The following is a 247,036-nucleotide window of genomic DNA, read 5'->3' as shown; positions in this document are numbered from 1 at the left end:
TAGTACAAGCAGCACTACCATCTCTGTTTGTAATAAAAAATTCCTAGGTTATAAAAATATATTCTCCAGACAAAATATAAATTATATAGTGCATAGATAAATTGTTTGAAAGTTCAGCTATACAAATAGAAATTAATCCTCAATGTAGATGGCTGTTTCTGGAACATTTAAGTAGGTTCACATATTGTTTTATGGTTTGCGCTTTTGGTCTTTAATTCACGTTGCTATAGCCAATGGGAAGTTGTTAAAATTTCATGTCAGCTCTTTTTAATTAATAAATATATTTTTTATGCTTAAGCTACCTATCCCAGATAGTTGAGCTCCAGACTATACTATATCTATACTGTACTGTATCTTTGACTGAATATGAATGCATATTGAAATAATTTCCACAAATTCTTGCAAAAAAGTACCTAATAAAGGGGGCATTGCTCAAATGGAGTAACAATAATTAAAAGAAAAAAAACCACAACCATGTTTTATAATGGTTTTTCTGAAGTGACAAGTATAAATTTTTGCATGATAGAATCTTCTTTGTCAAAAGCAATATTTAAAAAGGGCTTTTTGTATGCCAAAAGCTAACAGATTTGCTTTTTTTGGCTTGTTATAAAATTGCAATTAAGCATGTATGCATGGAAAAATTCTTTTTCAATGACCTAGTACTCATCAATTCATGAGTGCACTGTCAGGCTGGTGTGCATTGGGAACAGTAATGATCACTCAGGTTTGATGGGGAGCTCCTAATTTGACTTTTACATTCTAAAATAATATAAGTGTTTTAAACACTGCACAAAGGGCAGACCCTTTCCTCAAATGCCTCTGTCTTCCCTCCTGAGGACACTGAATATCTCCAAATGCAGCAGGATCAGTGCAGGCCATTCAATAAGATCCAAAGTATTTCTGAATGGTAACATTTGTATGAATTTATGGAACAAATGGATCCTACGGAAATACAATATTTATTTCTAGCCCTCTGGGTTAATCCATAAAAATTTAGTGCATTTGGTAACAAAGCAAATAAGAAAATCCAAAAAAATATTGAAATATTCCCCAATATTCAAAAGAAATAAAAATTTATTTGAGGAAATATTCAATGTTTTCTGACATTCTGTACTTTAAGGAAGTTAGATGGCAACACTTAGGATCTGCTTGATATTGCATCAGTGATTTCTCTTGGGTGAAGTTTTTGGATGACACCTCAAACTATCAGTGGAGCCGTGGGACAGAGTCCAAAAGAATGAATGTAAGAGGAAAGACTCTGGATATTTTAGTCAGAATTTGAAAGACAATTTTCAAATTAAATAAAAATCTTTCAAAGAAATGGAAAGGAAAGGGTGTTTTTCTTTCCAGTGGTGGAGGATATGACAGGATGAAATACATTTAAATTATCATAGAATTAGTTAGTCAACATGCAAAGCTTTCCTATATTAAGTGTAGACAAACTCAGTAACAGATTTTAGCATGAGAATGAACATCAATAGAAATCTTGAAGATGAAATAGAAAGACAGAAATAAATGGATAGAGAAGAATCTGTCTTGGAAAGGGACTAAAATGGCCTCTGGAAGTAATTTTTTATGTTCTTTTATTCCTTAGAGTATTGGATTGACCAGACTACCACTTGACAATCTGAAGATTAAAATAGAATTTAGCTATCAGGATATAAGATGAAAAGGCATTAGCTTTTTTATATCAACTGGATAAATGCTGTCCCTTTCATGGGGACCTTTTTATGAGGTAAAAAATAACATGAAACTTGCAGACTGGTGACTATGTTCTAATATATCAAAAGTTAGTCACTTCCTGAAGGTCTCCTAATGCTGTATTACAGTTGGCCATATTTAACCCTGATAAACCATGACAATGTAGTATTGTTTTTGTTAAAAGTGCTGCATAGTCATGTGTCTAATTAAATATTTTGAATATTTCAGGCAAAAAAAAAACCAAATAAAAATTCTAACCATTTGATTTTTATTTTTTTCATAAAAATATTTGGCAATATAAATGGTACTTCATTAACAGTGCTTTCTGTGCTATTTCTTTATGAAAGCAGGAATAGGCATAAAAAATAAAAAACTGGTGCCTTTTTATGTAATTAGGTGTATATTCAGGGGTTCAGGTTGGATAATCTTAAGTGTGCTGCTATTGTTTTCTTTCAAATATTTTGTTTCAAGGAGAATATAAGAAAAAAACTCTGATTGGAGTGTAATGGGCAGATTTCTATATTCAGCTAAGAACTTCCCTCCAAGTCATAACATGAATTCCTCCATACCCTTTTTGCCAGGGATTCATAAAATTCACCACTTGGAGAAAAAAAACAGTGAAAACAACAGGCAATGAATGCAAGATGGTTTTGGAGTCATTGAGCAGTCTCTGACTTAACAGATGAGAAATCTACTGAGGCTCAATAAATATGTGTTTAATAAAATACATATTTCTCTGTCTCAGGAAGCTGCTGAGATTCAAAAGGATACTGAGAAAATACTTAAGGGAGGTATAATTTATTTGCATTTTTTCTTATGCCTGTATTGACTGCTGTAAGACACAGCAGGAGACTTCAGCTGGATGGGACCTCTGCTTCCAGTAAAAATAAACAAAGAATTTATTTCAGTCATCTGTGCTGCTTCAAACCTTGTGACACATCTAAAAATGTCTCCCTGTCTTTGTCAGATTGTTTTAGGGATCAGAAGTTTAGCAATATTCTCACTTCTCACTTGAAGCAAGGTAAATGCCTTTGTAAACACCTCAGACTGCAGCCAATGCCAGACAAAGAAAAACCACCTTAAAACCTTTTTGGTGACCCAAGATACCATAAGTCACTTTCCAGTGACTCAAAACAATTTCAAAAACAATTTGGGGCTCAGCTGACCAGGTGGTATCTGGCAGAACAGATGGGAATTTTGTCCAGGAATCTGATACAGAGATGTTAAGTGCTAAGGGCTGTATTGGAAATCCAAGCATTTTGGACTTCTACTCATAGGCTCATTCTGGTTGAAAGTTTGTTGCATTTTTAGTGGTGTTTTTTTGGGAAAAAAAAGTTTTGTACATAACTCATTGGGGTACTCTTCAGACAAAGGCTTGAAATATTATGGGGAGATATATATATATATACCCCTTTTGTTTTTTTTAGTTTACTGGCCTGAGATATTGAAAGAATGAAGAAATTATTTGAATGAATATGATTTGTCTAATTTTAAAGTAAAAAGAAAACATGCTTAGTTTAAAATTTTCCAAGTCACAAAAAAGCAGCTAAAATATTTTAAATACGATGACGGTTTTAGAGGGGTTAAGAATTCAGCCTCATGCTCAATTTTGAAGGCATTCCCTAAAATCCATGTAAAGATAGAGCCAAATAGCATAGCATGGCTCTTGAAAAGACAAGAAAAGACACACACACAATGCACTATTGGTTCTCCTGTATTATTCTCCAGTATTTAATTTCTCATTCTAGGGAAGAGGGATGAGATATAAGAGGAGGGAGAATAATATTTTATGATATAGACCAAAATAAAACTGACAACTAGCAAGATCACAGAGAGAAATGTGTGTTTTTCCTCACATTTTTATTTTCAACCTTGATTATAACCATATCACTGTCTTGAGCTTTGGCCTATCTCAGCCTTTATTCCTGACATAAATATATTCAGTTCACCTCATAGAGATAACAGACTCACCCAAAACTGTCAAGATAGCTAGAACTGCTAGATTGCTTGCAGATTTCATACCATTCCATCATTAAAGAGCTCTCTGTGATGTTGCCAATACTAACAGTCTGATATCTTTTGGAAAAAAAAATAAAAGGAGGTTTTCCAAAACCTGTTATCATTGCTTCTTTTCTAAATTAGTCTTTCTGGTACAAAACTGAAATATACTCCCAAAAAAGATGTTTTGGGTTTTAATTAAATTCTGATTTTTCCTCAAGGAATGAGAAAGTTGTTTCAAGAAGAAAAGCATAGTAGAGTGTTAGAGGAGAACTCTAGCATGATTGAAATCTTTCTTGAGGAACTACAAGTTACAGCGATGTACAACCTGTCTCCAAAGGAGCAGTACTCGGAGTCTAGTCTAAAAGAGTAGACTCATCTATCTCCAAAGGCTTATTGCATCTCCTTTTACTGTGTGATTTGCTAAACTTCTGGTTTCCTCAGCCTTTGGTAATTCTCTCCAATCCTCCCTATTATTTTCATTTGGTACTAGTAAATTTCAATATGTGGTTATGCTGTTGATTTACAGGAATGTACATGAACCTTGTGGAACAGTTGTTCAACAGCAGGCTGACCTTAGAGGGGTGTTGACCTGTCATAGAACTCAGAGCAGGAAAATAAACAAAGCCCTCAGCTCCCAGAACGAGCTGCCTGGAAGTAGAGGTGTTTCCAGGCAGCTCAGACACATGAATGAGTCTGCACTTCAGCACAGACACAATCCACACTCAGGAGCTTCGCACTAGACTCTGGCCTGCCCTGGAAGTAACACCACTTTAATTTAGTGTGTTCTCTAAAGGAAAGGTCAACCGCTTTAATTAAAATAAACAACTGTCTTCTTATCCACTATCTCTGTCCACATCTATCTGGTTAGCTTTTATTTTTTATAGAAATGCAAAGGTAGTGTCTGATCACCTGTCCATTGGAAGACGTTTCCCATGACAACGTCTAATAGGATATCCCTAGAGGAAGGAAGTTAGGGGAGCTTGAAAAATTGGCTCCTTAAAGACTTTCCCAAATGGGTCACTTCCAGCTAGAAAAAGAGAATGAGGAGTTGGGTTTTGCATCTGACATAAATTCTTGGTGATGGGAAACCATCTTCCGTTAGCAGATGATTGCTTTAGAGGTTCATATGTGCCTGGATGTGATATGAGCTGAATTCAATCAGTAACCACAAATAATACATATTTACAGTCTGATCCAAAATACTGAAAAATTTACATGCTATAGGATTTTTTCCAGGAAAGTTAGAAATCCTTGAGAGAGAGAGTCTCTAAACAAGATCAGATGTGAAGATAAGAAAGGGCCATTCTTGGTCATACAGTCAGCTAACCAAAGAATTCCAATTTAAGCTTTCTGCTATAATAAGGTATTCCAGAGATAAAAATTATCTTGCCCATATAGGAACTAGGAATAATTATCATTTGCCAGAGAAAATTCTCCATCTTAGGAGCATTAGGAGTCTAAATGGAGAGAAAATCTCAGATATTTATTTTCTGCGCTAGAGGGAACAAATACCAAAGGTATACACTATTCTTGGTGGCAGTCAGATTCACTTGGGACATTAAACTGTCCCAGTGTAACTTGTCTGTGCTCTTCCCCACCTCAACTTTTCTTTCATTTCTTCCGTAGTTTGACTCAGCTCACAGAGGATATCAGCTTAAATCCTGTTGATTTGAACAGGGGTTACAGGTCTAGTCTTTCACAGGTGAGTGAATTAGTCATTTAGCGTTTTTATGCATTATGCTCACCTAACAGAGAAAGTTTAGCCATTATAAGTATCTTAATAACAGAATCACATCCCTAAGTGAAATAGATAATGATATAGTGAAGAGATAATAATGATAAAATGAATGGATAACAAGTCTAGACTTCGGTTGTTTCTGAACTTTACTGTCTAATATCTAATACCTGGCCATTTCTCTCTTCTTTTGCTGGTTGATTATTCAACTTCTCACAAACTTCTTCCCACCTTTTTAGTCTTTTATCTTTTTCTTTTTTATTTTGCCTTTCTTGCCTAAAAAATTACACTAACTTATGCTTTCCTCTTTGACATTGTTGCAACAGCTTCAGTGCAGTATACTGATTGCATCTCTGAAAACTCCTTGCTCTGCTGATAGGAATCTAGAGGAATTGGCATTATGACTATATATATATATATGTATATGTATATATATGTATATATACATATATATATATATGTATATGTATATGTGTGTGTATATATATATATATATATATATATATATATATATATATATATATATATATATATGTAGCACTAAGAATGATAATAAAAGTTTTAACTCAGGACTTGTACATCTGTGATAAAACTTTATCCATGGTTGCTTTAGGAAAAACCAGTAGATTCCTATTAGTGTCCCATATTTTCAGAGTCAGTTGTACTCACCTCCAGTCAACATGAGAGCACATTTACACATGCAGTTGTCATTGTCAGCATCTTTTGTACTGAATTCAGCACCGTGCAAGATCAGGCTACTTTGTTTTCCAGCAGTTCCACTGTGACCTTTTAAATAAAGCCTGAAACAACAAGAGAAAATAATCATGGTCACAAAAATAGAAAAGGAAAAGAAGAGATTCAGACTTTTTCCACATCAGGTTGGCATTGTATGAAGTGCACCCAGAAAATTCATAAAAGTCTTGTGCTTTGGCTCAATCTCTGTGTTGTTTCAGGTGTGAAAAGGGGAGATTTAGGGTTTTTCAGTGTATCTGTAGTAGCACATAGTCCTTTTTCCAGACTAGAACTGAGCTCAAGGAATTGGAACTGGAAATACAACAAAGTTGAGGGAGTGAGAGAGGAGGAGTGAGAAGAGATGCCCAGATATCTGGAATACATTGCCAGAATAACTGAGTACTCAAGCAGCTGGTTTCTTTACTGTGGCACAGAAACAGCAACCCCAGTTAACAGGAGTCATGTTATTAATGCCTGGGCTTGGGAGAGGATTTTAGCAGCCTTAGAACTTTTCATTCCACCATTTACAGTACAAGCCAACAACCCAGTTCTGCCAAAGCTGTCTCTGAGTGATGAAAGGAGAATAACTTAGAGTTCAAGCCACAAAAGTCTTTCTAATTTTCAATGCAAAGCATCTCTTTTTTAAAAGGAGTCTTTTAGCTAGTTGAAACCACAACCATGAGCTAGGAGCCAGAGCTCAGCTGCCAGCAGCCAAATGTGCCGGCTGCAGGAATGTGGAATGCAGTACCTCTGTCCCACCAAGGAAACACTGAGTATCTGGGTTCACACTGAGTACATGGAGAGGAGAGGAGAGGAGAGGAGAGGAGAGGAGAGGAGAGGAGAGGAGAGGAGAGGAGAGGAGAGGAGAGGAGAGGAGAGGAGAGGAGAGGAGAGGAGAGGAGAGGAGAGGAGAGGAGAGGAGAGGAGAGGAGAGGAGAGGAGAGGAGAGGAGAGGAGAGGAGAGGAGAGGAGAGGAGAGGAGAGGAGAGGAGAGGAGAGGAGAGGAGAGGAGAGGAGAGGAGAGGAGAGGAGAGGAGAGGAGAGGAGAGGAGAGGAGAGGAGAGGAGAGGAGAGGAGAGGAGAGGAGAGGAGAGGAGAGGAGAGGAGAGGAGAGGAGAGGAGAGGAGAGGAGAGGAGAGGAGAGGAGAGGAGAGGAGAGGAGAGGAGAGGAGAGGAGAGGAGAGGAGAGGAGAGGAGAGGAGAGGAGAGGAGACTGCAGGAAGATTAAGGTATCCTTTGTCATAATAGCTTCATATGCAAGAAGGAAAAGACAGGATCTCAGTGTCATAGGAGAAATTTGAAGCCACTCAGGAGCAAGCCCTTGCCACTGGAACAAATAAGAGGGGAAGAGACATCCTGCCCCTGTCTCACTGAATCTACAGGCTAGGAATAAATCAGCCACAGGGCTAACCAAGAATATGATTTGATAAAATGTAGGATAGACTTCTCCACTGAAGTGAGACATCTGTTCTCTTTCTTCTAAGGTTATTAAAGAGAAACATATTTTTTCAATATCAAGGAGTTACAAGAACAGAGGCAGGACTTAAGCAGGCGACATTTCTGCTTCTCTCTGTGATTTACCTGTGAGTTCTATCCTAGAAAAAGTTTTCCCAGCTTCTCCCACAGACAGAGGGAACAAGGAGAGCAGATGGGAGTCACTGACTGTCACCGTCTCTCAGTTGTATTTTTATCTAGTTACTTTGTATGAATAAAAGAGTAAATGCCTTTACTAGACTGTCATTCATCCATTTGTTTAGATGGAAAAAATACTTTGCTGCAGTATTCACAGTATTAACAGCAGGAGTAGAGAACATTCCTAACCTTTCTAGCCTACAGTAGTAGCAGTAGTTAAGCCATTGGCATTTTTCTGAGATGAAGAAAGTCTGTCCCAAGACTGAGATTGAAATAAAACCCAGTTCTCCCACAGAACTTTAGAGCCGAATTCTGCTTATGAGAGCAAGGGCACCATATGACAGCTTTCCTTAATCAAGTGCATGGCTGCTGGTTTTCATTGGTTTAGTTTTGGGGTGGTTTTTTTTTTGTTGTTTTGTGTGCATCTGTGGGTGGATATTACATCCAAACAAAGCCAATTGGATTAAACTTGTCACAGAAACTCATTACAGAAAAGCCTTGTCAGGATATCCAATGAGGTTACTCAAAATGTGAAGGCATAGCACCAGAACTTCACAACCTACAGAGTTACACACTTGTAGACTGATGTGAACTTCACCTAATTTTCAGTTTATTTCTTCCTATATGCCTTTTGTTCAACTCTAAAAATAAATACAGTAGATGCTAAGCATGAATATTTTAAAATTTAAAAAAAAAATTAAAAAGGTCTTGTCAGATTTATCCTTTCAAAGTAGCTACACTGCCTTCCTTAATTTGAATTTTGAATGCTACATGGCTGAGGCTGATGATTAAATACCTTTGGACTAAATCCTTAGAGCAAATTTTGTATATATAGATAGATAACTACACACACATAAACATACAAAACTTATTGGATTAAATACAAATATCGTGCATAGTCAAATACTTTCTGATAGCACAAAAATAGATAATGTCAAGTGTAAGCCCCAATAAAAGACTGTGAAAATCCTTTGCAATTTAACAAGAAACAACCTAGGGACAGGAATTCAGGAAGGTCATTGCATTGTGCTATTGCCCAATCATGGTGGAAATTAGCCTGTAACAACCATGTTAATCTATCAAAGGATGTTTTTTTAGACAAGATTAATCTAAGATCTGTCTTTGCACATGTCCACTTCTTTGTTTCATACAAATGAAAGGCTGGAATTGATCCCATCTTCATTCATTGGACTTCTGCCTTGTTTTTTGGGATGTGCCTAATATTTTGCAGAACAAAATAAACTTCTCTGAGATTGTGTTGATAGAAAAATTATTTTTTCACGTGATATCTACGATTTGAGTTTAAATGGCTGTACATCCTCATTACATCAGCCACACTGAAGCTCACAGAAGTCTCATAATGTCAGTATAAAAAGCAAAGGCTGTTTACTTAAATAAAAAAGAAAGACAAGGTTAGCCAAACCTTTTTATTAGCAATCAACATTATAAAACCCACTTAGTAAAGAAAAAAAAAAAAAAAAAAGAGTACCATCTAAGAAAACATAAAACATAAAGAAATAAATATTACTTGGTATTCAATGTTTTCCCCAAAGGGGGAGGGCATTAGGATTATTTACAAGCTCTTTCCCTGATATTTTACAAACATTCTACTCATCACAGATGTAGATCTTGCCAGTTATGTTTGACTGTGCCCCAACACAATTTGTCTAGTAGGTCTCCAGTGACTTTAAAAGAATAAAGCTTAACTTGGCTCTGAACTCAAGTGTGCTTATCATGCTGCAGCCATGTGCAGATGGACCACAGCGTGAAACAGTAATTCTGTTTCTTTGGGCTTTTCTCCCTGAATTGGAATTGCCCATTTTGGAAAAAATGACACTGCAAAGCTGGTGCTACTTTACACCAAAATCAGATCTCAGTCAAAACCCAGAACCGGTCCTGAGGCAATCAGGAGCTTCAGTTCAAGCCATACAGGTCCAAACTAGTCTGCTTGAGGCAGCAAGTCAGCACAGCAGTAGGCCAACTGATGAGCTCATTAGCTCCTAGGATCACTAGACACCTTACTACTTGGACTTCATTAGTTATTCAGTATCCTCAGATTCAGATTGGTAGGATTGAACCTTTAAAACAAATTTCAAATAACTACTAGGACACAGCTTCCCACCCTGAGAAAAAACGGCAATTCAGGATATAGTTACACTTGGTTGTTCATGGAGAAAAAGGAAATGAAGTTAAGAATAAATAGCAACTCATTACTGTCAAAGAACAGTAATTAAAAGTCACAGAACATTTTTAGGAGTACATCTCCTGTCTTTCCACTTGCTCACAGCCAGGAAATTCTGATCAAGGAAAGAAGGGGAAACAGTGCTCTGACTGACACGTTAGGGAGGAAACATAAATTTGTGGTCAGAAAAGCAAGAACAAATCTACTTTATCTGCATAGAGTGAAACTGAAAAAGCAACAAATAAGCAACAGCAATTAAATCATGAGTAAATAGGAGTAAGAGAAATACTGCATTTGTATATTAAATTTTGAAGGCTTCCATTGAATTTTTTATGGAATTCTAAATACACTGTGAGAAACAGAGCAGCACTCATTTAAAAACTAGCAACGTTCATAGGTGGGACACTTGAGAACAACAGATTTTTAAAAATATTCCTACTGTGATATCTTATCTAGCATGGATATTAGAAACATTCTGCATTTTTTTCCTGGTGATATTAGAGCAATGACAGCTTGGGATTTCACTTCTCAGGGGGTGAGGACATGAGGGGGTTGAGCATGTTTTGCTTTTCATTTTTCTTATTGTGTGACACAACTATCTGCAGTCACATGAAACAAAAGTAAGGTATATTGTGTGCAAAGAGATCTAAAAAAATTACAAAAACTACTGCAGGGCAGCCTGAAATGGCATTTTAAATTTACATCAGAAATTTTTGCTTTTACAGTGATTAGGTGACCTCAAATTCTTTCAAATATACTTATACAGCTTAACTGTCTTCATACCCTGTTTAAAAAGCTTAACAAATAAACTTGGGATAATTCTAAATAAATAACAAAAAATTAAAATGGTATCGTTTTGCAACATACAGCTGTGAAAATTGCAACATACAGAATGAGATATAAAGAACTCTAAAAAATAAATGCAATCATAAATCCATGTGAAAAAGTTCTGTGCTAAATAACACTAACAGTGCAGGAAATAGTTTCTGATGCAGTGCTTTACATACCAGACATCTAACTTTAGCCTTTGTATTTATTTATTTATTTTTACTACAACCAGTGAGAGCTCACTATAACTCCCAGGATGTAAAATTAGCTACTTTTTCTCTATTTTTTTTTCTGTTAGAGTTGCTAAAAATCTCTCAGTCCTTTATTTATAGCAGTTTCAATGAAACAGCTAAGAAGTCATATCCAGCTTTGTCTGTGAGTAATAATTTCTTTGTCCGTAAACAAAAAAAACAAGATCATAGCTTACTGCAAACATGAACAACCATCATTAAGAGATGTAGAGAGCCATCTCACCTACCTCAGTGTGCATCTCTTAAGTATCTTGAGTTAAGTGCAAATTTTACAGTTGCCGTGATTCTAAAAATTTGAGCAGAGATCTTCATGACTGGAATTCATAAATATGAGTAATGGCATAATATCCTTAAAAACTAAATAGAGGGAACCAGGAGTCATGAAGTAGGACTTAAAAGATGCATCATGATGAATGGAGAGGAACACATCAAAGCTTGCCTTTGAGAAATACTTAAAAAGGATGCCTCCAAATTCCTACCTCAGTTATGCTTCTGCAGCCTAAAATGTCCTTTCTCCAGCCTTCTCATTCCACATGGCAGGAGGGAATTCCAGATTCTGATCCCTTCTCAAATGAGGGGTAGATAATTTTGATGGAAATGATCATGGAAAAAAATTAGTTACATGGGGATCAGAATCCTGTACCCAGAGTTTCCTTTTCTGAGATCTCTCCTCACTGGGTTTTTAGTTTTTCCTAACTTTGACAGCAACAGAGGGTACCTACATCTCAGTCCTTCTAACCTACTGGTCACCAGTTAGGTATGTCCTGCATGTTAGGCATATGAAAGACATTTTTGTTTTTAGAACCCCTGTGACTGACATTACTTTGCCCTCTAGTTTAGAAATGTTTGAGGTTGAAGAAGGATTTGACTCGCATCTTCCATCTGCTTAACAGCTGCATCTAAATTTTAGACAGCTTCAGTTTCTGAAACTAAACCCACTTGTAAAGATGCTGAAGTTGGTAGAGTTTCATGAAATGTTGTGTTAGTCAAATAATCCCATTCATAATGGAATTTAGGTGATTAAGTCCCTTTGTGATCCAAAGTCCACTGAACTGCAACCACTTAGCTGGACCCAGTATGAGATTATACCGAGTATTATATTATATCAGTATTATATTATACTTAAGATACTCTAAGACATTAATTATTATAATACTAAGGAAGAAATATAAGAAAACTAAACCAGACAGCAGCTTGATCTTAAGTTCAGGTTTGTTTTTTTTTTTCCCCTCAAAAATGCTTTAATTAATTATTTTGGAATCAAACCCCATTTATTATCAATTAATAAGAGATCATGTCTACGTTAAATATTGTTAGTTTCTTAGAATCCTTGCCAATGTGCCTTTTCCTGAACATATTGCACCAAGTCTCCCAACTTGCAGAGATTTTCCTGAACAAAATCTCACCAAGTGTCCCAACAGTAACAGTGTTCCATAAATAGCAAAATCACCTCTGTAACAAAGACACCTTACAAATATTCAATGATAGATAACGTTGTGAACAGGAGAAACAAAAATCTAAATAATCACTCTAGAGAAATACTGCTGTCACTGAGGTCAAAACTAAAATGTCTGCCAAAAGCCAGCTCAACATGGAACTAAATATGATGTGGTAACTATCTGGGAATCCTAACCCCGGTATTTTACCTATATACCCTAACTTTTTCATCATTTAGTACTGAAGGATAGCGGGAAACAACTCTTGTGTCTGCTAGTTTTTAAAATCAGTGGAAAGATCATCTCCTCAGTAGAGATAGAGCATGACCCATCTGTGGTGACCAGGGAGATCCCTATGAGTTTGAACTCTGATGGATTGTAGAGTAAAAGGTATCTTAGTGCCCTTGTCCAGATTACAGATAGATTGCCTGGGCACCCATTTGGAACCTTTTTCTTTTTTAGGAAATAAAACTTCTTCTTAAACATAACCTTTATTTTTTTCTTTGAAAGGAAGTGGAGGAAATATTTAGATTTCATTATGGCAGTGCATACTCTCCTTATGAAAACCAACTAAATTAAAAAACCCAATTTTTTTTTAACATTAATCAAAATTAACTAGCTACCAAGAATATAACACCAGATGAGGTAAATAATTATTAGAAATAAACTAAAAGCTGCCCTAAGAAATGAAAAATACTTTGGAGAAATTGAGGAAACAAGACAGGTTGGAAGAAGACAAAAGCTTAGTTACCACTACTCACAAAATTTTGAACTCTTTCTATCTTATTTAATTGCATTGCAAGAACAATTCACCACCTTGATCTCTGCCTTTGAATGAATAACTGATGTAAAAGTACCACAAAGAAGCAGAAAGGGAATATCACAGTTGGTGTTTGATTGGAGAAAACCAGAAATACCAACAATAAGAACACTAAATTTTCCCACTCCTATCTTTAGTACAAACTTACAAAACTGTACTTGGTAAATTCATGGAATTTTAATTTAACTTTATTATATTCCTAATAGAGTTTGTAACTGCAAACAGTAGGCATGATTGGCTCTGCAAAATGTTGAAAACCTGAATAATGCAATAAGTAACTGACAACTTGAACAGATTTTTAACTTGGCTCTTGATATTCTTGCTGCCTGCACATGAAAATAATTTCCTTCTACATTTCCTTTAGAAAAGTGTAAGACAAAATAACCTCTGTATTTCTCCTCAATTGCTCTGTAGCAATGACTCACTGCTGTAATTATTGCCTGACATCACTGCAGCTCCTTGCCCATTTTTCTGTTGAGACAACTGAAATGTGCCTGGCAACAAAATATTAATTCAATATATCCAGAGTAAGAACATATATCTGCCAATTTTAAAGATAAAATGTTAATGTAAAATACAGCTATAAATGAATATGATCAGTTTTCCCTTGCAATTGTTTCAGTACAACCTGTCTAAGGGATAATAAATGCTTTATAGTAGAAGGATCCTTCCTTGGAATTGCACACTGTTAACAGAAAAACTTGTTTTCTCTCTAAGAGCCCACAGCAATTTTAGCTTCTGTTTGAACTTCAGACCTGACAAGTCAAAGGAGAAAACTGTGTTTATTCTGGACATTGAACAAGCAAACAACCCAGCTGTGAATAAAAAAACACACCTACACATTACAGCAAAATAGGAAATAGTCTAGTAAGCCTGGATGTTGTATGGATTGTGAGTTTTTACATATAATGCAACAAATTTGCTTTTTCTATATTAAGTCTGATTAATAATTGAGTAAAGCACTGTACTAATTGAGTAAAAGTACACTGGGTAGAGATAATTAAAACATATCCGGATCTACCATCAGAGAAATTATTCCCAATATACAGCACATGGCCTGTCACACTGCTGTGAGCAGATAAATGGTGCTTTGACACAGTTTACAGCAAGCGTTTAAAAATATGTTTATTCTGGACAGTGAGGAGGCAAACATATGCTTCTATTACTTGAAATACATGCTGCAGAAGCCACAGAAACTCACTGTGGTGGTGTGAGCTGCTAGGTTTGCAGCTGATGTCAGTAGCATAGTGGTGATGGAGAGGAAACACACAGTAACACTGGGTTTTACTGCTAACAGAAACAGAAACATATTTAAGGCCACTATCACAATGATGTGTTGAACAGAAAGAATTCCCTCTACTCTAATCTCTCACCAAACACAGCACAGAAGAGATACATTAATCCGCTACTACCATTTTCTGTTAAAACCATTTTTCAACACAATACTTATTAAAACAAAATCACCCACCAATATTTTTTCTCGTGAAAATCGGAAATGAAACTTTTCAGTTATTAGATTTATTACATTTTTTATTAAATGAAAGTTAAATTCTTGCTACAGAAAAAGAAATTCACTCTCTCACCAGCTATATAAATGTTAAGATTTCCTGTTGCTGCAGAAACTACCACTTTTTTCCTTATTCATGGCTCCATAAAACATAACATTAATTTATAAAATTAAATTCAGTAGGAGCTGAATTAATTTCAAGCTTGAAATAACTAGAGATGATTGATGTTTTAAATGGACATATAAACACTGAACTATGCTCAATGATAATGCAAATTATTTTATATCATTGAAGATTGATGACCTTCTTAAAAAATAAAATACAAAATTAGAAGTTATCTGAACTTTTTCCCAGCACATGGACAAAGCCACGGTTAGAGAAGTTTGCCTAATTCAAAATGTAACCTAAAATTAAAAAATATTTTTCTCCCTACTCAAACATACTTCCTGGGTTTGGCTGAAGCAAAAAGCAGAAGTGCCAAAACTGTTTCTTAAGGGATTTTTTTCAGCACAGAAATACAGGGACTCTACAGAGAAAGTAATATTTTAAAAGTTTTTAAGGTTTATATAAGCAATCAGGCCTTCTGATGCTTATCTTTACTAAATGGCTGAAGCTTGTGGTGTTTGTGTATCTTTATTTAAGGATCTGTTTTACAGACATTCAAGTTAGTGGAAAAGTTCAGTGAACATTTGTTGGAAATTTGATTTATCTTTAAATTGATTAATCATGTTTGAAAATCCAGTAAAAGAGACCCACACAGCTACAGTAAAATTTAAACTTAATACTTCTTCCAAAATATGCTTGGAAGTTCCAAAAATCTCATAAATATAGTTTGTTGAAATCCATGGAGATATATTGTAATAGTGGATATCATAAATCTATGCTTTAGTTGTACTCAGGGTGACATTAATTATACACTGTCATCCACAGAGGTCATACATTATCCTAATTAACTGTTTTAGATAAAATGGAAATAGAAAACTTCATGTATCAGCATGCTGTTCATGCTTACTTTTACCCTGATGGCTACTGTAGAGATACTGGGCTCTTCTTACCACGCAGTGTCATTGAGAAATATCATTTACAGGCCAGAGTAAAGTATTTATCATAGAGTTCACTTAATTGAAAGTCATTAATTACAAGTAACTACAGAAGTTACTAATATCATAGATAGACACGTTAAAATTTATATTAATCTTTCTGAGATAAGTTGGTATTTAGAAATTAATGTGTCTAAAGAGTATGTAGTCAATGTAGGTTGGGGGAAGGGGTGCTAGGGTTTTGATTTGAGTTTCTTGTGGGAGTTTTTGTTCCTTTTTTTTTTCCTTTGTAATGATTGCGCTGGAATTATGCCTGAAATTATCTATAGTTGTGGTTTAAGAAAGTTAAATATCCTAAGTCCATCTTAACTGGTCAGTTATGTTAATTAAAACTTTGCTATGTTGTTTTTGCAATTAGAAGAAGAAAGCTATGAAGATGACATTTAAATGTGTCATTTCTATTTACAGAGATACAAAAGAATATGTACATATGTACATCCCTAGTTCTTGAAGTTCCATAGGCTTTATATTTCTTTTCCTTTATTAAAAAAAGAAACAAACCCACAAAATATTAGTGACTTTCTGGATGGACATGTTTTTATTTTACCTGGATACTGGATCCTCACTCTTTTTTTACTTGTGGAGGTTCAATTAAATGTTTATACAGTTCAGCAGAGAACTGCAGTCTACCTGCAACAAGCCACTATCCCAAGGATTCAGAGTACATTTCAGGGAAGAAACTGAAGTGCAGTTTAATTGATATTGGCCCCTCCTTAATATTAGACTATTTCCCTGAAGTTCCATGCTTATGATTATATCTCAGGTCACAAACCAGGCAGTGAGAAAATTGTGCCTTAAGCACCCCTGTCCTGCAGGAGAAACAGATCAAGACCTGCACCTAATGCCACAAAATATTGAGTTTTCTATGAGGGCAAGTGGTAACAATCAGGAAGTGAGGAGTAGAAAAATAAGAGCAAACCTAAGGACTGGCACCTAGGTGATGTCTTCAGATTCCAAATATTTTGGAACCTGTTCCAAAAATGTCAGAGGTTCAAGTACCTCCTGTAATGAGTCAGCTGTTGGGGTTCACTTCAGGGAAATATTTACCCTTCTATGCAATGAAAGTAGGATGTCATTATGTTCAAGAATCATACCCCCTTCACACAGGCTTATTTTGCTTGAAGCTGTGTGTAGAATCCAAGCTGTTGGCTAAAACAGCAATGAGAGGCACACCAGCTATCAGAATTCCAGACTGAAATATGCCTACGAACTCACTTTTTAAAAATCAAATTGGATGTTGAATAAGGTGCAACATGTAGAAATCATTAAGAAATTATTTAAATACTGAATTTGACAAAATATCTAGGTTGAATAACCTTTTTTCCTCATGTTTCTACTGGCACAACAGTGAATTGAAACTGTGAAAGATATCTTTCAAATATCATAAGATGATAGGAAAATTTATGTTGAAACCGAACTTCAGGATCATCGAGTTCAATCATTAATCCAGCTCTGTTAAGTCCATGTTGTTAAGCTCCACATCTCCAAAGGTTATATTACCTCCATGGATGCTGACTCAACCACCTCCCTGGGCATCCTGTTCTAATGCTTGATAACTTTTTCTGAGAAAAAAACCAACAAAACCCTAATATCCAATCTAAAAGTCCACTCATGCAGCTTGAGGCTGTTTCTTCTTGTCACTTGTTACCTTGGAGAAGAGGCTGACCCTCACCTGGCCACAGCCTGTTCTCAGGGAGTTGTAGAGAGTGGTAAAGGTCTCCCCTGAGCCCTCTTTTCTCCAGAATAAGCACCCCCAGCTCCCTCAGCTGCTCCCCATGAGACCTGTGCTCCTGGAACTTCCCTACCTCCATCACCTTTGTCAGGACATGCTTTAGAAATTGCTAGGGGGGTTGTTGGGGTTTTTTCCCCTTGTGAAGAGCTTGGATATAAGGGAATTAATCATTATTGATAAAGGTGGAAATAGTCTGCAATTAATTTTTCATCAATTTGATTTGATTATTTATTCTTTATTCTGTGCTAGTAGTGCAATCTTCTACAATTGTGCCTCTTTGGGCATTTGAAGATTCTGTTGCAGAATTTTTTCCAGTTGTTAATGACCTAATAACCCTATCAAATCTTACTACAAGCATTGTTTTTATGTGGATGGAATGGAATGAGTTTGCAGCTGCCAACAGACTACAATGTAAAGAAATAAGTTAATGAATAACACATTAAAATAAATATTTTGGGCTTTGCATGAGGTTTTTGAGATTTATGCTGTGATTCATGTCGAGAAGTGTGTGCTTCCCACTGCATGAATCCCAGAGAAAAATGCAAGGATGTTTTGGGGGATATTATTTTCAAAGCAAAGTGTTAATCAGAATTTTCTTTCTCTTACCTGTGTTAGAACTTGTTCAGTCTTAATGGATAAGCCAGTTCACAGTTTATGAATTTCCTCCAATTAAATTAAAGGGCTTTATCTGGTGCCTATATACTCAGACTCATGACATCAATAAACAGCAAGAGACATTGAAGAATCATTTTGTGGAGATGACAGGAAAAGCAATAATTTCCAAATATGGAAACAATATAAGGTAGTATTAATGACAACATAATTGTCATGATCTCTTTCTGATGATTATATTTTAGGGTTTTTTTGGTTTTATGTCATTTTAAAGAGTGTGCAATCATAATGAAACAAGAGTGACTTAACCTTCAGTGAGAGCTCTGGTGGTTCTGCCTTAACAAAGTACTTACTATGTGCTTAAAAGAAAAAAGAAAATTACTTGGGTGCATTGCAGAATGAGGGCCTAAGTCTGTGTAAAAAAAAATTTAAAAATGGAGGAGGGGAAGGAGAAGAAGAAAAAAAGGGGAAGAGAAAGCCAAGGCTTGTCTTATTCAAATAGTATCATCCACACCAACAATATTCATTTTTTCATTAAAGATTTATTAAATTGGAAACAGGATGTAAAATAAAAATAATTTTATACACGAGAATGTCCCACCTTCAGTCTGAAAAGTGTGCAACAGGTCTGGCTTGATCCCTTCACTCATTAGTGTCTGTATTGTACAACATGCTACACTTATCCTCTGGCTTTTATCTCCATTATCACACTAAGGTTAGGCTTTCATTATAAGGGCAAGTATCTAGGAAAAGGCAACAAATTTTATAAGTGACTGATGCATAGAGAGTTTCTGTGAAATGTTTATAGCTATTTGAAAAATAAATATTGGCTTCACTCTTTCCTTGGTTTTCTTAATGCAAAATTAAGTTTAAAAAATGCCAAAATGAGTTATGTGGCACTAAGACCTTAGTAGAAAAATATAAACAGACTATTAAAACATATTTCAACTCCCTTGGTGTCATTTGTGGCCAACAAACAGTCATCTATGAGTGAAAGGTTAACTGACCGTCACCCATTTATGATCCAAGTCCTTTCCTGGTGCCACACTGACCAGGCTAACAGCGATCAGCATGTTTTACATGCCTTTTTCCCCCTAAAAACCCAGGTCATGACCTAATAAGAGCTGTGATTCACAATAATGACTCCTTTGGTTCAAATGGCATTAAGGTAGGTGCAAAAAGGTTTTACTTCAGTGCAACTGAATTATAAGTCTAAATAAAAGAAAGCAAAACATTAACAGTGTGCATGCAGGGTCAACTGTGTTGAGCTGTTCCAACAGTGATTTAGAACTGAAAACACTTTAGTCTCTAGGATTTGCTGAAACAGAAGACTGAAGACCAGACTCTGTACAGTACGAGGCATTTTCTTTCTTTTTCTAATCAGGCTTTCATTGTTGTTGAGTACTTCCTTCTTGCATATCTTTGCAGACCAACCTAACAATAACAACATCACTGTATTGGATATCACAATAAGTTTGTGCTCTGACATTCGAAATTGTTATCTGTTTGAAGGTTTATGTAAATTAGCAGCTCTTTAGACATGGTGTGTACCTCTGTTTTTTGGTCTAACTCATCCACTGCATTGCTGCTGTGGACCAAATAATGAATGATATCACTTTTTATTACCATTACCTTAGAGATAGAGACAGCTAAATCAAGTACTCATTTGTTAGGGAAAAAAATCCCCAAACTCAAACCCCAAGAGAACAAGAAACCCTTAAAGATTGGAGCAGAAATGACTACTGAAAAATCTGGGATGATCCCTTTGCCAGATTCCCTTCAGGCTCCACAGGTACACTTTACTTCTTGACTCATGAAAGAAAGAACCTCACAAAAAAATACCACACCACTTTGCTGGTATTTGGTGAAAATATAGTGAATCAGTGCAGAAAGTGTTCTCAGGATCAGGCTCTAGAAACCTTGCCAGTAGAGCTCCTAATGATAAAAGCACAGGGAAAAACCACTGGCATTGGTTGGCTGGGAAGCTGGTAACAGATTTGAGAGACTTTAACTATGTACAGTCTAGATTAAATAGGGGTCACTCTAAGAATTTCTGCTTGTGTTTTTCAAGCAAATGAAAGCTTGCTCTGTCAGTTCTCTGAGCAGACATGAGCTCATTCTGCCCACACTCTATCCTGGCTGGAAGCTGAACTGTCACAGTCAGTGCAACACTGAACCTACTCATGGGCAGGATATTTCAGCTTGGGCTTAAGGCCACGTTGACAGGTCGACCAAGCTTCTGCTGAGCTCAGGGAGTGGGCAGAGAGTCAGCAGCTGTGTGGGCACACACAGCCCGCACTCACTGGTAGGGCCTCCAGGTCCCATTCTTTGCTTCTGCATTGTGGAGATCTAAGTTTGAATGTTTGGCTCATAGTGAAAATTGTGGACATCTCAGAACATTTCACAAGCAGTTTTTTTTTTTTTTGTTGTTTGTTTTGTTTTTAATCTGGAGATATTGTCACTAATACTAAATAAATTCATCATAATCTTGTAAGCACTTAGTTGTCAACTTCACTTTGATGGAGATCTTGGTTATCCACAGGAAGAATATAATTTTTCTCATTGAAATCAAAGACACATCCCATTTTTTGTACTCAGATTTTCTACCTTTACAGGACTTCTGGAAGTGTCATTTTTTTCAGTTTTGATCCAAGTTATCAGAAGAATAATGACCAGGTTAAATATTTTGAGCTGGACCTGAATTTGATCTTGAAAATGTACTGCACTTTACATTTGCAGAGATAATAGTGAAGGGAATGATGCAACCAGGAAATCTTCATTAAAGAAATTTTTCCAATACAGAAATGTTTTCTAATAGTGAATTTTACTGTGAGATTTTTTCCTCATTCTGCATTTTACTTTTGCATTAGTTTTTCTGCTTGCACACTTAAGATACACACATTATGCAGCAATACTAAATTTTCTGCACATCAGCGATTAGCAAACATTAATGAAACTCTAAATTTTCACACTGTGATGCTGTATCTATCTTTAACATTTGACATGTCCTTACATATATCCATTACACTTTGTACACAAATTTTCACTACACTAATCTACACTCTGAAAATTAATATGTTTATCATAAGAATTATAAGAGGAGTTTAACACTTACATTATACAAGAACTAAGTGAATTCAAATAGAGAAAAAGTTACAAGAGCACACAACTTTTAATTAAGAAAATTATTTTAACAATAACATTATTATATTATGCATTTTTAATAGAAATTGAGGAAAATATCACATCACTTAAGTCCTTGTGATGGATAGTCTGAATTTAAAAACCACATGACCTTGGAGATGTCTGACAATTCTACAAAGAGCAATTTTGACATTAAAAAATTCCTCATGGGTGGCAAATATCCAGAAGTGTCTCAGATCCTTTTATTCAGGAGCTGTTTCATGTCAAAGCCCAGTGGAGATGAAGAAACAATGTTACTGACTTCTATATCAAAATCTACGCTAATAAAACCAGTACTTTTTAGCTCTTTACAGAGGCTTTGAAGTAAGTAGTTTAAAGTAATGTAGCTCTTTTTGGTGTTATTACTGGTAGAAGTGGGCGCTCTTACCTTGGGGACAGTGAAGTCCATTCTACACAGGATTTGATAAATTTTGTTAAAATACTTATTTAAAATACTTTCATAATGTAAATGTAGAGGAGGCATAAAGCAATGGAGACTTAAAAGAGAGTAACACTGTGTAAGAAGATTGACAGTGCAGATAGTGAAGAGAATAAAAACAAAAGGAAAATAGTCATTTTAAAGTGGAGTAGCAAAAAAACTCAGTCAATATTAAATTAAGGACTGTGCAGCTTTCTTTTAGGTGCCACATCATGTTTAAGTGCTACCCTTGTTAGCTGGGACAGACCTTGTGAAATCTCTGCATGTAAAAAGGAGATCATTACTGAGTTTCCATTGATAATTTTTCTGCCAAAGCTCACATTCATTAAAGAGTTCTCTCAGACTCCTGTACCTGTGCAGTAGCCTTCAGCAAGGATTTCATAACACTATTATGTCTAGAATTACATTATCCTCACATAAATCTACTTTTTCTTCACTAGGCAGTAACTGGTCGAGCTACTAGTTGTTGTTACTCTCAACATTTTATGTAAAATTTACTGACCTGAGTGACTACTACTCACCATATAGGAGTTAGGTTTTTATGGACTCAGCAAGGGAATGGTTTAAAACCACAAAACTTCCCTCCACATGCCATAACCAGCAACATGTGTCCTGCTGCAAATAAATTACTCAAGATTCACTGAGCCTCAAAGGCAGTACAAATGTGTGTAGCAGAATAGTATCCACTGCTTCAAAACATAATTAAATAATTTAATAAAAACCTATTTAATTCAAAATAAGACATGGTGCAGGGAGCATAACCTTAGAAATCCCTTTCCCACTTCATTAACAAGAGACCTGGTACCTATTCATTCACTGAGCAGCGAATTCATCCCTGCACAGTGTCAGAGATTCATCAACGAGCCAACTCCCTGGCAGCACAGATTGCTGCTTTCTCTTGGGAAGCAAGAACTATGGTCTGGATACCCTCTGGCAAAAGAATGCATTAAGCCAAGGCCTCTCATTTCTTTCATGAGTAAGACAAGACATTGTCTCCTACCTTCAGGCTGTGGACTGTGAACTGTCAGGGGATATAAATGGCTGCCTTGCTATTTTCAGAATTTCCTAATGGTTAACTCTAGGCAGCTCTCTGCTCTGCATGTTGCCTGATTTGGCTTCTGTCTAAGGAGTTTATCTCTCCCCAGGCATGCACAGAGAATCCAGTTTCTCAGATCAGGTCCTGCAGTCTGTTCCTAGGGCTCAACAGCTTTAATATTAGCACTGAATAACATTTATCTCACCTACCTGTTGTAAAACATATGAATACTCACTTAAATTCATTAAATATAGGATGATGTCTAAGACTAAAAAATTGTTACAAAATATTCTTTTATTCATTGCTTCAAGTTTGAATTAATGTTTGTTTTATTGTAGATAAGCTTTATGGGAAAATAAGATACTTTTGTTCTTGCTCATATATTTTCCATTTCTTAAAAAACAAGTTTAGGAGTCTGGAGGAGGAGATAAGGTCATGCCCACTAAGTTCCATTGTGATAGCTATGGTGGAACATATTGGAAAACAAGCTTCTCCCCAGTTAAGTGGCAGAAAAGTCCTAAAATGCCAAAGGAAAGAAAAGCTTCTAGAATCATAACAGCAAAATCTCACTTAATTACTGAAAGTCTCTTACTAATATCCTACTAAAAACTACTGGAATGTGGGTTCTGCAGGCACGTGAAACTGAATATAAGGAGAATTAGTCAGTATTGATGGAAGAAATACATCAGTTCGGAGAAGATAATTGAAAATTAACCTGTTAAGGGAAAAGGATAGAGAAAATCAAGACTGAAAACCTCGTAAATTTAGAGATAGCTTGAAAGATCTAATAATGAAAATAGATAACAGATATTTACCTATTATTGATGAGCAAGTGGATTCTGAATGTGACTTACACTGGAGGCTTTGCCTTCCTCCTTGAAACCAAGGCTGCTATACCACCAACAGTGTACACCTAGTAAAACTTGTATACCAGTACTTTTCTAAAATCTTAAGGAAATAATTTGGTTGTGTTTATGGAACACCAAAGTTGATTTCTCTCCATGTCCTAGATACAGTGGCTTCCAACCCCTGTCTGTTTTTCATGCTGTCTGCACTGGGCTGTCAGCTGTGCCACCTTCTTAGAGGAACAACCCTTGATTTTTCTGAGATATTTCAGTGGTGTTTCCCTCTTGGCTTCTGTTACCTCAGGAGCCCCTGGCTCATCTGCTGAAGACTTCAACTACACTGCAGCGTAGCCAGCATATCTTGATGCATTCTCATTAGATTCCATAACAAAGAAGAAGGAAACCTCTATTCCTGTTCCACGGTAGTCACAGCTATTGTATATTGAACTATAAATTACTTCAATGAAGTTAGAAGTGGGAAACAATTAGCTGTGGATGGATAGTATATATTGGGATTTATGTGGATTAAGTTATTTTTTTAAAATTCATAAATTCCATGAGTATATTTACATCAGCTTTCAGTCAGAGAAATTGTTATATTTAATTTTTGCGTACATTTGGAGATACTGCATGAACTGCCAGTGAGTTTTAGTCACTGATATGATATAGCAACACTGGCGTGTTTCCAGAAAGACCTCTGGTTAATGGCATGAGATTCAATCCTTGCACTTCCAGTATTTAGGCTTCATGGAATATTATTGGACTGACAGTATCATTAAATAAAACAAAATTATTTAAGTCAGATAGTTATATATACATAAAGATGTTAAATATTTTTCCATATTATTGATTTTATACCACTGTTATGTGAAAATATTTTCAAATCATAAAAATTATGCATACCACAGATACCATTCTGTCTCGTTAATAGGATTTTACATGCATATCTCCTCTGAAGTAGACTTGAAAATTGAATTTCAGCTTCCAAAGAAAAGTGAATTACTACAGGCTTTTTGCATTTTTGCACCATCACTATTTTTTAAGTTACTCTGTATTTTTTATATTTGGCAAGAAAAGTACTGGGGTGTGGGCACAGAACTGGGTCCCAAGAGGATCTGTGTTTATTTTTTCACTTTGCTACAGATTTCCTATATATCTTCCACTGTACCTTTCCTTCTCCATTTGAGAAAAGACTTAATAGATCCTTCAAAGGTTTACTGTGATACAAATCACACAGAAGAAGCTTAGCAAATGGGTCAAAAACTTACAAGTCAGATTGATCCCCTATCTTACCTAAAAAAACTCAAGTGACACAGGAAGAAAATGTTACTTATACAAATGAATGACTGAAGAGCCTGGGTGATAACAAGAACCACACTGATATTTAAAAATGAGATTTTGTACACTAATAAAGTGACTGACCTATTTGTGTCCTGTTTCTGAAACAGCAATATTACATAGAAAATGTTTTTTAATTAAAGATACATAAAACCATCTGTCTCCAAAAAATTTGTACTCTCAAATAATATTTTTTTTACTATCTAGCATAGAATTTTCACCAGTAAAATTTAAAAGACTGAATAGATAAATATATTTTTCTCTATTTTACAGAAAGATAAGTGAGGATTTTTGCAAGACCTTCCTTCACTAGTTCAACAATAATGATGATATAAATAGAATCAACATTACAAAAATCTAAGATGAACATTACATCAAAGCTTCTGGTAGCAGACTACCAACTTGATTTATCTAAGAAAAGAGAGAGGAAAAAATACTACTGCTGAAACGAAACATACAAAATTTAATCAAACAAGAGTAAACTCTCTGCAACCAAGTCCCATAAAGTTTACCAATTCTTGGTTTACTTTCATCAACTGATCTCAGTTTCCGAAAGCAAAGCCTGGAGAGACACAGGATATTGGAGAGCTTGGAAACTGTCACCTAGATTTGCAGGGCTTGGAAGATCATGTCAGCAGTTTGAAGTGATTTGAACAATTTCAATGACTACCTCTCCTGTTTTCAACAGATTTCATCAACTTGTTGCTTCTGAGGACCCACACACCTGACAATTCCCTACATCACTATAATTGCCCTGTCAATGAGTCTCTTGTGCTCCTAATGGATCTATGCTCTCTTTCTCATAAGATTTTCTAATCATTTTCTCATGCCCATTCCAATATTCTCTTCTTCATTTTAACTACCAAAGGTCAGCCACCACCTTACGTCCAAACTGACTCAGGGAAGTTAGGATGTTCTCTGTCTATCACCAGCTTTCATATATGCCTACATCAATCCCAAAGCCTTGCTCACCTTAGCAGAGCTGTCTTATCATCTAATTATATTCTTCCATGGATAGGGCCAAAGTTAATGAATCATTGCAGCAATAGCAAACTTTTCTAACTAAAAAAAAATATTAAATACCAGAGTATATTGTCATAGTAGATGAGTGTCTATTAAACCTCTCTAATGATTCTGAAGTAAAAATAGCTCAGACAGTTAAAAAGAGTAACTCCCTTATTCTTCAACCCTTGCTTTGCTTGGAAGTGCTTCTCCTGTATCATGAGTAGAAAAAACAGATGTATCTGCAGGCTGAAATTACTACTGTTCAAAATTCAGCATGAATACATCTGTTTTCATAAACTAATGTGTAGGATTATGAATTGTGGTTCCTGAAATCCCAGCACATGGTTACTTTTCCTGTTCAGTTGTGGAGGATCTGAGGACATGGGTCAGAGCTGCAGTGTATCACAGCTGTACAGCTCCTAAGAGCATCAAACAATGTCAAGGGGGCTAGGAGTCTACACAGGCAAAGAGGAGAGGTCTTGTGTCTTTTAGGATTCTCTTTCAACTCATGTTTTTATAGTTCTATAAATAATTTCTAGTTATATTAAGAAACACCACACTAAATGGGAGACCCGCAAGATCTGGCTCTTCTTACTGCATGGAGATTTTACTAGCCACAGTGTAAGTCACAAAGAATCTGATAGAGATATTTTCACCATATTTACAGATAGTCTCTGTGTAGCCACCTTGTGTAGATAAGTAACCGAAGGATGTTCTAAAAGACATAAATCACTCAGATACTGTTATTAAAGATTTCACATGTGGTACAACATTTGATTTTCTGTTTCAGTTATCATTTATCATTCTACATTTACTAATTCAGTACCCACCTTCTCATCTCAACCTTCTTCCCAGTCATCATCTGGGATAAATAGCTTTTATGCTGATTTCCCAGAAAACCACTTGGAGCTGTCTCATTTTGAAAGAGAAACAAGTATATTTGAACTTTTGAAAGAGAAAAAAGTATATTTGAACTTACATGTGTTCAGCATTACTCTTTTTAATAATAGATTCTTTAGACTAATAAAAAGAAGTAAAAAGAATACAAAAAAGCCCAGAGAAAAAACAGAACCCTTCTGAAATCACCAACTGGGAGTTATCCAGACTGAATTGAACTTTGTGTAATCTTGAGGCTGGATTTTGGAAGAACAACATGAAAATTGTTTTTGATATTTTTTCAAGTAGATTTTATCACTTCATGGTTTTCCTTGCCTTGCCTTGCCTTTCCTTGCCTTGCCTTTCCTTGCCTTGCCTTGCCTTTCCTTGCCTTGCCTTTTTTCTTTTTTATTCTCTTCTCTTCTCTTCTCTTCTTTTTTTTTTTTTTTCTTTTTTACTGTATTTGACCATAAGACCTGGAATCTTTTTTTTTTCCATGTCTTCCAAATATACAAGGCACTGCCATAGCAAAATTAAAGATGTTCCACTTCTTGAGCTTTTCTTTTCATTTCAATGCACTTTTTCTATTTCAGGTTTCCTTGATCCACTTCCCAGACCAGCTTAGAAACTTGTCTATTTACTGGTTACTATTAGTGAACTTACGTTATTTGCAACTAATGTGAATCTAGCCAGTGTACAATTACATAATTTTGCTAACAGAAACAACATTTAATGTGGGTCATTATAAGAAACAAGCTTCCAAAATAAGTCAGCATCGGTTTTATTTGGCAAAATTATTTCAAATAACAGTAACTAAAGTTTTGAAAAGGTGTGCTGTTCTGTGTTTGAAGTATTGAAAGCAAACATGGCAAATGCCTGAAAGTTGTGAAGGAAAGACTCTGGGAGCAGGAGTTTGGGAATTGTGGTTTTCAGCTTCAGAGGAATCATTTAAATCCTTAATGGCAGCTCCTCAGATAAAGGGAAAACAGCATTCTCTGAAGAGTGGCCAGCTATTTAGTACTCAATAATTAGGTTTTTATTCAGCCAGCCTTCTGGAATTGCTGCTATCACAGATAGTGATACTGGCAAGCAAAATAAAGAGTTTAATGTCATAGGATGCATTCCTGTAAAAATTTATAAAATATCCCAAGATAATTTAGGTTTGCAAAATGTCTGTTTGGCTTTTATTTGTCTGGACTAGGCACCAATGCATTTGTCAAGCATGAAAAACAGTTTAGACTTTCACGTGGCTGACACATCATTATTTCCAGGACTATCACCATGTTACTCAGCTATTTTCTTCAAGTATCCAAATATACTTGAGTAAAAATAATAGAGGAATTAATTTGAAACTCAAAGGGCCAACAGAGATGGACTTTTTTACTTCTTTATGTTTTCATCTCTGCTTATTCCAGAGAAGTATGAATGAAACTGATTCCCCATTTCCTCAACAGAAGAGCTTCAGTTGCACCATAAGGAGACCACAGTGCAAGCAGATCTCATTCCGACCTTCATTTATGCTATGGAATAGGACAGTAACAAAAAGTGCTTTCAATAGCCTCCAGTCAAATTCTCTTTGATTTTTGTGGAAAAGTAACTGGGACATGGGTAGCAGAATTCATGTCTGTTACGCAACATTACACTCTTTGAGGCCTGTATGCTGCCTCTGATTTAATTTCTACAGATCTGAATTATATATATATATGTGTGTATATATATATATATATATATATATATATATTTTATTTTTTTTTTTTTTTTTTTTTGCGTTTCTTGATCAGCAAGAAGAATTTGTATGGATCAATTTTTAATTTTTTTCCATGTTCAGAAAACGCTATTTATATTGCAAGAGGTTTCCCTTTTTTATAATCAAAGTGGGTTCCCTTCCCTTCCCTTCCCTTCCCTTCCCTTCCCTTCCCTTCCCTTCCCTTCCCTTCCCTTCCCTTCCCTTCCCTTCCCTTCCCTTCCCTTCCCTTCCCTTCCCTTCCCTTCCCTTCCCTTCCCTTCCCTTCCCTTCCCTTCCCTTCCCTTCCCTTCCCTTCCCTTCCCTTAATTTTGAAACATAACAAGATATTCTCTTGCTATTTTGCATCAATGGACACAGAGGAGTCTTGAAAAAGAAATCCTCTCCAAACATGAGCTTTAACATGTTAAATTTTCAACAGCCTTCCAATTCCTCAACAATACATGTTGTCCTTAGTTCAGAATAAAGATGAGCAAAAAAGATCCTGTTTTTATTATCAAATTTAGTAATTTTAATTCATCCCCTGAGTAATATTCCTTTCCTCTGATTCAACATAACTTTTTGAGCTATCTATAACTGCCCCTTGACATCTTCCTTCATTTGACAAGGATTTGTTTCATCTTTTCCTTTTGAGCTTCTTCTACTAATGTTTGAGACACTACTTTTACACTGCTCTTTTTATGTTTTGTATAAATATTTCTAGACTCTCTTTTGTGACATTACTTATATTTATTCTTTGCCTAAAACTACCTCGGAATAGGTGCTTCCCCTTTCCTGATTTGGGCAACTGGCTTTCCATGGGCAGTGCTAGGCACAGCACTGCTGGAGGCAGCACGGGATAGAGCTCTCCTTTGTGTGCAGAGAGACATCCTTGCTTTATGCAGGAGCTAAACTGGAACTGATGGTTTGTAAAGGGATCCTCTGCACTTGTGCAGAGCTGGCTGCTGCCCTCAACAAACCCCAGAGGGCAGGGGCACTGCTCTGGTCCCACCTGGGCACAGCCCTGTCAGCAGAAAGAGCAAATTGCTCTCACCTCCATTCCACTGGGGTCCTGGGGGCAGAGGGGCAGTCAGCATTTTTGAGAATCATGTTACTTGGATTTAAAGATCTGAATACCAGCCTGGTTTCACGTGCCTTGAATGTTTGAGTTTACAATATATCTCAATAATATACTATTATAATATAATATTGCAATTTCTTCACTGAGTCTTATGCTAATTAGATGTTCTAGAATAAATAATTGAGGTTTTTTATGGGTTTCATTTTCTAGCATTGTACTGTCTGCTCAGATGAAGCAATGATTAAATAATAATATAAATGACTACTTAGGTTATCCACATTTCTTGTGTCTTCAAGTTGTTTCTTTTTTTTTTTTTTTTAAATAAGCTTTTATCTTAAAACAAAGTGTGAGAGGAAAGTATTATTAATAAAAGGTTTTGTGTTTAATTTCCTCAAAACAAGATTCAGCATTCTGTTTTTCTTCTTCATTTACAGTAAATTTTTAGTTTGGAAATATCAGATGGTTTAACAGCATTTTTGGTCTTTTATTCCCGTGTCCATTGTTTCTGTCTTCTGCTTCTGAGGCAGATATCCTTCAGGTTTTAGTGAAGAATCCAAATCTTTTTTCTATTCAATCAATTTTGAGTTATGAATATAAAGGTTATACAGTTTTTAGCAGTTCTACCAGACAACACGATTAATAGATCCCTTATTTTGAGATATGTTAGGTTTACTCTATCCTTCCATCACTGAGAAATCTGATTTCTGTTTTATTTTTATAGTCTTTATTCATTATTGATGAAAATCAGCATCATATTATTGTCCTTTCTCATATTTGACACGTGAACAGTGAACAATATCACTCAGCAGAGTCAAAAGAATTTCAATAGATTCTTACCTGTAATTCTGTTTTTCATTTCCTATGTGAAATCTGTCATATTGTGAATATGCCCGGTTTCCTTCCCAGTCCATTAATTCAATTCTTAGAGAATATTGCCTCTGACTTGTTATTGCAAAGATAAATTCATTTCCCAGCCAATGTTCACCTGATGGGCTACCAAAACCCTAGAAAAAATTGGCAAAATAACTAGATTTAATTGTTTTAATTGGTAGAGCTTTTATACAATAATAAAACCATCATTATATTTTACCTGTACATTCTAATAACTTTCTTTGCTCCAGTTTGATGGCCTCTAAAATGATTCTACTAATATGTATGATGTAGGAATGTCATGCAGTTCAACTGGTGTTTGAAATGGCAGCTGAGGTTATCAGCTGGAAATCTTTTTACAGGTCCATGATATTAATAGCATGATGATGTATTTGCATGTCATTCAGTGGGAATACTTGACATAGTAATATTCTATAATGCATTTAATATGGTGTTAGATCTTGTAATCTAGCTCTTGTCCATGTTACCTTGCTCTCCTCACATTTCATATGTTCAGATCAGATGATCTTATATCCACTTAAGCAAACTATATCATTTTCAAACATGGAAGAATAATTATGAAAAAAAAAAGTATAACTAATTTTCATAACCAATTCCTAGACATTCTTTTTTATACATCTTCCAGGTTTTAAAGTTGTTTAAATTGTAGTCAATATTTTACTACATTAAATTTAAGGTTTTTTCAGTCATTAAGTTATTTAATATATATTAGAACAATTGTTCTTTTTAAACTATTAGTTGATACCTTAGAACTCTTCAATGCATTTTACATTTTTGGTTTTTTCTCTCTTTAGACAGTAAAAATTATTTTCAACTATAATATTTACTTGTGAAGAAGTACTCCAACATGACTGTGCTTATTCATATTTCTTAAGATAGGAAGAATGGGAAGCAGAAATCTCCTGATTTGCTTACAGTGGGGCTGGGGGTGTTTTAGAAGGTCCCGTGAATATTTCCTACTCAAATTAAATGAAAGATTGGATTATTTCCAGAAAGCACATATTTTTAAAAGGGGTTAAAATCAACAGAATTCCTAGGGACTAAAGGTTAGATAATGAGAAATGTGTTTGTGAGACACATTGGCAAGACATCGATCTTCTCAATATAATGTTTCAGTAACTCCTAACATGAGATGAAAACATAGAAAGCAGAGCTCTCTCTCTGTTTCTTTATTTTATTGCTGTGGCTCCAGCCCTGATTAGTTGTGTCTCTGGAGGATGAAATCCTGCCTGCCCAGATGCCATGTGGTAGCACAGGTAATACTCGCTCAGGCAATGCACAGGTATATCAGCTGCAAACTTCCAAAGAAAATTCATTTAAAAAAATTATATATTTAAAAGTTTGACTGGTCCAAAAAAATAAAAATGGAGAATTTTTTTTTGCTGTTGCTCTTAGAGAGAATTACAGTATAAAGTACTTTGCTCAGGACTCATTTTTGTCTACATGACCCTACCTGAGCATATATTTGGTGACTCACTCATAGTAGAGGCTGAGAAGACATTTGGGCACGCTGATCTGGGTACACTAACTTGTATTTTGAATAGCATTGTCTGCCTTTTGGCCCGGAGACCATGAAGAGATAACCATGGGCAAAGTGTTTCATCTGTAAGAAATGAAATTCAGTACTCTGCGGCAAGCCTCTAAGAAGCCTCAGACTGAAATGTGGGGCCCCACTAATAGTTGACTTTTCCTTTTCTGCATGTTATTTCATTATAACCTCTTTCTCCAGTAGACTATTTCCTATAAAGTCTCTGTAAATACTGGTTCTAGGTAACACTGATGATACTCTGCATTCATTGAACCCATCTGTCTTCCAGTGTGAGCTGCTGCTCCTCGAGTTTTCCCATTATGATGCTTTCTGTTATTTCTCACTTGAAAATTCCTGGGGTCTGGCTCAGACTATCAGACCCCTTTGAGTTTCCTCAGGACTCAGCCCAAGGGTGACTTGAATGGAGAGAGAGACAGCTTTGATCCAGTTTTCCAAAAAGTACTTTTAATAATACAAAAATAACAAACAATAAGGCGTCCACTGTATTGGACTGAACCGGAACAAGGCAGTAACAAGGGGCAAAAGGCATGAGGCCAAAGGCAGAGTTTTGGGTCAGACAGAGGTACTTATGCACCCTGCTATGGGAGGGGAGTTTAGGTGTGGTCTGAGGGAAGGGTCCAATGGGGGAAAGCAATTAAGAAAATTAAAATTCTTGCACCAAAAATCAACCTATGATAACAGAGAACTGAGAATTTTCTAGTAACAATTAGCATACAGAGCATGTCAATCAGCCTTCTGCTTGTGGCACTAAGAATGGGGTTTCCCAAGGCATTTTTCCAGGGTTCTCTTCTTCCCTAGGGAAACTGCTCTCTACACTCGCTGCTTTGATAGCATTCACATTTGTATTTGGCTTCATACATTCTACCAGACAAAACGATTAATAGATCTCTTGTTCTCAGATATCCTAAAGCACAAAAGTACTTGTTCCTCACCTGTGTGAACCCTGTCTAAAGCTGGCACACCCTTCTGTAGTCATCACTGTTTTCTGTTTGTGCCTTTGATTCTTTCCATCTTCTTGCCTTATCTTTCTACCCCTGACTGTCCCACCTGGTGACTCCTGTTCTAGTAGCTTTGGCAGTGTCATACCAGAGCAGTTAGAGATTTTGTCTCTGACATCTTTCACCATTGATCACCGTCACTCGTCTCTGAGGCAAAATATGCTCTGTATAGACTACCTACCAGGAAGTTTGTCTCCTTAAAATCCAGAAAGAAGAAGTGGAGCATAGTTGTTCAAATATCAGTCAAATTAGGTTTTCCTGGAGTTCACACGGTTTCTTATTGGCAGAAATATGGTGATGATGATGATGATGATGATTATTTAGTCTACCTTTAAGGGAAGATTATCAGGAAATTCTTTCTTTTTCCCAGTTCAGGAAAGCTGAGGGGACTCCCCTTTGAACCACTGTGTATTGAATTATATATATCTTATCTCATTTAGATTACAGCCTATTCAGGATGTAATATATGCAGTGCTTTAACATTATATGATCCCTTATGTGTTTTATAGAGACTCCAAACACCATACATCATTATTCTGAAGTAATGATTTTTATTCTTCAAATTTTCACCTCCTTCTCCCTTTTCACATGTGTTATTGCACTAAGATGAAAATCTATCACTAAGTGTTGTTCTCTAGACCAGAGGAAATGAAGCTGCAGCAACAGGGAACAAAAGAAATATAAAAAGAAATTTTAAAAAACATGAGGAAATCCACTACAATGGTTATGAAAAAGGGAATCCTACTATCAAGGGCTACAATACTGAAACTCAGATTAGAAATGCCTAGAATAGGATTTTTTTTTCCCTTGACAGAAGCAACTTCTTTTTAAACAAACTACTTGCTTTTATGAAAAGAAAACTAAGTAAGTGGGATATAAAACATTTTTCTGAAGAAAGGAATGTTCCAAAGGAGAAGCAGCGTACTTTATTAAACACCTAATATGGCTAGAAAAATATAAACAAATAAACAGGCAAACAGGCACTCAAAGATTTCATAGATGTAAACCAGAGAGGAGCAGTACATTTCTGTTAAGCACAGAGCTGGCAGCAATTTCTTCAAGTATAATTTTATTATGCCAAACTCAACTGTTTCCAACCTGTATTTAGTCTGCAGTTTACTGCCTATATTTCGGAGCTGAAGAAAGACTTGCATGCATACTGTTTTTCCCAGATACTTTGGCTGACTTAATAACTACACAGCTCTACTTGTTTATATCTTACTTAGACTGTCTCTACTACAAGAAAACTACTACTTTGATGGGATATGTAAACTTTTGTGTGCAGAAGAAAATGGCAAAAAAAAAAACCCTGATAAACATTGTGTGTTTCCATTCCCAACCCTGAGGCTGGCAAAGAAAATGGTTGTGCCTGGCTCTTTTGATTTACCTTCAGAATCCTTAGCTTTCAAAGAATATTTCAGAATTTTATCTTCAAATACAAAATTTCTTTTTCTTGTCTCAGTCGGAAAACTTAGGAAAACAAACTTGTGTAATTGTTATGCCCACCTGTCCTTTATACTTGTGAAATACTTTTTGAACACTTTTGAGGTTTGGTTAAAAATCACACAAACTTGAAGCTCAACAAGGTTTCAGAGAACTGGTGTCTGTGATGAGTTGCTGCTGGGAGAAATGCTGAAGGAGAAGCTCAGCTGTTGCCTATTCCAATTGCTATAAGCAGACAGAGCAGTCAGCCAAGTGCAGATGCTGAGCAAATATTGCCTCAGAGGTTCTTAGACATCTGGGAGAGATTGAGGGACATAAAAGGGGAACTCAAGCTCTTACCACAGAGAATCAGAGAAAATAATAGGGTTTCAGAAGATTATTAGTAATAAGAATGGGACTTCTATTTGGGACACAGGACAAAAGTCCACAGAAAAGCAGACCTCATTAATTTTGATGTTCATGAGAGAACGCAGTAATTGTTCAGTAATTAAATTTCAGTAATGAAAAATAAGCATTTTAGTTAGCAGACCATTTGGGTTTATACTGCTGCTCAAATCTGTGGGGCCCCAAGTGATAAGATGCCTAAAGCCTTGCCTAAGACTATGCTTGTCATTTGTGGACTGATGCCTAAGATTTAGGACAAGAAATTTCGTCTTGAGAATGCCTTAGGGCAGTGTTAAAAGTTAACATTAGGAGTGACCTATTTCAGGCCCGCAGTTGTTATTAAATATATTTTTTTCCCAGTACATATATACTGTCAACAAACACTTTGGTTTTTGCATTCAAATCGTTATAGCAAACGCTTCCATAATTATTTCTGTTAAAGTTTTGTGCCTGAACTCAAGGAATTACATGAGGTGATCCAAGTCATCCTCAGCTGTCAATCCACTAGGAAAAGGAACATCCGTACTTCATGAATGTGTTTGCAGTTAACTACATTTCAAGACTCTCTGAAACCCAGTGGGTCTTAGACACTGTTCCAAAATTGCATTTAAAACTACTAAGAGACACTATTGTGTCATTATCTTTCTATATTTTGTTCATTATATGTTCCCAAATAAAGAGATTAATACTTTAAGCCCTACATTTTATTCCGAAAATACTCAAATTTGCTTTTCCCTAGAAATCTGCATAACATTTTGAGATGACTGGCAAATCAGGGGCTTTAAGTTCCCAAAAAGTGCTTAATGTAATAGGAAAATCAGTAATTTCCAAAAGTTCTCAGAGTTCTCCTCACTAGCTCTCTGTGGAAGCTGGGAGAATATAGCAGGGAAATATGCTTACATTTTCATAATGTGCTTTCTTATCTCCCTACTATTAGTCACAAAAAGGATACACAAATGTTTGCACTGACCCGGCACGGATTATTATAATGATTCATTTTATTCTTCACAAACAGAAAAAAAAAATGTATTTTTGCTGCTGAAAATTGCATTAAAATCATATTTTGGCAAAGGCTGACATAAAAGTCACAAACAATGAGTAAATCCTTTTATCATGGTTTTGTCATTGAAGAATAGTAAAGTAATTTTTTATATCACATTAGAGCAGATTGTTATTGTCAGCTTGATAGAATTTGTTTTCAGAGAAAAAAAAACCCCACAATACATAACCTTACTGGCAATTGTAAATCCATTTTTGTAGTCGAATGAAGCAAAGCTGTTTTCTGTTTCTATATAGCTAGATCGTAAACTCTGTAAATTCTGACATAATGCTCAACTGCTATGCAAAAAAAAAAAAAAAGAAAGATTTTATTGTTCTTTTGTACAAGTACTTTAACTTAGTTCTAAGTACTAAGTTAAAGTACTTAGAACTAGGAATCAAAGACAAAAGCACATGATTGTATAATATTTATTCTAGAAGACATCTGAGTTCTTCATCAGCTCATTTTCAATTTCAGTTTGATTATTAACAGACCCCTAACTACTAAAGCAGTCATAAGTACAAAGAAACAGAATTCAGTGCTGTTTCTAAAAATGCCCTTAAGAATTTACAAAGTTGATACTTATTCAAAAATAATAAGTAGGGTGCAAAAGAATTTTATTAGCTTTGGCAAAATCTGTGAGGATATTCTGACTGAATCATGTTGCTCCAAGTTCATTACACAATTATCTCTCTTACTTTATTTATTTTGTCTGATAATGCTCACAGGAAGCTTTGACTTTTTATAGACAAAACAAATTGAAACCAGACACAGCCAATGTATCCTATGGGTTCATCTTCTGTCAGACAATTCAGTGAATAAAGCAGATAATAATTCAGTGTTTTACAGCAGCAGTGACTTCCTAGATGCCATAAAGAACATTCAGCTCCTTTTGCCTTAGCTGAATTTGTGGAATGGATATTATTTAAGATAATTACTAAAAAAATGTTTGTGTACCTTTTTGTATACTTTTATATTTTCATTCCCATCACATCATATTATTCATTCTGTTATTTGAAATAAAGATTTGGTTTATAGAAATTACTTCATTTTCCTCAGATAACACGTGTTAATTAATATTAACTTAAAAGAATATTGGAAAACAATTCTAAATATTCAGATTTTTTCCTAGGAAATACTAACACATATTTGTTGGCAAGTTTTAAAAATATATTTAGATTGAAGCCAGAGATCTCGTCTCAAAAGACTAAAAAGAAAACTAAGGTATTGTCAGTTTAAATAAAGAACTAAATATCTGTATAATCTGCCTGAAAATCGTATTCATAATCTGCAGCAATTCAGTCTGTTACACTTCATTCTAGACTAAATGTATTAGTAGACATACAGAAATTAGGTTCACTTTTTACTTTTTCCTTCTCAAACACACACAGTATCAGTAGCAACAAAATTCTCAATGAATAAAAATCACAGTGACAGAATGAAGTGCAAGCCTTACACAAAGGTTACCTCTGTCTGAGTAAGAGGCTCAAAACAGCTCAGTTGCCTACATATATTTCCTACAAATAAAACAATCAGTACATCTTCCTCAGGCCTGGATTTCAATCTAACTTCTTTACCATGTAACTGAAAATAGGAGAGTATTTCTTACTGAGACAAATTACGTTGAGAGCTCCATCCCAAACCACCATTTTCACTCTAGGACAATTGGATGCTAGAAATGAAGAGACATTTAGTGTGGCTCCTAGAAAGAGCATCCCAGGGACATGGGTATATATAAAAGAAAATTCTTTTTTTTTTGCTCTAAGAAAAATGAATTTTGAGCTTTATATAACTTACTGGTCCATTATTTGCAAAGAAATGGTAAGTTTAGAGTTAAATATGCAAAATGTAAGAAAAAAAAATCTAAAAAAGGGTATTTTTTGTCATTTTGGCCAAAAAGAAAAACTTTTGGGATGTAGGACTTAATTCTCTTCCTCAAATACACTGATTAATCCCAAGTAGCAAAAATGAGCATGACTAGGAACATAGGTACTATAGCAAAGACCAAAAGTTTGTGAGTTTGAAAAGGGACTTGAGTTTCAGCCCCACAATCTGTCTAAATAGAACAAGCATCAAATTTATGGATTGTTTTTGAATCTCATGCTTGGCTCAACTGGTAGTCTAAACAGTAGAACAAGAATAGAAGTTGACTGACATCAGAGTCAAAAAGTTATACTTCTAATTTGTCACGAGCCCCAAAGCTAAGAACTGCTCCAGTGAGTTCCAAACAAAGCACATCACACAGAAGACGCTCCTCCCTGAAGAGAAATGCTGTTCCAGGAGGAGAACACATAACTGCTATTTGGGAAAACCTCTGTTGCAATTCTACTATATTTTCAAGAAACAGATTTTAAGAGCAACCTCACAGAATCTTACCTGGGTCTTCTAATGTAGCATTTCCATCTTGTGGTTAGAACAGTTCTTTAATGACTTTAATCTTTCTCATGTTGCTCTAATAGAGGCTGTTAGCATAATTAAGCTAAATCTTGATATCATTATATAAAATTTATTAAGTAACAGTCTTTGGAATACCATATGAATCTTATCAGTATAAATGAATGCTGTTAAATTGAAGCACTGGTGACAAAGCAGGCACAAGAATATATCTGTCAACACAGCTCTTGAAACGGGTGTTATCCAGTAATGTTTGCTTAGGAAAGACTGCTAAGTATAATACAACTCTGCTCCAACACAAAATTGTGTTTAATTTCACATCCAAAAATATTCTCCAAAATAAAGAGGATGCTTCCTTTTGTAGTAACATCTCTGGTGCCCAATATACTGATCTAACACTCTCTGAGACAAATATTGTTTCATTCTTGCTCCCTTACATAATTCTGTTGAAGCTTACACTGTATATTAAGCCTTGGTCAGGACCAGAAGAGTTTCATGAGCTTGTTTTCAGAAGAGTTTCATGAGCTTGTTTTCATAAAACGAAATACGGTCTCTCACCACTTCTGTATCATGTCTATATCTACTGGACATACTGGATTTAGATCTCAGGAGAAGCAGAGAAAATGTTACCACTTTTTATAGCACTGATGAAAGTAACAATTATCTGAGCAACTGTTGCAGAAGGGACTTTTTATTAAACCAGCATGACATGCCGTTCTTTATCACAGAAGGGTGGGTCTCTGTGAAAGGCGTTACTCACATAATATCTTAATGCACATTCCAGTCGCCAAAAATCATTTCCTTATATCCAACTTACTTGGTAAATGTGTGAAAGAAACAAATTACTTCCACATCATCTACCCCAGTCCCTTGAAGAAAATTGTTTATTTTCAGATGTAAGAAACTTATGATTTTGAAGCATACTATCATAAGTAATGAATTTGTCACTATATGTTACAAAATTATTTATGTCTTGAGTATGCCTTTTTTATGCCCTTGTAATCATAACCCACTCCTACTCATTCAACATATTAATTTAAGACCACCACTACTCCCAACCTGTCTGGTTTGTTTACACTATAGAAACATAACTTCTGTGTTTTCCAAGGTCATGCATTCCCTAGTTTTTGCTTTTCTCACAAGTCCATCCTGTTCTCAAATCCTTCATTTTGCAGAAGGGACTATGCTGGTACTACAAGGCACTTCATAAACAGCTTCACGCTACTGACAGAACAAAAACACAAAACCATCTCCACCGAAGAAATTATGGGATTCATCTCCACCTAGTAGCTTACAGACAACTTGCAGATAACTTTATGAAGGCTCTCTTCCTTCCAGAAAATTTTTTGTATTCCTTTCCAATTCCAAGGTTATCTTCAAAATGCTAGCCCAGGTTCTTTGAACCAGTAATTCTTTCCCTCACAAGTGTTTAACTAAGATACGAGGGGAAGAGGAATCTGTGAAAAGTGCTCTGAAGATTTCCCATGCTAACAGTGAAATGGTCTCAGATATAACACCAAAGTAGTCCTATGCCAGCTGTCATTTGAAAATGGCCCGATGTCCGTCACTGCTTGGGCATTATCTGTGCATGTTATTTGAGTCAGACCAAAACTACTCTAAAATTTAGTGATGAGGATCTTTTGTCACAAGACATATTTGAGTCCACTTTCAAAGAACACAGGGGTACATCTATCAGTGCAAGAAGGGTGAAGATTTCAGAACCCAAACTATGCATAACATACCTTAGATAGTTATAATCCTGGAAAAGGAATGAAAATTCATTCAGAATATCCAGCTTTAAAAAAATCTGAGAATAATGAAAGATATTTTTCCCAGAGTATGGGCTTTCAAATTATGAGCAAATTTTTTTTTCTGTCAAGAACATTCTCCCCAGCCAAGCCATATGGTTTATGTAATTTTTGTTTAAAGTCCCACCCACATCTGAAGTTATTTTGTACTAGGATAGTGGAATCAGAACCAATAAGCTTACACAAACAATACTAAAAGGTGCTTTACGCATTTTTATGCAGTCACTGTCTCACTTGAAAAAGAAAGCTATGAACATAATGTTCTAATTATTGAAAGAGGTTGGAGCTCTGTCTGTAGTTGTTTGATTCTTCAGATATTTGGGGTTAAAATATAACCTGAACACTATTTGTAAATGGATACAACTACAACAGAGAATTATCCATCATCAGTTAATGCTCCAAGAGGAAACTATATCAGTTTGATTTTTTTTCACTTTGTTCAAGACAAATACAATATAAATGGTGTTGAATACCTATTTTGAACGAGAAAAGTGTTCAAATTAACATTGCTACTGAAGCAATATGGAAAAAAAATAAATGTCAGAGTTTAAAGACAAGAAAGGTGGGCAGGGAAAATTAAACCAGAATTTGAAACTTGAACTGAAACTTTCACAAGAGAAATTAAAATTTTCAAGCTTAGAGGCTTACAGCAGGTGGAGACCATAAAAGGAATTAGGAGGCCATATTCTAAAATAGGAGCTGAACAGTTTGCAAATAAAAATTGAATGCAAGTAGTGTCTGGATGTTTTCAGAATGAACTGAACAAAGGCACTGAAAAATAAAGTCTTTATTGGAATGTTCGTTCTTATGTAGGACTTGCAAAGACTAGCATGATGAAAACATGAGGTGATCAGAAACCTTACTGTCACAAACAAGAAGGTCTTCCAGGAAATAGGTAGGACCTCTGTCCAAACTAGAGCTTACTCACAGAGGTGAACTGTAGGAAGTGTACAAAAATGTGTAAAAACCATTGTGTCTAGAAGGAAATCACAGACTTAGAGTCCAAAGATGTGTTTGGCTGTCTTTTAAGTAAGCAGAAGACTCAGATCACATGACTTGTTAAAATAGCTTAAGTTTACTGAGGCTCAGAGGAAAGTGTTATTAAAAGTGGCTATTCCAGATAAGACAATGAAAATTCCCATTAGAATTTCATCCAAAAATACTTCCTGAAAAAGTTTTGGTGACTACCTCCATGGTCTGGCTCTCAGTGTGTGAAGAATTTAAGCCACACAAGAACATAAATTATCCTGCTCTGGTGTCATATCATGTTGGCATTATGGAGATAGCCATCAATTTGACCCAACAGTTTTAAGGAGAAAAGAGCAAGAAGATGCTGCAAAAGAAATGGAAGTGGAAATAGATGTGCTCTTCAGGCACACACAAACGCTACTGACAACTTCTGAAATAACTGGCGGCAGACTTGTTTTAAGCACTGAACACTTAGACCCTTAGATATTAATCAGGAACATGAAATCAAAGGAACGTGGAACTTAGCATTGAACGTCATTCTTGCCTCAAAGAAATCAAAAGAAAAAAAAGCAGCTGACCAAGAAGGTAATGGTTGCCATAAAGCTTAGAAATTCATCTTTGAGTGTACAGAGTACAAGTGATCCTAATCTAACTCATGACATTATGAATGATTACAAGAAGCGATAGGTTTTTTGTCATCGGAGAGAGGAAAGTAGCAACTAAGGCATAGAGTACAATTAAATACTGACATGCAGGAAAAAAGCTGGCTAGGAGAAGGATTTCTGTGAGCTGGCTAAGGCACACAGTTTCAAATACCTATTAAGAGTTTTTCTCAAATGAGAGAAAGCAGGAAAATAATTTTAAATGTCTGAGGAAACTCCCAAAAGATTTGACCCTGAAGAAAGCCCCCTAGGAAACTTATAGTGAAATGTGGAATAAATTCAGAGAATTTAATGGGAATTATTAAACTACACATGCTAAAAAGCTAGAGAATAGGGAATCCAATACTCCATCACTTAATTTGGCAAAAATGGAGACAGTCACCGCGGAAGGTGCATTCATCCAAGAACTGAAAACTGGAAAATGATCAAGAAGTCTCAACAGCCAAGTTATCACATGAGCTAACCATTTACTCAGATTTGATTATTGCTAATAACTGCCTAATAAATGCCAGAAACTGTGTCTTGGAAAGTAAGCTTATGGAAAACCCCCTTCTAAAAAGTCTTGGGTTTGCCGATGGCAAGCAATAGTTTTTTAAGTGATATTCCCCTCTAGAGATCAAAACCCTTAATAGTGTTGTACATTTGCATTTATTCAGGAAAGAAAATATGAAAAATGCTTGAAACTTCCTTCAGGGTGATCTCACATATTATTAAAGAAATTATTTGTCATATCACTTTAATTTCTTCTGATAAGCAACAAACTGTATAACAGAAAATCCATTGCAAAATGTGAAAGAACAGATGTAGTAGATACTGATAAGGAAAGGATGGAAGGAGGAACTTAAGTGGTTTTCTCTGAATTTATTACAATTCCAATTGAATGTACAAAACTCAAACGGCCCGAGAGATTTCTTAGTCAGAAATGAGTTCCTAGAAGCAAAGGTACAAATTACATTGTACACCATAAGACTAAGAAAATTGAAGGATACTGGAATCATATGTCCCGAAGCAAGAAGATACAAAACCAATCTTGCATAACAGTGAATCTGCAGAAAAGGTTTTGCACTCATTAGCTGTTGTTTTAAATACTAAAGAAACTGTTACTCTATTTTACAGAGTGGGGGCTGAATGCAAGTGGAAATGGAGAAAAAAAAAAAAAAGGAGGAAAAATTAGTACCACTATTGCGCTGTCACTGACTGTGTGGCAATTTATGTAGGACTGGAGTTAAATACTTCCTACTGAAAAGATTTATGGTAATCCTACTTCTCACTTAACCTGTGTACTGTATTGCTGTCTAGAACAGAAGTGTTTCCATGTAAGTTGAAAGCACCAGCGTGAAACAGCATCAAAGACAATGAGTGCCTCACTGATGTCAGGTGGCTCCTGTAACCCAGCAGTGCTGTCACCTGTGCACAGACTGCTCCATGTGCACCCTTCCCCGGAAAGCTGCTGTAAGGATCTGAGTCAGAGATATGTGCAGTGGCCTCCTAACTCTGTAACAGCCAAAAACTTGTGAGGGCTTTAGCAGCAGTGCAGACTGGTGGCCTGAATTCCTGTCCAGCTCAGAAGCTGGCAAGTACTTGCTTATAGCTTAAAAACTTCAGCAGTTTTCTAGATTTCTTTCCAATAAGAATTAAATGCACTGAAAATTAATGAATCCCCAGAGACTTATGGTTGCTGTTATATTATGATATTATTTCTGTTAGCTTTAAGACCCCAATGAGATACAAGTACATGAAGAATATCTTAACAAAACTGGAAATCTCAATTTAAACTGTGGGCTGGAAAAACACACATTAAGTTCAACTGCTCCATGCAAGCCTAAGTGCCATTGGGTTCCCAGGCCACACTACCCAGCTTCCACTGCAAGAAACACCAGGAAGGAGGAGGGGGGGCAGACCAACAGACACCACACACCCTCTCTGAACAGCCAAAGAATTAAGTTAGTGGTGCTATTGTCTTGAAGCTCAGATGCTTTCAGATCCCCCAGTAATACAGAATCCACCAGCCTCTAACATTCTACATTCAACACTTGGCAGTATCTGATAACCACAGAAGGGAGCCTAATATTGTTACTTTGGTGAAATGGTTCATAGAGCAGGGCAAGCCCGAGCCCCATCTTGTTTCATGACATATAGGATAAATTGTCAAAAGTATAAAAAGGATATAGGATAAAAAGTCCAAAGGGGATCTTTTTTTATTTGGTAGGAGTAAATGATCCCTATATAGTAAATAATACTATATCATTCCTAAAGAGAAGCAAAATTAATTCAGGCTGCTTGAACTAGACAAAACCAACAGAATCTATTCCTGTACAGATTCACACTATTGTGAAGGAAAAGTGTAGGAAAATTACTAAGTGAAGGGATACATATAAAAAAAGGCCGCATGAGAAAACTTTACAAAGGGCTGTATTTATTACACTGCCTAAGAAAATCTCAGGAGATAAATCCAAGAAAATCATTAATGTGATATGTATAAATTTTAAAAAGTCCATATGTAAGTTGCACATGGAAATTCTAATTTCCTCACTGTAAAATTGGTAGAATCTTCAAATTTTGGTTCCCCAAAATAGTTTGATGCTTTATATTTTATTCAATTCTGAACCAAAATCAAGTAAAACAGTTTTCAAGTTTTCTGCTAAATTAAAACAATATGAATTCTAAAAGAGGTTTCCAATTTTGTAACTCTATTAAAAATATTTTTGTCATTTTAATATCACTTTAGTTAATATATATTAAGAGATAGGTTACATCCTCTAGTTATCCATAGGAGCCTGACTCAAATGATTATTTATATTTTCAACCAATATAAAAATATTGAAAATAATAATCAATAGAATCAAAATTAGATTTTGGTTCAATAATATGATATTATGTTTATTTCTGAAATTGTAAATTCTCAAACAGAACTTTTTCCCATAGAATTTTTTTACTGAATTGAACTTGCTATTGTTTTTGCTTTTTTTGTTTTTAAACATTAAAACATTAAAACATTAAACATCAAAATTCTCTTTTCATAAGTGTTTTTCAAAAACTGTAAAAAAACCCTTTTCTCTGCCAGGCTGATAATGCAGTGCTGAAAACTTCACTAGGAATGTCATTGAAATCCAAGACAATCCTCAGGGACTCAGAGAAAGGAGCTCCATCAGAAAGTTTGATCCAGCAAAGAATGAAAAAAAAAATGATAAGTTATTTAGATTGGAGTAAAATTTTTTTGCGTTGGCAAAGGGAAACTAACCTGATTGAAATCATGTCATCTTTAATTTGGTAAGTTATTTATTTTCTTGTAATCCTATTTGAAGTATCAACATTTCCACTACATTAACTTGATTGGCAGAGCTGCTGTATGACTTGGGATAAACCCCAGTAAAAAATTTTATTCCTATCTGAGGTGCTCCAAATTCTGAATGAGCTCCTCTCAGTTGAAAACATTCATCCTTAGAAATGTTATCACATGCCTATCCCCTCTTAACATCACATCAAGTCAAAACTTCAAAGAGACAGCAGCATTCTGGCCTCATCTCATTTTAATCTCAGTAACTGATCTGAAAGAAACTCTAAATCAGGGGAAATGAAACTCAAATAACAGAGTAAAAAGTATTTTCAAAAGTAACAGACACGATGAAAGGTAGTTCATAAAAGACTGCAGGACCATACCACCTCACAATAGGAAGAATTATCTATTTAGGTAAATAGGAAGTGGTATTTGAAATCTGACACTTATATGAATGGTACAGTTACTGCACATTTTTCACCTTACCATTTTGTATTCTTTCCAGCTTTTCTGAAAATCCAGACTTCCATCTTCTCGGTGTTGTATAACTGTCCATCCTCCTCCAGCAATTTCCATATTGCAAAAGACCTATGCAGTAAATAAAAAAGAAAAATTTAAAAACCCAAACAAAATATAAAATTAATTTGCATTGGAATTCTGGTGTTATGGGTGGGGGAAAAGTATATGTGAATAACAGTATTAAGGAAGTGTGTTTTCCTATGCACTCATGCCCTATTCCCTCAAAGACATCCTCAGTCATTTGATGATAACAACAATTCTCTCATTATGTTTAGTGTAATTTTCCCAGCAATGTCTCCTATCAGTACATCACCAAGAAAATCTCCCCATCATACCCCTCTGCTTCTTCAGCTTTCCCCTCCATATTCCCTCCCATGCTCTTTTTTCTATTTTCTCTGCTGTGCTCCTGAAACCACTTCCTTCCTTTTAATAAGCAGGAGTAATTCTTTCATTGATAATAATGCCTCATATAGCTTTTAGCAGAGGGTTGTGTGCTCTCAGAGAGAATCTTGAGAATTGTCGCAGACAACACTCATTTTAGGAGTCTGAAATGTAGCACAGATGAGGTTATTCTGTTTTCCTTTGAAGTGTAATATTACCTGCTGTGTTCCGGGCAGTGTCCCAAAGTGGGACAGATGATCTCTGAGCAAGCTGCCTTGTACTGACAGAGAACATAGATAGAAACAGGCTCAAGAGATGAGGTCTGTGAGACAAGTTCAGAAGTTAAGATCTACACTGAATATGTAAGATCATACCCTGTCACCATTGCACTAAGAAAATTATAACCTAGATACTAAAGATTTTGTGTATAAAGGATAATGAAACAATTTGACAGTTTCTCTGACCCTTGATATTAGAATACTTTGTAAACTTAAATCTGTTACCAATCTTAAATAATCCATGTAATAATAAAAATGGATATTAACTTTTATTCACTTTACTCTCTTTCATTATCCTTCTAAAAATATAGAAGATAAACATGAAAACAATAAAATATTGTTTGCGCATTTTCTTTTCTTGGTATGTGACAAGCAGTAATAATTTTTGTTCCTGTTTTTATAGGACACTTGATTTTAAGATATAAGTTTCTTAGGGTTACTCATTTAAGCAAATTTTCCTGATTTCATTCCCCTGTACTCATCCATGCTGTATTGACACTGCAACTGTCCTAAATTTCATTTGTTTGTACTTTTAAAAGCTGTATTATGCCCTTTAAGTAAAACGTCAGTATGTTAGAGTGTTGAAGAGTTTTAGCTTTTGGCACTCACATCAGCCAATCAGCCAAGAGTCAATCCATTAAGCACTGGTCGGCAATTTAAAGCTTTATGTTGCTTTGACAAATTGGAGGTTACTATCCAACACAGTTAAACAAAATTTTGTCCTGCAGTTGACTAGAGGACCATATTCTACCCTCAGAAAAAGCCATTCTAAATTTCTCCTACTCATAAGAACTGTCATGGTAACAATATGCAAGTGTTTTTGCAGCAGGCATGCCAATTGAAGTCCCTGTGAAAGTGCAGGAAGGAAATAGAATTCCAGGACAAACATAAACTTGATTCACGGTAACCACAAGAAAACCCACAGTTTTCTAGACAAATATTTTGGCCCTATTCCTTCTTTAAGGAAGCCACTGTGAGTCAAAACATTTATCTACAGGATTTAATGTCTCTAGTTTGATTTACAGTGAGAATTTCTAAAAGATGGATTTCCTTATAAGTCATTTCAAGCTCCCATTAATCCACAGCCAGATTTTAAAGCATTGAATCCTCGACTGTATTAAGACTAGTCATTTTAAAGACGCACACAAATTTTGGGATTTTCATACTACAATATAATGAAGTACCTGAAAGATTGAAGTTTTCTGAATAATATATCAAATTGAAAGAGAAAACTGCACAGTGAAAAAAAGATTTGCCAGCAGCACATTTTTCACTTGTCGTCGTTCTGTGGTCTGGCACTTTCCACAGTGGTAGACACAAATACCTGCCCATATTAACAGGAGTTCAAGGTGACTGTAGATGTTCCTGTGCATAGCTCTAGCTCTAGCCTTGTCTGTCCCAGAAAAGATCAAGGCACTCAGCTATTTAACACCACTTAATGCATTCTGATACTTAACTCTCTATTAGGAAAAAAAGAGGATAAAAAAAGTGACTGAATTTGTATGCATTATAGATTCTGATTTTATAATTAATAAAATAACCTGACAGAATAAAAGACTATCCAAAATATTGCATTCTTGCTCTTCCTTAAATGCATGGATAAAAATTCTCAAGCTCCTAAAAGGCAAATATAGGATTAATTCTACTTATTTTTGCTATATGGACTAAATTATTAAAAAATATATAATTAACATTCAGAGGTAAGCTCAATTTTAAAGTAAATAGAAGACACAAAATTTCTACAAAGTGCATTTTAAGCGCACAAGTCTAGTGGAGTAACAAGCTCGAGACCAGACCTTTGAGATTCAGGGAATGTCTCTGCTACGCAGAAACAGTCTGATGACTACCATGTTGGAGGACAGTGTGCACAACATGGAGGGATAGCCTACATTTAATGGGAAAAAATTCCAGCAGATATGCTCAGAAGGAGGCATCAGGGCCAATTTAGTGGGAAGTTCACAAGAAGAAAGCAAGGGGGGAGGAGTGAAGACCACAGATACAGCAATTGCTTTTGCAGAACCATAAAGACACAGACCCACAGAGCCCAGCAGCAGTAGATAACATTACATGCATAGTGCACCCAGAGGTTTGGTAACAGTTTGTGAGGGCATTAAAGGAGACAGTGGGTGAGTCAATACATTGATGCAGGACATGCAGAGGTCCTGTTTGAAGTCAGACCAATTACACCTGGCATACTTTGGCTCCCAAAGGTGACTTGGCTCTTTCAACTCCAAAATGGGGACAGTCTCACTTTCGCTGCTCCCTTGATCATCAGAAGCCTTGCTTCCACTGTAGCTCACCCTGACTTTGCTGGGGACTGAGAGGATACTTCTTGCCTTTTCCTTCACTGGGAATAATCATTTGTCCACATTATTAGGCACTGCACATACACAGTCAGAGTAAGCCAATTAATTAGCTTAATAGTTTAATTCTATCTTTTTCTAAGTAAAAAATAAGAAATATTATTAAGATCTTTTTAAACAGATATTAAACACTAATTTTTCATGAAGGGCTTGAAGACTAATGAACTGTATTAATGAACTATTGAAATAGGAACAAGAAACAAAAATTGCAGTCTAAAGCATATGTGAGCATATAAATGGTATGGAGATGTAAGCATGAAGGATTTTTTTTTATGAACATATGAATGTAAAATGAACAAAACACTAAAACTGAGAGTAAAAATTGTGTATATGACAAAGGTAGTTTCTACTGAATATCAGGATTCTAGTGTATCCCTTAGAAAATACAAAATGAAATAAAGGTATATTTTGTAACCTGATGTATAAAATTGTTATGAATGCAATAGTTGCCTGGGACTGTGAGTAATACAGAAGATAATAATATATTAAGACTCCTAAGACATTTCAGAACTTTGCATTGCATTGTGGTATTCCAGATAACTAAATTGGCTTTAAACAAGCAAGTCTGTCTCCATGGAGTACCTATCAGGATATTAGAGCAATCTGACTATGTCTACATGGTGCTGCCTCTGGGCTAATTAGTGCTGGCACAGTGCTGTATTGATGTGATTTTGAAGCTATCTCAGTTGGAGTTAGTTCAGCTATCTGCACAGCACTACCTTGCAGCTTGTTTAAATGACCCTAATGTCTAAAAAAACACCTGTTAAAGCAATCACACTCCCCACTTGACTAATACAAATCTGCCTGGGATTAGCCCTTGCTGTGTTATTGCAAGGGTGAGACAGAAACGGGTGTATCAGAAATGCCCTCAACACACAGAAACACACTCCTGCCTTTTCTTGCTAAAACAGGAACCCTCCAGGAAAACATAATGCAGTGATATCAGCTGAGCTGTAATACCTGTGTTGATTGATAGCAGCATCTGCAATCATGGATATAGTACAAACACAGGATGGCTTCCATTGTGTCACTGTCCTTATACTGTCAATGAAGGTGGTTTGAGGTAAATATGCCAGAAGCATCAGTGTCATAGTGTTTTCAAGTAACCATTGCTTGTAATTCCAGTCCAGCTTCTGATCATGGTTTATGAACCTCAGTAAGGCTAAGAAAACTACTGCCAATGGGTACATGCGATTTGGGCATAGATGTCACACCTCTTTTTGAGTGGTGCTGTGTCTGCAGAATTTCTTTTATTATTCTTGTCCTGGTCAGTAATGCTTTCAGGGATATCTGCCTTTTATGTCATGTCAATTATTTTCCCATTCACATTCACCAGAATTATGTTGATCTTGGCCCATAAAGCTCTCCCACCCTAATTCTAGTCATGGCTTAATGAACTGTAATTCCTTGCTAAGCTATAACATCTTGATGTTTACAGGCTTTCAAAGGCCTTTTTTAATACCAAATTCCACTTAGGAATAAGGCTGGCATATCTTAATATGATCACAATATTGCTGTAAACAATAATATTGGTAAGGTTTTTTACAGTCTATTTCTGTTTGCAGAGTCACCATTTTACTGCAGCAAGAATAAATCCACCAGAAAGAAGTGATTCCCTTCCTCCTGTCTGGCCCACTTTATGACCACCACTGTATTTCCCAGGTAATCAGCCCTTAGTCTAGGCAGCTGTTCCCAACAGTGCCCTGTCAGACGGGCAGCAAACATTCCTCCATGAATAAATATGGTTTAGGTTCTTCTCTCACGTTACTAGCCTCAGCTGACTCAGGTACTTTAGCAACAAAAGCCTTGCAAAAAAATAATCTCTTATACAGACTAGTGTTTCATTTGCATATAAAAACCCCTCCCAAGTCTCTTTTTTGAGAAGGATGGGATTATACATGCTTCATAGTTTCAAGCAGTGCTAGTACACTGCATGTTGTGGTCTTTGCAGCCAAAACCACTTTTCCCTGTCCCCTACAAAGAAGCAGAATCTTTTTAAATCCTTTAAAAATTTATCATTCTGCTATTTCTTTCCTCATGCTAGATAATCTAGATAATCCCCTAGATCAGCTTCCTCATTATCGCACTTTACAAGTTCACTTCTAAATTTTATCACAGATTTATTTGAAGCCATAGTCTGATTCAACTGAGCTTGCCAAGTGGGAGGAAGTGAGTCAACTATTGAGTGTACGTTGGAACTTAGGAAGGATTTTCTGTCAGCGGGAAAGAAGAATGTCTGGAATAATACACTTAATCATTTTGTCAGTCTATTGTACTTTTTAAAGACTAAATATAAGACAAGATTTTTTTATACTAGTACAATATTTTGTGGAATGATAACTTCAGTAAAGGCTCAAAACACTTTTTTCAATTCAGAGCAATATCATATTAACAAACAAGAAAATAAACTCAGTTTTTACCTTTTTAGGATCTGACACATTGTTAATATAAATAGTGTAGACCCCACTTTTGTTAAAACCAGATTGGTATACATCTGCACAGTCTCTGAATGGCTTTTCTTCTTCCTTTTTTGCATTCTTTAGTAAAACTGCAAAAAAAAAAAAAAAATGGTAGATTGACAACATGGTAGAAGACAACATGGTAGAAGACAATAACAGTCTTAAGCATTTCTGTATCTATGAAGTCCACTTTTGCACACTGCATCCCTTTTAAAAATACACAGTAATAATTGAACTGTGTTTATTACACAGTTCATGCATTTAGCAAATTCTTGTAAAGAACTAGTACAAAGCTTTTGGACAGATGGCAGAGTAGGTACCAGAAGAAGTCATGATACAAATAGCTAAACAGAGCATCCTGTCTGCTGAGAGGCAACACAGCCTGTTCCTCCTGAGTGCAAAGGTCTGTGCTGCTGCAGGTGTTGCCACTGACTAAAGCTGTACCTGGAAGGTTGCCACAGAATGCCCCAGAGATGGCTTATGAAGGTGGAAAACATGTTCAGTGTTGTGATCTGACACAGACACTCACCTAAAACAGCAATGCTGGAATGAGAGAGTTTGTGCTGTTCACGAAGTAATGACTTTTGAGCAGCATAGGAGCTTGGGGTAAGGCAGCTGCTTCCTTAAATTTATTTTTTAGAAGAGAATAATTTAATTATTTTCATATTTATGTTCATAAATGTTGTAAAATACAATAAAATGAAAAACAATGCTACTGAATTCAGGTGTCTAGAAGCAAGATTTTAGAATTCATTTTGGCACAGCACAGGGAAACAGTTAATGTTGTTAGACCAGCACAGATCTTGATCCTATATATTACAGACAAACCATATATATATGAGTCTGGGCTGAGAAATCAGGAGTGCAAGATGTTGAGAATCCCTGTCTTGAACAACCGGGAAATTCCCTGTAGAAGTAACATCTGAGAGTGTTCTTCACTTTCACAAACAAAAAGTAGCATGACCCCACACAACAGTGAAGGACTTGATTTCATTCCAACAACACATATTTTAAGTACATCAGCATTCCCATGGAAATCCATCTATCTACTCAGATTCTTAAACATGTCCTTAAGTGATGTGCAGGGTTCAGGCCAGCACTTCATTAATCCTTACAATAAGGATACAATATTTAAGTCTTCCGGACGCACTCATCCTCTGGTGAAAAATACTTTTTTTCATTTTTGGCTTGAAAGTGTGAGTTACAAATACGAAAGGGACTACATCTTATTCACTCTGACTGAAATGGCCTCTGCTGCAAAACTGACACTGATGTGCAACAAGGCAATGGCCTTGCACAGCATGCAGGACTACACAGGCCATAGGTGGTAAGAATAATGCCAAGGGTGTGCAGTTCAAAATACTATCTTCCCTACCTGAAAGAAGAATTTTAGGATGGCAAATTCCTGCCAGAGCACTTGGTATTAATACCATTTCACGAATCGGGAAATTGAAGTAAAAAAAGGTTAAATATTTTACCTCAATCATTCCATGAAAAATAGTGAGAAATCCAATCCTGACTGTAAGACTGAACTGCTCTCTAGCAGGCATTTTGCACAAAATGATATTATTCTTTCCCTTTTATATGTTTTATATTATTATTTTATGAAACAAAAATCCCTTACTTCTTCTCTTACATGTATTTGCTTAATGTTATTTTTTTTTATTCAACACCATCAACAAAAAAACCCCTAATTTATATATTTGCCTGGGAAATTAGATTAGGAAATCAATGGCTTTGAAATTTGGCCATATTTGGAAGAGGTAGTGCTGGCAATGTTGTAGATTACACACTATGAGATAGCAGGGGGTGATGTCCTTAGCAAGGTGCACGTCAAATGTGCACTCTCTTAAAAGTGCCATTTTTTTAGATAAGTAATAGAACTGAGGTCCTCGTGATTTGTGCTAATTAAAGACTTTTTGGTACTTTCCGTAATCAGATGGTGTTAGTATCTGTGGCCAAAGTCCAACCTGAATAATTACTTGGGGCTGGAGCCAAAGCCTAGAGGAGTTAAAGCAAAGCCCCTCATAGATTTCCGAGGGCTTTAGAATAGATCCATTCTTTCTGGCCTGACTTTGTCTAGTGCTGTTTTTTCAACTGGAGACATCAGTCTCTCCTGTCTAAAGATTATATTTAGTGGTGCAGAAGCACTTCTCATTTCCTTCAGTCTTAAAACACTTATATTTTATTAGCTCTATGCAGCGAGATTATCTTACCTCTTACATGAGTGTTATATACACATTGAAAACCACTTGGAAGTAACTACTATGATTCAATAAAGGAAATTTGAATTTGGATTCTTTGTAATTGAAACTTAGAGAAAAGATATAAGTATTAGTATGTTCTAAAGTTTATATCATTAGAATTTTAAACAAGGTAAGATTTTAATAGAGCAAATAGCTTTGGTAATTTTATAAAGATATGGATCTCTAGGAATCATCTTTAGAAATAAATTATCTTCTCATGCTTAAAAACTAAAAGAAACACAATAAAAGGGATATGTGAGATGAAGTTGGAAGAGGCAGATAAATGTCATAGATATGGCCATCTTTCCTCTTAGACAGCTGAAGTAGCTGAGATCACACCAAGAGGAAATGCGTAATTTCCTAAAAACCATGTAATCCAATACCCATTCAGGGCTTTTTGCACCAGGGGTTTTATTCCACTCTAGCCAGGAGAAGATGGCTTTCCTTGGGTGCCTCTCACTCTTTCTCAGAAGCTGGTTCTCCCACTGGAAGAAAAGCCCAGCTCCTACACAAGGACCTGTACTATTACAGATTGCAGCACAGTATATTAAGCATGACAAGCTAAAGTTTAGGTTTTCTGAATACATCACACTGTAATTTGCAAGAACGGCCCAAACTTGACAGAAAATTAATACTCAGGAATGTTACTGGTAATGTACTTTTAGCATAAAATATGTTTTCTCTAAGGTTTGCTGTTGTTTTTCTAACTTAATATTCCATATAGTTTCCAAACTACTTCAATGTACTATAGCTCTAGACTATTTTTTTCTACAACATTACATAGACCTTGAATCTTTTATGCACTAAGTAAAGTCCCTGAATGATGTATTGGCTCACATGTGGTAGATGTGTAAGTAAATTTTTATTTAAAAGTAAGAAAGTTCAAATAAATTAGTTCTAAAACCAAATATGTAACCATTAAATTCCTTTGTCAGCTTCAAGATATTGACTTTACACAAACTTCTAATGTTAGTTTAGCTGTTTTCAAATACAATGCTTATGAGAGGGTTTTATGTACCTGAAGAAAAAGATAAGTCTATGTCAAGCAAAACAATATTACCATTTTTTAAACCTGAATGCTTAGCCAAGATTTGGAACCCTGGAGGGTTTCTTGATTGCCTTCTCTGGATGAATAAACTTGTCAGGAAGTCGTGCTCCTTTAAAGCAATGATGCCTGTGTGGAAAGTCCTGTTTTTCTGAACAGAACATACAATAATTTTTTCACCACGCTTCCAAAAGGCTTCTGGGTAAATTTGGCCTGTTAACTTTCTCCTTGGGCTGTGCTGTTTTTCCTTACTTGGTGGGAATTTTTTCTTTCAGTTATCAGTCTTTCAGCTGCTCCTTTTCCTCAGTGTCCTTGGACAATGACTGGAGTCCAAACAGTACAGGAAGCACCATCCGTAACTGCCCAGGCCCTGTGGATCCCAGGAACCCAAATCAATGAGGTCTCTGTTAATGCATGGACTGTGCAGCACCAGGGCTGAGCAGCTCTTCTGCTGCACCTGCTCCCAGGATATTAACCCTCAGCAGAAAGCCGGGGTCAGCACCTGAGGCTGCAGCCCCTCTAGTTTTGGTAGAATGGCCTACCTGTTCTTTCAAGTGAGAGTTCAGATATACAAGTTTTTTTCCCTAATCCATAGTCAGGGACATTTAACTGATAGTTATGTGTGCCTTGTGTAGAGTGAGACTATTTTTCTGCTACCAGTTGTAAAATTAAATCAATAATTAATTAGTTCATTTCCTAAAAGGTGTCACAAATGGAGGATGTTTGCTTTTCTGCCCAGGTTTAAAGAAATACAAACTGACTACTAAGAATAAGTACCTTCTGAAATATTTAGTAATCTAGTATTCTCCTCTGGGAATATGAAATTGAAAGCACACAATATCTGGTTTTCCTAGCTGTATGAAAATTATCTAATTTAATCTCAGCTAGGAAAAAAAATAATCTACTTGATTTTTTTTTTTAACTGAGATTTCTGGCTGTTTTTGAGAAAACTAAGTTGTCTCATTGCTTTTCAGGTCTCCATCAGACATCTGGTGAATAGCACAGCTTGTCTATCAGCAATAAAAAATGTTAAAATACAGCTCATTATGTTGACTTAATCAATAAATCACAATCATAGTTCCTATATTATTTGAGACCTGAACTGCTACGTTTGTGAAATCAGTTGAGACTGAGCTAATCACTAGACTCTTACGTCCTTTAGTGATGTTGTCAACAAGTGAAAAACAGCTGTTTGTTTTTCTGCATGATAGTGACTTATTTGGACAGATATGCAGAGATTTCTTTAGTGTCTGAGCGAATATTTTATTTTCATTGTTTCAATGCTCTATTTACAAAACCTAATTTTCTTATAAAATAGAAGTACCAAAAAAGCACTTAAAAAATCATTAATGCTTTTGAAGTTAGAAAGGAGAAGTCTTTCTCCATATCTTATTGGCATATAATATTGACCTACATTTTAGCTGTGCTATCAAAAGCATCTGAGGTAAAAAAATTATGTCCTCTGTTGAGCAACTTGTAAAAAATCAAAAAGGAGAAGGTTGTAAATTGATGGTCATTACCTAAAGCTGCTACATTCCAGAACAAGGTCATACAAGGACTGCCAAATGATAGTTTCTGGCTAGATCTTGACTGCAAATAAATTTTGCCTTGATCTTGTCATTGTTCCAGACATATTGTGGGGAATCTTGCATTTCTGTAGGTGACCCCGTGTCTCTGACCTCTTTCCCAGCCATTTGGGTGCAGCTGCTGAGCAGCAACAAAATTCCAGTTACAATGGCAAATAGTGCCTGGCTTGTGAAGAATCAAATCCAGAACAGTTTGTTAATGTTATCCAAAAGATGTTACTCAAACTGTTACCCAGTGAGGAGGCCTGGAACACTGCCCAAACAGAAATACATATTCCCCAACTCAGCAGCAGCAATCACAAACAGATCTGACAGAATAAGGTGAAGATCTTTTTGTTTTGTTTTGAGGACGAAAAATATGCAAAGGCTTACAGGTTTTGCTGACTTACAGCCAGAGGTATAGTCTGCTCTTGCAGTGTCCTCATCTTGCATATACCAACCTCCACCTGAGAACAAACATTAAACTGCAACCTAATAGCTGACTGTGACACCAAGTATTGCCTGCAATACGACAACCCTGTGACAACACCATTGTGTTGGAAATGTCACAGAAACCAAAGGAAAAAGCACAAACCTGAAGACTGATTTCAGTTTGGGCCTGCTCTCCAGATAACTATAGTGATGCCTATGAACTGAAATGCCAGCTATGCAAGAGCACACTTGGCTCCCTCTTAAAATGGGCTTGAAACCACATTTTCATTCAAGTACATACTACACACTATCTGTTTTTCTTCCAAAAAACCATGCTTCTGGATTATTAAAGCTACCACTGTCACTCAATATAACCAATGCAAGAAAATAATTAGAAAATTACAATCCATTGAGATGTATGAAATAAAAAAAAAAAAAAACAAAACATTGCCTTTACTCATTCTTGATAAAGTATCAGGAGTTTTTATGCATCTAGCTAGTCAACTAAAAGTTTTAATGTGAATTTATATGTAGTTACTACTCAATTCTAATTTTTATAAGGACAAACTATCACCACCTGATTCAAAAATTTCTCCAATGTCAACTTTATTTCCTACTTTATTAATTCACTGTTTTATTTTCAACTCCATATAGTCTTAGAAAAACAAAACGAAATGGGGGGATATTAGTATGACATTTGCTTCTGTAAATCTTGGAGTCCAGCAGTCTTCTCAGATATGTCATTGCTTGTGTACTCATTTTTGTTTACTAGGGATGTGAAAGGAAGTTTAGGACTGGAGCACGGACATGTATTTTCCCTTCAACAAACATGCATTCACCAAAATGCCTTTAAAGCTAATATTTCTTTGTGACAAGTTCATTTTAACATACTGGAATAAAATATTTCCGTTCTGGGAACTATTGCTCCATAATCAAGTTTATACATTATAAATTTGTAGAATCTAGTGTATAAAACTGTATGTCAAGGCCCCCATTCTTTCCAAATGAAGTTATAAGATTAGATTTCCCATTACATTTCTGTTCCAGCCTCTCCAGTGCCCCACCTCCAGCATCAGGGCCCTAGAAGTCATTGGGCTTCCTCCCTAGGTTTGATCTTTCAACCATCATCTTCTATGTTTTTCTTCTTATATTCTCATAATTACTTATTTTCTTCTTATTTTCTGTTCCTTTAGGATTTCTCTCCTCAGGAGGGCCCTAAGATTTTTGAAGATCTTGGCTGATACCTGGCCTGAAAAAAGACTCATCAATATGAACAGATATTCAAAGCAGATGACTGGAGAACAGCATAAGTTCAGGAAAGCATATCCAGGAATTTACAGTATAAGTTCTTCCTCCACCAGATGTAATATCTGCATATTTAATAGGTTTTGAAAGAATTCCCTTCCGTTAATTTCTCCAGTTAACATTTTTGAAGCCATGTTAATTTTCATCATTCAGCGTCGCATACGAAGGAAATCCATACACATACCATGTGAAGGACAACTTCCCATGGTTAGCTTTTAACAAGAGTGTTCCAGCTGGTGACACTGCATTCTTAGCTGAAAGTGTCAGTAAATCTGCACCCATGCTCTACAAGCCACCTACAATTTCTACTGCAACATCCTTTTGAACTGCCTGAAGCATTTTTCATAGGTTTAATTAATGGTATTGCACGAACTCAGTCATCTGTCTTTGTACATTTTTTTTTCTTTGGTGCAACGTGGGTTCCAATACTTTATACAGTATTTGAACACAGCATGGATTATGTGGTACAATTCTTTTCTGAAATCCTGTCTCTTCCTTTGTAATAGTTTTAAAAGTAATATTTTTATTTGGGCCATTAACTGGCAAGTAACACCTACTGCATCTTGCATTCAAGATCTCCCTGTGAGCTTACCTTGAATTCATATGGGTGAATTTTAAAAGGTGAGAGAAAATAGAACTATAGAATTTCTTCCTTAGGCACATTAATTTGCTGAATTATGACAATAGAAAATTCTGGCTTTCATTAAACTGTTCAGACTCTATGACAGTATAAGCATGTATATAATACACATACACATGCACATTTTGAATGTCTAACTTAGTCCTAACCCCAAATGCAGTGCAATGACAAAATTACAGGAGCAGTGCTGCTCCGGCTGTATCTGTTGGCTGTGGACTGGTTCCATAGCCACAGAATGAATCAGCTAATAGGAGATCTTGCAGAAAGTGTTTGGATTTGTTGTAGGGGCAAAAGGGGGAGGCAAGGTCAGGGATTTTGTTTGGTTGCTTGGTTGTTCTGTTCTTTTGTTTCTTTATTGGTTATACTAGTTGCTTATTCTGCTGGAGCAGTTCAATGATCTTTATTCACCCCATGACCCTACAGTCCCTGGACTGGATGAAGAAGTGGAAGGACTTTGTTTCCAAGGAAAAATGACAAAAGCAAAAATAGTCCCTTTGCTCTCAACTTCTATTCCTTAATGGCTACGTGCATTGCCCTCACTGCATGTGGGAGGCCCAAGGAGGTGTGTGAACCTACTTTAAGTACAACCCAGAGTAACTACCAGGCCATGCTGAAATGCAATTAGCAGGGCTACAATGATTCTACCAGCCTAGGCTGTAGTCCAGTACCAGATTTGTTAGGTGCACTAAGGTTCATTACACAGAAGAATTTGAATCAATACTTTTAACGTGGGGAGGAAAGAGAAAAGGTGTAGTCAATTAGATGTCTCAGGTTAACATTTAGAGAAATGTTTTAGCAGCTAATAGAGCATTACTTTGCCCTCCCACACAGCCTCTAAGAGTCTGCAGTAAGAAAGGAAAACAATTGCATAGTGAGAGCACTCAAGCTATCCAACTACTTATTAAATAAAGCACTTAAAGCAGAATTTCCCTCCTGTAGGGCTGCAGGAATTAACTCGGTCTTGAAAAATGACATTAATGTAGAGAGCTTTCACCCTCTCCAGGGTATAATTATTTAATACCTAATAAATTATCTACAGTTATCAAGTTTGTTTCCCAATAAATCCAGCCTTAGTGACTGGCAAGAACAATAATACTTCAAATCACTGTGCATTTGAAAGAAATAATTTAAGAATACCATAAAATGGTCCTCATTAGTGAGCTGCAATAGAATGCCTTATGGCCCATTTACAAAGAGATAAAGACACTTAATTATCCAGCTGCAATATAGTTCCTTAAGAGTTTCTGCTTGAGACAGCAATTTTGTGAGTAACTAGCTATTCACTGAGAGCAGAACTAAAGAAGTCTTTCACTAACTGTACAAGGAGATTAAGTTGCTGGCATTGTTTAATATTTCTAGAGTCCATATTTCTTTAATTGATTTATATTTTTCCACATAGACACCCTAATGTGCATTCGATGTTTCCATCTGAGCAATGGTATGCGTACAAAGAAATTTTTTTACTAACAAGCCATTTGGGTGACACTGAAAGTGCTGTTAGTTGGTTTATATATGCTGATATTCTCTGTAATATCTCTGGTGTGAGTGAATAATGCCAGTTTCACAAAACTGAGTGAAGAGGGATTTCGCACTGATCTATACTGTAGGAATGAGGTTGGGTAATTGATTTTAATATCAACAGTTGAGAATTGATATACACTTCCAGTATAAAATTTTCAGTACAAATAAATATTGATCTCCTGCTGTGATCATCAAAAAGTTAATAGGGATAGAATATGAGAATCCACAATTCTGTTTTGAAGAATTTAAATATTTTCCACTGATGTAAATGTCAAATGCTGCACAAATTCGCTTATTTCAAAACTGAATCTCTATTAAACTACAGCCTAAGTTGCTACTACCTAATATAATGTGTTGTACTTTATTCAAAGCATAACTTTGAAATTAAGGTATTCTTGCCTAAGCAGGGTATGAAAATATTTTTATTTTTAAAACATGATGATTCGGAATTAATACTTTTTTAGCTTTAGAAAAAAACAACACAGGTAGTGATCATATAAATATCAGCACTAACATTACCTTTTACCAGATAATATGGAGAAAAAGGGTACTTGTAAGTCACCTCATCATTAAACAACTTACTTGGACAGAAGTGACTTCGTTGATTTAAAAGAAGCCCAGACATGAACTCAGAAGATGTTAGGCATGTCAGATAAGACTGACTCCAAAAAACTCTCCAATAGGGCTTTCTGAGCATCTCTGAAAATTTCATATCAATAGAGTCTTTAACAAAAACAGAAATTATATAGGACCTGAACAGAAAAAACAAGAAACACAAAAGCTGGTGTTGCTGTGTATGTTTAACTGACCATCTTCACAACTGTACAAAGTCAGACCAGCCTCTGACTGCAGCCCTGCAGCACTTTCCTGTTCATTTGCTCAATAGGATTCAGCCACGGGAAGAGTAAGGGGACCCCTCTTCCCTGACACTGAGTGCAAAAGAAAGATCCAGTTTTTCTCTAGCTTTCAAAATATAAATAAGAGCAGATCACATACTCGAATGTATCTTTGTAATAATGGGCTTTGTAAATTGCTGGTGAACATTTTCTGATAGTGATCTTCTGATCTTTTTTTAAACTAAAAGTATTTCTGTTATGCTTTAAGATATCTTAATAAAAATGAAAACATCATGCTCATAAAATCTCTAAAGATAGAGGAAGTGGAGAAAAACTGAGAAAATGGATGCTTTCCATAATCTTGAACAAATAATGTCAACCTTAGCTGAAGTGTTATGCTTTGACATCTTTGGGGAAGTTTTAAAAAACTGTGGAACACCAGATGATTTCAGCGCATTAAACTGGATTTTGTTTAAAGCTTTGGTGTAGGTATTCTAACTTTGTCAACTCTGAGGTTCTAATTTATTCTTAACCAATAAAATTTAAAAAATAATTAGTTTATTGAAAGCATTTTGTTTTGCTCTTACACTGCAGTACATTAGAACACATCGATAATTAAAATTCAATTTCTGGTATAAGAAAAAGTCTGTCACTTCAATCATGAATTCATTTCTTAAACCATGTTTCAAACACAGTCCTGATCCATCTCAAACCTACAGCTTTCAGCCAAAACTGGTCAAAATTTTCTGTGCACCTGGCACTAAAGATTCTTCTATGTTCTGAAAGAAAAATAATGAAGTGATTGATATGACACACTCTAAGTTCCTGCCTCACCAGTTAAGTCTCATCGTGTTGAAAAAAACCTTAATAATGTCAAGGATGAGGTACCAAGAGGAGGCATGGGCTTAAGGAATGAAATATTTATAGGGAAATGGTATCAGGAAACACAAGCTTTCACCTTCAAAATATGTCTCAGATGAGTACCAATATTATTCTTTCCATGAACAGAAGAAAAATTATCAAGACCTGTATCATAAAACCTTGCTCTTCTATACTGCTAAAATCTAGTGCTTTTAAATACCCTCATTATTGTATTCCAATATGGCTGAATCAATACAATATAGAAAATTTGTCTTATTGAACACTGTAAAAATACTAATATTTAAAACTACTATTCTCTTTTTCTGTCCCATGTTCCCACCAGGATTTTTGGTTTGGTTTGGTTTTGGCTTTTTTTAGTTATGGATGGGGGTTTTTGTGGGTTTGGGGGTTTTTGTGTGTGCTTTTTTGTTGTTGTTGTTTGGTTTTTTAAATTTTGTGTTGTTGTTGTTTTTTAAATGTGGCCTGTATTATAAAAGGTACCTTTGAAGTCTGTCTAATGAAGAAGGCCAGCATCACTGCTGAGGCAATTCTGCTTCTGTCAATGGAGTTTCCCCTGAGCCTGTAACCTTGAGGTCATTTCCTTGAAGTTCTCAGTCTATTCTCACTCTTTTCACTTCAGATAAATCTTTAAATCACACCAACTTTGGACTAAGAAGTGGAACAGATATTTTTAAAATAAATTATTTGCTATACCTTTACAAAGAATGAATTCTATTTAAATAAACTTTTGGATATTTACTTTTCCTACCCATAAAGTAGGAGACTTGTACCTTTTCTGAAATGCAAGACCCACTAACCATGTTATTTACTTCATGAATTCAATAGGCACTTCTGGGGAGGTAAATTCTTAGCATATATGTGTATTATTTTGAGAATTAAGCTTAGCATCTTGTTAACATTCAAAAGGATGATAATTCTTCATTTCTCCTTTACTAAGTCACAAAACCAGACATTCATGAAAAAACTTCCTCTTCTGTTCCATTAGTTTTCTGATGTAAGCTTAGGCCAAAGATTTTAGCAAGGTGTATTATTATGCAGTCTGGAAGACAGCCAAAGAAAAAAGCTAATAGAAAAACAAAAAATTATGGTTAAATATGTTTTCCTGATGAATTTCACATTCCTTTATCTGTGGGTAGGACTACATAGGCAGTTATCACAAGTTATGCAAATTATTTTTAGCACAATAGAAATTCAATAAATTTTCTTCTACTGGACTAAGAGACAATGCATTTTGACTGGGGACCTTTTGTGACATTTGGCTTGAAACATAATTTCCCAATTGACCAATATACTTTCTGAACTAGTTGGCTTGAACTTGCATACACATCTTTGATTATATTACCTATTGCTTAACATAATTTGTAGTATTTGCCTTGTTTTGGGGTTGAGGAGTTTTTTGAGTAATATTCATGTGATTGTCTACTTTAGCACTACATATCTTCTTAATAAATAATTTTTCTGACGTGGCAGCTTAGAAAGCGCTTCATGATACTATTTACTGTATTACAGATGTGTTGTTTGACAGTGACAGCAATGCGCTTTATAAAAAATACTCTAAGAAAAATAACACTCCAAGTAGCATGACAAATGACCAGTTTAAAGAAAACAAGAAGCATAAAAGATTTTATGACCTTTTCTAAGAACAATTTGATCACTATCCATCTATAATTTGACCTGTATTTGTTAACTGCTACAGGCAAAGCACTTTTACAGTCTTGGAGGTAATAATGCAATATCTCTGTGATTAATCAGGCCTTCACTTCTATGTTTTTATTTCCCCTATTTTTTGGGGGGAAAGGTAAAAGTTTCATGCATTTATCTACATTTTAATTTGGAGATTGCTTCATCTTTAAATAGTTATTTTAAGATTCATCACAATGAACAACCTTTTCTTTTGGAAGGCTAGTGTCTGAAAGTGCTTCTATTTTAGAAATTCTTCTGTAGAAAATGTACTGGAAATGTTGTCAAGGTTTTTGCCCCTGCCTAAAATATAGAAATATACACAGACAATATGTCAAGTGTGTTTAATCACAGACACAGGCCAAAATAGAGACATGTGAGTCCCCATGGTACCCTGCATTTATTTGACTCTCTGTAGGCTTTGTGACCTATTGGAGTGTCTATTTGAAGGATTACATGCAACTGAAACTCTAGAATCACTCACACTGGGAGAGAAGTGGGTGGTATTTTGGAAACTGAACTCACAAACAATTCCAAGTTTTACAGGTGGCCCTCATCCCAAAACTGGTCTGTACCAAAACTGAGACTGAAAATGGGATCTGGATTTTCTATTTAGGTCCACCTATATATTTTTTAAAAAAAGAAAAAAATTGTGTTTCTTTTACCTTTTTTTTTTTTTTTTTTTTTTGTTGTTGTTGTTGTTGTTTTTTTTGGTGGTTTTTTTGTTGTTGTTGTTTTTGGGGTTTTTTTTGGTCTGGTTGGTTTGGTTTATTTTTTCTCTTTCTCATTTGCCTTTAAAATTTTCAGAAATTCTCCTAATATGTGCCTATGCTCAGTAGAAGCACCAAAACAGATTTTTTAGGGTTTTCATCTAGTTCTAGGGACTATGTTAGCTCCTTAAACTGTTTAACTGAACAAAACCAGTTTCTGTTCATCCCTGTATCTCTGTACTATCCAGCCATATTATTCATAGGCTTCTAGCAGGAAAACTTCAGATATTGTCCCAATTAATATAAATTATTCTAAAAATAAGTCTTTGATATGATTAGGTCATTACTGGAGTAAATGTATCTCATGTTCTGGAATCAAAAAACAATGATTATCACCAGATTGGTTTCAAATAAATTGGTTTAGCTATATTATATTTTTCACTTTCACAAACAAGAAAATCTTCAATATTATGACTTATGAGAAAAAGAAAATATTTTGCTGTCTGGGACTTATCCTGGGAGAGAACTTACACATAGATGGATGGATAGATGGATGTATGGATCATGGATAGATTGATGGATGGATGGATAGACAATTTTTAAAATATCATGCCATAAATTTCAGATAAAATGTAGTGACTTACATTTTTAATTTAGGAAAATCTGACAAAGGTACTTAAAGCCATTCTCAAAATACCACAGGATTTAGACATACTTTGCAATTCCTCTCAACTCTGTTGTTCATGCTTATAGAGTTACTCATCTTTGACAATCTGGCTTTCTAGACTTGATGCCTCACTTAGGTTGTGCATTCTGTTAAAGATGAATGACCCTGTTAAAGACCCAAAGTTCTTAAGAGGACCCATTCTTTTTTATCTCTACACCTTTCTAATAATTAAAAAATATTTATCAATCTCGATGATATCTAGTAACCTCTGCCTAAATTACTGAAGTCCTCTCTTTTGTCAATGGAAAATACTTCTCAGTCCTACTGGCTGTTCCCTTTCTCCCTATCCTTAAGTATTTTGTGCATTACCATAACAGCATTCCACATATCTTCTTTCCCACCTAAGGACTATCACAACTCACACATCATACAGTTCTGTATGTTCCAGCTCTCTCTCCTCATATGAAAATTGTTCCAGGACTCTAACTTTTCCATTGTCCTATTCTTTTCTGGACCATTTCCATTTCTGCTGCATCCTTTGTGAAATCAGAGAACTGAGATTTACCAAAGTATAAGACAGAGGAGGTGCCACTGATTTACATATCACTTTTTGCTATTCTCCATTTCCCAAGAAACACCAGGGCATTTCTTGTTTTGATCATTAATGCATACATCAAGATTTGTGTAAGACTATCCAGTCTTCATATTTTGGTGTGAATTTAGAGTACCTCCAGTGATACTTTTCAACATGCATACATTTCCACCTTCAACATATATTTGCACAGACTGAAGTTGGCATTAATTTTTGGCACAATCTTTAGTACTTAGTCTTCATTAGGGTGGTCTTGTGTTCCAGGAACATATTGTTTTAACTTAAGCTATCTGGCTACTTCTTCAGCTGTGAATGTATCTACAAAAATATTGGTCAGTTAGACTTAATCAGAGAATTAGAAAGAAACATTTCTTCACTTTAACATTTCTTGTTAAGTTGTTCTCCTCAAAGAACAAATGTATTCAAGGAAAATTCTGAACATGATAATACATGAAAAGTAATGGAGTCCGAAATCAAGGGCTTAGTTAGGTTATTAAAGTTATATTTAGGCATTTAACTGTGCTAAGCATTATTTACTTCCACGGTTCCTCAGAAGTTAAAAAGACTTGAACTCAGGTTTTCACGCACCTGAACTTGTGCATGAGGAGCACCCAGGAACCCAACTTGAAACACCTACTTCTGTATTCTTCATTCAAATTTTTTATAAGAAGCAGCTGAGGAAACTAAGTTTAGGGAAAATGTTGGTTTAGTTTGTTTTGGTTTTTTTTTTCCTTTGAATCGTATTCAAGACTGTTAGAAAATCTTTTCAAGCTAAAAAGAACTTGCCATATATCTCTGTATGAGAATAATATATCTTTCATTTTGATATTGATTTTAAAATACTCCTGAGCTTTATTAGAACACTCTGGACACAGCCTTGCCAGGTTTTTTTGCCAAAAGGCCATAAAACATAATAAAGGATTTGCATTGCATCACAGTGCTTCTCTGCCGATATGAGAACAGCCTACTATGAAACATGTCATTTAATTCAAAATGCTAGGGAGCTATATAACAGAATGACCAGAAGGGAACATTTAGAATGAACATGAGAGGAGGAAAAAGTTTTTTTTAAAAAGTAGTCGATCAACACTGGCCCAAGCAGGCAACACTTCCAAAGTAAGAGATGTAATCCTCATGACTGGAGCAGTTTATATTTAAGCCACACAAGTTGCATGGGAATATGTAGCAGAGAGAAAACCCACATTGCCTTGAGCTGAATAGCTTAACTGATCTAGTATGTCTTCTTTCTCTTAGAGAGAGCACTGAATAGTGATGCAGGTTACAAGTTTTCAGTTGGGGGCATGGGGTAGTTGTTTGCTGGTTTCATTTTGGTATTTTGCTTTTTATTTTTTAGTTCATGGTAATTAGAGCTCTAGAATGACAATAAGCTATTATGCTGGGCTCTTCAGACTTCTGATGCATCTCAGAGAAGTCTTCGATCCATGCTTCCATTATTGTTAAAGGACTATCACAACCCACACATCTACAGTTTCTCTGTGTTTATTCTGTACCTTTCTCAGAACGATTTTTATGTTGTCATTTCTGTATGACTTTGCCTTGTTTACTAATAGTTACTAATATATTCTTCCAAGGGTTCCAAGTGTACCATTTCCATTTTTCACAGTGGTCTCCACCCATCTCCCTTGACCAGTTCTGGTGGAAGGAATTCTTTTCTTAAGACATTCTGCTGTGTCTTTGGCATTTGATAACTGAAATTATATCTGAATTTCTGTCACTGTTTTGTCAAGAAAACTGTTTACTAAGAAAGACATACTCGAGGAAAATTGTCTTATAGAGTCTTTGGTGAGCCCTTCTTTCAAAGCATGTTATTTCTACCTTTTTTGTTTGGAGCACACAGAAACAAACAAAACACAGCAAGACAGAAGAAAGAAAAATGATCCCTTGTTATAAATAAAATCTAATTCAAGAGAAGAGAAAGAGACATCTTTTGGATGTCTACCTATAGCGCCATAAGAACCTATATCCCAAATCATTAGTATCATAACCCATACACATGTAAAAAACCTCTGAATTACTTTCCTTTGGTTAGCAGCCTGTTGTCTCCATTGACTGAAAAGAAGGTCAAGAGTAGATGAAGTACAGACATCTGTAAATTTAAGATCCATGGTTTGTTGGCTTACTTCCAGCAGAAGGAGACATACTCAGGGGAACAAATCAGTATTACTACTGCAAAGGCAATGTAATTTTGGCCTATATATGCCATGGTCAAGATATAAAAACGTATTAAATTCAAAGAATGAAAAATGGCTGTTGGTGCAAGGGTCAACCTCAGCACTGACTGAACTTGATTTGTGGGCTCTCATCAGCTCTTTTCTCCTCAATTATGATGTCTTTTTCTTTCTTGGAATAAGACTATTAAGTTTTGCTTTCCCAAAAAAATCAAGACTCCATTTACAAGAAATTTCCTGGTACTTCTGATGTTTTATAATGCCTCTTTCTTACCTCCTTCCTTGGAGCAGAGAGTGACCAGGGTGTGAACTGTATCCATCAATTCAAGCTGCTGTTTCTGCAGGACACTGTTATTGCTTGTTGCCTTGTTTAACTGCTTCTCTAGTTCCTGGATTATGTAGCTTTGTCGTGTGACTAAGCTTTGTAGGTTCTCTTTTTCCTCCTTCAAAGTGGCCAGCTCCTCTTTGTGCCTTTCTTCCATTTCTAGAATTCTGTGCTCAAGTAAACTAAAATGAAATAAAAAATTAGAAAATATTGTTTCATGCCGACATGGTTAATAATACAGTAACCAGAACACCTTTTTCCCATGTATAATTCACAACCTAAATCAATAATTCTAAAATATGTCACATCTAGTAGTTCAGCCCACTGAGTTTCTCTGCCAAATAGTCAACCATAACTGATCTCTAACACTGTATTTTGTGATGTTTGTATGTTGTAGTGCTTAAGAGACATGGAACTGCATATGTAGATATTACTCTCATCTACAAATATCCCTATGCACAAACATAAGGCTAGAAAAAACATCTGAATGTAAAAACCTGAGGTAGGCAGAGGAGAGAGAAGAGCAGGGCATTGAAGAGGACATGGTGAGCAGTATGAATGAGTCAACGTGATGAGACGAAAAACAGGGCAAAATGCAGAGTTATGAAGGACCATCAAGATGCATGGAACCCACAATAAATGTACTTTTTGTTGGGGGTCTCTGAATCTGGGATAAGAAATTCACTCCAGATGAGCAGTGCCTGCTTTCACATTAAGAATAGTACTGTTTTCCCAAAAGGTAAATCAGCAACTTACATTTTAATGTAGGATTCACTTGTTTTCCTCAAGTCTTCATGCATATCCCACTAACACCCCCCAGCCATGTTTGGTTTTTTCCACAAAAGGCTCCTCAGGCAGAAAACTGTTGGGCATCATGTTATGTGACCTACTTACATCAATTTTTATAAAGAATTTTTCACATGTATAGAAACACTTTCTCTGGATTACTAGTCTTTTTCTAGTATCCTTCTGTCCCGTGCTGGAAGTGTTCAATTTACCAAGATCAAAGGCATATAAGATTACATCTAGAAAAATAGTGATGTTGTAGACTTAAAGGACAGCTAATATCTGTCAACCACGAACTAGAAGCTTTTCCAGAACAGTGCTTTGATTCTGTGGTGGGAATTTAACAGAAAGGATAAAGAAATTAATTCAATCTGGCTGCTACTTTCTCTGTGAGGTTTCTGTTGTATTCACAAAAGTTGTGTTTCTCATGCCCACAAACCAAGTGGTGGTTAAAAACTTGCCAACAAACTGCTTCCTGCTCAAGTCAGCCTTAGGTTTTATTTGTTTGCACTCTCCCTCTACCTTTGTTTTTTACTTTTGGATAATAGATCAGTGGCAAAATGCCTGCATAATTTTAAGTCATTTAACCCAACAGAGGAATGTAATAAAATCCGTATGGAAATGCTTCTACTCTATATCATGAAGCCTTAATATGAGCTGTTAGAGATGATAACAATGCAAAGATTAAATTCAAGCACCAAAACTTGCTGTGCAAGCTAGAGTGAGATCTATTTATTTTTTTAAAGCAGTAAATTTTTTTAAGAAATATTTTAAATGTGGAAATTACTAAGATCCTGAAGAAAACATACTTTGCAATATCCATATGTCTAGTTCTGTGAAAACCAGAAGCATCTGGGTAAAGGAAGCAAAAAAGAAAAGATGTGAGGGAAAATACATTTTTGTAGGGTCCCAAACACAAAGGAGAATACATCTTATTTTACAAGTCTCATTAATTATAAACAAAATAGCAAGATTTAGTGGAATGAAATAAGATGGTAGAAGGTTACACCCTGAAAAAAAATGGATTTTGAAGCCAAAGACTATAAATTATTTTAGCACCTTATTGGACCTGTGGCTGATTTTTCATCACTTGAACACTAACATTAAACATCATGGTCTAGATTCACATGGATTTTTTTGAGAATGTGTACGTGGTAGCCTTTGAACTTTCTCACGCAGAAAGTCGGATAAAGTTTAGTTTGGCAGAAGCAAAATCTTCAGATAGGTTTGGTTCTAGTCATAAAATACTGTCAAAGAAACCCACTTCCTTTTGAAATTTATCAGTTCTCTCTGTGAATAGAATTATTCTGTGGATAATTTTTCACAGAAAGTATTGAAATCCTGATTGTGACTCTAGATTTTAACTTTTCTGATAGACTAGTTACATCAATGCACTTGGAATAGGAAAAAGGTGGCCTGGGCAGTCTATAATTGAATGGGAGCTAGGTAAGGCCTCATTCCAGTCTGACATCTAACAGTCCCCCAAAATGTTGTGTATTTTCAGTGCAAGAAAAGATGCCATTCAGGAAGATAGGATACAGCCTTATAGTTATATACTAAATAAAGACAAAAAAGTTCCCTTTATCCATAAAGTACAGAACAATGTATTTCCTTAATTCCACAGTATCCTATCTGTATGTCCACAACTAAATATTTTCCATATCTGAATGTTTTCATGTCAAAGAAAGAGCCTTTGACAGCCACAAGTTATGCGTTGCATTATTTGTTTCTCACTGTGGCCTTCCTAAGGCTCTAGTAAATGAATCCAAGGGGATGACAATCTTGTTTGTGGCAGCACTGGCCATGTCGAGCAAGAGAAGAGAAGCTGACAATGTTTAGAGCTCCACAGTTTGGCATCTACAGGGACAGACAGGAAGCAGATGTTTTACGGCTTAAATAATAATACATCCTAATATTTCTGAGTGGTGTGTTAACATGTGGTGGAAAGATGGAAGTGTCATAGCACTCGCTTCCTTTACTTTTTGACATAGATTAAAAGTCCTGTAATTATAAACTGCAAACCTATGCTATTTTCAGGAATGTATATGTATTTATGCAATTATCTTTCTATATCCATAAATCTATATCAGATAAAAGTAAGTCCTGAGGATAGGACAACTCCTTGTATTTCTGGGAGAAGTCCAAAACATTCATTTTTGTTTTACTATGAAACAGTGAGAAAACTTTGGTCAAATCTCCAAATGAACAAAAACAAAGTCTTCACACAGACTGGGGATTTCTGAACTGGTCTGTTCCAAAGGGAAGAAATCCTTCAATAGTGTGAGAAAAGCTGCTCTTACAGCTTTGTCTCCAATATGGCCAGAATTATTCATTTGCATTGTTATATTAACATTTTTTTATTGATCATTTAAATAAATAAAAAAGAAGAATTGCTAAGAAATTCAAAAAATCTTGAAACAGATTGAAAGTGATTAAAGAGATATTTAGGGGTTGTTTTAACTGTGGCAAGATCGCTCTGTTGCCTCTTTTTTTGTAACATCAGACAACCTCTAACTGACAAATATCATTAAGAAATAACTTTGCTGAGTGCTTGGTAAAGATATTTTCTCGAATTTTTAAAGAAAACAGAGTTGTGAAAACAGACTTAAAATTAAAATATTTTTAATAATTTTCATTAATGGCTATTGCTGACACAAAACATTAATGAAAACAGAAAGAAGGTTGTCTCTATATGAAAGAGTCAAGCATCCTCAAAAGGCTGGCTGAAACAATCTTTTATAACACTTTCCAGTAAAATGTTATGGCTTTTTTTAGCAGTAAGTATCCTGTATTAATTTCCTATACCTTTTAAATTCCTATACAATGCCTACAGGTTTGAAATTTTTACATTTTTTAAAATACTACTAATCTAGACATATGAAACGTTCAGGGGAATAACAACACAATGAAAAAATAAATCACCATTCACCAGAAGTATCATATAATTATACATATGTTTATTTATAAAGATGCACACATAAAAGCATACAAATGTGTTTTTATAATTGGAGACTTCAGTTTGGGGAAATAAATCAGGCATATAGGGAACAGAATAAAGTTGTAAATAAAGTGTTGTTAACAAGAATAAATACCAATATTACCCACTGAATAATGACACTTTGGTGTCATTATCTAGAATATTAATTTAAAACCACACATACACACAGATCCCAAACCCAGACAAAATTTAGTTTTTCCAAAGGTTAGCTATGTCTCAATATCTAATGTAGTGGTTTTAGTGGGGCTAGGAATCTATTTTTAATGGTACAAAAGATGTCTTGACTTTGTCAGGATATAAGCCCGTGAAATGACTCGGTGCAATGCGTAAGTGCAACTGTGCTACATCCAGGTAATTCAGAAAAAAGCCCCTTCTAATGCTGGAAAGGGGAGAATACCCATACAGAAGTCAAAGAATGACTTCTAGTGAGAGCTGTTGTAATTTTGAAAGGTGATGAAGTAGAACATGTAGGAAACACTCTGGTAGCTGTCCAAGGGGGAAGGAAAGTCTGGATTTATACAACCTGCCTTATAAGGTAGTTTAATCACTAATCCATTCCAGACCACAGAAGTTTAAGAGGTTTTTTTATAATATTTTTTTCAGAATCCTGTTTAGATATGTGAGAACAGGATATAGACCAGACCATCTTTTGCATTAAAATAATCTTTTAAAAAATTATTTATTAAATATACAGAAAAAAACATATAGTTTGTTGAGCTATTCAATAACTAAAGACAAGTAATGCCACAGTAGAAAAGAGTTATTTGGCCATATACATGTAGGTTTCTCTTATTATATATGTATGGGAAGACAAATGGGTAGAGTATTTCAATGTTTACTTTTGTGTAAGAACATTATTTTACCAAAGAAAGCATGAGATAGCTTCTTTGTACTTCCTTTTAGGTGAATGAAATTTTCCCTATGCTGACCTTGTGAGTCTGATACTTTCTGATCAGTTTAAGGAAATATGAAAATATTTGTCTCCATATTTCTCAGGGCCAGGAAAGTAACAAGTCACATAGCACCACTAAGCCTACTTTTTATACCAGTGACAAGATAACTTCTCTGAAATTACATAAGTGAAGTGTAAAATTGGGATTTATCTTTTTCATATATGCACAACCTTCAAATAAAACTCATCAGACATATTATTTCCTTCTCCTTCACACAGTCAAACAGATTTAAAAACCATTCTTGAGTCTTTGCTTTTTATAACATACAAGGATTCTTGTACTGAATGTGTTAAGTGTTATTTTCTGCAAATTCAAGCAAGATTTTATGTTTCAATTTCACTTCCACTATTTGTTGATGGAAGATCCAGAATTGCATTATATTTTTCCTCATTTGTTTCATTTTAGCAAATAGAAAGTTTTCTACACTTGCATATTGAAACAAACAGCACACTATAAATTAAATACAGCTGGTACACTCCAGGGAAAAGAAAAGGGGATTCATAAGGCACTTAAGAAGGGAAATCTTTCAAGAATAATTCTAAATAGCATTTAGAAAGCTCGTTTGGGAAAAAAAAAAAAAAGAAAAAGAAAAAGGCAATGGAAGAAACCACCATTTACCATTATAGTGGGTGGGAACCCACAAAACCAAATTATTTATGGCATGAGAACACTCAGTAGACACATGATTCTAAGGCAAATGTGACTCTACTTATGCCATGGAATATCTTCCATTTCAGTGGAATATGAAGAAAAAAATTGGCCCCTCTTCCAAGCAGAGACGGGCAATAAAGAGAAAGGCCAAGAATAGACATATTTCTAGTCTAAAAAACATGCACTGCTCCCTTGTTGACACACAGTGTTAGTTTTATTTAAGGATAATATGCAAGTTACTGTAGCACATCAGTGATCAGTTATTCTTACTATAAGATTTTTCATTACTTTCATCCAAAATTCAGTTCTCTGTATGAGATTAACATCTTAATTTTTATTTTATATAGAGGACATTTTAGCACAGTGGAAGAATTTATCAGCCCACAGTACACTATCCCTTTAGATCGATTTTGGAAAGACTACAGCTCCTACACTAGTTCCCCCTGTGCTGTAAACCTTCTGCAAAAGAAAGATCCTTTCTAAAAAAGCTTACAGTCCACGTATGTAATGTGGATAAAAGAAATTTTCTCTATTTATTGGTGTGAAACTGATATGGAAAGGGATTATGAGTACCTGACTGTAAATAGCTACTAAACACAGCCTGACAACTAATCTGCAAACACTCTTTAAATTTAAGCAGACTAAAATCTTTGGCATGTCTGGAAGCCTAGTATCTGCTGAGATCACTGAGATTTGCCCCACAGTCAACCTGACACACACATAATTGATTTCAAGTTTAGAACTTACAAGACCAAGACTATACAGTTCTTTGTGAGGAGTAGATGATCCATATTTTAGTGTAATAATAATAACATTGCCTTCTTCCTAATTTTCTCAATCCCGAGGAGACTTTAAAAGAACCAGCACAATGCATGCTGGGTCCTTGCTTTGCTACAAGATGAAATTCTGTGTGCTTTTCCATCTATCCACAAATACCTATAGCTCTGAGACAAACAAAAAAAAAAGTGCTTTTAAAAATAGCCCTCCTTTTCTTCTGGCTTTTCAAAAAACATTTTATCATAATGTCAGCCAAGTCAAAGGTCAATTCAAGTAGGGCTTATTTGTTTACTGACATGAAAGATTTTTACTCTGTCTGATTCATTCCTAAGGTAAATAAATTCAAATGATTAAGTATACAAGATGCAGTCTCTTAAGCAGCCAACAAAATTTTGTTGCTAACCATATTGCAGCAGATAAAAGTACAAGTACTTATATACTTAACTAATGCTTGAAATAAGTCAAAATTTAAATAAATTTGTGAAATATGTAGAATGAACTGCCTCCTGCTCATAACAAATCTGTCTGTGGATTACAGGGAGATCCACATAAGTAGTTTAGGTGAATGTTTACCTGTTTTTGAGATTGACGACAAAGTTAATCCCACACTAATTTATTCACATTCCTATTTGCTTAAGGGACATGTGTGGAGTTCAAGAGTTTTCAAAGTAATACAATTTCTTCAGAATAACATTTGCTGGAATTACTGGTTACAAACAGCTTTTAGATTAAGCACATTAAATTGGTTTTCATAATCAGTAGCAATAATGATATATTATTCAACCAGCTTTGCAACCAGACACATTTAACAAAAACATTTCTTTGTAAGAATATTTTTTAACATTACCTGCATTTTGCCTTCTTTACCCTGTAGCCTCTTGCCCACTATGGTGCTGGTCTGCCTTATGCATAACCCTAGGCAAGGTTTTTCTGCCTCAGCTGCTGATTCCTGTCCAGCAGCATGGGGCCACACTGCTCCCTTTGGAAGACTGACTGATCTCAGTTAAAACAGTCCTCTACAGCTTGTATCACATGCTTCAGTTCTGCCTCATCTTAAAAGCTGTTTGCCTCATTTCAATATCAAAGGTAGACAGAGGAAATCGAAACATTAATCCTAGTCAGACTGACCTCATGGTCGTTCTTTCTAGAAGGGAGCTGAGAGTGAGGCTGAGGAGTCAGAGCCTCCCTGTCCTCCCTGCTCACACTTGTCCACTACGGAGACAGCAGTGTATTGGATGTTTCAAAGAGCAGTCAGGAAGGGGAGCTTTTTTCCCAATGTCTTGCTGCCAGTGCCCAGGTGCAGCTGCTGTGAGGAAAGGCCGGAGCTGCCCCATGCTGGGCACAGCTGGTTCCAGTCAGCTGTACAGTGTGAGGAGTGAGGGAAAAAGGAAGAGAAACAATGCTGCAGACACCAGGGTCAGGGAATGGGAAGGAAGGAGGCACCGCAGCAGACACAACCCTACAGCCTGTGGGAGAGACCATGGTGGAGCAGGTATTTCCCACGGAGGAGCCTATACTGGAGCAGATATGTCAAGAAGGAAGCTAGCACCTGTGCAGAACCCATGTGGAGCATTCTTACCCTGAAGTACTCGAGCTTGTGGGAAAGAACCATGCTGGAGAAGGGGAAAAAACATGAGGCAGAAGGCAAGGCAAAGTGTTGTGCACTGTCTAGTTGGAACCCCAATTCCTCATCACCTTGGACTGCTAAAGGGAGCATGTAGAAGAATCAGGATTGCAGTTGACCCTGGGAAGAAGGGGAGGTAGAGGTGAAAGGTCTTTTTGGGTTTGTTTCTGTTTCTCACCATCCTACACTGTTATTAATTGGTAGTAAATAAGGCCGTTTTGCTCATGACAGTAACTGATGAGTGATCTCCCTGTCTTTATCTCAACCACGAGTTTTTCACCATATTTTCTCCCTGTTCTGATGATGGGGAGGAGTGAGAGAGTGTCTGGGTGGGCGTCTGGAATCCCAGACAAGGTCAGCTTACCAAACATGCTCTCTGACATACTGAATTGCTAAGCCCAGTGACTTCAGGTACTAAGTTCCTGTGTCACAGAAAGGAAACACTGGAACTGCTCCCCAACTCTCCATTTACTGGTTAAAAAGTTTTTTTTACCCAATAATTTTTTTATCAGCTTAAACAAAAAGCCCAAATGTTTACCAGTGACTTCTTAAAATGGAGCATGCCTACAAGTATGCTGCAGACAATTGACTACAAATGGAGAGATCCTTCTATATGTCTTATCTTTGAATCCATTAAAATTAGAAAGATGAACTAATGAAGATTTTCTGTTTCTGATTCACTTTAAAGTAGTTGAAAATCTCATAATTCAATATTAATATTTTTCTACTTGAAAACACTCTTAAAATTATCCCTATACTTTTCGGTTGCAGGAACTATAGTCATATGACTAAGTTGTCATGAAAGAGAGTAAGATGTAAATTTACAGTGAACATGAAGCGTGGTAAAAATCAGTTTACATTTATCATACAGGACATAATATAGTGTAAGTTCACACCCCAGGTATTTTAGTGAGTTCATAAATATTGCCTATGCTGTCCACTTACCATATTTGTTCCTTTCATCTGTTGCTTAAAACAAAGTATACACAGACCACTTTGTAATGAGCAGAGAAAGAGACCAACTACTCACTCTTACCTGTTTTTCTCATGAATTTTTAGGATTTCATGTGTCTGCTGTAGCAGCTGTTTTTCTAGCTTGTATGTTGACAGGGAATTTTCCAGTAGCTGAATTTCAAGTCTGGATGTTTGATTTAGCACCTTAAGGATAAATTAAAAACATTAATGTTTATAGTGTCCTGGATATTTTGTTTTAGCAGCATAATATAAGCATTTTATTCTGATTGGATCATTTGTCAGAATTTTTTTCTAAATGCTTTTTTAACCTTCCCTGCTCAGCTGGTGCAGATGAACTCAATCAAGCTACACTGATATGTACCAGCTGATATTCTGGCACTCTGTTTACTGTATAATAGTAGTAGATCAGTAAAAAAAAAAAAAAAGGCTGCCATATAAGCTTCATTTCAATGGAAAGAACAAGAGACATGCCTCAAACGTGCATTCCAACAAAGCATGCTTAAATTGGAAAAGTGCAAGGGTACTTGGAATGAGGTCAAAGTGTTGCATCTGCTATTTTGTAAATAGAGCTCCTACTTTAGTTTCCCCTGCATTCTCTCTGTTTTGGTGTTGGCAGTTCAGTGTCTTATTTTTGTTTGAAATTGTTGAGATTCACAGAGCAATCTGAATTGTCCTTTTTAGTTGTCCTATAGAGCTTAAAAAAATTGGGAAATGATTGATATACAGCAACAACAATGAAGATCAAAAGCTATGATTTAGCCTGTTACTCATTATTTATCCTGAAACTTTTATCATTGACAACAGGTAGCTGTTTATTGAAAATCCAATTCTGATCTAGTTTCCTGGGCAGTATTACCTTTGTTACATATACAGAGCTAAAAGTACTAACCAAATGAAATTAAAAGAAAGGCACATATCAAGGGTCAATCATCAAGGCTGTTATTACCAAGAAACAAAATGTGTTTCCTGGACTCCTGTGTTGAAATGTTTTGTCTGGTAATGCATTAGAAAGGAAAGCGTTTGGGAAACTTTCCCTGCAATTAACAGCTTTTTGAAAACCATGCTGGGAACATACCTGAGTTTCAACATCCGTGAGTTTTCTTGTCTGCTCTGCTGTCTGGCTGAGGAGGCTGGTCCCTATCTCAAGCATGGTAGCAGTATGGTTCTGCACAGCATTCTGCTGCAGCTGCACCATCTCTGATTTCATGTTTTCCACAATGTAGTTCTCAAGCTGTAAAAGAGAAAAGGTTGTAGCTGTAATATTTTACCTGTTTAGGCATTCTGATGTCATAAAGGGTGCATAGTGGGCATTCTTATCAAAAGGAGAAATTTTAATTCAATTAAGGTGGATCCCAAGTCTCAGTTGACCATATGATTGTTGTGGTAGGGATCTAATTATCTTCCCCTTTCAGTCAGAGTCCCAAGATTTTTCCAAGTGTCATGGTCTGCTGGCGTAAATTGGAGCAGGCCCTGCCTTTATCTGTGTCAAGGTTGCAGTGAACATATCATGGAGATATCACAGCAGCTTCAATGTTAAACCCTAAAAGAGCAAAGCACACCACAGGAAAATATCAAACCAAATTTGTACATCATAACTTACATGTGAGTCTTTCATGGAAGAGATCCTACCATATCCTACATCCCTTGGTGTATGTCTGTCAGTCAGTCAGTCAGGAATATGACTTTTTTTATTTGCTCAAGTCCCCAGAAAGATTTTTCACAAACTCAGCAATAAACACAGCTTAGTTTAATTGAGATCGAAAGTTTAAAGGCCTGGTGATATTCTCATGGCAATAAAAGAAGGAAGTTGTTAGGCAAAAAAGCTGGTTTTCTGCTTTGCTTTTTTGGTCTCAATATTTGGTTTGACTTGGCAAATTGTTGAACAGAATCTGAACTAGAATCCTCTAAATGAATTGGGTACCCCAGAGAGGAGTGTTTTTTGTTACAGTTTATTTTAGTCTATGTAGGCAGAATCATTCCCTTCTAGCTGACAGCGTCCTTGCCATGTCACAGCAGGCCATAAACCCAGGGCTAGTCTACAGTATGATGAGATTGTTATTGTCATTGGTTAACACAGCTTGGTTTTCAGTTAAAGAGGAAACTTATATAAGGATCGTTCTGGCTTGATGTCCTCCATAAAGCCTTAACATAAAGATAGGTGGCCCAGAATATAGTTTTAATACCTTCTACTGAAATAACCATTTGGAGTCTAGCTGGTTTAGACCCAGCGAAGATTTAGTCCTTAGTTTTGTTTTGCAGCTGATATTCTTTCTGGTTAGCTGATTTCAGACCTAAGCAGCAACTGTTTAACCTAATACTGTTAATCACGTTGACCCTGCTTCTGTAGCAGCAAGCATATTTCCCTGTGAAAGCTAAGTTGCACAACAAATAGTAAGAACCAGATGGAGTTGATTTAAATACTGCAAAAAGGAATGGTAGTCAGATACAGAGTGTGATTAATAAGAATGGCTGCTTTCTTTTTCTCTATAGGTATATCTGTGCCTAGGGGCTGTCACTGTTGGATATTCTAACGAGTCCCTTCAGCTGAGCTCACAAAATATTTATTACAAGTTTGATCATTTATGTGCACCAACTAGTTTTATGAATATTATTACAATTATTACTGCCACAATGTAAAATATTTTCTGTGTAAGACAGTTGTTGATGCTTTATTTGTTTGTTTGTTCATCCCAGTCTGAAGAAATAATAACTGTCATGGTCAAATCTAAAGTGGATGTCCTACAGTTTGAGAAAACAAAATATTTGCTTGAATTTCCAGGTAACCACTCTGAGCTGAAAACCTGGAAAGTGTTCTAAGGGATTGGTCAAATTTATTTTTGAATACTTTAATAAGTATTTAAATAAGATTTAAAAGCCAGAGAAAACTGTGCTTTGCAAAGTAATGTCTTCAATGGATGTTACCATTTTCCACTCCCAGTGTAAGTTTAACGCTTTGATTTAGTTTGTTACCGTGAGACATTTTACAGATATTAAGCTGGTTCAAGGGAGAGCTGATTGATCCATTGCATTTCTATAACATTATTTTATTTTCAGAAGTATTTTGCCTGTATAACTTTCTCATAAGATAATATGTTTTTAGTTACCCTCTGCTTCTCATTTTTCTAAACAGTTTTGGTTTTTTCCACCAAACTATCTCTTGATTGCAAATAGTCCTTGTGAATGAGCCCCATAAACTGGGTGATTGTCCTTTTCCATATTCAGGTCCAGAATATGGAGACTGATTGTGGAATATTTGAACAAGAAGTTCAGTTTCTCTGATGAATTTCACTTCCTAACGAAACACAGGGTTCTCCAGTCATGGTACTGCTCATGACAGGTTACAAAAACACACATTTCCTCACATCCAATGTCTTCTATTTGCAGATAGGAACATAGCATGTCTGTGCTGTAGCTGTACAGTGCTTGATTAGCTAGCCTGGAGCTTTCTGAAACTGCCCTGCTGTACATGAGGAATGTGGTGCATATGTGCAATAGATGCCTCTGAAAACCCTGCAAAAATGGTAACTGCATTCAGTTACACACATCAGAAATCAGAAATTAGATGTTTTCACATACAAATAAAATGCCTACAGATATGGATATAAATATAAAAAGAAATGCGTATTTTTAAGTAATTTTCTTTGCCTGTTACTTTAGTCACTTTACAGAGAGGATTGTGATTGTGATTCCATCTGTATGGAGCTACAGCAGTTTTGACTAGCAAGAGCACAACCATAGATTGAGGCATATTGTATAACTCATATGTTTAATTATTCCAGTCTAACATTGTCCCCATGGTATCCAGTCTTTGGCAATTGCCCTTGGTTACTCACCCCTAAAACAGCTTCAGACTGAATCTGAGACTGACTCATTATAACAACAGAGATGGCTTTCCTGTTTCAGAATTACTCATTAAATGCTTTTGTAAATATTTGATGTTCAGAATACCACCACAATAGTTTCTGTGAACACATCTCTGGAGTCTCAATAGCTGTTCACTCAGGCAAAGGGGGGTTGAACAAGGACTGAAATAATATAGGGGGTTTGTTTCATTAATTCCCCTTCCTTCCTCCCTTCACCTACTTCTTTTGGTTTGCTCAGTAGATTTACTGGTTGCAATACTGGCCCTGCTAAAATCAATGCCAAAATTCCCATTGGCTTCAATAGGCCAAGATTTCACCTATTATTTTTATTGCAGGAAGCCAACAATTTACCAGGTTCAATATGACCAAGCATGGAATTTCATCTGAAGCCTTCCCTTCTCTGGAGGCCTTGTATTAAGCATATGAACTGACCTTTCTTTGTGGTTAGTTAAGAGCAATAGCATCTATTTACTAGGTGATAAAAGAACCCTTGCAGGGTGGCCTTACAGAAGGTTTGACACATGCAAACCTATTCACACAAGCAAATTAAAGAACATTTAGGGGGTTAAGTAATTTTCTGAAACTCCTTCATCTTACAATTAAATTCAATTCCTCCAGAGACTCTGAATTAAACAAGTCCTGAAATTACTGCATCTACTTATTTCAGCTACCTTTTTTTTGCCAAAGTGAAGCAGAATTATATTCTGCATTCTTTTCCTCTCATTCCACCTCTCTAACTATATAGGTTTCCACAGCAAATTGATGTCCTTGTTATTAATTTGGCTGCATCTGCTTTCAGTAAGACTCATTACACTGCAGAGGAGTTGTGGGTAATGCTGAATTACCAGTGGGATGCATAAGAACGTTGTAACATTCTCAGAAATAAAACTGTCAGAAGTTTCAGTGTTATTGGTTAATAAACATTCCAGAGGATTATATATTAAAAGTATCTAGCCTCTTCTGGACAATGTCTATTGAATAACCTTCATAGAAACCCCCCAAACACTAATAGAACTATTAAAATGGAAAATAACTTAGAGTCTATGTAATGATATGAGTTTGTGGCAGATGACTTATAAATAAAATAAGAGCTTTTTCTTTTACTTTGATCAAATAATGTTGGTCCCAGGTAATAACAATTGTTATGATATCCAGAAAATGTTTTCATATAGTGCCTTACAACAGGACTGCAAGTTAAACTACCAATAGACTGTTCTCCCGCCACAGACTGCACATCATATGGAAATATACAAAGACAATGACCAGTGTTATTTTGTAAGAGTGTTTTTGTGTTGTCTTGCTTTGCAAACACTAATAAATACTAGTAACGCTACACCACAACCCAGCCAATGAAAGGTCAAGTCTTCTTTCTTTATTTTTCTGTTTGAAGGAAGGTCATAACTCCCCACAGTGAAAAACTGCCTCGGGGAGTGAGATATAAAAATGACATTTGATGTGATTTGTGTTTTCTAAAGACAAACAGTCTTAGCAGGAATAAGCTGGAAGTAGAAACATATAGAATACCTCAGAATTTCTTTGAGTTCTGAAGAAGCAGAAAGGGGTTAGGAAAGACTTTATCACTGAGAAAAGTTATTTTATTCAGGTTTAGAAAAAGCCAATATTGTATTTATTTAAAATATATTCTATAGGCTATTTCTCAATGAGGAAAATTTGATAAAATGGTAAATTTGCAATGATTTAACCTTCATGTATTACAAATCCAATGAGTAGAGAACAACAATTCTTGCACAATTTCTGTTGGTACATGATTACTGGGAATCAAGGCAAATGAACATGGATGCCACACAAAGGCAATGAATAATGTAGAAATGTTAAAAGTCTAATCTGTACCACTTTTCAAACAACCTTACCTGATTACCTACATTAAGATTATACAGATAACTTCAGTAAATTTATGAAAACAACCTTGCAAGCTGAAGTGATAGCTATAAGTGACTGCTACACAAATTGGACTCATAGAAAGACATGTTGGGATATGTGGTATATGGGGCTTTCACAAAATCATTGGTTATGAAATATACTGGTTATGAAATACATTGGTTATGAAATATATTTGTGGGTTTCAATACTTAGAGGAACCAGAAAATTAATCCACAAACTCTATATGTAGTCAAAAAAACATTTATGAGGAAAGCTGGCTGTAAAAACTGTATTTCTTTTTTTTTTTAATTCAATGTACCCAGATTTCTAGCCTTAAAGCAACAAGAAAATAAGCATGTTAGTTTTTCAGTTCCACGTTAATAAAAGTAAATATTAGTATGATACTTGTACAATTATTTCTGTACTTGTTTTTGCATTTTCATAAGTTTCTGTGATATTGCAACTCATCATTTTGACTTCTTGCTCAGATATTTTTTATATCTCAACACTCAATCTCAATAGTGTGGTGTTCCAAATTCTGTTCCTGACAGAGAAATAAACAATGATTTGCAGGGAATGCATGTTCATTTCTAAACTGAAACATTGGACTGTTTTTTTCAATCCAAATGTTCCAAACACATAAATGATACTTTTCCTTAAATCCTTGATTCCTTGAATGTCTGAATCTTTGGCATACCATTTGTTTACTGTCTGGCTATAAGGCATAATTCAATAGATGCAATTCCACTGTGACCAGTGAAACCACAGCTGCATTCTCCTCACACAATGACTAAACACTGTTTGATTCAGCCCCAGCTGAGTGATACTAAGATTTCTTGTCTGGCTGATTCCTAATACACTAATGACACTTGTCCTCATGGAGGTTGAGCTTGGGTTTATAGCAAACTTCAGTGAAATAAAAGTGTGCTATAAATGTAGAAAAATCTTTCAGCTAGCTAAAAAAAAAAAAAACAACAGAAACCCTAAATCAAACAGGTTTTCCTCTTCATAGAAAGACCAGACATCTTTTTGTCAGAAGAAATCAAATCTACAAAGAAATTTGTCAGTCATGTATGACATTATTCCAAAACACATGAAGAAATCTTTCTGTTTCATTCAGCATCAGTATAGTGTCTGCAGCAGTTTTGTTTTCAGTTCTGTGTGTTGCAATTCAAGAAAGAAGTACATTATTTAGAAAAGTGCACAGCAGACCAAGAGTCGTCAGAAATCTAAAAATTTGAAAGACTTAGAAATGCTTAGATTTATAGGAAGACTAACAAGAAAATAACTTAGTGGACTAACACAAAAATGCAAAGGGAAAGTGAATAACCTATTTCCAACATTCATGAAGCTTCAGTATCGGAAGTTTAATTTTTACACATTAGGTGAAAAGTTTTCTAACAGTACAGGCAATAAAATATTGGTAGGGGTTCTTTTGTGATAGAACAGTGAAAAGTCCATTGCTTTGGAGAATGCTTCAGGTAAAGATCAGACAAATTATGTTATTTTATACTTCTTTCTAGTTATATTGATTTCATTATTCATAGGATTTTTTATCACTGTGCTTCAGACCTAAGCTTGCAGGCTCAATATTTGGAATCAAACTCCATAGTAAAATCTCCATTGAACTGAGAAGAGGTTTGGAAGACCCATCTCCAAATGAGACATTTTGAAGGACATCAAGTGAACAGAGGGGTCTCCTGAATTAAAACCACAAAAATTGAGAAAACAACGAGCAAACAAAAAACCAAACCAAGTAAAGCAAGCCACGCATAATGATATTAATAAAAGGAACTATTCTGGATAGACCAAAATCAATCAAATAAGACATTAACTGAGGAAGTTTCTGAATGTATGAATACTCCTCCATAGGGTGGCACTCTGCAGAACTATCTGAGAAATTATTTGACAAACTACCTCTGCAATTATAAACTGGCAGAAATATCTTAACCTCAAGTTACTTTTATTAGACTGCTTTCAAAACTGTAATCTCTAAAAAATCAATCAGTTTGTGGATAACCAATGTTGTGGCAGTGGTGTCTTGGCACCTTTATACCATTTTATGTTATTCAGTAAAGTACATTAAATGTATCAGGCAGTAACAATGATGGTGGAAGAATATGCTGTGTGGCATCCCACTGTAATCTTAGGCGACCAAAAGGGAAAGTATTTTTTTACTAATTAGTGTACTTTTATTATGAATAGAAGTACAAGATATGGGCAACACACAGTTCTCTGTTTCAAGGTATTTAAGAACATTCCCAGCTAGGTTTACCCAACAGGGTAATATTCAAATATGAATGTCAGTTCCTCATTAAGTATGTGGCAAGAAATATTTTCAATTTGTTTTTGAAGTTTTATGTCATTCTAAAAGCTTAGCCATTTCTAGACATAAAACTCAGAAATCCATATGAATGGAATTTGTCACTTGAAATGCCAATAATTACTTCATCTACAAAAGCATAAAAAACATTTAGGAATAAATTTCAATTACTTTTGTATGAATATTAGTTCATACAACCCATTTTTTGACCTTAAGGCTTAATAAAGTCAATAAGCAGCATAACTGAGAATCACATCAAACATGGTTAAATGGGTCCCACAAGGAAGCTTCTGATAATATTTAATCATAACAATATGTTCTCATTTTCTACTGATTAGTAATATTTCTGGTTCAAAGAATTATCTTGTTGAATGGTAACATTTCTAAATTTTATTAATATGTGAATGATATTTTTCTTTCTTATTTTCTAAACCACTTAATTCTATAAACTAAATTCATTTGGTTTTACAGCTGACTGAAAATATGAACCATCCTCAATATACACTGAAAGAGAAGACATAGTTAAGAAAAATGCAACATCTGTCATATCACCCTAAAAACATTAACATCTGTAGGGATTTTTCAAAAAAATAATTTTCTATTAAAATGTGGAACTAATTAATTTTCTTTAGCAAATATACTTTTTGTGAGATCTACTCAGAAACACTAATTTTGGAACAACTTCTGTGTAGAAGACTATTTAAATAACTTTTGGCTCATTCCTAGCTTATGCGCATATGACATAATCAGAATTAGTTCCACTGAAATATCTCCTTACTGCATTGCATATGGTTCTTGAAAAATGTAATCTTAAACTGCATAAATAGTTCTGGTTGCTATATTGCTCTGCCAGCTTATATCTAAACTTTCAATGAACCTGGGAAGCTGGAAGAAAGTTTGGAATCTATATGTGTTATAGGAGATAGTATATTCATTTAACATTGTACTATTTAATCTATTTTTAATTCTGCTTAGTTTCTGACACTCAGCACTGTGACATATGGGCAAACTTTTCTGAGAAAGGTTGTGAAATTAAGACTCAATGTTCTTATGCTCTAGTCTTTCAACAAGTTATTCTTTCCATGTTTTATAGATATATATATACATATATCTCACAGAAGCTGAATCTCTTTATTCATTGCCATGTGCTCTGCCTTCAGCTCTTCAGTTCTGTCTTAGCATCTTCCTGATGAAAAGATTACAAATTATTTTTTATTACCATTTTTCTCTCTTTCTTGTACAGGTTGCACCTTACTGTTATGCCTTTCATTAACCTGATATGAAGTCTCAAAGTCAGCTGAAGACCCAGTGCATTATATCAACTGCCAACAAAGTCTCAGTTTTTAATCCTTTTTGAAAGCTTAAATTGGAAGTTTAGATGGCATAAATCATAAGTTTAGATGCAGTGAAACCACTGAAAATTCTGAAATTTCAGTACACTTGGGTCTACAGGAATTCAAGGGCATCCCCTGGTCCATAACACATCTTCTTCACTCTTCCAGGCAAATACTTATTTTTACCTTCATCCTAGAGAGATCAAAAAAAATCCACTCTAGGCATCCCATCAATCTTATAACACTAACCAGAACTCATAATCTGCACACTACATGTTCACATCCTCTGTGTGTGTGCTGCTACCATAAATCACCTATCTCAGATCTTTTCCTAGGTGATAGGGAGTAATGAAAGCTTCCTCCAGTTTGATTGTTACGGGAAATGTAAATCTTACTGCGCACTCCCTATCCTGCGATGTGTCACTGGCACCTGGTAAGGACTGAATCATGGTAGGGTTTTGCCTTGTTAAAAAAAAAAAAAAGGATAAAGTGAAGGAACAGTGTGTGTCCACAATTAGTGTTTATGCAGCTAACTTTACCTCAAAACACATGGGAAAATAGAACAAATCTGCATGGAAAAAATGTTTCATGGTCTGCTTGAGAGCAGAGAATCCTGCTACCAACTTCTGACTCGATGAAACCTCTGACAAGATAGAGCAACTTAGTGGACAAGGTATTTGTAAGCAAATGAGATTCCTCACCTCAACATATCTTATTTAGCAAAAAAACCTGTTTATAAAAATCCTATGTAGACTACAAACAATACTAATATTTTAATCAAAATCCCTGTCCTTTTCTTCTTCTTTCCCTTGCCTAGTAATGGCAAATATTATTTTGGTATGCTTTATGTCTTGCATTCAGCAGTTGACTTCAACACCATGATTATAGTTCATATTGAGAAAAGATGTTCTTGTCCATTGGTACCTAATATAGCAAAGAGCAAAATTTCTGTCTGCTGTAAAATCCATTCCCCTGCAGAGCCCAGGGAGGCTGAAATCTGTAATCTGCTGAACTTCTTCAGTCAATAAGGAATTAATATCTAGACAAGAGTTTACATATTCTCACGCATAGTATTTATGTGCATAGATTTACATGAGCATATACATAAAATCTCTTAAATTATGGGGTTTAATCTATGTAGGCAGCAATGTTCATTGGTGTCCTATAAATTTTGGCTATATTTATGATTCTCAACTTTTATTACAATAATCTGGGCACATGCACTTTAATGATAGATGTTCTAGATACGTGGCAATGTTTACCTCAGTTTTAGTACAGGCATTAAAAAATTGATGCATCTCCATTGGAATCACTTTATAATTTTAAGAAATACCTATAAGAAATACAAATAAATGAAATTTCCAGAAATATCTGTAGTAGTAAACTAAGAGCTTCAATTTCCCACAGCACTATTAAAAAAATTAACTGCTAGTACAAACTCTAACACCTTTTCTCCCCATTCTTGAAATTCAATATATACCCATTAATCTCTAAGTGCCTCCAGACATACCTATAATTCTCAGCACTGTAATGAATGTGTAACTGCATATCAGGGATTTACATATGCATATACATGTATGTATACATAAAATAAGGATTAGTTAATTTCACTAAATAGATTAAAAAACTGCTTTACAAGTAGCATTGGAAACAACTGAAAGTCACTAAACAACATCATGAAATATCATGTATTTAAATTAGCCTGTAGAAAAGACAAGAAACCTAATAAGGTAAAAGTGCCATGGTTTACCTGAAATTACATAGTTCAAGATATATCCTTTATAATCCTTTTATTGCTTTAATAATTGCATAAAAAGATAAGACATTTTTAAATAGGAAATATGAGAGCAGCCAAAGCATACAAAGACAATTCTGGTCCCTCTTTTCGTTACATTACTCTTGAGATTTTGAAAGAGAGAAATCACATTTCCTTTTAGTAAATGTGTGCTAAAACAATCTTCTTCATCCCCAGTTGTGGAAGTGAGATTCAGGATGTGATTACTGGGATCAAATCCTTGCCCTGAGTTCACTTCTTGAATGCCACAGTCTCTAAATGAAAAAAGTAGAACTGTGGGTTTCTCTAGAGAGCTCATGTAGTGGGAATAAGCATTTTTATTTCCATTAACTGTTAACAGAATAACCATACTGAAATTGCAATAATGAGGAGCAGAATTGGGCTATTCTGTGCTTAATACGGAGCACAAACTCAGCAATAATAACAAGAAAACTGGATTAAAAATCTCTATTTTCATGTAACTCTGAAGAATAAAATCCATTTTAAATGTTTAAATTTAGGGGAAATCTGAAAATAAAAATCTTTTGGACATACTCCTGCACTTAAGTCACTGTAAAGAGGAGACAAATGAAAAGGAATGGAAGAGTCTCTGTCCTAAAGCCTTACTTTAGGACAAGCATTTTCACTCCTTTTTTTTCTTAGGACCTGGCAAGAATATTCTCTCCTTCTTCAGTTTATCATAATCACAGCTCTTCCTGGAAGAGGATGTTATTGCGATGCATTCTTTTGCAAGTCATGAAATCATGAGCTAAAGTGGGGAAGCTTTCACCCTTCAATTACATGTCTGCTAACTCGTTGTCAGTCAGCAGTTTCTCTTTTTATGGCTGACATAGAGTTTCTATTTTTCTTAACAAAGATAGGACAAATAAATTCATAACTGGTCTACTAAGTCTGTCCATGAGCACTCATGGAGTACAGACATAACAAATTACAGAGGAACAGTGACATAAATTAGAAATGGATTGGAAGACAAAGAGATGGGCATTTTGGACGCAGAAATTTGAAAATACATCTGGTTTTTCAAGGGAAAACAGTAGCCCCAAGCATATATTGGCAAACGTTATACTTAATGGTCACAATTAGACATTAATTGTTTAAGACTCATGCTAGTTCAATACAAATTCAAATCATTATACTAACAGTTAAGAGGAATGGTTTTAATTATTTTTTAGTAGGAAGAAATTGTTCACACGTCTTTGATATGTCCTTCGGATAATCTAAATATGAATATATTTCTGGTGATCCAGGAGTCCTGGCACCCATGCTGCTCTGCATTCCCAGCAAAGTGGCAGGGAAGCTGTCAGGCTCACTCTGTCACTGATTAAGTTGCTACTTTTGTTTGCAAATTTCTACACAGTGTCCCTGTGCCCAAAGTGATAACGATCACAGTCATTTCCGATTTGTAATCCAGGAACATGCACAGGTCCTTGCCCTGACAGACCTTCACAGTTCACAAATATGAAGTGACAGCCCCTCTGGCATGATTAATGTAGTGAAAACACAGAGCCATGAGTCAAAGATGAAACACACCAGTTATTACAAGTCTGTACTTCACTCATATCTTAAGTGAATTCTTAGCATTTATCACTGTTTTTTCTCTCTTGTACTTCCTTCTACAATACTTTTAATTTTACAATAACTCTCAAGCAGGTCAATGCATAAACATAAGATTAATGTTTTCTTGCCAAGTAAAACCACAGTCAGAAGGGTGGTTTAGCAATAACCCAGAAGCATTTACAATGTAATAAAAAATACATTGAATAAACCAACATATCAGAATAACAGGACTATTAAATAAAAGGAAAATATCCTAGGCCTTTCAAGCATGCTGTAACTCTTCAGAATCAGAGATGACCAGGGCTTAAAATCAAATATTCTTAAACTTTCAGGTATTCCAAGTCAGGTTTTTACTTCAATCTCATTTTCATAATGATTGCCATGTGGTACTGTCCTTCTCCCTCATGATTAAGGAAAACTACCTGTTCTACTGACTTTGTAGTTGCTGTATAAAAATGCAGACTTTCAAGTCATTAGTTTAACCACATGTGCAGAACATATAGGAATTAGGATAACATTTTCCATGACTACAGCTATTTGATTGAAAGAAGAATTGACATCAATAATGCTCATATCTATCACACTTTGTACTATAATAGTAGAGAACAAAGTGTTCATTAATCCCAAGGAAAGTTTGGCAGTTGTTTCACTGAATTGTACATTGCAATCATGTTAATAGTTGTACATTCTGACCAATAGCTGGCAATAATGTTTTTGCCCTGTGGTCAAAACTTTACAGCACAGCAAGTTCTTCAATACTGGAAAAAGATAAAAAGTCCTGTCAGGTACTAAAGAAGTGCTGGAACTATGACTCTGGAAAAGTCATATCTGCTGCTCCTGGAGGACCCACGGAAACTGTATTGGTTGCTGCAGGATACATTTGAACTCCAATGTCACCTGCAAACTCCTGTGCCCAGAGCACAGAAAATCTGAATATAAGGCAAAAAACATTGAAAAATAAATGTTCTGAAAGAGGTATTCTCTTTTTCAGGACAAAGGTTTTCCATGCCTGGTAATGATGCTGATAGAAACAGGTTAACTCTATGCCATGCCTGAAGGTTTGATCCAATGATGGGGGTCAAGAGTGCTAAAGCCAACTAAGCCATACAAGGGACCTGGGGCCAACAGGTCAGGAAACTCCTGATTCCCCAATGCATTCCTGTCTCATCTGAATCCAATTCATTGCATTCAGGTAATGTCATGTATTCAGTTTCTGTTAGGTCAAATAATATGGGCTTAGGCACTGAGTTTTTGGAGGAGAGGGGATGGCACAAGAAGTCTGCAATTCTGAAATATTAAAGTCAAGGGAGGTTTTTCAGGTACCCAAAATCTGTCCAGGATTTAATTCCTGAGGCTTTCCTTTCTGACTTTCAGCTCCAGAGCAGGTAAAAATGTCTTCCCAAAGCCAATATGAATGCTTTTTTTTTTATTTTTTATTAGCTGGCTACAATTCTAATCTGCTCTAAAACCAAACATTGGGGCTTTTCCTTACTATAAACCTATTAACATGCTATTCAAGATTATTTTCTTGTGAAAAGTATGCTGCTGACCTTAGTGCAAGTGTGGACATTGGGAATATTAGCCATTATTACATTTGGACTAAACTTCTAACTTCTAGACATGAAAAGAAAACTAAAACAGAAATGCTCCTGTTCCACTTGAAATAAATTACCATGCTACCACAAATTCCCAGCAGGAAAAGGGAAGGGGAGGTGTAAATTTCTTCTCAATGTGTAGAATGTTTAATGGATTTCTGTGTAATAACACTGGAAATAGTGTCACTGTTCTTTATGTCAGTGTAAAGACAAAAAGTAGGAAAACAGGACTTCATTTCTTTCTTTGCAAGTGGACTGCAAGGCCATCACAAAGATGTTTTCCTTAAAAGGAAGAATACAGAAAGGATTATGTAAAATGAGCTGCAGAGTTCCAGTTGAGAACTGAACTTCCTGAAAGGTCAGGTGTTGGGGGTTTGTTTGAAGCTTATCTTTTTGCCTCTTTGCCATTCAAGAGCAGATCTTTCACAGCTGGGCAGAAGCAAGATCTCTGCTTTCATGGCATCCCAAAAAAGGGGATATTCTAAGAAGACCTGCAGTCCACTGCTACATGAGAGAAGGTCATGGCATAAAAACATCTTGCTCATCATCATCCCCAAATCTGTGGCATGTGTGAGTAGAGGCTCAGCTGGAACACTGCAATAGCTTGACTGACCTGAATGACTTTTCCAGGTAGGACCTCTTCTACTTGCCAAAAAGAAATAGATAAAAAAATCTCAAATGTACTACAAAACTCTGCTCTAGATGAAAATCCCTTATCCAAACATGCAGCTGAGTGTTTAGAAAATGTGATTCTATTTCCTCTCCTTCACACTCTTGTTAGCATCTGTGTTAGTCTGTTACTGCAAGATTCCCCCTTTACACATGGGGGCACAGCTTTTCACTGGTGAACCACCTGCCTTCACAAGTGAAAGCAGATTTTTGCAGGAAGCATAAAGAAATCTCTCTAACTGGACTACCAAAATTCCCAAAAGATTTAGCTTTCAATATTACAAAAAATGGAAGAGAAAAGTAGTCTATTTTTTTTATCTTGTATCACCTCCCAGATTCTCAGTGCAGATCAGGGATTCACCTAGTTATATGTGAATGTGATGCATTCACAATCCTGCTTCTATTTATGTTATGCAGAAGGGATGTGGACTCCGGATTACTGGTGTTGAAGCTGATTATTCCTGAGAGAGCTCAAAACAAGGGTTTAATCCATTTCCCACTTTCCTGGTGGTGACAGTATACTCCTGTATGTGACAGTTAATTCTGTAATATCTAAGAAGTAGCTCCTGTTTCCATCCTGCCAGAAAAGATTGTGTTCAACAGATGGGTCCATGAATTTATCAGGTAAAAGGAGGCTCACACTGATAACTCTTCCACTGCTAAAATTATGACTGTGAGTCCCTGCTTAGTAACTAACTACAAAACACTTCGAAATACAAGGAGTGGCTAAAAAACAAGTGACTTTTGAACTTACAGCTTCCTGGCTTCTGTGAGCTTTCTGTGAGTTAGCCTGCTAACTTGTCTGACAGGAAGTCTCTGATACACTGTGAAATAATAAACTAAAACATGGGCTGTCCCAGTAACTTTCCTACATAAGACAGCCCTAGTTTCATTTTAAAAATATGCTAACACCACATTTCTGAAGGAAGCACTGTGTGAACTATCAAAACCAGAAAGCCGCAGTTATATGTTACATAATTGCTGATAGAAAAAAGGTTTTCTACCAGTTGTTTTTTATTTCAGTGCTGTTTTGTATTGGTTAATAAATAAAGTCATTAATGTGAATGGAACTCTTCCATGCCTGATTAAAACATAATGCCAGCCCCATTTGCCCTTTTATTATAAAGATGCTTCAGACAAATTATTAGTGATATGTAAAAGACTGAAATGACCAGTCACAAATATGAAGAAAACTCAGTGGTGGATGTGTTTCACTGACATGTTTAAGAACGGCAGAGAGCTTTGGCACAGACTGCACCACACATGAGCCGAACCAGCTGAAGAATGTTTGCTGCAATAGATCTTCATAATCCCCATCTTTAACACATGGTTCACAAAGCCAGTGTGGTAAGGATTTTTAATATAAACTGGCTTGCTGAGACCTGAAAAGTTAATCAGATTGGTATTTAATTCTATTTCTTTTATGCTTAAAGCCTATTCTACTTGTGCACGAACTGTAAAGCTTTTATTGAGAAGAGTGAGCTGAATGCTAAAAATCAAACATACAGTATATAATTAGTTATGGCAGACTTAGTAGTTGAAGTGATATACTTTAGGAAATAATCCTGAGCTTTCAAGGAAAGAAATAGATGACCAAATAGTTTTATTCAATTTATAATTCCTGGGATGCTGTGAATAGTTGCCCTTTAGTAACTCAGCAAAATGATTGCTTAAGAACGAATAGAATGTTTTGGGTTCAAAGGGACCTTAAAGACCATCTAGTTCCACCCCCATTGCCGTGAGCAGGGACACCTCCCACTGGACCAGCTTGCCCAGAGCTCCATCCATCCTTGACCTTGAATACTTAGACAGATGGGGCATTCACAGCTTCCCTGGGCAACCTGTTCCAGTGCTTTACCACCCACACAAGAATTTCTTCCTAATATCCAATCTAATTCTTCCCCTTTTCCAATTTAAAGCCATTCCTCATCTTATCGCTACAGTTCCTGCCCCACTCCAGCTCACTTGTAGACTCCTTCATGTACTGGAAGGAGTTATTATTTAATTATTATCATTTAATAAGAAATTGAGTAAATTTTAATTGTATAAATATCCTTCTAGAATTGTTTTATGATTTTTTTGCATAATAATATATAAACAAAAAAGATGATTTACTGTCTCTTGAATGATTTAAATTTATTTTGAAGTTGTGAGTTATTTAAAAATAAAACAGTATGGTTTCTACTCAGAAAATTGTGTGAGATAAATACATTGAATTTCAAAGTGCAGCCCAGCTTTTCTGCTAGAAATAGGCCATTTCACTTAAAGAAGAAAAACCTGTAATACAACATCAGAACTGATGACACAACATGACAGCTATATTTTATTTATGGTAACTTCCAGAATCAGATTAAATTAGATATTTCAACTGTCCTCCTAATTTTGTTTAAAATTGCATTTGCTTCTCAGATTTAATGAAACTTTAATACCATTAAAGGACAAGTTAGTTAGCTCATTAAATTAAATTTAAATTCATACAGTTTTTCCAACATAAATTAAAAATCCAAGTATTTTTATCCAGAAAAATCTAATGTGATGTTCAATTAAGAGAACAGAACATTCCATAATAATCTAAATTCACACAGTGACTAGAAATATTTTTATAAGACAATGCCGACTTAAAGTCAGCCTTCTCTTTAGACCCTTTTTTACCTTATTTACACTCTTTCCCAGTAATACCAACAGTAATATGCAAATAAGTGCTGAGAGAAAAAAAGTATTTCTGGTAAGTTTGTTTGGTTTTCACAGCTAATGACATTTTGTCTCTGTTCAATTTCTACTCATTAACTGTGCCCAGGAAGGGCTAGAAACGATGTCAAGATGACAATGTCAGTCTACACATAAGCCCAACTCTTACCATAGCCAGGTAACTTCAGACCGAGACAAATCGATATAATTTATGACTTCTGTTCTTTGAAAAAGAGGAAGGAGGTCTCAGTCCCAGCCTTTGCATGCATGTACAGATCAATATTATCAAGTAAGTATATGACTGCACTGGTTCATTTGTACAATGGTTGAATTTATGAGCACTTGTTCCTGCATGATCTGCTCTCACAGGGATCTCAGAACAGGATCAGGCCATATGAACTGAAGAAAACCCAGAAAATTATTTCATCAAACTCTCCAAAATCTGATAAATGGAAATGCCTTTGACTGCACTGACCTGTGTGGTATTTTGCAAGCGAACCGATTATGATGGGATGTCCTGACCAATAATAATTTTCTGAGTTGTGCCGTGAAACCAAAGGAGACTTTCTTCTTTTTCATTCTTACCTATCTGCATAAAAGGCTAATCATGATCTCATTCAAGACAGTGGCTTGAGTAGGGGTTTTGTGGTGGTTTTCTGCCTGTTGTTGATCGACTCTTTTACAAGGTAGTTAGTAGTTCCTTCTTTGACTGTAGGAAGGCACATCAATTATCTCTTCAAAGAGACCCTCAACTTACTTAAAATCAGCTACTCAAAGGTTTATAGTTACTTTAAAAAACTTAACATCTCCTTAGAAAGAATCCTTATTTTGGCTTAGTTTCCACTGCTGGGTTTTCACTGGACTTGTTTCTGCCACTACAACTCAGTACTAACTTTGTTAGGTTCAGCCACAGAAATGTTTTGTCACCATGGCTACACAGAATTAAGCACACAGGACACAGTGCTATAAAAACTGGATATTCCGCAAAGCCTGAGGCCAATCCAGGCCTCAGTTTAAACACAGAGTTTCCACAATCCCTGGGATGATTCACAGACACACACACACGATGTGTACTTAATCTGGGGAATGAGGAGCAGAGTGTTCAGAAGGCTTGTGGATCCAACCTCTGGGCTTCATCCCATACACCCCCTTCATTTCAAAACTGTCTTTAGGTTTTTTAATACTCCACTGCTTTTCCCACCTCACATCTTTAACTTTTTTTCCAGTTTCATTATCCACTTGCAAAACAGAAAGTTAAAGCCTAACTTTGATCTCAGATGTCATAATATAAACAACAGATGCAAATACTTCTTTGGTGACCACTAATCTGTCTTTAAATCTTCTGTTGAATCAGAGCTAAAAATAAAGGCATTCTGTGTTGTTTGGCATAATTCAGCTCTTTACTTTTATACTCTGGGAAAACAGAAAAATATTGCTAACTTGAAGGAATTTCTGACTTTAAGATATCTCATAGACGGTTCATTGTATACCTTAGTGCCATGGGAGACATGGAGGAGCTGCTCTAAACTCTGTTTTACTGCATTTATAAAAGGTACATTTTATTTTCTCTTTGTCTGCTTTTCTTAACAAGGAAACAGTGTGAGTCACTCAAATAAATTTGCCAGAATTAGTCCTCCCAGTTCATCTCTGTTACAAGGATATTCCTTTAGGTTTACAAGTTGAGGGTACAGCTTTACTGCTATGGTTTACTATTTCCTTTACCCTGGGCACTAGAACAATTCTGAATTAATGGCATTAATACTGTCATTTCACTAATACTTCCCAATAGGCCGTGGCAGGAGCTGTTATATGATTAATGGTTTTAGAGATGATTGTTGAAATCCCAACTTCTGTTAAAGTAGCTAACCTAAAACCAAAAAAAAATTTACTTTTCAGCCAAATGTTGCCAATTGTACAGAGAACTAACAGTGCCAAACTAAACTGTATACATAGCACTGACCATGGAATATCCACCTTGCCTTCCTATAGATTGTATTTGTCAAGCTGCAGAAGGTTCACTGTCTTATTACTACAAGATACTCTTCTATAGTACAAAAGATGTTAATTATGCCTCAAGATTGTATCTCTTATATGAATGAAGACATATAAGAACATTTCTAAAAACAGTCTTTTAGGACAAGAATCTCAAAGATGCCAAAGTTTATAAAGAGAGGTTTGGAACAAAGATCAATACCTGAATTTCTCGTACAAGAAAAGATCAAACTCTGAAGGAACATGATTTATGGGCACAAGTACAGTAAGCAGTTCAGGTGTGCCTCACTTTGTTAAATATTTATATTTCCTCATTAATTAGCTGTCACTTACTCAGTTACAGAAAAATTGATTTACCTGGGTTTAATTTTATTTGAAACACTATCACACAAGTAGAAAACAGGGCATCTACTCCCTCCTCAGTCTGCAGGATTACAGGCCTACAAATCCTCTTGAAAGTAAGTTTAGTCCACAGAAATATTGTCTAGGATGGGTCAAATGTGTTTTCTATTCCTCTATTCTCCATAATGGCTAAACCAGTACCATTATGCCATGAGGAGCACAAGGTTCATAATGTTAAATAGGAAGTGCTCAAGTACGACTGTGTTCTGACAGCACATCATTACATGTGTCAGGTCTAAGAACTTGTCTCTTTTCTGATTATTCCTTATGAATTTTGAAGGGGTTATTAAATAAATATACAATTTAACTTCTCTTGATAATTAAGCTGTTAAATTATAGAAAGGATGACACTGTACTTCATGATGAGTTTCAGACTTCTGATATGCAATAGGCCATGGTAGGAGCTGTTGCATGATTAATGGTTTTAGAAATGATAGTTGAAATCCTAACTACTAGGACAGTTTCTGAAGACAGACTTTGAATATACTTGCGAAAACATATAGGCCTGAGAGTTCTCACATTGGGTCATCCCAGCCAAATCCATTGTAAATCAGCAAAATGCTTAAATTTATGTGCCTCCACATCACTAAAATTTCATTGTAGGCATCAGATTTTTTTAATCTGTGGCATACTGTATTTCTGTACCTAATTCCTACTGATTTCTTATTTGAAAAGCAGAAAAATATTGGGACAATTGCTGTACAAATTTTCTACATAAACAAACCTTTGGATTGAAATATTTTAATTCCAGGAGTTGTCACACCCCACATGCACAGCAGTTGCACAGCAGTTAACTCTGATAGGACTCTTCCAAAGAAATCAGAAGACAGCTATACACACACACACACTGGGCATCCAGCCTGTGATGTTTTTTAGAGACAGAACTAGTTATCCTTAGAAAAATTAAGGATTTAATGGGACTTGGACCCCATAGGATTTCTTTTAAACTGTTTACCTGTTGTTGTCTACACACAACAACCCTAAAATGCTCATCAAAACCATTCAATTTTGGTCATGTTTAATACTTACAAGACAGCCAGTGGCTATTTTTAAGAAAATATTATTTCAGACGAAAGTGGCATTGAAAGAAATAGCATGACACAGCCAATAAAAACAGGTTTCAAATGAACTGCTTTCTATCAGTCATCACTTAAATGAAATAGAGCTTCTGGCTTTCTTTTTTCCCAAATAATGTGGTTTCTGATATTATGTCCTCTGGAAAGTACTATTATCAGTTTATGACTACCTACATGGGTATGATTGTGAAAGCAAAACTGACCAGAGTTTACATTTCACATGCAAAATGTGTTGTTTTTTTTTTTTTCCAGAGAATTCATTTAGTTCTTTCTAATGGTTCCTGTTCATTGTGTAACAGGATTTTTGTTTCCTGTGATTCAGATAAGGAACAAGGGACATAGTAATATAAAACTATCACATTTCAAGAATGCAATTAAAGACTTCACTTTCAGTAGTGACAGCTTGATTACCACTGAATATACTCATCTAGGCTTTAAAGCATGGCTGTTAGGATTTGGTAATAGAGGACCACATCCTTAAGTGTTATACAGCAGCACAAAGCTCTGGAAATTGCTGTCAAGGATCAAGGGAATTATTAATAAGTTGGGGATCTCCAGGTTTCAAAAGAACCCATAAATATATAATCAACTCCTTCTAGAGCATACAGTTTTCATTGATGAGGCAATTTATAAAAATCAGATAATCACCTGTCATTAGAGAAACTGTAGAAATTTTCATTCCCCTTTCCACTCTCTTTAATTTTATCCTTTCCCCCTCCTCTTATTCTTTTCTGGCTTTCACCATCCCTTCATAATATAAGACAGAGCTAGACATTTCTTCTGTCTATCATGCCAGATGAAAAGGAACTCCCAGGACTATCAACTTCTTTCAGCTATCAGAGCAGTATGTAAACATACTCTTTCTTTAGTGCAAGCACAACTTGAAAACCTGAAAGTCATTGGCACAATATTTATTAGGCTACAGGAAGAAAAAAGAAAATTCAGGGCTGGCACGATCATATCAGATCCCTCAAACTGACAACAACTGAATTGTGGAAGAATAACTCAGAAACTGAAATGTGTCATTAATTCCCCGTGTCTTTACTGTCTTCATATTTAACACAGAAGTTTTATGTACTGGCTTCAATATCTGTTTTTTATTGTGGAATTTATAGTATTCATCTTATGAGCTTATTCATTCCTTTATCTTCTTTTATGAAGACATGATCCCAAATGAAGTAAATTTCTTACTTCACTTACCAAAATTTCACGTTTTCCAGAAGTTTAAAGGATACGGGAAGCTGTACCATGATGGTACTTAGCCTTTCAGCTGGTATGTAGCCCTCAGGCTGTGACTGCAAACATACCTTCCTGATTTTACCTGCAGGAGGATTTAGAGAGCTCAAACACTTTAATGAATGCAATATTGGCAGACATTGGCTAGAGGTAGTGTGGTTCAACTCAAGACATTCAGGATATCATCAACAACTATTTCTTGGAAAGAGATGGTAGGCATTATAAGATGGAGGTTATTTCTTCTCTGCTGTTGGCTGCCAGGACATTTTGTTAAAAAGTGATGATGACAATTTACAGGATTATGGAGATTTGCCCGAAAAATACACCCACCCTCACTGATTCCAGTTTTATTTTGCAATCTCTCTGAAAAAAAATAATCCTGCATAGTTTGCATTCCTTATTTACATCACAGATTTTTTTTTTCCTTCTCACACTTTATTTAAAGCTTTCCTTTTCTTTGTGGCCATCTGACTATGTGTCTTATGTCTGCATGTTTAAGCAAAAGCATTCAGCACAATCTTTCATCACATCATTATCTTTTTGCATAGAAATCTCTTAGCCCTGTTTTAGCAAAACCCTAACTTATTTCCTTCAAAACTGGTTTACTTTAATGCTGTGAAATTGAGACTGATTGTATTTAATGGAAGAATGACTTTCAGTTGAGAAGCTTTTATTGAAATGTATAGTCACAGAGTAGATAGTCTTTACTGTATGCGCCTCCTGGGGGTGATTTGGATTAGGTGTTTTCTTGCTGAATTAAGTACTTAACAAAAGAACTATTTTCCCACCTATGAATGAATACAGCTCTACTGTGCAAATACCATTACTACCAGTTGAAATTACATAGTTAACATCCATAGGTCACATGCACAATTTCTACTGATGTTAGAGGGAACACTATATTTGTATGGAAAAAGGCTAGTGCATGGCGCTTAGAGAGAGAGTGGGAAGAAATTAAATATTCAAATGCAACATGAGAATGAAGCTACAGGCCTGATTCGGCTTTCATTACAATCATTTGGATTTGTATGACTTCATTCCAGCTACTTTACAAGCAGTTAAGTTACTAAGAATTTCCAAAATCAAGAGCAGTAGTTTATTTAAGAGGGAAAAATATGACCTTTGAAAGCAAGCAACTGACAAAGAAGAAAATTTTAAAATATATAACTTAAATGTTTCTGTTTTCATTTCAATTTCAGATCTTATCTTCGGCTGTCTGACTCAGCTGGAGACAGTGAAGTGGATTAGTGCTGAATAAAGATCTACACCTTTAACAACAGTTCATATTAATAAGTCTTTAGCCAATTGCATAATGGACAGCTTTCTCTGAGCAGTTTGTGCAAACTGACAAAGGTCCCAGAGCAGTTCCTGTAGATTCTTGAAGGAACATGGTGGTGTAAGAATAAACCAGTTCAATGTTTAGTAATTTTTAAAAAATAATGATTTTTCCTAAAGAGCAATGGAGTATTCCTTTGGTTAAAATGTGTTGCAAGCTGTGCTCTTGTTACACATCCTACAAAACTTCTCTGGTTCAGCAAAATGGCTTCCATCTTCCGTTAGACTAAAAAGTCCACTGTGGTAATCTGATCTAATTCATAATTTTATGAAACAAGTTAACATTTCAGTATTGCTTCATTACCTTGGGAAATAAGTTTGTGGGTTAAAGGAGAAGGTAAATAAGAAACATACTGAGAGACTGTACATATTTTAACACTGGCACTAATTAAAGTAGTTTCTAAAGAAATTTAAAATGACAAAAGCAGAAAGACATAAAATGGCTATACAGATTTATGCCAAAGGTTTATCTTGTTCAGAATCCTGCTTCTGACAATGATCAGTACTAGAATCCCAGAGCAGTATATTCTCCAAGATACCTTCAGCTTAGGAACTTTGTGAGGTAAATTCTTATGAAAATAGTATTTTACGGTCACTGCTAGACTGTATCCTCATGCATTTATCTAATATAATTTTTAGAAAACACATTTCTAATTTTGGTCACCACAACATCCTGTGGCAGAGTTCCATAATTTTATTATGCATCATGAGAAAAAGTGCTCTTCCTTTGTTTGTTTGTCCCTAAGGGAACCAGGGACAAATGAAAAGGGATTGTATTTACCCAGTAACCAGTAACGCTTGCAGATATTTGGAGAGATGCACAAGAGGGTGCTGATTATTACCATAGCTTTGCAGGCAGGAGAGTAAGGGGCAGTCACAGCACAGCCCAAAGACTGAGCTGAAATTTTGCAGTAGCAGAAAGCAGAGAAGTCCTTGTTTGTAATGTTATTAGAGTTTCTAATTTTGTCAATGCTCTTTTGAGTCCTGAATATTTGTGTGCCACAAACCAATGCCAGATGTTTATCTTCACATATCCAGTGAGAAATCTAAGTGACTGAAAATAAGTTTTTACCTCCTGTACACTCCAGTGAATAGCCCCAGCCCGCTATAGAAAGACATGAACGGGAAATTGTATGGATCCTAAAGGCAGCCCAGAGTACAGCCTGCGGTGTGGTGAGCTGCATGTCTTCATGTGCTGCGGTTTATGCTTTTTGAAGTGGTCTTGTAATCATCTGAAAATATCCACATTTAGATGGTAAACATGCATGTAAGTCTGCTGGTAGTAAATTTCCACTTTGAAGAGCATCCTTACTTAATGGACAGTTACAGCCTGACACCCTTACACCGTCCCTTTCTAGAGACAAAAAGCAAAAACCCAACACTTCTCACCTTATTCCCACATTTCTTCTGTTTATCAAGTACAATGCAAATGTACTGTACTTGCTTCTTCAATGCATAAATGACTAAAATGTCACACTATAAAACCGCTAACCACAGAGTTTGAAAATTGTTTTTGCTTAACTGGAAAGTATTCTGTGTTTTTAGACAGAAAGTATGGCTTCACAGCTGAGGACTTCACAAATAAGGACTGAAGGCAGCAGCAACACTTTTCAAACATAAGCCATAATCTACAAGCATTATTTTTCTGTAAAAGTGAAATGTGTTTGCTAAATTATCTAGTGGGGCTGAGATTCTTGTGGCTTTTCTCAGGCTTGGGAAGGAGGACCACCATACGTGGTATGAGGTGAAAAATACTGGCTTTGCAGCCTTTGGCTGCGTGTCAAGCTTCTGGTAAATAATAGACATGAGTACTGCAATTAATTGATTGAGCAAGGAAGTTGCCAATGAATGGCAACTGCTTCGAGTAATTTTAGGAAACTGAGCACCTGGAAAGCATGAAACAGTTGTAAATAAGCACAGCTGAAGATCTTTGGTGTTTAGGAAAATGCATTAGCCAGTTGAACTTTGTCATTCTTTTGTTTTTGCAGTATTTCAAGTAGTTCAGACCACCTTTGAATTCTAGCGTCTTACCTTAAATTAAAAACAAGTATTACCAGTCATTCCCCAAACAAAACAGTTAGTGGTGGTAAAAGGGAGAACAAAGTACAAAAAAAGGTGTTTACATAGAGTTAGTGGCATATCTGTCTTCGCTTATTAATGTTTTATGAGCTAGAATAAAGTAATGACAGCAACATTTCACATAAATTGCTTGTCAAATCAGAGTGACTTCTTGACAGCAAAAAGGAATCCAGAGAAATATATGGAAGAAACTGAAGTACCCCAAATTTCAATATATTATACCCCAAGAAAGTAAGGAATTATAAAAGCTACTTAACTGAATTATTTTACTCCTTATTCTATTCTTCCATATAGTTTTTAAATAGACTAGTATTATGCTCTGAATCTATGTATAGATAGATACCAAAACTTGTTTCTTGACAATGCTTACTGAATTATGATGCATGAAGGTGAAGAGAAAATCTTCATCTCACTTAATTTAAAAAGGTAATTCACTAGTGTGGCTAAGCAAATATGAAGTCCAATGAAAGACAAAACTTTCAAATTAAGATATGCCAAAAAATGTCAATATGCTGGTGTGAAGAAAAAAAAAAGGAAACTTATTCCTTACACATGCAAGAAAATATTTATTATTTAACCTAGACCAATTGATAGCAGCTAATCAAACAAAAAAGACATCCTCAGCAAAGTGAAGGATCCTCATATCAGCTGGGAGCATAGTGAGGGTAATTTTTTTTCATTAGAAAGGCAAGCGATTAGTTTGAAGATGAGGTTTCAAAACTTGGACTTCAAAGAAGACTTCAAGGGGCCAATGCTGCAAAGATAAGTTCCATCACCAATGCACAGTCAATATTCAAAGGACATACTCCTGAAAGGCCTCTCTAATGAGAAGTTCCCAAGGTTTTCCAACAGAAGCATCCAACTGACATTGCTCCAGGTTATGTCTCCTGCTTAAGCATGGAGACTTATGTTATGAGTATCACCTTTCTAGAAGCACATTAGCTAGTCACATGGAAGTAGCACCAACCAGTACAGCCACACAAAACAGTTTACTGTCCTTTCTTTTCAATTCACTTATGTATCAAAATGTTCCTATAAATGCATTATCTATTTTGAACACAATGATTTTATTTAACTGTCACCTTAAGCTGACTTAAAGTAAGTATTATTTTAAGGTAATTGGATGGCAGAAATCTCTTTAGGTGGTATGGAAAAATGTATAAATATAGGAAGTGGAACACCTTTTAACTTCCCTGTAGGAAGTGGGACAACTTTTAACTTCCCTGTCTCTGTAGTATTTCTATTTGACGAATGATAGATGGCATCTCAGCTTCAGTTTCAAGTAATTAGCATGTAGTAGGATATTGGTAAATATGGGTGAACATTAAGGCCAAAGGGGCACATGGCATATGTGACAGGCTCAAGGAGCACAAATGTAGCTATTATTCAGATCACCTGCCCGAGGCAGCACACACTGGTGTCTGTAAAGGCTGACTCACAGTATTGCTGATCTGTCTTCACAGATCCCTCCCTCTTTTCTTCACTGCTTATGTAAATTTTCTACACTCCCCATACACCCAAGAAGCTCAAGTGTCTGGAGCTGAAGAGTAAACATAGTATGGTTCCCTTGCCTATTCTCTCTGTCCCATCAAATAATAACAGAGCTGAGGTCGTTGCAGCTTATTTTTGGCTCACTTTGCTAGCCCCTTTCTCATTTTAAATAGATGTGATTTTAACTGGCTTCTAATTGAAACTGTTGGAATATGTGACCCTGTGGTGTTAACTTTGACATGGGGCTGCCCATGTCAATAGCAGTCGCTGCATGACACACAGATCCTTGAAAGGAAACTGAAAAATAGCATGTGATTTTCTGAGATAAACAGGCATAATGGAAAATTTCATTTTATAGTGCCAGGCTGAATAGACGGAGTACAAATTAGAAATTCCTGTGGTCTAGATCTTACTGTGCCACTATCTTCATTTGCCATCACAGTGCTTTAGTTTTCTTTGCAAGAAAAGGGATTATCTCACTTGTGAATAAAATAAATCCTGAGCTCTAAGTGTTCCCAATAGGTTTTTTGTTGGGTTTTTTATTATTTTTTTTATTTAGCTCTCTTATTGAAACATTTATAACAACCAAGGACAATGAAGTAAGCATCTAGTAGAACAAGTCTGTAAAAATAATCATTGTTACAGAACAAGCTCTCAAAAACTCAGTGGATCTAGAAAACAAAAAAGACTTATAAATGAGTCATCAGTTCTCATAAAAAACTGAAACTACAGTTGTGGTCATTCATAAAAATCTTCTAAGACCAATGGGCTATGTTTTAACTTAAAGCAATAACATTTTTCTAACTAGTGAAGGCTGGCAAGATCAACTTTAACCCACTTATTATTTCAGATTTTTCAGTGCCTTTCTTCCTGTATTTCCTAAAACATTTAGATTTAGTCTATTAAGAGCAAAAATTAGCAAATAAAATCAATCAGAAATTGTGCTGATGGTCCAGAGACACTTAGGTGTTACAGCCATGAAAGAAGCAGAGGTTCTCAAAGTAGATACTTCTCCACTTTTTGTACCAGAAAATTATTTTCTTACTCAGAGGGGAGTAATTTCATATCTAAATTACAGACCTTGTGAGCTGACAGGCCAGTGTTGTAACTCTGATAGTGCCTGAAACACAGTAAAATTTCTCCTACTCAGAAAAATAAAAAGACACACTGATGCAGTATACTGAGCACAGCTGAGAGGCAGGGCCCTCATGTAAACACTGTTAATAATGTAATCACTTAAATCCCTGACATTAGTACGTCATTAGATCTACAGTGATGATCCTGAGAACTCTTTATTTCTCTGACTTACATGCCGGAAAAAACTTTGGTCTGGATGTGGTTTTCATTCTCATTAGCAGAAACTCACTACCAGAGCAGTATTACAGCATTACATTTAAAATGTAATGGTGCAGAAATGTAATGGTCCACAGGTAATGGTGCAGGAAACTGATTTTTCATTTTGGGAGTTTCGTTAATTTAAAATTCGTTTCGTTTCTTTTTACAGTTAACAAACTGAAATAAGTCTGTTTCAGTAGTAGACAGTTTAGCCATTCAATATTCTGAATGCTAGACCATACCTCTTAGATATACACTTGAAGGTAGCATAAAATCTTTCACTGATGCAGAAAAAGCTGATTTTTTAAGAGAAATCTTCCATACATAAGTGGTGTTATCTATACATTCTTGGAAAGACACTAGGACTCTGTGCTGGTATTAGGGTGAGTGCAGAAATGTCTTTCCACTCTGAAATACGTGTGGTTCTTTTTTTTAAAGTTGAAGCAAATTGAATTGCTTTTAAAACCTTTTCTTTAATTATTTTGTAAAAAAGCTTCAGTCAAACTCTACAGTATTATTTAAATTAAAATGCATTGAAACTCCCGTTGTGTTTATTTAGAGCCAAATGGATCTCCTAGATCTATTCCTATGCCATCATCTTATCCCTTTCTAATTAAAGCTGCATTATTTTTTTATCTCTCATTCTGTAATTGAGCCATGCAACACCATTTAGAAGAAAAAAAAAGTAATGATTCTCATTTTACAGAGGAGAAGCCTGAATCATGAGGTCTGAGTTTGTACGGGACCCTGTCTGACTCATCACATGCAGCAAAGACAGGTCCATCCTGCAGAGATGACAGCAGTAAGTTAATGGTCCTGTAGTGATGAGAGTACACTAATAATGCAACAATACAAACATGATTCCTCAACAGAAAGCATGGAATATTAACACAACACCTGGCAGGGCAATTTGACTGTTGCACTGAGTTCATGAAATGTATTCTTTCACCACTTTTCAGTTCTATTAAAACAAAAAATATTCTGGATGCATTGTTTGCTCTGTTTACAAAGCAAATTATCAGAGGTTCAAACCACTGAACTCCAGACTCTCTGATGGCAAGTCTTATTTCACATTCAGCCATAGGATTCAAACTATCCTGACAGGTACAACTAAATGTTGTCAAAATAGTATTCACTTTAAAATATAAGAAACAAACATGGACACATAGAAAGTCAGTACCCAAGGGAGTTCATAGCTTAATACTACAAATATGTTGCAGAGAGCTGGGTAGTCAGAAGTAAAAAAGAGGTGACAAACCAAGACATTTCCAATTCCCACAGGATGCCACTACGCTTAGGAGAGTTTTGTTTCTCACTTCCACAGTGTTCTGGAACTCCTGGAGTGTTGAAACTTCATGAGGTAGACACAGAGAGCTCCTAAACTTAATAAGTCAATGCATTTAAGAATCTTTAACCATGTTTCTTTAACACATTAGATGTTGTAACAATATCAACATTAAGACAATGATGCACAAAATATCCTTCATTTTAAATCAAAACTAGTTTCATAATTTACACACTAGTTTTGGAAAAATTTTTATGAAAAATTAAATAAATTATTTTATGGACCTATTTTACATAATATATTGAGCTAAAATAATACATTCAGTAATATTTATCTCTTAAAAAGTGGTTGTGGTTAATTTGAGCATTTAAATATGCACTTATTAGCTGCTGACACTGAGAAAAAACCTGATGAACTGAAAAATCAAGACATATTCTAAGGGCATTTAAATGAAAGGTGGAATAACAAGGATTTGTTATTAAATTATAATTTTCTGAAGGTCAAAAAATGTGAAGCATATAAGAGAATACATATAGGAAAGTGAATACCTATAAGAACCACCAGAAAAGTCTTTATTTGGATCCTTAGAAACTTTGAATGTGCTCCAACTTTGCTCTTTCAGTGAAGAAGACAGAGCACTGTCTCCTAGCGAGCAGCAGGGGCTCGGTGCTGTAGGCAGTGGTGCAGGGCAGTAGTTCTGGCAGCAGCATCATGCACAGCAGGCTGAACATCAGAGTTTGCTCAAACTTCCCAGCTCATGCTCATGGGGCAACATCTGAAGGCAGATTGGTACATAGAAATCTGGTGAAGAGTTCATCAAGCAGTGTGCTATCCAGGAATCTGAGCAGAGACTGAAGCATAGCGTTGCACACTGGCAGGTGAAAAGCAACAGTCTTGCCCTAAGGCCTTGGACATGGATGTTCATTAAGCATCCAACCCTGAGTAGACAGGCTTGGTTGATTCACAAGGGAGACTGGACTCTTGTATCTGCTAAGAGCAGAAGGAAGATCTTTCCCCTTACTACCAATGTGCTCCTAAAGAGGACATATGAAGTCCTGGGGATGGAAGGAGAAGACTGTGTAAAGTGATCAAGATCAAGAAAAGGACACTGGTACAAAGTTGGTACAATCAATCATCCATGTTGGAGCAATACCACAAAACACACCTCAGAAAGATGTTGAAGGTGTAAGGAGCACAAGGAGTGTTCTCCTCCTTCCAGTTGAAGGATAGCGTAGAACATCTTTAAGAATTGTAGAAATCTTAACTGAGAAAAACCTCTCTTAAGATGAAAAAACACTGATGAAAAGTTCTGCTTCCTCTGGAACTGACCTTTGAGTGGTGGAGACAGATCACTGAAGAGGCTGGCAGAAGGAACAGGGGCCACCAACCCACAGGAAGTGCAGAGCATTCAGAGAAAATCTGTCTGTAATGGCATGAGTTGGCATGTCCCACACGATCCTTTCAAGCAACAACCCATCCAAATGAGAAGAAAGTTGTTGGGCCACATTACAGATATTTGAAGGGACCATAAATGCTGAATTTGTGCTACTGTGGTAGGCAAACAATGGGAAGGGAAAGCCTTCTGACCATCCATTTTCCATGCATACTCAGCAATTGCTAGGGTCAAATCCTTACAGTAATTGTACTCTCACTGGAATGTAAATAAAGAATAACACACTCTCCCAGCCATGTTTCTTCTCATGAATAATGCATCTGGTCCCCTAAAGACACACATAGCAAAAAACCAATTCATTTCAAGAAAAGCAGAATGTATATCCCAGCTAGTCTAACTGAGTGGTAAGTCAGAGTATCCTATCCTGCAGAGTAGGATCATTGCCTGTCCTGTCGTCAAAGTGAGGGACAGTCTGAGGATGGGTGTGAGATGCATGGAGTTAAACAAGAAATTCTTGCTGTCTGCACCTCTCCTAAGAAAAAGAGAGTTCCAGGCAAAAAAAAAACCCCAAAGGTAAGGATCCCAGTATCCTGAAAAGCCCCCCCTCTCCCTTTATGTGAGAGGGACAAAGCATCCTCCTGGCAGGGCTATCTTGGGACACGGAGTTGGGGTTTCCCACTCAAATACATCTGACTGACATTCAAGCCAGTTCCTAAGACCAGGCATTGAGCAGATGACTGGCTCCAAGCAACACCATCCCTCATTCTGTCCTCATCCAAATGGCCCTTCTGGTTCCACTGGCAATTCTGCCTACATACATAGATAAAGTCAGTCCTAAAAGCAGTAAAGCACCAGGCACTCAATGCTCTCTGAATCCATTTGGCACTCAATTTAGGTGCATTCAGATGACATAGCAACCTTCCAAGTAGTAGCCAAAAGGTGACTGTTTGGCTAACATGCTAATAGCCATCTTGAAGTGATCTTTACTTGTTTCCATGGTGAAATGCCACTGAAGAAAAGGTGTACTGACAAGAATAAATATGCAAATTGTTTACTTTTCAGTCCATGCATGCCATTTTGCATATTCTTTCATTCTAGCGATTGAAAGTCTGTGTTGCCTCTATGTAGTCATTGGGCTGAGTGGAAAGGTAAACACTGAAAGTCTTTATTCTTCTGGTAGCTGACAGCCTCTCTCCTTGGAGAATTAAAAATTGTCTATTTTTACTCTTGTCAAAAAAACAATAGAGGTTGTGTTAGTCACAGAGAATATGGAAATCTGCCAGGAAAAGAATATTAGCTGTACCCTTGTAGAAACCTAATAAAAATGTCTGTTGGGCTTTTGGAAATGATCCTTAACTACCACCCAAAGCATAATGAAATTGGCAAAACACAAAAAGCAAAGTCCCACTTTGCTTTGTAGCTTTCAAATGACCCACAAACTTCATTAAAAGGGATCAGCAGTGGCAATTGTAGACTCTGCCAAAATTCTTTGGCAACATGTCCCAAAAAACTGAAAGAGAACAGGTTTACATAGAAGCAACAAGCTTGCCTTAAGGTTAGCTGCTGTCAACATCTCTCACACTACAGACAGAAAAATCCCCTTTGACTTGTTTTCTTAATGAGTTATCCTGTTGAGTTTATTTCATCCACAGTCCACAGGAGCAGATAGTGCTGCTCTTTACTCAGATAAAATCCAGATGAAGCTAAGGAAGGGGGTTGCTGCCCAAGAAAGGAGGACAGCAGGACAGCAGAAGGGAGGACAGCACTGGAATTTCTGGTGCAACTGTTTTATGTTAATAGTAAGGGAATATTATTTTTTTTATAGAACAATGTTGCAGAACATTTAGTTTTTTATTGTGCACATTCATGTTCATAAGCTATAATTAAGGATAGATGTTACACTGAATTAAACAAAATCAAACTAAAAAATTAAGGAACTCAGTTCTCCCTCCCTGCTAGCTGTCTATAAGAAGGCAGAATCAAGATTTCACCTTGGATTACCTTCTAGAAAATATGGTCCAGAACAAGTGCAGACAATGATTTTGTAGAGGACCTATTTATGTTATGAAAGAGGTCTGGCTAGCTGTTCCTCTCAGATCTTAAAATCTGTTGGCTTTTGAAAACTTTAGTGTCAAAACTAACTGTCAAGTTATGAGTAACAAAATCCTCTGTTTCTTTACAGAAAAATCACAAATAATATCATGTGCAATTGGCCTCACATGCCCTTTCATGTGAAAAAAGAAGAGAGCAACAAGCATGCTTAGCCACACTGAGGCAACAGGGTGGAGAAGGAGTGACCATTTGGACTTGTGAGGTTTCTGATGTGTCTGCAGAGTTGATTCATCTTTAGACATTCTTGAGGCCTCCATTGTGCTATTGAGGCTCACAGGAATACTACCAAGAGTATGGTTTTTAACACTGAACCATCAGATTATAACAAAGCAACCTGTTTTTCCCTGAAACTCCGTATTTGTACAGATCTTTATTCAATGTATGTCTTGCTCTGTTTGTGGACCGTAATTTTAATGAGCCACATGCAGAGCTCTTCTAAGAGCCAGCTTTGCAAAGAGAAATGTCACACTGAGAAGGTCCTTGTTTGACACTGTTATATTGTTTTTTGAACAAGTCTACCTCGATTTCATTCCATAAATTTCCTTCTTCCTGCAGTATACAGCTGGTAAATTGTGCCCCTCCCCCAAAATTCAACTTCACCATTATTCATTCTCACTCATCCTCCCTGTTTTCCTTCAGGCTGAGGTATGAAAACAGCCTTAAAAATCTATCAACCTACATAATTCAAAGACAACACTGGAGTTTGAGTGGTTTTGTCCTTGTTTAAGACTGAAGTTAAAAAACACAAAATATTTAGTTAGAAAATTAAATCTGAGGTCAGCCAAAAGGTACTGGAAAGGTCTTTCTAAGTGAAAATAATAAAAAAACCCCAAAAAACAGTGCTCTTAGACATTGACTACTCTAGAGACAAAAGAGGGATGCTATGCACCTTAGTAGTTTCACTGCTTGTGTTTTTCTTTAGATATCTTATGGTCATATGTAGCTAAATATGGGGCAGTATGGTGTTTAAAAATAATTGTGACATACAAAGTGCTTTTCTGTATTTCGTAGCAGGCAAAATCCATACTCTCCACATGACCAAAAGCAGCAGGACTGGGGTCAAGAGACCAGGATGGGCACAAGAGGAGAAGCTGACGTGGGTCAGTGTATGTGCTGTGGCTTGGGTGGCTAATCCAGCACACTTGGGAGTTCAGACATTGGCTGTGTCTCCCAAACCCAGCTTCTCGGTGGTCTTTTCAGGGTACAATAAATCCACATGACATTTCTGTGCTGTGCAGGCCACAAAGACAGAAAAGATTAAGTGTCATGTTCTCATTACAGAGGAGGTCTTTGTGGAAACCTTAAGATGTGACCAAAGCACAGGGATAAAATCCTCTGCTCATGAGCATTACACGCCTAATTAAAAAAAAAGAAGACAGCATACAATTCATTTCACTCCAGATTCTGTCTTAACTTTGCAAAAATATTCTGGTATTATTCTAGCTTCCTTGTTTCCCTGAACTTCCTGCTCAGACTGGAAATGGAAGGGCCAGACAGTTCTTCTCTTCTCAAGGGATTTTCAGAGCAATTCTGAAGAAAAGAACATTCATGTTTTCAAAGTTGGTGCTGACATTCAATTATAAATCACAGATCATCAGTGACTCTTAACAGTGAGATGTATTCACCAAAATCCCTAAGAATCAAAGGCATCAAAGGCAAAAGGATCTTTGTAATCAACAGAGGGAAAATTGGGATTAGGAGGCCTGCTTAAGATTTGTATGAGAAATTTCACAAACTTCCATTATTCTTTTGAACAGGGACATTTGTTATTAGGAGTAGCTTATTTTATCATTAATAAAATAAGTGAAACTCAAAATTCTGTGAATGAGCACAGGGGAAACTTAGAAAGCAAATTTACCAAAGTATACTTGATTCTTTCTCTCTCTGCTCCATTTTTGTCTTTTAAAAGATTTAGTTGCCATTTTATCTGTACTGAATATACTTTTGGTTCTGAATATACTTATGGCAGTATTTTTAAGGTATATTCAATGGATTTTTTTGGTTCATAACCTTTCTCTAAGGATTGGCGAAAAGTGCCAAAGAAAAGTAAGTTTACTTCATATCAAAAAGGCCCTTATATCACACCAGAAAACTGTGGTTTACAAACCCCAAAAGTTTAAAATCCTGTTAGGAAAGCAAAAGAAAAGAAAGGATTTATAAATGCTTACTCAATTATAAAGTTGCTCAGATCAGCTCATTACCAGTTAATTATTAAATATACATTACAGTCATTCTTTAGATGAGATATTTGGGAAGCAGATGGCTCCTATCACCAGAGTTAAGAATAAATAAGACTGTCTTCAGGAACATCTGGTGCTGGTGACTGTCAGAAACCATGCCAAGCTTAAAACTTCAAATAAATCCATGGAGTTTGAGGTCTTTTTATTCCTACATTTATGACCAAAAGGGCTAAAGGAAAGATCTAACTATGAAATTTGATTTGGAATCAGATATCAAACTCTTTCTTCAAGGTTTTTGCCCAGGTTGAGACCAAAGCATTTTTTTCCCTTGAGTTTACCTACCACAGCTAAACACTGAAGCACAGGTAAATCTGTTACTTCATACTGTGTCTTGTGACTGAAATTGAAATGAGTAATTTTGGGATTTTATTCTATTACCTTTTAGCAGCTGCACTTCACAAAAGCTTTTTAATTTTCCAGAGTTACAGGAGTGACGTGAATTTCAGTAAACCTTTTGACCATATCTCTCACTGTCACTTCATCAAACTTTTTTGGTGAGAAAGGGATAGTATTATTTATCTTGTTGATACTTGGATTAGTCTCTAATTTGTTTTCTTGTAAGGGAGTAAAAACACTGTCAAAAAGAAATTTAAGTGTTTCAGTGTTGTCTTATTCTTTTATCTATATTTCCAATAGGACTGTTGAATTTCACCCTAAAATATATCAGCTTGACCACCCATGGGTATAATCCTCTCTTTCCAAAGAGTATGTCCAATTTAACCACTGATTGTCCTGCTGAACCAGAGTTGCCTCTTTAGAAAGTTTATTTTCAAAGAAAACAGAACGGGGGTAGAGCTGGAGTTTTGTGTGTGTGTGTGTGTGTGTGTGTGTGTGTGTGGTGTATGCGGTTGTGAAATCCTAATCAGGGTCCATCTGGAAATGTCCTTGCACTGAAATATCAGTTAGAAAAATGAATCCAACATGATGCTGCATATATAGGGGACAAGTCTTACAGGAAAGAAGAAACTGGAGCACTGATGAGGACATATTTTCCCTATTCCTGTTATGACTTTTCCCAATATCCACATTCAATACAAAACTGGTTAAAAACGGACTAATCTTGCCCAACCAAAGAAACTTTGGACAGCCTCTTGCTGTTTCTCACTTGTCCTGTGTCAACTTAGTGGGTCTGAACAGCCTCTACATTTTTGTCTCCACCTTATCCTGAGTTCAGGGTACTAACCAAGATAACTTGGGCTTTGTCCATCCTACCCAGGCATCCAGGTGTGATGGGAAGGGGGGAGGTGTGATGTGCAGGCACAGCCCCATGTCAGTGCTGTGCTTGGGTGACTCCGTGACTGCCTCTCTTGTCACTGCTGGAAACTGCACAAGAGTCCAGGTGTCTCCTCTGCCACCTGCTACACAACCACAGACCACACAGGATATTAAATAAAGGCATCTTAGACTTTCAGGTTCATTTTTTGTCTTTGTTTCCTTCAGTGTGGTTTGCCAATGTGAAGTGCAAGCCCAAATAGAGGGCTTTGTAGTTGTTTTGGTTTTTTTACACGTTCCCCCACTGACACAGGAATTGTGCTGACAACACACGTGAAAGCTGGCACACTGTGCAGTGCTGTCCACTAAGTCCTCTCTTTGCTGTCCCCTCTAATACCCCTTACTGTGTGCCTTTTAGAGCTTTTGTTTCTGCAGTCAGACAATTCATGAGGTCTCATGGAGCTCTGCTGGAAAGTAAAGGAAGGAACTGGAAGTCCCACCAGTTTCAATTTGAACCATTTAGTTTGACTTTTTTTCCCCCTCAGCAGAGTGTGCCTCAGGCCTGAGCTTTGGTGGTCTGGTGATTAACACTAGTGTCTAGAGTTTCATGATACTGGGATTCCTTTTTCTGCTTTACCACAGATTTCCTGTGTCCTTGAGAAAGTCACTTAATCTACTATTCCCTCAATACCACAGAGAAAATGATGCTGTTCTTCCTGAGCAAGGGCCCTGGGAGGACAATTCTGCTTCCTCTCAGAGGAGAATGTATGGTACTGTGGCATTTAGATAGGCAGAAAAATGGAACCTTTTAAACTCAGTGATAAAGTTGGGTCATTCATTTTTTTTTTGTAACATAAAGTCATCTGTAAAAGACAGAATGGACTATTTTGTCTGCTGATGGAAGAGATTAAATGATAATAGAATTCATTTTTATGTGGATTTATTTTAATGTTAGCTTTTTATGTAAAAGTCATTAAAAGTCCTGAATATTTCCTTCAACACACAATAAATCCCTAACAAAAATACAACACACTTGCAACTGTATGTGTGGAATTATCTGTGGAAAGTTAAAACAAATCTGTAAGTACTCTTCAGCCATTAACTCAATTACTTTACTCGTGAAAGTGGCTTTTAAGGCAGCTTTGCCTCACCCTGCTTCATCATAATCTGTCGGGTTTTGTACCTAAAAAGCATCCTGGCACTGAGAAAGGTCTCAAATGGCAGGGCATACAAGTTCTGGCCTGATGCCCTTTGAAAGTTACATTCCTGTCTCCCCACATTCCCCTGATTACTGGCAATTTCACTTTAAAAAAAAAAAAAAGTTTTTATTTCTACTCAGTCCCCTGATTTTATTGTACCAGATCTTCAGACAAACAAATAAAGCAGAATTCACTTTGGGTCTAGTTTCAAGAAGAGCTGTTGGATTTTCAGAATTACAGACCAAAGTGACCTAAAAGATTTTGACCAAGAACTTCATCAAACTTCAAGGAACTGCTTGAATGAAGCAAAATTATAACAGTGGCATATTGTAGATGGTTGGTGTGCAGCCTACTATTTCCTAAAGCTGGCAAAGTGTGCAACAGATAACGTCCAAGCATTTCAATTAGTAAGTACTCAGCTGACCCCGAGCTGCAGGGGGCAGTCGGTGTAGGAGAGGGTCAGAGTGACTGCTGCAGGTCAGAGAAATGGGCTGGCAGAAACCTGACAAAGTGCAGCATGGGTCGACAGAAGCTCATTCACGCTGAGGGGACAGACCGGGGCATCAGGGCAGGGTGGGGACAAGTGGCCATGGAGCTGCTGTGCAGAGGAGGCCCAGGGGATCCTACATGTGAGGGTGTCCTTGCAGAAGTGAAGGCCAGCCATCTCAGTCTGCAGGCTGAGGCTCCCTCTCTGCCTGGTACTTTGCTGCAAACAGCCCTGAGCTACTTAAAACTCACAGGACCATTTCTGGTACCCTCATCCCAGTTTAGGTTCCCCAACACAAGAATGCCATATGCAGACTAGAGCAGTTACCTTCCAGAGGACCCATGGTAGCAGAAACAAGACTATGTAATCTGGGCATCTATACAAAGTAATTGAAATTCTTATAGTAATCTAGCTTTGAATTCAAGATATCTTCAATGCTGTAATCTAATTTTTTCCTGTTTCTACAGTTTAGTCACATACTCCATTTGGAATCCATACATTATAGTACAATTTCTAAAATATCTTTAGATGTCTATTAAATATTGAACAACATATATTCACATGTTTTGGAACGAAAGGAGATGAGAAATAAAAGGAATACAAAGAAAGAAACAACAACAACAACAAAAATACAGAGAGAAAAACAACCCGCTAAGAGATTGCTTTCTTAACTTGGATAAGTCTCTATTTCTTTTCCAGAGTCCTTCTTAAAAATAAAACAAAATGCTTTTCAATAAATCATCTCCAAGAAAGATATTTCCTTCAAAAATCTCCCCTTCTCGATCAGATATTCATTCTCATGTTCCTGAACTAAAAATGGCATGTAACTTAGTATACTTCTCAATCTCCTATCAAAATAAGTTGATTAACTAAACTCTTAAGTGAATACAAACCATTTCTCTGTCATGCTTCAGTTTCTCCTGTTGGATGAGTAGCGTAGTGTGTTGGGATACTCATGTTTGGGATAATTGTAGTGCTGTGGTGTCCTCAAGGAAATGCACTGTATCAGTGCACAGCTATGAAATTGCAACATCTAATGTATTTTCTTAATTGAAGTAGTCAATTAAAAGATCAGTTTTTTCTTAGCAATACAAACTTCCGTTAACTTACGCAATACAAATTGTAAGAATTCCCTGGAAATGTTGTGACACTATTTCAACCAAATGCATAAAGACTCATGGAATATGAAAACTTTTCCTGACCTAATTTTAAGGTTATTGCATGCTTGAACAAATCTAAAATTTAGTATTTCAGGTATATTAAAGATAATATTACATATATAATATAGCAAAGTTTTTGTTTGGAATTCCAATAAGAGCACTGCTTGCCAGTGATTGGTCCAAACATGGCATGAATATGATCAGTAGAAATTCTAAAACTAATTTGTATTTTAAATAGTTGATTTCTCAATCATACATGTAGAGTTATCTTGTGTTTTGAACTCCAGTGCAAAGGACTTATTGAATAAATTAATATGGTCAAAACTCATGGGCCCAGAGCAGTACTGAAGGGAAAACTAAAGAAACATGGAAGGTAGAACAGGCTGTAGACAGAAAAACTGAATTGAAGCTCAAACTAAATTTAGAAGGGAAGCACTTCAACTGTTTTCTTGAGAATTTTTTCTTTACCAAATTTGTCAGCAAATCCTCACTCTAGACAATGAGATTGAAAATGAGATTTTCAGCAGTGATAGAGAAGACAATAGGTGAAAAAAATTTAAGGAAAAATAAGTTAGTGACAGATGAAAGAAATGTTGCACCATCCTGGCAGATATTCCAGAAACATGTAAACACAGTTATTTCATTTCTATATGCCTATTTCCAACCTCAGATTTCCTGGAGGTTTAGAGGTAGACAAACCCGGAGTTTTGGACTTAATGCAATTTAACTAGATACCATGGATGCAGAAAATATAATCCAACTTGTCAAACACACACATAGAAAAGTTAAGTTATTGAGGATGTGATCTAGAGACCCGATTTTAAGACTACATATGCAAGATTCACTTCATGATCAGCAGCAAGTTTACCTTGGATTCCTGTAAAGGCTCATGCAAAGTCTGTCTGAGCATATCTCTCCTGTTAAGGCTTGATTATCTGGAAAACTTGAATATCTCTGCTCTCAAACCTGCTCTTCTCAAAATGCCTGAATTAATCATATCAGCAGTAGATACAAACAAAACATTAATGGCTTTTCAAAATCTTGACCAGCGCTTCCTCTTAGAGTCAGCTGTTATTAGAAAACAGGACTTGTAATTTTTAATATTTACACACTATTATTTTTTTCTAACACTGTTTTAATTACAACGAATCAGATTTTTATCCTGTTCCCTTACTACTTTTCAAAGCTTATTATTAACTTCTTTTACAGAAATTATATTTCCTATATGTATGTCTTTGTACAAATATGCCAAAAAGACTTTATGTGTCACCTGAGCAGTTTAAAACATCTTAAATTTGGAAGAAATTACATTTACATAACATTAACAGTTTATATATTTTTCTAGTATAAATATTCTGTCTTGGCTTGCCTTTTTTTTTTTTTTTGTAATTTACATTGATTTAAATGCATATATTGTTCTGCATAATCCAGTTGTTAAGGTCAATTTTCTTGGTTGTAATAGGTATCTGTCACCCAATTATAATAGGTTTTATTTGTCTTCCACTAAAAATAACAAATGAAAGTTTGCTTTTCCAATAAAGTGATTAACAGTAGGAGTGACAGAGGCATAGGATCCTTTCACATTGTATCCTTGAAAATTTATCCTGTTGACAGAAAGAAATTAGTACAAAAGCACTTATATGGCTAGACTGTTGACTAAACCTGACCACCTCTCACCTTCAGGCTCAGCTTTTTATTCTTTGAAACCAGTTCTGTATATAAAATAATCTGGAAAACCAAATATTTAAGAAATGCAAATACACCCTCCCCCCCAGTATTTAAATGGCTACCGTTTCATGACCACTACAGGAACAACGCAAAAATTTTTCTTTTTTTAAGGCTATGATTAGGATATGGTAAAGTGCTAAACGTGCAAGCAATTATGAACTTGGCACAGTAGCAATATTTATTTTAAGCTCCACTTGTGCTGCTTTGGTGGAGGATGTTTACTTAACCAGACTCTATTAAACATGCTGAAGACTTTGTACTCTAAAACATTTTTAATTGATGAAACACAGAAGCAATCAATCAACACAAATGGTAAAGAAAGGCAGACAGGACCAGGCAAACAGAGTAAGATCGGTAGGTGTCTTTTTATCTCTTAAGGGGGAAAAAAAAAGAAAAAGTCTATTTGTGCTGCTGAATTAAGTGTTTGTGAAGAGAGAAGACTTGATAGTAGTGGAGACTGAAGTCTTCTATTTATTTACAAGTCGGGCATAGTGGTGGGAACTGTTGCATGGTCTCTTGCCTTTCCTATTCAACCTCTGACCTAATGGACATGATGAGCTTATCCTCTCTTGTGACAGGAAAAATCCATGCTGAGTATACAACCTGTGGGTCTAACTTACCCAAACAATGCTGAACGGTGATGCTTGTCATGCACCATTTGTAAACATATGAAAGCCATTGCACTGCCTCACATTCCTGCTCCAGGAAGCAAATTCCATATAACTCTAAGCACCACTAGATGGAAAGCATTTCTGCAGCTACCTTATTCTGAAACTGCATCTGGTCTGAGCTTCCAGATGTTAATTTTAAATCATGTGCTCATCAACGTTTTTCAAATGTAAGTTTAAAAAAAATTCAGAATACAATTCTGTCAGAGCACAGATGTTCTTTGAAATGGGGTTTATTGTCAGCTATTTCTTGATAAAGAGCTTAAGCCTAAAACACTTGCTCAGACTAAACTCCTCATTTCAGTGGGAACTTGGCCTGTAAGAGGATGGCAGGACTATCTCCGTAGAAGAAAAACTTTAGACATTTAGCACATCATTCCGGGAGGCAGTTCAATATGGTGCAGCCACTTGCACATCTCATAACGAGAAGTTGGAAGGAAATATACGTATATTAACTGTTTATATATATATATATATATATATATATATATACATATTTCCTTTCAACATCACATCAATCGATTTGTATTTGGTGTAACAAGTGCTTCAAATTTTTATCTGTACAATGTATTGAAAAATAGAAGAAACATATATATATAAACACATGCATGAATGTGTACATACATTCATACATATATCCAAACCAGATTCCATACCAACAAATACTTGGACCCTAAAATAATGAAATATTAGTGGGTATCCTTTAATTCCAAAATACATAGTACAGTCAAGACAATCTTCTTAAAATGTATGAAGGTCTTAGTACTTTTCACTGTGAGTTTTTTCTTGTATTTATATTTTTCTTATTGGTTTATATATTTTTTTATATTCTGTATATCTACTTTCACAATATTTATATAAATTAAAATGTCCTTTTACTAAGGTCACAGAAAATTAGAATGCCCTCTGCTGTTAAAGACTCCTAAATTCTTGTAAAACTCTTTACATTTGTATAGGCAAAATAATTTAAATTACTGCTTTCTCTTCTAACAAGTGTGATTGCAAATCTGGACATATTTGTTATCAAATCTTACTACTTTTTCATCCTTATGACAGAGATTGTGGAAATAATATTTTTGGTATCTTGATCTGTGAAAATAAAGAATAATAATTAAATTTGTCTCTACCTCTATTCAGAGTTCAAAACCATTAGAATTTGATTTCAGTTTTCTCATGTAAAAAAAGGATTTCTTTTATACACTGGATTTTTTTATTATTATTTGTTAAAAAGCCATGACATTGCTGTGGATCGTTAAGTAAGATTATAGTATGAATGGTATTTTTTGCTTGTATTTAGATCAGCACATGTACATGAAGAATTTTTTATAGTTTTGCACTCCTGTATTTTGGAAAATTCATATAATGAAATAATTTCAGATAATGACTAAAGTTTGTAATTTCAACAAAATTAATTTTAAATACTGATTAATACTTCTACTTTTCAAAAAATGAAATGCACAATTGATTATGACAACCTACAGATGACATCCTGTGGATATTTGCCCTTGATATTTTCAGGGGCAATAGATTTTGGGTTGCTGGTCAAAACTAAGTATTTAATATAATATTTAATACAATAGGAGATAAGTGATTCAGACATAGGTTACATGTTAACATATAAACAGTTTTCTCTTTAGCTGATAAAATTCAATTCCTATTCTAAACAGGTAGCATAAGTAATACAGAATGAATTATTACTTCCATGTTTCATTAAATTCATATGAATTTGAATCTCAGCTCTAATCTTCTTAGAGAAGAATTAGTATTATTTCTGTAGTATTATTTCTGTAGTATTATTTATCCAAAGCCCATGTAAAAGCTTGTGGTACCCCTTAGGAGAGAAGAAAAATCAGTCCAGTGCATACATGTTAAAATTTCATAGCTGAAAATTTCATAAGTATTAGTGTCACAAGTTTTCATGCTTTTGTTATTTTGTAACTAGAATTTTCCACTTTGTGACCTAAACTTGTTTTTTTTTTCTGGCTACACAAAGAAGTGTGCTCTGACCCAACTCAAGTGGTGTATACAACAATATGACATGAAAGTAATTAGTATTTCATGCTTCCTTGATATTTTTGAGACTTAGAACTATAATTTTATAGGGAATAATTAATTTCATTTCACTTTCTTTTATTTTCTGAGAATGAGTCACATGAGTGCCTCTATGCCACTATTAGTTATAAAGCAAGAAATACTGTCCTTTAAATCTGTTGTCAGGGCAAAACTACCCTCTTCAATTATTTTCTCCAAGTCAGTGTTGAACAAATATGTTCAAAACTCACCATCTTCTATAAATCTTTACATTAGCAATGTAAGGTGAATTCCTGGTCAATGGATCTAATTTCTGAATTTACAAGTGACAGCATAATAGTTTGCAACTGCATTATAATATTCTTTATATTTAATTTCCTATTTTCACAGAAACAAGCAAACAAAGCAAATCCCTTCAGGGCCACTATAACGGTTTATTGACTTTAAGTCTTTTTAGAAAAAGACTTTAGAATTTTAACTTGACTGGCCTGCCAGAGCAAGTCAGTTGTTGGAACAATTTTATTTCTTGAGCTAACTCATCGTCTGTGGTATGTGCCTGTCACTTTTGTCATGTCACAGCAGCAACAAATGAGGAGCCAGAAGACACACGATAGCTGCATGTATCTTGTGAGCACAGATTCCCCTGCCCAGGGATAGCACCCTTCACGATGCCACCCCATGCCCAACGTGCTCCCCACTGAGGATTGTGTCATCTAAAATAAAACATTTTTTTTAAATGTGCATAAAAATGTATAAACATCTGTGACACATGTGAATTATCTTGTGAAATACAAAGAAAGGAAAGAGAAACTTCAAAGGAGGGTTACAATGGAAAATATTTGACTCCCTAAGTGACAGGTCATAACTAGTGCCCTGTAAATTAATGTCAGCCAATCTGTGTGACCTAAAGTGGTATATTCTTCCACTATACCATTTAACATGTGATTTCTGTGGTCGAATCTCTCAAGAGTGATACAAAATAAATTTTAAAAGGCAAAGCTTTTTATCAGAACATGTCATTTTATGTTTAAAAATAGTCCATTTAATAAAAGCATGGACATCTATTAGCTTCTAAGAAAGATTCAGCTGGTGTCTAGTTCTTTGCAATACAATATTTTCCACTGATGGAAATATTTTTATCTAAGTCATTCTGAAAAACAGATGTTTGTTATTGCTGTTTATTTATGTACAAGCCTAGAAACAGTTTTACCCAACTCCCTGCGTTTATTTTCCCTAGCAATTAATATATATTTTCTTAGCAATTAATATATCTCTTTGTGGTTATTCATACCTTCATCTGACTTAGTTGCTTACGTGTCACCTATATCAAATAATCTCAACTCCCATTTTTATCAACATGATATAAAAATGAAAATTTTTAGAGAATTCTTTTTTACTAATATAATCAGAATAAAAAAATCAGTATAACTGTCTGACTTCAGTGACTCACTGACCAAAGTTTATAAAGGAATCAGCTCAAATTAATGATCACCCCTTAATCTTCTTTAACATAATAACATATCTTTAACATAACCTTCTTCAACAACAAATAGCTGCAGAGAAACACAATTTCTAGCTGTTTATTTCAATTGACAGAAAGCAGATTACAAACTTTGTCAATAATGAGAACAATTCCTAGCCAGGTCCTCTGAAATTGTAAACTTTTCCAAAATCCACTCAATGATAATCAAATTGTTTGACATCTAGTAATGCAGGCATTCAGCACAAAGTAAACTTTTAGGAATATCATAATTCTTATTTTGTTTGTGTAAATTTTGCTGATTATATGTTCTATAAAGCAGGCAAAAGTGAGATCTGAATTGAATAAAATAACATTTTTATAAGGGCAAACAAATGAACAGAGTTTAAAAAAATATTTAAAAACTGGTAACATTCAAAATTTTTTCAAAGCCTTTACCTGACACTGCCTATCATTTCCTCTTTTTGTTTTCCACTTAATATTTGTTTCTTTTTCTCTTCCCAATAAATACATAAACATGAAGCGTGCTGTTAATTTAGGCATCTACCTCCTAAGCAGTGAAGGAATAAAGACATAACCTTGTGAATAATGTTTAAACTCAGAGTCTGAGCCAGTGTTCTAGTCCTTGAGACACGGTACTGGTTGTTTATCAGGAAACAGCACAAAACAGCGTTTCACACCTTTGTGGTGTTTACACAGTCTGAACCAAGAGTTGAAAAGATGCACCTTTACATCCTCGGTGTTAGGAGACCAACTATATCCTTTTCATAAAGACATACAGAAACATTCTTAAAAAGCTGTGATTAGGCTTTATATATTCTATTATATACCAAAGCCTTGTTGACACCTTTCTGATTCGTAGAAATTAGCCAAATGAATAGAGCACTCTAAGGTACTATGAGCACCTTCTCAGCAGGAAAACATTTGGTCCCCTGTCTTCTAACTTTCACTATATCAGCATAGTGTCAGACTAAGCAATATTCTTGAATAGGTATTTTAAAATCATTAGAAAGATTGCAAAGTAGTAGATGTCTTTGATTACTAAATCCTGAAATATGTTACATTTGTTAAGGAGTGCATTTGTTAGAATGCAGTTCCCTATTAAAGAGAAACACAGAACATTAAGAATCAGTTTAAAAGGAGGAGGACTTTCATACCATCACTGGTCCTTCCTTTTACTCTTGTATGCAATCCTGAATCCACCACAATCACTGTAGACATAGTTGCTGGTTTCATGTAACAAGCCCTATATGTTTATCTGTAGTTTATGACATCCTATAGTCAGAAGTGATTTTAAAGCTAATAATTAACTGCCACAGGCACTTTTGTTTAAGAGATAACCACAATGAGTGTCAAGCATATTTTTAGCATTAAACTTCAATGCTCCTGAAGAGAATCTTGACTGAGGAAAAAAAATGTAATAAATGTAATAGTTTCTGCTTTTTCTGAGACACTTTATTTGACTACTTGTAATACCCTCTCTTTTCCAAAAAAAAAAAAAATTACTTTATGTTTTCTTCTCATATTCATCTTAGTAATTGCATCCTGTGACTTTCAGTTCTGGAGATCTATATTAAGCAGTAAATATACCTCTATCCGTGGTATACCAAACATGGACTATATTGCTTGTTTTGACAGTTAAAAAAGTTTGCAATAGAAACTCAAGGTATTCTTCTACCTTTGGATTAGAGCATCAGGTAGTGTCTTTCAATAGGTTTCTGTGGCTCACACTGTTTTAACTGCTTTTTTTCTTATCGAATTTTAATAATATACTGTCCTGGTTCCTGCCAACACAGGCTTACATTTTTCAGTAGCTGGGGGGGAACATGGCTGGAACCCAGAGGTTATTCTATACCACCACAAGTCATTGCCAGGGGAATGGAAGGGAGTCTCTTCCAGGGAAAAAGGGTTCCAGTCTGGAGGGAGCCATCCAGTATTACCTGTTGTTGGGGAGAGGGGGATGGGTGAGAGTGGGGTTCTGTGTGAATCATTCCTTTTCTTGTACCCTCTGTCATCAGTATTGCTGCTGTTACTGCTCAGTTTCTTGTCTCATTGGTGCTTCCAGTAAACTGTTCTTATCTCAATCTGGGATCTTTACCTTTCCTGCCTCCAATTCCCCCCTCCAGCTTGGGAGTACTAAATTGGAGCAAAGCATTCCTAAACCAATACATATGCCTGAAAATAAATAGTGTGATTCTAAACCTTTGTTTCAAAGGCTGTTTTTCCACTGCACTGTCCTGTTCAAAAACAACAGCTGAGTTAACAAGGGTTAACTGACATAGTCAAACAAAGCAGACCCCAGTCTAACTGCACCAGTTGATGCTTTTGAAGAGCAGGCCCCTCTGGTCACCCAGACATCCTCTTCAAGAGCTTTTCCTACTTCACAGAAGATGGTTTGAGGGACCAAAGCTGCAGCTTTTCTCCCAGTTCAGGACCGGGAGAGCAAACAGAACAATGGGATGATGAGTGAGTTCCTCCTAAATAATGGGTGGCAGTGCCAAAACGTTCTGGGAGACCTCTGTGTGCTAGCCATACAAAGTAAAAATATGTGGTTTTACGCAAACAACAACTGCTGATCAGAAAACCCAAGAGTCAAAACAGACTGGACTAAGCAGGACAATACTTAGCCTTTTTTACCCCCTCATATTAGATCATGCACTGGGTATTTCAGAAAATTCATAGTCTGATAAAACAAAATCAAAGTCTAGGATAAAGACTGTTTCACAAAGTTTGTGACTCCTTAGCAAAAAGTATTGGAAATCTTAAAACCAAAATATTTTCTTATGGTATTCTTAGCCCAGGTTTTATATAATAAAGAAGTTGATACATTTCTAAACCCCTAGGTATTGGAATATTAAGATACAATAAGCATCTGAATGTTTGTAGGTTCATCCAAAGTGATCTTGAACTCTGATCTTCTAAATAAAAGTGACTTTCATCCACACAAAGTTCTGGTAATCCAAAGTACTGGGGTATTGTAGTGTTTTGCATCTCGAGCCAGAAACTAATGATGTATTTCCTTTGGGGAATGTATGTCCTTTAGAAAAAAAGATAATTAACTAAAACCAGTACGTATCCACATTACTGGAACCCAGACAACCTTGTCACTTTCTGTGGAATTCTTTTTCATTTCCGTTTCAGTCCACAGATTCCACAAACCCCATTCCTTTTTTAAAAAGCAACATCCTCACAATCATTATGAAAAGACACAAATTCAACATACTGAAAGTCTGCTTATCTCTGAATGAACATCTAATTAGTTTTCACTGAAATTCGTTGCCAAACTTCAGATGATTTTAGGGTAAGTAAAATTATGACCATTGTGGAATTCCAACATAAATACATACTATGCACACCCTTATGTGAAATGCGAATACCCTTATGTGAAATAACCTTGAGGTCATCAATAACATAGGGCATGTGTTCCTATCTATGGCAAATCTGGAGCATACTTGAAATCAATTCTGGAGCCATTGCAAGATACCTCAGATGTTCTTGTTCCACATATCAGTGTTTCCAAAATCAAAACATTAAGAAACAGAGGCTCTCCAAACTAATATGTTTAACTCTGCTCCAAAATGGTGTCCCCTTTAAAGAATTCCAAATTATTGTTGTAAGAATATTTCATGAAAGGAGTTCAAATACAAAAATTAGAGTGGAAACCTGCTTTTTAGGCAGGATTTGTCACTTTCACTGCCAGGCTCCTGTGTGGCCCAACACAAAGGGATTCCCAGGCTCCCAGCTCTGTGAAGAGCCACTGAACAGATTTGCAGGGACCTGTGACACAGAAAGTTATGGGATTGCCAGCTGCAAAGGCCCAGATTCCCAGGTCCCCCAAGATTAGAAAGCTCTTGGCTGAATTTCACCCTGGACAGCCGTAAAGCCAAGAGTTCCAAAGCTCGTGGGAGCCATAACATCCAGAAGCCAAGGTTTCTGGGTCATCTTTGATTCCTAGGCACTCCAGTTCCTCCACACCTTGGGATCTCAGGGAATCCAAGACCTGCAGAACAAAGCCAGCTCATCAGACTGCCTGTTTCTGAGCCAAGACTGCATTTCCTTTCAGAGATAACTATTAATAATATATCCTCATAGAACTGAAACATGATTTTACAATCTTGGAAAAATCCTGAAACCACCTGAATAACTGAGCAATAGCTGGAAAATTACCAACAATGAATGACCAAAGGACAAACATATTAATGAGGAAACAAAATCATGCCATTACTAACAGAGGCACTTGAATAGATAGATCATAGAGTATCAATTTATAAAAAATGAAAAGAGTATAAGAAAGAAAGAAACAAGACAATTAGGTGGTGATGTAAAACTTGAAAATCAAAGGTAATCCATGTCTGGCCTGAAAAATGAATAAACTTCTTTTGCAGTTTTTTCAAAAATATTTTGCATGAAGATTGTGGAGGCAGATGGCTCTTTAGCATCTAGAAATGGAAGCTTGTGTCATAAAACATCATATTTATTAGTTGAAACTTTAAAAAAAAATTAAAAATTAGAACCAGCACTCTGTACAATTCTTCTCTCATTCTATATAAACAAGTACAGAAAGTGCTATTGTGATAATTGAAAGTACAGACTACCAAATGGACAACAAACTAAAAGTGACCAGCTTATTTTACTCTGGAAATAGAAATAGGAAAAAAAAAATCAAGACAAGATTTTTCAATATTAAATTACTTCCCTTCTATCTTTAAAATCTAGTTTCTTCTTTATCTACCAGTTTTCAGGATATTCAGCAGAGGTGTTTAGGCTCAGTATGTGCTCATTTCTTACTGCTATATGACCTTTTGATATGTTTTTGATATGTTCAATATTTAAATCACTCCATTAATTCCACCATATCTGATAGATTGAGAATAGTATTTAATGACAAAAGAAAATCCTGTTAAATTAAAGTTTTGTTACTAAGAGCTATACTCTACCCTCAAAGCAAAAGAAGTTAGTATTAGTAAGATGAATACACATAAATTGTCACTGCTCTCATCAGAATTATTGTTATATCTCAATTTTCACTATCACTAGGAAAAAGTAAAGATACATGTTTTCTAACAGGATAGTTGAACAGCACACTCTGACGTATTATTTCTAATTACTTTAACATCATATCCATTTTCAACCAAGCCATCCTTGTTGAAGACAGATTTCTTTTCTCATTTGTAATGCAGTTAGCTAATGTTCTTTCTGAAGTCAGCATAAGGAATAAATAACAAACAAAGTGTGGTAAAATAATTTTTCCAAAATATATTTTACATCTGTCAAAATTGCATATGTTTTCAGTTTGATTCAGTATCCTTCTTTTACAGAACTTGTGAATTCCTAGATGAAACATAATCCTTTTTGCATCATATTCCTCAAGACAATGAGACTAACTAATACAATTTAGATATTTCTTGATCATAACTGGAAGATGAAAAATATTATATACATTTAAAGGGTTATCTTGTGCCAAAGGGGTACTTTATGATGTCAAACTTTCTTTGGATCATGTGTTGAAATAGGAGTAAATGTAAATTATTTAGCCTCTCCCAAGTATGGTATCTGAAAGAAAAAGTGACATCACCAGAAGTTAGATTACCTCCAGATGAAAGCTGATCTGTAGTAACTCTCAAAATCTCCTTTGCCAGTAGCAATCACTAATTCGAAGGTTATTTACCTCTCCCAGGTTCATTTCTCAGCATAACCCTTTGGACCAAGGAGCAATTAGGTTTGGATGCCCTCATTTCTAACTGTCTTCTTTTACGTCCTTTAGGGTGTTGCCCAAAGAAGAGGTCTTGCAGCTGGCTATGAATCTCTTGGGCAACAAATGCAAAACATAAAAGCAGAAAAACAAATTTAAACAAGCATTCATTGAAGTTAGTGACAATTTAATTCAAAAATATGCTTGGAACCATATGTTCAAAATTATGTGTACATATGCAAAAGAAAACAATGCCTGTTCTGCTTCAAGTTACATTTTGTTGAACTCAGCAATGCTGTACTAATCTACAGGAAACAGAAACAGAAACAGAACAAGAGCAGTGAATAAATATTCCAGTAGGCAGAAATAGGAAGAGTGAAATTAATAAAAATCAAACTAATATCAATATTCCATAGCCCTGATAACATAAAGAAGGTTATAAAAATACAGATAATCCCTTCAGTCCACATAAAAACTGATTTTTATGTTGCAAGGAATATTTGAGGTATTGATAGTAGACCTGTTAATTTTTTTAGTTGAAATGTAGTCTAAAATTTTTCAGACATAATAACATTGTCCCTTGAAATTTTCGTATTGCTCCCTCTTCCTACCAAAAATATGATGTGTTTTCTATGCAACAGTTCAGTAATGTCTTCACTGCTGCCATTCCTTACATTTTTACCAAACCTGCTTGTTCTTATGTAATTTTACATACTTCAATAAATTGTTCCCTTACATGATATGCAACAGAGATGACAGTGGCCTGACCTAACAAGCTAAAACTTCTAACCTAGAAGACATCTGAAAAACTGTAAATCAAACCAAAGTATGCTATTCTAAATATTTGTGTGAACACAGCTTTCCTAAGACCTTCAGTAGAAGACACGTGAACATATATGAAGAATTAGCTAAAATAGTACACAGAATAGTAAATTTGGAAGTATGCACATAATGGCAATATATAAAAACACACTGTTTTGCTTGGTGTGTCTGAAAATTCACACCGTGTGGGCTTAGGCAAATAAGTGGCAACATGGAGTCACTCAAAAAAAACCCCAAAAAACAAACAATTAAATATACATATTTCCATGGTTATTTGTTCTGCAATGAATGATACTTTGCCTTTTATAAAAATTATGGATCATAAAACAGTAGAAGAGTGTTGAAAATTTTGATCCAAAACTTTGTGTAGAGACTAATCCCTTTAAAAACGTTCACATTGTGTAAACATTTTGCAACAAACTCATCTCTCTTATTCATAGTAACAGAACCATAGAATCATTTCGGCTGGAAAAAAACTTTAAGACCATCAAGTTCAACAGTTTGCCCAGCACTGCCAAGTCCACCAATAAACTATGTCCCTAAGCACCACATCTATGCCTTTTAAATACCTCCAGGGATGGTGACTCAACCACTTCCCAAAACCAACTGTTCTAACTACTAAAGTAATATTATAGTAATATTTTTATTGTCTTTTACAGCGGTAGCCAGATTAAGTTCTAGTTGTTTGGTTGTCTAGTTGCTTTGGCCCTTTTTTTTTGTTTTTCCCCTAATTTTCTCCGGACAGAACCTCATGATATCATTGTAGTGCTCCTGAGTGGCCTGGCCTTTTTTCATAGGTCAGAATTTCACCTTCCTTAGTTCCAATCAAATCTCTCTGTTCAGTCATGCCTGCCTTACCCACTGGCTCATCTTTCTGCAGGTGTCATTTGACAAACAGAAATAGATGTCAAATAGTTTGGTATTTCCTTTCATGGGTGTTGCTGAGAATTCACTGCTGCTCCTTTGCACATCAGGTTCTGTGATTTGGGCTGGTCTCTTCAGAAAAACAAAAATGACCATTTTAGAAATTGATTGAGAAGAGGAAATGGCATGGATGTGTGCAGGAGCTCTGACCAGTTTAGCTTTCATTCCAATAAAGCAGTCAAATTCATCAAGGAGGCATGAAGATGCACTGAAAATGAGGTTTTAGTGCAAGCGTGAGCATCCAGAAGCCTACCAGATTTAAATCAACACCATTCCACTAGCCTTGGTTGAGCAGTGTAGATTTACACCAGCTATGAAATTAGCCCACAAGAATCAAATTTTTTTGGACAGTAGTGGGAGGAGTAACCTGAGAAAAGTTGGATGTTTATCTATCCGTATTAGTGTGGAGTTTTTTGATAGCTATCATATAAAAACTGGAGCTATCTCAGGTCCTGGTTTATTGTTGGCTGTACTTAGGTTTCTGAAGTGCCTAAAGGCACATCAGCTTGTAGGTTGTGTACCTTGGGTTTTCCAATGGGTAATAATAAAAAATAACTGCCATCTCTAAGCTCTCTGGGTGTTACTAAGCTTTATTCACTGACATTTCTAAAATGTGTTGGGAGCCTGAACACAAAAGGTTGTAGAAGTATGATCAAATGTTGCCACACTTTAAAAAAGACTTCAAGATTGTAAAACAACCATGGAGCCTCTGTCAATATAATGGATATATGCATGAAACTTACAGCAGTTAGACTGTTTCTTTCATAGGGCCAGAAATTTAACCAGCAGTTAGATATGCAGTCTTGGCGGCATGGAAATTGCTTGACTTCTGCATTTGGCATCACTACAGCTGGGATTTCTATAGCTAGAATCTTTATTTATGTCAGAAAATGTAAGTAAACCATTTCTAGTAATTTGAAATATAATCATTACATTATTTTCTTCTCAAGTTTGTCATTTTGTAAACTTTGTTCTAAACTAAAAATCCTTTGAATGTTTACTGCAATGGAATTTCATTTGTGCTAAAAAAAGAGGTGTTCCTGCTCCACTGTGTTGCACCTAATGCATATTATTCAGCTGTCATAAATTGTGAAGGACAAGTGATTTTTATCTACATTCTGTAATTAAAAGAAATACTGAAAAACTGCATGACTTGTTTCCATGTAGTAATACTATAGAATAATTTCTGGATTTAAGAACTGGGCAAACAATTTGATTCCACACAAAAAGTATCCCAAACATTTGCAATAACAGTCAAATTTTATTTGGAAACTAAAACTTTAATAAACAATTTTTCAAAAAGCACTACACACAAGAATCACAGACATTAATTTCCTCACTTGTTATCAAATATAGTACAAGATGAAAAATGTGAGCAGATTAAAAATTCAAGCAGAGAGGTCAGTTATGGAGAGGGACACTCAAGCAGCCCTTACAATTTTTTGTAAATTTTTATCTGGTGACCTTCACAAGTAAGATTATTTTCTCAGTGTGCTGGAGTGTAGAAGCACAAAAGTAAAATGTATGTGAGCTTGGTGACTGGTACATGGAATTAAAAGACATCTTTGTCATAAGAAGCCAGAGGGATGACATATAACCTTATCAAACAAGACACATAGGCTCCAACAAGTCCAGAAAGAAAATCTTCCCTGGTTTTCAGGGCATCTCTGCCGAGAGAAATTGTGGCTACCCCATCCCTGGAAGCGCTGAAGACCAGGTGGGATGGGGCTTTGTGCAAACTGGTCTAGTGGAAGATGTATCTGACCATGGCTGTGGGGTAGGAACTAGATGGTCTTTAAAGTCCTTTCCAACACCAAAAATTCTATGATTCTAATATCCAGATATGCTTTTCTAGTATAGCACTAAACAAAACACTGGAATATTATCATGTATTCAATTGATAAAAACAGCAGACTTCTACAAAGTGACTGCCTTAGGGCTAACTTGGGTGAGAATCAGGTTCTGGTATTATCTTGGTGTATGAAGGAGAAGCCTAAATGTAATATTTCTGTACAGCCAGAGTACATGGATATATTTTCTAGCAAGAAGAGATGCACTGTATTGGTCTCCTGTTTATCTGGAAAGAGTTACTTCTGTAGTTCCTTTAATTTTTTTTTTCTTGAAGAAGATAGAATATGCATGTGGAATGTTGTTGATGTAGAAAATATCATGCAAACTGTCCTCACTGAACCAGAGGCATCTGAGTTCAAAGAGAACTATTTGTAACTTTTCTTCCAATGCCCTGGGTTTTGGTTTAATTAAGAAAAATAACTTTTAGCTGGCTAATTTAGTTCATGTGAAAGGAGAAAAAAAAAATCAGTCTGCTGATTTTATCCACAGGAAAATGTTTTCCAATGACATTTCTTTCAGTTTTTGAAAAAACTCAAATTTTTAAAGGAAAATTAAGATTAACTTATAAATAAATAAATAAATAAGAGAAGGATTACATTATTTAGCTAAGAGTTCTAACCTCTTGGCTGGAAACCACAGAACTTTGGTTTACAGTTGCTCTGTACCATGTGGCTGTTGTTACCTGAGGTTTCAAGACCTCAGATTGGAGAGTCTCTATTTTAGGAGTTTGGAGAGTTTTCTATTTTAAGATATTTAAAAAAAAAAAAAAAAACAAAACAAACACCAAAAAACATTCTAAACCATTTCCTGATTGGCTTTAGCAAAAGAAATACAAAAATTACTTAAATGTGCACTGAAAACTAGATGCCAGATAGAATCCAAAACTAGGTTTAAATTAAGATAATCTGCCTGCTTATTTTGAATGCTTCTGTTTCAACAAGTATCTCAGTTCCTCTTTGGTGTTTTAAAGGACTGAAAAGAAGAACAAAGGAAAAAAGGTATGCAAAGTTGCTTTTATGTTTTTTGACATGAAATAAAAAGCAAATACTGAAAATATCTCTATAAAATTATTCTCATGAGATATACATCATGATCCCCCTTTCAGGCCTGGAGAGTGCTTGGAGTAGGCTCTATGCATAATAAAAGCTGTATACTGAAACCTATCCTCATATGAACAAAAAAATCTGAGCTTTGCTGCTTTTCAAAGGCTGGATTTGAGTCCTCTTTTTTAAGCTACAGCAGACTGATACAGGGATTGTTCCACTGACGCCAGTTATCACATGGTTTCTGGCTTATGCTGCTGTGCCAGGGCGTTCTAAGGGTGGGGGCTTTTGGTTTTTTTTTTTTTTTGTTTTTTTTTCATTAGTATAAAACAGCCACTGCTCACAGATTTAGTTGGCATCTTTCTAGGCATGTGGAGGAAAGAACAGGCTGGGGATAGAGACCATGCTATCATTTCAAGTCTTGATGTGGTACCCCTAAAAATTCATGTGGACACAATGCAGTGATTGTAGAACATATTGTGACGAAGCACGTCATCCGTTATTTTGCCTCTGATTTCCTATAAATAACAGACTTCAGTCTCCGTGGGTGCCAGGCTAGTGTTTTGCAACATATTACTCCAACTCTTTAAAATTTCTCCTGACCATCTGGGAATTTCCTGTTCTGCCAAATAGGTTTGCCTGGATAGTGCTGAGGTCTGTACGACTCTTACTAGAGAGAAAACCCCTTATGTTAGGGCAGAAATATTTTGATGTAGGTGAATCCAGACAGCTGGTACCGAAAGGTAGACTGGAATTTCTGCCACTTCTGAAAGTGACAGGAGAAGGAGAAAGGAAGGAGACAGCTTAAGCTGGGTGGGCCTGTGGTTGGGAAAACCCCTTTTCTGAAGAGAAATTGAGCTTGGTATTTTCCAGCTGATTCACTGTGAGCAGCATCAGGCCAAGCTCCATATGAATTCATTAACATCACATTCCAAGTGAGAATCAAGACCTTTTTTTCAGTTTCTAATCCTCTCGAGACATTTTAATGATAACAGTTTGGGTTTGTGGACTGTGTTGAAAACCTCCTTTGAGTTTATGTTCCCACAGAAAATTACTAGTTTTTCTAGTTGACTTTTTTGGTAAGATCTCATTAAAACAACACCTGGAAAATATAATAGCAATGCTAAGGCTAAACTTAAGAGAAGCAAAACCAAAATTAATATCCATTATGATAGAAAAAACACTGAGCAACTCTGACTTAGGATGTCTCAAAATGTAAAGCTTGTATTGCATTATGAGTAGCATTATAAAATAGTCTTGCTTCAGCTTTCTTATAGCCTTTCTGAAGGATTTTACTATGGAAGTGAAAACATGACAGCATTAAACCATGCTGATAGAACTAACACTAAGGTGTCATCTTGAAAGTCAATAATAATGAAAATAAGAAATTTTCAAAAACACATTTTCAGTGTCCCATCATGATGAGTTGTAGCCCAGAGAAAAAATAATAATAAAAAAAAACCAAACAGGACTAATTCTAGTGATGAACAAGCAGAGTTTTTATCATGATTTCAGGAGCTTTGTATGATTTTGGTAGGAAAATAATGAATAAAAATGTTGAAGTAGTCTTTAAAAATTCACATGAAAAAAGATGTCACACTTGGTACATATTTTATGGATCAAGAATTCATGTCTTATCTTCATGCCCATAAGAGTGCAATGAAAATATTTTCAGTCTTGCTTAATTCTGCTTCTAGGAAATACCCCAGGGGGTGAGTGGCCAAACTACTAGATGTTTCCAAGATGCATAGGAGTCCTAAATCCTGGGTCAAGGAAACTTTTTTTTTCCATTTTTTCCCCCTATTTGTAGGGTTCATACAGCAGGTTTTTTTGTGGGAGGTATTAAGGTAGAACATAACAAATGCTTTGTTCATCTTACTGGTTTAGCCCTAAAGAAATACAATCATTACTCCCAGCTTTAAAAACTGAATTCTTGACAAGTTGTTCTATTTCAGTCTGTGTTTAATTTTATAAGTATTTTTAATGTTGCTACATCTATTTCACTTCAAAAGTCAATATATAAATGTGCTGAATAAACAATTAAATACTAAATTTATTCTTGTTCTGTATAGTAGCTTGTACATCATGTGCCATAATGGTTATCATGCACTGGCAAAAAAAAAAAAAGGTAATTAGTGACAAATGTTTCTTTAGGTAAACTGTGCAAGGAATTATAATTCTCCTTTTCTTTTTGTGACAATGTTCACTATAAAAAGTCTCTGGACTTCTCAGTTTCACCCACTTACCCAAAAGAATAAAACATACATGTGCTTGTTCAGTGTAACAGAGGAATTCCAATTCAGTTCTACCTCCTGTTGAAGTCTGTGAAAAGTAGCTATGTCCTTGTGTTAACACTCCAATGATGAAACTAAAACAATTTATTTTACTGGGTTAAAGCTTGCCTCATGAAACATTTGAGTACATCAACTCAAAAAAAAGACCCTTGGCGTACTTGGGGTCAAGTTCTTAGATCTTGCAAAATTAAAAGTTGGCAAATTTGGGCAAATCCCTTTCCAGTATTCCTGACCTCTAGCTCATCATCACAAACTATTCAAGGGTGCTTACTTGATGTTAGTAAATTGTTTCTTTGCTTAATTGTTATAAGCAGCAAACACAAACACTACTTAAGAGGTTATCATTGATAGCTGCAAGGGCATTCCTGGTGACAAAGTGACACTTAGTTACAACCTGTAATGCCCCACATGGCATTTGGGTTCCGTTCAGCATTTCAGCCTGAGTTCATCTACATTTTAGATATACCCCGATAACCAGAAAAATTTGGAGAATTTCTGGTTTTCTCATTAAAACATGCTGCTGAGCATCTTCTCTTACTCACTCCTATATTCTTAAATTTTTAAAAAAATAATTTTCCTGTTCTTTTAAAAAAAAAGAAGATCTTATTTTCATTATGATGAGTTTTTCTTCAGCAGGCTGTACTACTGCTGAAATAAACAGTATTATGACAGGGCCACACATCAGTAAACAGTTTACATCTACATTGTTTCAGGACATTTTACTGAACACAGTGCCACACACCAGTAAACAGTTTATATCTGCATTGATTCAGGACATTTTACTGAACACAATGCTGTATGCCAAAGTAATTTCTCAGTCTTTTCTGTCACATCAGGACAAGGTATCTGATTGTGTGTATACCATAAAAGGTTGACACCTTGTCAGTCACAAATTTTTGGATTGTATCATTTACCCTTGCTAGGAATTTTAAATCAAATCTTCTATCAAACTCAAATTGACAGGCTTCTTGTTCTGAAGCACCACCCTCACCTCCCACCTTATATTTAGCCTTTTCAATATTTTTCTGGCTCCCTTTCACTTTCCCTGAGCTGACCCTCCCTAGACTGATAGTCCATAGTTAGAAACTGGGTCATCAAGCAGATCAAGACTTATTTTTTTCCCAATTATTATTGAATTAATTCTGTTGTAATAATCCTTTATCTTTAACAATAACCTCGTGGTACATAGCAAACTCCTCTTCCCTTCTGTGTCTCTGCAAATACAGTTGTCTTGCTTATGCTTCCCTGCATAAAACTTTAGTAGTGTAACAGGTACAAACAGTTCTTTTAACAACTGACATGAAGGCAGAGGATCAAATGGTAGAGCTGTGGGATGTCATGGAGGTCAACAATGTCAGAGGAATATACAAAAGAATATTTATTGCATCAGCCAGGATTCTTAGAAAAGCCAAGAGATCAAACTGGATCATTCAAGAAAAATGTGAAGAGAAACAACCTTAATCATCGCCTCTGTATTTCACAGGCTAACGTGATAAAGAATTTTGCAGTCCATATCTCCTCCACACAAAAATAGTAACACAGAAAAACCTTCTAGCAGAGCATTGATGGCCTTTTCCCATTGACAGGACAGAAGTGACGCAGGGAAGATAGGTGGCCCTTGACCATTTATCTCTACTGTGGTAAGTCACGCACAGAGTGAAGTATGAAGTTTTAGTCAAGGAACAAAGGGGAATAGTTCATTCAGGAAGAGATTAGATCATCTCTTTGAGCAATTTTCCTTCTAAGCAGATCCTCAAAATTCCAGGCACAACACCAAACGCATCGTGGTTTGGGGGCTTCCCATTACTGTGTTGACTTGCTGATGTGGCCTAGAAGGCTACAGGAATTTCCTGATGAGTTAAGACTGGGAAGGATAAATATTTAACTATGACACAAATAAATATACTTAATACTTCCTAAATCCTCATTTCTGTTACTTTTATCTGCATATGAATGCCCAATTTTTGAAAGGCTGCAGCAGTCTTCTTTGGTGTTGGAGGAGATTTAAGGGAAGCAGATTTTACATGAAACATTTCTCTGAGATTACAGAAATACCGAGTAATTTCCACACAGGACTTTCAATTTTTAAAAAACCCAACATTATACAGGAGCAATGCTCTGATAGTTATATTGATATAATTATTTGAAGATCCTTACCTTTTTGAGACACAAATGTATGACTCAGAAGTGAGAAGAGAAAGACATGCAAGTGACCCTTTTATTCACCCTCACTGTTACCACACACTGAACTGATGCAGAGTTTTAAAGGAAAGATTTATTTAATAGTTTTCTTTCCTTCAAAAAACTTCTGCATGAGAGCTAAAATTCCCAAAAAATACGTATCACTTATGCTACTCAAAGCTGAATGTATGAAAGTGAAAAACATCACTATTAAATAGAACCATGGGCCGTTTAATACAAATTCAAACAGTCATTCAATAGATTGCCTATAAAAAGAAAACAAAAAAAAAAAAAATCATTTAACAACTAAATTATTTTTTCCTAAGTCTCCACTGTGCAAGACTGTATTTTCAGGCAAGAGATTCCAAAGGAAAAATACACTTTTATAAACATAGGCTGACAACTTTAAAACATTCATAAATAATACAATCTAGAGGGCAGGAAGTCCACCACAATCCTGAATATAAATGTAAAAGCATCTCTAGAGATTGTACAAAGACTTCTTTGATTTTTGCCAGTATCTTAAATATGTTCTGTGGATTTGGAGTGTATTAAAGGTGAAAAATTAAAATACATCTCAAAATATTAAATTTACATATCAAGAATCAGATTTCTTTTTCACCTACAATCAGGACATAAGAATCCCACTTTAAAGAATGAATAGCCTTTGGTAATGACTCAAATTTTGCAGCAACTTGTAAAATAGTGTGCAGGAGCATTCACCTGCGTCAAACTCACTGCTTATCTCTTTGAAACCTTGCAAGTTCCCTCTGCAGTTTTAGGTTGGTGGATCACAGATCAGGAAACTAAAAGTCTGACCTGGTAACAGTGTTATCCCTAAGACTTAAGTTTTGTAACTTAAATAGTATCTTTCAAGAAAAATCTCTTACACACAGAAAGCTTTAAGGGAAGGTCAGATGTGAAAGAAGGCAGGATCAGTCTATAAATGGCACATCAGCCTGCAGCAGATAATTTTTAGACTCAAAATTGATTAGCACCAATATGATCATCTGTGTTTTACTGTGAAAGAAGCCATGCAGTCAAAACCAGACAAATTACCTTCTAAGGTTTTCTGCTTATACTCCCAATTTTTTCCCAGTTCTCTAGTCTTGCCTTAATTTCATCCTGGCAGGAATGCTCAGAGTTTATCCCACCTCTACAGTAATCTCTTATGCCTCCTTGGTACACGAGGAGAAGAAAGAATACCAGTACCCAAGTTCTCAGGCAGAATAGAATCAGAAGAAAATTCGACTAACTGGAATAAGTGAATTTTAGTTGTTTCCATACATTCCTATGTCAGAAGGAATGCCTGGTACCTCTATTTGTAACAAGACAACTACAAACAACATGAAAAATGGCAAGAATTAACAAATAAAAATCCCCAGAAGAAGTTGAAAAAATTTATAGATATACACCTTTGCCATTTTCTATTAAAGAAGCAGATGTCATGCATGCACAGAGCACAATCAGGTTTGCAACATATGCACATGTAAGGACAGAAACGTGCCTGGGATGGGGAGAACAAAAGTCCAATACTTTTTCCAGAACATATGAAAATTCTTGCTTCATATACATTCTGGAAGAGTCAAAGGCAATTTAGCTTTTGCAAAATCTTTTGTCAGCAATACGGTTGGAGAATCGTTCACACAGAATTAATGCATGTACAAAAAACAAAGTTTCATCTTCCCACAATTTTTTCTTTAAGCCAACAGATCAGTTTGAGACCAACAGATTGACAGAAGCTACATTGGTATAAAACATGAGAATGGATTTAAGACACAACACTTAAAAATAGATTTCCAAGTATCTTAACACCGAACAGTCCAAAGATGAAAATGTATACATATGTGCACACACTGATGCACTAGAGTGAAGTGTTGGAGGGAGAGAAATTCTGCAGACTTCTTAGAGAGTTTTTCATCAGTCCCTTTTTACTCCTAGATCTCCTACACAGAATTTTCAACTGCAAGATTTTGCATGGATTTTCAGCCTATTTCTCTCTCCTTTAAGAAAGGATTAGTAAATCAGATCATATGATTGATCACGTACTATCATATAACAGATCTTTAAAGTGCCTCTTCTAAAGACACACCTATTCCACCATGAAACTAGTATAGTTCTCTTAGTCTTACCCTTTTCTTACTGGGGTTTTTTGTTTGGTTGGGGTTTTTTTGGGTTTTTTTGCGGGGGGGGGGTTGTTGTTTTTTTGGTTTTGGTTTTTATTTTTTTTTCATTTCTCCTCCTAGAAGATAGTCAAGGAAGTATAAGAAATTTCCTTCAATCAGCTAGCTCCATGGCCTTGAATACAGATTTTCTATATGACTTCCTCTGCGTAATTACAGCATTATCTTAAATCTGAAAGCAAACCATTTATATAGTGTACCTTGAGCATCTTTCCAGCTGACTCTGTACCTGTCTTGCTTTGATAGTCTGCACCATATACTTGTTCAATGTTGAGTGTAACTCACTGTTAGGTCTTGTTTAGACAAGAAAGTTATGCTAGTTTGATTTGCATCAGTCTTAAAAAGGAATAATTAAACTGGTGCAAATCCCTGATTAGAATTCTTATCCCAGTTGAGTAGTGACTTACACTGCCTTAGATTAACTTGATTCTTTACTAAGGCAATGAAAAGTGAATCTTGATCTTTGTGCAGAAATATTAATGAGAATGCAGTGCAAGTGTGCAACAATTTATGGCATTTCCAAGTTACCCTTGCAAATGAATACTCACCACTCTGGTGTTTCATAACACTATCTAAAATATACACATGTGATTGCACAAAAATAACCTTGTGTTAAAGTACAGCTTGTTTCATAAGAGAAAGGTTTTTTCTATGAAATATGAAACTATTTCAATTTCCTTTTCCCGATCAAACTTCAACCCCTTAACAAGAGAGGAAATTCTTATGCTACTGGGAAGACTTTTACACCAGGGCTGTTTATTCAAGACACTCGAGCTTCTGGTGTTAAAGATGAGTTCACAGTAAACCTAAACTATTACACTGGTTGTAGAAGGTCCTCACTTACTAGCTCTTCCTTGTCTGCAATTTTTGCAAATACAGACAATAAGACTGAAACTGAACTGTAAATTGGGATGAATACAAGTAGACAGTTAAGTATCTTCACCTTTCAGATTTTGCTTGCAGGTCACAGGTCATGCAAATATCCCCGTTTTGATAACAACAAGTTTATCCAAGATTTTTTTCTGAATAACAAGGTATTCCTCAATAGTCTTCATGAAAATCTATACAAGACTCAGTCCCTTGCAGATGGATACAGGTTGGAGCAGCAACTGCTTGATGGATTTTTAAAACCCTGCAAGAATGAGGATTATTCTGGATGTGAGCAGGACACAAATAACACATTCAGCCATCTGCAACCTTCAAGATATTCTTGGCTTTATAGATGTATGTTCATTGTATTTATCTGTTTATTTTTTATGAACTATTTTAGTTACTTATATTAAAAGCAATTTCCTTCCAAGGAATTTTTAATCTCACAATTTTCTGTAAATATTGGAAACATTGTTTTAATACATATGCTGTTAAGAGCACAAAATACCTTCCACAAGAAAGACTGCAAAAGCAGCACAAAAAATTACATATTAAGCCTCCCAACAGCCTTTTAAAATTGAGTAGTAGTGTTATATCTGTATTAGGAAAAGGAAACCGGAATACTTAAAGTTTACAATTTCCTAGAAGTCACAAGTGAAGTCTATACTACAGGCATGGACAGAAGTAAAGCTTAAATCCATCACACTTAACTGAGGCATTTAAATCAGGAAATGAGCTGCTCAGGATTTTCCTGGGGTCAGTGAAGAGAAACAGGGACTTTCACAGAACAGGTCAGACAGCTGAGTCTTCCTCTGGGCTTGCTGCTGTCTCATGACACAGCACTAAGAGATTCCCCACAGCAAAGAATAACTATTTGGGTAACTGGCCTTCTCCTGGAGAAGCTGGCAGCCAATGACTTTGACAGGTGCACTCTTTTCTGGGTTAAAAACTGGCTCTAAGACTGGGCCCAGAGTGCCACAGTGCTACTTCCAGCTGGTGGCCAGTCACTCATGTGGTTCCCAAGGCACAGTATTGGGGCCAGCCCTATTTAATGACTTTTTCAATGAACTGCGTGAGGGGATCAAGCGCATCCTCAGTAAGCTCACAGACTGCCCTGAGTGTAAGTGTTGATCTGCTGGAGGGTGGGAAGTTTCTGCAGAGGGATCTGGACAGGCTGAATCTATGGACCAAGGCCAACTGTTTGAGGTTAAATAAGGCCAAGTGCTTGGTCCTGCCCTTGGGTCACAACAACCGCCTGCAGTGGGAACAGTGCCTGGAAAGCTGCCCAGTGGGAAAGGATCTGGGGGTGCTGGTTGATGACAGCTGAACATGAGCCAGAGTGTGCCCAGGAGGCCAAGAAGGCTAGAGGTATCCTGGCCTGGATCAGAAATAGTGTGGCCAGCACAGCTAGGAAAGGGATTGCCCTGTACCAGCCATGGGTGAAGCCACACCTCGAGTGCTGTGTCCAGTCTCAGGCCAGTCAATTCAAGAAGGACAGTGAGTGGGTGGAGCAGGTCCAGAGAAGGGCAGTAAAGCTGGTATAGTTTAAAGGTAAGTTGGACGAGGAGCAGCTGAAGGAGCTGAGGTTCTTTAGCATGGATAAAAGGAGGCTAAAAAGGCCTTACCATTCTCTACAACTATGTGAAAGGGGGTTGTAGTGAGGTGGGGGTTGGCCTTTTCTCCTGAGCATCAAGTGACAGGAAATGGCCTCCAGCAGTGCCAGGGGAGGTTCAGGTTGGATGTTAGGAAAAAATTCTACACTGAAAGGGTGGTTAAGCATGGGAACAGGCTGCCCAGGGAGTTAGTGGACTCACTGTCCAGGAAGGTGTTCAAGAAATGACTGGATGTAGCACTTAGTGCAATGATTTAGTTGACGTGATGATGTTTGGTCAAAGGTTGGACTTGGCAATCTTTTTTCTTTTTTTCCAGTGCACACAGCACTGTGGAGTAGGTTGCTTGGTTGAATGGGAACAATGAGTTCTCAGCACCCTCAAAATGATATGCCATTTACTGTATATCAGATTCATTTGGAAAAGTTCTCTGTGTTCCAAATGAGATCTCCCAATGGGCATCTCTGCTGGATAATTCAGATGACTCATAAATGTAATATTTTATTGTTACCAGAAATTTCCTAATTATGGCTGTCATCACTGTAAAAAAACACATTTAAGTCCTACTGAACATTATGATAAAGTCTTCTCTCCAAGCATGGGAAATATTTTTTAAGTAATTTGCTACCAAGTGTGGCAACACATGAAATTGTCGTTCAGTCTAATTCTCTGATTCTTCTGCTTCTTATAAAAAAATTAATTGCCAAATAAATTACTCTCCCATAATAGAAAGCTTTCAGGCATTTCCACATTTGAAGTCTTGACTTTTTCTTGTGGGTGCACCAGAATATTCCAAGGACTTGAGCAATTTGACTCATAAAGCTTTGAAAAGCAGGCATGGTTTTGGCCAATATATTTTTAAGGGTATATAAGCAATTTTGGATTTACACTCAAACATGAATTTTCTTGGAGGCAGTTTATTTCCATTAAGTTATTTTTACTGCTTAAATTTGGATTTTATACATATATACTTGCTCATTAAGTAGTACACTAAGAAGTCCCACTAATTTGTATTCCAGCCTTTGTTTCACACGTCTGTGGGAACTGCACTTCAAATATCACTAGGATGAGGCTCTGCTTTGGATATGAGAATTCATTTACTCCAAAGCAGAAAGGACCACTCACACTAGTAAGCAGCATCTGTGTTTAAAAAATACAGGTTTGAGCTGGATGCCAAATAGGAAGCTAGTGCCCAGTTTTGGATAAAACCTTCTCACTGTTTTCTTTTAGCTCTGGCCTACCTTGAAAAAGGAAAGATTTACCAGAAAGCCATTCTTTACACAGCTCTGTTAGTAATGCTCATACATGCAGAATAGCAGATACCAAATTCATTGAGCACCTTTTGTTTGTGAGAATTAGCAGGAGTTCATCATGTATCTTCTGGTTGTACTTAACATCCAAGTACCATATGAACTTTTAGGTCACACATGACATTGAAAAATGCCCAATGAAACATAATTATAAATAAAATGGAACTGTTATAATTTCTTGTGACAGTTTAACTAGCAAAAATTGGTTTCCTAATATGAAAAAAAATTCACACGCACAATGATAGTCTCCATCTTTATATTAATATGAATTTTCCTGATAGGACATTATTGCAGCTCTTTAGATCTGTCCTGCTCAGGGCAGGCTCTGTCACCTTTTCACTCAGCTTGCTGTGTCATATTTCCACTGAGCTTCACGGCAAGAGTGACATGTAAGGGATTATCCCATCTTCAGCAAACCATATAAAATCCAAGGCAAAAATCAGCAACTCCACACATATAAGCATATTATAGCTCATTGTAGAAAACAGTAGTTAAGCTCTGATAGGAAAGACAGGACAAAATGGCAGACTTTCAGTGGAGCATACAGTGACAGACACTGATCTTTCCAAAAGCCATTTGTTTCTACATAATGACAGGCCCCCTCAAAACCTAGATCCCTTACCTGTTTAAACCTAGGTGAGCACTTGTGCTGCTACTGTAGCAAAATAAGCAAGTCAGCAAAGACCACAAAAAATGCCACAAAAAAAAAATTGGTACAATTATTCTAAGAATAAACTTTAGAATATCAAATGGTTACAGATATCCCAGAAAAAACTGCTCATAATTTCTTTCTTTATTGAGCAAATAAAGACCATAATTCTACACTTCCTCAGCTGTAGCTGGTAAATAACAGCACAGGCACTTTGAAGGAATTGAGTTGAAGCTGCTTTGTTTTGTTTTAAGTGCATCTACCTTCTTGTAATACTTGTTATGTGTTAGCTTCTAACACAATACTATCGTTAAGCAATATTTTTAAACTTTTATAGTACTCTGCATAAATAATGAGCAAGAAGAAAAGAAAGAGTGGATCACGTAAAACTCACTTATTACTCTTATAACAATTATTACTACCATTTAGATGTCAGGAAAAGTATATGGAATGCTCGTCTATAGAGCTGTCCTGAATGTACACTGAGTCCATCAATATTGTAAGTTCAGCAAGCCAACAGCAACTTCCTAAGCAAGACATGATGATAACATTTCATGTAACTCCTCTTTGGCAATACTTAAACACTGCAACTAAATACCAAACAGTGTCACGTGAGCCAGCCAGTTACTGCAAGAAAGAAAATGTGATGAACTGTTTGTTTTGAACTATCAGTATAAACATATTGCAGAAATGAGACCCAAGCTTAAACTATGGGGAAAGTTATGCGGTATTAAAATAAACAGTTCTAGGAAAATCTCTAAAAATGTTTACCAAGTCATCTTCCATGTAGTTTCTGTGCAGAGCATTTTGCCATGTCCCTGGTTTGTCAACCAACCCCAGTTACACTGATTATAGATATGCAAATTATAATGGACAAGGCTGGGGCTTAATTGCCTATAATTGGCTCCCCAAGAAAGGGCATTTTTATCTACAATCAAGCTTGTAGATAATCAAAGAAGCAATTTTGCATTAAGAAAAAAACATTACTTTTTTACGGAAGAGTACATTGTTTTGCTTCTAGGAATCTGATAGTTTGGATATTAAACAAACATTTTAAATTAAAATTTAAGCAAGCTGCGGTTCTTACAAAACTTCACAGTAAGTACCTTTTAAATATCATGGGAGAATTTGTGCTGAGAAACTAATTCACTTTGCCAAACATTGGCTATGTAAATTTTTATTGAAAGTTATATATATTACCTGAAGTAATAAACATAACTCCTTTATATATGTCAGACTATTTCTAAAATTCTTAAACAGTGTTTCTGATTATATGTATTCTCTTCCAGTATAAGACCTGCAACTGTTAATTATTCTTTAGTTTATTCATAGCAGGTGCATTGTAAAATTCTGTCTAGTGTAGAAAGTTTAGGGGAGAAAATAAACGCAGAGTATAAAAATGAGATGTGAGATACCTACATAACATATTCATTACAGTTCAGCATTATGCAGGTTTTGAAAGGAAATGAGTTATGGCTGGGATGCTTTGTAGCGGCAACAGCAACAAAGCAAATTCAGTATTCAGAGATGCTATAAAGGAGCTGCATCAGTCTCATTTGTTCAGAGTGAGACATGGTCCTTCACACAGAGAAACAGCTCCTTTCATTCCAAGGAAAACTGACACATGGGGATACATGCATAATCCCAGTTTTATGCTAACCCCTGGGAGCAGGGCATAGGGGGCTGGGAGGAAAGGGAGGAGGGGAATAGTTCTGCTCTCAGACAGTTTTACAATCATTGCACAAGACCAGTCCTAATTTAAACCCCTTTCACTGGGCTTCCTACCTGGTTAATCACTTCCCTCCAAAGTGTGAGAGGACTAACCCTCAGACATTCACACTCTAGAGACTCATATTTCCTCATGTTCAGTGAAACAGTGATCTTAGTTCAGTCTCTAGTGGACAAACACAGAATAAGTCTTAGAAGCATGATTCAGCAGGCAATTTCCTCAAGTAAAATCATATGTGTATAAAAACAGAAAACAACTTTCCTCTCTTTAGTGCTTGTCTCAGCCTGCCAAGACACAGTAAAATAATTTCTTTTCCTCTACATAAAACATCCACTTTTTTTCCAGCCCTATATTCCCCAAGGCAGATGAAGACATTAAAAAATGAGGGAAGTAGTCTAAAAGTTATATGCTCGGTTTTATTTTCCACACAGAATCTTTTCTCTCTTGCTTTGGTCAGATATACAAGAGAATAAATAATTTACCAAAAAATCAGGAAATCCTCTCTAAAAATTCTAGTAGAGTAAGGGGGGTGGGGGGCTGCATATGCTTCTTAACATATTTATGTCTTATATACTGTCTGGATGAAACAAAACTTGTAAATGAGACAGGTTAGCAGCACCTATGCTAATGTGAACTTTCAGCCCAGCTAGTAGAGTCTTCATTAGAGTTTTATTGATTTTCATTCTTAGTATGAACTTGTGTTGGAGTTAAACCATGTATCTCTCAAATGGGTGCATACAACAGTGTTCTTGTACCAGATTAGATGACTAGTTGCATCACTCAGTTGTGCAATTTTCTAAGTTTTGCCAGGTCAAAATGGCAGCATGTGAATGGGAATATCACAAATAGCTATGCACAGACTCTTTCTTTATTTTAACTGGTCAGCTACCCCACCCAAAGCATTTTCTTTACTAAGGTATGGACAGCAAGGTATGTAATTTTACACATGTGAGTAATCATGCTAAGGTAACTGGGACTGCTCACATGACTGAATTTATTAACATATTTAAGCCTTTCAGACCCAAACTTCATAAAAATAATTACTTTTGTTAAGTGACTGCAACACCTTGAAACCCATTTTCCCCTTTCCAGGAAAGAATGCACATGTATAAACACAAACTGAAGCAGGCTGTTTCAAGACCAGTGTATTCAACATGGTTAAAAATGTTTACTGTGAAGTTTTAGAAGTATAAATGCCTATATATATTGTTGTTTCTTTCCAGCAATCAGCTGGGTAGAATAGTATTACAGGATCTGTTTATGTAGGAACAACAATATTCTTAACCCAGTGCCCTTAAATGCCGATTTTTTTAAATGCTCCCTTTTGCTGTCAAAGTAGCAGGTATCCTGCACGACATCTGAGCTGAATCTATGAACTGTAAGTAGAGCTTATAAGAACTTAGTAAGTTCTGTCAATAGAGTCTGTGGAGGATTTTTGTGTTGTCTGACTCACAAGCATCCATAGTTTCTTGAAAAAAAGCCTTAAGAAGTCATCTTCCAGTAAACTGAAGAAAATTCAGCTCCCAAAAGCAAAAGCAATATCACTAGGAAGGGTTCACTCTGGCTAAAACATTTCTCTCATACACAGTCAAGAACTATATCAATCCGTATTACTTCTGTTCTCACAGGAACTAATGAAAACTTTGAACAGCATAAACATCCCCGCAAAAAAAAAAAAATCATTTAGTGAGATATAAAAAAAGAAACACTTACTTTTTGCAGCCACTGAGTGTAATTTTCCATCACATGTTCCAGATGTTGCAGTTTCTGGGAAGAGAAATCCTGTTCCACGTGAGGAGCATCTCTCTGAAGAGCATTTGTGTTGTACTGGTCTGTCGTGCTTTCACGACAGTTCCCGTCCTGTTCTGGCAGAATGAAAGTGTAGGTGCACTGCCCATGCTGAACCCGGTTAAATCTTCTCCCACTGGCTTCTGGACCCCGACGCTGGCTAGTACATCCTACAAGAGCAAGAATCACTGCCAGGAAAGCAAAGGAAAAGAAAACTGACATGTTATTATTACTTTCTTTTCCTGCTTTAAGAAAAACTTTTTCTTCCTCTTTCTTTAAATTTGTTCCGAATTTCCCTTAAAGTCTTTGGAAAAAGGAGCAGAGCAGCGCACTTTAACAATCAAGCTCAGAAAAAAAAAAAGTTGTTGGTTTTTTTTTTGGTTTTTTGGGGTTTTTTTTAATTTCACTGTGAGGATAGCTTCCTTAGTTAAAATTGGGAATATTTATTGCATAGTAGCTAAGATTTATTGTTTCCTCTCTGTTCCAGTCCAGCATGAAGCCTGCTTTAGTCAGCTGCATATGCATATCCCAGTCTCTTTCCCCTACACTATCTGCTGCAGAACTGCTATTTTCTCTCAGGCTTCAGTGAGTTTTATTAAGGTTGCACTTTCAAGCCAAGCTGGAAGCAAGCAGCCTTTCACAAGATGACTTGACAGGAATGCGTGTATGAGTGCGCCCCTATGCTAAGGATGGCTGATGGCTCAGTACAGAGGGATCATCTTACAAACTGGCTGGATGCATGACCTCAATCATGCATGTCTGCCCAGCCCCTGCTGCATACAACTGCTGGGGGCTTTGGGCGAATTCACGTAAGTTTAATAAATAAGTCAGTCCACCTTAATACACTTCATATGTTCGCACTGACCTATTAAAATGTAGATAAAGTGTAGAAGTTTGTTGTAATCCCTCTGTAAATATACAAAGCACTGAAATTAAAAATACTTTCAGTTCTGCTCTGCTCTGTATCTATTAAAGACTTCTAGGTCGGGCGAATGACACTTACAGGAAAAAAGTTAAGTTTAACCCTCACAAGGTTTGTCTAATTTTCTAAGACGGTTGTGTTTCTTAAGCAGTTTTCAGAGAGCTGTTTTACAACATATATTGAAATTAAAGTTGCCAGATAGTAATCGCGAAAGACAGTTCAGAAGGATAATAATTTTATGTGTTTGATATCTAAACTAAAGTAGCTAATTAAAAACCAGTGAGAGATGGTGACTTAACTATTCCAGATTAACTTCTGTACCACTGCATAGTTATCACATGCATAACACCAATTTGCAAGTCTGTATGAGCTATACAGGCACCCCTTGTTACATGTGGAAACTTCCTCTGGGGAAACTTCCTCAGAAGACTGTGGTAACTGCTTAAGAAACTATCTTAAATAATGCCTTTGGTATTTGCTAGAGACAAATAAAAAATGCACAGATTATAAACAGGACTGGAATATTAATGCAATTCAGAGGAATTTGGATCTGAGTTCCTGCGTAAGTATTTGTTGTTGTTAAATAAATATCAGCCAAAACTAATGTGGAGCACTTTCCATAATATTTCCCATGAAAGTAAGTAGTCTTTTAAATAGCAATAGTGCATCACTAAAAAACCATCAAGGAGACCTACTTGCACAAATACTGAGTGCAAACAACTTCAGTGCTCATGTAATTGTGACCTGTATCACAACTACAATTTTGTTGTAAAAGAACTGCCTGGAATATCTAGCCAGGCATATGACCTGTTCCCATGAAAGCTATTCCTACTCAAACTGCAAAACACCTAGCATCTAGAAAGAAACGACTGAACCAATAAGTAATAATCCCTACAATGAAAGAGAAAAAAAGATAAATTCATATGTTGCTCTAAATTTTTTATATATCCAATATTTAGAGAGAACAAAAAGGGAAGAATACAAAGCCAAAAGCAAAGCATCAATGCTACTTTTGCTTTGAGCAAAATCAGAATATCCTTCCACCTCTGAACTGTTCAGGCCAATTAAGCGCTTGTTTTTCTGCTTCTGAAAACCAGCTTCTTAGTTTGTTTTCTTCCTCACATACAGGACTTCCCATAACTCACCACCATCAGAACTAATGCTGCTATAGTTTATTACACAGTATTTGCAATTATTATGAAATGTGTTTCTAAAGTATTTTCTCACCTAAGATCAGAGATGAAAAGGGAGAAAACTACAATCAGACACTGAGCTGAAGGGTTAGCAAAAAAGCAGCTATTCCCTCTGAGGAAAAGCAAAAATACCAGAGCACAAACACAGCAACAATACACGCTTTTCTTGTAAGTAAAAAAGACTGTTTTATGAAAGGGTCTCAGAGCAGCTGAAAGAGGGATAGCAAAGGTGGGTGTACAAAGGCTTCCTAGATTTTTAGTTGATATTTTCAAATATGAATGCATATTTACACAAATGCCTCATTCATTTTCTGCAGAGCCTTTAAGCATCAGCTATATTCACATGCAAATGTGGAGAAGTGAGATTGCAAATTCACAATTGAAGTTTTTCTGATGAGAATTTCACAGAAGAGCTGGCTCACTTTGTTGCTGTTACATGGCCCCTTCCTGCTGGCTTGAGGTGGCTTCTCCTTCCCCTTCTGTCCCCTTCTTCCTGAGGGATAACAGCCATCAAGACTTTCAAGAAACATGCAGAGTTACCAGGCATCTTTGACATTTGCTTGCTTGTCTCCAGTTTAGTTCCCTACCACAGCACCTTCCTCTCAGGCCCCCTACTCCAGGCCCCAAATGGGTGGATCAGGGGCAATGTGCAATTGTCAGGTGTCACAGCAGGAGATGTGGCAGAGACAGGCAGCAGCCAGAGTATTTCCTACAAGCACACTGCACTAAGGCTTCCTTACTAAAGAGGATCAACTCCCCCCAGCCACACACTGTCCACATCTGAGTTGTAGAAGTGTCTCTGAGACATCTTGTATGTCCAGACACATGGGGTCTCGTGCAGAGGCAAAGAAGGGATGGTAGGAGTCTGGTGGAAGCCAGGAGTCTGGTGGAAGCCCAGGAAGCACTCCATCACTCCTAATTTGCAGCCTTTCTAGACCACTGAGAGGCACAGATGGGGACTCATGAATCGTGATGAGATGCACTTGAATATTTTCAAGGGCTCCTTGAAATAGCAGCAGCTCTGTTGGCTACATAGAAACTCAGCAAGCTTTAGGGCTGCACCGGCTGACCCCGGAGTCAGAACTATTCACCAGGGTCCCTAACTAGAATCACAGACATTCCCAGTCCTTTAACACAGGGACCAGAAAGGTCAGCTTGCTGCTTCCCCAAACACACAGCAAGTCATGTTGATAAACACACTGAACCAACCAGGCCAGGTTCAGTTTACACTCCTCCTGACACACTCATGGTTCCCTGCACACACAGGCAGAAGTGCAACAACCAATACTAAAAAAAATCTTTTTTCCAGATCTACAGACTATTCCATTTAATTCCACATTGCAATTTTAAAAGAAATTCCATTTTATCTAAGGACAACAGATTCAGAAATAAGAAGAGTTTTTATTTCCTAAAGTACCATATTCCTATTAAAGTGTTTTCTCCTTCCTTTCAAAAACAAACTAACCAACCAGCCAAACAAAACATTTTGCTCAAAAGTTTCAGTGGTTTGATGTCTTATACCTGATTTTATAAATGTACAGTTCATTATTCCAGTACCATGTGATTTATGTGATGCGTCTCAACTTTGCAAGAACTGAAAATTTCAGTGAGATGAGGAAAAAAACAGTTCTCACAGTTCAGTCAAAGTCACTGCATTCTGCAGGATATTACATTATATGGGTATTTCTGCAGGATTTTACATTATATCCTACAGATAAAATCTAAATTATTTCCCCAGTATTGCACAGTTGCTCAACCATAAACTGAGTAGGGATGTGTTTAAAAGGTTCTTTATTTTCCTAAGACCACTTCCTCCATCACAATGATTAGTTTCGTATTCCTTGAACTTTTCCTCGTGTGCAACAGGGATGGATCCAGAGGCTTCCTTCCCAGACCATGCAAAGTCTCAAATCCATCATTCATTTAACAGCTATGAAAAATACTGTAGTTCACTATGTAATCAGTCCTACAAGGCAAAATAAATGGAAATTCAACATGCAGACAAAGGTTACATTCATATGATATTGGTTCCTACATATCTAGAATTAATGCAGTTTTGTAGCTTTTACCAATATATATGCATGGTCAGAGTTCAATTATAAATTCCGGGAAACCAAAATCTATTTATTTTTCTTTACATTTCTGCTGCAATATGTGTTATTGCTGCATATGAGTTGCAATGAAGTTGCACCATATCACACACAGTACTTGGAATTACTCCAACTCAGCCTCCTTGGTGTGTATGGGAAATCAGTGCTGAGTGGCTTCTAAGTATAGGTATAATGAGCAAGATTTTCTCTCTCAGTAAACCAGTAGCAGAGCACAAAATATTTGTTCTTACTGTAGCACATTCCAAAGAACCTCATCCTACATATATAAATTCTACCAAATAAAATGGCATCTTAAATCTCACAACCCTGACTGGATATGTGCTAATGCTTCTCCAGTTACTTCAGTGGAGATGGTCCCTGTTATTCATAACACACCATACCTCTATGCTGTCTTTCCTTGCTCTCCAGGGAAGAAGCAAGTAATCACCTCAGATAAATTTCTCCTCAGGACTGAAGTCTGTATACTCACATGTGCATACTTAAGGCATGATCCCACATAATGGTTCTTGCCAGATTCCTCCTTCAAAGGAGCACGGTGATGGCTGCTCAGTCATGCCTCAGCCCAGCCCCGCTCTCCCAGCATTTGATTTCACACCTGAGAACAAGTAAACAGCTGTGAGCATTAACAGAGGGGCAAAAGCAGATTTTAGAAGAAGATGGTGGTTTACAGAAACATCTGAGCTGTGTTTTATGCTGTACAACCTGTCTGAATTTTGTCTCACATAGAAGCTTTATTGGATTCTTCCCAATATGATCACAGATGAGAGAGGTAGATGTTTCCTAAAAACTTATTTTCACAATGTGGAAAAATCAAGTTCTTAAATTCATGAGCAGTCTTTGATCTTATGCATGTAGAGACAATGCACACAGATTACTTCTGTTGAATTTGCTCTCATTCCCTGAAGAAGGAGGGAGTGTTACAAGAATCCTCTTTTTATTTGTTTAGGGTGAGTTTTGTCCCTTATTTTCAAAATTTCTGGATACTTGAGTTATTTTTAAAGACCAACCCCCAACACTATCAAAGAGGTGGATACACAGTAATGGAACACAGTGGGTATGATGTTTCTGTTTCAAAATCATAAAAATACAAGCTGTAATCAAAATACCTGATGAAAAGACCAACAGTAATCTTCCCCTGTAAAGCCTAGACCAAAAAACTGCCTGGTTTTAAAAGAAAGATATTTTGTATGCCTACAGGCATTTCAGCCCTATCATGTGAATGTGCCTTTTGTTGCAAATTAATTGAAAGAGCAGTTTGGTGGAAATTATTTATCAGCAGTGTTGTTTGGTTGAATGATTTACTTATTCTGTGAATTATCTCTGTGTCTTAATGCTCACCAGGGAGAATACAGGGGACAAACAGCAATCCATTGGTGCGTTACCTTCAGTTCCTGACTTAATTTAACATGTAGCCTCAAGTGCAGTGCTACATGTTCATCTGTTCTTGAGGTCACAAAGCAGAAATCACAATAGTGTGATTTGCCTATGAAAGGACTAATTGCAGTCCCCTAGACAAGTGTAAATGAAAAAGATTATTCCAAATACTGGTAAAAGTTGAACATTTAATAAGTAAAAAACCCACTGAGGTTTCTTCAGATTCTGTGGACTAGCAAATTAACATCTTTCCTCGGGATTCTTAACTCAAATTCTTAAGATTACAGCCTTCTTCCCTAATGGAAACCAATATTTTGATTCAGGTGCTTAAAAAGCCTTGTTTCTGAGGAGAACTAGATATATAATTGTTAGAGACACAGGACAAAATATTGGTTGCAAAATCTCTTACATTTTCCATAGAAGAAATAGATCTACCCACCCTTCCTGAGCAGGATGCTCCTGTGAGTTCAATCTTTCTGTCCTATCACAAAGTCTTTTCCTCACAGGCCTCTCTACAGCTCAGATCTTTCAACTCAGCAGCTGCAGCAAAGAGGGAAATGATGCCACTGACAAGGGTGGTTGGAGCATATGAAGGTGAGCCCCAGATATAAACTCTTTTACTGGCTGTTATGGAGAGAGGCAAGAGTCAGACTCTGGTCCTTTTGGGTTTGCTTATTCATAGCAAAACATGAGTTCATATTCTGATTTCTTCTGCTGGTTGACACATATCAGCCAGACTCCCTATCAAATTTAATGACACCCTGAGCCACCAACTGCAAAATGCAGTCTTTGCTGTTCTATGATATATCTGAAATTAAAATGTAAAACATTCTCCTTCACATAGAGAAGGATGTAAATCCAGGTCAGTTCTTAGTATTTATGTTCTACAAGAATTTAACTATTTGGCTAAAGTACATGTAGAAAGATTATAGACCTACTACTTGAAACATAGATAGATCTTTCTGATTAAAACTTTTTTTCCTAAAATTTTTATCTAGCATAAATTTAGAGAAATAATCCACAGGAAATTAATTTTATTGGATATAATGCTGTGGTAGAAGTTATGAACATCAACTTTTTTCTCTTGAGATTTTGTGGAACTCTGATTAATTTCTACATACTTTTTGAAAAAAAAAAAGCCTGCAAATCAAAGAGACGAGAAAAAAATGGCCTGGAAGAGATGTAATCTACACACCAAGAGGCAAACACAAAAAAAGCTGCAGAGAATGCACCTAATCTTCATTTTACAAGTTTCTGTGAAAAGTCTGGTATTATCACTTTCCTAGAACAATCATAACACATCTTCTGCATTCAGTCAAAAGAAGGATGAAACTCATCCTTCAACAAGCTAATAGTTAATTATGCTAGTGAAATACCTATCTTTTGATTTAGCTGTAAACTGGGAAAACAGGTTTAAGAGTTTGGATTGCTATTCTTCTTTGAGTTCAACTTTAAAACAGCTCTTTTAGACGTCTATTTAAAAGGAGAATGTGACAAATGCAATGATGTTTCCAAAACGTATTTCATTTTAAATGAGAAATTGGGTCCCAAGAGTGAGCAATCTCAATTTTTCAGCTATTGCATTCTCACCATGTTTTATTTTTCATGAATGGCAACATTCAACTCCATGTGTTCTTTAGTGATCATCCAACTTAGCTTAACTTTTTGGCCAGACTTTGACTCTAACAGGAGCAGGAGAGGCCAATAGTAATGATATTACCCAATGCAAGCAGCTCAGTTTTCCAGCATTCAGGATCACCTCGCTGGTACTTGTTCAGGAGAGAATAAATGGTACGAAAGGAAGCAGAGACCAGAACATGAACAATATAGATTTTTCATGGACAACAGCAAGATTTATATAGCACAGGCAATCTAGCTTGGAAGCTACAGAATTCCCAGCTGAGAGGAAACATTTTAAATGCAGTAAATGGAACAGACCCAAAAACACTGACAACATTCTTCTAGAACCTGGTGAAAGACAACATAAAGTTGCATTTCAGTTGAAACCATAAGAAATATAAGCTAACCATGACTATGTCAACCTATCACAGGTCTGACAATCTCAGATTTTGCAAAAAATAAAACCTTCAGAATTTCAAGTTCTCCAAAGGACCAATAGATTATATATCTGTACTACTACATGCATTTTCAGAAATTAGGTCAAATACTGATGGAACATTTTGATAACAAGACTGCCATATTGGACTTCCATCTATCTAGGTCCTTGCAGTCCCTGAAACCATGGCAGCTTCCTTACATTCAGTCTATTTATTCACTCATTCCCAGGAGCTAAGGGTTAGGTACTGGGTGACAGATATAGCAGAGAAAAAGGCAAGAATAAATCACCAGGAATCTGAGGTATAAGAGATAAATAAACAGCAGTGCAGCCATGGAAAGGGAGAGGCACAGAGACAGTCTGGACCTAGGATTTGCAAGCATTTCTTATTAAAGAAAGTGATTTATAAATAAAATATCTCATATTTTATAGTGTACTTTTCTCCCCATACCTATTATTTATTTTTGCAAACAGCTTCTGGTTTCACATTCCAAATGTGTATATGAGGCAGAGACTTGGATTTCTGTGCGACACTCTGGCAGCATCCCCATAGTACCAAAATTCATCGTTAACTAACTAGAAACCTCAGTCAACCGGACAAAATTATTTTAAGAGGCCAATCAACTTCTTCCCAACTGCACGTCATTTTTAATTAGGAAACAAGAAGCCAGACAACACAAATAAATAGCAGTGAGGCAAGAGGCTAGCTATTGTTTGTGAGCAGCTTTCTGTGGAATCACACTAGAAGACAAGCCAGCTGCACCCACTAAATAGCCTCACTGTATCCACGTGTCACACATCTTGGATGAAATACAGGATGCACTCATCTTATACTTAGCAAGCTGTCATAATTTTACATGGGAGAAACATTTATCAAAAATTAGCTCTGATTAATTGGCCTGCTAGACTCAAGTCATTAATAGAAGTCAGAGACAGTATTTTTGAACAGAGATGGAAAACAGAGGTAGGAATCCATGTCCTGGGGGCTAGGGTATTCTTAGTACTGAGGCACAGGCATGGTACTGCATATCTCTTACCAGCCCCATGGTGCAGATGTCCTCATGTCACACTGCAGGCACAGGAAAGGAGTGCTACCTTCCTTTCAGAGAGACTCTCTAGCCCTTTTGTACAACTTGCTCTGGCACAAGTGTTCAATGTTGGGTGTAAAACTCACTCCACAGGATGCTGTAGGATTGTGGTTCCCTGCAGAAAGCAGGCAAAGCCACAGTTTTTGAGACTGGCACCTATAGCAGGTGGCCAGAATGTAGGTGCCATGCTTCTATTCACATTGAAATTCTCAAAATGCCCAATCACTGTAGCCGTAAAAATGGAGATAATGGAACTACAAATATCTTTCATTTCCTCTAATGCCAGTCATCATTTAAATGCTGTAACATTTTGTATTGAATACAAACGTTTAAAAGTATAATGAGATTTGCAGCCAGTTCTTCAGCCACTTCTGGGAACACAGTACAGTGTAGGACCTGTGACACTTCAGCAATACTTCTTCTGTATCCCTTGGAAAACCAGCTCTAAAAAAGGAGCACCAGAGCCTGGACCGTGTCCTCAGGAACAAGTGTGCTTAGGCACCAGGTCATTGGAGCACCAGTAGCCCGAGAGCTTAATTGCAGCTCATATTATATGACTAGGACATGAAATGGTTTGAAATACAATATTTAAAAATGAACACTTTTTCTCTGTGTACAGCACTTACTGTACATCTCATACATTAACCCAGAGCACCCAAATGACCCGCTGCCTCCAATAGCATGTAACTCAAAGATGAACTCTTAGTTCACTTTGATCATCATAAACCCATCAGCACACTACTAGATATTTAACTTCTGTATGCCAATAAAAATGTTGTTTAAACTGTTAACTGCCTGTTTAAAGTAGTAATTAATCCCCAAGATCAACACCTTCAAAATTACTGCCACAGGACATAGATAAATATTAACCTTGGCTCTTAAGGAGTGTTGGGCTCATGACCTGGAAAGGGATCACTCTAGGTAGTTTAGGGTTTTCTCCCCTGGTTTGTCATTGAGATGTTGTATAATTCTTAGTAGAAAAAATTCAAAAACACTATTCTATTTTCAGCATCCTTGATGTAACCTTCTTACTCAGAATGTGGAGTTTCCAACTGCAACTTTCTCTGCATATTTCCTGTGAAATAATTACATCCCATCCTTTGGATCAGGTAAAAATAATCTTGGTGAAATGATGAAAACTGGGTGGGACATGACTTGAGGAAATTCACATTTCTCCTTCTAAAAGGATGACCATCCCCCTCCTGTTTGGAGACTGTGCTCAGCAGATGCCCACTATACATTTATCAGCCACGCATGACCAGGTAGGTCCCAGAGCAAGAGACAGGTTTGCGGCACTGACTTAATTTGAGCTGTACCTGTTGGAATGATAATGATGATCTGTATTATTTTTTTTATCGTTAAGATTGTTGCAACTCACTTCTGATACACAGCCTGCAATACTGGAACAAGAGAGCAGGAGGCAGAGAAGAAACACAGTAAATGAGAGTAGATAGGTCTGTATTCAAGTATTACTGTTGGTAAAGTACTTTACATCCCTTGTATAAAAGGTAAAAAAAAAAAAAAGGTGTTTATATAACATCATGTATTCAGTCATTTCAGTAATTCATATAACACTGTTACTGTACATTATAAAAAGTACCATCTGGCCAATAATATTTTTTATATAGAAAGTCATTATTTTAAATCAAGTGGCTAAATGAGGACAAATTTAACCATCAAAATTCTAAGTACAGCTTTGAAGATGTAAATCAGATTCAGGCAAGCCAGGCTTTGTAGAACTTTTCTGCATGTTACAGTCTTCCTCTTTAGATTCTGAAGTGTATAAAAGAAATACCCTGCACACAGACTTTTTATCTGCCCTAGCTACACACACATCCGAGTCTGAAGTGTCATGAACTCAGGCTCCCTTCATTCCCTACCCGACACGACACTATAAAAGTGGCTGGGACCACTAATAAGGGATGAAGTGCAGTGACATCTGATATGGCTCTGCCTACTCCACCCTTAACTTTCCGGCTTCTGCAAGTTCTCTATTGCTCACTTGGTATTTTTAAATAATTTCTTCTGATAAATAGGGAACCATCACTCTGCATGCTGCCATAAGCAAGTATAAACTCACCATTCCTAAAATATACTTTGAGGTCATTGGACATGCAAAGCAAGACTGTGCATCTGAAGGCACCCTCTGTGCACCCCTCTGGAGGCAGGGAGGCTTTCAGGCTTTGTCTAATACAGTAGAAGAAGACAGAAAGGTCTATAGGAACAGAGGAATTCTGGGGAAGTTATAATGTCATTATTATGTTGCCATCATACTGTTTTTCTTGCTTTTTTGAAATAAATTACACATACCATTTATGTTCTGCTTGGGCCTATCAATGTGTGAGGCATAAGCATTAGGACATACCACTTTTTCTACCTTTTTCTGCTCATGAGAGACAGAAAACTCATATCACTCTTCCAAAATTTCTGTAGCAGCCACTATCAAAAATTTATATTTTGAAAGTTGTTTTGGGCTTTCCATTTTAATCCTATCTGTGACAGGCAAGATTTTATATTTTCAACAGCATAAGAAAGGTCCTGAAGACTTGAATGGGAACAGAAGCAAATATAACTCAGAGCAGAAGTGACATTAAATACTCTAAAACAAGGCAATCCCTCAATTAATAAAATGTGAAGGAAACAAGACATCATAATAGTTATTTAGGATTATCCCATTCTTTCTGTTTTCTGTAAGACTTTCAAAGTTTAAACTTCTTTCCCTCAGCTTTTGTCAGTGTATCTTTCTGCCACAGCATTTACCAGAATTATGTCCTATGAAGTGTATAATTCCTAAAAGTGCAGGACGTCAGAAGAAAGGGAGGATCTGAAACCTGAAGAAGCACAGGAATATTTGCTTACAGACTCTTAACAGAAAAAAATATTCTTCCTCTAATACTATTTATCATGTCTTTTCAACTAGTACACAATTAAAATATTTAGCTGAGAAAATCAAGCAAAGCTGAGAAAGCGCTTCACTGTTGCATTAGAGATTAGATTAAAAAAAAAGAATATTTGAACCCAGTAGACAGATCAGTAGTGATGGGGAGATTTCAGCTGCACAGCACAGCTGTAGAAGTCTCAGTTCAGACTATGATCCACACAATTTACAGAAAGACAACCATATGGTATGCAGACAGCTATCAATCTGCTCTGAGCCACTTTTCAGTCAAACAACTCAAAGTGATGCAAGGTTCTTGAGCAGCAATTTACAAGCTGCCTGTACTAAATGGTTTAGAATTCATTGGCAACACAAGCTGCTGCAAATAATTGGATCTTCCTCTACACACTGACAAAATTTCATGACAAGTTCCAGATCTTGGTCCATTTGACTAATGTGTTACATGAACATTGCCCAAGATATCTAATTGATCTACTAAAGCCCATGGGTGATAAATGTCTTCAAGTGTAAGGGAGCTCAAAATAAAAAGACCATCTTTTCAGGGAAGGAAGCTGGTTGCTTGTGTTTATATGGAAAGTACCTTACAAGTTTCTAACTCCAGATGGAAGGCACATTTCTCTACAAATTATCTAAGCAACATAAATACATGCATGGCCTTTCTCTTTGTTTTTTGGTTTTATTTCCATTGGGTTGTGGGTTTTTTGTTTGTTGGTTTGGGGTGGTTTTTTGTTTGTTATGCTTTAAAACTCCTTGTTTGTCAAATCCCTGTGCAAATGCTACTTACATGTCACAAAGGCAGGAGACAAGTATTACGATTCCGCAGTCTAAACAACACTCTGATGATGTGGAAAATGCCTTAAGAAAGGAGAAAGAAACAACTAAGAGAAAGGAAATATAACTACGCTGTGATTTTGCCATAGGTTCTGTTATAACCAACCAGTGTATATTTTTTTTCACATACATAAATATTTCCTCAGATGAGCAAAAAATAGAAGTGTAGATGAAATTGGAGGTCAGGAAGCTACTGGAAAGCTGGAGTGAGATTCATGTCTACTCTCCTATGGTGGGAGACTTCTGCTATGGATTTCTAACAGGAGAAGAGGGCTTTTAAAATTACGTTGCCTGTGCATATCAGCATCTCTATATGCAGATGAATCTTAAAGCAAAGTAGTTCTCATTACTGTTAAATCACTACCACCTTTTTTTTTTTTCAAAAAGGTAAAAGAAAACTGAAGTGAGAATATGATGCTTGTGGGTAGTTTGGCCTACAAAAAAAAAAAGCATGTGCTTTATTGTACAAGAGTCTACCTTAAATTTTTTCTAAGAAATAAACATAGAATTTTTAAGCTAAATTGATTATGATGGGAAACTTATTTGAATCCAAACAAAAAGAGAAATCCAATAACAGAAATCTGCAGTCCATTGTTTATCTCTTCAGCTTTATGCTACAGCTCTATATTTAGGCACGGCTCTGATTTAATAAGAGTGATTTTGCTGTGCTATTAATCAAAGGAAAGGACAACGATCACCCATGGTGGGACCCCTTACACAGATTCTACGAGTAGTTAAAAAGTCATTAAGTAGTAAAAAAAAGATAAAGGTAGGTAAGCTGCATTTAAGCAGATGCAAAATTGAACAAGATACTCATAGAATATTTTCCATGTTCATGTAAGATTTAAGTGATGCAGTGGAGGCATATTTATTATTTTTCTCTTGGGGAAAAAAAAAAAAAAAAAAACACACACACACAAAAAAAAAAAAACCCTCAAATTAAATCCCCTCTAGAATATCCATCCTCGTAGCAGAGACTACTGCAAAAAACATTAGTTTCAGCTTCTATGCACTTATCTATACAAGATTTTGGAATATGTTTGAAACCAAAGGAAGTTCCAGTCACTGCAGCAAAGCCAAGTCTAGATTGTCAGAAGTTAGTTTGATCTCTACAGCACTGTCATAAGTACATTTTTGCCATACATTTGAATCGTAGAATCTTTTAGGTTGAGAAAAAAACTTCTAGGAACGTAAAGTTATCCCCACACTGTCAAGTCCACCACTAAACCACGTCGCTGAGTGCCCTGTCCACACATCTTTTGTACACATCCAGGGATGGTGACTCCGCCACTTCCTGGAGCGGCCTGTTCACAGCACTTGCAGCGAAGAAAGTTTACCTAACATCCAATCTAAACCTCCACTGGTGCCACATGAAACCATTTCCTCTCATCCTATCTCTCGTTACCCGGGAGAAGAAACCGAGCCCCCCCCTCTCTACAACCACTGTTCAGGTAGTTGTAGAGAGCAACAAGATCCCTTCTGAACCTGCTTTTCTCCAGACTAAACACCCCCAGCTCCCCCAGCCACTCCCCATAGACCCGAAATGGATGTTTGAAATTCCTGTTATACCCTGATCCAACAAGGTGAGGGTGTTTGTTGGTTTATTGAGAGATGTTAGAGGGACGGTGACAGAGCGATTCTCTCCCACGGTGTGGCAGCTCCTAGGGCTGATTAGCTGCTGATAAGGCTTCTTAGCTGCCGACGTGCTCCTGGAGCGGCCATTCCCCCCCGCGCCTTCCCGGCCCCGCGGCGGCACCAGCGAAACCCGGGCCGGCGGGGCTGCGGGCGGAGCGCGGGCGCCCCCTGCCGGCCTCGCCCCGCACTGCCGCAGGGACCGGACTCGGCCCGCCACCGGCGGCCGCGGCAAACCCCTGCGTTTGATTACAAAGGGCGCACCGACAGCGTTTTGAGATGCCCCGTAGAATCCGCAGTTTCTGTAGTCCAGCTAACCGCATCCGCCGCCTGCGAATGCAGCTGCGACAGCAAAAGAGAGAGAACACGGGGCGCAGACCAGTCTGGGCACAGGGCAAGGAGGCAGAGGTCCCGTCCCGTGCTTGACGCTTCCTTCAATAGATGTACTAAGTGTACCCTAGGGTCCACCAGGCCAATTTCTGACTAGCTGCAAGTGTCACTAGCAGATCACTAGTAAAAATCTATCCTTTTAATGACCTGCAGAGTGCATAGGAAATTAATCCTGTCTTTTGCTGCATATTTTCCTTAATTTTCTCTAATTTTCTAAACAAAGTTTAAAAGAGGCATAGAGATTTATGAGGTTGCCACTGAAACCTACATGTTGTCTTGCAGCTCATTGAAGTTTTCTACTGGTTGAAGTGGTTATGCTGGAACAAGATGCCCAGAGAAGCTGTAGATGCCCCAACCCTGAAATTGTTCAAGATCAGGTTGGGTGGGGCTTTGTGCAGCCTGGTCTAGTGGAACGTGTCATTGGCCATGGAAGAGAGGTTGGAACTAGAAGAACTTTAAGGTCCCTTCCTCTCAACACACACTGTAATTCTGTGAAATTCTGTAAAAGTAAAGTTCCCCACTTCAATTATTTTTGCACTAGATATCAAAACTATTTCAACTGTTGTCCCCTCCACAATATTCAAAGCAGAAAATTTTCTAAAAGTTCTAATTAATCATTATACCAGGATGTGATTTCATGATTGGAGGCTGTCTTAACAGACTTAGTCTTCATAAATGAAGGAAAACAAACAAACAAACAAACAAAAAAATCACAAAAAAACCCAACCCACCAAACAAACTAAACCTCTCACTCAGTCCAAGCAATGTCATATTTCTGGCATTAGCAAAGGTTTTTGTGTTAAAAATGCCCTGTACCAATGATAAATCAGTTTCACAGCAGGGGGGAAATCTTGAAGTCATTAAAGTTAATGGAAATTTTTCCATGGAACTAGGATTTTGCCTAAAAATATTTATGCTACTTTTTCAGTAACTCTCTGACTGTACAATCTTACAACACACTGTGCTGCAGCCTTGGTAAAAGGATCTGGGCTTGGACCCAAGCCTCGATCTCTTATCAGACTAATTCTACTTGTTTCAGTCAGCTGTAAACAATTGATACCATCACTGGAAAGTGCAAGAAATCTGTTATAAATAATATTATCTGTCCTTGGAGAAATGTCATTCTCGCCTTTACACATAGCGCTGACCTATATGGAATCTTAAACTCCACATAGCGACATTAGCATTTCAGAGTGTGCAAAACTCAGAGCTCATGGTGCTGTGTGTGGTGTGACAAACACATGCAGTCTTCTCCTTCCCAAAGAAAGAAAGGTCTCAAGCTCCAGTTCTGCAGCACCACACGCCTACACAGGTCACCAGTGAAGGCACAAGAGGTGCGGGATGTTAATCTGGCCCAAATGGACAGATTGCTTCAGACTGGCTGAAAGTAGTTGAGCAACAGCAGAAAACTCTTCATGTCCTTACAGTTTTACAATGGCAGCATTCATGCACATTTGTACAGGATTCTGCTGGGGCTTCTTTATTCTTGTTACATTCATAAAGATTCAAAAATCTTTTAACTAGGATGGTTTATATTTTTTAGCAGGTGGAAAATGAAACAAAATTAGTCACTGAGAGCAAAAGCAGAAACAGGGTAAATTGTACTTATATATATATGACCTGGTAGCTTCAGTACTAATGAAATGCTTGAGTAAGTAACGGTGCTGGTGCTCATGTAAATTTGCACCACTGAAAGCTTCACAAATATGAGTGAGAGAGGAAGTGTGTCTGAAGGGTAGGAATCAGTCTATGCCAGTATGATTTGCTATGCAAAGCACAAGAAGTGCCAAAACAGCTGTTTCTTAATAGTGTAGTGAACAACATGCAAGGTCTACTTGCATGGTAAGTGATTTCAAATCTTTCATAGTAATTTGGAAGAGAAAGTAAACAACAATTTGCTTGTATGAAGGACTCATAAGGAAGAATGAAGCTCTACTTCTACAGTGTAGGCTAAAGCTCTTCTGACACTTAGTTCTGTGGATTTATCATAAAACCATAGAATGTGCTGACCCTCCTGCCATTTCCTTGAGTCCCGTCACTGGTCTCAAGACTAAAAAGATCAGTACCTGCCCCTCCTCTTCCCCTCATGGGGAAATTGTAACTGCAATGAGGTCTCCCCTCAGTCTTCTCAGTCTTCTCCGGGCTGAACAGACCAAGTGATCTCAGGTCCTCCTCATAGAGCTTCCCTTCACAGCCCTTCATCATCTTTGTAGCCCTCCTTTGGATGCTCCCTAATAGTTTAATGTTTTTTCATATTGTGGTGCCCAAAACTGCACACAGGATGCAAGGTGAGGCCACCCCAGGGCATTACCTCAACTTTAGTGATACTGTCAGCATAGAGTTTAAAAACAGAACTAGGAAATAATTATAATTTAAATGTGTGTTTCTTCTTGCAGTCGAAAATAGCACAGTCCCCCATATGTGACAAACATGAACAAGTCTACTTTTTAGAAGTTCAAGAAATAATGGAAGCTGTTAAAAAGCTCCAAACCATAGGTATAAAATGGAGAAGGGAAACGAGGAGTTATTTATAAATTTTTTATTCAATGCCACCTTTTTTTAATAAGATTTCTTAAATCCTCAATATTATCATGTTTAAGTTATGCCAAATAGATCTATTGTATATGAAAATGCAAGAATGGATTCCCTCATGGTTGTTGTGTGTGTAGGACACAGCTGTCACACCAAAAGAAACTATATAGTGGATTTAAAAATTTATCTACTTCTCATTAAATGTAAGCCTTGAAAATGACAAATACATATATTTACTACTTTCTCTGCACATTAGATCTTATTATTTATATTTTTATGAAGGCCAGACTACATTATATATTGTTTAAGATACTAGCAAACAACATGTTTGACATACTAGCATACTTAAAAATTTGATTCTTTAATAGTGCTATCTGAAAAATATTTATAGGAAACCAGAATTTTGAGTACCCAATTTCTGTATAAAACTGGGTTTTCTAAAAAAGAAGGAAAGATGATATAAAGTGTTCAAATATTTAAATTGAAAACTTCTCATTTTCATGTTTTTCTAACATGTACAGTGTTTGCATGCAACACTGGCAGAAGACCACAGATAAATAGACTTCTGTGAAATAACTATAATGATATATCATATATCATATATCATATATGACATATCATCATATATACTATATATTATATATTATATAATATATAATATATCATAATATACAATATATAATATATAATATATAATATATAATATATAATATATAATATATAATATATAATATATAATATATAATATATAATATATAATATATAATATATAATATATAATATATAATACTCTTCTGTGAAATAACTCTCTATATTGAGTAGCCCTGAGAAACTACTTGAACAAAACAAAAACGTCTGTCATAATTCTGCTTTCATTTTCACCCTTATGTTAAAATCAGGGATATTTTGTAAAATGAATTATTGGATTACTAAAGAAAAAGCTTTGATTATTTGCATGTCACTATAGTTACTTTGTTTCTTGGTTTCTCTGTTAGGGAGGTAGAACTGATCACCTGGATCATCACTGAATTTTCTTTATTTGAAAGAAGGGGGGCAAGTACCACATGTATTTTTTTAAACATCCAAAACCGAACATCAAAATTGTCTTCTCTAGCTGCATACTTTCAAACACATTTGTTCTGAAAAGTAACCTGTACACAGTCTGGTTAGATATATATGTATATATGTCTCTTTATTTGTCATTTATGCAAACATAAATATATTCAGAAATATACAGATGCATATGCAAGCATATGTAGATAAAATAGGGTATGGTATATAATGGTATTATGTATATATAGTTATATACCTATGTACAACGGAGGTATAGATATAAATGCTTTGGCTTTGCATCTCTGCTGGCATCTGTGTGGCTTCTCATACCCTGTGGCTTGTGATTTCTGCAGCTCCTTATTGAACACCTCTCTCAGGAGGCAGGGGACAGTTTCACATGCATTTCAAAAGCAGCCTTCAGTGAAGACCACATCTCAAGTGGAGCTACAGAACCCTTGTGCCCCCTCAGTTTGCCTGGTAACACATGTAGGCTGTGCATCCTGAATGAGCTAGCACCCAATTTAGAGCATGCAATTGCTTCAGTTTGGAACAATCTGCAGATGCTGGTTTTCCTGTTTGTAGTTCCATTAGAAGGCAACAGTTCAGCTTTCTCTTGTTTTCTGTCTTTATTGAGGCTCTTGGTAAAAGAAGGATATTCCTGGTGTTGGAATTCCAGAATATTTAGTACACTGAGGGCAGAAACTTTTTTTTCACATGAAGAGAAATTTATTTATTTTAATTTATTTAAAATTTTATATTGTATACATAGTCAATGAAGACATATCTTCTTAGACATATTTAGCTTTCCATTGCTAACAGGAGCAGTTACAATGACATCTTAATATATAATATCAAAGACCTATAGCATTATCTCAAATAATTACATTAAAAATTGATTTTTTTTCTACACAATCAACAATACATTAGTTTAGTGAACAACACAGTGTATAATACATAGATTTTCCAATAATTTTATAGTATTGTGTATGTGTGCTACATTTTTAAATAACACAATAAGTGCTAAATGCTTACTAGATTAGTTATATATATTAAAATAAATGCATAAATTGATCTGTGAATTATTTTTAAGGACTGATATGGAGCAGTTTCAGAGTCTTCCCTTTAGAGATATATCTGTAAAATTTTGAGTGACTGAATTGTCTGAGAGAGTTACAGTCTGCCCACAAATACTTTGGAGTTTAAGGGAAGCTATAACTGTTAGCTAAGATATCTGCTGCAAATTGGTTAAGGATCCAGTGATTAAAAGCTCTTTGAGGTCTGCATGTAAGTGCTCAGTGTGAATATTGCTCTTCTGAGTTACAGAGCCTGGGTATATTTGTGATAACCCCTCACAAGGGAGATTTTCGCTTTACTAAACCTGAAGTCAATTAATTGAAAACTTTCAAGGCCTGACATATAGTTTAGAAATATACCAGACCTCAGCCTAATGTCTCACTGAAAACATTCTCTTGTGACACATTATTATGATCTTCTGGCCATTCTATGATTATGATAGCAATAAGGACCCTGTGCCTTTTCTGCCAGGACCTCAAGAAAGTAAATAATCAGGAAGCTTTTTCCCCGTGTTTCTTCAACATTGCTGATTAGAAGAAAACAATAAACTCTCTAATAAACCAAAGAGAATTATTTGGCATAGATAACATATATAGTTTTAGAAACAAACTTTGCTATTACTGTGCAGCTAATGTAAGAGACATAAACCTTAGAAAGAACTTGAGCAGGACAAAATAGTTACATGCAGTTTCTCTCTCCACACCATTAAGTTCTTGAAGGCTTTTGGTCTTGAAACAAATGAAAAGTTTGAAGTAAAAAAAACACAAGTTTATTTTTTAACTTGTGCATAGGAACACGGAGTTTCAATGTCTGCCCTTCTCAAAGTAGTGCTGCTCCAGAACTCCAGAAAGGAGGATTTGGGGGGCTGAACTGAATAGAGAAATTTTTCTGTGCAGCATCTCCAGACAGGAATGATGTTTTAAGGACTAGAAGTACTGTATCAGGACAAATAAAGACAAGACTTCTCAAAATCAAGTGTGGATTTGCCAAGATGACGAGCCTGCCTTTCAAATGCTGGTAAACCAGGAAAGACAATCATAAACAGTATCTGCTGTTTGCATATTTACTTCTGCTAAATAAGTAACACAAAGGGACAAATCTGCTACTGTGTGATAATTATCCAAGTGGACATTATGCCTCTTTATCTGCATGCTTTTATGTTCTCATTCCCAGTCACTCTCGGGAGGTCGCTCAGCTGCTGAGATAAACTGAGAGATAAACCCTCCTGAATCAGTTCTCATGTGTTCACAACCAAAGACATTTGGGAAATCGCTATTCCACCTCACACCCACACACAGATCCTATCTACCCCTTTATTTAGGAAAAGAACAACTATCCTGTATGAGAGAAGAGCACAACTGCCCATGCCTGTCCTGCAGCTTTCTGAGGTTATCACGAGAGGGATCTGGAGCAGAGGAGTGAGAGAACCAGCACAGTGACACCATAGCACGACCTCTTTCTAATCCTATAATAGATACATTTGCCTCTGGTCCAATTACAAATTGAATCCTTTCCAGTTGGTTTTTTCCCTGTGAATTTAGTTCACAAACTCCCTTAGCGGGGATAAGTTCCCTATCATAAGGCTGAAGTTTACCATCTTACCCTCTGCTGCCTGTGGCTCTCCTTTCAGTGCTAATATTACAGTTTCTGGCATTATACTGTCTTGCACAACTATATCCAACTTTAAATTTAGCTTTCCCTGTGCTTTCAGGCTGAACACCCATCCATCTTACCCTTTAAATTTTCTGGTTTTTCATAACAAAATTGATGTGGAGTGCAACATCTTCAGCATTTTTACAATGCAATTTTACAGCCACCCTCCTCTGACTACAGCAGCTGAAAACAATCAAGTGCATGAGAACAAAGCATTTTTTAGAGAAAACCCTTTTGTGTCTAACATGCCTGCAATATTGCTTTTGTCCACAGAATAAAGCGGTGTTTTCCCCAGTCATTGCATTTGTACAATTTTTGGACTCTTCATTCGGATGGATCTTTAGTATAAACTGAAGATTTACTTAGATAAATTTTTGAGCATCACTTATTGTTCCATAAGTACTTAGAAGCATGAAAGCTAATAAATACTTGCTTCAATCAATATCAGAATTTTAAGTGACCATTACCACACAGAGATTTCACATATAAAATACAACACCTCGTTTCATAACAACCAGTCCTTGATATTTCCCTCTTCAGCCCTCATAGGCTCTTCTTCAATTCAGTTCTTTACTGGTAGAAGTAAGTCAGTTCTTGGATCTTCTTGCTGTCTTTCCAAAGAACTTCAAGAAAACAGAAAAATCACTGCAGTCTGTCTTCAGATCATTCCAGAAATCCTGAGGAGTTTTTCCAGCAGTGTTCCTGTGTTCTATCACAAAACAAGCCAATCTTCCAGGGCTGCTTCTGTGAACAAATGCCAACTATTAAAAAAAAAAAAAATAATAAAAAAATTTACACCTGAATTCAGCATGTGCCAACTGCTTGCAGGTGCACATGGATGACTATCTTCTATAAGCTATGTGAGGATGACTGTGTACACTTTTGAGTGCTGCACAGCTGTTCCATGCAGGCAATTCTAGATGGAAATTCAGTCACTGTAGCAATTTTTCCATTTCTATTTGCCTATAGTAGAGGGAGAATGAGAAATCCCTTGCAATGCTAGGTGTGCTCTCAGAACCTGACAAGGCTCACCGAGGCCAAGGCTGACCCCAGCCTCTTTTCCCCTGCCCAAACACTGCTCAGGAAACACACAAGCTGCTCCTCAAGATTTGAGAAGGTCTGCTTCCTAACATTCTTGATTGCAGCTATTACATATAATACTAAAAGTGTTATTTTAGTTTAGAACTCTAGTAAAATCAGAAAACCATGTGAGGATATTTAAAATTGTTACTTTATATATTTTGCATTGATAATGCAAGAGTATTTCAATCCTGTTCAAACTCTGTTCTGACACACAGTGTAGGAACTACATTCACAAAGCAGACCTTTGCTAATGGAAAACCTTTTTCTTCAACAGATGTTGAAGAATGACTTTTGTTTCTACACGGTCCTGAGAAGTCTGTTAAGTACAAAACACAAGTATTTTCTAAACTCTGATACTAAGTACCATTTATAGCTGTCTGTCTCTGGAGTAGGGGTCACTAATAGCATTCTCCAGTCCTCCACATTACAGTGCAGAGTCAGATGTGATGGGGTCCCAGCAATGGAATCCAAAAGAGGCTAGTTACAACTCTGTCATAGTGCCAGATGTAAATATAAATCTCTATAATTATAAGTGTTTGAAATACAGATGGATCAAATGGCTTTATGGTAATTTAAAGCTTAGAAATTGAAACTGTTTAAAAATGTGTGTATTATCTATGGCCTTGTGCCTTCATTTCTCTTAGGAAAGTCAAAGGATCAAAGAATTAATTTCCTGGTGGAAAAGTAGCTATTATGATGACTTAGGAATGATCAAACTTTTCCATTATTTTGCAAAATCAGGAAAATACAATAGCTAGCAATATTTCTGTAAAAATCTATTTTTTCAAATGTTTAAATAACATCTATCTATATCTATCTAATAAAAATTATATATATATAACAACTATATCCCTTTTCTTCTGAAGAGATACATGGAGTTGGATTGTGCTAGAGGAAGTATTTATAATTTCAGGTAAATTCAACTACAGAGGGAAATTATATACAATGAGCCATAGCTTAGTGTAGAAATCAGAATTATGAATGTATAAATGTACAACTGTGCGTGAGTATATCTGCCATAATAGCAGTTATATTATCTGAATTCTGAAGACAAAGGGCCTCTACTTCCCTGTATGACCTCAGTTTAGGAATATAACTCAAATGAGGTCAATGTATGCCTAAAATGATGTACTGGCTAGTCAGGATGCAAAATAATAACAACAGCAGCATTTATATTAATTTTAACATTAATAATAATAATATTAATAATATTAATGATAATAATAATAATATCCTTAATTATTCTGTGATAATACACTCTGGTTTAGGTAATAACCTTTCTTTTTCTTTCAAGAGTGTATTCATGGTTGTTGTTTTTGCATTAATAAACACCAAGCAAGTTGGGAATCAAATAATAACCACAGGGTCATTAGAAGATAGGTGTTTCTCACAAATCAGTAAATGACACTGGTTTTAAATAGTGTCATAGGTAGATTTGCAGCTCACCTACACAGCTCCGTAACGGCTCAGTACAGAGGTAATTCAAACTCCACCTCCAGCTTTTGTCCTAAGGAACATTTCCCAAGACCTTCCCTATGTAACTTGAGCAACAAGTGTAGAGCATTCAGATATGAGAGCACTTAGTAAGTTATACAAAAGGTGGTGGCTCTCCTTCAGCCCTGGACATTGCTGGAATTTTTCCCAGTCTTTCTCGCACCTCAGTGTTGATAAAGACATTTTTTTTTTCTGGAGGCATCACACAGCTCAAGTCTATTTCCCCCAGTTTTAACTTCACTGTACATCCACAGGTAGTTTAAGCCACATTTATTACTTAAATTATGATAAGGTTTTTTATATGTGTTTATTAGTCTGGAAGCAGTCGGGGTGTTGACTGGACAGACACATAGAAGATATCTCAGCCTCTTCAACAATCATGAGTGGAGATCAGCTCTTCCCTCACTTCCTCCCAGTATATCCACTCAAGATTTTGGCAGCAACAAGCAGACACTATTAATCTCCCATGTCTTAACTCTGGTCATCTGCAAGTCAGAACAGCACAGCAAGCTTGCCCTGCCTGCTGCAGTCCTGCTGGAGGACCCAGGTTGGCTGCTGGCCTCCATGTCCATGGCCTTTGTAGCCAGGAGTTGGGAGCAAACTAAACCACTGCTGTCATACAGTTGCTATCTGCAAATTATTGTAAGCATCATGGCTCCTGTCACTTTTATCCAACACTGTAGAGGTTAGACACAAGATAAATTGTGTTAGATTTTCACTCAGAGAAACAGACATGTTGGGAATGTTTGGACCAGCCAATAATTCGTGAAGACAAAGTCATTTGATGCTTGTGTCAATAAACATGCCAATAACTCAATTAAATTTGGTCTTGTTTGTGAGGCAATTTCACCAGGAAAACATCAGTGTACTCTTGAGGATTGACATCACAACGGAAAATAATTGTGAAAAGGTTCATCTATTAGCTCATTGAGCCCTGCATGAGCAGGTGATTTTAATAGCTGTTTCCATGACAGGAAAAAGTAAATATTGTTTTTCCAGTGCCTTTTTTCACCCCTTTAGTATTTTACTTTCATGTAATGAAATCTGAATCAAATTTCTCTCATGAATTTAATAACTCTTGACTCCCTTTCCTAATCTGAAACACTTTTGTCTTCAAATAATTATTTTAAACATTTTGTATAAGTCACATTATACAACAATGTGGCTTAATATGGATATGTTCACATGGAATACCATTAAAATAAACCATTAAAAATGCTTGCTGGCAGATTTATATTTAACACTTATAACACCCCCTTAAATAAAGTACCATAAAAAATACATGTTTCTACAAGGAGTCCTTATTTTTATCTTGGTTGTTTTCTCTTTCTTTCCATATATTCAGCAATCTATCTGGTACCATATGCTTAGTCTTCTATTTTGGCTTGTTTATCAGTCATTCAACTCTATGCCCTTAAACAAACTTAAATAGCATAGAAAATTCACAGGTTTTCAGGCAAACAAACCTTTCTTATGCTGGAGAAAAGCAGTCTATTCAAAGATTTACTTTTTTCCCCCAGTTCTGATAGTTGATCTGGCAGCTGGTGTTACATTTCTCTCCAAACTTTGCATTACTTTTCTTTTTATATCATGACAACTTAAAACTAATGTCTGTCTTCATTAGAATATCCAAAATGATACTATTTCAGAAAACACTGTATCCTAGAAAAAAAAAAAAGAAAAATAAAATCAACCACAACAAAAATATTTAAATAATCTAAAAAATCAAATTAGTTATCATCTATCAACTAGACAGCTGAACTTAGTACTGCATAGTCTTCTCTACAACCATATCTTGCTTTTAAGAAGAGCCTTAACTGATCCTTTCAGAATGAAATGAAAATTAGTCACCCCATTGAAACTTTGTCTTCAACCTTTGTTAAATTGTCTTTGATTTTTGAACACTGTGTTACAGCTTCTTATACAATTCCAGTACTCTTGTCCTTGATATCACATTGCTCTTCCTGTGCAATATGTGTTACTATGCTCATTGACTTTGTGCTGTTAGCACTTCCAGTCCTTGGAAGGTGAAAACCTTCTCCAGACAACTGTGTCATATGCAGCATGATCAAGTTTGAGACTATAGCTTTGGAAAAATCTTCTGAGTCCAGAACGTTTTCCAAAGAAATTTATTAAGTTTATTTTTCTCAGATGATCTGAAATATTTATGACAGCTGGGCTGCTTGTAAGGGAATTGTCTGACATATGAAGAAAGGTCAGTCCATACAAAAGGATTGTGGAAATTATAAATTTCTAGTTGTTTTTTCTTTACTGAAAAAGTGTAGTATGATATGCTTTGTAACTACTTTGTTTTCTTCCATTTTACATAAGTCCAATTTCCCCTTCAAGCCAATATCTTCCAACATGTGTTTCCATTAATTAGATGTTAATGGTATGTATTCTTTCTAAACACAGAAATTGATATAGAAGATCCATTATAAGGCCCATTTCACATTGAAACTTATCAGGGAGTCACCAAGAAGTGACAAGTTGTGTCAGGATGAAAGTGTGGATCATTTTATTTTCCAGATTACCAATAGTCTAATAGTCCAAGAATATGAAACAATGCTCTATTTGACATGTACAATCAAAATATCTCACAATTAAGAAAGGAACAGAACAAATATTAGGATGAAATGCTTGTCTGAAATACTTAAAATTCCTCTGGGCATTTAAAGGGAAATTTGTCTGCTAGCATTAGCATACTCCACACATCAAAAATCATGGTGTTGTCAGTGATTTATCTGAAGATAAATCCTGCATGGTGGCCTGAGGTGATGGATGTTTCTGTAGGGAACTTCCTGAAATTGCCTCTCTAAGTGATGTGTTAGAGGTATCCAGGGGCTGGAACTTTTTCAGAAACAGGAGTCACCTGCATAAGGCAGAGACCTTTCTGACATAAATGTAGCAAGAGTAAATGAAATAGGATTTTTCCTTTCCCCCCCCCCCCCCCATAAAACTTTATAAACACTAGCAACTGCCTTGTCTGTCTGGCATGTTATGAATACTGGCAACTTCTACTTGGCTTTGCCTGTTTTGATTTCAGCGTGGTCTAAGACATCTGAATAACAATCAAATGTTTCTTACCTACAGGAAAAACTGAATGGGGTAATTTTTCATATCCTTTAGTTTCCGGAATATCTTTGAGAAGATTCAAATGGCACCAGAGTAGCTCCTCTGCTTAGCTGCATGGCCCAGTAGTAATAAAGAAGCAACAGTGAAAGAAAGCGGGAGAGAATTCCAGTAAAATTAGAAACACTGAAATTTCTCTGCCTGCAGGAAATTGTTGGTGTGATACATGAACATTAAGGATCACAGGGAGCATATCACAGGCTCGTTCACTGTGTTTTTCACTTGTCTTTCCTACTGTGAGGGCTGTATATTTCACCTTCCACTGGACCATTTGCAAAACATTTGTCACAGCATGCTCTGCACTTGATATCTATAGGAATTGTATATGCTGTGTATAGCATCATGCCTCTATAATCACTTGGTATTTTGGATACTTTTCATTTCTCTTCTCAGCACTTATGCCAGTTTGCTCCCCCATGTTGTAATGACTTTTTTCCCTCAATTTTTTACCATTAGTACACATATCCATTTTCTTGTTCTGTTACAGCTTTCCCTGGCTATGTCTATGGTTTGGCTGTAGATTAAATCCAGACTCCGCTGGAATAAGAACACTCCCCCTACATGATGCAGAGTGCTGATAAACTTACACTTGAGCCAGCGAAGCAAGTTTATAGTACTTCAAAAATGTTGATGAGATGACTTTGTGCCAGTGAACTTTATGCTAAGTCAGGACTGTCTGACCATGCCAGATCTCCCACAGCTAGTGAACCTCCTACAGATAGGCTGCAAGCCTTCTCACAGCCCCTTCTTACTTTGTTTCTGCCTACTTGCCCACAGTCATTGCCCTTGGAAGCAGCCTTGCACCTTTTATGCAGGCACAGGGCCCCTTATTTCTCTTTGTCTTTGGTTTCCATCTATAGTTATGGCCCTAGCTGCAGATCTGTGGTGCATTGTGGATCTCTGTTGGCCCACTGCCTCAGACTTTGCCACTGCCACATGACTGAATGTTAGCTACAACACCGTGGTTATCATCACAGAGACAGGAACAGGATTTAAGCCAGATAAAAAACCATGTGTGCCTTATTTATGCTAATCTGAATCCCACCACCACGTTGATCCCAATCCAGAATGAAGGTGGGCAGATCTAAAACAGCTGCTAGAACTCTAGAGGGACACTCTTCTCAGGTCTGCTCTTGCCAGCACATGCAAAGGGGCTGGGTTGTGCTATGGTTGTGCATGGTTTACTTGGCCTCCAGCAGCACCATAGCATTCCACTGAGTCCTGCCCTGCTGTTCAACAGTCCACACTCTCCTTGACATGGATTTGGCCTGAGCCTACTGAACTTCTTCCACTGGTGAAGATACTGTTTGCCAGGGACTGGTCCAGAACCGTACTTGAGGCCATCTTTTTTTCCTGTAGAGATGGGAAAATTTTAGCCATCCAAACCTCCTGTGTTCAGGGCCACGAGAGAGGCCCTGGCTTTGTTTTGTTTATCGGTATTGGACTAAGCAATGAGTTGTGTTTGATTAAGCCAAAGGTTCTGAAGAAGGACTAGTATGGACTGAGGATAATAATGGTTGCGTGGATGATGGGAAGACATTCTTCAACTATGAAAATCTTGGCAACTGCAATGTACTCAGATCCAGAGGTTTGAGATTTCAAGCCTCCTGTGTGTTCCCCTCTGAGGAAACAAGGGAGCATCTGAGGACAAACTCTAGATCATTTTTGAAGGCCTTTCATACCTCTTTCTTTTTTCTTATCATTTTCTAAGCTTACAGCCAGCTCCTAGGCATTTTGCCAATAGAATGGTCTATTGTTGCTGGCAATTCTGTCCATGCTCTTCTGTCTGGGAGCTGGCCTTATGCTACCTAAACACTTCCAATCTCAGAAAAAGCTTTCCTACTCCAGGACCTAGTGTCTGTCACATTTGGAGGTATTGACTACTGTCTATATTTGTTTCACCCTGGAAGAATGTGAATCACAGCCCCATACCTGTTTATTTCCACAAAAAATAAGCCTCACTGGCTTATTTTACTAGAGTTGCACAGGAAGACATATTTCCTTCAAACTGTAGATACATACATATATGAAAAGCAAGAATTATGATTCTTCCTGATTTTCAAGAGTGCGTGGAGAAGGGAAAACAGATTGGACTGATGTCACTCCTTCCCATCATCATCATCACTTACTATTCTCTTTGCAGCTAATGTGTCACCAGTTATAGAGCTGTACTTCAGCCTGAGATAAGCAGTAAGTATAGCCAGATGTTTCCTTGGATAATATGCTTCTCCATAGACCACATTTTTTTTCTACACAATGCTTTCCGTATTTTGGAGCATTTTGTGCTTTATAGGAAGGCTTCATGCAGTTGAAAAAATATTTGCATACCCCTGCAGTCACATGGGTGATTACCATAATGAAGCAGGGAGGATTGTCTGCCAGAGGTGACATCTGCATGTGATGGTCCCCACGATTCTCCATGGGTCTGGTGAAGTCTTTGTCCCCATGTACTGGATGCAATCGTGGACGAGTCTGGAGAGAGCATGCAGCAGTTACTTGCTCTTCCCTCCTCTGTTCTCATTGGGACACCAGCCAGACACAGGATCACACTGACAGAACCTATCATTACCAGGGCTCATGTAGACAGAGAATATGTCAGCTGGGATCCATGACAGCCTAGGGCAAAGGTTGCTCATTTAGCTGGGGTATCTACAATGACCATTTCTATTTTCTGTCTGAACAGTTTGGACATCTGCAAAGTCAGCTGCCTGGGCACATGAGCCTGATCTTTGGCCAAGTGGATGGGTAATCTATGAAATTGAAAGTATGGGAGCCGTGAAGAGAGTACTCAAGCAAACATGGTTTGGCTCAGAGGAGGTGTACTGCTCTGCTATTGTCCTGGGCCAGAGCCAAGTAACAGCTGCAGCTGTACTCAGTTATATTTTCATACTAGCTCTGAACATGACAAAAGACAGAAGACAGCAGAGGCAGGCTATGAGACCTAGCACACTGTGTGGGAGATCTTGACAGGTACCTGGTTCTTACTGAAATACATCACACACTGAATACTCAGTCACCTCAGCCATGAACAGTTCCCCCAGTCCATGCCTAATACACTTTCCTGAGCAAACACTCCACTTTACTTCCATTAGCTTCCAGAGACCAAAACCCAGTAGGAAAAAAACAGGATACAAGCAACACCTACTGGGATCAAGTGTGGTTCTGTGATCCTGGGAGATAAATATACCCCAAATTTTGCACAGTTCATGTTACATATTGTTACTAGCATCTGTGTTCCAAAATCCTTCATTTTAATTTTTTTCTGCTGTTTCCCTTGACAAATCCTAAACTGTATTGTTATTTCTATAGTCAGCATCCCAGAGCCTTTTCAGGCCTGGGGTGGAGAAACCCATTCATTTGGGATTAAAAAGTTGGTAGTGAGAACTATATCAGCAGAATCTGCAGGACAAAGGGAACCATAGGGAAAAACAAAAGAGAAAAAAAAAAAGGAAAATGAAGTTGTATCATTGTGTCTCATTATTGACAGATAGCTGTGGGGCTGTTCCTGTGTCATGAAACTGAGCTGCTACACAAGAGCATGTGGATACGTGAAAAAAAAATCTTGCAACAAAAAGGCTGGTGGAGTGTGTAAAGAAGAAAACTTGATATTCCCTCTTACATACTGCCTGTTGAGATTAGTTCCCCTCAGAGCCAATCCACAGAGAGCCTAGCTAGTTAATCTCAAAAGTTCAACCAGAATGCATTGGTGTGTACACAGGATGGATGATCATCAAATATCCAATGGAAAGTATATAATATTCAAATATCCAAATATCCAGTGAAAGGATCTAAGTCTGCAAGACCAGGACTGAGGCATGTGTTCAGCACCCAAAATTTCAACTGCTTTATCAGCTGCCTAGGAAGGTGACTAAGATGTCAGAGGAGAGGTGTAAGTGCAGCCTGGTTTAGCAAGACTCTCAAGTAAGATCATTGCCAAAAATGGTGGCTGTTTTTGAAAAGAAAATCTGAGTCACCCCAGAGAACTGCCCATGAACTTACCATTTGTAATTGTACTGAGATTCACATACCACAGCTCATAAAATGGGCAAGTGGATGCACCAAGTGTTGTGATTCTCAGACATAAAACCCTGATCTCTTATTGGCACAAAATCCCTGTCGTATGAGCTCCCTAAATGATCTGTGCACTGCTGTGCCTTCAACTGGATCACATCTGTGTTCCAAAACTTACTCTGCTACATGCAAACCACATGCTTTCAGAAAATACAACAGCCTCTTGGAATGAAATTCTATTGTGTGACCCCACACATACCATGACAATTGTTTAAACAAGGAAAAAATAGTTACACACTTTTGATTAACAAAATCTATCTCCAAAAATATAAACTCTACTCACACTTTTTGTTTCTGTGCTGCTTTTTCAGCCTTGTCTTCTTTGCATTTCCCCTCATCTTTAAAACAGATAGGACAATGCTCTTCCTGTACAAGTCACCCTTCATTGCTACCAGTTCTGGCTTCTGGGACATCTACCTTAGTCAAACTTACACTGTCACAGAGATTTGGTAGCAAACAAAATATTAACACTGTTGGCAGTGTTTAAAAGCAGAAGGGCTTTTTCACCTCTCAAGCTTCAAGATGTTTTTCCTACTCTCAACAGACAGCCCCAAACAGACTCTGCAAACTCAAAATTGCAGCCAAACCACAAATCTGACAAACTGCAATCAAACAAACCATTACTCAACAGATAAGCAAACAAATTAATTTACTCCCAGGGAACAAGGACTTGTTCCTTGCACACTAGCAGTCACACAGGAAGCTTAGTCTTTCATACACTCTTGCAATCTGACTTTGCTGAGAAAGAGGAAATGTGGGTTAAGAAAGCCCTGAAGATATGTGCATTTTTTTCTGCCCCATCCTAATGAGGACTTAATTACTCCCAGAAGGAGAAATAGCTTCAATAGATATCTCGTCTGCTCACAAATGTCCTGAGCAGTAAAAAATTGAAAACTGGGACCTTTTTGGTGAAAAAATTTTGTAATTCATATTTAGAAACTAGCTTTCAACTTCTATCAGCTACTGAACTATATGGGCCAAGTATCATTGCTGGTGTTTATAAGTCCTGGCAAGGCATGAACAGTCCCTACCTATGCCATTTACCTTCTAGCTATAGGATAAAGATGGTCTCCCATGAAGCAGGTGATGTGGGTTTAAATCAATTTAGGGAGAATATGACCCTGTAGACAAGTCCTCTGATGGTAAGTGAATGTTGTAATACATGCTACATGGGAACAGTCAGCTACAACTGCACTCCTCCTTTGACCTTGATCCCCCACTCATTCCTTAAGCAAAGGGTCTTAATAGCAGGAATGTCCATGAATCATATATGAAGTGAAATCTCTCACTGTTGCAAAGCCAAAATGTCTAAATCTTAGCAGCAGATTTTGTGTAATGTTTCCTGTTGGCCGGCCTAGGTAATTTATTATCTGTGTAGAGTGCTGGCACTCCTCTCTTTCCATATGCTCCATTGACAGCCTATACCTAATTCATGTCTTGTGATGTCCCAAGAGATGGCAGGAGCCTGAAACCGGTACACTGCAGTGCCAGAGAAGATAAACGTTGCACCTCACACTGTGGTGTGTTACAGATTATCAGACACATGATAGCTGCATTAGTGGGGTGTCCCACACAGGCTAATTTGCCCAACTGCTCAGCTGCTGGGTTGCTTGTGGCAGCCAAACTGCAATGTGCAGTACAGATGTATCCTGATCACAAGGTTGCATTGAATTTAGCCCAAAAGCCTGGAATTTCCATTGAACTGAAATATATGTTGGCAATAGCTTTGATAGTCAAATCACATTTTATGCCTATAAATATGAAAGTATACAGGTATTATCTTAGAATTAATCTGGTAAAGTTGCTGCTGTTAACTCAAAATTTAATAATCCAGATAATTCTGGAATCCAAGCTTTTTGATATCTCCTGCTTTATTACTTTTTTGTTTTAGCTGATACCAGCCATCAGTTGGCACACAATCATGGCCATGGTCAAACCTCTTTAATAACAATTGAACCAAAAGAGCCCTTCCTTTCTGAAGTCAAAAAGGAAAAATCAGGCTTTGGCTTAGTTTCTGTGCCATGAATATCAGAGAGGTGTTGGATAAAATCCATGGAACAGAAAGAACAGAAATTTTTTTTTAATTTCAAATTCATATTACAACAATTCAGCATAATTTGTTTATACAGACATCTGCAATTGAAAGGTAAAACTTTGCATGCCAGTATTAAAAAAAAATAATGTATGCTGACAACAGAACTGAATGCTATAAGATGTGGCATAGAAAAGATCAGTAGTTTGGTGGGTTTAATAACACATATTTGGAGAACTTATAAATATCTTTCTTATAGACGTTAATTCAAATTTTATTAAACACACTCTTGTAGATGAAACAAGATATATAAAACACCAAAGTTATCACAAAATGTCTTACATTCTGATATCTGGAATTAGGACAAGATTTCTTTTTATCATTGTATTAATTAAAATGCTAAAAATTCTCTGTAAATTATTCTCTATAATTTTAAGTATTTGATTGAAATGGAACACTACTGCTGACATTCTTGGGTCCATTAGAGGAGCTACCAATAGCCTTACACTATCTTCTTGCACAAAAGCCTCAAAACCTTCTTTTTATAATTTATTCTTTAATCCAGAAACTGTATCTGTTGTTTCTTTCTATAAAATTCCTAGCTTTAAGTAAGTTTAAGTTGTATAAATAATTAATAAATAAATAGCAATTAAATTATTAATGGCTGAAGTATTGCATATCCAGTTATGGCTATTCATTATTTAGGACTCCTGAAAAACATTCCCTATCCCATCTGTAAAAAATGATTGCCTAGTGTTAAAATAATATTTTTTTCTCTACAACATTTCTGTTGCTGCTTCCTGTATTTCTTTTCACATTTCTTAAAACAGGCTTTTAGTGTGATTGCTTCTTTTACACTGGAAGTGTTACACAGGCATAGTCCTCAGATAAAGGGACCAGAGTCTGGAAAGACAGGCAGGAAATCCAAGCATAGAGAAGACATCTAAACTAAAGTAGTTTTACATGGAATATATACAGCCACATTTTAAAATGTTGCAGGGGAAGTTAAACTGAGACCAAGAAAAATCTTGACTCTCCTTGTGTCTTAATCGTACTTTGTGAATGAGCATGTTGACATGTACAACAGTTCAGTGCTGACAGGTGCAACAATGCAAACTGAAGGAAAATTACTTGCAGCACAGGTTACTGAATTAATGTCCATTCAGGAGATGAGTGCAGGTATTTAGGACATACCCCTCTGTGGAAAAGTAGTTATACAGACAGCTGAGGTGATAAAAGCTTGAAGAGGCAACATTGGAGAATGTTAAAGAAAAGTTATTCTAACTTTCAGAAGTTGTCTGGTTTACCTTGCAATGAGGTGTGCTGTACTGCTCATACCCTCACCATCAACATACTGCAGAAGTGCACTATTCTGAGAAAGACTGGGGCCATGAATAACTTCTGTGAAGGGGGACTAAAAAGTTTGGAGTTGTTTAGAAAAGAGGTAGATAAGAAGAGACATGATAAAAACATTAAATGGAATTATAGTCAGTCTTATAACAAAAAGCAAAATACAGCTCTGGAAAATGTCAGCTTTTTGTCAGAACTCAAAACTCAGACAGCTATCAGCTGAGAGCAAAGAAGAACTGGGGTTGTTAACAAAGGTTTTGGTGTGGGAGTTTTGGCAAAAGGTCAAGTTTTCCACTGAAAACAGACAATTGCAATGTGTAAATGTTTCTTATAAAATTCAATTTTCTACTAAACCCAAATTTGAAAGAATATATTTGATCATTCCTGATGTGATTACATAAAGTCCAAATAAGATGTGATGCAGGCATTTGACCAAACTCCTGGTCAAGCAAGGATGGCAATTTCATACAAAGTATGAAGCATTTCACCAGGACTCAGGAAAAAATTCTGCTGCCAGTATTTTGTCTGCAAAAACACCTCCTTTTTAAGTCTGACTCCTTCGAATTGCAGCTAATTCAGTTCTCTTGACATGCAAGGAACATCTTCAAGAACTCAGTGTTCTTTTAGCAATTACTGAGTAAAAATTTTCAGTCAACTCTGATTTTACAAATTACTAAATGTTTTATCCAAACAAATTGCTGTTTGTTCTGCCTTGTCAAAAAGAGAGCTGCAGGAGCTCTCCTGTTTTGTTTTAAAGCAGGAAAAAAAAGGTGCAATTCCTAAATTTCAGCATAAAAAATGAAGGTATGCAACCACATCCATTGTTGCTTCTAGTTTAAAAGTTGTAAAAAATGCCTGCAGCAAAGTATTGGTCCCCTTGTTTTTATGTACACAAATCAACTGATAATGAATTTGCCCTTAATGTGATTTGTAATGCTAAATTTGCAGTGAGCCAAAACAGCAATCTGTTCCTCTGCAAGATAAAGCACGCCAGTTTTCACATGATCTTTTTTTTTCTTAAATATGAAAATGCATATTTAGATAATAAAATATGTACTACAGCCACTGCATAATCTTTTTCACCAAGAAACAAATACTCCATCATTTTTTGCAGAATCTTGGCAGGCTGGGGGTGTCTGCTACTAGTGTTTCCTCACTTTTTTGGGCATTGTGAAAAAGATCTTATAGATCAGCTTCAAGTCCAGATGTTTCTTTTCCCTGATGTGTTGACATACTCGGCCAGATTCTCATCTTGCATCTGCTGAGTGTAAATCTGGAATATTTCTACAGAAGTCGATGGAGGAACTGAATATAATTTTTATACAGAAATGTACCAAGAATCCAGGTGAAATTTTTAATGTCGACTAGAAGTTAAAATATTTTTAAATGTCTTTACTACATATTGCTGAGAAAACCAGGTCAGACTTACATCAAAACAATATCAGACTTACTCCACCTTTTAGAGCAGTTTAGTATGTGATAGGGCAACATGTCAGTGGAAAACAGGGAGCCACTCTGCATAGAAGATGGGAGAGGAATAAAATATCTGGACAGTATTATGAATGCCTCTCTTATTCTTCAGTATTGCTATCTTCAAAATGTGTGTAGTTTTACAGCTCATTGTTAGGCATGGTTTTACCATCTTAGTAATACTTCTGTCTGAAATAGAATGAAAGAAGGTAAAACCCTGCCTCCTCTTCCTTTTAGCATCCTGAATAGTTTTACAGCAAAATCATAGAAATACAGGAAGTGTCTACGAATATTCAGAGGGGCTACGCCAGAATATTTGTTAATCAAAGATTAAAAAACCCTCATACAAGTTATAGTTTTCCCAGAATTTAGAGTAAAAAAAATTTTGCTGTCATGATTTTCTGATCAAAGATTCCTTCTTTTTTTGACCAACTTTTCTCTTAGTCCTATCTAATTATATCCATATAGCTCCTCTTTATGTTATTGAGCTAGTGCAGATGAAAATAAATCTGTAATTTATTTCACTCTCATATTTCCTTGTAGTTGACAGCCAGATGAGGTCTGCTTCATGAGAGATGCAGCTGAATGAGAAACAGTTTTTGAAATTTGCTTTTTAAGCCTGATACATCCCAGGATTCAGCAAATTTGTCCTATTGTAGAACTGAATTCTAATTTATCATATTACAAAGTTCTTGTGAAAATGACAGTGCAGCATCTGAGCAAAATAGTTTGTAAATGTTTAAGCCAGCTTTAGCAACATAAATAAAAAAGCATCTGCCTTTTGGACTGCTGTTCAAACAGTTTGAAATACCTGGCCATTTTTGTCTATGGATTCCAGAGTTTTGTTACTCCTTGCCATTTTTAATTTCATTTAGGAATTTTTGTTGATACCTGTAGGGTACAGCCCCAACCTATAGTTATAGCTTACAGGGCAAATCTAGCCTGCAGGGTTAAGCAAGTGGCCACTCCTCCCACCATGGTGTTATTCTGCGATAGTGACTCTGCCAGCATGGAGCCAGTTCCCAGGCAGCCACCTTGGAACTGCACAATCCAGGTCAAAGAGAGTCAGGAGAGTGAGAACAAGCTCCACCCTGGCTTCAGGTCACCACCCTCCCCAAGTTCCCCCCAGAAGCTCCTGTCTTCTTTATCAAGGATCTATGCTCAGGATTCTAGGTTCTGGATCACAAGTGAAACTAGGTTTTAACAAAGTTTAAGAACTGCTTAGTATTTCCTGTTGCCTAGCCTTAAGATTTGCTGATCTTTGCAGGCTGCATGCCCTAAGCAGATGTTATGAATCTTAAATCCCCCCAAGGCATGCTGTTAGTTCTACAGACTCGCACAATCCATACCCCACCTTCACCCCTGCACACTGCCTTGGAGTGTAGCAATACTTTTGCTCATGGAAATGAAATGTAAAGGATATAGAGGAGCACTTTAACAGAGAATTGAAGATAATAAAAATGAAGTCATCTAACTTTCTTCTAGTTCTGAAGTGTGTCAGTTGCTCTAATATCAGCATAATTTTCTCCCCCTCCCTGAGATCCTCAATGTTTTTATTCAGTTTTATTCTGTGAAATAAATTGCCCTGAAAAGAACAATCACAAAAAACACAGTCAGGGATTCTATAGTTTTTTCTCCCTCAGAGGTGATGTTTCTTATCATGACTGTGAAAGACCTACTTTTTTCACCACAACTGTAGGTGCACAAATACTAAGGGAAAATATGATATAATTGAGACTGTTTATGTTGCTGTGCAAGAACATATGTGTAGAAATATAAGTAAAAATTTTGGAAAAAAGTATCACCTTTATCTGTGTTGCAAGTTTCCACTTTGATACTCAAAGAACCGTATGAGTTTCAGTTGTGACTTGTTTATGGACCACCCTAGTCAGGGATATTGACAGGTTTGCTCTATCTGATGCAACATGTAAGGAATTTAACAGGCATGACAGGCAGATACTGTCTTGACAAACTCATGCAAAACTTCACAATCAGAAGATCAAATAGACATATGTTTTTTAGGATATGTTTAGTTCTGCTGATCTCTGACTGCTCCACAATGAAGTAAAATTGTCCATTGTAGAGATGTACAAAAATAGACAAACCAGAAAATCCCCTGAAATGGAAGTAGGAAGAGGCTGACAAAAAATTGTGAGGGAAATATAAAGAGGCTTGTATGTCTCTTCTTTTTCCCTGATGTCCACTTATGGGCAGAATGCTGGCCTACATGGAGCTTTAATGAGAACCAGTATGGCCATTCTTGTATTCTTAGGCAATCTTGAGGTCTAGTGAAGTGAAAATGCAATTCTGCCACCAGCAGATAAGAGATCATCTTTGGTGCTGTTTTTCAAATAAAGAGATTATCTGCAGGCTTAAAGACCACATTGGTGGCATGACTGGATTTGAAAGCACAAGATATGATTTGATGTACAAAAAAATAAAGATGGAAATGGGATAAAAAAGCAGTACTTAAGAAATTGCAAACTCTACAAAATCAAGTAAAAATCACACTTTTACATTTTTAATATGGCATTCATCGATAATAAATCAAGTAATTTTTAATAGCCTTATAACATTATTTATATTATATAAACTACATTTTAGGATGTATAGTACTATTTTTATGTGAGTTGAAACAGTGTTTTTGTCTAAAGTTCCACAAAAATTCTTATTCTACCTTTAATTTTTTTCAGTCATAGCTCTATTGCTCTATGTTTTTAATTAGGGAAGTCATATGTTTTACATTACTTGGCTTGTAAGAATAATAGTTGATTCCATAGTCTCATTAAGCTCTAAAAGATTATCTAACTAGTTTACTTACAGGGTTATTTCATTCTATGCCCCTATAAAGAAGAAGAGCTGTTTATCTATTTCTCCTCTAAAAGGTTCCTTTTTCCCTTAAAAGGAAAACTAGAAGACATTTCAAGCTGGATATTTAAGATAGTTCCAATTATCTCTGCTTGTCACAGTGAAAAACATTACTGTTAAAATGAAATAATGTCAAATGATCCCTACCAAATACGAAGTAATGCTTTCCTTTTTAAAATAAACAAATTGTAAGTGTGGAGATTGCTTTAAAATTATTCTGTCTCTCCTGCAGCCATAATCTTTGCTAGTGTAATTTGGCATAGGTTCACCAAATTAAAAGGAGCTTCGCACATTCACTCCAACTGATCATTTGCTGCTATCTGCACACACAAAAAAGGTCACTTTTAATTTGGAAAAAATCCCAATATAATCCTGAAAGTTTGAGTTGCTCCTTTTACATCTGGAAGTTAACTGCCCTCATATGGATGGCAATTTGATCCTACAATGGCTGCGATATGTGATTAGATAAGTCTGACTATTTGCGGACTTCCATCACGTTGACAGTAATTAAAAATTATTCAGTCAATCTGTTGTTCTTGAATGTGAAAAATACCAGCCTTTAACTACTCATTGATGAACTGTCTAGTTTGGACAGCAAAGGCTGGTTGAGTTGGGCTGCAAACAAGTAGCCTCTATGAGGAATGCAAAAAAGACCTTTCTGATCATATTTCTCTGGTTTGTGATATAAGTGGAGTGCCTGAGTGTGTTCTCAGTGTCAGGGACTGGCATGTTATGAGGGTTCTGTACTGTGCCAGTGACCTTCAATGTAGACATCGATGACAGCTTCAAAAAGAGTCTTCATGGTGGAGATTTCTCTAATAAACCTACTTTGGATAAAATCGTAATGAAAGGTCATATGCCAGCAAAAATACTCAGCTAAGACCCCAAGGGCATCTAGCATGGCAATTTTTGTACTTAGAGCCAAATTCTCTTACCTCTAAAAACAGAGTAGTTGCATCCAAATTTCCCCTAGAAGAGTTTCTGTCCAGTCTTAGAGGTCAAAGTCAAGGGGTATTTGAGAGATTATTACCAGGCCCAGGGCCAGTCCAGACAGTTGCTAATTGCCAACAACTAAACAGCATAAGCAACCCCAGGCCTCTGCCTAAGTCCAGACATCGGCTGTCTCTGTTTTACTAATGGAGAAGTTTTTCATGAAAGAATACCTCTATGAAGAGGAACTTTAAAACTTTTAGAACTCTGTATTTTTATAGTCTTGGCTGCTAGGGTAGGAAGTTCCAAGGTTACAGCTCATACTGACTTGCCCCCAGCAGCCTGTGGCCCCATGGCCAATGATAGCACGTCTATCCACTCTGTCTCCAAAACCTGTGCAGGACCCATCTCTGCATCCAATATTATCAGTATTACAGTGTCCCTTGGAAACATATCACATATTATTATATGGATTCCTTCAGAATTGAGAACCTCAGTGTATGATTTGCTAACAATTGCAGATTAATGAGGAAAATTGTATTATAGGAATGTAGGTAGACATGGATTTCAGAGTCTCAAAGAAAAAAATTGCATAAGACATATAAAATCAATTATTTTTTCCATCAACAGAACATTTCACAAGTATTTGGCTAAAGGATTGTGCAAGGGCTGATTTAAATTTATTTGCAGCATGAGAAACAAGGGTAACCTTTTATCTTTTTTGGTTTTTTCTTGCTGAATAAACTCTTTTTATGCATTCTTTTGTGCCTCATGCAACTATTAAATGAAAGAAGCAGCAGTTATTTCTTTGTAAAAGCAAGAAAATAATATTAAGGGACACTTTTGAAAGATTAGAACTTTACCAATGCCAGAATTTCAATGAAATCAACCGGCTTCTCTTCAATTAAACCCTTTGTATGTAATTGATAAAATAACTATTCCTCTAATGGGAAGTCACAGCTTTTAAAGGGGACTTGGGTCAATCAAATTTCAGATGAAAAACAGGAATTTGATCAACATTCGTAAGAATTTTAACGTCTTAGAATAAATTAGCATTTTTGGATCCTAGAAATAGGAACTTCACGTTCTTCTGAGAACCAATATTCTTTTTTCTTCCAAGGTTACTTGTGTTTTTAAAAAGGCATCTCTTATATTACAAAAATCTCAACTGTTCTAGAGACTTCTTGACTTCAACAAATGAAATTTCATAGGAAGGAAAATATATAGACAAATAGTAAACAAGGAAAGTCTTATTAAAAATACTGAAACAAAACAGCTGTCAGAATGGAATTGTAGTTCAAGAATGAAAAAAAGGCCTAGTGGCCTCAGTGACCTTTAAATAAAACTTGATGAAGCCTAAATGTGTCTCCAAAGGGTGAGGACAGGTAACTCCATTCAAAATGAAAACCTTCATTGCTCTGGCCTGGCTGATACCAATTTCTGAGACTCAAAGGTTTTAATAATAATGTCATATAGTTTGGATACAGTCAGCCCAAAATTAGTAGGATTCACCCAGATGCTGAATTGATTTGCTGATGTGATTTTAGTCTGTTCTGAATCATTGATGAAATTCATGATGCATCATAAAATTATTAATAACTAGCAAAAGGGTAGTGTTACTCTGTCTTAGGACAGACCAGAGAGTGAATTTGGGATAATTATGTCTGTCAGCTTTGCCTCTGCTCCTGAAGAGATTATAGAGCAAGCCCCTAGTAATTCAATGTCAACGTGGATGACAAAGTGGTTAGAACTAGTTGGTGTCAATCCATCAGGGATAAATTATGTTTGATCAGCTTGATAACCTTTTGCGATGAAGTGACCGTATGTGAAAACAGACAAAAAGCATCTATTTGTGGTACGTGCATGGATGTGTCATAACTTTGCTTCAATATGGCCTTTGACACCACCTGCTGTAACATTCTCACATGGAAGTTGAACAGTTAAGGGCTGGATGGATACACTGTTGGAGGTGTTGAAAACTGGCTGTAACTATTGTGCTCAGACGACAGCAATTTGACATCTACGTTGTGGCTGGTCAGGAGTGCTGCATCCCAGAAGTCAATGCCTATCCTGATGTTCAGTATCTTCATCTTTGGGATGAAGAGTCAAAGTACATCCTCAGCAATGTTATGGATTTTATTGAAATAATGGGATAAAACAATATGCCAATCAATATAGCTTCAGTTCAGACTCTACTGATAACTTGAGGACCAGACCAAGAGAAAATACATGAAGTTCAAGACAGACAAATGAATGCAAGGTTTTCATACTGACTTGTAAATGTGGGCTGGTGTTCCGTCCCAGCTTTCACCTGTCCCTGTCCCCAGAGAGGTGCCTGATTGTCAGGGCCGTGGCTGTCCCTGTGTCCCTGGGCTACCCTGCTTCTGCCTGGGGGTGGGACAGTCCCAGGCTGCCAGACTCTCTCCCTGCAGCCCCCAGCCCCCTTTCTGCCCCCCGGCCCATGCTGAAGCCTGATTGTTTTGCACCCAAGGTGGGGTAAGCCCACACAGCAGCCCAGGGTGCAAATCATGGAGGGGCAGCTGGAAACCAACCCTGTCTGAGCCAGTGTAGTGTAACCTGCCTGTACAGGACACTGGAACTGGTTTCTCTACTACTGCTATGTTTGTGACAGAATTTCCAATAATGCTGCTCCCAAATTTATGTATCAAAGCTTTGTCAAATTAATGACAAAATTAGTGCATTGGTTAAAAAAAGATTTCAGAAAAAATTTCCAAGAGGTTACCATGGAAAGTCAAGTCATTATTTGTCTGTATTTATTCATGTTTTTTTGTCCTAACCTGATTTTCATGGACATGACTTCCCTTTCATGTTTTATAACCTCTCATGCACTTTTTCTCTGATGATGTCCAAAATTGTCTAAGATTGTTTTTGAGGTGATATACAGTCTTCCCTGTCTACATCTGAATCTATTATATAATAAATTATTAGGGTCTCTGTAAGGTCATAACAAGCTCTAAAATTCACAACTCTCATATTTTTCATCTTTATCTGTATCTATCTATATCTATATCTATATCTATATCTATATCTGTCTATATCTATGTCTATATCTATCTATGTATCCACACATGTATATATTTATAGATCTACTTTTGTATATATAAATATCTGCTGGAATTCACTCATGTTGGTGAGTGAAACAAAATCATCTTCTGCCTAACAGGTCTGTGTGCCAAGGCACGTCACTCAGCCACAGACAAAATGTGATGGGCAGAACTTTCCCATGTGCTGCTCAAAAAAAGAGCACATTTTTTTAAAAGCATTGTGGACAGCAACTGAGAAGTCCCAGCCAGGCAGCCAGAGCAATAGGCCCAGTCCTGGCAGTAGCTGCTTGTCTGCAGGCTACTGGAAGAGCAAGGTGAGCACAGATTAGGTTTGGTATGTGAGGCTCAGCGTGGATGTGCTGCTGACTTGCAGGTCGGCGAGGCCGCAGTCAGGGTGGGCCACCTGACAGACCCTGGTGACAGAACACCATTACCAAATAGACAGGAACAGACAAATATTCTGCTTTTATTACTTTAAGATGAAAGTATCTGCCTACCTGCGAGAGGTGAAAGACCCTTGCTTTAAGACACGTATTTGTATTACAGGCTGTTAGGGATTTCTTTCATGATTTATAAGTAGCAGATGTTATTAAATGGAAACACTACACGACAAGCTAAAAAAATTTTAGAATGCCCCTTTTCTCATTTTACTTTATTTCAGTGACTGGTTCTTAAAAGCTAACCACAGCATATGCTTTGCTCTTCTGGGACATGATGAGAAGAAAGTGATGTTCAAAGGAACAATTGAAGCATTTTGAAAGTCATTTACTTCCACAAAATTATGTGAGTATTTTCATTTTTGGCAACCGACACAAAGAATTCTGTTACTTTTATGTATTTTATCTCAGGATTAACCCTTCTCTGATTTTTCACATGCTTCTAAGAGATTTTTACATGGAAATAAGGAGAGGGGCAAGCCCGTCTGCAACTGTGGAACAAATAGTTCTTAGTATTTGGAGAAAGGACTGCCAGAGTCAGGACAATTTAAACTTTTATCATTCTGCTTATTAAAGACTGCAGACTAGCTAGATTATTACTTGCCAGGTGCTACTCATCTCTAGTCTTGGTTCTCCTCTTATCAAATCTGAGAGCAGGAGATACTTGCAGCTTACAAACCTAAAATAGCTCAAAAGTGTTGGTAAAGATATACTTGCTCTGAAGGTACATAAAGTGCTCTTTGTCAGTTTTCCTCTACAGTGTTAAGTGATATACTGCATGTGGTGCTTGACAGTCCTGTTAAAACTTCGTTTAAAAGTAACTAAAATACTGAGAATTTGGCCGTGTGTTATATGGGCCACTTCAGCTTTCACAACGTAAGAAGAGGAGGCTTCTAAAGGTGCCAGATCAGACCTCTTCATGACAGAGGCAAAGCTGATAAATGCATAGTTCCAAGTTTAATTTAATATTCCTTTACTCTCTTTACTGGTGACAGGTCTGGAATGCTGAGGGCTGGAAGAACAATAAGCTTGGACCAGAGCTGTAGAAATAAAGATGCTCATTGGGTAATAGCTGAGCTGCCAATCAGTCCAGTATGAATGGGAATAACTGTAAACAAGTCTGAGTTATTGTATGTTTTCTGTACTGCTCTTGAGGGAATTGTTGGGAACTGTTCCTTTATACTCATTCTGTGTTCTGCAGTTGTCTTTATTGTAAATATGCTTAGGCACTTTGGATCTCTTTTTTTCTTTCACAGTAACCGCTAAATACAGATTTTGTACTGAAATATCGAAATCTTAATTTAGTTGACATCAAAGGAGAAATTTCATCAATCATGGTGGCTCCATGGCTTCTCCCAGCTCACTCTGATCTCTTACTGACCTCTTCTCTCTCATATCCTGTGACAGGAAACATGGAAATGGTTCAAAACTGCACAAGGAGGGTTTCAGACTGGACATTAGGACGCATTTCTTTAACATGAGTGTGCTCAAACACTGGAGCAGGTTTCACAGAGAGGTAGTTGATGCCCCAAGCCTTTCAGTATTCAAGAGGTATTTGGACAATGTCCTTACTAATATGCTTTAACGTTGGTCAGCCCTGAATTGTTCAGGCAGTTGGCAGATGATCACTGTAAGTCACTTCCAAGTGAAATAGTCTATTCTATAATATAGGAAATATCCAGCAAGTTCCCTGTGGACTACATCAATTTGGATTTTTCACTTTGCCGCATTTTGTTTGCTACCAGTCTTCACTGACTCTCAGATACATGGCTGAATGTTTCACAATCTGGGAATGGATGAGCTGGGACATACTTCGTGAGCATATGATTTGTTATCAGGAGCAGCAGTACACTATCCTGAGCAACAAGCTTACTTAAAACCACATGTTTCTGGTAAATTATTTTATCTTCTAATCTTATAATCAGTTGAGCTATCTTATACTAAAGATGAAAGCACAAAATTCTCTTGTTGTTTGAGCTGCATTATTTCGGGTAACATGTATCAGATACTGCATGATGTAGACTGAAATGATATAGAGCAGCATTCCCAAATATGGGGAAAGCTGAATGTTATTTCAGCTGCCAGGCGTATTTTTGGACAGTAAGTTTTACAGCCAGTGTTTGTGCAAGAACAAATAGAAAACAGAAGACAACTTCTTGTGGGCTGTGAAATGTTATCAGTTTCAGAAAGAGTCTGTGGATATTTCTGCCATACCACAATCTGTAGCACATGCACACATACACATTTTGAAATATCTCTACTATCTATGATTGCTGAAAATAATATACTTCCATGTTCAAAAAAAAAAAAAATAAAGACAATAGTTTAAGACCATATGAAAAAACCTCTCTATGAATGGCAAGGTAAAGTAAAGAAGAAGGTGGGAAGTGGTCGACCTCATTGTCTGCAAGTGAAAAAGGTGTGAGTCCAAGACAACATGAATATTTTGTGTGGTCAAAGAGGTTACCCTTAGATTGAGTTCAGGGAGTATCTAGTAGCTATCTGGATATGTTTCCTAAAGCAAAGCCTGTTAAACTGGTAAATGCTCCTGAGAAAAGATGGAGATGCCCCTTAATACTCAGGTCATTTAAAACTACATTGCAAGCTACAAGGAACAATTTTAGACTGGCAGGGGAGAGCAACATGCAACCTAATAGTCAACTTTTCATCTCTAGTTACTCTCACTCTGTGACTTCACATTTCAGGGGACTAGAAACATAATACCAGTGTCTCACATTGAAGGCCCTGGAGATTTCTGTGTGGCTTGTTTGCCATTGTTCTGATTGTGTTATTTCAGAAGAGGTGTACTGACTCTGTGACTAGATGTGAATTCAGGTTTAAACACCACAAAAATACTGTTAAAAAGGTTGGCAAAGGGAAAAGACACATCACTTACACACCTCATAATCATCTTTTAAATATTAGCTAAGGTATGGAGCATGGGGTGGGGCTGGGGAATTCTCAGACTGATTATGCGTTATAGCCCACTTCCTGTTTCCATTGAAGTCAAAGGCAAAACTCTCATTGATCCCATGGGAAAACATGTTATACTTTCCCACTCCATTGCTCTAATATTTTAATGGATTTAAACATTTTTACTTTTAAAAAAATCACACTCATGCTGACAGTTTAGACACCAAATTTCTTGAAGCTTGATATTATTTGAAATAAGACAGATGTGAAAACCTCCACAAACAAGATTTATAATGGAAACAAAATTTTAACCTTAATGTTGACAACTCTTGTGATATCACTAATATCAATAATGGGAAGAAAAGGGGGGGAGGGGGCAGGTTTGTCACTCTGTGGGGACCAAACCATACAGCTACTCCTGTCTGAAAAATAACTCCCACTAGGACTTCAAAAAATACTGGTCACATCTCTCATACATGAGGATTCATTATGTTTCTCGTAGCTCCCTCTAAGCTATTTCTATACAAGGTTGTGGGTTCAGGGGTCACACTGTACATCATACACAGCATATTGGGCAGCTTTCAGAAGCACAGGTACAGTTCAAAAGATTATGTCTTGTTGTATAATGTGACTCTAACTCTGTGTAAGGAAAGCCTTGTGAACCTCCCTATAAAGCAGCCTTACAAAACCTAAGACATTTGTGTTTTCAAGTAACCCACAAAAAACACCGGTTTTCTTCCAAATTTCATTTCATTAAATTCCTGGATGTAGACAAATCTCTCTCTGGACAAGAAGAGGTGAATACAGTTCCTTCTTATTCTTGAGAAAGCCACTAGACAGACCAGAGACCAAAGTCAGTCTAAACTCGTCACCCTTGGGCTAAGAGTCTTGTCCTGTGCTCCTCCTATATAATGGACCGAGTTAAAGTCTTTAGCACTGGTTTTCAAACGTTATTCTTTCCTCTTCCATGGACAGTTCTAATAAGGTGCAGACCTTTTAGATACTGAGCAAATGTTCCCACACCCCAGAAGTGACCTTTCTTTCCTGTTGTCCTTCCTTGATTCAGAAGGTACCTGGGTCAAGGTAAATCACACCAAATATATCTATTGCTCTTGGGAGAAGCATGGTCTTTGGATTATTCTTTTACATTTTACTCTTCTTTTCCTTTTGTGATGTCAATAGCCCTCTTGATTCAGAAAATACAGCTTTCTGTAATATCTTTGCCACATAAACTACTTTGGGAGGTAGAGAGGGAGGTGCTGATCTCTACTCCATGGGATTCAGTGACAGGATGCATGGGAATGGTTCAAAACTGCATCAGAGGAGGTTCAGACTGGACATTAGGAAGCATTTCTTTACCAAGAGGGTGGCAAAACACTGAGCAGGCTTCCTAGAGAGGTGGGGTGAGGCCCCAAGCCTGTCAGTGTTTAAAAGGCACTTGAACAACACCCTTACTAATATTCTTTAACTTTTGGTCAGCCCTTCATTGGTCAGGCAGTTGGACTAGATGATCATTATAGTTCCCTTCCAACTGAAACATTCTATTCTATTGTAGTCTACTTTATGCTGTGCTGTTCTGCTTTGTTCAGTTCTGTTCTGATCTGTTGCACAGAGCGGATGATTATAGCAATAAGTATGTATAAGAACAAAGAACAGTACTCATCAGGAATTGGTGAAATTACATGGCAGTCTGAAATCAAGCCTTTCTTTCTCTGGGCACAGCTTTGCCTGCAGAAATTAGGCTCTATCAATTAATTCTTTATGTGCATTATAATTCAATAATAATAACATTGTGACATGTATATGCACAAGTTAAACACGTAGGCAAATAGCAGGAAATTGTCTGTCAGAGGATACACTAAAAACTCCATTGATAAAGAAAGGGAATCTGATATTTTCAAAACTCTGAAAGAGTTAGATAATTAGCTCTGGCAGTGTTGTAATGACGTTTGGACAATTAAGTCCTTAGCTCTCCTCATAAAGGGCAGATAGCCGCAGTAGTAAAAGAGGAAAAAGAGACAATGATTAAAGCTGAACAAATGTTTTTGAAGAAGTGAAATTTTGTTGAAACAAATGTCTTACAGAAATGTATCTGTTTCAACAACACTTTTGAACATCCAAGTCATTCTGACTATTCCAGGCAGCAAACGGGAGAAATATTAAGATTAATCCTCACATTGCATTAGTTCAGATGTTGGGATGTCAAAGAAAGAGCTTCAGATTCTTAGTCCAACTCAGACAGTATTATATCTATCCCAGATCACCAGAGAGAGAAACAGATACATAGCAAAGTCAAAAGAACCCTCTCATATAAAACCATTTCTGATTTTGACTCAAAAACTCGTATTTCTCCACAATTTTATTTTGAAAAATTTTCCAAAGGTTTGGGTGTAGTTTTTTTTTTTTTCCAAAATAGACTCAAACTTTTAAACCTTGAAATTTACTGAAAAACTGTGGGTTTTCCTCCATATATTTTTGCATGCAACATATCTCTACTGTTTTTTAAATACAGTGTTATTTATGTCTCACTTCCTTTATGCAGTGTAAACTTCTATGGTTTTAATTTTATTATCCATGTTTAAATCCAGTCTAGAAGACTGAACATGTGAAACAGTCATCATTGCAACTTTCAACTAACTCCTACAAAGATATAGTAGGCAGGACTCCACATGTGTAAAGGTACACACAGATTTGCAGGCCCTTGAAAGGCCTTTGTTTCCCATCATTATCTTCTCTCATGAGGGCATGTGTTCCTCACACAGACAGTCTCTGAAATGCTGAACTGATTTGAGGTGGCTGTATTGGCAGTGTTTTCTTGCAGGGATTTGTTCACTGTCCCTGCAGTCAGCGTAATACACATTACTGTGGCAGCTCTAAGTGGCAGCAACTGGGTATCTGTCACACCCAATCCAATTCCTAGCCCAGCTCTGATCTGAAAAAACTTAGAGCAGAAGATTTTCCAATATGTTCCATTTTCCTTTCCTTCCTGTCCTTCAGGGCTGGGGTTTTTTTTATGAGGTTGGTTTTTTTTTTTGGTGGGTTTTTTTTTTTTGGTTGGTTGGGGTTTTTTTTTTTGGGGGGGGGAGGTTGGGGGGTTTTTTGAGGGGTTTTTTTGTGGGTTTTTTTTTTTTTTTTTTTTTTTGTTTATTGTAATTTTTTTTGTATTGAAGTATTAAACACTTTCTTGAGTGAATATAATGAGATCTTGTGTTTTCAAAACAGCCAGTTCTGCCAAGTGTGCCAAGTGTGTCTCAATCTGTTAAAAACTTAAAGGCTTATTTTAATTTCTTTTCTAGTAGAAACCAGAAGTTGATTCAATTATTGACTAAATTAAATTAACAAATACACTCCTGAGTAATACTATACTTTTCATGTGCTCTGTTCTTTTCCCACTTTCTTGTATTCAGGCCTTTTTAAAGCTCTCTAAATCTTTGCAGAGAACTGTAATGAAAGCAGCATATTTTGGACATGCTGACATCATTTAATCAATCATGTTGCAAAGACCCTGAAATATAGACCCAATGTCTGTTCTAAGAACACAAGCTATACAGATACCTCAATCTGTCACTACATCATATCTCAGAGATCGTTAACTTTGGCTATAGTGTTCTGAAGATAATGTGCATCTCAGCATGGTCTGGATGGAACAAATGGGATAATTACAAGCTCCTGGATCTTATCTCCATTGCATCACCAGGCACAGCCACTATATCCTTCCCTTCTCCCTCACATCTGCAAGGGGCCCTCTTTTAATAAAGTATTGCTGAATATGAATATGTATCCAACTCTCATATAATTTTGTATGATCATTTATTGCTGATTTATTGTCTATGTTATTTTAAAAGGAAAATAATAAACAAAAAAACCTGAGCTATCAACTCCATTTTCAAGTGATACTGCAATCCATGTAGGTTGCAAAAATAATGAGAAAGGTTAAGTATACTGATTTACAACAGGAAAGAATAGCAGTTCTTATCAACTAATAAATTAAAAAGGAATAAAATAATGTATGCTTCAGAGAGAAAAAATATAAAGGAGAATGGATAAGAAATAATCAGCTATGAAGAAAAAGGACCCTTTCCTCCATATGTTAAAAGTCCACAGAATGATATGTAGTGTTTTAGAATTAAATTTTAATAAAACATTTGATATTCTATCTCAAAAAAAATCTGGCAATCTGGCTTGACATATTTATCCAAACCAACATGAATTAAAAGATATATAAATGTCGATTTACAACTGGTTAAAGGAACAAATAAAGAATTATAATGCAGAAGTAATGTCATATTGGAAGACAGGAGGTAAGATTATTGGCAATCGGCCTTATGGGATGTCTCCATATGGAAGTTGTCATATAGGGAGAGTGGATGAAATTCTGAGACAGCACTGAATTGGAAAAGGCATCAGTACTAGCTGGAAAGTGAAGGAATAGAAGCTGGAATTTTTTTCTTTGAAGAGCTGTAAATCCCAGGGGGAAAAAAAAAATTAATTTCATGCTGTATAGAAGAAGTAAGAAGTCTAGGAAAATTATTGCAGCATATTAGTATTTTGACAGTAACAAAGACATGATCCTACAAAATACTATGCAGTTTTTCTGAAGCTGAATGAATGACTTAAAGAAAAAGCAGGTTTTGTATGGTAGCTGTGAAGAGGTACCAAAGATGGGACAGGCCTTCTGTAGACAGCTGGGACACATCAAATCATCTGGAACCTTACGACAACTAAAGGTTGCTGAAAAGGAAAATAAACATGAGTTGCATATAAGTTAAAATACTAGGTCTGAATTTATTTATCTTGGAGAGGGAACAAATAAGGTGAGGTCTAGTAGCAGTCCACGTACATTGACAGGTAAGGGCATGGACAGTGAAAAAGAAACTGATTAGGGGGTTGGAAGATGCAATGAAGAATAAATGATTTAGGCTAAGCTGCTTAAAACCTTCTCACAGGGAGGCTTGCTATTCTGCAAAGGAGTCAAAGACATACAAATTGAAGGCTTTAAACATGACTGGGTAGAACACTAAGACTACGACTTCATGCTCTAAGTCAGGCCTCCACATGCATGTTTTGCTGAAAAACCACATTTACAGATTTTTGTGTCTGTTAAAGGCTGCTTGGGCTTCAGACCACCCCTGGAAATCTCACTGCAGTCTCCCATCTACTGCTGCTTCTTCCTTTCACTCTCCCTGCACCTCTATCCTTAAGGAAAGGACATGAGTATTTCTACACCAGAAAACACTGTTATTGTTCTCTAATCTCAACTCTTGAACAGCTGTGACTTGCACAGCAGAATGTGTGTCTGGACAAAATCCTTCCTAGTGATTGCTCCATGCAGCCAAATCTGCCTGACTCAAACACACACAACCACAGCCTCCGTCATTCTCCCATTCCCCAGATTGTTTTTAATACTGCACTTCTCACCATTTTTATGACAGATTTATTTTTATGGGTTATAAGTAAAATTTATCAGTTTACACATGTGCATGATTTTCATATAATAAAGTCCACTGAATTATAAGGAAGTCCATCATTCCAGCAAAGGTTCTCCCAAGTCCCTTATCGGATTGATGTTAGGAGAGGGGTTTAAAAGCTGAACAAAGTTTGGTGCATTTTGTCTCTGTAAATTGATGTTGGTATCCCATTTACCATATCATTTTATATCAACCACGGATTACATTGCCTTAAGCAACAAACATCAGCCACTATCTTTTCACAAAAAGTTCATGCTTACAAAAACTTCTGAGATGACATTTCAGCATCTTATGTAAAAGCACCAAATATTTAAACATTTTTAAATATTCAAGTTATTAATTTGGATAAAAAGTGTATTTTTAAATAACTACATTTCAGGTATTCCTTACTTTAAATTTGTTGATTTCTGACTTATTGTAGGCAAATATAATCAATCATCCACACTGTGCATAGCCAAAAATCACTGAGGTTTGCAATGAGATATTGGAAATCTTTACATTTTCTAAAATAATATTTATTTTTAATATCCTGAACAACACATATTTCAAGTGTTAGAAGTAAAGTGCCTGGGAGATATATATAGTAAAACGAGTTGAATTTCAGGCAAAGGTGGCTGGAACAGATGAGTGAAAATAGTGCAGAGGAATTAAGTGCTGAGAGCTGCAGTAATGTGATGCTTCAGTTTTTCTTCTGTACACGTCTTCTAAAGTCTACAAAGCCTGTGCTGGGCTAGAGCACTCTTGTTTTCAGGCCCGTGCTCTCAGGCCCTTGTCCTAACCCCAGGTATAGAGGAAGTCAGGACTGGTTTTCTTGGTTCCCACCTGTGCTCAAGCATTACGTATGCATACACACAAAATGAAGTCAGAGACAGGATTAAGATGAGATCAAAAAGCAATTAAAATGACTGATGGATTAGCAGAGAAAGAATTTAAACAGACTTAGCTCTGTTTGTCTCACCAATGACTAAGAAAATGCATCAAAGACCTGAAAACAGTGAAAAAAAGTTATTTGCAGCCTACAAAAGAATAATGTTGCATTCATTTTTTTCTGTCAAAGACCACATTTTAGGAGTAAGGGAGAGAAATAAGTATCCTGCAGCCACACTTCATTTGCTGCTTATTTTATTCTCCTTCCTGTTGAGTTTGAAGAGGCACAGCCTGGCTTCAGAAGGCATTCTGTGTCTTGGTTGAGCAGCCTCTGCTTTTCTGTTCCACCTTCTGGAGGTCATCCTCACTACTCACTGACAAGATTTAATCCACCTTGAATATGATTTGTGGCCTCTAAGTGTTTACTTTTATTTCAGTAATCTTTTCCTGAAACAAAACAAAACAAAACAAAAACAAAAACAAAAAAAAAAAAAAAAAAAAAAACAAAAAAAAAAAAAAAAAAAAAAAAGCTCATCTGCTGCTTGAAGTTCACATTAGACCCTTGAAGAAAACTTCCCAAAATTCTGATGTGTGTGGCTATTGTATGAAACTTGCTTTTCCTACATAGTGTTAATGAAGATGCTACAGATTGACAATGTCCAATTCCAAGCCTCCCGTTCTTCCCAAATGGATAAATCAGTCTGAACTGCCATTTGTTTGGGAAATAACTTGTAACAGGAATGTTTACTTCAGAGTAAACCTAGAAGTATTTGACAAGTGCTAAAATAATGTGATCTGTGGAATATCATCGACTCACCTTTGCTATTAAATCCTGCAGAGCCTACAGTCAGCAAAATGTACTCCTGCCTAAGTAAGTCTTGCCAGGAGTGAACAGCTCTTAGTAGAGGTGTAATTATAGACAGAAGTGTGGGTATGGCTCAGTTCATGGGCAATGGAAAATAATCAAAGATCTCCTCTCATGAAAAGCCATGTGCATTGCAAACTACACAAAACTTCTAAAGTGCTGAAGATATAAAGTGTCACCACCAGTAGGGTGTGTATGTTAGCCCGATAAAAAGGATATGATTGCCTGCAGCCCAGTGAAGTGAACACTGCTGTGAATTTGGCAGGTACCCCTGTGCTGCTGACAAGGATCACAGCCATTGTCTCCCACAGCAGCTCCCACTGAGCAGTGAAATCCTGAAGGGGATTTGAGCCAAGCCCTCCCAGCACTGCATGCCAGGAGGCTGAGGGGTTTGCTTACCCATTCAAGAGCCCAAATGTCCAATAGATCCACATTCTCTGAGTATAACCTAATGTAGGTCTGACTATTCTCCAACAACTCTGCTGTAAACAATTTATTCCTAAAAACTTCCACTTTCAAACTTAGCCAGAAATAAGGAGTTGGCACCTTAGTTCATCTTCTTCAGTCAATCTTACGGAGTTATGTGCTAGTTTGAGTCACAGGCCTCAGGGAAGCAGTGTTACAGAGACGCATCTTTCCACCAAATGACTGAAGAGACTGTTTTCCTTTGCAAGAGCATGCTTGAATTGAGTGCAATAATAAGAGGAGTAAAAGAGTGATCATCTAACAGTGTGTAAAGAACACCTAGTAGAAAAAAAACATCTTAACCTTCTAGAAATAAATATTCATTTTTAAAAGCTTGGTGGTGCTGAAAACAATATATTTGAACAGTGAAATTCTAGAAAAATCAGCAGTATAACCCACATCAATTTGCCCTGAAAGTAGAAAACAACTGAATGTCACCTATAAAATACTAGAATTAGTGCCCAGTGTAACATAAATCTATAATAAGAGGCATATTTTCATATACTCTTTCTCAATGTCTGTGGCTTTCCCATAGCTCCACTGTTTCATGTTTCCACAAAAGTGATAAAAATACTTGCTGTGTTTCTTCCTTATAAGAGATAACTCTCAGAGTCTTCAAGCACAGGTCATGTCTATACAGCCCAAACTTCAAGCATTTAATCTTTATCTTGGAGATAAGGGACCATGCCACTTTTTTTTTTTAAACATTACATTTTATTTCCTGTAGGTCTGCAAGGATGCCATATGGCAGCCTAAGATTAATAATACAATTCCTCACCTTTTGTGCCTCTACAGAAGACTTGAGTTTTCTTGGTCATCTCTTGAAAGTGACCAAGTATATACAGAAGCGCAATTCCTAAAGAAAAATCTGTTGTACATGGATTAATATGGTGTGAAATCACGTTATATGCAGAAACTTTTTTCGCTGATGGCCCTGAGTCTCTTGAGTTTACAGAATTTTTATAAGGAGAAAAAGTGTTGTTCACAAGCACCTCAACACATGAGTTTTGAGAAACTGGAAAACAGAAGCTTTTTAACTAATTGCCTTTCACATGAACAAAATCCAATCAGCTTTTTTTATTAGAGTTACCTCTTTAATTCCTGCACAGTTGTGGATTTGGAAGACTTGGATAGGAAAGGTTGAGGGTATATTCCTGTAAGGCTTTCACTGAAGCATGAGATTCATCTTGGAAGAGAAATAGATTTTTTTTCCCTTGTAGATGGAGGACCGCTTAAAGAACTTTTTTTTTTTTTTTTTACTCAGAGACAAGCTTTGAGTTTTGTACTTCTAACAGAGCATTTGTCTCATATAATATACAAACACAGGAAATATATATCACAAGAGAAAGAAATCAAAACAGTTTGTCTTCAAGTACCTTCTACTTATTGTTTATACCTAAATGTTTTTCAAACCACCATTTAACATTTTGTAACATTGTCATACACTCCACAATGACCGAATAACTGAAACCAGAGCCATCTGGAGCAATATAAGCATGCCTTCAAACCCAGGCCTCAAAGTCACAGTTCCTTAAGATGTACTTTAGGAAGTAACATGAAGACCTTCAGCCTGCAATAAGGGAGAAAATGCATTTCTCATCCCAGAGAACACTGAGGTTTCATAAATGCTTTTCTTTTTTCACTGGGAAGAACCCAAGAAACTTGCAATAGCATCAGGGAGAAAGACAAAAAGTCACTGATCCCAGTGTTCTTGTCATTTGCCTGTGAATGGGTGGTGGCTTCAGACACAGGGTCCAAACTTTGATAATTTGGTGCAGGGCCAACCTGCACAGGGAAAACTCCAACCTTTTCTTGAGCACTTGCTGTCAGAGCCAAGGTACTTCTTCCCAGATTGTCCACTGGTATCTCTACATCAAGATCTTGAAGGAAAAGGGTTTGCTTCAAAATCCATCTGTACTCCCACTCCCTCTTTGGAAAGCAATCAATATCAAGTGCTGTAGTCAGAGCATTACTGAGGGTAAGGGTCAGCAAGACAATTCAGATACTGCTGAGCCCTCTGTGGGACTCAGTGCCTGCATGAGAAGAGGCAGTGCAGCAGTTTGTACACATCTTTGCATCCTTCAAAGAAAAATAAAGCCCTGCTGACTCTTCTGGCTTATATCCATTGCTGCCATCATCTCTAAAGTGTTTTGCAAGGCTTTTTTGAGTTTTCCCACACTGAGAGAAGAAGAGAAAAATTTCAATCTGGATAATTTATTTCAGTAAAAGTACAACTAAAGGCAAATAAAGTGCATATGTGTGTATTTGTGCTGTGCCTGTGTGAATGTCCCCAAGAGAAACAAAACCCTTTTGAACTGGATTTAGCAAGTCAGGCAGCAGGTAGGATCATTTGCATTTCCTGTGTGCTTGAACTGTCTAGAGAAAGATAAACTGATGTGGGTTTTTTTTCTTGTTTTGTTTTTTGCCCTGCAAGAACTATTGTAGGGACAACAACTTATATAAAGGACACACCTGAATTTTTCTAGGTGGCTGACACTTTCAGTAGAAGATACTGCTCTCAAATGAGAGCATTTTCTGTGTTTTTTTTCAGTATATCTTCATGTATATTTTCTGCATTAGGCAGAAGATAAAAGAAGTTGTAATGTCCCTGGCTCAACAGTCGTATGTAAAATGTTACCCCAAAGTTAAGCTCATCTACTGCATGGCCATGTTCATTTAAGACCTTTTCTCATCCCTTTAAGACAGTCTAAATGATACCAGCACATTTTCAAATTTCACTCAGTGTGAAATAACGCAGGTAAAAGACACAGCTTGAGGCAGCTGCGTGCTTTTCTGCTTCCGGCGTTCAAGAGACGCGTGTCAGCCGCTCCTCGAGGATCTCAGCCACCGCAAAGCACGCCGAGCAGAAGCTGGGCCGCTTTTCTGCCTCGCCTTCGAGCTTCTTCGGCGCTGCTCCTCTTGCTGCAGCGTGACCCTGCACCCCCTGCGCTGCTGGGACATCCTGCCCCTGCCTGCCGGGACACCCTGCCATCCCAGCTACCAGCCCAGGACTTTTCCACTGTTCCAGCTTGGTGCTCTGAGGATCCTGCAGGGACACCGAAACCAAACTGCCCTGGGTTTTGTGAAACAAAGCCCTCAAGGTTCTTGGTACTGTTGTCGTTTGTCATTAATGCTGTAGTTGTTTGGTGGGGGGGGGGGAGGTTTTTTTTGTGTTTGTTTGCTTTGTATTACATACTAATAAAGAACTGCTATTCCTATTTCCCAAATCTTTGCCAAAGAGCCTCTGATTGTAATTTTACCTAGCAGATACCTGTCTTCCTAAACCAAGACACTCAGGAATAATATGAAATATTATTAGGCAAAGAGACATTTCCTACCTACTTCTCATTCCTGAAATTCCATCCTGTACCCTAATGTTCACAATCTTTTCTTTTCAGGCTTATATTAACATGCTTACACTTTAAAAAGGTAAGATATGACAGTGACATTCCTGGAAAAGTTTTCTGGCTTCCTACAGAATAGATTATTGTTATAGACTTTATTTTCAAACCAGGATAAAAAAGAGTACAGTACCAAAAAAAAATCTGAAAATCCCCTCTTGAAAAAGGTTTTTAAAAACTAAACTGAAGTTCCTCATGCAGTTAAATTTGCATAAGAGCAATTACCATGTTTTTAGGGCTTGTATGGGTTGAAGTGAAAGACACAACTAAAGGTTTTAGGTAATTATCAACCTTCATACAAACAGCCTGAAATACTCTTAATTTCAAAGCTTGAAGAAATTCTCTTGAGAGTAAACTTTAAAATGTGGATGATTCAGCTCTATTGCCAGCTGAAAACCTGATTTTCCAGTTGCTTCCAAAGGCACTTCAAGCTCAAAGCCAAGCAGAAAAGAGGCAAATGTGATCTGGAAGTTGAGATAATATTTGATCTGCATGGTTAAGAATCTAGGTTGAGCAAGTCATTTTGCATAGTTTTGGATGTTTTAACCGAGTCCTTCTTTGAGCAGGGGTGACTCTAATTTGACCCCTAGTCTGGCTGCTGGAAGAGTGTTATTTTTAAATGAAAACGTGTCATTTCACAATGCAATGAGGAGCCTGCATGCTTGCTTGTAGAAGCACTGCCACTGCAGTTAAGAGCATTGTCTTTTCTGATCCAGAGTCTGGAACACCAGTGAAGAAGGTTGCAATCTGCGTATTTTATACTGATTGTGTTCAATGCCATCTGAAAATTGTTGCAGAAAATTCCCTAACATCTGTAAGATCAGAGATTATCAGCCAAATGCACCACGAGCCCCAGACTTGCACTCTACAGGCAGCAGAGCAAACAGAGAACGTGATAAGTCTTATTTGACCAGGAGGCATGACCTGGTACAAGGTAGACTCTGTTGCCTTAACCTGGGCTGATTTGTCTTACAGAGATCAGTTCAGGGTTAACCCAAAGCAAAAAAGCAAAAGAAAAAAAAAGAAAAAAAAAAAAAAAAAAAAAAGAAAGAAAAAAAAAAGTCATTTGACTTAGTGAAGTCTTTTCATTTTCAACCACAAATAACATATATTTTTGCCCTTTTTAATACAGAGTTGAATCTTCCATGGACACAGAAATTTCATTATCTCTTGGTAAATACAACTGTTTTCCAAAAAGCTCTAGTCCATAAATTTGTGCGTATTTGATGTAACTTGTTCAAGATGAAATTTTTTCCTTTCCACTTCATCAACAGGCAAATACTTTTTTTTTTTTTAAATCACTTGCCATGTGTTTTTAATTAAGAAAAGCAAATAGTGATTGATAGATAGATACTGTATCTGGTTATCTGGTAGTAGTACCAAAAAGTCAGCTTACAGGTGTGGTGAAAACTAAGAATGCAGAAAACAGATTCCCCAGCTGGGAGAAAGTCCTGTGTAACATAGTTTGTGTGACTTTAGACCTCCACTGGACCTGTAGGTTTCTTTTTGTTTTTAAAGCTGAAAACAAGATTCTACTTCTCCCCTTACTTTAAGTAAACAGACTACTTGGAACGAAAATAAATGTAAAACCCCGAAATTAAGATTAAAACTATTTAAAAAGAATGCTGAATGAAGGCAGGGAGCTATGGAAAAGAGTAATGACGTACAATGGAATACATCAAGGAATTTTACTGGAAAAGTAGCAGAACAGCAAAGAGGCAGAAGTTTTTAGATTTTTCTCAGTGATGGTAAAAACTGTTAACTGGAATTTACTGATTTATGAAGAATACATGCAGTCTTAAAAAAAATCATATACTGCAGTTTACAAAGGAAGCAAAATAAATCCTAATTGGTTAATCAGCATAAAAATTCAAAAAGCTACAGAAAACCCTCCTTGCACGTTATGCATAAGAGAGGGTTTTACCATGACACTGTAATTACAGTGCATATCTTAGCACCACATGATTACAGCAGCATTGTAGAACCGTTTCTATATATGTTGGCTGTACACTTTTTAGGGGAAAAGTTGAGAAAAATGTGTCACTGCTCTTCAGCAACAGAGCAGCTGCGGGTTTTGAACAACAGTCTTTTTCTTCGTGTCAATTTTTACCCATTTTATCAATTATTCTCTACAGAGAGATACAAGTCTTAAGTTTGTTTCTACATTGCTAATAAAATATTTACTAAAAAGGTAAGGAATTCCTGTATGTTCAAGGAAGAGGTAAGGAATTTGGACACTGTCCTCTTTGCATATACCCATAAGATAAATTTTCCTTCACAGATGGACAAAATATTAAACCTTTCATGATAAACTTCAAGGCTGTGAAATATGGTTTTGCTTTGCACTTGTATGAAAACAAAGCCTGTAAGACACATTTGCAAACAGTGCCTTAGTATATAAATTAGCATTTTTTTATCTTTTATTTTTCCAGAAAAAAATTTGGACTTAAAGATCTACCCATGTTGAAACTCTTTTAAACTGATACATTATTCAGTTGTTTTGGATTCAACAGCAGTGTTTTTTTGGTTTTTTTTTTTTTTTTTTTTTTTAAAAAAAAAAAAAAAAAAAAAAAAAAACCACACACAACTGAACAATTTTTTTCTATGTTCTGATAAATTCATCCTTCCCAAGACTTTTCCATCAACAATTAAGCTGAAGTAAAGAGAGACAGCCTCACCTCTGTACAGGGATTTGGTTTTTTGGTTCATTGAAACCAGACATGGTATTTTACTGTAAAACATTTTTGCTTTGAGGAACATTTTGTTCTTCATGCCAACAGAGGGCAAAGGGCTGTTTTGAGAGGGGCAAGATAAGAAATCTTACTGTGATTATATGAAAATATACCTTTAAATAATTGGACTACCTCCACAATTTTCATCTGTAAAGAATAAAATCTGGTCTGTTCCACCTAGAAAATGCTAGTCTAAATACAACCTTAGTAAATTCAATGGTAACATGTAAATGTAACTGAAAAGCGCTATTAAAAAGTGATTTATACTGGCAATTTAAAATAATACATGAATTTTTTTCAACATTTCAATCAAAGACCTACTTCTTTAATCTACAGTTAATCAATAAGCTGTTTTATACAACTCTAGGTGGTAAAATATCAAAAGCATTTCTAAAACTACCAGAAAATAATTCCCTCCGAATTCAGAATTCTAAAAATCTTCCAAATTATATCATCTTTAAGATTTTAAGAATTTCTGTGAATCCAACTGCATTTCTGCAGAACTACAGTGTATATGTCTAGCTTAAGAAACCAGGATAAAAACAGATTTGTAAATTAAACTGTTGTTAGCTGGAACTCTCCCAAAATCATTTTTTTCTTTATACCTCTAAATGACCAAAATTAATACAGAATGATTCCTGCTAAGTGTTAGACTAGGGAAAAACAGCCCCAAATTCAGTGGGATGAAATGTGTCAGTAAAATTCACCATGTATACACTTCATAAAAAATTGATGTCTCAGAGACTAATCTTAAAAGCTGAAGCAAAATCTTTTGAACATATGCATAGCTCTGGGTGGTAAAATGCAGTGGTTCTGAATTATGCAAATTTGTCTTGGGAAGTCTGGGGAGTAGTGCAATAATTCAAGGCATCTGTTACTGCTGTTCACCTCCAATTAATGACACTTTTTTATAGCCCTCAGCCAAATTTCGAGCTGTTTCCTGCTGGCAGGCCAACCCCATTTCCTTGCCAACAGTGCAAATACCCTCAACCACTGTGCTGGGAATGGCAGTGCCATGTGCTCTTCATTTTGTCCTGGGTTGCAATAACCCAAGGGTAATATTAAACCTGGATAATTATGACTCCTTGATGATATAAGTTTTTCATCCTGACTCCTGCCTAGCATGACTTCTGAGTATCTTTTACTTTTTCATCTCAGTATTCTTGAAGAATGGAGGACTGTGAGGGTTTAGGACTAAATCAGCTGCTGAAACTACAGTGTACTCTGTTTTACCCAGATAAAACTGGGGTTTTTTTCCACTTCTTTCAAAAGCTGATCAGGATCAGAAAACAGCAGAATTCCTACATTTTGGGTCTTTCTATGATGATGTGGATCACTGTGACAATTCCCACTATAAATCTCACAGACGTTTCCCCTCCTATACCCAACACCACAAGAAAGCACAGAGTTCAACATATACTCTGAATAATCCAGTGCTAGTTCTCATACTTCTCCATTGCATACCAGTAGCAGTAAGAGCAGCAAAAAATCTATTATATACATGTTCTGTCTATGAACCCCATGACATCATGATAAAATAACAAAGCAAACAGGTAGGTTAAACTAAGCTCTTTAGTAAGCTTGAGTTCATTCAAAACTTATTATATTCACTCTAGTGTACAAAAGTCTCCTCTGTGGACATTTATATTGTTGTATTTCAAAGAACAGCACATTCCCTAAATTTGCCAGCTACATAGAAAGGCATTGCAGTGTCCTTTAAATCCCAACACACTTAAATATCATTCATATGATGCCTGGGAAGCATCATTACAACTTGCCAGTTCAGAGCAAATCCCTCTCTTTGAACACCTTGTTGTGATGAGAGCTGCCTGCCAAGAAAGCTCTCAACATATGGATTGAAGCTCTGAAGAATGTCTTTCTTGACTTAGAGATGTCTTTGACACCACTTTTACAGTAAGACTTGTAAATCCTTCTGTAATTTTGGGGAAGGATAAGAGATGTGTCTGCAAATGCACCTGATCAAAATATAAGCCATTCCAGAGGTATTTCCTAATCACCCCTCCACATTTCCCAAAAGATAATGAAAGTGTATTTCACTGATGCCTACTTTCTGCCTTAAAGGGTCAGCCACGCTACCCTAAAGTATGCAACATTAAAAAAGCAGTATCTACATAAATAGGATATATATCAGGTGTTGTACAGATACTTCTGAAAGCAAATTAACAGCTAGGCTTTCGTAATGACTGATTTTGTTTATCTATCATAAAGCAGCAAGTCTTAGCCCCTTACTGTCCTGTAGGCTCACAGGGTTTTTTGAATGGATACTTTAGGGGAGAGACTGTGTACAGCCATGGTAAAAAATGTTATCATTAGAATTTTTGTTTTTAATCTTTGAGCACTCTGGCTGTATCTCTGTGTGGAAGATAAGATTGCAGGAGTACAACAATAATTGCTCATGTAACAGAAGTTTTCTCCTGAACTCTTAAGTGACCCAAGGCTGGGTTTGGGCAAACCTTAAATGGCGTATCTAAACAATGAGATTCCCACTTGGGCTTACAAATTAAGCTGAAATCTTGAGAATTGTCTATCTTAGAATAATTCCATCACTTTCTGCTCCAAGACTGATATACTGCAACAAGGGCCTTCTTTGCAACACAGTTTATTTATTTCTACAGCGTTTTAGCTGCAAATGGAAGGGCAGTGCACATAAAACTGAAAAAAAAATCCCAAACCCTTTGAGACGATATGATAATTCCGGATATCATTTTCAAACAGATGTTTTTCACCAGTAAAGTTGGTGGGCGAATATGACAAAATGTGTTTTCCTAGAAGATGTTGTTTTGCCAAAACTGAAATATTTTGTTAAATTGCATCACTTTTGATAGTATTTGATAGGATTCTGTCTGAAGTCCAGAGTACATTGTTTTTCAAACAGAATTAAAGAGACAACAAAAATTGTACATTTGATGAAAAAGCTTATATTCTGAGTAAATTAATATTTTTTTCACTAACCATTGAATGAATTTTGCTTTAATTCAGGCGTTGAATACAGAAAAAATTAAAAATGCAAACATCCATAGGGGCAGAAGTTGTCTTCCAATCCATTCTGTTTCAGTTTGTAAGGGAATAGCCTGAATAAAACACTATATTTTATAATCTTGAGATTAATTCTATACAACTTTCTGATACATAAGATAATCATTAGCAAAAAAAAAAAAAATTTCTTGGTATTTCCAAGCACAATTTTGGGTTTGTTGCTTGTTTTTCTTGTAAAACTGAAATATTTTACTAGAACTACGAAAGCTGTATGAAATACTTATGGCCACAAAATTGTAAAGATTCTAGGTTAAGATGCGATATTGTACCCAGCAAGTTATGCCATTAATTCATTGTGAGTATGCAAAAATGCGTTAATTTAACCATGTGTTTAAGCCTTTCCTGGTTGCTGTCCGAGAGAGAGTGCTGTGATTCCAAGGAAGGAATCTTCCTGTACAAAAACATATAAACATCATTTTAATGTAAATATTGTATGTCTGGCACAGATGCAACAAAAGATTGCCAAGAGACTCTATGTTCTCATCTTCCAGAATGTAAAGCCCATATGGAGAAGACATTTTTCTGACAGCCTCAAAAATGAGCCCTATTCACTTGGGTTGTGTCAACTACCAAAGACTACATTCCATAGTCTCTTGTACAGGCTATTCACAAATGAAATGCAAAAAGTTTCCCAGAGGTAAAGACTTTGTGTTTGTAATGCTTATCTGACCCTTAAAACACTGATGAAGGCAAGATGGTTTTTCTTTTGAATTTTCTAATACCTGCTCAGTATTAGCAAGTATTAGACTTTTCAGATAATCTCACAATATTCAATCTTCCTACCAACTGTAAGTCATATAGGCAAGGCCATATACAGAGAGAAAAGGAGTACAAGGAGACCCATGTACATTTTATTAAGATTGTACTATTTGTCACTGAAAAATAGAAACAGCACTAATTTTAAACAAATATTCAGGTCTGCAGGGTGGTTCACTCATTCCTAACTCAGATGGAAAATAATGGTATTTCTTCCAAATGAGTTAAAAACTGATAAAGGGACCAACAACAATTACACTAATAGCAATAATAAATTATCATCTAAAAAAATAATTGAATCAAAGTGTTTTTCTAAACAGAGTAATTTTCTTGACATTTAGCCTATAAATGAAATTCTTAATTAAGATACCAGTTCTTGGTCTTAATGGCTCTAAACTAAGTTCCATTACTTTATAAAAAAATTATATTTATCATTCATTTGTAATAAAGTGACATTTGCTTTCTATCAGAAATTGTGCATTAGAAGTTATATAATATTTTGTCTCTAATGAATATTTACTATTTCATCTGTACATGAATGACTACTTTTATGAATCAATTAAAAATGTTAATAAATATCACTCTGTAATTCTCATAAAAATAAAACTTTTTAATGCTTTAAACTTCAACCACATACACTTCTTGTTGTGGAGAGGGGTGCAGTCAAAATCTAGGTATTGTTGTGTGAGTCAGCAATGTAACTGTTACGTAATTATACTTCAGTTATTCTTCAGACTAAATGATCAGATGCTTGACCTATGTAAAAAAAAAAAAACCTATATTCTGCAAATATAGTTTTTTTTCTGCAAATATTGGAATATATTCTGCAAATATTGGAAAATATTCCAATTTGTCTTTTTAAATAAATAAGCAATTTCTACTTCAGTAGAACTTTTTTCCATTTTATTTGCCATTCTGCATACTATTCCAGCTCACTGAAAGATAATTGCCTGAAGCACAAGACTATAAATATAAATAAGCAGTATTCTACTAGATTAATTTTTCTTACCTCAGGTTTTTGCTCATCTTCTCTAAAAACCACTTCCATTCTCTCAACCAAAATTGTCTCTATTAATGCAGGCACTTAAGGTCAAAATCCAAAAGACTTTGACATTTGAGACCATTTAATACATTGTAGATGCAATGCACAAAGTACAAAATAAATGAAAGAAAGAGATGCTACTTTTAAAGAAGTGTTATTTTCAAAAACTTGACATCTGTACAGGTATGATTTACTCCTGACACAAAGACATGCTACTTCCCATCTAGGAACATAAAGGGTGATGAATTTCTTAAAATTACACCATAAACAAATAAAGATAAGGTATAATTACCTATATCTGCCTTAAGAATTAAAGTAATATTTGATATCGTAAGGTTATAACATCCACAGACAATATGTATCATTTTTGCCTTTTAAAAAGCTCTAGTACATCAAATTCAGAGAGTGTTGAGAAACTGACAGTGCATTTATATCCCAAGAGAAAAGTAAGATATGCAGGAAAAAAGAAAAACTTTTCCACATTTTATAACATATCAGTGTTTTGTCTGTGGATGTGGCTGATTCAAACCACTAAATTTGAAAAAAAAATTAATTCTGTTTTCTTTAGTGTATCTTCTTTTTAGGTGATAGTACTAATTAATACGGGAAACATTTCAGTACTTTTTGTAACTGTTGGCTCCTTATGTTTTTCTTCTAGCAAGTAACAATACTATAAATAACATCATGTTTGATCAGCATGCCTTTAAAAATAGCTTATTCAGATAGAAAAGAGAGAAAATTTTGCATCAAATAACAGACACAAATATTCATGTAAATGATAGTAATCCTACTCAAAACTGACAATGCCTTGAACTGTCTTTCATGCAAATCTTCAGATCCTATGTTGAGAAGTAAGTGCTGGAAAATATATCTATCTGTAAAAAGAAAAAAACAGTCAAACAAAAAGAGATGACAACCTGAATTTCCCCATGCCAGACTCAGTGTGGTTTCTGGGGATTAATTCTTAGTTTGAAAATTTAATTTAAATGCTCTCTTAGATTATGTCTGTTGTATTCTCCATTTCCTAGAGCTGGAGCTCTGAGGAGGCAAATCAAGTCCCACAAGTTGTCTGAAAAATTTTAGCAATTGTCAAATGAGAAAAGCAGAGGACATGTAAGATGAGGCAGATTATATTTCTATATTATTTAATTATTGACAATTTTTCAGTACATTGACATATTACAGCAAATGTCAGTAATATTTTCTCTCCTTGTTAAGACAAACATCAGGCAGACAGGGTCAGTGTGTTTAATTATTTGTCTAATGCCTACTTTTAATGCTCCACTATATCTGAGCTCTAGCAACAGTTTTCAAATATTAAAAGATGTGTATGTTATATGAATTAACAAGAATTTTTTAAAAATTTAGAAGTAACTCCATTTTCTGGATCATTGATTCCCATTTGCAATCACAAGTAATTGCAGTTGATAATTCCCTGTAATATTTATTCTGGCTCCATCTTGAAAGCAGTTGTATTTCTTGCCTCCACTCTTTCTGAAGAAGAGTTGTTACACAATCTTTTTGTTCTGATGCTTAAGGACATTTTTATAATTTCCTTCCTATATTTATTCACATGATAATTTTCACTTACTTCTGATTGTCCTTTAGTTAAACAGGACATTAGATTTTTGGATATATCTTCCTTCTCAATCTATATCACAGTGAAATTTTCTTTTTTCGTTCTTCATCATACCAGCAATGCCAGTTCTGTGACAGGAATAATATTCACTACTAAACTTCTCCCCACTGTGTTTAGGTCAATAAATGAAATATTTAAAATTATTAATCTCAAGTCAGTCCTTCAAGAGCTAAACCAAAATCAGCATAATACCCTGAAGACTGCTTTTCGGTAAGACAGAATGCGAGGTATTAATATCATATTGTTTCTCACTTTCCTTGGATTTATTAATGACTTTAGATTATATCTTAAGGTCTATTTTCTGCATTTTTACCTAAGAAATGCTGATTAAATTAGGAAAGATGACCACTAATGTAAAATACTTCCCCTTCAAATCACTTTTCCCATAGCAAATAAATGTACTAAGAAACAAAGCCTATTTAGGGTCTATACTCAGCTGTGACCAGAAGCAGAAGTGCTAGAAGTCATAAAAGTAATCATCCTCCTGCAAGCCTTTACAGCCCAATTCTGTAGTCTCCAGAGGATCAGATAAACATCTGAACTTTTAGACACTTGTCCATGGCTTACCCAAATTCCAAGTCTTTTGGGGTCACCCATCATTATGAATTTCCTTATTTTTATGTTTTCCAGACCCTTTTAACCCTAAATTTTCAGAGCTTCATAGAATTTAAGTGCTCAACTCCCACAAAATCCAAAGGTTGGGTGATTAAATTCCACTTAACTCTGAAAAGATAGAGTTCACTATTATTCAATGTATAACCCTGTCGAAAAAATGTCATTAACATATACAATTCACACAACTGTGGAAACTCTAGTATCCCCTTAAGGTGAAGCTGCTCTAGTCTTGCTCTGTGTATGTATGTGTCAATTTTTCTCCCCACTTATGACTGTATATTAAAAATAAACAAGCTAAGCAGAAAACTCCCCACAAAACCAACCTTCAGTGTGTTAAATCTCTTGAACTTTAGAAAGTACAGGTTCTGTCAAATACCAAAATTTGCCAAGTTCTTCTATTTTTGTTAACTTAATGTGTTATTTAAAAACATAAATTTAAAAAAGTCACCAGTATACACTTACATGTATTTTTATGTTTTATTGTTTTAATGTCTTAGAGACTAATAAATGGATTTACCAATTATAAACTTAGCAGTAATTTTCAAGTTCTAAACAAATTTTTGATCACTTTTCATGTAAAACCAGCTGTTGTTTACACATACTTACAGACTGGGTAAATGAGGTATTTTTGCATCTGACCGCCTGATATTAGGAACATAAAATCCTCATAAAAGACCTGACTTTCTTCATTTTCAGAATCTTCAGTACCCAATTTCTATCATCTTGTTCAGCACTAATCACCAAGTAAAAATAATCTTTACAACAGAGTCTATTTGATATTTAAACACTGTATCTATCTTTCCAATCGAGATCTGAGATGATCACTCTGCAGGTCTATTTAGAGACATTTCAGAAAAGAGAAAGAGGAATTCAGAGCTGCTCCATGAATAATTTGAATTCCCATTTATCTCACTACTCCGTGTTGTGTGTCTCTTCTATTTCTTTGCCTTTGACCAGAAATATTTGTGGAAGATGGGATGGCATATAACACTTTATGTTTTCTCAATAATCAACACTGATATGAATTTCTCATAAACAAATAAAAGCTTCTTTTATATATGTCTCTTAGAAGGCTCAACTTATTCAGCTCTAGAAGTGTTATCAAGAGTGATGTATTTGTCAAAAGGAAAATACTGAACTCTGATGAATAGAAAATCACTATGGAAGACTGCTGTAGGCACAGTCCTGCAAAGACTTGCACTTGTTCAGGGCTTTGTGTGTTGGATTAGTGCTTTGAAAAATCAAAGTGATTAATAAATGTAGTGCCTCACAGTGTGTGTGTTTAAACGCGAATGTAAGTTATTGCAGGAACCTTCTGAAAGTTTCAGGTTTCTCTAGGGAGAGCTCCAGAAACTGAAAACACTAAACTGAAGAAATAAAATAAATCTGAAGTGCTTTTCCAGTAACTGCGGGAATGGGGAGGGTGTCAATTTTAAAAGATAGAATTTAATAAAAATAATAGAATTAGTTGAAAAGGCTCTTACATTTACATTAAAGAAATAATTACAAGAATTTCTATGAAGTCTGACTTTTGGGTACATGGAGAATTCAACTTATGGAAATAAATCTAAAATTTTGTTGTCTAGAGCTTTTGAGGTCAGGATGCCAAGATTCCTAAATGACTCCTAAAAGTGCCTTTCATCTTTTTTGAAACAACTTTTGTGATCATTTATTCAGCACATTAAATGGCAAGAAATTAACCACTGAAGTGAAAAACTTACCACTCACGTAAAAACCTAAGAGAAACAAGAGGTCCTAAACTGATACAAAAACCAGTTTTATACTTAATGTCACTAGAATAGTTACCATAAAGTTATTTCAGAATAAAGCACATCCTTTCAAGAGAGTGTTATATTTTTGAAAGATATAACATGTTTAATTGTCATTCTAGCTCTTTTCGTACAATAATCTGACTGTGACAATATTTCATTTTTCCTCTATAGAACAACATATTGCTTTGACATGAAGGCTTAGTTACACCAAGAGACAAAATGTCAGTTTGACATTGAAGGGCAGCATTTTTTCTAATTTTATGGTAAAACAACATTGGTGTAGAATTGCAATGTGGAAATTTGTTCTCATATGACTATTTTTCATTTTATAGTACATTTGTTTGCCAAATTTTATTCCTATTGGCAAATTAAAATGACAAAATAATGCATAGCCTTTCATTTTTTTGGAATTCCCAAAACCACATTAAAAGGCAATATTGATGTCCTTAACTCATTGTAATAATAATAATAATAATAATAATAATAATAATAATAATAATAATAATAATAAAACGTTGTGTCATGGCAACAAAAAGCAGTAAATTTGTGTTCAAAATTTGCTACAATCATTTCTGCAATGGTATCCAGTTACATTTTTGTCTCTCTCCTGTTGAATACCAATTCTTAGTTTCCGCCATCTTACTGGAGTGCATCACAGTCTCTGTGCTGTTGTCAGCAAGGAAAAAAAAATTAGATTACTTCTAAATGGATGTTTAAATTGGATAATGTGCAAAATCTCTGTCTCTGTGAGACAGCAGAATGATAAATGAGCATGCTTAAAGTGGGAAGCTCTCCAGGTTACATGCCTCCTCAAATCCCCCTGAAGACTGGGACAACATCATAGACAGTCTGTAGTGATAGGTATCAAAAGTAATCACCTTCCAGCAAAAAGATGGATGAAATAAATATTCAGAAGGAAAGACACAACATTAAATAGTTCTGATGTAGTTAAAGCATTTACTGCTTTGTTCAGAATTTAATTTGAAAGGAAGGAAAATAATTTTCTAAGATGCTGATGTAGAGGGGAATTGAAAATCTGTGACTGATTGATTGATTGATTGTTTTTTTAATTGTAAAAACTTTCATCAGAGTTCAACACATGTGTCTGTAAATGTGCTTAAGATTTTGATCCCACAAAGAGTTTTCTGTTTCTGTTAAAGCAGTAGAATGTTTTCCACTGAAATAAATAGAAGCCAATCTGTGCTGGGGGAAGTAGAAGAGCAGTATCAGGAAGAAAATTACCTTCGTTGTCCTTGTGGTACTTATAGTACTTGTTCAATAAACTGCAGTTGTGGTTGTGCTGAGATCACCATCATTTCCCAAAAAAAACCAAACGAACAAAAGATTTTGTAGAGATAATAATTAGCCTCAGCATAAAAAACCACAAGGTCAGCCCCAAATGCCTTTCCTCATGTCGAGTCACACTTAATCACACGAAGAGGAACCCCATGGATTTCAGTGAGAGTGTTTCTACCAAGGAACTGCTGCGGTTGAAACACATCGAAATCTGCTCATAATGTGTGAATGGTCTGGATTACAGAGCTTGCATAATCTTTACATAAACACACTGTAAATAGTTTATACACGCTAAGGTGAAACATCCTTAGTGCACTAAGCAGGTCCAACTTGCTGTACTTGCTCTCTTGGTGAAGAGTGGTGGGATTGTCCTGCAGCAAACACTGGGAGTTGAAAGAAAGGTCAACAATAGTTATAAAATAAAGTTCTACCATATGGTAAGTTATCGTTTTCATATGCTGTGAAGCATAGACAGGCCATAGAGTGAGTTTCAGAGTAAAACTGTACCTTCTAAATCTAAGCTAAGTCCAAATCATGTCAATCGTTAAAAGCTGAGTGAACTACCATAAAAATAATTTTTTTCTCTTTTCAGGTATCTAGCTCATCTTTTCAGACAGAAATTGTAATAAACTGAGTGAAGAGAGGGGTTCTATCACATTATTGGCTCAAATAAAATTTAACAAGATATCTAGTCTCATATATGCATATATATTTATATAAACTGAATTGGCAATAATCAAGATACTCAAAAGAATAATTTCTTTTTCTCTACATGGAGCTTCGCATCATGGCCTATGTAAATCTTCATAACTTCTTTGCCAGTGACATTTCTAATGCATATAACAGATCAAGAGAATGGTTGGGGTGAGAAGGAAACTTGAGGTCATCTGTTGCAACACCCCTTGGTGCCGAGCCTGTACACCTAGATATAGTTCCCTGGGATCATATCCAGACAGCTTTTGAATATCTCCAAGTAAGGAGACTCCACTGGTCTCTGGGTAATCTTTATCAGTGCTCAGTCACCTTCACAGTGGAAAGTGTTTTCTGATTTTCATAGGGAACCTCTTTTGCCTCAATTTGTGCCTCTTGACGTGTCACTGTGCATCTCTGAAAAGAGCCTGGTTCCATCCTCTTTACACCCTCCCCCCAGGTTTGCACACATTTATGGGATCTTTTCTGAACTTTCTGTTCTCCAGACATAACAGGCCCAGCTTTCTCTACGTTTCTTCATGGAAGTTTCAGGCCCTTAAAATCTCTGTGGCACTTCACTGGGCTCTCTCCAGTAGCTCCATGTCTCTCCCATACTGGGGACTGCAGAATTAGACATGGGACTCCAGATGTGGCCTCAGTGGTGCTGAAGGAAAGGTGAACCATGCACTCCCTGTTAGAAACATTTCTCCTTATGCAGCTCAGGATACCCTTAACCTTCACTGTAATGTTCAATGTGTTGCCCACCAGCTCTTTCAGGTCCTTTTTTGTCAAGGTGATTTACAGTGAACTTGCCCTCAAAGATAGAGTTAGTAAAAATTGTTTTTCTCTCCCACGTGAAGAATTCAGAAATGCTAAAAAGTTTGTCATTGTCATAAAAAAATATACTCTTTCCTTTTAGAAAATCTAAAAGGAGCAAGTGTATGAGACTCCAGCTTTACACCACAATAATTTGGAACTAATGGATGAATGGGAACCATTGGAAGAATATGCCTACGTGACTATTGCTCCATGTACAACTACATTTGAATGATATCTCAAGGAGTTATTTTAGCAATTCACCTTAAAACTCTCAGGGCAGCTTAACACTAGTGGGCAGAAGTCATTCTTGTTTGTATATTTGGCTGGAATCAAGACGTATCTTTTCATAAATCCACAAAGATTTTGCAGGGCAGCAAGGTAGAGATGATTCAGACCTTTGGTAGTGAAAGCACTAAGGGCAAGCCATCCAGGCAGACTGCAGGGCAATAGTTGGGAATTAAAGAATATGAAAAACCTTGTTCCTCACAAGAGCTCCTTTGTGCAGTTCAGCTTAGTCCACTTTGGGAAAGAGCCTGTTTATGTTTGTCCTCATGGAGACTTCACATTGTTTTGCAACAGCTTTCCTTGGCAACAGTTTGGATTGATTCAGCCAGGCTTTATTGATATGCCAGACAATGCAAGCACTGTCAAAAGGAAGAGAGAAAGGGATCCTGATTGGGACCTGTCTGAAATAGCAACAGTCCATTGCCTTTTAAAGAGTTTTCTTTTACCCACTTCAGTGGCCATAAGCTTACCACAAAAGAAATCCTTTTTGTCTCAGAAAGGTCAAAACAGATGTGCAGCAAATGAAGACAAAGTAAGGACAGATCTGACTCAAGTGTCCTCACACAGCTGAACTGAAAAAGACTTGTGTAGCTTTTCAATCTATCTCCTCCCTTCATTTCTCTTAGGGATTAGAAGCAGAAGAACCAGAGAAACAAAGACTCACTGATTTAATCAAGAGTCCCAGGAGAATACCTGCTGTTTCAAGATCACCCCTGTGATTTCTCAAAACGAAGCAGGCCAAACAAGCTTCCAACAAATATGCAAAAATTTGGCACTTTATCTAAATTGTTTTCCCTAACAATTTAAAGTTACCCCTATCTCAAATCCATTATGGAATTTTAAATTCATAGTGGAAATGGAGCAGAAGTATTAACTAAAGAATATTTCTGCTTTTCCCAGCATTGACCTATCCAGGGATCATTGCTGTCTTATTACAAATTGCCTGTGCTGTTATGAATATTGTTCCATTTCTAATAAAATGCACATACTTTAGCAGATAATTTCCTGTAAAAACTTTGATTTAAATCCTGAAATTGACTCGGAGCATTTGTGTTAAGTTGAAAATTAACAGGTGAAGGCAAAGTAAAAATAAATTAACATATAAAGACAAAATAAATCTGTTAACTGTCACTGACAAATGAAAACACATCCTTCTTTCTCGTCCTTTACAAGGAACTTCATTGTTACTCTGCTTTCTGTGGTGCAGAACTACAGGAAAATGTAAAAACAGAAAGAGATTTTCCTTACTATGGAGGCAGAATTTCATTAGTACTAAATTTATATTGTACATGGGGAAAAAAATTCAGTTCTAGAAGCTGAGATTTAGCTTCATATTTTAGCATTTTCCCCCTCTTCCTGGTCACTGATAGGTATGAAAAAATTTTCCTAATGCAAATATTCTCTAACTGAGCCCTTGCTGCATGAATGAGTGTGGTTTTCCTTTGGAAGTTCATTACACAGCCTTGCTCCCTTGCCCAAATATTCTGCAACTTTCCCTCACACTTTACAGTTGAATTATACAAGGAGACTAGAAACATCTTCCTGATTTGTGAACTTTCAATCCTTGCTTTAAAAAGGGTCTTAGTTTTGATAAAGTAAAGCCACTAAAAACTCATTGCAGTGCTGGGAGTGGAGTCAGTGAGAGGTTCTGCTGTGAAGAGACACCATCTCTTGAATACTTGTGTTTGCACTGTGTCTATGCTCCCCACCTGAGTGCAGTGATTTATGAGACCTTCTTTTCTTCCACATTCCGACCCCAGTCATGGGAGGAACTTTCAGCTGCAAAGCTCAGTTTCCTCTGACAATGCAGTATTATTCCTCTGACAGCAATTAATTTCTCCTACAGCAAAGATGCATTAACTTTTAGCAAATCCAAAATTTACTGAGGTCATCTACCAGCGACACAATAGTAAACGGACTGATTGTTTCAAAGTATGAAGAATTAGTTTTATCACAGTATAGAAAACTCAACTGCAGGTCAAAATAAAAATTATCTTTCATTAATGTCTTTCAAACATCCCCAAGTGCAAATGCCTACAGGTTCAGAATTTTATCATAAATAAAAATTAACCCCAATAAACAAATGTGCATTCTCAAGGAAAAGGAGTTGTAAAAAAAAAAAAAAAACACAACCAAATTCTACTGTGAAATGAAAAGTCTCTTTTTAAAAATATTAATTAAAATACAACATTGTAACACTGAATTTAAGATAAGAAATTTTATACAAAAACCACTGAGATTTCTGCCAAAGGCAAAAGACCAGCTTGCAGTTCTCAGTATTTCAAGTCTTCCTATACAGGCAGTAAACATTCATTTTCAGCAGAACATTACATCTCCTTTAAAATTGCATTCAGAAATATAAATACCAGGAAGATTCACTATATCATGCAGAAGATTCTAAAAGAACAAGATTAACATAGAATATGTCATCAACTTCACGCAACTGGACATACCCTTAGGATGTTTGGGACATAACAGCCTACGAAAATTATGGATGATGAAAAATATTTTTAAAATATTTACAGTAAGTGAATTCAACAAACATGAGGTCAGAAGATTACTAGATGATCTTTAAGGCCCCTTCCAACCCAAACCATTCTATGATCACTCACTCAATCAAACAGCTTTTTTTATAACTTCTAAATGATTTCTGTGTTAGACAAAGTTGCAAAACTTCTCACAAAAACTAAAGGTGTTGTAGGTTTGCCCTTAATATATAACTATGAAAATTAATATTTTAAAGAGTTTTGGATAAATTTATCACATAGTATAGTTTTCATTCCTGTAAGTAAGGTTGAAAACCAAATATTCAAAAATACAATAGAAAAAATTACGAAAAATATGAACTTAAAAAGACCCGACCTTTTTGAAATACCAGTTGAAAGAAAAAATCATTTTCATTGAAGTAACGCAAATTAGTAGGCAAGCATTTAAATTTTTCTATTTAAACTTTTAAATAAGATAGAAATTGACAAGACCCCAGACGCTTTCCTGCTTTAAAGAGTGTCATATCTGCAGAAATGTACAGGTGCTTGAGATTTTCAAATTTCAGTTTCATGCTTTTCAGCATGTTCTTATAGATAAGATAGTATCAATAGGACTTTTTATTAAATAGCACCACTGTGAATTAAAAAATAAAAAGAGAAGGTGTTAAAAAGTATCTGCTCACCCTGTTACTTGGAAAAACTCACAAACACCATTCTCAGTAGGTGTTTGCATGAGCTGATCCCGCAAACCTCCAATACAACATTCCACAGTATTTCATTTGAAATTTCCTTTACTAGAATCAGATATCTATTTCTATTTCTCCAGATCCAGTGATCAAGGAGAATAAATTTATCACCGTTCTTTTTACAATCTTTTGTCTACTGGAAGTTGTTTATGTCCCCTCTAAATGCTTAGTTTCCTGGATTAAAAAACTTTAACTTTTTTGGCTTTTTCTATCAGTTAATTGTTTCAAAACTTCTTCTCATGCTTGTTTTTTCCCTCTCAATTCCTTCATGTTGATCTATATATTCCTAGTAGTATGGCAAGCCGCTGGGCACAGCCATCCAGATGAACACTTACATTTCCTGAGAAAAAGCAACTTGCTAGTTACTTCCTGGATAAAGATGCAGCCCTCATTCTGGAATGATTTTTATTCAGTTCTCTTTGAAGCCTCCTAATCTTCTGTTCTGTTTAGTTTGTAATCGACAGGCCAATTTCTGCCATAAGAAATAACTTGTTACATATCATGCTTTTACTTTACAAATACTTAACACATGTTTTAGTGTGTTTCACTTTGTTGATTTCAGACTGTCTCTCCAACTTTTAAGAACCATTTTGAATGGCCATAAGGAATTACATTATGTTTAGGTCTTGTCAGTAGTTTCACTTTAGTGTTATCCTTCCATAAAAAAGATTAATTGGCCTATGAAAAGCCATTAGTGTCTCCTACAATAAATAATGCCTCTTATTTCTGCCCATGGGAGTTTAAAACAGCTATGGTCTCTTTCTTCTTCAAAGTAATAATTGATGACATCGTTGAGGCAATAAAGACAACAAATCCCAGCTACCTTACCTACACTGTTAGTTCAAATGACTTCAAAAAAGTTAATGTCCAGAGCAATTCACATGGAATTTGGCCCCAATGACACACTGGTCATTTTTATAACCATTAGGTAGAAATATGGTTTTGTGTGAATATTAAATTTTGTCAGTTCACTTACAACCAAATTATAGCAGAATCTCAGGGAACCCTGTTGTGTATACTACCATCATCTGTTGTATCCCAGGATACAGGCTCTTTTCCTGTGGTAACAGGATGAATATCAAAACAACTTCTTACATGTGAACACTAAATGATGCCTCTTAGGTTTTTTCAAATGAATATTTCATGGCTATAGGTGGCTTTTTTGAGTTTTCTTCTTTTTCTTCCTAATTCTGGAGCAAACACTGCCTACCTCCAAAAAATTCTAGAATAGATTGTTTTTTCTCCTAACCAAAAAAGGTGGGAAACTTCTCAGCACTGCATTTCTAGGATAGCTATCCTGAGATAGCAATCATATTTAGCCAGCTTTTTTTAAGGGGAGGTAGTCTCACAGGGCTTGGAGGGAGGAGGGCATTATCTAGTTATTACCACTGAATTTTTTGTTTATCTGGCCTCTTGATCAAATTCCCTTAATTGCATTACACAATCCCATTGTGCCTTAAAGGTTACACATCTGGAATGGAGCATAAATGGTTTATTGGATTGATGTCCCTTATTTCTTTAAAATAAAGTACTTTAGGAAGTCTCATTTTTCCATTTGAACTGGTCTGAAAAGAACTCAGAGTAGACAGAGATGAGGGAATTTACTGTTACAAAAATGTTATGTATAGTAATTAAAATGCTCCATTTGTTTCACTGAGTGACTGACAAGAATATAGCATCTCTTTGATTATTTACAGACCCAGCATTTCACGATCATTTACTTAAGTAAAAAGATTTGGCAGCCTTGTATCCCCTGGAAACCTACATGAGATTTGGATCACAGTTTTATTAAACAGTGAGAAATAGTTTTGAGGTATTTTCTTCTTGCCCTCTCAATGGGATATGATGATATGGCTAAGGGACCTAGGGAAATGCCTTATCTGATCATAGTATTCATAATACATAAAGTTCAGGTTTGCTTTTAACATGCAATAACATGAGACAAAGTCAATATTTTTATTCAGATGTGCTCAGTTCTCCAAGTAGAACTAAAGAAATTCACTGTGCTTGTTTATATTCTAAGAAACAAGACCAATTATTATTCTAGGTGTTGTATGAAGACATCCCACTGTATTTGCTATCTCATTTAGGGCAAGATATAATTGATGTGTAAAATACAAAATAAGAGGTAAAATTCAGAATATTGTACCAAATAATCAAATTAAACTATTGTGTCAAATTTTTCTTCTTTCTTTTAGCTATTAGCTGCATGCCAATCATTAAGATGCATCTAACAGATGGATTTGTGTTCAGGAAGATTTGATTCATCCTCAGTGTCAAAGCAAAGTCTAATCATTTTTTGCCATCTGTACCAGTAATTATGTGCTGGTATCAATGACATACAAGATAGGCACTTCAAAATTATAACAGATATATTTCCAATAATGACTATGTCCAGTACTTCACATTAATATTAAAAGAAAACATATGAGTAAACAGGAGTCTGGTAGTACAAACCAATGTAACCACTGAAGCACAATATTTATTACTTGCTCTGAAGCTGTTTTTTGAAATCAAATTAATCCTTCCAATTCTTATATCTTATTTTCTTCTCTTATCTTTTCCTTACCTTTTCCTGTGATGAGGGCATCCTATATCAAAAAAGGTGTGCAATGCACCATGTAGAAAAAGTATAACCTTTCATGAATTTTAGAGTCCTTAGACTCCAGTTTCTTTATGTTTCACATTTTTAAGAGCTAGGGGAACAGAAGCTGCAAACACTTAGTTTCTGTTTAATTCTTTATCTTTTTATCTAGTTTCATAACAGGCTGTCTTCTATGACAAGCAAAAAAGCCTTTGAATTTCCCTTGATATAAATTGCTTTTATAGCCGTATGTCTGATAATTTTGTCTAGCAAGTCTGGTTCTCTTTTTGTTCTACATTATTCTTTTTTGTTTTTAAGATGGCATGGCCAATTTCACATAAAGTATCCCAGACAGAACTATAAATGAATTCTATAGTGGCAATAATAGACATAGTAATGAATTGTGTAATGGCAACAACATTTTTTATAAAATTTCCCAGTTCTTACAAACTCTAGTGACTTAGGTTATCCTTCATCTGATTCCTGTCTAACTGTCTTGAACAAAGGTCCTTACTATCATATTTGCAGTGACTGATGCAGTTTATTTTATACTCTTCTAAAGTGCTTCAGTTTTTCCCTATAGTATTGTTTTATTTTTATCAGCAATGAAATCCATCTGCAATAGCACTGACTTCATTTGCTCCAGTACTTTATCAATCTCTGAATTTTTTTACCCTTGTCAGCCTGACTTACCAAAATCCTACTCATCTACAGTTGTATTTCTTTCAACCAAATATTTTCTATTTTATCTCAGTGTCCCTTCACCTTCCCCATAAAACCAATGACAGTAATGCAGAAATTAGTGAACTTCTAAAAGACTTTAATACTTCTTCTTTGGAAAGAGAAAGCCTCTTGAAATAAGATTTCCTTTGGGTATGAGTAGGAAAGAGAAAGCCATGGTAAGAAGCCTGGGAAAAAATTATTTTGTGAGGTTACAAATAATGGAGAATATGTCTGGAAAAGGAAAGCTGTTGACTAGACAGACTTGACACCCACTTCAAGTCTTCAAAGCCTCGCTTTGGCATTGTCTTTTTTGATAAATAACTCTTGTTCCCAGCTTTAACTTGTCATTTTCTGTGTGGTTATATAAGTTGCTGACTCAAATCCTGTTCTGTTTGGTAATTGTCTTCAAGATCTTAGAGATCAGAAGGAAGACCTTAAGCCCAAAGAGTAAGTCACTTACCATGATGGACCTCTGTACAAAGTTCTTTTTTTTTCAGTGACTGGAACCAGAGGGAAGGTAGAAAGGCATATTTCATGTCCACTGGAATGTACTTATGACAGTCACATTCAGTTTCTAACCACAAAGTTAAAGTGTCTTTAGGGGAATCAGGAAGAACTGCAGACTACCTCAGTAAAATTCTCATTAGAGAGAAGGGAATTAATTTTCCCAGCCAGCTGGAGAGGCAAAAAAGACATTTTTGGAAACTGATGCTACCTGCTCATCCAGTGTCAGCGAGGAGTCAACCAGAGCTCAGAGACTTTGCACTGTTTTTATGGATGGCAGTTGTATTTCTTCAGTAAAAGGTGAAAGCAAATTTTTTGACCAGATATTGAAAGATTTTTCCTTTTCTGGTCAGTATTATTTCACTATTTCCTAGATTTGGCCTCACCAGTGGGAAATGACTGTTGACATTCTGACAGTCCAAATGCAAGAAAGTCAGAGTCTGTCCATCAGACACAACCTCATAATATTTTTCCCTCTGTTGATTGCTGGTACAGGCACTCAGCAGTGTCAGTCATTATGTACTTCTCAGTAATGTTCATCAAAATAAATTTCCAGCTGGTGCTCAGTCTTCTTCACAAAGATTTTGATATCCCACTATCAAAAGCAATAGCTTAGGTGTTGCAAGTGGAGGACATGGAGACTTGAACCTATTAGCTGTTAAAATAGGAAGATGAGATGGGTAGAATTGAGATCCACTCTGATCTAGCATTGTCAGTTCAGGGCTGGGACCTTTCCATTAGGCAAGAAGAAACATCTTTTACATGAAACACAGAAAGAAAAAGAAAGAAGACGTTCACAGCAATATTTTTACAACTCCAAACTTCAAAGAAGGTAGCCATGGTAAAAAATTAAATCAATATAATGAAAACTCTACCCGACACAACTCTCCTATTAGCAGCCTCTCTTTTTAAGGAAAATATGCCAACATATCTCCAAATATATAAAATAATTCCATTCCAGTCTTTGGAAGATGTCAACTCTATTAAGCATCTCTTGAGTGGTTCATCTCTATGAATTTGTTTTGGGATTTGAGGCCAAGTAGCACAGACCTCCCACATTCACATCTCCCAGCACTTGGCGCTATGTCTGTTCTTAATCCTGTGCTGTTTCCAAGCAGCAAATTATGTTATGTTTTATGTGTTGGGGTTTTTTTTTTATTCAAATACAGTGTTGAAGCCTACTGTGGTGAGGTTTTTGTCACAGTACAATACTGGAAGTGTGTACTACATGGCAAGGGGTAAGCTGGGAAGGTATGTGAGTGCCTTTGAGATCAAAAAACTTTTGGGATAAACAAGGAAATATGGGTAAAATATCTGCTGCTGTCTTGAAAATGCTGCCTGTTGGGGATGGTTTTGGTCTCATGCTTTTACCCACAAATCATGCCAAGACCATGTCTCAAAGAAAATTAGTCATCATTACTGACTAGACAGTATGTAGAAGCATGACAACAAGGAATAGAGATAGCTGACAGTTTATTTGTCTGTCTCACTGTTTTCTATTTAGCAACATAAATACAGGTTTTGTGAGGAATGTAGGACTTGGGAGGAATGCAGACACTCTGTCTGGGCATGTAGGAATGAGACGAGCCAAAGTCCAAATGGAATTGAATTTAACTAGGATTGTCAAAGGCAGCCAAAAAGGCTTCTAAAAGTATGTAGGTGACAAAAGGAAGACTAGGAAAAATGTGGGTATTGCTGAAGAAAAGGCCAAAGTACTGAATGCTTTCTTCACTTTACTAGTCTTTGCTAGTAAGACCAGTCTTTAGGAATCCTAGGTCCAAGAAACATAGGAGAAGACCTGGAGCAAGGAATATGTACCCATGGTAGAGAAGGATCAGGATAGGGAATACATAAGCAAATGGGCTCTGATGGAATACTCACAGGTAATGAAGGAGCTGGCACATGTCATTACAAGGCCACTCTCAGTAATCTTCAATCATGATTAGAAGTGCCTGAGGACTGGCAGAAAACAAGCATCACTCATAACGTCAAGAAGGGCAAGAAAGAGGATCTGGGAAATTACAGGCTCATGAAGAAGAATGGACAGGATGGGGAAAGGGCCAGGTGGACTGAAAACCAGCCAGGCTCAGATGATGAGGATCAGTGGCAAGAGTAGTTTACAATAGTAATTGGTGTACCTCAGGGGTGAATACTGGGTCCAGTCCTGTTTAACACCTTCATTAATGATGAGCATTCTGGGGCAGAGGATATCCTCAGCAAGTTTGCTGATGACACAAAATTAGCAAGAGTGACTGATATGGCAGAGGGTCCTGCTGCTGTTCAGGGTGACCTCAGCTGGAGGGAGACATGGGCTGACAAGGATCTCATGAAGTTCAAAAAGGGCCACAAAGGTGATTAAGAGAAGCATCTCTTGTGTGAAAGAAGGCTGAGAGAGCCAGGACGGTTTGGCCTGGAAAAGACTCAGGAGGATCTCATCCACGTGTCTGAAGGGAGGGTACGGAGGACAGAACCAGGCTCTCTCCATTGATGCCCATGAGAGGACCAGAGGCAGTGGGCACACACTGAAGCACAAAAGGTTTGTTGAGGTTTCCCCTAAACGTGGGAAAGACTTTTTTGCTGTGAGAGTGACTAAGCACTGGCACAGGTCACTCAGAGGCCTGTGCAGTCTCCCTCCTCAGCATATTTAAAAGCTGTCTGGATTTAAACCTGGGCAACTGTGTCTAGGTGCTCCTGCCTGAGCAGGTGTGTTGGGCCAGATGACTTCCAGAGCTCTCTTCCTCAATCTCAACCATTCTGTGAGTCTTTGACTCTAGACCAGATCCCCCATTTGTAGTCCAAGACAGCTACCTAAATGTCAGCCTTGAAAACAAGATAAATTTAAAAAGTTCACATAGTAATGGTAGAGTTCATCTATAGAAAAAAAAAAAAAGCCTCAACTTAATTAACAATTTTGGTTTGTTTAAGGTTTTTTTAGCACACTGTTGAGTACTAAATGTAAGTAGAGCATAGGGTAGTAGTTCACCATTGGCATGAAAATTACCAGTGATAGCAGTAAGTTCTGGATCTGAAAAAAAACCAGCAGTGCCTGTTAGCTCTCTCTGACTGAAAAGACGCAGATCTTCAAACACAGAAGGTTTAGAAAACTATTTAGAGAGGTCACAATGTTTTGATCCACTGCCCAGTACAAGGTAGCCCCCAGAAAAGCTGAGGTCAGCTTCACAGTACTAGTGTAACACATTATAAATAATATGTACAGAGGTTTTGTCTTTTCCTACGTATACATATAACATTTTAAAGAGCATCTTTATTTATAGCGACCTAACCTGACTCATTCACTAGGTTTTAATGACAGCATATTACATCCTCTAGTCATAGCAGACTTCTGTTTCATTATGTATGACTGCCCGGAGAATTGGCTGGCTGCTAGGAAGAAAGTATGTTTTACATTGCCCTGAAGTGTCACAATAATGAAGACTAGATATTCTTCTTTGATTTCATTGCTCTTTCAACCTCTCATTAAACATAATTTAGGAGTAAAACTTCTTTTTACAGGCAGGCATTCTCTCCAATTAAGTCACTCTATCCTCCTCCTCCAGATTTTCAGAGGTTGCCTTTTATTTTCTCCTAAAAATTTCATGTTTTGGGACACTATCATCCTAGTCACATCTTAAAGAACTCTCGTGCTTTGAAGAATCTGGGAACCAAGAAATCAGCAATGTGAGGCTTTTGGTCAATTTATTTATTAGATTTTTTTGTCATGCTTATAATTGATAGTTTATTATTTGCAAATGTAGTGATAAAACCAGCAGTGCCTTCTGCCTACAAAGACTAGACTTTTGGCTACATAATAATACTGTCTTTTAATGAAATACCAATTTTTATAAGAGCTAGAAGCCACTATAGCTAAATTTAGGAGTGGTTAATACTAAATCTTAACAGTAGCTGAATTGAAACTGAAGATTTTGTTAAAATTTATGTGACCATTGATTTGTCAGTTGACACCAAGAACTGAACGTGATCTCCAGATTTATCGTAGTGTACTTCTGACCTAAAGAACTGAACACTGAAAGTCAGAGCTGCAATTGATTTGCATGTAGAAGGAAACAGTTGAACTCACTGGAGTTTTAGAGCAAGATACTGCAGCTTGTCATTAAATTTCAGTTAAAATGTAGATATTTTACATTGCATATTAGATTTTATTTTCTTAGTGACACCACAGAGTTATTACAATTTCTGCAAGTCAAAAGTTTAGACTAAGCCCCACAGCAAATATTCTAATTATTTACAGAGGAATGACAGTATGGTTTTACTCTGGAGAAAATAATTCAGAAACTTGTTTTAAAAAGGATTTTTAAAAAAAAAAAAAAAATTAGAATCAGTCTTTCTGTGATATGGGATAGCTAGTGGTGTGGACTTCAGTCTTAGCAAGGGTCCACACTAATGAGCTCTATACAGAGAGCCACATTAAATCATAGCATGAGCATGTAGAAGTTACAGGTGACCTTTACACGGCAGTGAATAGAGAGACAAGTTTGCTGTGTTTTACAGTGAGATTAGACAGCTACATCCCTGCGAGACATGGTTAGGAACACAATGTTTTCCCATGAAAAAATACTGAAATGTCAGAAGAATGACATATGCTGTAGAAATGCATCTATTTCATTATCTTCCCCTTGGAAAGGAGAGAAACCCTGTTTTGTGCCGCCTTATAGACCTTCTCTGCAATTGCCCCAGCTCCTGAATCAGCTGGGCTGCTTGACATTCAGGAACCATAAGCCACCTCCTGGAAATCTGGGTGCCACAGAAATCCCATCTCCCCAGCACGGCTGGGCTTTCACGGTTCATAGCTCTTAATATACTTCACACTGCTCCAGGAATGAGTTCCTCTGGGTTTTAGTAGTTTCTAAATCACAGCCCTCATATATTTTATTTTTACATTTTAAAATGTATCTTAAAAAGTCTGAATGGAAGCTCTGAACAACATTTTAAATGTTCCATTTTAATTTCTACTTTGAAGTATCTCCTCTGTTGTAATAAATCTTGAATCAATCTGCTAAACTGCCCCATTTTAATATCAAATAGAAGAAGAAACACTTGGAATAAGAAAGTAAGGTGGTCTTTCACTACAGGTTACAGTAACAGCTGTTCCATTACTGCAGAAAAATGCAACCAAGCTGCCATAACAAAAATAGACGTCTCTGTAAAGTGCGATGAGGACTCATCTAATTTTCTAGTTGAAAGTTTTAAAGCTTTCTATGAAATCTCTAAGGAAAAGGCACTCTGAAGAGAAAAATAACATAAACTTTATATCAGAGCTATTTTCTTACAATTGGATTCAAAAAAGTTGAAAAAATGAGAGTAATTAAGTAAAAAAAATTAAACTAAAGTAGAATATAAAATCACAAATTGAGAATATAAGAATAATAATATAAGAATAAAAACAGGGGTTTAGGTATTGAATTATTTATTATAAAAATTTGCATTTTAAAGGGATTCCAAATACAATTTGCAATATTTTGAAATAAACATTTTAGTTAGTATGAAATTTAATTCATAATGAAATCGTTTTGCCACAGAGACCTTTGTAATTTTTAGATTTTCTTTCAAATTCAAATAGAAGCAAATGTCAAATCCCCTAACAATGGATTTTTTTGCCTTAGCCCATTTCTGTGTGCAAGCACCAAAATATTTTTTACAACTGCACTTTGAGAATGTATTTTCTTTGGCAGTCTCAAAACCAAGGAGATGGTCTTTGCAGATATCAGTTGAGATGCCTTCTATTTCAGTCTACAGTGTATTTCAAACATATGTCTGCTACCGGGATGCCAGTTCAGTATGTATCATTCCTTTGGGATTTATTGTTACTATTTGCAAAGTGCTTTTAGAAAGAAGCACATAAGAAGCAGACTGAATAAGAGTGAAATTAACCAACTCTGAAACACTAGATAGGTTAGTGAATCGTCAAGAACTAACTGTAAAATAACATTAATGTTTTATAAACTGAAGGTCTTTGCAGGAACATTATGCACGTTAATTAAAAACTTCTCAGGTATTTAATTATAAGGATTCTTTTTCTCCGTATAAGCATTAAGCATCTGTCATGAAATTTCTGTACAGATGTACAAATACAACTGTAGCCAGAAAGTGTAAATTGCAAAGGTCTGACATCCCAGCTGTCCTCAGAAATGTTCCCTACCTACCCTGATTGGAAAAGCACAAGTCCTATTCTTCAGCATATGTGAAAATTTAATTTTATATCTTTAAAACCCAGATAGCTTGAGATGTAGTTATGGATTTGAAATACATAATGGTGCTTTTGTCCAAATTTTTAATGATCAGACTGATTTCTTGGGTTACTCAATTTGTTAAAAAAATGGAAATAAAATAGGGAGAAAATTCTGATTAGTTAGTGTTTTATTCATAATAATAAAAAGTATCTGTATTTAATTTTAAACTGTACATTTTTAAAAGAAAATCCTTGCATTATTGGGAATTTATAGGAAGTTGGGGGTTGTTAGCATTTAGATAACTATTCCAGTATTTTTATAAAATATATACTAATAGTGTGAAAACTTCGATGGAAAAAATTATGAAAGTAATTTTTTAAAAAAGTAAATTAATCTTTAATTTGAAACACTTAACTATAATTTGATTTTTACTCATATTTGGAAAAGTACTGTATCCCTTTTCCACCTGCAGACCTCATGAGCTGAAGTTAAAATACAGTAAAGGTTCTGATTGGCCTTGTCTATTTTTTTTGTTTAATATAACTGAAATGCCTGGATGTATAATTTACCTTAGGGTGTGAGAATTTCTGGGAAAGGTATTGTCAGAGACGACTGCATGCTCAGTTGTAGCAGAAACACTGAACTCTTCTAGTTCTAAGCCTGTGGTCACTAGAGTAATGATCATGACTTTGAAAGTAAGTCTGTTGAGCTGCACCACTTCCAACACCTTTTTTGCCTTTAGGCCAACAGAGCTGGAGTGCTGCTAAGCCGTTTTCTTTCTTGTGCTCATAAAGATGTGCATTTGTCATTTATTTACCACATCAAACTCCTGAGAAGAATCATTTAAACCTGGTGTCCTGGTTTAAATGAAGCCTTCCATGCCTCTCTGGTGCCATAAACCCTGCTGCAAATTGTGCCAAATCTGAGTGCAGCAGTCTAGATACAATATCCTGTTTTCCAGAGCCCCTTACAAAGTCTGGGAAAGAGTGATGACTCCTTTACAGGCTAGTGACACTCTCTTTCCCCTGAAGCATTTATTTCTCCTCCGAAGAGATTTTTTCACGCTGTAAAGTATGCCTTGCCATAATTTCCTGGAAGCCAGCCACATCCAACAGGTTAAAACCTTTCAAGATTGTCCACTGTGCAGGATTTTTTAAACAACAGGAATAACTCAAGTATGATGTGGGTCCAAATGCAGAGTTTAAAACACTAAAGATATCTAAAAATAGTGCTTAAGAGCAGTGGAAATGTTTCTGTGCCTCATTAATCTCCAGATTCACCATGGTATAAAAGTTGATTCCATAGATACCATATCTCTGTGATTTGTACGTGCAACAATTGTAAAGATATTTCAGGTCTTCATAGGAAGAAAATACAGATTTAAGGAATACTTAAAGCCCGTAAAACTACAGCTGTTGGACTGCAGAAAACCCTGATCCACAGGGAGAGGGATCAGTGTAGCCTGCCTCACAAATCAGGGACTGCAGAATTATTAAAATATCCTTGTGGCTTCTTTTAGTGTGTTTGTAGAAGCTTTTCATGCCATGTCTAGGTTATTATTTACAGCAACACAGAGGGTCCACTGTCATGGTAGAACTGGGCTGTGTGGAGGTGACATCCTGTCCTAAGTCATCTTTTATTACCTGGACCTTATTTTCTTCCTAGGCAAAAAGCATCCCTTGTTGTTATCCATTGCTATCAAAGCTCCCCTTTTTTTCCTCCTGCACTTACTGCCTTGCAAGCCTCGTCCCTTCATTTCAGTTCGGTTCATTTCTGTTTCTATAAGGCAGTCTTCTTGGAAGGTTTTCACTCTGCCATAATTCCTAAATCACAAGGATAAGGTCATACAAATCTTTCAGTCACCAGTGTGGGTTAAAGAGGTTCCACTGCTCCAGTAAAAGAGGACGAGACAGAAGCAAGCTCTCACCTTTGGTACATGAGTTATGTAGCCCCTCCTCATCCCCATCAAAATTTTGACCACCTCAGTATTATTTTTATCTAAACATCCATCTAATTAGGAAATCGTACACTGCTGAGACTTCTCAAGACTTAATTTTCATTAGCTGTTGTTCATAACTTGATTTGATGGAAAGAAATGAGCCAGATTTTCACTAAACCATCTCTTAGATAATAACGATGGGATGCCATGACACATAGCCATTTGATGAATACATTTCCAAAATTTAGAGCTATGTAATGACAAAGAAACTCTTGACAAAAAAATGTCTTTTAAAGAGGTCCTGGGAAACACTCTGGACACAGACAGATTCACAGATGGAGTGTCACAGTGTATCATATATTTATTTCAGTAAGACAGTTAACTTTTGGAAATAAAATGCAACAACCATTTGAAATAACATTTGCTAAATTCCAGTAATCTTATTATTCTCTATCTGAAAGCAGGTTAATCATGTACATATATTTCACCCAACCATATCTTATTACTCTCTATTTGAAAACAGTTTAATCATGTCCATACATTTCACCCAACCATTACCTATCTCTATTAAAGGAGAGAAGCAGTGGATGGAAAAAATAAACACTGCTAATTGCAGGTTTAACTTTTGCCATATATCTTCCTCACTTCATGTCAGGTTCCAAGTCCCATTCATTCATACCTCCAAATGTGTGTGTACAAACACAAACTGCAAGTAAGTAATATGCATCTCACAAAAGAGAAGGAAACCACATTTTTGTTCTTGCTCAAATATTACAAACACAGTAACATTAAAACACATAGATCATTACATTTTATTAGATAAGAAGCACCTCAGCATTTAGCACTTAAATCATCTCCAGCTTTAAATATTTCAAAAGAAAAAATCTTTATGCATCTCATGCATTTTCAGCTAACTAAAAACCTGTTAAGAGAACCATTAAATCCTTAAAAAAATTTGCAATAATGGATAATTCATCTATGTTTATAAAGCAAAATAAAATCAATCAGCCTCATATTTCAGAGGATACTTCCAGATATATTTTCATATGGTCTTTAATAGCGGCTAAAATCTATTTCTAATCCTACTGAGTACTACTGAGTCAGCTGCAGACAGACAGTGAAAGGCTGTTTGTAAAAATAGCAGATTATTTTTCTTTCTCTGGGTAAGCTAACATTTTAATTCTTTTACTCCTCCAAGTTGTTTTTGGCTGAGCCAACAGAACCAGCCATTGTGACAAAGTCTGACCCCACAGCCCTCTGTTGTTGTACATGATAGCCTCAGCTTTCATTTTCTGTGCAAGGAAGATTTAAACAAAATTTTCCCCTATAAAGCCTCATCCCCATTCTGCTATGCCCATTGTTACCCAGATGTTGAATTTTCTACACACCTCAAAGCCATTCTTTGCATCTTTAGTAACTAGGAAATTTTAATCACCATAAAATAAGTGGTGGTGATCTCTCATCATCCACTTATTTATTTAATTAATCACATGCATATGTCTCTCTAGCTCATAGCTATACTTCTGGGGTCTAGGGAGAAGCATACCTCCAAGCTCCTTGAAAATGAGAAAAAAGCCATTGGAGAGGACATATCATAATCACAGTAAATCGAAATAGATTATGTGCAGTTTGCTACCAGAACATTACTCATCACAAGTAAATTACTGTATTTTGGGTGACAGACAGAGCCTGTAATTTTTTTGACTAATAATTGTGAAGTTCACAGCAACATTCCTTGTGTCTGACAAAACCTGCTCAGGCCAGCCCTCCAGCGATGCTCAGGGAGAGGCACACAACCATGTCCACCTCCACCAGCTTCAGCACTAACGAGATTACAAAGTGTTCTCTGGGAGAATATCTGTGACCTCATGTATGGAGACTCATGTGTGGTGGTGAACTGGAAATGTTTAAATCAGGGCTTCTAAAATAGGCAGATTGGTGTGCTTCTTCCAGACAAGCATAATTAGTAGTGATGGATATCTTTAATGCTGCCAAGATCCAGCTGGGACAGGGTCTCAAAAGTACAGAGGGAAGATAGATTATGTTTTCTTCCACTGAAATTGAGTCTCTCAACTACAATGTCACAAATCTCAGATCTCTGGCATTTCAAACTGTAACAAGACTCGATTTTAGGGTGGAATATATTTTGAAATATTTAAGATAAATGAAGAGCACCATACAGTCCCTCTTCGTAGCTTAGTGCCCCTCTAATGCTGAGGACCAGAGATACAAACAAAATATTACAGAACTTACGTAAAATCTTAAAGGTGTAAATTCAGTTTTACTAAATCTCTGTGATGGATATTTTATATCAAGAAGTTTTTGTTTGAGTAATATAAATATATTACTGTATTTTTTTTAATATATTGTTTGCTAAATTTGTGTGTGAGAAAAAAAGTTTTCTCTGGGCAAGTGGAACTTGTAGCTGACAGGAGTACTACTGCCATAAAGAATCATTAGATCACACATTTAAAAACAGCAGTCTAATCTCTGAGGTATGTTTTTAACCTCTCCTCTTACCAATGTAAAAATGCATTTACATTTTAATAAATTATTGAGTCTCTTTTTATTTTCTTTCTTTCTTTTTCTCTTTAGGAGTAAGTTCTGTGTTGCATGCAGGAATGGAGTGTATCACCACCCCTGATGTGACAAGATTGTTAAACCACAGCATGCTAATGCAATACCAACATGAGTAAAAGCAGGAGTGGAAAACAGCAAAAAAAAACAACCCTACAATTAAAAAATATTTACTTCTAGATGTCTGTAATATTACGAGAATTCTTTTGGAACAGGGAGATAGATATTCAAGTATTTATCACATGTAGGCAAAAGACTTTAATCTTTCTTCAGCACTCAGACCAATGCCTTTGATCAAGTGATTTCCATAACCTCAGCTTAGCAGTATAATTATTTAACTTAAAGATTAGCAGGAGCAAAAATGATAATACAAAAATGGTAAAATTTTCCTTTAGCCAGTAGAATACCTGCAAAAACAATTTAGTTATCTAATTTTGGGAGAAATGTAATTTGGGAAGTATTTTGCTTACATCAAAGAGGATCCCAAAGGCTTGAAATATTAGCACCAGCCAAAGTGCAGAAACCTAATGCACAGAAACAAAGATGCTTTACTGTTAAACACTCAGTGTGTAATGAACCTTACACAAATCTAACTCTCCCTAGAAAAATATTTGCACTTCAATTATTACTTGAAGTAAGTAAAATAATTTCATAGTAGTGTCAATACAAAGTTTTGACCTCTTGGATGTACCTTCTGTGTTACATTTCTGCGAAGTGTGCAAGCTAAAATACTCTGAATACTGTAGTGTGGCAAAACAGCTGCCAATATAGCCAACAATTCCATTGGTCTTTTCCACAACTGTGTGAAAATCTTAGGTTTTGGAATACAGAAATCACCCATTTGGATTAAACAGGCTCTATCTTTTCCATCATGTGCTTTTGACAAAAAGCAGGATCCGATAATTTCAGTGAACTAGATGTGAATCACAGTAATATGCAAGCTCTCTGTCACACTGTATCTACTAGCTCAGCTAAAAGAAATACATTGCTACTCTCTAAGGCTTTTATTGATTGAAATAAATACAATAATGACCTTTTGACTTTACACTTTTAATGCTCATTTTCCCTCTTAAGTGTTGCAAAGTACTTCATAAAAGCAATGAGAAAAAATGAAACCTCAGTCTAACTTGCTAATGAAAAGTGCAGGAAAAACATAGGGAAGTTTAGTACCTGGCCAAACACTCCATCCATATCAACACTCTGACAGTGCCAAGACAGAGCAACAAGCTCCTAGTTTCAAATTTTCAGTTTTAACATTTAACTACTTTCTGAGAAATCTTCCTTACACATACCTTTAGCTATATCACGACTCTGTTGGGTATAAGTCAATATGATTCATTCTGCTTTAAGCAGTTTGTGGTCTTGTTAATGTGATCATATTCAGGTCACTGAGCTATACCATCACAGAAAGTGAAACTACCATAACATACTGAATAAATATCTTGTTGAATTGCTGTCAGATAAATGTTGGAGGATACGTTTTCAACTCTTACTCATATGATACCACATGTTTAGCTGGGCCATACTGGTGGTTTGGATCAAATGGCAGTCTGTTACACACACACACACACACACACACACACACGCACGCACGCACGCACGCACACGGTGTCTTCCAATGCAAATAAGTTATCAAGTGTGCTTTGCTCCAAGAATTTAAAAAATTCATGAGTGAAGAAACATGTCAGGGATTCCCTTTGCAGAATCAGACATCAGGGAGGTACCAACACAAGTTTTTATAAAGCCATAGCAGCAGATAATTACACATATTTTATTTTGTTGAAGAGTTTAAAGATTTTAGCACTGACATTCCTGAGATCATGTTTCCATAAAGACTCAAGTGCTTTACTGCACTGAGACCCAAAATACAAAGTAAAAATTGTCCAATGTTGAAAAACCTGCAATTTTCATTTAAGCTTTTTAAATTAAATGCAGACATTTTTTAATCAAAACATGATTTTCTTGTACATTTACAAAGACTGCCATCAGCTAGGGAGACAGCATAGTCTTTATGGAACTTCGTGTTCTCTCAACAGCAATCTATTGTAAATGGTCAAAACCTATCTGTTTACACATATATCAGGAGGTGGTTTCTTTAAGGGTTTTTTTGCATGCTATAAAAACAGAAACACACACCCTGCAATACAGAGTGTAAAACACCAAATGACACTGTTACACATCAGTCTAGAATATTGAATACCATTATGCTGTCTCAGAAATGCCTATTTTGCTGCTGTTAAATAGAACAAGAAAATAATTTAGCTTCTTACCTCTACTACTGTTTTCATAGTTTCTGTAGGTTCAAAGATCAGTCTTTAGTCTGACCGGCTATTACAAGCTGCAGAAAGCAATTTTTTCTTTAGCTGGTCCACATAATTATCAAACTAGTTTATTTCTGCAGCTATTCAGTTGCCTCTTAGGCAAATACTGAAGGACCAAAGGAAAGTCTTCATTTTTCTGCACACAGAGTTGCTCTACTACAAGTTTGTTTTCATGACGAATATAGGTCTTAAATGGTTAGGTTTATTTGAGCATATTTTAACTGATTTTTAACTTGCAATGTCATTTAAATATTTTTAATTAAAAAAAAAAATTTAAAAGCCCCACAACACCAATACCAGAACAAACCTTAACCCAGTATTATAAATCAAAACTTTTCCTGTGTATGTAAGCCAAGTGTTCACTCATGATATTGATTATTACAAGCATAAACTATCCCCAGTTCTAACATTTAGGGAAACTGCACATCACAGTCAGCAACTCCATCCTAACAGCTCCCAGTGACAAGGCTTTGGGAATGATGAGTTTTAAGGGTCAGTAATAGCTTCTGGCCTAGGAAAACAAGGTGGTAAGGAAGCTGTTCTGCAACTATTTCAACCTATCACAGTTTATTTCAACTGAAATGGGTACAAATTATAAATGTTTGTTGAAATTACCTGATTTGTCACCTCAGTTCCCTTCCTCCTTCTTTCCATAAAAGCTGTTCACAAACTCAGAGAAACAGTTCACATTTAAGCTCATTAAGGAACCTTGCAAAATATGCTTCGCAACAAAACTATGTTTGGACTTGCAAGAACTCCAAACAAGTGCTCAGAAGCAGCACTGTTCATCCTAATGCTATTTATCCTAACATTATTGAACCTGTCCTATACATCTGTAAGGAAAAATTGTACTTTTCAGATATGGCATGTTGTCAAGGACAAAATTCATTTTCGAATAGAAGTGAAAAGAAGTGAAAAAAAAACAAGAAAACACAGAAAAATTTGGAATTGAATTAATTCTGTTTCTGGGAAGGAATTTATACCCAGAAGCATTACTTTACATAAAATTATTTGGTAGATAATGACAAATGACCTAATGATTAGAAAGTTGTCATCACCATCCATTTGCCAGCAATAGGAAACATCTGTATCCCTACATGGAAATAAGTGCCCAAAACCAGATTTCAAAATCAAATGTTCAAACCATGCTTACCTCATTGCATAAATTCTTGTTGCACTTCTAGAATAATCACACATTTATGTTTTAGAAGATAGGGAAGTAATACAACTCAAGAGCTACCATCCTAAAAAATGACCGTACAACAGAGTGTGAGAACTTTAACAAGCAATGATAAGTCACTTATAGAAAGTTCTCTAAATAATATCACTCACAAGTGTATTGAAAAAAGTGGCATTAATACATGAAAGACAGGAATGTACTTTGTAATTTCAGAACAACTTTATATGTCAGACTGCCAGATAAATATTTACAACACACTCCAACTTAGCTGAACTTATATGACTTCAATCAAGGGAAACTGCTTCCAGACATGAAGGTCGTGAAACATGTTATCAACTTTCCAGAGCCTGCCTTCAAAATCGCATTGAAAGTGGAGAGCCACACGGCTGTCTAGTGTTATACAGACTTAGAAACACTGATAGGAAGTTTATTAAATCCTCCCCAGAGGAAAAAAAAAAAAAAGAAAAGAAGCAGGATTGTGGTGCTATCATATTATTTAATAAAAACTAGGGAAGGTTGTACTTTATGCATGATTCTTATAGCCATGCCTGAGAACACCGACCTGTGACTTGGGAGGCCATGTAGATTACAGACTTTGAATGTGGATGGTAAAAATCACCCTGACAAGTGAGAACAAATGCAGAGAGGGTCTGTGAAGCAGGCCTCTAGCCAGATCTGCAGTGTCAAGTTGTCGTCTTTTTAAAGAAGCATTACTACTGCTAAACAAGAGTGGAAAGGGAAAGCACACCAGTTTGAAAAGGCTGAAAGAAAGCAAAGACCAGCCAAAAATGTCACTTACAGCCACAGTCAGAACCAGCTACAAAAAATTATAATTAATTGAGATTAAAATCTTTCAAATATTAATGAGGAAAAAGTGAAGAATGAACAGATTTTGTAAGAAATGACACATTTTTTGTCATAATTACTATTCTCTTATTAATAGATAAAGTTAACACATTGTATGAAATTATCATGCAAAGGATCTTTTACCCTGCTAAGCTGAAGACAGAAGGAGCAAACTACTCTAGGTATCACAGAACTTTGCAATTAAGGCATTAGGTCATGTAAAATAAATTCTTCAAATTGCAGTTAAAAGTAGTGTTTTGGTGTTAATTGTTATTTTTAAGAATCACTGGAAATGTTGAGAGTTCAAAAAATTCCATATTGGAAATCCTTCCTCTAATTAAAATGTCTGGTTTATTTTTATTTGCTTTCTGCTCTCTGAACCTTAGGCATAACAAAAAATACTAGTGATAAAAACTAGGAATTACTTCTGCTTCCTTTGTTTGGACTTTGGGTTTTGTTAAAGAAAAGCTAAAATAGAACATGCAGTACTGATTTTCTAACCTTTTTTCATCATGTGTTATACTCATCTGCAAAAAGCAGAAAGGAAACAAGTGGCCTCTTCAGTGTTTTTCTTGGAACACTGGTGGATTTGTTACTTCTTTTGTACCCAGTATTAGCTATTTCTACTCCTACTTTACACTGCAGATTGCTGTTGGTTACTTCTGCTACTACTAGATAATAATGTTTCTACTATAATAAAGACCATAAAACATAGTAAAAAAGTAGCAATATGCACAATAAATAAAAAAATATCATTGGCATCACTGTATGTATAAATGCATACACAATGCAATGATTTAAGGAATATTACTGCCAAGTGATCTAATATTTGCTCATTGTGTCCTACAATGACAATCTGGTCTGTTACTACCAGCACAGTGAATATGTCAGTTCTCAGCACCTAAGCTGATGCACTCAGTACAAGCGACAGAAAAAAGCCAGAAAAGGCAGATCCATAGAATAGTCCCTCACTTAGTACTTTCTGTCATGAAATGCTTTTAAGTAAACCTGAAGGGTAGTGCATGTCTTCACAGCAGCCTTATGAAACCTTTGCTAATGTCCAGCCTACTGTTCTGAGAAACACAAGTTAGGATGACTGTAATTTGAATTTGAATCCCCATCTGAGACTCACTTGGAGTTCTAGAATTCAGGTTGTGATTCATAGCAAGAGAAGTATGTAGAATCACATCTTTGACCTAATGAAAGGATGGGCAAGTTGTACTAGTTGTCTCACCCATCTAAGTTCTTTTCTGACATTCCTGCTTGGCTCTTAAGTAAATTAAATTGATTGATTTAACTTAGAAAATTCCAAATAAAAGGACTGAATGAAGTACTTCTAATCCACAGCAAAAGAGTAGACGTGTTTACCTTCTTCCAAAACCACTCATGGGAATATAGAACAAACTCCTGTGTAGCCCAAATGTCCCCCAAAACAATTCAGTGGTTTTCCTTACAATTGAAGTAGAGGCCAAAATCTAAGCTAAATGCATTTGCCATGTCATTAACCAGTCATAAAAACAGTTCCCTTTGATTTTGCTATGGTCACATGTACGACTCTGGTTTTATGGACAACAGCCACACAGATTTGACTAATTTTTTTATATTTGAACTTCTTTGTCCCTCAGTCTGTTTTATTTTAACACAAACTGTCAGAAGAACAAGACACTCTGAAACCCCACTGCTGTCTCTTGTGGGTGAGATAATCGATGTTACAGGCCTGTTGCTCTTATCTTTGGGGAGTGTTTAACAGCATGATGGGAGTTCCATTTTGATTTGTGACTGTTTTGTCTGGGTGGCCCAAGCAGTCCATGAAAGGTGTGAACAGACAGCTGCTGCATTTATAAAACATAGAATTTGTTCTGAATCTTAGGTTTTAATTTTTGAGGCAAGTATAATCTTGGGACCAAGCCAGACCTTGGGCTCAAGCTTGTGTGTGTGCCTGCACATCACATATCTGATACTTCTTGTATAAAGAGGGATTCAGTCATCTGAAACCAAGTCTGTCCAGAATAGTTCATCCAAGGAGTAGTACCAAAAAGGATGCACTAGAAGATGCACTTCCTCTTGTAGCATAAACAACAGAGTGTTGGTAGGGTCGTGGGGATATTTTGATGGTAACTCAGATTTAAAAACAAACACCAAAAAAGACATTTTCAGTTGTTGGTCTCTTTCAAATCTCTTTTTAAAAAGATTTTTCTTTCAAGCATGGCATCTGCCACTATTGCTTGTAATGTGATGTGAACAATGAAATGAAAAGGATACTGTTTTACACAAGAGGCCTTAGGTTTCTGAAATATTTCAGCACAATGTTACATTTAAATCTGTTCAGACATATTGAAGAAATGGGCAAGAAAACCATTGTTAAAAAGCTCCTCTGGACCTCAGAAAGTATAATCTCTACTGGTCATTTCAAAGAGTGTGTCCAACCCTGCCATCATTTATTGTTTTCTACTGAAAAGAGAAACACATTAACAGATTGTGCCTGGTTTTGGTTGTTAGGGCCATTGTTCAATTAAGTGGATTTCAGCTGAAGGTTTAAGTCGTAAGATAGTTAGGGAAGTTGATGACCTACAGGAATATGTAGAGTATGCATGGTGCTGAAAGGCAAGAGAGTGAAGTTTGACTCTATTAAGATGGATGTGGAGTGATTGATAACATGTGTGAGAATGTAGATAGGACTGTTGAACACGGAAGCAGAGGAGACAGGGAGTGTATTTTTACTCATTTCTAAATTCTAAAGGCAGGAGGGCCATTGTGCTGGTTATTTCTACTTTCCTCTAGTTTGCTGTGGCAAATATGATTTTTTAAGAATCTATGTTACCACAAGTAAACCTAGAACACCTGAAAGACTGCAACAGGAAGAAATGTTTACTATATCCACCACAAGGCCTTCTTATTTTTTAATTGAATCGTGTTCCTGTTGCATAGAACCAGAAAAAAAAATGCTGTAATCATCTAATGCAGACACTTTGAAACATAAAAGCTCATGAATGATCTTTTGTCTTTTTACAGAGTTATCTTCTCATTTTCTCTGCAGAAGATCTACCTTAAGGACTGAGAAAATAAGCTGAGTGGACCTTTTCATAAGTACACAAATAAAGAGACTCTGCCTTCTAAACCAGGTTACTAGAAATAACTCTGTGCCTACTCCTTAAGTGTGAGTTAAACCATTTTAAAATGTTGTGTCTTAGTCTTCCACCCATAAATGGGGCATGCTATGTATGTTTTTTCCTAAGACCAGTGAATTTAATTTATTGCAATCAGTAGACTCTCAACCGCTAAAAAATGACAATCCTTTTAACTTTTTTTAGCCTCAAAGGAACATTAAAAGTCTAATTGAAAAAAATATAATCTACAGAATTCAAATCAGTCAAACATCTCAAACTCCTAGTTGTTACAAGAACCCGTTTTTCAACCTAATCTTTCAATGCACTCCTAAAAGCTTTCATGTGTGTTGCTTTCTCTGTTCTTAAGAATCACAGAATAATTTGGGTTGGAAAGGACCTTAAAGATCACTTAGCTCCAAATCTCCTGCCATGGACAGTGACATCTTGCATTTGACCTGTCCTTGATCACTTCCAGGGATGAGGCATCCACAATTTCTCTGGACAACCTGTTACTGTGCCTCAACACCCTCCCAGTAAAGAATCTCTGCTAATACCCAAACGTAATCTGCCCCCTTTCAGTTTAAAGTCAGTGCCCCTTTGCCCAATCACTATTCTTCATTATCATTATTTTTTCAGTAAAGTATCTGGCCCTTTGAGCTGTTCCAAAATTCTCCATTATATCTTGAAGTAGCAGCCTGGTATCCAGGATGGCCTTGAGCAGTGGTGGCTCTATCATATTTCAGCACACAAGTATGTGCCCCACATCAGCTACTTTTCCTTTCCCTCTGCACTGTGACAGCAGGCTCACGAGCTGGCTGCACTTACTACAAAAGATAAAAAAGATGTCAAAAGATCCCTCTGCAGGTTGTGGAGAGTTCAAGAGTGGATCTTGGTGTTCAAAAAGCAAGAGAAGACGATGATCTAAAGACAGTCTTTCCTCCTTAAGTACCATAATCTTTCACTCACTCTTGTCTCTAAACAAACTTATTATTTTTTACTACTGTTAACATTTTCCTCCAAGTCATAAACTCCCCAATAAAATACATATATTATTAAAATTTTTCAGCAACTTTTTGCATTTCACACAATGAGAAAGCATTTCTGGAAAACCTTCTAGAACTATTTTCTTCTGCCTTTTTCAGATAATTTGTCATGAAATTTTCAGCATTTCACACAGTATTTTCTGCTTCATATCTACTGCTTCACTGAAAATATACTTTAATCTGCTTTCTACTTATTTGAAGCTTTTCTCTGAAAGTTGATGAAATTATCTGTTCAAAGCTGAACAAATGCAAAGAAGGAAAGAATAAGCTATGAGCTTAGCTGTGAGCTATCTTTGCTTGTCCAAATTCAGACATAGTATGCAAGTAATTTGACATTGAATAACCTGAGTTTTGGAGTCACTTTGAATGCAAGCACCCAGATGTTTTCTGTATTATCTTTGAGGAGTGTAAATGTAAGTTTAGCAGTAAGGAGCTCCAGGTTCTTCTACTTGATTTATTGTCAGACTTGAGGAAATCAGTTCTTTAAACTTCTATTTTTTTAATTGAAGGTTTAAAGTACTTATCTATCATGGCCCCTGCTTTGAGGTGAATGTTTTTGGTAATGCAGGAAAGAGTGGCTTGTTATGCTCACACTTGGCACCTCCCTGCCGCTGCTCTTCATCTGCCTCTGCTCACTGCAGCGTCTTCACAAACCCTTCCTTTTCCAGCTTCCTCCAGCTGAGGGAAGCAAGCACTACACACTTCATGACAGAGTCCAGCAGGCCGTGCATTATTCCATGGTTGTTTCTAACCCACTGTGATTGCATTCACCTTCTCTGGGATATTTATTATTTGCGCTGTTTACTTCTTCCCCTTAATATCATCATTCAGCAATGAAGTCACGCTATGTTTACATGTGCAAAATATTGCCTTCTTACACTTGAACAGACCTTTCATTTGTTGTCTTCATCTTAACACATGCAAGCAGAGTTATGAAAGCACTTCTTATTTGGTCCTCATGAATTCTCTCCCAGCTGAACATTCTTTTTTATGCTTTTTCATGTTTGGTTTAAGTCACATCATATTATGTCCAAAACTTTTGGCTCCATTTCTTAAAATTGAAGCAGAAAAGCTCATAATAAGTTGATTTACGATCTCCACAAAGATCTTACAGAATTTAGGAGCCCTGGTCCTCATTGTAGTGTGCGCATATATGAGAAAATATGCATGCATATGTATGTGTGTGTGTGTCTGTGTGTGTGCACTTGTAGGTTGTACATATGTGTATATTTTGTTACTGCAATGTGTCAAGTGTTCAGGATCTGAATGTTTCCAGCTATGGCAGACCATTAGTCAAAATACACTGACAGCAAATATATCACTAGCACAATCAGTAGAAAAACATGTCGCAGTAACTACCTCTCACTTCTGCTAATACAGAGATGTTTCTTAGTAAATCCTGTGTGCAGGACTACCCTTCTGAAAGACAGCAGGAGAGAGAAAGTGGGGAGGGGAGAAGAAAGTAAAAGAACAGTGCAGTATTTAATCCAAGCAAGTTTCTACACACCTCTACTGATTCTAACTTAAAGATTTCACTAATCTTTTTAGAGGATAAAACAGTTGGCACATATTTGTCAGGGTGAAATAAACACTATTATTTTAAGCAAAGAATATATACATGTTTTTCAAACCTCTTGCCACGTTGAAGAGTGAGACACCAGGGAAATAGAAGTGTCTGGTTTTTTTTAAATTCCTCTGGTTTCTGCAAAGATCCTCTCTGACCACAAAGGTTTACAAGGGAAAAGAAAGTATAATGAATTCTCTCATAACTGCTTATGTCTCATAGACCTGAATTTTTTACCAATATGTCCTGATTATTAGTATAAGGTAAACTTTTTTCTTTGTGTGTCTTGCAACAGGACTTCACAAAAAAACAGAAACTTGGCTAAAAATAAGTAGGAATCATTAGTACTCAGATGTTTTACTTTTCCCCTTATGCAGTGACCAAGTTGATTAGTTTAGTACCCTAACTCTGCTTAATGTTTATCTGAAATTTATGCTGCACTGTGGTTATAAAATGTTGAAAAACTGGTTGAAAACTTGGTTTTACATTGCTTTTCTTGTGTACATTTTTTTTTACCTTTTCTTTAAGCTATTTCAGTCTTAATCCTTGCCTTCCCAGACCTTTTTCATCTTCTATTTTACTACTCTCCAAAACCTTTTAGCAGG

The 247,036-nt window shown here is 36.3% G+C and overlaps 1 protein-coding gene across 1 annotated transcript; it reads right to left on the bottom strand.

Annotated features, from left to right (window-relative positions):
• Positions 1-4,658: 4,658 nt before the first annotated feature.
• On the bottom strand, positions 4,659-151,984 carry ANGPT1 (angiopoietin 1). Its single transcript, XM_066203536.1, has 11 exons — positions 151,897-151,984; positions 149,739-149,805; positions 147,127-147,389; positions 77,685-77,840; positions 76,671-76,792; positions 67,795-68,027; positions 51,172-51,299; positions 45,697-45,798; positions 30,634-30,800; positions 6,107-6,237; positions 4,659-4,729 (listed from the first exon to the last, which is right to left on the bottom strand). Coding segments are annotated over exons 2-11 (1,374 nt in total). The 5' UTR covers positions 149,740-149,805; positions 151,897-151,984.
• Between the last annotated feature and the right edge of the window lie 95,052 nt (positions 151,985-247,036).

This window comes from Chamaea fasciata, unplaced genomic scaffold (genome assembly GCF_029207755.1).
Source record: "Chamaea fasciata isolate MVZ Bird 193981 ecotype frontalis unplaced genomic scaffold, bChaFas1.0.hap1 SCAF_1, whole genome shotgun sequence".
Taxonomy (NCBI): Eukaryota; Metazoa; Chordata; class Aves; order Passeriformes; family Sylviidae; genus Chamaea; species Chamaea fasciata.
The sequence above is the reverse complement of the archived record's forward strand: the minus strand, read 5'-3'. Positions and strand labels throughout refer to the sequence as shown.

Excerpts from the sequence above, each read along its gene's own strand:
- ANGPT1 (XM_066203536.1), bottom strand. Across the intron at positions 77,841-147,126 it reads ACACTCAGTGGCTGCAAAAA|CTTGAGAACTACATTGTGGA; the intron begins GTAAGTGTTTCT and ends TCTCTTTTACAG. Across the intron at positions 6,238-30,633 it reads AATGAAAAACAGAATTACAG|GCTTTATTTAAAAGGTCACA; the intron begins GTAAGAATCTAT and ends TTGTTGTTTCAG.